Raw genomic sequence first — 247944 nt, 5'->3', positions numbered from 1 at the left:
CCTATATCTGATTTTAATTGAATTAATCATGGTGCCATTGCGCTCTTGGAATATTGGGACATTCCATTTGAGAAGACGGTTTTTACAATGGATTTATCATTTACATTTAAATTTTTTCTGTAAATAGCTTTTTCTTAATGCATAATTTTATGTAATTTTTAAGCATAATTAACAACTCTCACACTGCCATGTTTATTTAAGCTCGCTTTGTCAACTTCATTGGATTTAAAAGGCAAAAAATAAAACGGACAGCTATACATTACATGCCATACATGTATTATGTATTGTGGATTTCATTGAAAATAAGACAGGCAAGAGATCATGCTTTTTACTGTTGTCTGAGATTGCACTAGTGTTTTATAGTCTCAGAATGAGAATCCTGTCAAATTTTCACAGGCACATATTTTAATATTGCTGCAATTAATAAACCTAATATAAAGTGTAAATTAATTCCTCTTTTTGAGTTTATTTTTAATTGCCGAAATTTAGTACTTAATCATTTGTAAATGCAAGGTACTACCTGTTTCTAATACCTGTGGCAACATACTTAAACTTGTTGTAACTAATTTTAAATACTGTATTAATTCAGTGTTATTTTTTAATAAAAAAGTTGTAAAATACATCATTGTTGTGTGTGCTTTGGTAAAATCATGCAAATGTGGCAAGGTTAAACTTGAAAATATTTGTTACCAAATGTACTGTAAAACCTGTTAAAAAGCGACATGCAATTTTAGCGAATTGTGGTAAAATGACATAATGAAATGTCATTGTTGATTCCTTGTTTTTACAATACTTGTCTGTCGCGTGCCAAAACAAATGCGCAGTTATCACCGACATGAAAACAAAGAAAAACTGTCAAGTGTAATTAGGAAGCGCCCAGATTTTTATGTTCCGGATTACTGTATACTAATCCCCAAGCCTTGGCCATTTTGAAGTTATAATAGTCATTGGCAACATCTTGAATTAGCGAATCAGTTCTCGCGAAAAAGACGTGTTTTACAGTATGAACTGGTTTAATTTTGTAAAATAAATTCTCGAGTCGATGGAAATCCCAAAATTTTGTAGCAGTGAAAACCTTGCTGAGCTCCTAAAGTAACGAGACTTTTTTCACCACAAATTCCATAAAATCCAGTATTCCCTGGGTTTCAACTTTTCATTGAATAGTTATTTGACCTTTTGATTGCCAAGGCATTTACTTTATTTGTCATTTGTTTTCATACCATTTTGTCCACATAATATTGCAAATGTTGCTTCAAAATTTTGAGGTTTAGTATAGAAATATTCTGTTTGCAAAAAGTAAGAGGTCAGCTCCTGTCTACATGTGAATGCATCTTTTCTCTGACAGCTACCATAATTGACAATACAGCAGTATTGCAAGAAATGTTTCTCAAAGCAACATTTATATTGTTCAGCAAACTATCTGCTGGCTAGGTGTTAGAAACGTGCTTGCTTTGAACTTTGTTTCTAGAGATAATTTTACAAGGATTCTTCATTTGATTAGATGCATTTTGTGCGCCTCTTATTCAACCTCTTTCGTCAAAGTTCAGGCTTTTTCTTAGGTTTTGAAAAATTGCAAGTGATTTACAAATAGCTCTGAATACATTAATAAATGGTTACCAAGCGGAGGTCACAATGTCACAATTCAGTTTTAGTGACCTGAAGAGGAAAACTGAACTTAATTAATTCTTTCTGATTTGAAAGCCACTGTAAGCAAGCAACAAGAAAGACTCTAAAATTGTTGAAGCACAATCCCAAGTGAGTTGTGAGAGATGTAACACTTAAGACCATCCCATCATTTGCCCATGTATAAAAAAAAATTACTAGAGGTGTCAATCCTATATACTAACATATCACACACAAAACTGTCTACTTTGAAAGGATCTATTGTTATGAATAGTTTAGTCTAACAATGATTTAAATCAATCTGTGATTGAGTCATTTTGAAGATTAAACTGGCTGTTTAAAACATGCAACTTTTAGGTGATAAACCATCAAACCCAGTCCAACTAGCATGCTAATGGCAAAATCATATTCTACATGTACATATATTCATGACTGTATAGAAAAGAAAACTCAGACATGTATTCAGACATTGAAAAGAGCATTTTTGTGAAACACTATGGCCATGTCTTTCTTACTGTCATCTTTCTCTTTATATATAACCGGAGCCATGGTTCAACAATGGTGGTAAAAATATTTTTTTAAGATTGAGCCCCAATATTCTGTGGTTGGATTAATAGTTAAACAAGCAGCCTCTCGGCTGAGATAGCTCCGCTGTTAGCAATGCACATTTCAATTAAAGAACAGAAGAGATCATTAGAAAATGAACAATATGCATAGTATCAATGCAATGGGACTTGCTGTTTTCAACAAAAATTCAAAAATATAATTTTTCACCATAAATGATGGTTTTTAACAAGAAGAAAATATCACTTTTTACCAAAAATGACAAAAATATTCATCAAAATTAGAGAATTGAAGATATCATGAAATGAACAAATTTGAGAGTGGTCCACATGTAGTATCCATATATGTAATATCAAAGCAATTGGACTTGTCGTTTTTAACAAGAAGTCGAAAATATCACTTTTTACCAAAAATTACAAAAATATTCACCAAAATTAGAGAATTAACGATATCATTACAAAATGAACCTATCTGAGTGAGGTCCACATGTAATTCCTATATATGTAATATCAAAGCAATTGGACTTGCGGTTTTTAACAAGAAGTTGAAAATACCAAAAATGACAAAAATATTCACCAAAATTAGAAAATCAAAGAAAGCTTAGAAAGAACTCCCGTGTGCTGAGAGTATTGGAGACACATTCAAAATTAATTCAAAATTACTTGAACTTGAGATATTGATGGAAATGCAGAAAACTAATTATGCAAATAAGGTAACTAATATGAACACATTTAAGTGTAAAACTAATAAGGTCTGCACAATGTAAAAGTAACAAGATCTGCGTAATGTAATATCTATGTACCAAGTTTCATTGAAATGTGATTAGAACCAAAAAAATATTAATTATTATGCTAATTAGTGAATTAATATGAACAGATTTTAACCCAAAATTAATCAGGCTGCCTATTGTCCTAGAGCATTTATGTACCAAATTTTATCCAAATGTGATGATCAGTACTTGAGATACAAGTATTAATTAATTAATTATGTTAATTAGGTGGTTAAGAAGCATAAATATTTACCAAAAACTATTATGGTGTATAGTCCTAGATTCATTGAAATGTGGTGATGAGTACTCTTTAAAAGTGTCATTATAATCCAATGAGTAATTCTTTAGATATCAGTGCAACAGCCATGGAACAGCAAAAAATTAACTAATTATGAAATTAGGTAATTAATATGCACAATTATTTACCCCAAAATTAATCAGGTCTCTGCATAGTCCTAGAAGATCTATGTTGCAAGTCTCATTGAAATGTGATGATTAGTACTTGAGATATAAGGTGAAAAGCTGAAAATTAACTAATTATGCTAATAAGGTAATTAATATGCACAAATATTTACTTCAAAACTAATTAGGTCTCTGCACAGTCCTCAAGTAACTATGTACCAGGTTTCATTGAAATGTGATCATTATTGCTTGAAATATCAAAAGCTGAAAATTAATTAATTATGCAAATTAGATAATTAATATGTACTGAAATTACCCTAAAAACTGTCAGGTCTGTGAAGTGTCATATGTCATCTATGTACCAAGTTTTATTGAAATGTTATGATTAGTACTTGAGATATCAGTGGAAAAGCCGAAAATTGATTAATCATTATGTAAATTAGGTAATTAATATAAATCGATTTTTACCCAAAACTAATCAAATCTGCACATTAGTTCAGAGCATCCATGTGCCAAGTTTCATCAAAATCCAATGAGTAGTTCTTTAAATATAAGTGGAACAGTCATGGAACAGCTGAAAATCGGTTAATTATCATGCAAATTAGGTTATTAATATTCATGAATTTTTTCCCAAAACTAATCAAATATGCGTATTAGTTCAGAGCATCCATGTGCCAAGTTTCATCAAAATCCAATGAGTGGTTCTTCAGATATCAGTGCAACAGACATGGAACAGCTAAAAAATCAGCTAATTATTATGCAAATTAGGTAATTAATATTCATGGATTATCACCAAAACCTAATCAATTCTGCGCATTATTACAGAGCATCTATGTACCAAGTTTCATAAAAATTTGATTAGTGGTTCTTGAGATAACGGTGGAGCAAAAAAAGTGACATACATACATACAGGGTAGCTGCAAAGACTCCCTTTTGTACTTCGCACACGGGAGTCAATTAAAGATATCATCATGAAATGAACAAATCTGAGAGAGATCCACATGTAGTGCCTATATATGTAATATCAAAGCAATTGGACTTGCCGTTTTTAACAAGAAGTTGAAAATATCACTTTTTACCAAAAATGACAAAAATATTCACCAAAATTAGAGAATTGAAGATATGATCATGAAATGAACAAATCTGAGAGAGGTCTACCCAAGGTACATATTCACCAAGTATCAAAGCATTCAGGCTTGTAGTTTTCAAGAAGAAGTCGAAAAAATAAAACATTGACACGGACGACGACGGACAATCACTCATAGAAGCTCCGCTCGACAAAGTCGACAGCGGAGCTAAAAATGGATATTACATGGTATATTGCTCGCCAAGTGGGTATTACATGGGTATATCACATGGATGACGTAACTGAAACCACTGCACAACGATACTGCGCATAACAAATTGTCGTTCGCTGCACTGGTGCTGCTCTGGCCGCTGTTTTTTTCGGGGTTGCTTTCAGGGTTTTGAAGGAACTTTAGCCATCCGAAATAGACAGTGAACGTGCCAGAGTGGATATTAAGTAAGATACTCTGTTTTGATGTATAGGGTATTTTTTATATGGAGCAAAAATGTACGACAAAGCCGCCACTGAAACGTCGCAGCCGGGGTCGCTGCAGCGTGTTCTACGCTGTAAGCATTTCTACGCGTTCCACGCCGATGCTAACAGAAATCGCTCTAAACAAAGCTGTGTGGCTTGTGAATAGGTGTGTTACGTTTGTGAGAAGGTAATTTCAGTCATTTCCACGGCACTCCAACATTTTTATCTGTAGAGTGATCAAATAACTTGCGTTTGAGAATTTCTCAATTCATTTAAAAAATGTTATTCTCGATAATTTGAGTGATTCACACACTGCTGAAACACGGTTCAACTAAAAAGAGTATCCATGGTTGGAAATAAAATTTATTGAGTGTATTTCGTTGTTTTTTTCAGCAAACAATGTATGTATGTTATTGAGTAATGTGAAACTTGTTATAATAGAAAAAATAAAATATTACATACTTCAAATATAAGTGTTGCTATTTTGTGGGAGAGCGGGTGTGAGTGATGTATGATATCTGTGATTGTCATGGTGGATGTCTGTTCGATGTGATAAAATAAATAACACATGGTTATTCGGGCAATATCACGATTTGTTGTCTGCCCTCGGGCTGTTGGTCATGACCATAATATTGATGACGCCCTCGCCTTCGGCTCTGGCATCATCAATTTATGGTCATGACCATCATCCCTTGAGCAGGCAACAAAACGTGATATTACCCTCACAAGCATGTGTTATTATTTAAATATTTTCGGAAAGCTTATTGTATGAATTTTAAAGTTTTGTTAGTATTTTATTTTTATGGACACTGTAGTTTGAAATATGCACAAAAATGTGCTTTTTTTGGTCAAAAGTGATTTAAAAAAAATTAGCTTCTAAACCATGCTTCTGTTTCCTGTCAAAATTGGTTTATGGGTACATCTGTTTACTATGAAGAAAGTGCTGTCTTGAAAACTGTCTACCAGTTCTCAATTTTGTAGGGCAGCAGCTCAAATTTCACTACTTCAAGTTTATGCATAAATTAACACCCAGGCTAGTTGTCTGTAGGATTGCTGTAACACTATTCAACTAAAAACAATGCCCCGACGGCGTTTTGAAGATAAACACATTTTAAATCATTTGTGAACATTTCAAAACAAAATGTCAAAGCGTCTAGGAGCTATTTTTTTTTTAAAGTTCTGGAATGTGCACTAAAAAGAAGCTGAGATAATTGCTAATTTGCATAACAATTCTCTCAGTAAGAAGTTTGCTAATGCTCATAATTGAAATGGCTGTTACAGTTTCAAATTTAAATGTATTATCGTTTTGTAAAAAATTAAATACAGTCCATAATATGGATTGTATATGGACTCCCGATCCCATGTTTTTTTTTTTATTATTTATGTACAGCCTTGCTAAATCTTGCTAAGCATTCAAAAGAAATAATGTTTGCACCTGTTATCTATATTTTAAAATCGTTTTTTGAGTAGGTTCCACTATTCACAATTCTATAAAATTTCAACAGTCTATAGCCAAGACTTTTTGGATAATAAAAAGCAAAAAAACAAAATTTCATTCCCAAGTGCTCACGAACCAGCATCTCTACCTTAACCATACATTTGTTTGACAAGTCAAATGTCAAATTTAAAATTACTAACTTATTGGTCAAAGTAAATACATCGCTCAACACTGCACAAGTGCCTTGGGATGGAGTATGTGACCTAACTGACTCTTGTTACACAGGCCCATGCAGCTTAGTCCTTGTTTGGATGGTGTTGGGCTTGTATCAACTGTTCCTTGGATATACTACAAGTCCAATTTCAATCAAACTTTGTCTGATAAATAACCGCAATGAATGGAGCCTAAATTTTAATTAACTAAAAAAGAGGTTTAGAGGATCACATAAATTTATGTCCAAGCTCAGTCTGTAATCAGAAATTCACTTATTCAAAAAACAAGAAATCTAAAACATGAAACAACTTTATTGAAACAATATAAATTCAAAAACTTGAACTCACCAAGGCACAACAAGTTTAAATCTTAAATTACTGATATTAACATTTTAAAAATATACACTGAAACATTCAATCAAATTTAAAACTTTGTCATGAGAATGACTTTGAATTGGTAATAAGTTAATTAAAATACAGATTGAATTATTATTTTTAATTTAATCCAACACAGAAATTGAATTTATTTGATGTCGCACAACAAAGCAACACCTCTGAGACACCAATGATCAGGACTTTGTTGAGTTTTTAACCAGAGTGGTGTAATATAGGTTAAATCAGTACGTCCTGGTTTCTTATAAACTGGACATTGATAAAGACGAGGATCTTTAGGAGCAGTAGAGTTAATAGCAAACACATGTACTACTGTTAACATGGTGAATAATACTTTGGGTGTGGATTCTATCAGTTTACATCCACGCCTATCCCATGCTGCACCATCTAAGTATAAACCATAAACATATACACCCTCCTGCAAGATACAAAGTAACGACGCTATTAGCACCAGTGATTGACAACTTAAAGGCATATGCAGGCTTGATAAAATACCCTAAACAAGATAGATAATTTTACACTGTAAAAGAACCATTAACACAACCATCTAAATCATTGGACATACAAAGCATAACTAAATCATATCAGTATATATAATCACACTTCAGCAGACACAATCGATTACCACTACTGTTGCGGTAATCATAAGTGTCTACTAATGTCAAACTGGGAGGAAATATCATATTATATATTTATTGCATGTTTTTACAGTCAGAACAGATTGGACTGATGGTCTGTTGGATGTGTAACTATAACTGCCATCACACTGAATTAAAATATATCCCCATATGTGACATATACACTTAAATATTCCTATCACATGCAAATGACCTTCCTCCTACACTGTGTGGCAATTATGGTTATTTGCCAGATATTTAAAAAAAATCCAACTGAGTGACTGAATGATAATTCTGAAAAAACATACACTTGCTAAAAATGAATCATGCTTATCATATTGCATTATGATAGTCATATTAAGCGATATAGAAACCCAAAAGTCTGAATCAACATTTTGATATAGCCAAGATATGTCCAATGAAAATAAGTTTCTTAGTATTTTACGTAAAACTACTTCATATGGATTTTTGATCTGTTTTGTAGTGAGACGAGCACATTATGTGTGTGATAAGTGACACATAAAATTATATCATATTTGTTTGAGTTGAAATTGAAAACAAACAACATGAAGACAGTGACACTTGAATATATTGACAACCATGTGGAATATAACTTAGTACACTGTTTGATTTATTGTCAAATTAAGCATAACAGAGCTATACAATTGTACGAGTGCAGCATTTGGGTCTCAATGATACACAGACTTTATTATTTACTGCATATCAGCAAAACAAAATGTCATACCTGTGGTGGTGAAGAGATATCTTCTTTGTATGATCTAATAACTTCATTGTGTAATGTGACAGAATCCAATGCCCAGCCTTTGTGTGCTCTTGTCACTTCCTGACGCATGGCAGTTAGGAAACCTTTGGAGAAAACGTTGATGATGAAGAAAATTGTATATAGTTAAAGCAGTACTTTGTTTACTTGAAGATTACACCACACAATACTTTAGCAACTAATATTCATTTGTATGATGTTGAGAATAATCACCAGTGCATAAATAGGTTCAACAAGGAAGGACAAAGAAAATGGCTTTGATGACAAAATGTATTAGATGTGGTTGGTATTGTAATAGTTTGCACACAAAGGCATCTGGTACTGTCACTTGTCAAAAATATTTAAAAACAAAATATGCATACCTTGAGGATTGAAGAATCCAGTCATCCAGAAAGCATTAGGCCTTGTTTCAAATATCCAACTTGAAAACTGTGTATTACGTTCTATTAATTCTGTAAACCAGAATCCTAGAGTAGAAGACTGCCAAGATATCTTTCTCCATAACGCTGGAATTCTGGCATCATACATATTATCTAAAGCATCCCGCAGATTCTAAAAAAACAACACAAACTATTGGCAGGCTGTCTGGTTACATCACGTGATCGCAACCTGTTTATGTGACCAGACACCCCAATTCCAACTGTTGATGTAACCAGACACCCCAATGCCATCTGTTGATGTAACCAGACACCCAAATGCCACCTGTTGATGTAACCAGACAGGTGAATGCCACCTGTTTATGTAACCAGACACGTGAAAGCCACCTGTTTATGTAACCAGACATCTCAATGCCACCTGTAGATGTAACAAGCCACCTCAATGCCAATGTGAATGCCACCTGTTTATGTAACAAGACATCCCAATGCCACCTGTTGATGTAACCAGACACCCAAATGCCACATGTTAATGTAACCAGACAGGTGAATGCCACCTGTTTATGTAACCAGACACGTGAAAGCCACCTGTTTATGTAACCAGACACCCCAATGCCACCTGTTGATGTAACAAGCCACCTCAATGCCAATGTGAATGCCACCTGTTTATGTAACAAGACATCTCAATGCCACCTGTTGATGTAACCAGACATCTCAATGCCACCTGTTGATATAACCAGACATCTCAATGCCAATGTGAATGCCACCTGTTTATGTAACCAGACATCTCAATGCCACATGTTGATGTAACCAGACACCCCAATGCCACCTGTTGATGTAACCAGACAGATGAATGCCACCTGTTGATGTAACAAGCCACCTCAATGCCACCTATTAATGTAACCAGACATCTCAATGCCACCTGTTGATGTATCCAGACATCTCAATGCCACCTGTTTATGTAACCAGACACCCCAATGCCACCTGTTTATGTAACCAGACATCTCAATGCCACCTGTTGATATAACCAGACATATCAATGCCAATGTGAATGCCACCTGTTTATGTAACCAGACATCTCAATGCCACCTGTTGATATAACCAGACATCTCAATGCCAATGTGAATGCCACCTGTTTATGTAACAAGACATCCCAATGCCACCTGTTTATGTAACCAGACATCTCAATGCCACCTGTTGATATAACCAGACATCTCAATGCCAATGTGAATGCCACCTGTTTATGTAACCAGACATCTCAATGCCACATGATGATGTAACCAGACACCCCAATGCCACCTGTTGATGTAACCAGACAGATGAATGCCACCTGTTGATGTAACAAGCCACCTCAATGCCACCTATTAATGTAACCAGACAGGTGAATGCCACCTGTTTATGTAACCAGACATCTCAATGCCACCTGTTGATATAACCAGACATCTCAATGCCACCTGTTTATGTAACCAGACACCCCAATGCCACCTGTTTATGTAACCAGACATCTCAATGCCACCTGTTGATATAACCAGACATATCAATGCCAATGTGAATGCCACCTGTTTATGTAACCAGACATCTCAATGCCACCTGTTGATATAACCAGACATCTCAATGCCACCTGTTGATATAACCAGACATCTCAATGCCAATGTGAATGCCACCTGTTTATGTAACAAGACATCCCAATGCCACCTGTTTATGTAACCAGACATCTCAATGCCACCTGTTGATATAACCAGACATCTCAATGCCAATGTGAATGCCACCTGTTTATGTAACCAGACATCTCAATGCCACATGTTGATGTAACCAGACACCCCAATGCCACCTGTTGATGTAACCAGACAGATGAATGCCACCTGTTGATGTAACAAGCCACCTCAATGCCACCTATTAATCTAACAGACAGGTGAATGCCACCTGTTTATGTAACCAGACATCTCAATGCCACCTGTTGATGTAACCAGACATCTCAATGCCACCTGTTTATGTAACCAGACACCCCAATGCCACCTGTTGATGTAACCAGACATCTCAATGCCACCTATTGATGTAACCAGAGAGGTGAATGCCACCTGTTGATGTAACCAGACATCTCAATGCCACATGTTTATGTAACCAGACACCCCAATGCCACCTGTTGATGTAACAAAACACCCTAATGCCACCTGTTGATGTAACCAGACAGGTGAATGCCACCTGTTGATGTAACAAGCCACCTCAATGCCAATGTGAATGCCACCTGTTTATGTAACAAGACATTCCAATGCCACCTGTTGATGTAACCAGACAGATGAATGCCACCTGTTGATGTAACCAGACAGATGAATGCCACCTATTAATGTAACCAGACAGGTGAATGCCACCTGTTTATGTAACCAGACATCTCAATGCCACCTGTTGATGTAACCAGACATCTCAATGCCACCTGTTTATGCAACCAGACACCCCAATGCCACCTGTTGATGTAACCAGACATCTCAATGCCACCTGTTTATACAACCAGACACCCCAATGCCACCTGTTTATGTAACCATACATCTCAATGCCACCTGTTGATATAACCAGACATCTCAATGCCAATGTGAATGCCACCTGTTTATGTAACCAGACATCCCAATGCCACCTGTTTATGTAACCAGACATCTCAATGCCACCTGTTGATATAACCAGACATCTCAATGCCACCTGTTGATATAACCAGACATCTCAATGCCAATGTGAATGCCACCTGTTTATGTAACAAGACATCCCAATGCCACCTGTTTATGTAACCAAACATCTCAATGCCACCTGTTGATATAACCAGACATCTCAATGCCAATGTGAATGCCACCTGTTTATGTAACCAGACATCTCAATGCCACATGTTGATGTAACCAGACACCCCAACGCCACCTGTTTATGTAACCAGACACATGAATGCCACCTGTTGATGTAACAAGCCACCTCAATGCCACCTATTAATGTAACCAGACAGGTGAATGCCACCTGTTTATGTAACCAGACATCTCAATGCCACCTGTTGATGTAACCAGACATCTCAATGCCACCTGTTTATGTAACCAGACACCCCAATGCCACCTGTTGATGTAACCAGACATCTCAATGCCACCTGTTTATGTAACCAGACATCTCAATGCCACCTGTTGATGTAACCAGACATCTCAATGCCACCTGTTGATGTAACAAGACACCCTAATGCCACCTATTGATGTAACCAGACAGGTGAATGCCACCTGTTTATGTAACCAGACATCTCAATGCCACCTGTTGATATAACCAGACATCTCAATGCCACCTGTTGATGTAACCAGACATCTCAATGCCACCTGTTGATGTAACCAGACATTTCAATGCCAATGTGACTGCCACCTGTTGATGTAACCAGACATCTCAATGCCACCTGTTTATGTAACCAGACATCTCAATGCCACCTGTTATTGAACTTACCTCACTCATGATAATGGTTCCTTCAATTGCTAATTTCAGATCTGACAGAGTCTGCCGAACAAGTGAAATTACACGCTGCATCCGATCAAGCTCCTGGCGGAGAAAAATATTCATTGAACTCAGGGCTCCCATCTTTTGCAAACGGCCTTTTACCTAAATACAATTAAAAAGTTAAAATCAGTGTTGGAAAGTCATTTGACAGTCATTTATGAGATCAACACATCATTTGATGATGATAGTGTATTACTTGAAAAACCTGCAAAGTATGTCACTTTGTTTTGAATGTGCCAATTCGGACCATATTTTTTTTATATTGGCTTCAAATCATAATTATTTAAGAGGGTCAAATTAAAAAGGTTATGTAATACAGAAACCACAACACCAAGAAGTTTCTTACATAGACTTACCAGGATCCATAGATCCTCAGCGACTTTAAAGCCTGAAACTTAAGTTAAACCACACACACACGCATACTAAATAATGGGCTATGCATTTGATATTTAGCACATCTAATTTAGTGTGACATAACAAGTGTAGTTAAATACAGAAGCAATGCTGCTATATATATTTTGCTCAATGTAATTGTCCCAAACTAAACAAGATATCATGTAAACATACCTCATGGGGCAGATAATCTGGTGGTAGTTTAGCCAACATATCATCTGCTTGTCTGTATACAATAGTTTCCCTAGTTTCACCCCCTCCACCACCACTTTCCTTGGGTTGAATATTGACAATAGTATCCATAATCTCTTTTGCTGTATTACTTTGATAACTGTGAAGGAATTAGTAACATTAATCAAATAAAAGAGGATATGGCTTGGCATAGAAGCTGGTGGTATCATTCATATCTACAATTATATCTATCCGATACTCATTGAAGAACACACAACAGTAAGATGAATTATTATTAAGGTTTCTCGACCAGAAGTGATTTACTTTGTACATTAACGGCTGACAGAATTGACATTACCTTTGTGAAAAATCAGAATGCAAGTACCCAATGCTTGCCTATTATTGAGTAAAAAGTTATGCCTGAATGTGACTCAAGTGAGTCCAAAAGATCTACTTTGGGCCACTAGAATGAGCATAATTACAACTGAGATAAACTTATCATATCTTATGTCAGACACACAGACATGGCTCAAAATACCACAGATAGAGATGAAGATAAAGGATGAACACTTTAATTGAAGATACTTACGTAATATCAGCATTAGTGTGAAGTCCAAATACTTCAGGCGTATCAACCAAAGGCAGACATGCAATAAATTCCATATACTCCCCGACTGTTTTACACTGTGGTATTTTATAACCAGTATAGAAACAGAAACTGTCATGGAACATGTGATCACAAAACCAAACCTTTAATAGAAGAAAATACAACAATATTCAATCACATTTCGCTAAGTTATTTGACTATTTTACTATATTTTACAATATTGTAATATTGTAACATTAGAATCACATAGCTGAGTATAATCAAGCTGCAGTATCACTGGAACCATGTATATCTGTAGTGTATGTGAATTAAGTTATCACATTTAAATTTTACTGAGTTTATGACATCAAATAGAAGAGGAAATTAAAAAAAAAAACTTGTATAGACAAACCTTAGCAAAGGTATTGAGTAATCTTTTGTCATAATCATCAGTAACTCTTCCACCATATTGTACTTCACCTAGCATATAACGTACGGTATTCCAGGATACACCCTTCAAAGTTTGTGTGAAAAGATACAATATGTGACATATGAAGTACAGCTTCCAGCACTAGTCTATCTTGGTGAGATTATACAAATTGTGAAAATATGTGAAAAGAATATATCACACAAGAAAACTCCCTTTATTAAGGTAGAAGCTTACGGATAGTCATAATTTTTGACAAAATTAGTCATGAATCGCATGACAATGTTCATTAGTTTATTATGTACAATCATGAAGCTAATGTACCATGGTACAATTAAATAACATTATTTTGTGTGTTACAGTTAAGCTTTTTGAGAAATATGTCCTAATATTTCTTGAAAATTGCTGTTTTAGAACATTTCCATAGAACACGATGTTAAAAGACAAAAAGTACTCCATCATTAACAATATATGATTTTTTTCAGCCTATGTCACCATGCTAGATTTTGAGATATTGAGATAATGCATATCTCTTCCATAGGAACCTGTGGTAAAAGTGTTATAAGTGTCAAAGTGGTGACTTTCCACTAAAATACAATCATCATTTTCTCGAGGAAAAAAAAAGGCTGGTGACCCCCAACTTTTTTTAGGTCAATATCTCTGTATTGCTTTGGAGTACAGTTTATTGCAAAATGAATAAATTCTGGGTTTTTTGATTTATGAGTAGGCTTTAATGTGTCCATGTATAAGCACATGTACTACAGTCAAACCTTGATTATCCAAACACAGTGGTTTGATTTATGAGTAGGCTTTAATGTGTCCATGTATAAGCACATGTACTACAGTCAAACCTTGATTATCCAAACACAGTGGTTTGATTTATGAGTAGGCTTTAATGTGTCCATGTATAAGCACATGTACTACAGTCAAACCTTGATTATCCAAACACAGTGGTTTGATTTATGAGTAGACTTTAATGTGTCCATGTATAAGCACATGTACTACAGTCAAACCTTGATTATCCAATCACAGTGGTTTGATTTATGAGTAGACTTTAATGTGTCCATGTATAAGCACATGTACTACAGTCAAACCTTGATTATCCAAACACAGTGGTTTGATTTATGAGTAGACTTTAATGTGTCCATGTATAAGCACATGTACTACAGTCAAACCTTGATTATCCAAACACAGTGGTTTGATTTATGAGTAGACTTTAATGTGTCCATGTATAAGCACATGTACTACAGTCAAACCTTGATTATCCAAACACAGTGGTTTGATTTATGAGTAGACTTTAATGTGTCCATGTATAAGCACATGTACTACAGTCAAACCTTGATTATCCAAACACAGTGGTTTGATTTATGAATAGACTTTAATGTGTCCATGTATAAGCACATGTACTACAGTCAAACCTTGATTATCCAAACACAGTGGTTTGATTTATGAGTAGACTTTAATGTGTCCATGTATAAGCACATGTACTACAGTCAAACCTTGATTATCCAAACACAGTGGTTTGATTTATGAGTAGACTTTAATGTGTCCATGTATAAGCACATGTACTACAGTCAAACCTTGATTATCCAAACACAGTGGTTTGATTTATGAGTAGACTTTAATGTGTCCATGTATAAGCACATGTACTACAGTCAAACCTTGATTATCCAAACACAGTGGTTTGATTTATGAGTAGACTTTAATGTGTCCATGTATAAGCAGCACATGTACTACAGTCAAACCTTGATTATCCAAACACAGTGGTTTGATTTATGAGTAGACTTTAATGTGTCCATGTATAAGCACATGTACTACAGTCAAACCTTGATTATCCAAACACAGTGGTTTGATTTATGAGTAGACTTTAATGTGTCCATGTATAAGCACATGTACTACAGTCAAACCTTGATTATCCAAATACAGTGGTTTGATTTATGAGTAGACTTTAATGTGTCCATGTATAAGCACATGTACTACAGTCAAACCTTGATTATCCAAACACAGTGGTTTGATTTATGAGTAGACTTTAATGTATCCATGTATAAGCACATGTACTACAGTCAAACCTTGATTATCCAATCACAGTGGTTTGATTTATGAGTAGACTTTAATGTGTCCATGTATAAGCACATGTACTACAGTCAAACCTTGATTATCCAAACACAGTGGTTTGATTTATGAGTAGACTTTAATGTGTCCATGTATAAGCAGCACATGTACTACAGTCAAACCTTGATTATCCAAACACAGTGGTTTGATTTATGAGTAGGCTTTAATGTGTCCATGTATAAGCACATGTACTACAGTCAAACCTTGATTATCCAAACACAGTGGTTTGATTTATGAGTAGACTTTAATGTGTCCATGTATAAGCACATGTACTACAGTCAAACCTTGATTATCCAAACACAGTGGTTTGATTTATGAGTAGGCTTTAATGTGTCCATGTATAAGCACATGTACTACAGTCAAACCTTGATTATCCAAACACAGTGGTTTGATTTATGAGTAGACTTTAATGTGTCCATGTATAAGCATATGTACTACAGTCAAACCTGGATTATCCAAACACAGTGGGCGGTTACGTATTTGTTCGGTTAATTGATCGTTCGGATAAACGATCCGAACATAAAATTAACATAAAATGAAGGACAATGGATGGTACGTTCATTTCATGTTTGTACATTACACGCAAGCGACTGGGTAGCTAATTTAAATAAATCTATAGTATGCTAATTTTATTATAATGAGGCCAGCCTCGTTTTGGTCACACATCTAGACAAAAAAGATGGCGGCTTGCTATACTAAAGTCTGTAAAACATTGAAAGTTTAATGCTGGATAAAAGGACTACATTTGCTCGAAATACATGAAATTATTCAGAAACACATGATTTTAACTACAATATATCACCGGTCATTGTTGTTTTGACGTTATGTCGAAATAAAGTAAGTGAAATCAAAGATTGATCTTGTCGAATGATCTCGTATGCTAAAATAGTCTTCCCATTGCATGAATGGGAATGTATGGCTTTCACTGATAGGCTGTAAAAACAAGGTTAATCACTTTGAACCCATGTCAAACTCTGTACACGTATTCATGGGTCACCTCAGTACACATAGTGTAAATTTCAACAGCCTCGGACCTTGTTAACGTAAATGACGCATTTGTGAACCTACGAAAACAGACCATCGTTTTCCTCATAAAGTGAAACACAGTGCAATAGTAATAACAAAAGATATTTTCTGCATGATTTACAGTATTTTTTTACAAGGTTTTCACATAGTTTACGATAAAAACTGAAGCCACAAAACCCGGAAATAGTTTTAGTAACTTGTGTAAACAATTACAATAAATCATTACATGTATATTTTTTTCATATGTTTACTTGTTTTATATGTTATATTCCCTTGTTCATAATAGTGTTATTGTTAGTCAGTATCACTATATGTATAATCAGGATCACCATTCTCTGGTATTTCTTCAATATTATCAGATATCTCATATTCACACTCCTCTTCATATTCACTGTGCTCTTCAACTTCAATATCTAGAACTTCTTCATTTATTTGTTGTGTTTCATCAATAATAATATCCAACAAAGTAGACTGTGGCTCACCAGTATTGACACAATTTTGACAACTACATCCAGGTCCACATAGTATGTCTTTCTTTTTGCATTTGCATTGTTTTGTTTTGCAGCATGATTTTTCACATTTGCAGCCCTTAGTAAAGAAAGCAACCCTCTCTTGTATTTTGTTTGTATTTTCTTCACTATCCCATATTGGTTGCAGTACAGTCCCTTCAATTTTATACCCAGAATCAGTATAGGGTGGAAGAGAAATGTCCCTCTTATAACACTGTCCCCAAATATTTGATATGAAACATGTTCTCTGCCAGTGGTATTGTAAAGCTATATCATTGGGCATTAAATCATCCTCACACCTTATCCTAACATGAATTGTATTCCTTATTTTATCTAACCATTTTGTATGCAGCTCGATAATGTTTGAATATTGACTTGATAATGACTTATACAAGTCATATGGGCTGTCATATTCGGGCCTAAACTCAGAGTGGTACTTTTGGTAATATACAGTACCAATTAATCTATAAAACGATAGAAGCCCTGTTGACTGGTTATCATTGTTTGTGTGAGCGAGTGTACCTGGGGCAACTTTACCACCAGAAATAAATTCTGCAAATTGGTAAAAACATTTCAGAAAAGCTGCTTTTCCATGGCCAACAAAAAATGAAATGAAATCACAGCCAGATGTTATAAAGAGTGTTTGTAAACATTTCCCCCTAATTGTATTATCAATTTGGGCTAAATCTGGGTCATTGGACAGAGCTGTATTGAATTTATTCATATCAAAATATTTCCTGTCTCCAGCTTTTGCACTGAGTTGAATGAGAATGGATTTGCTAGTTAACTGTTCATTTATCAGTGGAAGTCCAATATGATAAACATCAGTGTCTGGTGAATATATTAAAATATTGCTCCCCTGACAAACTGATGTATGTAACCATATACGTGTATCACTTTCCTCATGATTTCCACTATATGCATTATGTTCATAAACACCCTGAGAATTAATTGCATATGCTTTCCCCTTTTTTGTCCCATGAAAACCACCAACAAGTAAAAGCTCTTTGTTTGGAGCCAAATAAGGAAATACAAGATCAGGAAATTCTTCTGATATGAGGTTTACAAGAAGGCGTTTATTTTTTCTGTTTCCAAGAAAACTCGTCCAATTCTCTTTAGGAATGGGTGTGTTCAAAGTCAACTCAGTATATGTTTTACATTCAGTTTTATTTTGATCCCTACGAGTGCGTTCAAGATCCTTCGGACTTGGCCTGTCAGAACTGAGGGCATGAGGGTCATCAAATAACAAATGCACATATTGAGTTCCTTTTTCAAAATAAAATAAAATCCACTTTTTCAAAAGAAACCAAAGATAATCTTTTATTATTTTATGGTGTGAACGCAATGGGGCTGATTGAATGAGAAACATTCCTTCAAGAATAACAGTTACAGGAAGCCAATTATGAGGCAGTGAGTCTCTTACTAAATCACAGGTTTCATATCTCTTGCAGTACACCTTTGTTGAATTAGATTTTGTACTTTGATGGTGAAGTGTTCCATCTGCTTCACAAATAGCTCTAGGGAGGGCAATAAATTGGAAGAAACTTGAAATGGCAGAACCACTTTTTATTGAATGCGACATTTGTCGTTTCAGACACTGATCCAGTAATTTTTTATCAGCTGCTGATGTTCTAACCTTTCTTCGTATAGATTTTTTTTCAGAAAAAGTTTTGAGTTTCCTCTGTCTCACAGGAGCATTAACACTTGGTATGTTCAACAACCTAGTATTGATATAATCATACAGACCCCTTTGACCAACTTGATAAAATTGCATCAAGTCTTCATGAACAGAACCAGTTGCTATAGTGTCAGTAAACAGTTTGATTAATCCCCTGTTTTCAGTTACAGGTTTAAATGCAAAACTTTCAATTATTTTAGCAAGGTAAATTTGACAGAGGCCCTCATCATTTTTCCTCACACTGTGATTCTCTTCTCTGTATTTCTCCTTAGACTTGTGACTTTTTGGTACAATTTGTTCTTGTATATTTTTAAGACTTGCAGCTTTGTGGGGTAAATATTTTGCCATATTATCCAGAAATTCTGGTGAAGGCTTGTGAACAGCTGTTTTCACATTTAGATTTATACACTGTTCATGAGCCTCATCTAAAGCCAGTTCCCTCCATGTACAGCCAGATAGACTGACAGTGAAACCTCCTGAACTAAGTTGATCTATTATACTTGATGGGGCTTTTAACATATCAAGCAAGTGCTTTGGTACAAGTCTCAGGTATGTTGGTCTATCATAAGCATGGTACAATGGAGCGAGTTGTTTGAGAGCGCCCATTCGCAGTGACCAATTTGAACTTCTAAATGCTATATACAGACACACATAGGAAAAACAATCCCTATGTACAAAGGCCGACCAGAATTTGTAAGTGTCATCTTTTTTACACCTATTTTCAGTATACTCAAAGAAGTCTTTCATTAAATCACCAAGATATTGTTTGATTTCTGCCAGGAATGTTTGGATTTGATGGAGTTCATCCTCATCACTAGTTTTCAGTTTGTTCATTTTAATTGTTTGTTCAACTACTGTTTTCAAGAGATTGTTCATTTCACTATTTTCAACAGGATTATTAGATCTAGAACTAAGAAACTCAGATATTTGATATCGGTAGAATGCTTCCCACACATTCATGAGAAATCGGTGACAAAGTTTGAATTTGTGGCACAATATAAGAGTTTGAAAAAGACCATCTGCTTTAAAAGTAGTTTTTGCGATTTCCCCAAGACCGCTATCAAGATAAATTTTAAATAATACAGGCTGAGTATTCTTTAAAATATGCCAGTCACCTGGCATGGGTATCATCCAACTGAGTTCATCTGAATATTCATATTTCAATTTGGACAAATATTCAAATGTTTTGCCATCACCTACTACAACTAAATACTGAATTCTTTTACCAATTTGAAAAATGGTATAAAATTTTTCGAGGACATGTTTCACCGATTCTAAATTGTCACATGGTTCATTTAATATACCGAGATATACAACTCTTGATTTTTCAGTTTCTTGAGTTGATGCTCTTGAGAGTTCACACTTTAAATTGGGCAACATAATTTCAGGATTTAATTTGGCTGTTGCATGTTTTTGAAAGCAGTATGTGAAGGCATCAACTTTCATGTTTTCTAGAGCCAGCAATTCAGTCGCTCTTATATCAAAGTCACTTAATGTGATGCCATGAGTATTGGAAACATGAGCTCCAGAAACAGGTAAATGGGGTAAAAAATGTTCATCAAGTGTAGCTTTTAATTTTTGTATATCCCTGGAAGTGGTCTTTTGTTTTTTGGGTTTAGAAGGACCATAAGATTCCATACTTGATGCAGCTTGGAATAACCTATCTCCAAACACCAATTTCATTTCTAAATTTAGTTTATTTGGGTCAACCAATCTTGCATTAGCAAGGTACCATGGGTACAATGGATTTGTGTCACCAACATTTGACAACTCATAGTCACTATCAAGCCATTCTTGACTGATTAACAGATTGTAATACCCATAACTGTTCCTGGTAACATGCATTGGCTCAACATTTTCATATTTTTCTCCAAAGATATTAAGCAATATTTTTTCAGGAGAAAATATTTTAACAGGCATTTTCAACAGAAATGATAAAGAGATCAATTCCATATAATCAGGTTGTGAATCAGTATGCTGAATCTTCTCACATCTATTTATTACATCAAAACATTGTGGAGTTAGAAGAAATTCCAATTCTGATTCTGACAGGCCTTCAAAAAAGTCTACCATCACTTCTTGACTGGCAGTTTCAGAGCAAATATAATGCCTTGTAGCCAATGAGATTGTATTTTCTAATTCTTTTAAAGTGAGATCAACTGGTGAACCAAAATAGTCTCTTTCACACTTCCTCAATGTGGGACAAGAAGCAACTGCTATGCACCTAAAAAGAGAACTGTCATTCGCAACCTTGATATGGCACATTTCACTATCTTTCCTAGGCCTTGTGCTACACGGAATGAATTCACCAGTTTTAAGTGTGACTGGTTTAGGCTCAACAGCTTGGTATGATGTGGCATGGATGCCCCTGTTTTTATATGTAGTAGAAACACCTGCATATGGCTGTCCAATGTCAATGTTATCCAGACTTGCAACTGCAAAACTATCTGCTGAGAAACAATTCACAAAATTTTCTGTAACATTCTTTTTAACTAATTTATTCATGTTTTCTCTAGCAGTAGACTTTGAGCAGGTTATTCCGAAAGCATTCATCATACCAAGCAATTTTGTTGACCCACTGTAAGAATCTATACTGTCTGCTAATAATGTATGAAGTGGATGCAAACACCCATTAGACATGAACAGCAAATGGCAAGCATTATAAAAAACTTGAAGCATTCGTTTGTGCTTGTTGAGAGATGTGTCCTTGTAAAACCCCAAGTACTGCTTACTCCAAGTGAATGAATTTTTAAACATTTCAGATTTTTCAGATTTGTTCTGCGTAATTACAAATAAGAAGTTCCACAATATAGGATCAATTTCCCCAACAGCATCAAAAATGTCAAATGTTGAGGAATCAAATTGTTTGTATTTTTCATCAATTTTAACAGAGAGGTCATGTAATCGGCTATTAAAATCATCGGCCACAGTCAGGTACATTGTATTGAAATCTGGGCATTGGTTCTTGGCTATATCTACTATTTGTTTTTCTAGTCTACTGCAAGTATCACTAAGTTTATCCTGGGTAGATTTTGTGGTATAATAAAACGTGTGCAACATATTTTTCAGATCGGCACCTTGCCTTAAAAGGAGTGTACCGTATTTGGGGACAATTCTACCATTTTGTTTCACTGTGGAGAATTGTATATGAAAATCAAATAATTGAGCCAACTCAAGTTTGAGAAATGTATTTGATTTACCAGTGAAATAATCAAGTGTATTCTGAATTGACATAGATGAATGTGACAATGTATCTTCGACTACCTCACAAAAATATTTCTTAGCTTCATGTAAAAGTACTGGTTCCTTTATCATGAGCTTTTCGCCAACAAACATTGCCATTTTACAGAGAGAAAAATCCAGTAACTCAGTGTCACCCTTTATCGTGGAATGACAACATTTTTGTTTTATTTCATCAAGAATTTTAGAAAGATCCTCGTCCTTAGACACATTAACTTTTTTTTTTGTCTTTTCTATAATACGGTATAGTTGTGCATAGCACCGAGAACATAAGGGACTGTTCTCAGTGAGGTCAACATTGATATATTCACCTTCACTTTCAAAGAACTGTTTTAACACTGGTAGATTAGGAGGATGTTTTATTTTTGATGTTATGCGTCGCATACATTCAGGCATGATGCATTTTAGTTGATTTCTGAAAATCCATTTTTGATAATGTTGTTCACAGAGACCAATTTTATTTGCAATTGTGGATACCAAGTGTGTGGCATGCAAATTAAAGAGTGACAAAAATTCATTCTTGTCCTCAACTTCAGTGTAGTGTGCAGTCGCAGCCTGACAAATAAAACACTGAAACAAAGATTTTTCGTTTGCAGGCAGTGGTCTGTTGTCATCACCAGATTTAAACATTCGTTCCAAATAAAGCCTACAGGAATTACAGAAACAACCATCTCTAGACAAGTGCTTAACACCTTCCAACCAATCAATGTACGCCTGTGGTTTGTTAATAAAATGATACCATCTATTTGCAGTTAAACAGTTACATTTACTACAAGGACCACATTTCTGTTTATCAGGGTGTGCAACATTTTTACCACTTTGTTTACCACCACCTAAACCACTTAAATGTACCTGAATCACACAGCCTTTCAACTTTTTTACAGGTATATTACCATAGAGTGGTTTTCCGCCAAGAGTCATTAATTTGAAATCTTTCACACCAATTTCAGTTTCTACACACTCCTTTAGTTTTACTAGATTTGGGACTGCAAATTTAACCAATTTTCCATGTATATTAACTTCCAAATTCACCAATTTGCTAGTTTGTTTCGACTTAGACACTAATTTGTTCAATCGACATGCTATATCACCTAAAACAAGATTAACCTGACTGGAGGTTTTACATTTTTTAAGAAGCAAATTTTTTTTCTTGAAGATGATCTTTAAGATAATTTTTTTTCTTTTGCTTTCCTTTGACATTTTCATGAAACTAGATATTTTCTCATTTAGATTGACAGCATGAAAATTACTCCATGGACTGAAAACAAACTTGCTATTTACAATCCTTTCTCTAATTTTTAAGAATTTTAATCTTGTCATAACCATTTTAATAAACAGCTGAATATGATTTTTCTGTGAGCAATTTACAATAGAATTTGCTGCCATTAACCTTGAGGACATGATTGTATTTATCCTCTGTACACCAACTGATGTACTGATTTTATGAGACTCTATACATCTGCAAATGGAATCAATTACATGGAGACAATGTTTTGTGGATTTAGGCATAGCCATATTATGACTAATCCTATGTCTCCACAGGACCAAGCTCCTTTCAAACATTATGACAAACCAGAAAGAATGTCCACCTGTAAAATTACTTTATTTTTGACCAAGACCAATTTATACCTCAAATAAAGAATGAGGAATAGAAAAACCAGGCAAATTCTGTCAAACAACAAAAAGACAGCCCGTATAAACACATGGGATAACCTTCAGGCTTCAAAGGAATCGTCTTGCCATTAATTTCAGTACATCTAAAAAAAGAAAGAAAAAAAAGTCAATTAATTATTAAACATGGCATTCTATTTAGACTGTCAATTTTCAGCTAGTATCCTGCATGTTTGATAAAACAAGCAGCCTATCGGCTGAGATAGCTCCGCTGTTAGCAATGCACATTTCAATTAAAGAACTGAAGACATCATTAGAAAATGAACAATATGAATAGTATCAAAGCAATCGGACTTACAGTTTTTAACAAGAAGTCGAAAATATCACTTTTTACCAAAAATTACAAAAATATTCACCAAAATAAATTAATTAGAGAATTGAAGACATCATCACAAAACGAACAAATCTAAGAGAGGTCCACATGTAGTACCTATATATGTAATATCAAAGCAATCGGACTTACAGTTTTCAACAAGAAGTCGAAAATATCACTTTTTACCAAAAATGACAAAAATATTCACCAAAATTAGAGAATTGAAGATATCATCACAAAATGAACAAATCTGAGAGAGGTCCACATGTAGTACCTATATATGTAATATCAAAGCAATCGGACTTGCGGTTTTTAACAAGAAGTCAAAAATATCACTTTTTACCAAAAATGACAAAAATATTCACCAAAATTAGAGAATTGAAGATATCATTACAAAATGAACAAATCTGAGAGAGGTCCACATGTAGTACCTATATATGTAATATCAAAGCATTTGCACTTGCGGTTTTTTACAAGAAGTCGAAAATATCAGTTTTTACCAAAAATGACAAAAATATTCACCAAAATTAGAGAATTAAAGATATCAACATGAAATGAACAAACCTAAGAGAGGTCTACCCAAGGTACATATACACCAAGTATCAAAGCATTTAGGCTTGTAGTTTTCAAGAAGAAGTCGAAAAAGTAAAACATTGACACGGACGACGGACGACGACGACGGACAATCACTCATATGATAAGCTCCGCTCGACAAAGTCGACAGCGGAGCTAAAAACAGCAATATTTACGACTCTGATCTACGTACTGGTAATGCAGTATTGAGAGCCGCCATATTGGGTCACAAGGTTATGCAGTTTCACTGAGCACATTTCACTTTGCGATTTCAACATTTAATACGGGCTGTTCCCAAATAAAATTGTAATAAAAATTACAATTATGATCTTAACTATATAAATGTTGAACGTTGGGGTTTCAAAAATCATGTTAACTCAAATGACGCATTATTTTAAAACGTCGGTTTAGTGCCGTTACGGAAACGCATTTTCATTTGTTATTCGGAATTTCACCACAAAACACCACATATTTCTATTTAGAGATGTAGTTAAAACTTGAAAGACGAACAGGATGTAAAAAATTGACAATCTTACTCACCATTCAGGAGAAATCGTGTTTTTTCTTCCCCACTGAAAACGCGCTAACCGCCATCTGAAGAAAAATGGCCGCGATCGCACTTTGAAATAAACTCCTCATTATGCATGCAAATTAGCTACCCAGCGTCATGCGTGATTACATTTAATTAATAAACGTGTATTACAATTCTACATTGTAAATGTTAATAAAAAATCGTTGTTATCAAACATTTTTGTTAATTATTACGTTAGTAAAATAAATAAATAAATAAATAAATAAATAAATAAATAAATAAATAAATAAATAAATAAATAAATAAATAAATAATGCGTGTCCACATGGAAAAGTGAGAGTCAACTTTTGTCAAGATTGTTTCAGTTTCATTCCGTGCAAAATGTTCGTAAATGTTACCCAAAGAAATGATCCAGGTGCTGTTGTTTCACTTTCTGTTGTTTTTTTGATTTTGCAAACAAAAGCATTTGTCGTAACTGCATAAGTTTCACTGCATCGATGACCTCTTGACCTTCATACCAGTCAATGAAAAGTTGCATTCCGTCGATTGCGTCAGTCACTGGAACTGCTGGTGTTGGTGCGTTGGGCGGCATATTTTCTTTTTCGCTGTTGTCACTTACAATGTCGTCTTTTTGATTTTCGGCTACAATCTTTATAATCTCGTCCTCAGTGAAAGTCTCTGACCCAATATCGTTGTCACAGTTGATTCATGCATCAAGTTCGTTCTCGACAATGACTCCTAATGCTAAATCAACACAGGCCTTGTTGATTTTAGCGGTTATCTCCTCACTTTCGTTGGTACTCACGCATTGCTCATTACCATGGTCGCCGACATGAAGTCCATTGTACCAACACCCCGCCACGGTTGATGGTTTGATCTGATTCCATGAATCGGCGATCATAAACAATGCGTTCTTAACCGTAAATGTTTTAACGATTTCTTTCAAATTCTTGTCTTCATTGTCTTCATTGATGACGGCATGTAGCATGTTTCGACGGTATCATTTTTTCATAATTGCCATGATTTCTTGATCTAGCGGTTATAGCTTTGAAGTTGTATTTGGCGGTAAAAAAGAACACTTGATGTTACCATTTGGTGATTCTAATTGGCTGCCCTTCAAACTGTGTGAACCGGCGTTGTCAACTAGCAGTAGTGCGCGCTGTGGGAGTCCCATCCTGGCTAAGTGTGATCCCACCGCCGGTACAAATTCGTTCAGAAACCATGATGAAAATAAATCATAAGTCATCCAAGCCTTATTTTGTGATTTATATTGCACTGGAAATGAATTCTTGTCAGAGTTTTTTAAAACAGCGTGGATTAGCATAACGCCTGATGCAAACAAGTGGCAATTTGTGAGTCCCGGTAGCATTGACGCATGGAAAAATTGTGACCTTTTGAACTTTGTTTGTTTTTCTTCGTGTGCTGCTAATGTTTTGTCTGGCAAAGCACGCCAAAACAAACAACTCTCATCGGCGTTGTACAATTGTTCGAGTTCATAATTTCCTTCTTGTATTATGACCTGCAGTTTCTGACGATATTCTTTGACAACACAGTAATCTACGGACATCGTTTCACCCTGGACACTAAGTTGTCTAATGCCATGCCGATCTTTGTATCGTTGCAACCACTCACTTGATACAGTGTGATCTGATGGGCGTAGCGTTGCATCTGCATGGATTCGCTTGTGCAAACTTGCAGCCTCTTCTTGTAGCATAGGACCAGAGATCGGAATTCCCTTCTCACGCTGTTATGAAAACCACAAAAACACAGCTTGATCGAGTTGTTCATCTCTTGCTAGTTTCATAGACATTCTTTTTATCGATCATTGGCCGAAACAGTTGCTCGTTCGATGTTGTATTCTTGTGCCAGTTTTGCTGATTTCGCTCCTTTATCAAGTCGTTGTAGAATCTCCTTCTTCTGCTCGATGGTTAGTGGTGTACGTTTTCTCTTCATAGATGACATGGTAAAATAGCGTAGGTATAAGCGTAGATCGTACTCGTGACAAAGTCGTTGAGTGAATGATAATATTCCAGAAAATGTTCTTGTTTTAAATCATTGTGTACGTCAATCATTTTTACCTGTGAATTATTTTATTCACGCTGAGCAAAGGAACCGACTGTGATCAAATGACTGTCCGACAGTTCTGAAAACCACAGTAAAAATACAACCTTAGTAAAACAAGTCATTGTCAATGACACGTCCCCGTTCCGTTCATATATGAGTGACATATACATTCAAAGCAGATCATGACCGAAATGCACCTGTATATGTACAACACATTGTACTAAATCTGAACAAAATCCATCCATGCATGACTGAGATCCGGGTCCGGAATTGTGAAAATATGTGATTTTGATGCATTTTCGGCCTTAAAATGGCCATCATTCAGCTATTGTTAAGCGGATCATGAAACAAATACACATATCTATTTGTGACATGATGTACCATGTGTGTGTGAAGTTTGAACTTGATCAATCCAGACATGTCTCGGATACGGATCCAGAACTGAATTCTTTAAAACAAAATGGCCGCCAGTCGGCCATTTCGAACTTGATCCGGAAAAAAAAAAAAATGACGTGCATCAAGGTCCTATTATGTTTAATGTATGTACCAAATTTGAACAAAATCCGTCCATGCATAACTGAGATCCAGGTCAGGAATGGTGAAAATGTGCGATTTCAATGCATTTTCAGCCTTAAAGCGGCCGCCATTTGGCTATCGTTAATGAGATCATGAAACAAATGCACATACATATTTGTGACATGATGTACCTTGTGTGTGTGAAGTTTGAACTCGATCAATCCAGGCATGTCTCAGATACGGATCCAGAACTGAATTCTTTAAAACAAAATGGCCGCCAGTCGGCCACTTCAAACCCGATCAAAAAAAAAAAAAAATTACGTGCATCAAGGTCCTATTATGTTTAATGTATGTACCAAATTTAAACAAAATCCGTCCATGCATAACTGAGATCCGGGTCCGGAATGGTGAAAAAATGCGATTTTGATGCATTTTCGGCCTTAAAATGGCCGCTATTCGGCTATCGTTAATCGGATCATGAAAAAAATGCATGTGCATATGTCCCATATAATGTGTGATGTATGAGTGAAGTTTGAACTTAATCGGTCCATGCATGTTCGAGATACAGGTGATCACGGACACACGGATGCACGGACGCACACAGGGCAAAACACAAGTCCCCGTTTTCGGACTACGTCCGAACGGGGACTAAAAAAGTATGAGTCCTATCAGTATTCAGTTTGGACAGGTTTACAATCTAGTTTTTTATAATAGGCATATTTTACAGCTGCATAGAGAAATAACAAATACAAAATGTATCTCAGTAAATAATAGTTACCTTCTTGGGATCAATGTCATCAAGATGGTTTTGAATAAACTGAATACTGGCTGTTAAATCAGCTTGGTTAAATTCATACGGAATATTCCAACCCAATGGACCAAACATACGTCTTTCCTAAAGAGAACACAGAAACAGTGCAAATATTAATCAAATGAAGCTTGAAAACAGCTCTGAAGATATAGAAAAGCAACATTAAAAATTAGAATTGAGAGGGCACCTAAGTCTGTATTTAACAAGCAGCCTGTCGGCTGAGATAGCTCCGCTGTTAGCATTGCACATTGCAATTAAAGAACTGAAGATATCATTAGAAAATGAACAATATGTTTAGTATCAATGCAACAGGACTTGCTGTTTTCAACAAGAACTCAAAAATATCACTTTTCACCAAAAATAATCATCAAATTAGATAATTGAATATATCACCACGAAATTAACAAATCTGAAAGAGGTCCACATGTAGTACTTATATATGTAATATAAAAGCAATCAGAGAAAATGACAAAAATAATCACCAAAATTAGAGAATTGAAGATATCATAATGAAATGAACAAATCTAAGAGAGGTCCACCCAAGTTACATATACACCAAGTATCAAAGCATTCAAGCTTGTAGTTTTCAAGAAGAAGTCGAAAAAGTAAAACATTGACACGGACGACGACAGACAATCACTCATAATGATAAGCTGCACTCGACAAAGTCGACAGCAGAGCTAAAAATAAATTGTCTTAGCATGTACAACAAGCAGCCTGACGGCTGAGATAGCTCCGCTGTTAGCAATGCACATTTCAATTAAAGAACAGAAGATATCATTAGAAAATGAACAATATGTATAGTATCAAAGCAACGGGACTTGCTGTTTTCAACAAGAATTAAAAAGTCGACAGCGGAGCTAAAAATTATACTATTCAGGTATAATGTATTTGCCCAATTAGAAGTGCATTCCCAATAACAGCACATGTAGACCAGCAGATGTATTTATTATATAGTGGATTATTACAATATTACTTATTACAGGGTTCTCTCCATTATAGAGCATTATAGAGTAGGGATATAAACAACAAAACTAAAGTATCATACGGCCAGACTTTTTTTATTCCTTGTTTCCATTTTTTTGAGGAGAGAGAAAAAAATTTTTTTCCATTAGATTTGTGTGATTCTCAAAGAATTGTAAGTGAGATCATTGATGGGAGAGAAGAAATGAAATGAAATTTTATTTCATGTATAACCTTGTTTCTGATCTGCGCGAGACTTCGGTCCTTTGATCATGATACTCCCACAAAAATGAAACTTGGATTTGTTATGCGGCGGGCATTAAAAAAATGAAGATAAATATAGCTGCAAGCAGCGATTACCGGCTTTCGATGTCATGCCTGAGTTAGCGCTGAATTGCATTTATGCAACATAGTTATGACATTACACTTCTGTAATATCTAGGGTAGTGGGGACATGTACTGTGATCTGTTTACTATATACTGTAGGCAAATTGATCACAATGTGTGTTGATCTAGTCACAGCATGGTGAACTGATTACACTATATGAATTATATGACCATATATGGTCATTGAACATGTTAGCAATTTATCTTGTTCAATGCTGTCAATATAGCATTGGTTCCATGTTTGTACTTGCAATAGTGCCTGAGATATTAGTAAAATGCACATTTAATGAGCTATATGACCATATATGGTCATTGAAAAATTTAGCCATTTTTCTTGTACAATGCCTTCAATATGGCATTATTTTCATATCTCTAACTTCATTAGTGATCGAGATATTATAGATATGCATATTTAATGAGTTCTATGACCATATATGGTCATTGAACATTTTAGCCCTTTCTTATTTCCGATGCCTTCAATATAGCATTGGTTCCATGTTTGTACTCGCAATAGTGCCTAAGATATTAGGGATATGCATATTTAATGAGTTCCATGACCATATATGGTCATTGAACATTTTAGCCCTTTCTTATTTCCGATGCCTTCAATATAGCATTGGTTCCATGTTTGTACTCGCAATAGTGCCTAAGATATTAGGGATATGCATATTTAATGAGTTCTATGACCATATATGGTCATTGAACATTTTAGCCCTTTCTTATTTCCGTTGCCTTCAATATAGCATTGGTTCCGAATTTGTACTCGCAATAGTGCCTAAGATATTAGGGATATGCATATTTAATGAGTTCTATGACCATATATGGTCATTGAACGTTTTAGCTATTTCTCTTGTCCAATGCTCCTAATATAGCATTGGTTATATATTTATACTTGCAATAGTGCCTAAGATATTAGGGATATGCATATTTAATGAGTTCTATGACCATATATGGTCATTGAACATTTTAGCCCTTTCTTATTTCCGTTGCCTTCAATATAGCATTGGTTCCGAATTTGTACTCGCAATAGTGCCTAAGATATTAGGGATATGCATATTTAATTAGTTATATGACCATATATGGTCATTGAACGTTTTAGCTATTTCTCTTGTCCAATGCTCCTAATATAGCATTGGTTATATATTTATACTTGCAATAGTGCCTAAGATATTAGGGATATGCATATTTAATGAGTTCTATGACCATATATGGTCATTGAACATATAAGCCTTTTTTTCTTGTCCAATGCCTTCAATATAGCATTGGTTCCGAATTTGTACTTGCAATAGTGCCTAAGATATTAGGGATATGCATATTTAATTAGTTATATGACCATATATGGTCATTGAACGTTTTAGCTATTTCTCTTGTCCAATGCTCCTAATATAGCATTGGTTATATATTTATACTTGCAATAGTGCCTAAGATATTAGGGATATGCATATTTAATGAGTTCCATGACCATATATGGTCATTGAACATATAAGCCTTTTTTTCTTGTCCAATGTCTTCAATATAGCATTGGTTCCGAATTTGTACTTGCAATAGTGCCTAAGATATTAGGGATATGCATATTTAATGAGTTTTATGATCATATATGGTCATTGAAGATTTTAGCTATTTCTCTTGTCCAATGTCTTCAATATAGCATTGATTCCATGTTTGTACTTGCAATAGTGTTTGAGAATTTAGAGACATGCATATTTAATGAGTTCTATGACCATATATGGTCAATGAATATTTTGGTCAATTCTCTTGTCCATTGCCTTCAATATAACGTGAGTTCCATGTTTGTACATGGAATAGTACTTGAGATATTAGAGACATGCATATTTAATGAGGTCACATGACCATATATGGTCATCTAATACGTTAGTCACATCTCTTATCCCATAGCATCAATATTGCACTGGTTGCATGTACCTATCTGTAATAGCATTTATTTAATCGTTTTCACTAAACATTGGACAATCAGATTGTGGTAAATGTTGATACATCAGAGCAAGTACCTAATAAAATTGCCACTGATTTTATCACTACTAATCAAAACATTATAACTGTAGCATAAACATTTTTGATACAATGTATACCTGTCTGAGTCCAAGGCGCCATTTTCTCTTTTATTGTTTACGCAAGACATTTCGTTTTTTAGCGTGAACAGTGTGAATTCTGACCAGCATTGCTAATTTACAATGCTCTTTGGACAATGGCTGAATATCTTTTCAAGCTACATTTTACTTATTACACGGAGGACAGAATTGTTCCCATCTATGTTAAAGAAGACGAGTTTATGTGCATGTCATATCAAAATTTTGTTGACTGTCTATGCGAACAGATTGCTTTTTTAGGGCGAATGCAGGCTATTCGTCTGCAAATCATCAAGGAAATACAAGTGAATATATATTGTTTTAATACTGGTACAAGTTGCCTTCCATTTCAGTTCGTATTGACCTATTTTTGGCGGAAAGCAAATCACACTTTTTCTATCAAAAATTTGACATGCCCCGGGCGTGATGTGACCAATGGCGTCTGCTGTAGCAAACTCAGTAAATCTATAGGAAAATTCCTGGTTTCCCCCCAAATACGATTTTATAGACTGAAAACATTGTTCACAGATTATACTGGGGACTGTATGGTGGTTGAAAAATTAGGTGCACTCCTTGCTGTTGTAATAAATGTACCAAATTAGGTTCGACAATCCTGGCGTGATGAAAACCACAATTATCCATGATTACACAATATCCCGGTGCCAAACAACGATTTCCAACAAGGTCTTCTACATTGACTGCTTCAAAAAAAAGTTCATCATTTCTATAGCATTGGAAGGTCCAACAATGATATCAGATTGTTCGACACCAAATATACTTGTAAGCAGGTTTATTGTGTAATTAATATTAGACGCAAACCGCTGTATTTCTGTCGCCGGTGTACCAATTTCTGTATGCCCGTAACGCCGGTTTCCAGTAGACTAAATACGAATGACAGACGCCTCGTCAAACCAGTGCAGCTGTTCTGGTCTAAAATCAGAAATGTTATCGATAAAATCAAGCATTCGTTGTTCGTTAATGTCAGTCGTTAACTTTGCAGCAATTACAAGGTCGTAGGAAGCAAAAAATACTAGTACTTGGTCCGGCCATCCATCGAAGGCCATAGGTCCGAGGCGTATGTTGACGTGGGCCTATGGACCACGTTTGCTAGGGGGCGTGCAGAAGTGGTCCGGCCATAGCCGGTATGGCCAGTACGGTTCCTACGGCCTTGAATTATAGGTTTTAACTTTTTCCTCGTCATGTTTAGGTGGTGAATGAGTAAACCGTGGATGAACTGGGGACATCGTGGCACACATTATCTTGGCGTAACTTTGACCGAATTTCACGCGGATAAATACTAGGCTGTCGCCGTTTATAAAATTCAATATGCTGTAAAATATTGCCAGTCAAGCATGTTCTGTTACCATATTTTCGTCCGTGCTTCCCAGCTGAAACATCACCGCTAGTAATAAGTTTAGTGTATATATTATTCACAGTACTTTTTGACACCCTAGTTTGTTGTGCAAATTGACTACACGACAGCCAATTTAAGTAAAGTTCAACAATTTTCTGTAGTACACTAAATTGTGTGTCGAATTATGAGACTGCATTTTGTCAACAAATTACATGTACTCCCGACTTTCCCGCGTTATATGCTCTGGGTGTCTGGACACACTACTGGGACACACACAAACGTAACATTTTATGTAAATGAGTTGAGTACAGACAGTTATACATTGTATGAAACATGTTTAGGCTACAGTTATGATGTTTTGATTAGTAGTGATAAAATCAGTGGCAATTTCATTAGGTACTTGCTCTGATGTATCAACATTTACCACAATCTGATTGTCCAATGTTTAGTGAAAACGATTGTAAACGCATATGCTACTAATATGTAGCAAATACAGGTGCAGCAAATACTGTGTTTGTATTTTGTAGCAAAGTTGCATTTTTTAAATAGCATAAAAGCAAACTGTTTGGACATCTATGTGATTGCCACCATTGTTTCAGTGAAATTCAAACACTGGGAAAGAAATGAATAGCATAATGAATATTTTTTATTTATTTTTTTATTTTATTAAATTGCAGCCAACAGGCAAAAACCTCAATTATAGGCCTGAGAACAATAACATAATTGCACAGACACAGGCATTTGAAATTAAAAACAAACAATTCTTAAAAAATAAAACTACATTATTTTTAAAACTATTAAAAGAACTGAAAATATCAAGAGTGCTATAAGAAGAAATGTTATTAAAAAGAGACAGTGCACAGGGAATGTATGATGATTTTAAAATATGGAAAAGCATGCATAGCCTTGTGCAACAAGGTGCAACATGTATTGGAATTTCAGATAAAATATCAGAACAGTTGCAATATGAATGTAGAGATTTGTGTAAGAAATACAAGTCAAATACAAATATTTAATCAATATTTCACTTACCTGGACAGTAGTGTGTAAAAAGGCCACTGCATATAGCATGGGTTTCCACTGAGGCTGACTATTTATGTCCAGTTGATCTTGAGTTATTCCAGCAAATGTTCTCTTCAAACCTGCTTTCACTCCTTGAGGAGGTTCATTAGTAAATTTGATAGATGTCTGAAAAAGCAGTGGAAAAACTGAAAATTAAAACATTTTGTAATCATGGATCTTTTTGACTGACAGTATGTATAAAGCTGCCGCAGACTACCCTTTACGTCGTTGAATGACACATCACATCATCGATTCTGAGCATGTTCAGTTCTATCGTGTTGTGTTGAATTGATTTGGGTGGTTGGCACAGCTGATCACAGCTGTACACATTGCATTGCACCAACTAGGGAGTGGGATTTAAAATCAGAAGGAAGATGAATATGCTACATCATACCATTGTACATGACTACTAGTCTTCAATCGTTGTGATAAGTCCTGGTAATTGTATGATAATACCACGACTGTGACAGTCATGTTGAAATTATGAAAAATTCAACCATGACACATATTCGATATGTTACAACATACCGGTACATAGCAATGGTTTATTCATTAAACACTAACAGACACAATAACACTTTCTTCCGATAAAAGATTGACATACCTGTAATAAACTAATGGGAAACTGTGGATGAGCCTCAGTTGTGATCCACACACGGAATGATTCATGGACTGGTTCATGAGTGAGCACAGTTTCCAGCAATTCATCCATGAAGTCTAAACCTAAATGACAATTCTGCAGAAGAACCCAGCCACCCTGGTAAAAAACAAAAATATTAAATTCAATAAACATAAAAAGTTTGCAAAACTTTCACAATAAATATCAGAGGTTGTTCACTATTTTTTAGAAGTAGATTTACAGCCGTCTTTAACATCAAAAGAAAATTTAGCATTGCAAATGTTCTGAAGATTACTTAGAAATTGGCAAAATGTTTAGTTTATACTTTTTTGTGTATTTATGAAAGTGTTTCTTCGTATCTTGCAATGTTTTTTGTTATCAACAGAGTACATGTACTAACATTGTTATTTTGTAAATTATAATTTGATGGGGCTATTTTTTCTAGTGTTCAGTAACATGCTCAGGAGTACACAATTTAAATTCAGTTTGAACTGGAACTTAAAGAAAATACTTACACCAGCCATTGACTGTGAAACCAGTCTTCTGGCATGGACTTCTTGTCCTTGTCCCATAGAAATGGCACGACATTCTGAAATCATTATGATAATTTACTATCAATACTCAATCATAATTTGTTTGTGAAACAAACAGAAAAACTGTAAAAAGTGAATTGGGAGTGCATTTTATGTTGTTGACTCAATTAAGACGTAGATACATTTGAATTGCTACAAAGTACATATAAAACTTTACAGAGAGCTAAGTGTTCTCCACAATCCAAAACATCTGGTAGGCAGCCTAATTAGCATAAATTTGCAAATTATTGCATATCATTTACATACAACATTCTAGCATTTATGTCATGAACTGCAATACACACTATTCTTTTTTAAATTTAATTGAAACATGTTTTGAAATACAAACAGATTGGTTAATATCAATATTTACGAAATGCAAGGTTTGAAATCGATGATTTACACGTTCTCAAAATATTCCGCGTTCATGAAATACAGTGCATTCAAGTAACGAAAAGCAAGTACAAAATATAGTTGAGTTACAATGTAGAAAATATATGAGGTGATTTGTCCACGAAGTCAAAACAGACGATTTGTCAAAATAAAACCCATAACATTTTCATTTGTGGCATCAGTACCCACCCGTGCTGACGGACGGTACGATACATTTACACATGTGCAGTTAGCTCGGGCAGCCATGTTTGTTTTTTACCTCTTTCTGAATTCAGTACACGAACACCCAGAATGCACGGTTCCCCTATGCAACTTAGATACTAATTCGTTACAGCGCCAACAGCGGTGGGTGTCCGATGGCCGCTGAATGGGGTAGATCAAAAGGTCATCAGCCTTCTCCATACTGTTTCACAATGAAATTACGGCTAGAATTTTCAATTTTGTTTGAGTTTACATGCAATCTGCTAATATATTTGTTTATCTTCTGTGCATAAATATTTTGTTCGTATTTACTTCCTTCTTTCGTGATCAGAAGACGATTCCTAAAAATACAGCTGTAGTTACGTATTGTGAGCAATAAGTGGCAACAATATCGGGCGACAATGAATTCAGGCGATACCCTGAATACACTAGATAACTGCTTTCAGATTTCCAGTGGTCATTGTTTATATCTGGACAAAGCAAAATAAAGGGTTGGGCAACTACTCTTGTTTATGATTTTTACAAATCATTTCAGCTGGATGTATGCCCACCTAAAACCCCTTGTGGAGAACACTGGTATAACTTATTAGATATACGCTTACCAACTTTTAATTTTTTTGCTAATCCTTCAATATTGTTAGTAGGATCACTACCCATAGACAGAAAACATATTAATGGAGTGCGGATGTCGCCTTCTTCCCATGTTTTCTCTAAATCTAAGATCACAGGATCTGCATACTTGGCACCCATGGAATCTGCAATGTATTTCCTGGCTTGAGGCATAGTTCTATCAGGACACCATGATCTAGCACAATAAAAACAGACCAGATGGTACAAGTCAAATAAGTAAATTTCAGAGAAAACAAGACATGCATGAATTTAAGATATATAGTTTTGTTTATAGTAATATAGCCGGAATATAACTATGTCAGAAATATGATTTTTTAACATTAAAATGATTGACATTTGTATCTGATCGTCAAACAAGTACTTGTCCATATTGAGAGATATTGCTCTGGAACAGCATTCAAAATCAACCACTTTGAATACATGTATATATATATATAACATGATGTATAACGAATATATAAAATTTGAACATAATCAGTCAAAGCATTTTAGAGACATGGCTATAGAAGCCCAATCATTGAAACAAAATGGCCGCCAGTCAGCCATTTTGAATCCAATCTGAAAAATAAATTGACGTGCATCAGGAACCCGTAATGTCTAATGTATGTACCAAGTTTTAACGAAATCCATCCATAAATGTCAGAAATGCTTGATATTTGATGATTTTTTTAGCACAAAAATGGCCACCATTTGGCATATATCTGTCTATCTATGACATGATGTATAATGAATATTTAAAATTTGAACATAATCAGTGAAAGCAAGTCAGAGATATGGCACGAGAACCACATTCATTAAAACAAAATGACCGCCAGTCGGCATTTCTAAGATACAGGTTTGGACGCATGCATGCACGCACACACACACACACACGCATGCACGGACACACGGAGGTCAAAACATAAGTCCCCGTTCGAACGCAGTCCGAAAACGGGGACTTATGTTTTGACCCCCTTGTGTCACTAAAAAGGTGACTGATTCCAATTACAATAACTAAATGTAATTTCCTGAACTATGTTGAATAGCTTACCTGACCAACAGTAATTTTCTGAATGTATCCAAGGAGCTATTATAACCATCTGGTATAATCTCTTCTTCAGGTGCATCCGTATCAAACCACACTTTCCAGGTTTTCTCATTTCGTTGAATCTTTGTGGAAATCAACAACATTAGTTTAATGAAACAAGCTCCCTGAATATATACAGCAACTCCCCCAAACCTTTTCTATGTGAAAAGTTTCAATATTTATTGACAAAAGACACACTTTAGAAGAAACCAGACATTTTTACCTGACCAAGAATATCTCCAAACTGGGGTAATTTACTAAGTTGCACAAGATTCAACCATACCATATCCATAATCCATTTACATGGTTTTGGTGGACATGCTCTAAGATCTAAGGCAGCACCACCTAGGATCCAAAACATAAATGAAGTTGTAATTATCTTTCAGTTTTGTGCATACAGCACCTCTGATTTTTACCAGACTGTTGCTTTAAAAGTGACAATCCTGTAAACATATACAGAAGGGTTATGCAATTTTGAGAGTTGTACATACTGGTACCACTCAGTGTTATGTAAAAATGTATGTATGGAAATAGACCACTCAATAATTTAATTCTATCTCAAATCACCTACTAACTCATTCAGGCGAGTGGCCATGTTTGCTCCATCATTTTCTCACCAGTAAATGTGAACTAAAAACAGCCTGCTTACTAGTAAATGTGTATTGTTTTAAAAAAAACCTGTCTGCTGAACAGTGAATGAGAACAAGGGATTCTGAAAACTGTGAGTTATTGAATAAACTTGAAGCACACAGAAGATTATGATTTTCATTTGGCTATTTTTTTAATTAAAAAATCAGAACTAACCTTTAATCAGCACTTGGAATTCTTCGTGTTTTACAAAAGAATTCTGCACATCAATCTTCAAAGTTACTAAGAGTGTGAAAAGAAACTTGTGTGTCTCGTATAAACCACGACAAGAGTATTTGAACACTTCATAAGTCAGAAAATCTATGATATTCTGCATTCTTTTGGCTGGTATTGGTGACTTTTCAGACCTGGAAAGAAATATTTATATCACTGTTCAACTTCATGGTGAGAGGACAGCATTTAAATTAATTCTTGAAAACATCTGTAGCAGCCATTCATGATTAAGATGTGCTTTATGCACACTGAACCAGTTTAGTGACTTACCTTGCCATAGAAATGTCAAAAATACCAAGGAATTGTTTGAGGGATGTCTGATACATTACATTAACCATGCTCATCTCAGTAATCAAGAAATACAATATACTTCCACGAGTCGCCACTATAGACAAAATAAATACATGAAAATAAGAACTGAATGCTTTCTTAACGATGCATGGCTACACTATACTTGATATGTGCTACAAGTTTTTTTGTTCTGTTTTTTTTAGTGTAGTTAACATGATTATCAAGAACGAAACACATAATATATATACAATAAATGTAATTTTGTGCTACCTAATAAATCCGGAAAAACAATCTCAATTTATTGCCAGGTGCATTTATTTGTCAAAGGATGCACAGTTATGTGTTTGATTGGCAACAAATACTCAAACAAGCCCTGTAGTTCACCCATGTAGTTCATATCCATGTTTATCAGCACACCAAACAGAAGAAACATAATACTAGTACATCTCTACTAAACTCCAACTATATTGTCATACTATATTGTTTAGAGTAAAGTGTTCCTGCTAATATAATCTAACCTGGTCTAAATTCTTCCCTGGCTTCATTAATTTTAATCTCGGTGTCTGCTGCTACTACTAGCTTTTCAGTTACTTCTTCAGCTGTTTCTTTGGTTGTTGCTAACACTGAGATTAGAGATACATCTTCTACTAAAGAACCCTACACATAGATCAAAGCCAATAATGTATATTATTCTATTCAACAACAGATGTGCTTACATAAATTATACTAATTCTTACTATTGAACTGTCTACAATTTATTGCCAATTTGCATTTATCAACTGAGTGTACAAATAATTGTTCAAGAATGAGACATAGTCTTCATAAACTCATATTTTGAAACTTTTGACAGCGACTGCCATCTAATGCAATTTACTAACTGTTCATGTTCATAAAATCACTATCTCTCCATGAACGCCAAGTGTTGGTGATGCACAGTATTTTTTTTATCCATGGTGATAAAGTAAATCATGACATTTTTTTTTTTTTTTCGAGGTTGTTTGTATGTTTAAAGAATTGTTCATATAAATTTCTCACACAGAATCAACTCCTTAGAATTCCCAAAACTTCCTGAAAGCCTGAGGTGCTCAGAAAATAAATTATCGAAACAAAGATACACCATTATGGCACAATTGATCAACAGTGTGTTGAATAATAAGAAGCGATACATATAGAACTCTGCAATATAATAATTACCTGAGTGCTTGTAAGTCTGTATAATAGATTATCTTCTAATTCTTGCATCTTCCTTTTATTAGCTGTCACATCCTTCATAAGTTTAACTCTTTCAGATTCAAGTTCCTATCAGTAACATTTATTTATAAATTAACAGGCAATTTATGGAATAGACTGATGTAAAAGTCAGAAAACAAAAAGATTAAATTCAATGACATGCTCTCAATCTTTTTTATATGTACAATATATGGACTATACTATAAATACAAATTTAATTTCTAAACCAGCCAACAGAATAATACTAACCTGCTTCTCAGTTTGAATTACGCGACCAAGCAATTGATCTTCCAATCCTTTCAATGTTACAGTGAAGTCAATGATGGATGTACGAGCAGAAATCTAGAGATTGTAAATTGAAAACATGTACTCAATGTACATAACTTGAGTACACACTTATTGTAGAATAACAACTTGTAATTTATTTTTGTAGAGAATGATCAGGAAAATATGAAAGTTCAGTGAATAAGTGATACCTAATACAATTTTTCTGTTTTGAATGTCACAAATTACTGAAAACAAGTCATTGTCAATGACACGTCCCCGTTCCGTTCATATTTGAGTGACATATACATTCAAAGCAGATCATGACCGAAATGCACCTGCATATGTACAACACATTGTGCTAAATCTGAACAAAATCCATCCATGCATGACTGAGATCCGGTTCTGGAATTGTGAAAATACGTGATTTTGATGCATTTTCGGCCTTAAAATGGCCATCATTTCGCTATAGTTAAGCAGATCATGAAACAAAGGCACATATCTATTTGTGACATGATGTACCATGTGTGTGTGAAGTTTGAACTTGATCAATCCAGACATGTCTTGGATACGGATCCAGAACTGAATTCTTTAACAAAATGGCCGCCAGTCGGCCATTTCAAACTTGATCCGGAAAAAAAAAGACGTGCATCAAGGTCCTATTATGTTTAATGTATGTACCAAATTTGAACAAAATCCATCCATGCATAACTGAGATACGGGTCCGGAATGGTGAAAATGTGCGATTTCAATGCATTTTCGGCCTTAAAGCGGCCTCCATTTGGCTATCGTTAATGAGATCATGAAACAAATGCACATACATATTTGTGACATGATGTACCTTGTGTGTGTGAAGTTTGAACTCGATCAATCCAAGCATGTCTCGGATACCGATCCAGAACTGAATTCTTTAAAACAAAATGGCCGCCAGTCGGCTATTTCGAACTTGATCCGGAAAAAAAAATGACGTGCATCAAGGTCCTATTATGTTTAATGTATGTACCAAATTTGAATGAAATCCATCCATGCATAACTGAGATCCGTGTCCGGAATGGTGAAAATGTGCGATTTCAATGCATTTTCGGCCTTCAAGTGGCCGCCATTTGGCTATCGTTAATGAGATCATGAAACAAATGCACATACATATTTGTGACATGATGTACCTTGTGTGTGTGAAGTTTGAACTTGATCAATCCAGACATGTCTCGGATACGGATCCAGAACTGAATTCTTTAAAACAAAATGGCCGCCAGTCGGCCATTTCGAACTTGATCCGAAAAAAAAAATGACGTGCATCAAGGTCCTATTATGTTTAATGTATGTACCAAATTTGAATGAAATCCGTCCATGCATAACTGAGATCCGGGTCCGGAATGGTGAAAATGTGTGATTTCAATGCATTTTCGACCTTAAAGCGGCCGCCATTTGGCTATCGTTAATGAGATCATGAAACAAATGCACATACATATTTGTGACATGATGTACCTTGTGTGTGTGAAGTTTGAACTCGATCAATCCAAGCATGTCTCAGATACGGATCCAGAACTGAATTCTTTAAAACAAAATGGCCGCCAGTCGGCTATTTCGAACCCGATCCAAAAAAAAAAAAGACGTGCATCAAGGTCCTATTATGTTTAATGTATGTACCAAATTTAAACAAAATCTGTCCATGCATAACTGAGATCCGGGTCCGGAATGGTGAAAATGTGCGATTTTGATGCATTTTCGGCCTTAAAATGGCCGCTATTCGGCTATCGTTAATCGGATCATGAAAAAAATGCATGTGCATATGTCCCATATAATGTGTGATGTATGAGTGAAGTTTGAACTTAATCGGTCCATGCATGTTCGAGATACAGGTGATCACGGACGCACGGACGCACACAGGGCAAACCATAAGTCCCCGTTTTCGGACTACGTCCGAACGGGGACTAATAAAATATTGGCAATATTGAAATATTGTTATATGTTTTATATGATAAAATAGTGTAGTCTTCAATGGTAGTCAATCAGAGATTGAAATGAATCCTTTGTTATCAAGGCACAAAATCTTTTGGAGGACACGGTTACAGTTACTTTGGAGAGTGCTTTAGAAACTGGCTAAATCAATTGGAGTGTGATAAACAAATCACTGAAATAATTTTAAATTAAAAACCAATTTTATTGAGGAAATTTTAATACACTATTTCAGCAAATTGAATACCAGACTTCAAGCAGTGTGTGAGTGTTGTATTGAAGTACAACCACAAACTTAAAGATTTATTATACATGTAGCAAGAAATGTAAAGTGACACACACACACACACAAGAATGTTAATATTATCCTACCTCTGGTGTGTATGTTGGATTTGGCAATTTGGTCGTCATATAAAGTTGGAATCCAGAAAGAACATCACATTCCTTGTCACCAACTTTGACCTGCATTATAAAAAATAAATGTGTCATATATCAAAAGCAAGTTCAAGATACATTGTGGTTGAAGTTGCCTGCAAATAGCCCAAAATGACCAAGCATTTTTGCAGATTCATTTGTTCGAATTTTCCACAATTACAAAACACATTATGAAGCGATTCCCATAAAACCCATGTATGATGAAGATTAAATACAATTTAACTTGTAACTGAACAGTTTTGTACATTTAGGTGCTCACCTTATATGTAGAACCAGATTTAATAAAATTCTTCTCAAGTACATTATCTAAAGCAGGATCTAATTCTTCTGCAACATCTTCTATTAATAATGGACTTCCTAATGACAAACCATCTTCCAGATGATTACGGAAATACTTATGATTCAGTGATGTTATCTATTAGTGAAAAAAGTTAAATTTATTTTATTAGTGTGTACATTTTTCGTCAGTTATATCACAGAAGAATAATAATAATACTGTAGAATACTTTATTTTTTATTTTCGCTATTTTCGCTGAAGGGATGATTCCGTGAAAATAAAATCCAGTGAATATACTTTTTTCCCTATATTTCACATTAAACTCATCAAAAATCAGTGAAAATAAATTCCAAGCAAAACGCCCAAAAAGCCTTTTCAGCGAAAATTTATTCCAGCGAAAATAAAGTATTCCACAGTAATATAAAATACTCACGTTAAAATAATACATGGAACATCTGCAAACAATTGAATTAATATGTACTCTACTTTCATTGACCCTGGTCCAAAATCTCAGAGTACACAAGTGCAACCAAACTATGTCTCATACATGCTCAAGAAACTGCATTCATAAATCTGAGTAAACCTTGATGTATCTTTAATAACAACTTGCCTTCTCTGTTAATTCAGATCTTTGTATATTACCAGGACCTGGGTTTGTTTCATTATCACCACTATAATTCCCATCAAAATGTAGCCCTGACACACCTCAACATTTTCCACTGAGATTGGTAATGGTACGACCCATCTGTCACTGATTCAGACAAGGTCATGACATCACAAAAAACCTGAGCATTACAATCTAAGCTAATTATTTATTCTGAGCATGCTCAGTTGCTCTGTAACTGCAGTAGGAAGTAGTAATTTTGGATGAAAATCTTGAAAAGGACCCACTTAGGATTTTCAGATCTGGAAAAAAAAATTATGTGCATACTCGGCAGAGACTTGTTCATCAACCTGCCAAGTTTCACTGATATCTGCTGCAGAATTTCTGAGAAAATGTTGGAAACGGAAAGCAGAAAATGGAAAATGGACATTTGACAAAACTCGTTTTATAAAGTCCTCTTTTCAGGATGCGCCTGAACGCCTAATAAACCTCATAGTACACCACCCTAAACATTAGATTACTAGTACTTCTGACAAGTGTCCCTGATTCATAGACATGCTAACTAATACACAACTTAGATTTAACATTACCTGTAGCCCATTTTTGCTTTCTTTGTTTTTGATCCATGTTTTACCCTGTCCTTGTGGGTCGATCAATAGAGGAAACCTGGTGGCTTTGGTGACAATGATACCATTTTGAACAGACAGATCATCATTTGGCAAACCTTGTAGATTCCATTCTCCAATCTAAAATCAGTTCAAAAGGAGTTAAACAGTCAAATATAAATACAGCTTGCTTGTTGGTTCAAACAATTACAAAGTTGGGAGTTGGGATGACATGTGAATTGACACACACATTCCATTTGTCTACAAGCTCCAAAAAAAACAAGTCATTGTCAATGATACGTCCCCGTTCCGTTCATATTTGAGTGACATATACATTCAAAGCAGATCATGACCGAAATGCACCTGCATATGTACAACACTTTGTGCTAAATCTGAACAAAATCCATCCATGCATGACTGAGATCCGGTTCTGGAATTGTGAAAATATGTGATTTTGATGCATTTTCGGCCTTAAAATGGCCATCATTCCGCTATTGTTAAGCAGATCATGAAACAAATGCACATATCTATTTGTGACATGATGTACCATGTGTGTGTGAAGTTTGAACTTGATCAATCCAGACATGTCTTGGATACGGATCCAGAACTGAATTCTTTAACAAAATGGCCGCCAGTCGGCCATTTCGAACTTGATCCGAAAAAAAAAAAAGACGTGCATCAAGGTCCTATTATGTTTAATGTATGTACCAAATTTGAACAAAATCCATCCATGCATAACTGAGATACGGGTCCGGAATGGTGAAAATGTGCGATTTCAATGCATTTTCGGCCTTAAAGCGGCCCCCATTTGGCTATCGTTAATGAGATCATGAAACAAATGCACATACATATTTGTGACATGATGTACCTTGTGTGTGTGAAGTTTGAACTCGATCAATCCAAGCATGTCTCAGATACGGATCCAGAACTGAATTCTTTAAAACAAAATGGCCGCCAGTCGGCCATTTCGAACCCGATCCCAAAAAAAAAAATGACGTGCATCAAGGTCCTATTATGTTTAATGTATGTACCAAATTTGAACAAAATCCGTCCATGCATAACTGAGATCCGGGTCCGGAATGGTGAAAATGTGCGATTTTGATGCATTTTCGGCCTTAAAATGGCCGCTATTCGGCTATCGTTAATGAGATCATGAAACAAATGCACATACATATTTGTGACATGATGTACCTTGTGTGTGTGAAGTTTGAACTTGATCAATCCAGACATGTCTCGGATACGGATCCAGAACTGAATTCTTTAAAACAAAATGGCCGCCAGTCGGCTATTTCGAACTTGATCCGAAAAAAAAAATGACGTGCATCAAGGTCCTATTATGTTTAATGTATGTACCAAATTTGAATGAAATCCGTCCATGCATAACTGAGATCCGGGTCCGGAATGGTGAAAATGTGCGATTTCAATGCATTTTCGGCCTTAAAGCGGCCGCCATTTGGCTATCGTTAATGAGATCATGAAACAAATGCACATACATATTTGTGACATGATGTACCTTGTGTGTGTGAAGTTTGAACTCGATCAATCCAAGCATGTCTCAGATACGGATCCAGAACTGAATTCTTTAAAACAAAATGGCCGCCAGTCGGCCATTTCGAACCCGATCCAAAAAAAAAAATGACGTACATCAAGGTCCTATTATGTTTAATGTATGTACCAAATTTGAACAAAATCCGTCCATGCATAACTGAGATCCGGGTCCGGAATGGTGAAAATGTGCGATTTTGATGCATTTTCGGCCTTAAAATGGCCGCTATTCGGCTATCGTTAATCGGATCATGAAAAAAATGCATGTGCATATGTCCCATATAATGTGTGATGTATGAGTGAAGTTTGAACTTAATCGGTCCATGCATGTTCGAGATACAGGTGATCACGGACGCACATACGCACGGACGCACTAACGGACGCACACAGGGCAAAACATAAGTCCCCGTTTTCGGACTGCGTCCGAACGGGGACTAATAAAATATTAAAAACACAGATTACAACCAAAGACCTCCACTTAATCTATCAATATAGTTTTAATGGCCCATATCTGTGACAAGATCTGGGATGTCTTGGATGTGTACAATCTGAATTCTAAATTCTTAAGTCAAATTGATCAATATTTAATCAGGTAGGTATGATAATTCTGAATAAATTAATTATTCCAGTCTCGGGGAATTTTTTGGGGCTGAAGCTACACTGTGTTAACAAGCATAATGACTCACAGTTGGTGCATCCACTAACATTGCAGTGATGTTTAAATTCTCAGTGTATGGTATGCGCCTGTTATTAAGTTCCATCTGCCAATTGTCTTGCAGTAACTGTCTGAACACTTGGTTGAATGGCCCAGAATATGATAAAAATCCAGTAGCTAATAAAACATCACCAACCAGCCTGAGAGAGGTAAAATATGAAATGTATGAGATCAGATTAAAAGTGAACAATGGGTTTCACACCACAATTAGGATAGACATCGAACCGAGAATATATGTGTAGTCCATTCTATTTTGAAAACAGCTTTTTACAAGGAATGGCATGTTTGAACTGTTTTATTTAATACCAGAATACCAGAATAACCAAGTCTTAGATTTGTGAATTTCGGCAAAAACCAGTAAGTTTTGAAATGGCAGATTGATACATTCAGAGTGAGTACTTGACTGGGTGTACATTTCAACAATGCCAATAATTGTTGAATCAGCTTCGCCTTTGAAACTTTCAAAACCAAAGACAATCAACATGTGTTACATACGATAGTCAGTTCACTGAATAAACAAAACAGTGTAATGCAACAAATTGCTTGTGATAATTATGATCAGTTTCTTGCTCTAAAAATCAAGATTTAAACAAATACAACTCTGCAATAATTTAACAATTTCACACACCTATCAATTTGTGCTTTAAATTCTTTACTCTGTTGGGTCCATCTGATCTTCTCACCACCTAAACCACTAATAAGAGCTGAGGCTGCTTCCATCTTATTTCTACAGCTTTCAGCACTGTCAAGCAGTTCCTATCAAAGAAATGTGACCTTATTATCACTGATATCAAATAAAACAAGTCATTGAAAATGACACAGTCCCCATTAAATTTTTTAAAGTTCTCTATGTGCTTGTCATATTAAAGCTGAGGGGTTGTCGCGAGCGTGTCCTTGAAACTTGAGTTCCAAGTGGCATATACAACAGATTATTTACATCAAAACACGTGTTCCGTGTAGTAGTAATATGGTCAAAAATAAAAACAGCCGTTATTCGGCCATCTTTGAACTGATTATGAAACACACTGATATGTATGATGTATGTGCCAAATACGAATGAAAAAGGTACATAAATTGTGGAAATATAGTAGTAAGGCCAAAAAGTCAGATGGCTGTCAATCAGCCATCCTTGACCAGATTTTGAAACAAATTGTCATGGATATGCATCCTAACATGTATAAAGTACATGTATGTGCCAAATTTTAATGAAAACTGACAGAGCACGTCCAAGATACCGCATAAAAAAACAAAACAAGATACCTGCCAGTCGACCATCTTTCATCCAATTGCGAAATAAATCGTCATGGACATGTATCCTAACATGTATAATCTATGTACCAAGTTTGAATGACAACTGACAAAGCATGTCCAAAGTACAACATTTTCAAAAAACGAGATGGCTGCCAGTCGGCCATTTTGAATCGAATTGCTAAACCACTGCATGTGCATATGTCCCACATAAAGTACTAGGCACATGCAAAGAATGAACGGAATCGGTCCAAGGGATTCTGAGATATGACGGACGGACGGACAGACTCAGGAACTCACGGACGGTCGGGGACATGTATCCTAACATGTATGATCTATGTACTAAATTTGAATGAAAACTGACAAAGCATGTCCAAAATACAACATTTTCAAAAAACAAGATGGCTGCCAGTCGGCCATCTTTGATCCAATTGTGAAATAAATTGTCATGGACATGTATCCTAACATGTATAATCTATGTACAAAGTTTAAATGAAAACTGACAAAGCATGTCCAAAATACAACATTTTCAAAAAACAAGATGGCTGCCAGTCGGCCATTTTGAATCGAATTGCTAAACCACTGCATGTGCATATGTCCCACATAAAGTACTAGGCACATGCAAAGAATGAACGGAATCGGTCCAAGGGATTCTGAGATATGACTCTGGACGAACGCACAGACGCACGGATGGAGACTGAATTATAAGTCCTCGTTTTCGGACTTCGTCCGAACGGGGACTAATAAGTCATAAATAAAAAATTTTACCAATTGAAATACTCTATATATGTCAGTCAAAGACAAAATCCTAGCATAAATTTTTCAAGAATTTCTTTTTATAATACCCGAACAGAAGTAACATATGACAACATTTTTGTTTACCAGATACATTGTACTAATAATAAATTCTATATGACCCTTTTGTATTGTGTGTTACATATATGTATTGTTTTAAAGAAATTAGTCAATGCAAGCCAGAGAATGGGCAACAATTTTTCAAAACTAATACAATCACACCAACATTTATAAATTCACTAGTAACTTGGTAAACAAATGTCAGAAGTATGAACATTTGAGACATGATTCTTGTCCGAAATTCAACTGTATCGATCAATAATATGAATAACTCTGATTGACTTTGTCAACAGCTGAGCTAAGCAAGCATAGAAAAATTAATTCTTAATTAGTACCTGTTTTTCTGACATTGCAGCATCAAATTTAGCCTGTACTTCATCCAGCTCTGCTTGTTTAGCATCTAGAGTTGCTTGTGCTGCACCCAATTCTGCCATAGCTATATTCAATCGCCCTTCCTGTATTGCCAAATTAGCCTATTCAAACAAAGACAATAAAAACAATAAGTAACTTTCAGTAACTTTCACAGGTCAACCTTTTCGTCAAACGCCTGTCTTTCATTTCATACAATAATAATATCTATAATACACTGTAATGAATAATGACAGTTCATCTTAAGTTGAATTAATAAAGTATAAAAAAATTATACATGCTTAATCGTATTAAAAGTACATGCAGTTCATTGGGAACATGTTCTACATCTTGATCTTCTCACATATTTCTGGGACGAAATTGTAGGGTGACTACCATACTTCCCCGAGCATAAGCACCTCCCGAGTATAGACCCAGGGTGTTGTTACCGGATGTCGACAACATCTATTAAAATATGCCTGTAAATTTGTATTTCATTGCATAAAAATCATGATTGGTATGGTAGTTTGATTCCATCTTTTTACGAGAAAACTCACATTAATTTCAGAGTGCATGGTGGGTGAACCTTTTCTATTTTGTTATTTACTCAGGATGAATCCAGATGTTGCAATACTGAAGTAATCCATATTTTTTTTGAGTAGTAGCTCCCAAACGCCAAAAAAGTAATCGTCAAGTCGTGAAACCTGGTCATTGAACATGTCCATTAAGACTATTGTGAATTGGGTGTGAACGAGCAAACTATTCTTCAATATGACTTGTTAGCAGTGAAAGGTTTAAATACTTCCTCCATCATCAGTTTACCTTTCAAAAATTGTGAATCAACAGCTTTTAGGGAAAAAATCACTTTTTTATGGTCAAAATGAGTGTTAACAGATCGCATTTTAACATCGCGGTAATTCACTTCTGCATTGCGTTGAAAAAATTACTTCCTCAATAATCGGAAAACTTTGTCTGTACACAGCATATGATTGGTTAACGAAAGACGTGACCTGTTAGGTCAAAGGAAGTTGTGTAGGTCGAATCATCAGTTTGCATACGATCGAAAACATTCCACAACGAAGATAATGTTAAGATCTTGCCTTCGACCGTTTTCTTACAGAACCTACCCATTTTTGCACAGTAAATTCAGACGGTATGTAAACGGTATTGTAATAAAATGTATGTATTTTTATGAATATGTTTGTTTTTTCATTGTAAAAAGTGTTGTGGAAATCAATAACGACTTGTTTTGCATTTTTTTCCTCAAAAAGACGTATAAATATTTCTCCGAGACTGGCGCTGTGAACGAGGTTGGGAAGATGGTTACAATTGTAAACCCACCAAAAAATTTTCTTTTCTGAGGTGGTCCTTGAGTATAAGCCAACCCCCTAATTTTCACAATTATACATGTTCAGGCCCCTGGGCTTATACTCGGGGAAGTACAGTATGGTATTACAGTGTAACTCACTGTCATTGTCACTAAATCAAATAAACCTTAGAAATAACTCCTGTGGTGCTGCGGGAATTAAAGACACAAATTACAAATAAAGAATACTGTATTCACTATATTAAGTAGTACATCTTCAAAAAAGAGAAACAGAAAGCAAAAATAACATTTATTTCATGCTAAATCATTGAAATACATGTTATTTTGACCATAGACTGACATTACAGCAAGTCTCAGAAATATTGGGGCAGCCAATTTGCAAACTCGCTAGCGAATTAGCTAACTGATTGAGTTTTGACTAAACAGTTGGCTTTCAAATCTCGATGGCACCGACTCGTGGTCGCGTCCACTCTGGGCGAGTCTATATTGCATTGGGATACATAGAATGCTTTTACGTAGCCTGGTACATGTCTGGATTCCACTGAATGATTTGCTTTGCAAAGCTGGCGTACAAGTGGTAATATCATAAATGTGATTAATCCACCGATATTTACTATATGGAGGCCATCTTGAACACTGATTGAAACTAAATAATGAGACAAGTTGAGAAAAAGTTGCCTACAAATCAGGGAGAAAATAAATTTTCCCATCCAAACGATTTGTTGGGGTAAATTAAACCAAATGCTCATAAAATTCGACTTCATTCATCGTTTTTGCGTGGACAATCCCTTGTATACGACCACCTCATTACACACAAAAAATAGAACACTTTCCCCGGCATATTTGAAAGCGAAATCGCCATCAAACTAAAATATGACTATTGTTATATAGATTCACCCAGAGTGTGCGTGACCACAGGACGGCACCAGCGAGATTCGAAAGCCAACCGTTCAGTCAAAACCAAAGCAGTTAGCTAATTCGCTAGCCAGTTTGGAAATTTGCTGCCCCAATACTTCTGAAACTTGCTATAAGCAAATGTGCTTTTACTAGAGAAAACATGTGACTGCATTTAAAAATATAACACAATCATGTTTTGTTGATGTGCTAGCAGACAATTGTCTGTGAACCAAGACCTAATTGCACTTTATAAATTTGAAAAAAGGTTAAAATGGCAGACATTTGTCAAATAAAATTATTTATTTTTGAGGAACAAATGGGAACAAAAAATATATAGAATATTTTGTTTGCATGGTATATTTCTTTGCTATAATGTTGAAGGTGCTGTAATATTCATCAGCACACCAAGTATGATTTGTGCTGGTCTTGGTTGGGAAATTAAATTGCCATTGTCACTAGCGCATTTTCAATCCTTTAAAGATTTAGTTCTGTTGAAATAAAAGGCATTTCCATCCAGATTTTAAGTGCCATTCTTTGTTAAATATAGTGTTTCTGCATGCATATTTTTTAAGGTGGTCGGCAGCTCAAACATTTTAATTCTATATTTAAACTGTTGTATAATGTCCTACAGTAATGACATACAAGATACTAACCTTTAATGGCAGTACTTCTTTATTTATACCATAAAAAAAAGACATAGCTTGTGTCCAGCTACATAAACCTGCAACATCACCACAAACTTTCTTAGCTGATGCTAGATTATAATCTTCAGCATCAAGATATGGTTGTAGCAATTCCACCATCTCTGCATTTATAGAGTCTTTTGGATATGTCATTAAATTCTGAAGAAATCCACCACCACTCATTAGCTGAAAAACAAAAAAATCAACAATTAATTGAAGACTATACATATTAACTATTTTAATCTTGTCCATAAAAAGTAAAAGTGATTTCTTCATGATTTAATTAAAGGGCTTAAACTTAGAGTGCCAGGACTTACCTTAAGTGAATCACCCCACGATGGTTTGATATGACCTGGTCTGTCTGCATCAGAAACCACAGGGCCAAGCCTTTGTTGGAACAGTAATAACACACAGTCCATAATACGCATGATTAAATGTGGTGGCTTAGCAAGTTTTCTAACAGTTGAAATGTGAGCTGGTTTGAGAGTCTGAAAATAGAGATAAAACACGCATTTAATTCAGCATTTTATGTATGTTGGAACTCATCAAGATGGGAAGATAGTAAAATCAAATACATAGTTAAACAAGCCATGCATGGCACAGTCCCTGTCAGTTATCAAATTTAAGATATACAGTTTTGTTTATAGTAATATAGCTGGAATATAACCATGTCAGGAATATGATTATGATGATTAACAATTAAATGATTGACATTTGTATCTGATCGTCAAACGAGTACTTGTCCACATTGAGAGATATTGCTCTGGAACAGCATTAATTAAAACAAAATCAGCCATTTTGAATACATGTACATATCTATAACATGATGTATAATGAATATATAAAATTTTAACATAATCAATCAAAGCATGTCTGAGATATGGCTCTAGAAGCCCATTCATTAAAACAAAATGGCCACTAGTCAGCCATTCTGAATCCGATCTAAAAAATAGGCCAGTGGCCTGTTGCTCAACGGCTATTGTACAAAAGATTAGTGCTGTATATGCCACAACTTTTCGTTTAAATTTGTACTTTTAAATGAAATATCGCCAAACAACCACACAAAGTTGTCAATGGAATAATAAACACATGTATGCCTAACACCAAAGCATTGGAAATAGTGGTTAGTTGAAATTCCATTTTTAACCCAAAATGACAAAAATACTTGCCAAAATTAGAGAATTAAAGATATGGCCATGGGATGAACAATCTAGTAGATGTCAACACAAGGTACATGCACACCAAGTATCAAAGCATTCAGGCTACTGGCTACCTATAGACCGCCACAGTAGCACAGAAGAAAATTTAGAGTTTTGGGGGGCTAATTTGCATAATTTTTCGGCAGATCGACTTCTCATGAACAAATTACCATCTACACTCATCACGGCATCCACACACCAAAAATCGAGTCAAACGGTTCGGCGGTTTTTTAGAAGAAGTTGTGCACAGACAGATAGATAGACACACGACATACGCAGGACAGAAATCCATCCCATAGGCTCAGCGGACCTATGGTCCGTTGAGCCAAAAATAAAATAACGTGCATCAGGAACCCGTAATGTCTAATGTATGTACCAAGTTTGAACAAAATCCATCCATAAATGCTTGATATTTGATGATTTTTTAGCACAAAAATGGCCTCCATTTGGCCATTTTTAATAGGACCGTCAAACCAATATATCTGTATATCTATGACATGATGTATAAAGAATATTTAAAATTTGAACATAATCAGTCACAGCAAGTCAGAGATATGGTACCAATTGGCCATTTTGTATCTTATCTGAAAATAAAATGTGCATCAAGGTCCTATAAAGTCCAATCTATATACCAAGTTTGAACAAAATCCATCTGTAAACAGCCGAGAAATGCTTGATTTTGATGATTTTTACAACAAAAATGGTCGCCATTCGGCCATCTTGAATCAGGTTGTGAAACAAATTGATGTGCATATGTATAATTCAGTGCTCGAAATTAACTTTTTTTTTTGGTAGTCCATCTGGGCTACCACTTTTTAAATCTGGTAGCCCAAGATCAATCAGTGGTAGCCCAAAATTTTTAAAGCAGTATTTATGCAAATGTCATATGTTCAGTACGTCTTTTTGACAGGTAGGTAATGTTTCATATATTTGAATGTATCGGTACTAATTTCCTATAGACAGGAGAACTAAACTGAAATAAAGAGTTCATGTTTTATAGTTTCACTGCTTTCACTTATTGTGCATTGTGAAATACTGCAAATTCCAAGTTTGAAGTTTTAATGTTACAGTATTCAATCTTATTGTCACAAAACTTAAATTGCCACAAAAAATAAATTGTCTTGATTGTAATTTTCTGAACACTTGAACTTCATTAAATTCATCATTAAAAAATATCTGTGTTTATCTTTTGTGAAGTTGTTTTTTCATTAATTACAGAAACACAATTTAATACATTTTACAGTAATGAATAGCAGCTTGGAGTGTTTCAAAACAATGGGCATGAGAATTGGGTCAACAGTAACAATAACAACAACAGAAAAAAGAAAATGAGAATGACTTAAAAATGAGTTTCATATGTGGTCAAATTGATAAAATTTATTTTCACTAATGAACGGTATATTTCATGTCATTGAGCAAGAAATACATTCTGAAACTGATGGTATTTTACGGCGATTTGTTTTCATTCATCGTTGTCGGCTGGTTGTCTGGGACCATAAGGTGTCTGGGCGACGTCCACGATCACCGTCATTGAACCACAGCGCGATTGCATGTGTCGGGTCGTAATCTCTCAAGTTTCCGCCGTGCAGTACAATACGCATTAGCTGACACAGCGTATTTGTATTCAGAGCTGCACGCCAATCGGACTTGATACGCGACGTGAGAGAGAATCCTCTCTAGCACTCGCTCGTGTGTACTGGTATCAATAATATTATTTTCACCAGCCATAAGATATTAGAATATCCTGCAGGATTATTACTAAGAATTCGCTGCCAAATGTCCAAGAACTGCAAGGTTGGATTTGCAGCAACTACTGCACTGACTGTGGTTTTGAGTCCAGTCCATTCGTTCAGAACTTCATCTGCTTCAAAATTTGTTTGTCGATTTAACAAATTATCGAAGTGGCGCAGGATGGTTGTTATTTCATCTCGACCATAATTTCGAAGTTCGTCTGGATGTTGAGGCCAGTTAGTTGGATCAAACACTGCCGCCGACGCAAGCACTGGTTCTTCAGTGAATGATAGGAACTGGGTGGTGATTTCATCTCTGCATGCATTGATTAGCGATGTTTTCTCATCCTCTGCAGTTCCATTTTCTCGCCTCGGTGGATCATGGAGTGGAGAGCCGCGAAACATGTAACGAGTGCCATCAAGTGTTTCGTCAATAAACGTGCTTTCAGAAGGGCCGGGTTCATTAATTAGCAGTTGTAAGTTGTCAAGTGTAGTTTTAAGTCCGTACACTACACTACACTTTCAATTGAAGTGTCATTTTGCTGGAATAAGAGTGACATGCGACTTAGAACACGATAAATATCAAGCTGTATATAAACAAACTTCATAAACTGCATTCGGGTGAGTTTCTCCAAAAAACCCTTGGCTTTTATTTTCGAATCATTTGTATGATCACTTCCTGGGGTTACGATATCCTCTAGGTGGGTAACAAGCGGCTTCCAGTCTCGATCGATTGCCTGCAGCGCACGCTTGTGATGGTCTACCCATCGCGTTCCAACTACATTTGTCGGTTTCAACACGGCGACCCCAGAGCATTACCGGTCTCTCTCAAAGCTGCAAGATTACGTGGCGAATTATTATAAAATTTAAAAATTTGAACTAAAAAATCTTCAATGTAGGAAAAATTACGACACTGCCTTAGAGCTGTCTTCAGACACAATTCAAGACGGTGCTGTACAGTGGACACTGACGAGGTGGGGCACATCTTGGCGAATACGTGTCATAACCCCGGATCGATTCCCCACCATGACGGCCACGCCATCGGAAGCCATAGCTACCAGTCTCTCCCGCCATTCGTTTCCTCCTAACCCCATTTCAACGCGAAAACCTGCGTCGATCGCCGTAATTGAGGCATTGCTTGCAGGCTGAGAACTTAGTGACTGGACGGCAGTCTTCTAACATACAAACGTAAATGATTTCCTCCTCCACAACAGCACGGTCTGTTGACGAATCAATCAATACTGAGTACAGTCCACTTTCATTTATGCTGTCGGCAACATGACGGCATATGGACTCGCCAATAAAACCAATAAAAGAAGCAGCCTGCTTGTCGTTTCGATAAGTGTTACCTATTTTAACACCGTTGATTTCTTGAAGCGTCAGAAGATCAGCAAAATCGGAAAACGGTTTCTCGTTTTTTGCAAGGTAATATGCGGTACGAAATATTATTTGAAGTCGTTGGTACTGCGTTTGATCCATGTTCATCACGCAACTCACAAGTGGACGAGGATTTGAGCTTTTTTCAATAACAACTTTCTGTACTGCTCTACGATGAATACTACTTGTTCATGTTTTCGCAATGATTCGATGCGAAAATTCGTACAACCGTCACTGCTTGCAAATGCCGATGTTCCATTTGTACAAATCGTACAAAACATTGATTTTTTGGCGGCATTATACTTCAGCCAGTCTCGACCAGTTTTCCAAGAACCTTGAAATTTTCGCACTCGCTCTATCCTTGCCTTTTTATTTGGTCCCTCGTCAACGCTTTTGAGTTGGTCATGCGACTGTGTGGGTGGTTGTGGTGACTGTTTCCGAAAAAAATTCAGGAGACTCATCTTGACGTCGACTGACTTGAACTGGCAAGCAACAAATTATTTTGCCGGCTAGGAAGACAACTGGCGTCAATAAATTAATTTGAAACATTTTTTGTATAATTTGTGTACAAAAATGACGCGGACAAGTCGCCAATAAAACAAAACACACTTTTACTCAAAAATAACAGAAGCAGCTAGAACCATGGGACAATTTGATTGGCTGTTTCCCCAAGTACCTGTCAATAATATTTCAACTCGAAGAGATAAATAGTATCAGCGTAGTCAGTGAATCTTAACTTGTTGCAAACTTGTCCTAGTCGCGTATGGTCGCAAACTTGTAATTTGCGTGTTAGCTTTATTGTATCACAAGTACGTCATAACAATCCCGGATGTTTGGTAGCCCAATTGGGCTACCGAATTTGAAAAGTGGTAGCCCCAAGAAAGAAACTGGTAGTCTGTGGACGCGGGGCTACCACTAATTTCGAGCCTTGATAATATCATGTATGATGTATGTGTGAAGTTTGATTGAGATTGGTCCAGGCATTTCAAAGATACAGGTCCGGACGCATGCACGGAATCCGAGCAGGGACTAACAAGTACTTGACCATATTGAGAGATATTGCGCTGGAACAGCAATATTTAAAACAAAATGGCCACCAGTCGGCCATTTTAAATACATCTGCATATCTATTACATGATGTAAAAAGCCAGACTTTTATTATCCCTTGTTTCGCAAACCCGCCGAATGAACAGAAGCCGAAAATGAAATAAAAATAACATTTTATTTCAGCGTAATTTTATTTTTTTTTCGCCCTCCTCAAAAAAATTTAATTATAAAAACTCGAGAAACAAGGAATAAAAATGGCCTAATGAATATATAAAATCTGAATATAATCAGTCAAAGCATGTCGGATATATGGCACTAAAACCACATTGATTAAAACAAAATGGCCACCATTCGTCTATTTTGAATCCGATCTGAAGAACAAAATGACGTGCATCAAGGTCCCATAATGTCCAATGTCTGTAACAAGTTTGAGCAAAATCCATCTGTAAACAGTCAAGATCCAATTCCAGAAAGCCAGAAATGCTTTATTTTAGTACAAAAATGGCCTCTATTTTGTCATCTTGAATCAGATCGTGAACACATTGATGTGCATATGTACAATATTATGAAATAATAATAATATTAATAATGCTTTTATTGAAATCATACCCTGTTTAGCATCTAGGTTTTAAAATATATTAAAGTTTTAGATAAATTCAAAATGGCAATAAGAAAAAATACAAAATGAAAGCATAATAAACAAGTAGCCTGTCGGCTGAGATAGCTCCGCTGTTACCAATGCACATTTCAATTAAAGAACAGAAGATATCATTAGAAAATAAACAATATGTAGACTTGCTGTTTTTAACAAGAATTCAAAAACATCGCTTTTCACCAAAAATGACAAAAATAACAAATCTGAAAGAGGTCCACATGTAGTACCTATATAGGTAATATAAAAGTAATCGGACTTGTGGTTTTTAACAAAAAGTCAAAAATATCACTTTTTAACAAAAATTACAAAAATATTCATCAAAATTAGAGAATTGAAGATATCATCATGAAATGAACAAATCTGAGAGAGGACCACATGTAGTACCTATATATGTAATACCAAAGCAATTGGACTTGCAGTTTTTAATAAAAAGGCGAAAATATCATTTTTTACCAAAAATGACAAAAATATTCACCAAAATTAGAGAATTAAAGATATCATCATGAATGGAACAAATCTAAAAGAGGTCTACCAAAGGTACATATACACCAAGTATCAAAGCATTCAGGCTTATAGTTTTCAAGAAAAAGTCGAAAAAGTAAAACATTGACACGAACGACAGACGATGACGGACAATCACTCATATGATAAGCTCCGCTCGACAAAGTCGACAGCGGAGCTTAAAAAAAAAAAAAGAAAAAGAAAAAGAAGAGAACAAGGACTGAGTAGATAACAAAACAGACAAGTCATTGAAAATGACACAGTCCCCGTTAAGTTCTCTTTATGCTCGTCATATTAAAGCGGAGGGGTTGTCGCGAGCGTGTCCTTGAAACTTGAGTTCCAAGTGGCGTATACAACAGATTGTTTATTTACATCAAAACACTTGTTTCGTGTCATAGTAATATAGCCAAAATAAAAACAGACGTTATTCAGCCATCTTTGATCTGATTATGAAACACACTGATATGTATGACGTATGTGCCAAATACGAATGAAAATGGTACATAAATTGTGGAAATATAAGTAGTAAGGCCAAAAAGTCAGATGGCTGTCAATCGGCCATCCTTGACCAGATTTTGAAACAAATTGTCATGGACATGCATCCTAACATGTATAAAGTACATGTATGTACCAAGTTTGAATGACAACTGACAAAGCATGTCCAAAATACAACATTTTCAAAAAACAAGATGGCTGCCAGTCGGCCATTTTGAATGGAATCGCTAAACCACTGCATGTGCATATGTCCCACATAAGGTACTAGGCACATGCAAAGAATGAACGGAATCGGTCCACAGGATTCTGAAATATGACGTTGGATAGACTGACGCACAGACAGACGCACACACGGACGGTCGGACGGACAGACTCAGGAACTCACAGACGATCGGGGACATGTATCCTAACATGTATGATCTATGTACTAAATTTGAATGAAAACTGACAAAGCATGTCCAAAATATGACATTTTCAAAAAACAAGATGGCTGCCAGTCGGCCATTTTTGATCCAATTGTGAAATAAATCATCATGGACATGTATCCTAACATGTATAATCTATGTACCAAGTTTGAATGAAAACTGGCAAAGCATGTCCAAAATACAACATTTTCAAAAAACAAGATGGCTGCCAGTCAGCCATTTTAAATCGAATCGCTAAACCACTGCATGTGCATATGTCCCACATAAAGTACTAGGCACATGCAAAGAATGAACGGAATCGGTCCAAGGGATTCTGAGATATGACTCCGGACGGACGCACGGACGCACAGACGCACGGACACACGAACGAAGACCGAATTATAAGTCCCCGTTTTCGGACTTCGTTCGAACGGGGACTAAAAAGGTATGTAATTGGTCCAGGTATGTCTAAGATATAGGTTCGAATACATGCAAACATGGACACACAGATGCACAGACGCATGCACAGATATCAATCCATAAGTCCTCGTTTTCAGACTGCGCCCAAACTGGGACTAATAAAAAATGTGACATGATTAGATAATCAAAGAAATTGTTTAAAAAAGGCAAAAAAAAAATAAGTTCAAGAAAAAAACACATGAAAACTAAATTAAAATAAAGAAGTAAAAAAAAAAAATAGTTTCTAAGATGAGAATTGCAATGAAGTTTCCCAACACACATATATACACATAACTATCAAAAATCAACAACAATGCAATTTTTGGAAGTGAATTACCACAATGTTAAAATATCATCTGCTGATTTTGCTTAAATTTTTTTTTTTTAAACTAGTGATTAGTAATTTAGAGTGTTAAATGTTTGAAAATAAGAGATGGGTATATATACCCAAGGAGGGGCTTATGACCAGAGAAGTAGAGTATGTGCCACTTATTTACAATTGTTGTGTGATAATCACACCAAACAGTCAATGGTTTACTTTGTTAAACACTTAATATTTGATTATTTCAAGGTATTATTGAAATAAAGCACAGATAAAGTGATGACCAAGAGTTTCAATCAATATCTCTCGATTGGGTGTAGTAAGGTAAGTAAAATGTTGTTTTTCAGTCATGTGGTGAGGTACCAGTACTACCACACTATTGGTAGAAAGGTGCTTTGAATAGTACACATGAAAAGACTTACTTGCAGAGCAGCTTCAGCTTCTTGCAATGCTGGCTTAGCAGCTTCTAATTTCTCCATTGCAAATGACTTATCAACATTAATATCATCAACAATAGCTTGGGCTTTATCTTTCACCACTTGCACTGCATTTTTAACTTTCTCAGCAGCTTGTGCTGATACTGTTACCTCTGCCAACACCTGAAAAAGTATTTATTATATTTTATTTTTTAACTGAAGAGCCAACAGATCCAATAAATGACACCAATGAAACAAATACAAGAACAGACACATTATGACAATATGATAAACGGGATGAATGAATGAATGAATGAATGAACAAATGAATGAATTCTAAAGGTGTTTGGATATCACAGTTCCAAAGGACATCTATGACATAAACATATCAGCAGAAATATCATTACAAAAAGCAAGCACCTTGGGAAGGAAGCAAAATTTTCTGATATTTAATCTTCAGCGTGGTTTTAAAAAATAACAGTACACTCAGCCGTCTATTAGTAGTAGTGACAGCACCAGCAGTAGCTCAAGGTATGGAAATTTATGTTTTCTACATAAAGCAGTATGTCATTGGGGCAACATTTTTGCATGATTCTAAGGTGTGACTAAACCTGACTACTGAGTATTACCATGGATCTACCAACTATTACAAATTGGTAGCATAGAAGTTAATTTTGAGACATGTACATCTGAACAGACATCACATTTGTATATTTAATTCATTCTGAATATGGTCGTAAAGTTGTATTGTTCCTTGGAATATCAAGTAATATTATTTGTAATAACACATCGTAACAGTTGCAGCCTTATCCATTGAGAATCTAGATTAAATAACAAATGGATTGAAGAATACAAAATAAAGAAGCACTATCTTTTTTTTTTTTGGCTTGGCAAAAGTGAGTATAACAGTTATAAGACAATGCAATAATATATATAATAATATATTAGGGTGTGACAAATTCAATTAACCATATAGAATATTGATGCGCTAATACAATATAGAATAGAATAGAATAGAATAGAATAATGCTTTATTACATCCTTAATGAAATCTGACATTTCAGTTTTGGTAATTGCTGTATTATAGCTTTTTAAAATAAACTAAAATTAAACTACACATACAATACAATAGTAGATTTCAAATAAACAACAACTAAATAAAAGTATAAACAGTGAAAATTACCAAGACTTGAAAATTAGCTAGTAAAAAAAACACATATTAGCTGATGACAGAATTAAAAGCAGGCTCAGTCAATATGATTGATTGAGAAAAATAAGCAACACTTGCTGCTCACACCAAAACTGAACTTGGGAAACATTTCATTGTGATTGATAAATGATCTTATAAAGAGTTATTGTTACCCCAAAAAGACAATTTTAAGTGAAATTTAAACTTGGCCGAGATTCCAGACTGGTTAATGCTATATCCAAGTTTGAAAAATATTGTAACCACAAAAATAAAGTTTTACGATGGAGTCAACAATAACAACAACGAGAACGAGCAGACATTTTCCCTTCAAAGACCTTGGTATTCATCTATGATGATACAGACAAGATAAAAATGCAACAGTTAAAATAGTCTATAAATAAAATCTACAAAGCATAGCTGATTATCACCAAGCAGTTCTGTAGATTAAGTATGTTTACAGCATCTTGGGGTGAAATCAACTCACCAAATCGCATGCAGGAAGCTTTATTTTAAGCAAAACCAAATGTGTCGCTATACATTGTAGGATTTCAAATAGTTCATCTCTTATTTGTTTTGTATAAAAAAAAAAAAAGATTATTACCTTATCAGCTTTCACAGAAGCCACAGCCAAGTCTTTTTCTTTAACAACTAGTTCCTTAGCCAATTCACTAACTGATTGAGTAGCTTCCAACAATTTATCTAATCCAGTATTCATACGTCTAGCCAACTCATTGATGTTGTCATGTTGCTGTTTATAGATCACCATATAACCATCAATGAATGACAAGTAAGACTTGGGAGTCACATGAGTTTGGCGACGATATCTACAGAAAACAAAATACATCATAGATATTATTAATAACAAATAATTGTTACCGGGGGTAATGAATTAAGAAAAATTTTATTCATGCCAAAAATAAAGTAATATGCACCAAAAGCATAGTTTGTAATTGAGAGTGAATAATCCACTGATCAGAAATTAGATGTATTAAATGACCCTTCCAAAATCAAAATATAAGGTCAGAAATAAAACAGGATTCATGCATTTTTTGTATCTAAACTGAATTTCCTATCTCCAGGCTCATGTACAGAGATATAGTAGTATGGTCAAAAGGCAAGAATGCAGGCAGTCAACCATCTTTGATTCGATTGTAAAACGAATAATCATGGACATGTATCCTATAAACATGTATAATTTGAAGAGAAAAAAAACATGTCAACAATACATTTTGGAAAGAAAACGAGATGGCTGCCAGTCGGTCATCATGGACATGTACCACACATAATGTTTGTATCAAATTTGAACCAAATCCAACAAATCAAGTCCAATAATCAGGCCAACACTCGACATGCAATTTGTTAAGTCAAAATGTCTTTTTTGGGGGAGGGTGACCCAAATAAAATTATCTGCTGGATTATTTCAGCACAGTTGTTTCAGTAATGTTTGAAACCTAGTCTTGCAACATTGTTTGTTTAAAAAGTCGAGTGGATTTTTAAATTAACTGGGTAAAAAAATGTGACCGTGAAGACTGCACTCCCATAGGAACCATTTCAGTAGAAGCGCATGGTCCCAGTAATGTGGCAAATGAGACTACGAGAGGTGTGAATCCCGGGACCAATCATTTTGATATCGTACGTCAGACTGAGTACTCTCAGGAAAAATGCTATATTTATTCAATTACCCTAGTTTAGGCGTCATTTTTTGAATATTTCAATCATTTCTGATGCCTATTAAGTTTTTAGTAGTCGCTGACGTCTATTCAAGAATATAATTGTTTATTGTGACTAGCATGAATTGGGTAACACTTCATTTCGACAATGAGCTGTTAATCACCGTAAAAAGTGTTAAATTCTTCTTAACTGCTCAGTTTATCGTTCAAAAAACGACTAATTTCTTGATTTTAAAAATTAACATGCCGTTTTCCCACCACAATCGGTAAATCTCTTCCGTATTGCATTCGTCACTGAACTGTCATTAAGATATTCAAATGAGTTATGGTAATTTGATCACGTTGGCACCATCACACATTCTGATTGGTTAATTAGCGACTTGGCCTATCAGGTCAAAGAAAGCAGTTCAGGTCAACTCCTGGGAAAACCTGATAGCTATCGTATCGCATCGAGCATTTGCATATGACCTGAAACATTCGCCTACAATGAACTAAGCTGAATTGTACTTGCATTTCATAACAATCCAATGAATTTTATGGTTTTACACACATTGAAAAAAATATAGACCACTTATATTTACTCAATAAATTGGACCACCCCAAAAATATTTATTTTTACATGGACAAATTGATTGAGTTTATACGATACCACATTTAAAAAAAAATAAGATGGATGCCAGTTGGCCATCTTTGATCAGAACAAACTGTCATAAACATGTAATCTTATATGTATGATGTATGTGCCAAATGTGAATGAAAATGGTCCATAAGCCTTGGAGATATAGTAGTGTAGTCAAAAAGCATGATGGCTGTCAGTCAGCCATCTTTGACCCGATTGTAGAACAAATTGTCATGAAGATGTAATCTAAATGTATGTACTAAATTTGAAAAAAATTACATTTTCGAAAAACAAAATGATTGCCTGTCATTAGATTGAATCAGTAAACCACTGCATATGCATATGTCCCAGATAAAGTACAAGACACATGCTAAGAATGAACAGATTTGGTGAACAGGGTTCTGAAATAGGAGTCCGCATGGACAATGACGTGCATCGAACTTTGTTCGAACAAGGACTAACAAGCAATTAAGTGGTACCTGCACAAGAACAAATATTAGTTCCTAATTAACAGTAAAACAGAGTATGGTAGTTTGGTTGAAAAAAAAAAAAAAATTGCACAAAGTAATAGGTATTGTAGTTTTACTTCAACATACCTTTGGAAATATTCAGTGCAAGTATCAGCAACACCATCATGGAAAACACCCATTGATTGTATGACTTGCTTCTTGGTTTCATCAGGACATGTGATGTGGAACTTGGACAGGAAATGGTTGGACACGGCTACTAAAGCGTCTTTTGGCCATTTACTGAACCAATCCATTGTACACCCAGAAATCAAGCCAGGAAATTTCAAAGACCGATTACGAAATTTTTCACCAACCTATAAAACAAGATTATAGATTTGTGAAAAGTATATTTTCAGAGCTGAGTCATTTTCTAAAGAAGTGTGATAATTTCCGCATCAAAGAATATTTAGCTATTCATACCAAATATATTTAAATATTGGCAATGACAATGGTTTTATACTAATAATATTCTTTCTATGCCAATAATTTAATACTGAATGTTTTGGAAATTCTAGGGAGATTTTTACCTAATACAAGAATTGCTAATACCGGTAAACTAAAATTACATGTACAAATAATTGCATTAGATTAGTAGCCATGAGTTATCAAGTTTAAGAAATAACATCTGAACTGGGTATGTCAGAGATATAGTTTGGGAACAGCATTCATTAAAACAGAATGGCCACAAGTCTGCTAATTTTAATCTGATCTGAAAAACAAAATGAAGTGCTTCAACATATGTACCAGCTTCGAACAGAATCTGTCTATACACCTAAGATGTAGTTCAGGAATAGCAAAAATGTTTTTATTTTGATCAATCGAGAAATCAGGTACAGTAGATGAAGGGTGAAGAAGATGTTTGCCTTTTATAGACAATAGAAGTGTTCAACTTACTGGTGAAAAGCAAAGTACTGTGTGCAGATTACTTGTGGCTCTGGAAATAAAGTAATCATACAAATTATCTTGAGTTGGAGGTCGCCTTGGAAATTCTTTCTTCATAACTGGTATTAATTCTTGAGTTATTTCATCCAACTCATCACGTGCAAATAAATTTGAAACCTAACAAAAAGATAACAATATAAACTTTTTTAACTGTTAATTCAGCAGATAATATTCATTTAGTACACTAATGCTAGAAACTATTTCTTAGTTTTGTTTTATAAACGAATAGTTTACAAACAATCATTCCAGTTTAAGTCAGCATTCATGTATTGATGAATCTGAAAGCAAGAAAATGAAGTCGACTGTGTATGATTGGATCTAAGCTTGTATTCCCATTGTGGTGAGAAGAAAAAGTGCAAGCAGCTATGAAAACATAACAGAATACAAGTAAGAACAGTAAATATGGCAGAAAGTGACTTCAAAATACCTGTATGCCTACTATCACATGGAGCGTGTATTCCAAGTATCTTTTGTTCATTATATTTCATTATGCTCATTCAGTTATTTTTAATATCAGTGGAAATTCCAATTGATAAACCAGTAAGTAACAATTGCAGGAAATTGTATTGTAATATGTTTAAATAAAAAAAGTTTAGACAAAATTGGTCCATGAACCTGTGAGAAAATAGCATGAACAGCAAACTGAGAGATATGGAACAAATTCCATAAGCCTAAAAGACTGACCTCTCCTGATGAGAGAACATTGTTTAGATATTCTAAGAAAGCTTCATCCTTGATTTCATTGTCAGTAAAGACAAAGGTGATTCCGTTTCCTTCAGCACCAGCCACACGATACAAAAATTTCAGGTCATCCATCAGATTACTTATATTGTATGACCTGTCAATAAAACAAAATATTATAATACTAATATGCATAGGATAAAGACAAAAAACCATTGCCAAAGGCGAGCCACAAAATTCCACAAAATTTTGGACAACCCATGACATCATTATACCAACTTCATTTTACATGTAATTCTAAGACATTGAATCAACTTTAAAGCATCAATAACCATAATAATTTTCTCATGCATTTCTTTTGAAACCCAATTTCGCAATGGGTTGCAATGTTCTTGTATTCAGTTGATTTATCACTACTGTGTGTTATTCATATTTTGGGCTCTACTGTGGTACACAATGTATTTTCCAAAGCAAGCTAAATATTAACAAGCAGTCTCTCGGCTGAGATAGCTCCGCTGTTAGAAATGCACATTTCAATTAAAGAACAGAAGATATCATTAGAAAATGAACAATATGTATAGTATCAAAGCAAATTAGAGAATTAAAGATATCATTACAAAATGAACAAATCTGAGAGAGGTCCACATGTAGTACCTATATATGTAATATCAAAGCAATTGGATTTGCGATTTTTAACAAGAAGTCGAAAATATCACTTTTTACCAAAAATGACAAAAAGAATTGAAGATATCATCATGGAACAAGCCATGCATGGCACAGTCCCCGTCAGTTATCAAATTTAAGATATATAGTTTTGTTTATAGTAATATAGCTGGAATATAACCATGTCAGGAATATGATTATGATGATTAACAATTAAATGATTGACATTTGTATCTGATCGTCAAAAAAGTACTTGTCCATATTGAGAGATATTGCTCTGGAACAGCATTCAAAATCAGCCATTTTGAATACATGTATATATATAACATGATGCAAAACGAATATATAAAATTTGAATATAATCAGTCAAAGCATTTAAGAGATATTGCTCTAGAAGCCCAATCATTAAAACGAAATGGCCGCCAGATAGCCATTTTGAATCCGATCTGAAAAATAAACGATGTGCATCAGGAACCTGTAATGTCTAACATATGTACCAAGTTTGAACGAAATCCATCCATAAATGCTTGATATTTGATGATTTTTTAGCACAAAAATGGCCACCATTTGCTCATTTTGAATAGGATCGTCAAACCAATATATCTGTCTATCTATGACATGATGTATAACGAATATTTAAAATTTGAACATAATCAGTGAAAGCAAGTCAAAGATATGGCACGAGAACCACATTCATTAAAACAAAATGGCCGCCAGTCAGCCATTTTGAATTTTATCTGAAAAACAAAATTATTTGCATCAAGGTCCCATAATGTCCAATGTATATACCAAGTTTAAACAAAATCCATCTGTAAACAGTCGAGAAATGCTTGATTTTGATGATTTTTTAGCACAAAAATGGCCGCCATTCGGCCATCTTGAATCAGATCGTAAAACAAAATGATGTGCATCAAGGTCCTATAATGTCTAATGAATATACCAAGTTTGAACAAAATCCATCTGTTAACAGCTGAGAAATGCTTGTTTTTGATGATTTTTAGCACAAAAATGGCCGCCATTCGGTCATCTTGAATCAGATCGTGAAACAAATTGACGTGCATATGTATACTATCATGTATGATGTATGTGTGAAGTTTGATTGTGATTGGTCACGGCATTTCTAAGATACAGGTCCGGACGCACGCACACACGCACGCACACACACACGGACACACAGAGGTCAAAACATAAGTCCCCGTTTTCGGACTGCGTCCGAACGGGGACTAATGAACAAACCTAAGAGTATCAAGTATCAAAGCATTTCAGGCTTGTAGTTTTCAAGAAGAAGACGAAAAAGTAAAACATTCACACAGACGGTGTCGCATACGACTTATTTACCACTTCCGTGTCACTGAGAATGTTCTAGAACCGTACTGTGTCTGGGTGGAATATTCTAGATTATTTTTAGAAACTGGTTGAATAGGTAATAGAACACTGTAGGAGGCAATAGAAGGTAATGGAACATTCTAGAAATTTGTAGTAAGTTCCAGACTCATTATGTATGCTGATGTAATGGTCTATTTATAGACAGTAGGGGTATATATAGGGGAGTTGTTCAGCACTGAGTTCAGATCGGAGATCTTGTTGAATTATATTGGAGTTTAAGTATCTAGTCATTGGAGTAGTGGAGTTTTACCGCATTATTGTACTTGATGTTTGCAGAGTATAATAATTCCAGTACCAGTTGAAACCTCATCTGTTGGCTCCGTGTTCGTATTTTATCATCGCCGCCAGGGAGTTCTTTCTGTTACTGTTGCCATTTTGGTATTTGAACCATCACACCTGTACTATACCAATTACGGCAATATTACGTTGCGTGTGACAGATGGACAATCACTCATATGATAAGCTCCGCTCGACAGCGGAGCTAACAAGCAGAGGTTGTCACTCAACATCTAAACAAACATTGAATCTATTTTGTACACAATGTATACGTCACTATGAGTCCCATTACGAATGGAACAGCTTGGACTGTATTTGTATGCAGAAAATAAAGATAAAACACAAACCTGGTAAGAGTGATTTGAAATATTTTATATCCAGCAATGAAAGAAGCTAATCTTGTTAATGACTGTTTCCCAGAACCACCAACACCAACTAACAGAGCATTACCACGAGGCGTGCGAATTATACGAGATATCTGAAATAATAGTTATAAATACATGAAATCGTGAAACGTTTCAACAATTTTCTTAGAAGCCTGACTGGGCTACTAGATTAGAAAGCTAGTACATCATAATATTGAGTAAGTCATCCATTGGGTTTATTAGTACATGAGGCCATTCAAAAAAAATACTGAACACAAATACAGCAAAGGTCGATAAGGATAGATACCGGTAATTCCTGATTCCAACAGTGGGTATTAATGCTTTCAAAATTCTGTCTGAGTGACCACAACTTAGAAATAGAATTAGGTAGAAGAACAAAGCCCAAAATAGAATTAGAAAATAGACATTGTAAAAAATGTAACACTGAAGCATTAGGAAATGAAAAACATTTCCTGATATTTTGTACTGGCTATATAGAACAAAGAAAAAAACTGTTTGATGAGTGTGCAATAAATATTTACACAATGGATGTGAATTCCATACTTAAATAGGTTATGGAAAATAATATAGCCTTAGCAAAATATTTGAAGAGCACAATTTTTAAAACCACAGAAAGTAATTAATTTATTTTTTTCTTATATTTTACTAACATTTTATTTTTATCACTTTTGTATTTTTTTTGATTTTTTTTTTTGTATTTTTTTGTATTTATGTTCCTTACCATACAAAAACCCTCTGAAGGTTTTTAGTAGTGTAATAAAGTTATTATTATTATTGATTGTTGACAAACAAACATACACACACAAAATATTTATCACGCTCAATATTATTCAGTCTCAAAATTTCAAAACTATCACTTCACTAGCAGATTCAATCATTATCAACTTGGCTCAATCACTATCAAACTCACTTAAAATACTGCTATATAATGTAAAAGCTAGCAGTCATGAAATATAAAATTAACTTGGCTCTATTAAATAACATACCTTAACAAGATGCACCATAGCATCTTTGAAAAATACTAAATCCATATGAGCACCTCTGACAGTATCATTATACATCTGCATGTATAACTGCAACTTTTCTGCTAAAAATTCATAAGATGGTATCTATACGAAGTGAAGAAAAGTGTTATTAGTGTTTAATATACAGTACTTCCTGATCATAAGATGGTATCTATACAAAGTGAAGTAAAGTGTTATTAGTGTTATACAGTACTTCCTGATCATAAGATGGTATCTATACGAAGTGAAGTAAAGTGTTATTAGTGTTATACAGTATTTCCTGATCATAAGATGGTATCTATACAAAGTGAAGTGTTATTAGTGTTATACAGTATTTCCTGATCATAAGATGGTATCTATACAAAGTGAAGTAAAGTGTTATTAGTGTTATACAGTATTTCCTGATCATAAGATGGTATCTATACAAAGTGAAGTGTTATTAGTGTTATACAGTATTTCCTGATCATAAGATGGTATCTACTAGTATACAAAGTGAAGTGTTATTAGTGTTATACAGTACTTCCTGATCATAAGATGGTATCTATACAAAGTGAAGTAAAGTGTTATTAGTGTTATACAGTACTTCCTGATCATAAGATGGTATCTATACAAAGTGAAGTAAAGTGTTATTAGTGTTATACAGTACTTCCTGATCATAAGATGGTATCTATACAAAGTGAAGTAAAGTGTTATTAGTGTTATACAGTATTTCCTGATCATAAGATGGTATCTATACAAAGTGAAGTAAAGTGTTATTAGTGTTATACAGTATTTCCTGATCATAAGATGGTATCTATACAAAGTGAAGTAAAGTGTTTTTAGTGTTATACAGTATTTCCTGATCATAAGATGGTATCTATACAAAGTGAAGTAAAGTGTTATTAGTGTTATACAGTACTTCCTGATCATAAGATGGTATCTATACAAAGTAAAGTGTTATTAGTGTTATACAGTATTTCCTGATCATAAGATGGTATCTATACAAAGTGAAGTAAAGTGTTATTAGTGTTATACAGTATTTCCTGATCATAAGATGGTATCTATACAAAGTGAAGTAAAGTGTTATTAGTGTTATACAGTATTTCCTGATCATAAGATGGTATCTATACAAAGTAAAGTGTTATTAGTGTTATACAGTATTTCCTGATCATAAGATGGTATCTATACAAAGTGAAGTGTTATTAGTGTTATACAGTATTTCCTGATCATAAGATGGTATCTATACAAAGTGAAGTAAAGTGTTATTAGTGTTTAATATACAGTACTTCCTGATCATAAGATGGTATCTATACAAAGTGAAGTAAAGTGTTATTAGTGTTATACAGTACTTCCTGATCATAAGATGGTATCTATACAAAGTGAAGTAAAGTGTTATTAGTGTTTAATATACAGTACTTCCTGATCATAAGATGGTATCTATACAAAGTGAAGTAAAGTGTTATTAGTGTTATACAGTACTTCCTGATCATAAGATGGTATCTATACAAAGTGAAGTAAAGTGTTATTAGTGTTATACAGTACTTCCCGATCATAAGACCAGGGTCCTCAACATGTAAAATCAAGGTAAGTAAGGGGTGGGCTTATACCAGGACCACCTCACACCCCAGTCACGACTTGACAGTCACATTTTTGGTATTTCAAAAGCTACCACTCAAAGAGATATTGATTACTTTGATATTGCAACATTGGGATTCATCCTGAGTAAATAACAAAATAATGTAATAATACATATATTTTTTGCCCTTTTCTTATTCAAAACAGCCACAAAATAAGCTGTATGACAACTTGACCTTTTTATTTGTTTCTTGTGTTTATATAATATATCTCATGAAATCAATAGCATAACTATTACAACCTTGCCCAATGAGAATCAAGAATAAATAACAAATACATGATTTGATGGATACAAACTAATGATGCACAAACTTTTTTTTACATGGCAAAAATGAGTATAAAAGTTCTAAAACTATGCAATATTATATCTCAAATGTTGCATGAAAAAGACAACAACAATGATGACAACAACAACCAGGATGATAGACATTTTCCCCTCATATATCTTGACCGTCATCTAAAATGATACAATGGTACAAACTAACCACTTCATAAATCTTAGGTGCTTCCAGATCAGCATCGTCTGGTTCATCACCAGTTGGTTCAGGTGGATCTCGTAAGAAATCTACAAAGTATGGTTCCACGTCTTTCACATATTTAACATAGTCTTCACCAAGCTGATCTCTGACTGTCTTTGTTATAGCATTCTCAAACCAGTCCCTATCTTCAGCATTGGTAAACCTAATCAGGAAATTAAATTAAGAAGCCAGAATGTCATAGCTGCTAGTCACCTCTCTTTTAGTACTTATATGATCAGCATTTATATGCTTTTTTTTACAAGTGCATGTTAAAGTTCTACTGCGCAAAAAAGAGGATTTTTGTGCCAGGCTTTTTGAATGATTTATGTATAAAACAGAAACAATCGGCACAAACCCAAGACCTACTTGATGTGAAGTGAATGCAGTAACCACTGAATCCAAGGAGGCTTGGTTGTTTTTGCTAGCCCCATGTACTTTTACATTTACTTGAACAGATATAGGTTAATATTTCCTAAAAAGAACAGGACTACCTTCGCCACATTCATTAGAATCAGTCCAACGTAATACATGTAAATACACTTATTACCTGTCTGCAATAACCCTGGTACATTCATTCTTCCATAGTTGGAGTTGAAGACTAGAAGTATCACACTCTTCTCCTTTTACTACAAGCATACCTTGCCAAATACGTGATAAATCTCGCAAGTTGAAGATGTAATGGAATTTAGCAGGAGTTGGTAACATTTTAATCTATTAAAATAATAGAAGAATGTTTTGTTTCGTAATAAATATGAGATCCATCATATGAACCAGCTGTATTTTGACCACATAAAACCTTGTAGGAAAAGGGTAGTTTTATATTAAAAGGAGGAGCAACCTTCCGTGTGATGACACCCAACAGATGCTGTCACTATTGAAATCAAAATGAATCAGCTGGCCATAAAAATCAAAGAAAGCTTAGAAAGAACTCCCATGTGCTGAGAGTATTGGAGACACATTAAATATAATTTGAAATTACTTAGCTGAAAACTAATTATGCAAATCAGAAAATGAACATGAACAGATTTGATTGTAAAACTAATGAGGTCTGCGCAATGTAACAAAAACTCTATGTACCAAATTTAATTGAAATGTGATTAGAACCAAAAAATTATGAATTATTATGCTAATTAGGGAAACAATATGAACAGAGTTTTACCCCAAACTAATTAGGTTTGTACATTGTCCTAGAGCATCTTTGTACTAAGTTTCATTAAAATGGAAATTAGTACTTTAGATATCAGTGTGAAAGCTTAAAATTGGTTAATTATGCAAATTGGGTAATTAATATGTACAGATTTTAACCCACAATTATCCAGGTCTGTCTATTATCCTACAGCATCCATGTATATACATTCATTGATATGTGATGATTAGTACCTGAGATATCAGTGTGAAAGTTGGAAATTGGTTAATTATGCAAATTAGGTAATTATATGTACTGATATTACCATAAAAACTATCAGGTCTGTGCAGTGTCATATGACATCTATGTACCAAGTTTCATTGAATGTGATGATTAGTACTTGAGATATCAGTGGAAAAACCGAAAATTGACAAATCATTATGCAAATTAGGTAATTAGTATCCACGGATTATTACCAAAAACTAATCAAAACCTAGGATTAGTTCAGAGCATCTATGTACCAAGTTTCATCAAAATCCAATGAGTGGTTGTTTAGATATCAGTGGAACAGTCATGGAACCACTAAAAAATAGCTAATTATCATGCAAATTAGGTAATTAATATGCACAGATTTTTACCAAAAACTAATCAAATCTGCGCATATGTTCAGAGCATCTATGTACCAAGTTTCATCAAAATCCAATGAGTGGTTCTTTAGATATCAGTGGAACAGTCATAGAACAGCTAAAAATTAGCTAATTATCATGCAAATTAGGTTATTAACGAGCATGGATTTTTACCAAAACCTAATCAAATCTGCGCATTGGCCCAGAGCATCTATGCACCAAGTTTCATCAAAAAACGATGTATGGTTCTTGAGATAGCAGTGGAACAGTCGGACACACATACACACATACACACACACACACACATACAGACACACTAACTGCAAAGACTCCCATTTTGTGCTTCGCACATGGGAGTCAAAAACAGCTTTGTAGTGGATACTTGGTTGTTACATTGTCCATGATAATGTTGAAATAATATTATTCAAAATGTAACTACCGTATAATCTCTAAGTACAGTCAATGTTACATTACCTTGGTTGCTTGCCATAAACATCTTGTTGCACCAACCAATTTATCTGTCAGTTTGACAACTTCATCAGAAAAGCGAGATGAGCAGAAGTAACCACATCCAATAATACCTATCAAATAATGTATTATTAAAGTTGTATCGTTATTGTCAGCAAAACTTGGAAATAGTTATATTTTTGGATAACCTGGGAAAAATCAATTTTAAAAGTTACCGTGTTTAAAGAGTATGTGTATCGGTAAAATAAGTGACATGACTGATAGTGGATCAGGCACACAACTTCAAAATTATTTCATAATTATTTCATAATTATTTCACACTTTTAAAATTTTGTTTTGGAGAGGGGCCAGAATTGAATGAAACAAGCCATTCAGATTGTCACAAATCACACTGAATTAATGCTTTGGACTACCAGTCAATTTAACATGTGTGTCTATTTGGCAAAATGAGAATAATGTATGACAATCCAAAATTATTGAGCATTGTCAGATTGGTTGACAGCCGACCATCTTGGATTGAATTGTAACACAAATCAACCTTTGTTGATGTGCTAGCACACAACTATCTGTCAACAAAGTTTGGACATAATTGGACTTTTAGATCTTTATAAGCCAAAATGTGCAAAAAGGAACAAAAATTGTAAATTTTTGTGAAACAAAATAGCTGACAGTTACATTGTTCTAATATGGCCATATTTTACCTGAAAATAGCCTAGAAACCTACATTTTATATGCTCTAACATTATCTCCAAGTTGGACTGGCCGATTCGGATCAAACTTAGAACAATGTCAACTGTCAGCTATTTTGTTGGTCGGTCATTTTGTATCTGAACAGAAAAAAAAAAAATCAGGGGTGTATGTACACCATCATGAATCAACCATGTACCAAATTTGGGGGAAAACCTGTCCATGAACTTCTGAGATAATGTAACAGACAGACGAACAGAACCCAATCTATAAGCCCCCCAAGTGTGTCAAATCAGGCTATAAATTATTTCTGAACTGCTTGGGCAGTGCAAGACCATCTATAAGTTTTGAAACAGCACCACAGTTTGAACACTGATGTTCTGAAAGCAACCAATTTTCACAGTGAAATGTCTTGAAAAATAAAATTCAGGATGGTAAGGTACAGTTGAAAATTACATACATACTTACCAAATATTTTGTCAATAGAAGCGTTGGATGGTAGGGTGCAGTTGAAAACACAGAATTGTCTTTTGAGTCGCTCAGGAATATCATTTCTACCTCCACCAGGATGTATCATAGCAGCCAAGAACTGTATATCTACTATATTGGTAAAATCACCAGGTTTATCAAGACTATACATACCAGCCATTTCCATCATTTGACGCACAATCTCATTAGTTACCTAGTGAAAATAACAGTAAAACATAATGCAGATAACATTAAGAGTAGAATTGTTGATGAATGGTAAGATACTTCAGATAAACCACTTAAACGATAATCATATAAGTCATGGCATGCACAGATCATGTATTCCTATGCATGTCTTACTGACAGTAAGGTTTGCCAATATCGATGATCTTTATGTAATCTCAATGAAAGATATTATTGACATATAATACACTTTTCCTTTTTGTGTAACAAGAAACATAGTAAACAAGATGTTGATTTTTTGCATTACTCTTATGATTTACAACTTGTTTACCTGGTCACCCCATTCATTAACAATTGGCATATTAACATCATCAATGAATACTGTCATCTTTCTTCCAGCTGGTGGACCATATGTACTTCCCATACGTTTATCTACATAACTTTCTATGGTGCGCTATTAGAAACAGATGATGGTATAAAATATTAAATCTACTTTCCGGGCTACCACACAATTTATACTTGTAATGACACATACATAAAGCAGTGTTTGGTTCATTAAATAAAGAAGGGCATGCAGTGACAATCATTATTATTATACAGTTATAGATTTAACTATACATTGTCTACAGGCAGTACATCATGTTTACATCAAACCATGGGAAATCAAAATAAGATTTTACATCTGGCTCCAGTGAGCAAAAAACAACATACAGCTTCAATTATTTTCAAGGAAAAAAAAATTAAATAATTATATTTGCTTTGATCACAACTGTTTACATGTGGGCACAGATAATTATTAAATGATCATATTTAATTATGTACAATGTAGTAAAAAACTTTTTTGTAACTGATGTGTGCGACATAGTCAGAACATATAAATTATACTAATATGCAATATATTCCTGACATTCACAGAATCTTACAATGTCAGATATACCTGAAACATCATTGGCACAGTAGCTGATGAGAAATTTAGACTCTTGCTGATATGTGAATCAGGATCATACTTAGCCATAAAGCCTTTTATCATAACAGTCTTAGCGGTACCTTGTTCACCAATTAATAAGACGGCCTGTAAAATTGATGAAATCAATTACCGATTATTTGGAAAAGTAAAACAATGTCCAATGACCAGGTTTCCCGATTTGACGGCCACATTTTTGGCATTTCAAAAGATACCACTCAAAGAGAAACAAATTACTTCTGTTTCTGTCAATATTGTAACATCGGGGTTATGCTCCAGTCATTGTCAACACCCACCTTTCCCACCTTGGGGTTTAGTGGGGGATTTGGAAATTATTGTTGTAAAATTTGCGAAATGCCCCACCTCCTGGGGCAAGATGGATAGGCAAATCCCCACCCAAAACAAACCCCCCACATTTCTCCCACCGATCACCACTGTCCGCCATGCTTGCTATCAGCAGAGTACTGGAGATGCTAGCGATGACGGGACACGAAACACTGCTATTACCCCACCTCCACGGGCACAGTTTGGCGGTAAACCCTGTCTAATGCCCCACATTTGTCCCGTATCGCCCGAGGTGGGAGGGGTCGGGGTTGACATTGACTGGAGCATTAATCCTGAGTAAATTACAGAATAGAAAAGATGCGAACCATGTTGCATACGTTCGCCATGCACTCTGAAATTAATACAAATTTTACCATACCAATCTAAAAATAGAGGAGAGGGCTTATACTCAGAGGAGTACAATCAGGGAAGTACGGTAATAGAATATGTCATCTTTTATCTGATCGTCAATTGAGTACTTGCTAGAGAGAGATATTGCTCTTGAACAATATTAATCAAAACCGATCCGAAAAACAAAATGACATGCATCAAGGTCCCATAATGTTCAATGTGTGTACAAAGTTTGAACAAAATCCATTTGTAAACAGCCGAGATCCAGTTCCAAATACTAGAAATGCTTGATTTCAATGATTTCATACTGCTAAATATTAGGCAGCACAACTAGCTATAGTCTCTTGACTGACCTTCTTTTGCTTTGAAATTGTGTCGATTAGAAAGTTGCTTCTGACATTGTCTACATTAGGAACTAATATACTGGAATATTCAGGAACTGAATCAGATGGGTAAATATACTCTTCTACTCTGTCAGTCCAATGTTCCCACTGACCTATTGTAGGGTAAATCATAATAAATGAGTCAATATGCGTTGATAAATACAGCATTCCGTGAGTCAAACCCTCTAGTTATGGAGGAGTCCTTCTGTTTCAGCAGAACAATGCAATGTTGTTCACATTAACAACTGTGTTTGGGTAAGTAGTCATTCATTACCTAATATAATTTCTTGAAAACATGATCAAAATGATGTTTTGGATTAGCATAAATTAGCATATTATTTGTAAGCATAGTTAAATTATGCTTTTCGTCACTTAGAGTTAGTCATATGATAAACATGAGCTAACTGATACTCATGGTGTCATAGACTGTACTGTCCACTCACATTCAGTGGATAATAATAGCCCATGGTGTCATTCATATTCATATCAACCTGCTCAAGAAACAAGTGATATCAGGTGATGATCGACCTCATAGTATTTCTACTAACCTTTGCTGTTGACAACAAATTCAAATATAGTGTGCCCACTGCCTGGATCAATTTTAGGTAAATCTAGAACACTTTCATGATTTACAATAAAATTTTCCATCTTAGCCCTGTCTTCCAGTTCTAACAGTGCACCAAGACTCCACATCAAAGCAAAGATGAACAGTTTCTCCAAATGATTGGCAGATAGTATTCCAGCTTCATCTTTGCTTGGAATCAGTCCTTGTAGCAAGTCTAAAGACTTTTGTTACAAATTGGGAAAAAATAATTAAAGCATCAATCCCTTCATTTTTTACAATTATTTTTATGATAGGCAACTATTTTTTTGCTCTCGGGTCTGTGGTAATTGCAAATGTAAACTGTACAAACTTCTCATTTGAATAACTCACTCACTCACTCACTCACTCAGGTAAGTTACCTTCTGGTGTTAAGTGTATGAAGTCCAGAATTGAGCAAGATGGTGAACATTTTTATCAGTTGTTAGCAATAAATATATGGGTAACAAAAACTAAAAAATAATACATACGTACAAGTAACATCAAACAAGCAGCCTTTCGGCTGAGATAGCTCCACTGTTAGCAATGCACATTTCAATTAAAGAACAGAAGATATCATTAGAAAATGAACAATATGCATAGTATCAATGCAATGGGACTTGCTGTTTTCAACATGAATTCAAAAATATAATTTTTAACCATAAATGATTGTGGTTTTTAACAAGAAAAAAATATCACTTTTTACCAAAAATGACAAAACAACATGACAAGTATCAAAGCATTCAGGCTTGTAGTTTTCAAGAAGAAGTCGAAAAAGTAAAACATTGACACGGACGACGCCGGACAATCACTCATATGATAAGCTCCGCTCGACAAAGTCGACAGCAGAGCTAAAAAAAAATTATGCAGTTACAAAATTTCCAATGCTTTTGATCATTTCCTCATCTCTATTTTTTAAGTAGATATATTAGTTTCTGGAATGAATTGGTGATTTTAAGCCGGGAATTATGACAAACATTCTGTTTTCCATATTGAATTATAAACAGAGGTGTCCAGCTGTTATCAAGACTTGCATGACATACAGATGTGACGTTATACATGTAGGTCCCATGCTGGTCATTTTTGTTAGCTAGCACAGAGCACAGAATAGAGTATTATAATGTTGTGCTGAGGTCTGTCTGTGTGTCTGTATGTTTGTGAGACATTACACATGTAGGTCCCATGCTGTTCATTTTTGTGACTTACTAATAAGGAATAATCAATTCAGACAATGGGTCACATATGACCAGGAGTGGCATAAAAATATAACATACAGTACACACTGGGTTTAGATTCTACTTACCTGTCTAATGTAGTTACATTCTAGAAGAGCCATTTTAGCATGTAGGTTAATACTCATAAAAGTATAGAGATCATCAAATATCTTGTTATATTGAGTTTGTAAAACATCGGCTTCTTGAGGTGGACGACTATTCAACCAGCCCTTGTGCATATGAAACGTAGTGAGGTTAACACAGAAGTGAACTACATCTTAATATACTATATCTAGAAATACTAAAAATATCAGACTCCATGTATCTTGAAGCATACAGCTGAGACAAGTAAACAATCACCTTCATTGATTCACGATTGAAATCATGTTTTCACTGGCCTGAAGACAAATTTAGTACCACAGAAGTATGTAACGTGAATCTGAGTTAGGGAGGTGAACAAAATCAAAACAGTGGTTTCCGGCAAGGTATGCAAAGAGCCCAAGAGAGCTCTGAGAAGCTTCGCCAATTTCACTTATTAGCTTTTAATGAGGACACCCAGAAAACATCATTTGTTCTGTTAGAATACAAACAGGTTAAACTATTCATTTTATTGAAAGTGTGGTTAAAAACAAAAAGAAAAGAAATTCATGGAGACAATCAAGACTTTTCAGGGATTTCCCATTTGTTTTAATGCCAGTGCCAATACCAATCCAAGACACAACTATAATTATACTCAGTTGAACTTTCGACCTAGATTTAACAGAATGCATAGTTCTGTTTTGTCGTCAAAGTACAAGTTTTTATTTAGTGCGATTTACTATGTACCATTTTCATTGGGAAATATTTATTTTATTCAAATCAATGCAAGAAGTTATAACCCAAGTCCTCCGATGTTTTACATTACCAAGGCATCATGAAAGCAAATACTTACGGCCCCTGAATTCCTGAAATCTAAACAAAGACGTTTATGGAGACAGTATTATTATTACGTGATTCAGAAAACGCTGCTGACAGGTATTTGAACTTCTGACCTACATTTTACAGAAATGTGTGGTTCCGCTCTTTCAACTAGCTGTTTTTTGTTTTATTTTATTGTCGAGCTACTTGCTAAAATTTTTATTGGGGAATATTTGTTTTTATTCAGATCATAGCAAATAATTAAAACGAAAGTGGACAGATGTTTTTTTTTTTCAACAAAAAATCTTAACATAGCAATATTATGACCCATGATGTTTTGAAATCAATGTTTTGATGAAAAAACTAACACTTTATTTATGCAACACCAAGAAATAGGCCACACTACAATGTCCTAAAACTGTACAAACATTAAGTTGTACTATTTTAACGCAAATTACATTATTTTGGAGTAAAACAATGGTTTTTCAAAGGAAAATGATGTGCCGTACAGAACTTTTCTAAATATGCATATAGCACAAAGTTCCTCAGAGCTCACTGGAGGATAAAGTAGCTCCTTGGAGCTTCAGGGATAGCAGCTTGGAAACCGCTGGTTTGATTTTGATCACCTCTCTTAACAAAATGATAACTAACAGAAAACTTATAACTGGATATTTATAATTAATATATATATTTATTATGATAATAATTCTTACCTTCAAGATTGGTCGCCAATCTAATACAGAAGCGCTCATAAAAACCATACCATTACGTGATACAGTAGCTGGAGAGGCGTTATCAATATTATGTACTTCAAAAACAATCTTGCAGTTTGGTGCCATTGGTATACGATCTCCATTAGCCAATGTCAGAGTTTTGTTATCATCAAGTACACTGTTCAGATTCTCAATCCAGATAGCATCTACTGGTCCATCAAGTACTAACCAGATATGCTCTCCTACAGACAATATACATGATAGTTATTTACATATATTAAAAGATTGACTAGATAAACTACACCCTTCATATCATATGTTAATACTGTTAAAATACTGGAGCATAACATCTGTATGTGGTGGTCTAGCTGATCTGCAAACAAATCCTGCATCACATCTTCCCAATCATGTTTCCTCACCTTAAAATAGGGTAGACCATCAGAAACTCAGGGTTGCAGAAGTGAAAACAAAAATTGAACAGGAAGAAAATAACATAAACAAATTCTGCACACCTATTTCTTAGAGAAAAACAGAGTAGGAAATAAAAAAATTACAGCAAATCATTATTCAAAAAAAAAGCACAAAACAAGCTAAAAGAAAAAAAAATATTTTGCATAGTTTTTAATGGTATGCCACACTCTAAATGGATCAGTTGATAAAACATCTATTGCAGATGCACTTCTAATAGTGCAAGTTTGGTAGCATGAACCAAATTTCCAGTTTAGAAAATGAGATATGTTAAAACATTTATATATCAAACCTTTTTTGGCCTTGAGAGTCTTTCTCCACAGAGTTGAGAAGATTCCATCAGTCCAATCATTGGTAGCAACATCTAACCTACCAAACATCTGTGGTGCAGTAATAGCTTTAGGGTTCATTCTCATCTCTCTATGAGGCTCACCACAATCCCCCATACATTTCATTAGTACCCGTATACAACAGGATTTACCAGCTCCACTTGGTCCTAAAGTCATCATACCATGGCGTACACGTTGTGTTTCAAACAACTGAAATGCACAAATTAGTTTTTTACTACTGCATTTGTTTAATAAAAAGTGAATGCACTATTTTTTATACTATTTACTTTTTGTGTTTTTGAATCACTTGATTTACAAATAAGTTGCTTTTGCAAGAAATTGTTTGAATGGTTTACGACAAGTCTCAGAAGTAATGAGGCAGTCAATTTGCAAATTTGCTAGCAAATTGGCTAACTGCTTGTGTTTTGACTAAACAGATAGTTTTTCAAATGTCACTGGCTTCGATTTGCGGTCACACTCTGGGCGATTCTATATTACAGACACAAGGTACAAGGATTTTATGTATGTAGAATATAAATAAACAATTTTACAGAGGATGGAGGGTTCAATATGGTTACACTGAAGAACAACTATATTATAACCGCTTGCTGGAATTTACATGATCAAAAGTTCTTTCGCTGAGCAAAACTGCCTCTGTTCAGCTTTATTATGACATCAGCAAGGGACAGTCATTGCACTTTCAGGAGCTAATCAGCAACATCTTCAGTTAGATAGTGATTTCAATCAAATACCCTGGGGAAAATGTTCTTCGTGTAATGAGGTGTCCATGTGCAGAAGATTATTTCACATAAAACAACAAATGCGGTTGAATTTTATTAAACATTGGTTTTATAATAATAATGTTATCCTAATGAGTCGAACATCCAATTATTGATAGGATTTGGTAATTATAAACTAATTTTATATTTTAATGTCTTGCATAACACAGAAAATTGACATTGAAATGGTGTATCCCAGACATGTGCTGGCTACATGAAATCATTTGATGTCCCCTATGCACGCTGACCAGAAACATATTATTTATTTATTTATTTTTAAGGCCAAAGTAAAATTTTTAGAGTTTATCTTATTTTATCTTAGCATCATTTGACTATTGTGCATATCATTCACAGTTGCAACCATTAGTGTATAATATGGTAAAAAATAAACATCAAAATATTCTTGTTATTCTTTGGTTATTTTTGTCTAATTCTTTTGAAAGAAAGTGCAGACTATAAACAGGACTATTTTGTGAGTTTGTTGGGAACAGAGGAAACTGGAGGTGAAAAGGTTAGATGTCATGCCTTATTTACATATGATTTGTAAGCATAGATCCTTGATACTCCTTGCATCATGGACTGTATTATTCACTCACAATCATTTCATTGATGATACCAGCATCAAATTATTCGTATCAACCAGCTCTACAAACAAGTTTAATAAAGTGATATACACAATATTGTATATTTTTTCCAATTTGAGCTGGTTTATTCACCTGTACAAGTTTAATAAAGTGATAGACACAATATTGTATATTTTTTCCAATTTGAGCTGGTTTATTCACCTGTACAAGTTTTAGATTCCAAGCAGGATGATTGACCAGCCCAGCTTCCTCAACTTGATGTGTTATAGCAGTTTGCAAATCTTCATAAGTAGCACTATCAAGCTGAATTCCAGGGAACAAATCACTAATAAGACTTAAGAATAGAGGTTCATCTTCATCCACCTTAAAATACAAGAGAGCAAGTCATCAAGTCAATGATATCGATAAAGCCCACAAGAAATAAATGAACAAAATATAAATGTATATCACATGAATGTCTGAGATATGGCCGAGAACTCTGTGCACAAAACCAAAGTTAAATGCCCCCGTTCTGGCACATTCGTGTCTAACAGGGGGTAATCACAATCATAGCACTTCAGGAAAGATAATAAATTATTTTTAAACTTTGCTGTCACTCTTTATATTCATTAAAACCCAAAATAAAGAAAGGATGAAATAACAACAGGTAAGCTTATCATGAAACACACCATGATAACCTCAGTATCAAAAGTCCTGCATTTTGACCAAATCACTAGAATAAACATATAGCATGTGAAAGGGCCAAGAACCATGTTTCTAAAGCTACAGTGCGGAGCTCATATTGTGTCTTGCATTACTTAAAATTACAGTAAACTGTTGTGAATGCAATCACATCATTTTTAGGTCATTTGGGATCAAAATTTGAAATTCATATGGAGCCTAGCAGTGACAATGACTAAAATTAAATGTGTGACATGACTCAAATAAAGTAGCAAGTTGAAAGAAATGTAGTGTTCAACATTGTCATGCAATATTTACCAACTTTGATAAATTCATATCTCTTAAGACTCTCATCACAATGGTTGATTCAGTATCTTCAGGCCTTGCACGTTTATTAGCTCCCAGTGTACGTAGCACAGATAAGATGTTTCTCAGACCAAAATCATAATGAACCTGTAAAAAACACATGCAATCTATGTTACGGATTCAATAATCTTTGGTGACCATTTGCAGCAGCATGAAACGAAAGATAATAAACATAAATACATAACACATATTGAATTGAAATATGAAACAGGTTCATATCAAATATCTCCCTTGCCGCGAATAGTGACTGACACACACCACTGATCTACTAGCTCTAAACCCATAAATGCATACCTGTTTTGTCAATTGTTCTTCACACAGTTTGTATAGAGTATAGAATTTCTGAGCTAAGAGGACATTCTCTTGAAAACCACAACTAGCTAGTTTTACTCGCATTATGATTTGTCTATCAGGAACCATCATAGAAACACTACGGAACTGAATCTTCAAGTTTTCTGGAAGTTCCTGACGACCAGCATAACCAGGATTCTAAGGATAACAAATAATGTAATATAATTTGTTATATCACAATATATAGTTGCTATATTCACATTTTTCAAAGAAAATTAACAATTTTCAACACTGTACAAACAAAGAAAAATTCATTCATATATTGAATACAAACAACAAATATTTACTAACATATTTATTTTTACATTATTACATGTAACTTTATTGTAGTAAATTTTAGATATCTAACTCGATATGTTTATTTAAACACCTTTATTACATTTTATAAACTAAAATATATATGTAATTCATTCTATAATGATGTAATAAAGAATTATCTTATCTTATCTTATCTTATTTTGATGATAGCTGAGTAAATGATCACTATTAAACCCAACAATTCTATGGCTTATGTTTTAGAACATTTTTTTGACATTTAAGCACTCCACATTCACACAAGGTTGATCTGGGTAAATATTCTAAAACTGAATTTAATTTTACTTCTTATTTACAAAAGTACCTATATTAATAACATAATTTATTCTCAGTGTTATAACTCAATTGATTAAATTCAACAAAAATCATCACAGTTTTACAAGCATTTAAAATAAATGTGAGCATGATGGAAGTCACATTGCTGAATCAGTTTCTGCATTTTCTTTTAAGTTTGACTTTGAAATTGATAGACATATTACAATTGAACACTCAATGAAGACTAACCATAGTAATAAAAAGACCAAATTCTGGATTAATATCAACAACATCACCATCTGTGAATATAAATTCTGACTTTCTTTCCTTCCTAGCAGTTAGGACAATTGCAATCTGTTGAGCAGCCACAGATAATACAGGCAGTTCAATACGGTTAAATTCATCAAAACAGCCCCAACTTCCAGACTGTGCAAGGCCTGCAAAGAAGAGTTCAAATCAATGAAAAGCACATGCATAATTAAGTTTGAATAAAGTTTCAAGAAAGACCTGAGAATTCAACATACTGTACGACAGAAGTGTATCCATTACTCTACACATTAATGGAAATTCAAATAGACCACCTTGCAATAGTAATGGCTTTTATGCCAATTGTTCATTTTCCAGGACTTTCTAGATCAATACAAACCCAGCAATTTCACTTTCATACTTACCCTTATAGATACGTCCTAGACCACGGAAATCCATCTGATCAGAACAATTGAATACAACAACATATTTGCCAAGTGCTTTACCCATGTCTTTAGTGGTCTCTGTTTTACCAGTACCTGCAGGTCCAGCTGGGGCTCCACCCATACTCATACCTAATGCCTGAGCAAGAGTGATGTAACATCTGAAAGGAATTGAGTTACGTAATAATTATGAATGAAAGACGAGACATGTAAATAAAATTTGAATTCACCCACACCAGGCACATTTTCACTATATAACTGATACTAGCATATAACTGATGTTTACAATATTTATTTCACTATATAACTGATACTAGCATATAACTGATGTTTACAATATTTATTTCACTATATAACTGATACTAGCATATAACTGATGTTTACAATATTTATTTCATTATATAACTGATACTAGCATATAACTGATGTTTACAATATTTATTTCACTATATAACTGATACTAGCATATAACTGATGTTTACAATATTTATTTCACTATATAACTGATACTAACATATAACTGATGTTTACAATATTTATTTCATTATATAACTGATACTAGCATATAACTGATGTTTACAATATTTATTTCATTATATAACTGATACTAGCATATAACTGATGTTTACAATATTTATTTCACTATATAACTGATACTAGCATATAACTGATGTTTACAATATTTATTTCATTATATAACTGATACTAGCATATAATTGATGTTTACAATATTTATTTCATTATATAACTGATACTAGCATATAACTGATGTTTACAATATTTATTTCACTATATAACTGATACTAGCATATAATTGATGTTTACAATATTTATTTCATTATATAACTGATACTAACATATAATTGATGTTTACAATATTTATTTCACTATATAACTGATACTAGCATATAACTGATGTTTACAATATTTATTTCATTATATAACTGATACTAGCATATAACTGATGTTTACAATATTTATTTCACTATATAACTGATACTAGCATATAACTGATGTTTACAATATTTATTTCACTATATAACTGATACTAGCATATAATTGATGTTTACAATATTTATTTCATTATATAACTGATACTAGCATATAACTGATGTTTACAATTTTTATTTCACTATATAACTGATACTAACATATAACTGATGTTTACAATATTTATTTCATTATATAACTGATACTAGCATATAACTGATGTTTACAATATTTATTTCATTATATAACTGATACTAGCATATAACTGATGTTTACAATATTTATTTCACTATATAACTGATACTAGCATATAATTGATGTTTACAATATTTATTTCATTATATAACTGATACTAGCATATAACTGATGTTTACAATATTTATTTCACTATATAACTGATACTAACATATAACTGATGTTTACAATATTTATTTCATTATATAACTGATACTAGCATATAACTGATGTTTACAATATTTATTTCATTATATAACTGATACTAGCATATAACTGATGTTTACAATATTTATTTCACTATATAACTGATACTAGCATATAACTGATGTTTACAATATTTATTTCATTATATAACTGATACTAGCATATAATTGATGTTTACAATATTTATTTCACTATATAACTGATACTAGCATATAACTGATGTTTACAATATTTATTTCACTATATAACTGATACTAGCATATAACTGATGTTTACAATATTTATTTCATTATATAACTGATACTAGCATATAATTGATGTTTACAATATTTATTTCACTATATAACTGATACTAGCATATAACTGATGTTTACAATATTTATTTCACTATATAACTGATACTAGCATATAATTGATGTTTACAATATTTATTTCACTATATAACTGATACTAACATATAACTGATGTTTACAATATTTATTTCATTATATAACTGATACTAGCATATAACTGATGTTTACAATATTTATTTCATTATATAACTGATACTAGCATATAACTGATGTTTACAATATTTATTTCACTATATAACTGATACTAGCATATAACTGATGTTTACAATATTTATTTCATTATATAACTGATACTAGCATATAATTGATGTTTACAATATTTATTTCATTATATAACTGATACTAGCATATAACTGATGTTTACAATATTTATTTCACTATATAACTGATACTAGCATATAATTGATGTTTACAATATTTATTTCATTATATAACTGATACTAACATATAATTGATGTTTACAATATTTATTTCACTATATAACTGATACTAGCATATAACTGATGTTTACAATATTTATTTCATTATATAACTGATACTAGCATATAACTGATGTTTACAATATTTATTTCACTATATAACTGATACTAGCATATAACTGATGTTTACAATATTTATTTCACTATATAACTGATACTAGCATATAACTGATGTTTACAATATTTATTTCACTATATAACTGATACTAGCATATAATTGATGTTTACAATATTTATTTCATTATATAACTGATACTAGCATATAACTGATGTTTACAATATTTCATTATATAACTGATACTAGCATATAACTGATGTTTACAATATTTATTTCACTATATAACTGATACTAACATATAACTGATGTTTACAATATTTATTTCACTATATAACTGATACTAGCATATAACTGATGTTTACAATATTTATTTCATTATATAACTGATACTAGCATATAACTGATGTTTACAATATTTATTTCACTATATAACTGATACTAGCATATAATTGATGTTTACAATATTTATTTCATTATATAACTGATACTAGCATATAACTGATGTTTACAATATTTATTTCATTATATAACTGATACTAGCATATAACTGATGTTTACAATATTTATTTCACTATATAACTGATACTAGCATATAACTGATGTTTACAATATTTATTTCATTATATAACTAATACTAGCATATAACTGATGTTTACAATATTTATTTCACTATATAACTGATACTAGCATATAATTGATGTTTACAATATTTATTTCATTATATAACTGATACTAACATATAATTGATGTTTACAATATTTATTTCATTATATAACTGATACTAGCATATAACTGATGTTTACAATATTTATTTCACTATATAACTGATACTAGCATATAACTGATGTTTACAATATTTATTTCACTATATAACTGATACTAGCATATAACTGATGTTTACAATATTTATTTCACTATATAACTGATACTAGCATATAATTGATGTTTACAATATTTATTTCACTATATAACTGATACTAGCATATAACTGATGTTTACAATATTTATTTCACTATATAACTGATACTAGCATATAATTGATGTTTACAATATTTATTTCATTATATAACTGATACTAGCATATAACTGATGTTTACAATATTTATTTCACTATATAACTGATACTAGCATATAATTGATGTTTAAATATTTATTTCATTATATAACTGATACTAGCATATAACTGATGTTTACAATATTTATTTCACTATATAACTGATACTAGCATATAATTGATGTTTACAATATTTATTTCATTATATAACTGATACTAGCATATAACTGATGTTTACAATATTTATTTCACTATATAACTGATACTAGCATATAATTGATGTTTACAATATTTATTTCATTATATAACTGATACTAGCATATAACTGATGTTTACAATATTTATTTCATTATATAACTGATACTAGTATATAACTGATGTTTACAATATTTATTTCATTATATAACTGATACTAGCATATAACTGATGTTTACAATATTTATTTCACTATATAACTGATACTAGCATATAACTGATGTTTACAATATTTATTTCAGCAATAAACTATTTTCAGGCTTAGTATACCAAGTTCATACATGGAGGGGGTCAGTGTCAAGTGGCATACCCAGACCAATAATGGTCTATATTGAATGCAACCATCACTAAATTGTTGATGGAAACCTTAGAAAAAATGTTACTTTTATAAGAAACTTCCTCTAAATAGCTATTTGAAAAACATGCACCAAATGTAATGTTTAGTTATTCAGTAGGGAAACTGAAACTTTACTAATTATTATGTAACTTAATTAATATGCACAGATTTGTGATACCAATGGAAAAGCTAAACTTTTGCTAATTATGCAAATTAGGTAATTAGTATGCAAGAGTTTCAACTGAAAAATAATCACGTCTGCCTATCGTCCACAGGCATCTATGATTCAAGCTCAATATATTGTCATAGACACATACACAAATACAGACAGGAGTCAATCATATTATAACCTTATGATATAATACCACATCATAAATGATATTGGGATCTTTAGAAACTAGAAATGGTATTACCTGTCTGTCAATGGTGTGATTACCAAACGATCTGTACATCCCAAGAACTCATTTTGATAAATGAAATCTACATCTGTGATAGACACAATGCAGTGATCTGTTTCCTCTCTGAAGTAGAATCTTGCTTGTTTTAGCCATTCAAAATCATTGGATGATTTGATATGCAGACGAACCTAATGACAGACATAACAAAACTAAAATCATTGCTGTATGGTGTAAAATCATTATCAATTATCATATGAACAACTGTGATATACATTGTTTTACCTGCAATAATATTCTGCATTATTCAATTCACACCAAACAATATATTTTGATTGGGGTAAAAAAAAAATAACGACAGAGCACAACTGTGAACATCACTTTCCCACAACCTTGCCAGTGTTAATCCCTTACATACTTACATAAAAAACTGACATGTTTTCGCCACAGAAGAAGGCCTCCAATATGTCTTGCTTATTTTAGAACCGAATGTGGAATATATCACTAGTATTGCAGGAGAATGTATTGGTGGGATACAACAGAATATATCACTAGTATTGCAGCAGAATGTATTGGTGGGATACAACAGAATATATCACTAGTGTTGCAGCAAAATGTATTGGTAGATACAGCAGAATATATCACTAGTGTTGCAGCAGAATGTATTGGTGGGATACAACAGAATATATCACTAGTATTGCAGCAGAATGTATTGGTGGATACAACAGAATATATCACTAGTGTTGCAGCAAAATGTATTGGTGCGATACAGCAGAATATATCACTAGTGTTGCAGCAAAATGTATTGGTGCGATACAGCAGTATATATCACTAGTATTGCAGCAGAATGTATTGGTGGATACAGCAGAATATATCACTAGTGTTGCAGCAGAATGTATTGGTGGGATACAGCAGAATATATCACTAGTGTTGCAGAAAATGTATTGGTGCAATACAGCAGAATATATCACTTGTGTTGCAGCAGAATGCATTGGTTGATAGAGAATATATCACTAGTGTTGCAGAAAATGTATTGGTGCACTACAGTAGTATATATCACTAGTGTTGCAGCAAAATGTATTGGTGCGATACAGCAGAATATATCACTAGTGTTGCAGCAAATGTATTGGTGCGATACAGCAGTATATACCACTAGCGTTGCAGCAGAGTGTATTGGTGCGATAGAGAATATATCACTAGTGTTGCAGCAAAATGTATTGGTGGGATACAGCAGTATATATCACTAGTGTTGCAGCAGAATTTATTGGTGCGATAGAGAATATATCACTAGTGTTGCAGCAAATGTATTGGTGCAATACAGCAGAATATATCACTAGTGTTGCAGCAAAATGTATTGGTGCGATACAGCAGAATATATCACTAGTGTTGCAGCAGAATGTATTGGTGCAATAGTGCAGAATGTATCACTAGTGTTGCAGCAGAATGTATTGGTGCAATACAGCAGAATATATCACTAGTGTTGCAGCAGAATGTATTGGTGCAATAGTGCAGAATATATCACTAGTGTTGCAGCAAAATGTATTGGTGGATACAGCAGAATGTATCACTAGTGTTGCAGCAAATGTATTGGTGCGATACAGCAGAATATATCACTAGTGTTGCAGCAGAGTGTATTGGTGCGATAGAGAATATATCACTAGTGTTGCAGCAAAATGTATTGGTGGGATACAGCAGTATATATCACTAGTGTTGCAGAAGAATGTATTGGTGCGATAGAGAATATATCACTAGTGTTGCAGCAAATGTATTGGTGCAATACAGCAGAATATACCACTAGTGTTGCAGCAAAATGTATTGGTGCGATACAGCAGAATATATCACTAGTGTTGCAGCAGAATGTATTGGTGCAATAGTGCAGAATATATCACTAGTGTTGCAGCAGAATGTATTGGTGTAATACAGCAGAATATATCACTTGTGTTGCAGCAAAATGTATTGGTGGGATACAGCAGTATATATCACTAGTGTTGCAGCAAATGTATTGGTGGATACAGCAGAATGTATCACTAGTGTTGCAGCAAAATGTATTGGTGGATACAGCAGAATATATCACTAGTGTTGCAGCAAAATGTATTGGTGGATACAGCAGAATGTATCACTAGTGTTGCAGCAAATGTATTGGTGCGATACAGCAGAATATATCACTAGTGTTGCAGCAAATGTATTGGTGCGATACAGCAGTATATATCACTGGTGTTGCAGCAAAATGTATTGGTGCGATACAGCAGAATATATCACTAGTGTTGCAGCAAATGTATTGGTGCGATACAGCAGTATATATCACTAGTGTTGCAGCAAATGTATTGGTGTGATACAGCAGTATATATCACTGGTGTTGCAGCAAAATGTATTGGTGCGATACAGCAGAATATATCACTAGTGTTGCAGCAAATGTATTGGTGCGATACAGCAGTATATATCACTGGTGTTGCAGCAAAATGTATTGGTGGGATACAGCAGTATATATCACTAGTGTTGCAGCAAAATGTATTGGTGCAATACAGCAGTATATATCACTGGTGTTGCAGCAAATGTATTGGTGCGATACAGCAGTATACATCACTAGTGTTGCAGCAAAATGTATTGGTGGGATACAGCAGTATATATCACTAGTGTTGCAGCAAAATGTATTGGTGCGATACAGCAGAATATATCACTAGTGTTGCAGCAAATGTATTGGTGCGATACAGCAGTATATATCACTGGTGTTGCAGCAAATGTATTGGTGCGATACAGCAGTATATACCACTAGTGCTGCAGCAGAATGTATTGGTGGATACAGTAGTATATATCACTGGTGTGGCAGCAAAATGTATTGGTGCGATAGAGAAAATATCACTAGTGTTGCAGCAAAATGTATTGGTGCGATACAGCAGAATACATCACTAGTTTTGCAGCAAAATGTATTGGTGGATACAGCAGAATATATCACTTGTGTTGCAGCAAAATGTAATGGTGCAATACAGCAGTATATATCACTAGTGTTGCAGCAAAATGTATTGGTGCGATACAGCAGAATACATCACTAGTTTTGCAGCAAAATGTATTGGTGGATACAGCAGAATATATCACTTGTGTTGCAGCAAAATGTAATGGTGCAATACAGCAGTATATATCACTAGTGTTGCAGCAAAATGTATTGGTATAATACAGCAGAAAATATATCTATATCTTGTGTTGCAGCAAAATGTATTGGTGCTATACGGCAGAATATATCACTAGTATTGCAGCAAAATGTATTTGTGGGATACAGCAGTATATATCACTAGTGTTGCAGCAAAATGTATTGGTGGATACAGCAAAATATATCACTAGTGTTGCAGCAAAATGTAATGGTGCGATAGAGAATATATCACTAGTGTTGCAGCAAAATGTAATGGTGCGATAGAGAATATATCACTAGTGTTGCAGCAAAATGTATTGGTGCGATACAGCAGAATATATCACTCGTGTTGCAGCAGAATGCATTGGTTGATACAGCAGTATATATCACTTGTATTGCAGCAAAATGTAGTGGTGCGATAGAGAATATATCACTAGTGTTGCAGCAAATTGTATTGATGGATACAGCAGAATATATCACTAGTGTTGCAGCAAAATGTATTGGTGCGATAGAGAATATATCACTAGTGTAGCAGTAAAATGTATTGGTGGGATACAGCAGAATATATCACTAGTGTTGTAGCAAAATGTAATGGTGCGATAGAGAATATATCACTAGTGTTGCAGCAAATGTATTGGTGCGATACAACAGTATATATCACTGGTTGGGTTGTTGTTAGTTGTTTGTTGTAATTACTATTGCCTGACAATTACTTACCAAATCATCAAAGATGTCCCTCTGATGTACATGTATTGTCACAAGAGTTTCATACTTAATTCGTTCAAATTTTGTCAAATCATGAGTAGTTTGCTCAATAAGTTTGTTCAACAGATCTAAGAACTTGACATTGGTGACTGGCATGATTTTCTTGTCATATCTAGCATTGCCCAAAGCTTCCTCGGCATCTCTGGTCCACAACATTTGAATACCAAGCAGACCAACCTAATATTAATAGTATAAATTGTATTTTACATGAAAACATTATTATAATCTATTTTTTAAATAACTAGACTGGTTGTTGTGTGCGTATATTTTGTTATATGTGAAAATACTTGCTTGAGTAACAAGCTAAAACAAAATATATAACAATACATGTATATCCCAACTCGAACAATGAAGTGCCACAATTTCACAACACCCTGGTACATCCCATTTTTATTTCAAGAACAACCAACTGGTCGAATGCAATCACACCCGTCAAACAAACATTTTGATCTGAAATAGAACCAGTCATTTTATTTAGCAAATTGCACATCACAATGTTTTCCCTTTTCCACAAACTGTCACAAATGGACACCCAAACCATGCATGAAAGTTAAATTATTAACCCCTCACTGAACAACTTGGGGAAGACCAAGAAATAATAATTTCTAGTTTATATGCATTTATTACTTTTTTGTCAATTACATATTTCAAGCAAACAATTTCTTGCTTTTACTCAAATGTGTAATCAATCAATGTAGTGTTTATGCAGTTCAAGAGGTCAAATCTACTAGTGATTAACTATCGATTTGGAGATTTTTAGTGTAATAAGTCATAACTGACAAGTCATTGTCAATGACACGTCCCCGTTCCGTTCATATTTGAGTGACATATACATTCAAAGCAGATCATGACCGAAATGCACCTACATATGTACAACACATTGTACTAAATCTGAACAAAATCCATCCATGCATGACTGAGATCCGGTTCCGGAATTGTGAAAATACGTGATTTTGATGCATAAGGCCATCATTCAGCTATTGTTAAGCGGACCATGAAACAAATGCACATATCTATTTGTGACATGATGTACCATGTGTGTGTGAAGTTTGAACTTGATCAATCCAGACATGTCTTGGATACGGATCCAGAACTGAATTCTTTAAAACAAAATGGCCGCCAGTCGACTATTTCAAACTTGATCCGAAAAAAAAAAATGACATGCATCAAGGTCCTATTATGTTTAATGTATGTACCAAATTTGAACGAAATCCGTCTATGCATAACTGAGATCCGGGTTCGGAATGGTGAAAATGTGCGATTTCAATGCATTTTCGGCCTTAAAGAGGCCGCCATTTGGCTATCGTTAATGAGATCATGAAACAAATGCACATACATATTTGTGACATGATGTACCTTGTGTGTGTGAAATTTGAACTTGATCAATCCAGACATGTCTTTGATACGGATCCAGAACTGAATTCTTTAAAACAAAATGGCCGCCAGTCGGCCATTTCGAACTTGATCCGAAAAAAAAATGACGTGCATCAAGGTCCTATTATGTTTAATGTATGTACCAAATTTAAACAAAATCCGTCCATGCATAACTGACATCCGGGTCCGGAATGGTGAAAATGTGTGATTTTGATGCATTTTCGGCCTTAAAATGGCCGCTATTCGGCTATCGTTAATCGGATCATGAAAAAAATGCATGGGCATATGTCCCATATAATGTGTGATGTATGAGTGAAGTTTGAGCTTAATCGGTCCATGCATAACTGAGATCCGGGTCCGGAATGGTGAAAATGTGCGATTTCAATGCATTTTCGGCCTTAAAGCGGCCACCATTTGGCTATCGTTAATGAGATCATGAAACAAATGCACATACATATTTGTGACATGATGTACCTTGTGTGTGTGAAGTTTGAACTCGATCAATCCAAGCATGTCTCAGATACGGATCCAGAACTGAATTCTTTAAAACAAAATGGCCGCCAGTCGGCCATTTCAAACCCGATCAAAAGAAAAAATGAGGTGCATCAAGGTCCTATTATGTTTAATGTATGTACCAAATTTGAACGAAATCCGTCCATGCATACCTGAGATCCGGGTCCGGAATGGTGAAAATGTGTGATTTTGATGCATTTTCGGACATAAAATGGCCGCTATTCGGCTATCGTTAATCGGATCATGAAAAAAATGCATGTGCATATGTCCCATATAATGTGTGATGTATAAGTGAAGTTTGAGCTTAATCGGTCCATGCATGTTCGAGATACAGGTAATCACGGATGCACACACGCACGGACGCACACAGGGCAAAACATAAGTCCCCGTTTTCGGACTACGTCCGAACGGGGACTAATAAGCAATACTGCTAGATGTATAGCAATGTTGTTAGCAAAACAGGTAAGTGGATGCAACATTGTTCAGTGGATTATTCTTGCAATGACATTTAACTGCAAGCATGTTCAGATACTGTCAACCATACAATTTTAATATTCAAATTCAGAAATTATTATAGTTTGAGTGCACCCATTTATAAAAAAAAACAAAAAAAACATTTGAATTTTGAAGCCAATTTTTTTTTTCAGTTTGGTTTGCAGTGGCTGTATGAGACATTTGAATTAACACATGACAACCTAACTACACACCTGTGCTGGATGATTATTTAAGAAGCTAAGTAATTCAAATGATGAGTCATTGATAGCCATTGAAGCCTGTTTTATCACACCATGCAAACTTCTCTGCTGTTCATGGAGCAATTCGCCCAGCCAGCTTTCTACATTTCCTTTGGCTTGTATTGTATTCTCAAGCTGAAAAAGACAAACAACAAAATGCTGATTACAACAAAGGCAAACTAATTAGTTTCAGATAAAATACTTTTCTTGTCAGCTCTTCTATACAAGTAGATAGACTTTTATTTTCATATTTGGTCAATTAGTGGAAAGGCGAGTGAAGGGTTTAATAATATCAATGTTTCATTAGTATTCTTAAAATCTCACCAATGCAAACATCTGTATGTTGAGATTTACTTGATGCTTAACCATGAAGTGAATTCTATTAATGCAAAAGTTCTTTGGCAATATTTCAAAACCATAATTGCCATTGTCAAGTGCAATTATGAGTGACACTTCACAGCTTTATTTTTCATTAACCAATCATAAGAAAATTTGTGCAATGATCAACTTTGTTATTCTTTACACATGAAATCAAATGTTGATAATGCGATGAAATTAAAAGATAAAAGTATACAATACCATAATAGTTTCTCCTTCTCGTGACACAACTGCTAACATCCGATCATAGTCTTTTTCATGAAACTCTACTTCATTAACATTCTCAAAAACACCAAGCAAATGTGACTGAAAAAAAGAATTAATGGAGTAATGGCATACAAATTATGTTCAGGTTATGTGAAATCCACATTTACACACACTCAGTAACAACAAGGTAAATAAGTTAATTTACCTGTATTGTATGTGAATCACTGGCTTGACCCAGAATTTCTAGCAGAGCTGGATCTGATATAAAGAAGAATCTTGGGAAGACCAGTCGTTTCTTTTCCAAGTAGCTGATAAAGAAGTAGGGTATTTTATGAAGTTATTTGACAATCAAAGCCATCATTCATGAATTATTCATTAGAAATTATTCCTTAGAATTTAGATTGAAGAGTTAAATTACAGCTGAATGTGATGGTAATGTGATTTACAAAATGCTTTGAATAGGTTAACATCAAAGTATTCATTTTATGTATTGTGTATACTTACCCTGTCAATGATTTCTGACACAATTCTAGTTGTTCCAAGAGATGCGGTAGAAGCTGCCCCATAGTTTCATCACCAACACAACAGATCACAACATTTGTTGTCTCATGAGCACGTTGCATGATTTTAACCCAGGATTTATCAATGTTGGAAAATCTTTTTGCTTCCTACAACAAGGGTTACAGTAATAAGGAATACATTACACTAGAACCACTTGCAATTAAAGTTTTTCTGAATGACATTCTCTATTTTCTGTCAATCATCTTCAACCCAACCTTAACGACTTGCACAAAATGCTACTGTACATACAGCAATGTCATGGTAAAGAAATTGTACAAAACTCTGTACAGTATGAAAAAATACATACCTTTGGCAATTGTTTAGCAATATCACCACCAACAAATACAGCTTCCAGATAAACCCATAAATTCTGAACAATCAGCCAGCTTTCAATGATGTCTGATGTGTTTGATAATTTCTGAACCCAAATTTGGATGTCTTTCTTGAATGGTGTGTTGTACCTACATGGTACCAAATACTATATGTCAACTTGTTCATCTTATTGTATGGTTTGTTCCAAAAAACTATTGGTTTAAATTTGGATTTGTCAATCAATGCTGATATGCCAAAAAGAGCGTATTTGCAAATATAATATCTATTAATATTTCTTTTTTTGTAGCTAGTATTATTCTTATACATCTACATGAGTTACAGCATTGCATGGGGTTTCTGCACCCTACCTAAATAAGAAATGCAAATTCCAAATACAGGAAAATTATGTGATACTTCTAAGATGGCAGATAAGTTTAATAACATAGTTCATAGCGAGAAACTTTTAAAACTAGCGCCGAAGGCGCATATTAGTTTTTATGTTTATATAAGAGATTGCATACTTACCTTTGGTTAATGAAATTTTAATTTCATAAACAAATGGGATAATTGCCAATTATCATATAATACTGGTTAAATAAAATCGAAATAACAGTGGATAGCTCCCGTAGGGGGCGTCCTTCCCCTGTCATCTGATTTGCATACTTCCAGATCTTTTTGACCACGATATTGATTCGTAGCTATTTATCTGGGGTGGTTTTGGGTGGGAAGGTAAGTATGCAATCTCTTATATAAACATAAAAACTAATATGCGCCTTCGGCGCTAGTTTTAAAAGTTTATTACAGAGTATTGCATACTAACCCCTTTGGTTAATGAAATTTTAATTTCATAAATTACCTGAGAATATCTCTTGGCAGATAAATACTACCCCACCTGATTATGGAATTGAAAAAATTCCATCCCCCCAACTGTATAACTCCCGCTAACTGAATAATTCTTGCAGTTGCGGAAAGTTACATGCCCTATTGTTTCGTTACAACTTGGCCTGTCACTAGGTAGCCTAACGAGTGTAGGCCCTGTGACTCGGCCGCTAGGTCTTTCAGGTAATAAGAGAGAAAAGTGTTGCTAGTTTTCCAGGACCCGGCTGCTAGCACCTGGGCTAAAGAAGCTCCGCTAGCAAATGCCAGTGTATTACCTATGCCTCTTAAGTCATGCATCTTGGCAGTGACTTTGCCTGCCTCTGTGCTCAAATACTTATCACTATAAGCGTGGTAAACTGTCTCTTTTACCCATCTCGCTAACGTGAATTTCGACGCCGCTGAGCTTTGTTTACCTTTTTGGTAACAAACGAACATCGACCTTTGACCCCTTCTGACCCCGGAAGTACGTTTCTTATAATAAGCTAGCGCACGTACCGGACAAAGAATTCTGTCTTGTTTTTCATTGGAAATATTGCTCAGTGCCGGGATAACGATCGGAGTCGCCGTCTCGTGCAGTTTCTGATTTTTTCCTCTGAATTTTACTGATGTCATTAAAATCGCTTTATCGGGATAAAACACCGTAAAATTGTCTTCAAATGACAGAGCGTGTATTTCGCTAACTCGCCTCCCTGAAGCGAGTGCTAGTAGAAAAACAGTCTTTTTCGTCCAGTCCTGTAGTGACGCCAATTCCTTCGGTTCGTATGGGAATTGTCGTAGCGCTTCAAGGACTACTGACAAGCTCCATGCAGGTGCTTTGTACCTCTCAATGGGGCCCGCCTGTGTAATAAAGCCCTTGAACAGATCGGAGATTGTCGGGTCATCCGAAATGTTTTTGTCTAGGCTTAGTTTGAGTACAGAGTTGATCGCCGATTTATAGTTTTCTACTGTCCCCGGTTTCAACTTTTTTTCGTTGATCAAATAAGAAAAAAACTCCGCTACTTGGGGCAAAGAGGGATAGAGTGGATGTATATCCCCTGCAAGACACCAATTACGAAATTTTTCCCAGTGGTATTGATACAATCCATTTGAGGAATCCCTAAGCCCGGCCGTCGTTGTTTGCGACACTTGACTTGAAAACCCTTGCGCAATTCTAAATTGCTGGATAGTTTCCACACGTGAAGTTGGTACAGCTCCGGGTTGGTTGGTGTATAACCGCCGGGTTGTGTCAACGTGATTTCTTGTGGCAGGCTTCTCGGATGGTCCGTTAGCAGAGACAGCAGTAACGGAAACCAAGTCTGAGACGGCCAGTTCGGTGCCACTAGAATCATGTGCGAGTTCTCCGATTGTTCCAGTTTTTGTAACGTTCGGTGGATCAATGGAAATGGTGGGAATGCGTAACTGAACATTCCGCCCCACTCCATCTGAAGTGCGTCCCACGTCAGTGACTGTTTGTCCGGATAACGCGTCACAAAAACGGGACGTTTTTTGTTTTCCGGTGTTGCAAACAGATCTACCTGGGGTTCCCCCCACATGTCGAACACTAGGTTTACTGCCGTCTGTGACAGCTCCCATTCTGTGTCGTCGTAGGGTTTCCCCCGGGATAGCGAGTCCGCTACACCGTTTTGGACTCCCGGTATATGTTTGCACATCAGCTCGACTTTGTTTTGTGCACACCACTTTAGCACTGCTACAGCATGGTCGTTTAACGACTGTGATTTCGTTCCCCCTTCCTTGTTGAGGTAAGCTACTACAGTCTGATTGTCGGATCTTATTAACACGGCCCGGTTTTTTACCGCTTTTTTGAAGGATTGCAGGGAGAACTGCACCGCTAGCATTTCCAGTCGGTTTATGTGAAATTTCCTTTGTTTTTCGTTCCACTGACCGTGTGCAATCCCGTCCATGCAGTGCCCTCCCCAGCCCGTCATGGATGCGTCCGTCACCAACGTTACTGTCGGTTTCGCCTTGTCCATGGGAATCCCCGCCGTGAGGTTCTTGAGGTTGCCCCACCACGGAAGTGATTCCAGAAAGGCCGGTGTGAACAGTACCGGTTTTTCGTATTTTATCCCGTCCTTTGATAGTCGCATTTTTAACTGTGCGTCTAACACTAGGCGTTGGATCGGTCTGGACTGTAGCGCCGCTCTCGGTACTAAGCCCCTCATCGAAGTTAACATCCCCACTAGCCGCATTACCTGGCGTAGTGTGGCTTGTTTTTGTTTTAGAAATGATTGTATCATTTTTTGTACATTGTCGATTCTGTGCTGGGCTGGTCGGATCATGCCTTTCTCCGCATCCAGTTCCATGCCCAGAAAGACTATTTTCTGCGTCGGTATTAATTCTGATTTTTCCATATTTATCAGAAAACCTAGCTTTAACAGTAGACTGACAGTCCGCTCGGTTGATTGACAAATCAGGTTCCGATTTTGACTTTTTATCAGCCAGTCGTCTAAGTAGGGGTTGACGTCTGCTGCGTTCTTGTGCAGTAACGCCACCACTGTGCGTAGAACTTTTGTAAACAGAAGTGGGGCTGACGTCAGGCCGAAAGGTAGGACGGTGTACTGATACGTTACACCGTTCACCACGAATCGTAACAAGCGCCTGCTTTCTGTGTGTATTGGTATGTGCAGGTAAGCGTCGGTCAAGTCGAGGGACGTCATCCAGTCCCCTTTTTGAATTGACGCTCTCACTAGTGCCGGAGTTAACATTTTGAACGTTTCTTTCTTCACAAATTTGTTCAACTCCTTTAAATCCAGCACCAGCCTGTACCCACCGTTGGATTTCTTGACGGGAAATAACCTCGAGATGAAAGAATTTTTCGGGTTTTGTACCCGCTGAATTACCTTTTTTTCGAGTAGTATTTCCACGCTTTCTTTCAGTATTGTTGACTGAGTAGAGCCCGGTTTCCCCGAAATACATGTTCTTTTTTTGCATTTCGGTTCTTTTATCAACGGTATTCGATACCCGTGTGTTATTATCGATATCACATACGGATCGTTTATAGTTTCTTTCCACCGGGGAATACATTTCTGCAGACGCAGTGCCACCGGCGTCGAGGGACTCACCAACCCTCGGTCGCTTGTGGCGGTATACATTGACATCGCCGATTTCTCCATTTCCCCCTGGAGTGAATGCGGCGTTATATCCCCGTTTAACGTCCTTCCCCCCCTTTTTTTCCAACCTGGAGGGGAGTACGGGTTTCTGTTTTTTCACCGGTCGATGCGTCATTCTCCCTAGGTCCACGCATTCGGCCGGTTGTTTGTTTATACGATCGCCCACCGACCTGAGGTGCGGCCGACCGTGTTTTTGTTGTGCACGATTGAGTTCCCGCCATCCTGGGCACTGAACAAAATCGCTTAATGCACGATGTTTTGCACGACTTGGTTCCCGCCGACCTGGGCACTGAACCGAATCGTTTAATGCAAGTGGTATATGTGTAAGGGGATCTGTGGTTTGATTTGTTTGACTTGAGTCATATTTGGCATGTTTAATCGCACCTTGTTTTGATACATTACCATATTTGCTGACGTATAGTCAGGAAGACTTTTTAGTGTTACCAGTCTGTTTCGAGAATTGTTTATTCTGTCGCTGCTGGTTTCCACTTTTTCCTTTTGCCTGATTCGGGTTTGCCTTTGCGTTTCCCTTGGGCTGACCCGTAGTAGCTTGGTTAACTGGCTTCGCCTTGGTCGCGATGCTCTGCTTGGCTTTAAAGGCGCCTTCGATCATCACACGGTTAACTTTTGCCGCTGCTTTCTCATTCAACTTAGAATTCACAGCGCTGAGTTTTCCGTCGAATAATTTGGTCCCTCTGAAATCGATCGTCGCCAATTCGTTCTTGATTTCAGCGTTGGCGGCTGTCTTTAGCATAGCGGACCAAACTGCTGCACGGCGAGAGTGTTGAATAGTCGCTCGTAACTGGAGATGACTCTGTATTATGTCAGCGTCGACGACGTTAGTCGCGACCAACAGCGGCTCTAATGTGCTAAACAGTTCATCCTTGGTGATGTTGCCTGTTTTGAATTTCGCTAACTGAATTTGTGTAGTAGTAGTGAAAAATTCTCTATGGCTTAATGCAAGAGAAGTGTCCCAAACGTTGTTTTCCAATCTACATAGCGTTGACTGGGACAGGCAATACGGGATGTAAACTTGTGGTTTGCCGAGTGGATGTTTCGTTATACTTCCTTCGGCGACCATTTCCCGGACGCATGGCTCCAGTTCTGGTGGTTGTACACCAAGAGGTCGTTCGTGCAGGCTGGCGTCGGTACCGACCGGTGTTTTCCACTCATCAGCGGGCGGTATAACTTTTTGGTAGCGTCTGCTCCAATCGTCCCGGTTAGTCCCCAAGAAGTCGTCCTTGGTGGCTGTAGCGGTTTTCTCGGTAACGTCACGATCCCATTTGCCTCCTCCGATCACGCGTTGTGTTATAGCAGCGCCCTGTGTCAGTCGGGGAGACCATGGTAGCATTGCTGAAGTTGCAAAAGTGTCCTTTTTCGGCAGTGTAGACAAACCGATCGAGAAACGTGGGGCGTCCGCCATCGGTGGAATCGGTAGAGGTAAGATTTTCTTGACCATAACCGCACCTCGCACCACTGTTGTGTAGGATTTTTTCTTTTCCGCCTGGAGAGCGCTGACACTCCATGCTTTTGGTGGTACCTCTTCGTCTACTGGGTTTTCCAAAACTTTAATTTTTCTGGTCAGTAGATCCACCTTGTTCTGTAAATGAGCTATAACACTTTGCTCATTGTCAGTCTCCTTTGGACAGTTTTGGTTGGGTTCGTCTGCCAATAGTTCGTCCTCAGCGTTGGTAGGTACCGATGAAACCGAAGACTCCTCCAAATGACGTTTTTTGGATTTCTTCTTTCCTGATTTTCCCGTTGACTTGCGTAGGCGGGAATCCCAGTTCCAAGTTTCTATCGGCCAGGCGAAGCAACACCGCAGTTGATGTGCCCATTACATTTTCTGCCACATGGAATGCAAATACGGTGATCATCGTAAGTGAGCATCGATATATGGCACTCTTCACACTTTCGTCCGAAAGTGTTTGAATCCGAAGTGCTGGGATGAACGGTGTTCAACTCTCCGGTATCCATATTTTCCGCCATCTTGAAACTGAAGGCGGGCTTTTGAGTTTCGTTACTAAAACTACAATTTTTTACTCAAGGTGACTAAGTACGAAGTTCTTGATGTCCACAAGAGCTTCCTGACACACTAATAGTTCGGTGGCTGTGTTGATGGGTGGTAACAATGTATTTCCACCGCAAAAACAATGATATTTTGGCAAGCCCAAATTTCAACCGTGAATCAATCTCGTGGTTAAAAATGGAAGTATGCAAATCAGATGACAGGGGAAGGACGCCCCCTACGGGAGCTATCCACTGTTATTTCGATTTTATTTAACCAGTATTATATGATAATTGGCAATTATCCCATTTGTTTATGAAATTAAAATTTCATTAACCAAAGGGGTTAGTATGCAATACTCTGTAATAAACTTTCAGTTATTTTTACAATCTTGCTCAGTTCCGGGCTTCACACATACAAAGAAGATGGAAATATGTATATAACAAGAATTAATAATGCATAGACCCTGTTAAGTATTAGCTGTAGTCAATGTAAATGTTCAGTACATGTAGAAATGAACGATCAATGTTTTTTTAACACTAACACAGCTTATAGATTGTGTTACTTTCAGTATAGTACCTACATGAAAACTTTGAACTGAATTAGACTATATCTTACAGAGGAAATAGCATGAAAGACAAACGCAGCCAGTCGGGTATTGTATCTCCAAAAGAAATATGGCTTGCACAGTAACGTAATATGTAAGGTCATCATACAAAGTTTGATTGAAAATGCCCTATTCAACTTTGAACTGAATCAGGTCATATTGCCTGTTCAGCTCCGCCTTGGTCGAAATTTTGAAAAAAATATAACATGCATGTGTTTGATTGAAATCGCCCTATTCACCTCCGAGAAACAATTCCGAACACGTTACAGACTGATTTTAAGATATTAAACAAAATGGCCGCCATTTCGACAAATTTGATCAAATCTCAAAACAAAATATGGTGTTGTATTATCTTGAAGAATAGTACCTATGTACAAACTTTGAACTGAATCAGGACATATCTTATGGAGGAATCAGCATGAAAACAGAAAAAAACAAAATGGCTGCCAGTCGGCCATCTTGAACTGAATCTCGAAAAAAAGTGACATGCACCTATAACCTAATATGCATGATCACCATACAAAGTTTGATTGAAATCGCCCTGAACAGTTCTGGAAATGTTTAAATATCAGAATATAGCAAATTTGAGGGACAAAATGGCTGCCAGTCAGCCATATTTAATCAAATCATAACGAAAATTGGCGTGCATATGTAGGTTATCATACATTGTCTGTATACTAAGTTTGACTTATTAGCCAGTTATCTTCACTGTTTGTAATTAATTCATTGAATAATATTCATTCAAATCTGCTTCAAAAATGCTACTTTGACCCAATACTGCCGTTGTGCATAATTTGCGATAAGCTTATAATATGATTTACATATCATGTTACCTATTACTAAGTAGAGAACTTAAGACCATTAAACTGTCTTCCATGAGAGCCACAATCTCAGCAGTCTCTGCACCTTTCAGCAGCAATTCACCACGGGTTTTGAATGATGAAAATGATAAACTGTGAGCATTCCACTCAGCAATAACTTGTGACAACTTAGCTTCAATATCTTTTTCTTTCACAGCAGAAATACATATGTCCTACAAAAAAAACAAGTATTTGTAAATCACAGCATAGACCCTTTAAGGTAGAAGTCTACTTATGGTTTCAAATACCCATGGTTGTATTTTAGTGAATAGCGACTGTTTTGGCAGTATTATAGTGCTTTTACCATAGGTTACTATGGCAGAGATATTATGCCATATCTGAAAATGTAGGCTGAAAATGTATTTTGTTTTCCTGAATTTTTAAAAAAATCTCAGTTTTAAAAAGTGTCGAAAAATGCAATTTTTATTTCACATTGCGCTCTATGGAAATGTTATAAAAATAGCTATTTTTGAAAAGTTTCTCAAAATACATCACTGTAACACACAAAAGAATGTTATTTTATGGTGCCATGGGACAATAGCTCCATGACTTTAAATAATAAACCAATGAACATTGTCATGCGATTTGTGACCAACTTTCTCAAAAATGATGAGTAGGCTTCTACTTTAACAAGCCAAAATACAACAAAGACAGACACTTTCCCATATAACTTTCCCTTCATTAAGTATGATACATGCAAGAAAAAAATGTATATGACTGAGAACAACTTAACAAGAGTTGGCAGGGCCATCTCGATGCTGGGAAAATAAGAGTTTTAAAGGTGTGTTTTGGGTTGAAATAAAAAATCAAAGAAAGCTTAGAAAGAACTCCCGTGTGCTGAGAGTATTGGAGACACATTAAAAATTAATTCAAAATTACTTGAACTTAAGATGTTGATGAAAACGCAGAAAATTAATTATGCAAATAAGGTAACGAACAGATTTAAGTGTAAACCTAATAAGGTCTGCACCAAGTTTCATTGAAATGTGATTAGAACCAAAAAAATATTAATTATTATGCTAATTAGAGAATTAATATGAACAGATTTTAATCAGAAATTAATCAGGCTGTCTATTGTCCTAGACCATTTATGTACCAAGTTTTATTCAAATGTGATCAATACTTGAGATATACAGTATTAATTAATTATGTTAATTAGGTGATTAAGAAGCATAAATATTTACCAAAAACTAATATGGTGTATAGTCCTAGGTTCATTGAAATGTGACAGGTACTCTTGAAAAGTTTCATTGAAATCCAATGAGTGGTTTTTAGACATCAGTGCAACAGCCATAGAACAGCAAAAAATTAACTAATTATGCAAATTAGGTAATTAATAAGCACAATTATTTATCCCAAAATTAATCAGGTCTCTGCGTTGTCCTAGAATATCTACGTCGCAAGTCTCATTGAAATGTGACGATTAGTACTTGAGATATCAGGTGAAAAGCTGAAAATTAACTAATTATGCTAATAAGGTGATTAATATGCACAAATATTTACCCAAAACTAATTAGGTCTCTGCACAGTCCTCAAGTAACTATGTACCAAGTTTCATTGAAACATGATCAATTTTACTCGAAATATCAAAACCTGAAAATTAATTAATTATGCAAATTAGGTAATTAATATGTACTGATATTACCCTAAAAACTATCAGGTCTGTGCAGTGTCATATGACATCTATGTACCAAGTTTTATTGAAATGTTATGATTAGTACTTGAGATATCAGTGAAAAAGCCGAAAATTTATTAATCATTATGTAAATTAGGTAATTAATAATATTAACAGATTTTTTCCCCAAACTAATCAAATCTGCGCATTAGTTCAGAGCATCCATGTGCCACGTTTCATTGAAATCCAATGAGTGGTTCTTCAAAAATCAGTGGAACAGTCAAAGAACAGCTTAAAATCAGTTAATTATCATGCAAATTAGGTAATTAATATTCATAGATTTTTACCCAAAACTAATCAAACCTGCATATTGGTTCAGAACATCCATGTGCCAAGTTTCATCAAAATCCAATGAGTGGTTCTTCAAATATCAGTGGACCAGTCATGGAACAGCTTGAAATCAGTTAATTATCATTCAAATTAGGTAATTAATATTCATAGATTTTTACCCAAAACTAATCAAATCTGCGCACTAGTTCAGAGCATCCATGTGCCAAGTTTCATCAAAATCCAATGAGTGGTTCTTCAGATATCAGTGGAACAGTCTTGGAACAGCTAAAAATCAGCTAATTATCATGCAAATTAGGTAATTAATATTCATAGATTTTTACCAAAACCTAATCAGCTCTGCGCATTATCCCAGAGCATCTATGTACCAAGTTTCACCAAAATTTGATTAATGGTTCTTGAGATAACGGTGGAACAAAAAAAGTGATATACATACATACATACATACATACATACATACAGACATACAGACAGGGTAACTGCAAAGACTCCCTTTTGTGCTTCGCACACGGGAGTCAAAAATCAAAGAAAACAGAGAACTCTAAGACAGAAAGGAAAACACGAGCGATATAGTCGAACAAGCATTACGACAATCATGTTTGTTTCACCTCAATCAATGCAGTATTACCCACGATGCACTATTCCCATAAGCGTGGGTATGTGGAAGTTCATAGCCAAGCGTACTGCGGTCAAGAACAAAGTAAGAAATTACGTGATGAGACCATCCCGATTTGCCATAGATTTCCGGGTTCGGGTGTTTCATACAAGAAGATCGATACGAACTACACCGCCGAGTGTAGTAGACATAATCCCGATGGCAATAGGAAGTTCGAAGGAAGCAAACACAGTTAATTTATAACAGACGAAGTAAATGGAAATCACTTTTCAGTCCTCGTTGAGGCACAAACGTATTTAAATGAGAGACGATGGCAACTCCACATTGTGGCAGATTAAAAGGGGAACTAAATAGAGCCTATTTTGGTGTTTGTATTTATCAAATTATGTATATTGATTATAAATTTGAAAAAAAAAATTAAAAAAAATGATTATCTTCAGAGTTATGATGACTTAAATATGAGAAACCATAAACCTGCGAAGGACTTCCGTTTGCGCCATCTTGCCATCAAAAAACGCCCTCATGAGGTATAAACGGGTAAGGTAACAAAGCATGATGACGAAATAGTATCTGATTAAATATAAGCAACTTAGGGAGCCATAGTTGGCTGGACAGGTGAATTGACTTCTAGTCTAGGTTGTTTCGACTTTTACGTTAATGTTATTTACAAGCGTATCAACATACAAACATTATGGATGTGCAATTGATCGAGACAAGCATTTTGTTTTGTTTTTTGTCTAACTGTCTAATAAATGCTGTTTCCAGTACTGTATGGCGTGCAAATTATTCAAAGTATGGATGCTGGAGTATGCATCTTGAGTTCGTAGGGTGGTGATGGAAACATTTTCGTTCATGTATTCACATGGCTGCACTGACAAATCATGGGACAAGTGTCACAGGAACACCAAGCAGATTGTTCACAGACTTCCGTGTAATTTGAAATAAAACTATCATCCGAACAAGGGGCATCGTCGACGATATACTCTCATCACTCACACTGGACTGATCTGAATCTTCACAGTATACCGTACTACCCTGATCATAAGCCTGAACACGTAAGGGAAAAGTAAGGGATGAGCTTGTACTCGAGGACCAACTCAGAAAAAATGATTTTGTTTTGGGGTTAAACACTTACCACTTAACCATCTTGCAAACAACGAAATATTATCCAAAAAAACTATTCGTTCACCACGCCGGGCTCAGGGAAATAATACTTATTTTTGAAAAAAAAATGCGTCATTGATTTAAACGACACTTACAATTTTATTACAATACGATTTACATACCATCTGAATTTACGGTGAAATAATTGGTAGGGTCTGTGAGGAAACAGTGGACGAAGGCATTTATCAATATCTTCGTTTTGGTATGTTTTCGATCGTACGCAAACTCACAACGCAAAGCAATTTTCCACCATGAGGTTTTTCAGCACGATTTGACCTGGAACAACTTCCTTTGACATAACAGGTCATGTCTTTCATTAACCAATCAAAATGATGTGTAGTAATGATGAAATTTTCCGATTATTGATGATGATTTTTTTAACGCAATCCGGAAGTGAATTACCGCAATGTTAAAATGCGATCTGTAGCACTGATTGCAACGAAAAAACGATGATTTTTTCCCTAAAAACTGGTGGCGATTCGTAATTTCCAAAATATAAACGACGGTTAATAGTAACCGTGGGTAAACTGAGTGTGGAGGAAGAATTTAAACACCTTTCTCGGTCGCCAACATGTCTCATCGTTTAAACCCTAGGCCTTTCATGGTAGTCTCAAAGTAAACCATGCCCAATAACCAGGTACACGACTTAACGATCACATTTTTGGCTTTTCGAAAGCTACTACTCAAAGAAATATGGATTACTCCAGAATTGCAACATCAGGGTACATCCTGAGTAAATGACAGAATAGAAAGAATGTGAACCACGTTGTGTACGTTCGCCATGCACTCTGAATTTAATGCGAGTTTTCTCATAAAACTAAAAGCATGAACCAAACTACCATGCCAATCACGATTATTGTGAAATGAAACACACCTTTTACACGCATATTTTAAAGAATATCGTCGACGCCCAGTAAAAACACTCTGGGCTTATAATCGTGAATGCTCTCAACTCGATAAATACCAAGTAAAAATATAGGGATGGGCTTCATACTTGGGAGGGGCTTACGATCGGGGAAGTACGGTACTTTAACGCATTTGGACTTCCACTCTCAGAATATTGTGGTTCAAACGCATAAGGCTCTAACCCAAGTTTTAAAAAGCACATTGTGCATATAAAAGTTGAGTTTATACTCGTAGTACACAATGCTTGGCAGCATGAACGGCTATGTATAATGGCGTATATGAATGCGATCAGATACTAAAACGTCATAGTTTTGAAAAGTACCCAGATGTTAAATATGCTTGTTCGTTATTTATTCCCCTCCATGAATGGCCCCCATGGTGTTTAATTGCATGCACTTCAAATGCCTATCCAAGCTACAGTTATAATTAAAACAAAATTAAACCACTGCAATATTATTTCGAATACAGTTTAGAATATACACAACTATAAATTAAGGCCGCATTTAGGTTCGCTTTAATACACACTACTACAGTTCGACTAAAGTTTACAAACACCACGGCCAGTCACGCAAAGTCCCCCAATGCACCGGGGAACACGAGACGAACAATTGTGCATACTTAGATGACGCCTCCACACTAAACGCAGCGTGAAAATGGCAATTTAAACTTTCCGGGGCAGATTTACATAATACTACAGATTGATAACATAAAATCCATCAAAAGGGAGCTGCAAGTCGTATAATGCCAAAACAGTACCATGATTTCACAACTTTCAAAATACATTCGCTTTTATCGATGTCTACTGTTCAACAGTTTAATGTCTTCCCATTCGCAAGAACACAAAGCCTAAACTATCAGAAATTCGTAACACATAATTCGAGTGATGGTATAACAAAATAACTCATCATTTGTAAATTCAATCCATCTAAAAAGTATAAAGAACATTTTTATAAACAATTTTTAATTATATAAAGAAACAAGATTTATAAACATAAATCTATTTAAATACATTCTCACTACAAATTACACAATACTTATTTTCTAACGGAGTTTCTTCACAGCACAAACTATTGGAATCATGCACACATGAGTACTTCGGTGACACATTTTATAGCTACGCCCAAAATAGTCCATCATTTATTACGTAACTGTGACCACATGACATCATTCTGTTAACATCCACACATTTTCATAAATTCTCCATGCACTTTTTGACCAATACTATACACTGCAATTTACTCCAGAAAAACAATTTTCTTGGTACATTCCTACATTCTTGCATACTAATGAGGGATTCAGACACATTCCAAGCTGAACAATTTTTTTGGACTAACAAAAATAGATGGAGTGTGCAAATTTCACCATATTAGAGTCGAATTACCTCAATATCTTCTTTATGTGCAAGCAATGGTGCCTCCATGATATCTTTCAAAGCAAATGTTTCAGAATGAATATCAAAGGTATAACCAGTTAATCCTGTTATTCTATCCCAATGTCTGTCTTTCATTGATTTATTTGCCATTGATTCTAATAAAGGACAAGTCTCATTGAAGTCATCAATCTTTTTCTTCAAATCCAAGAATGCATCCCATTCCTTCATTGCTTTAGGAAGTTTACGGCATCTAATGGAAAATAATGTTAGTTTAATCACACCAAATTACATAATGGACACATTATGGTGCACAATGACATACCCTTTTTATTGTAGGTTAAAGTCCTGGGATATGGTGATAATTCCAAATCTTGTGTGTATTCCAGTGTCAGGTGTTTTACCATAAATTGTAATTAGTGTCTTTAACACCCACATTTCATATTAACTTATTTTGTTCACATTTTCATTTACAATGCCAGACACTTATTGCATGCTTTTTGAAAACAGGTTTACACAAAATTTGTGGAACTTTAAAGCAGGAGGGTTGTCACCTGCACACACGCAGGAATCGAGTCCCAAGCGACGATAACAACACACGCCTAAAAATGCAAAGGCTCATGGGTAGACGTTTGTTTGTAAACATTGACACACTATGGCCATCTGATGCATGCACAGGTTACGACTCCCCGCTTTAAAGGGGAAATGCTAGTTGTGCGTTTTTGAAATGTGCACATATTTTAGCACATATAATAGCAATGACAACATTTTATGTCAAAATTTGTTTATGACAAGTAATTGCATTACATAATTTCAGTGAGTTATCAAGCATGTCAGAGATATGACTCCTGAACTAGGCTCATTAATACAAAATGGCCATCAGTCATTTAGTTTTAATCAGATATAAAAAAAATTACATGTGTCAATGTACAATGTACATACCAAGTTTGAACAAAATCCATCTATATATGACCAAGATCCAGTCCCAGAATGACAGAAATGCTTGACATTAATAAATTAAAGCGGCCACTGTTTGTCCATCTTGACCCAGATTATATTATTCATAGATATGCAAATATGTGATGGAGAGTTATAGCCAGAAAATAGAAAGGGCATGTCTAAAAAGTTTATCAAAATGAAAGATAGCAATCCCCAGTTTGTAACCACAGACTTACGATGTACAATCAATTTTTTGTTATTTATGATTTTCTTGTAATTAACTGGTAATTTTCAATCAAAATTGTGGAGTACCTGTCTAAAATGGAAGGTAGACAGGTGACTGGCTAAAACATGAAAGCCAGGTCTGATGTGTCACATATATATAAAGTTTGAATATAATTGGTCAAGGCATGTTAGAGTAAAGCATTTGATAAAATAAATGATCAGTTGGCCATTTTGTATCCGATCGGAAAAACACAATGAAATGCATCAAGGTTTCTATAATATCCTATGTATGTACCAAGTTTGAAATAATTAAACCACATGTGACTGGGATTTGAGTGAACTTAAATCAGAAGTGTATGAAGAACTTATAAAGTTTGAACATAGTCTGTCAGATATAGCTCAAGAACAACGTTTTAATGGGATAGGTGCTGTCAACATTTAATAAAAGTTAACTGTACTGTTTTAGGAGTGCAATTCACATTAGTAATTGTGCTGCAAATTTTAGTGCAATTCACATTAGTAATTGTGCTGCAAATTTGATATACCTTGTTCGATCAACACAGTAACGCTGATTACAACATACTTCCCACAATGAAATGAGACTGTGATGTTTAATAATTTGTGATATTTGCATATATTAAGTAGGAATAGGATATGAGATATGCACATCTAACCTTTGCATTAGTGGAACAAAGTATAGTTAGTGGAACAACATAAATTATATAGATTTTACAATATGACTTATACATGGTAAATCACTGGAACTCATGTATAAGCATCACTTACCTGTTTTGAAAGTCCAGAAGCTCGTTGTTTATCTTCTCAATATCAACCTCACTCCATAAGATATCAGAATAGCTATTGATGCCATCAATCACAGCATTGTACAAACCATAGAGTTTTTGTAACAAGTTGAGTTCTTTCTTGGTTTTACTCAGGAAAGGATAGTCTGTTTCTGATAATCCAAACAGTGTTTCACCAGCTGAGTAAGTGGAATACTTTCTCCATAGTTCATCAAAATGACTCTGTGGCATGAAAAATCACACCAATTAAAATGCAGCAATCCAGAGTTTCAAAAGTACACTGCCAACCACAGTTTCTTACATTTGTCCTCATTCCCCAGACTTGGATGACAACCTTGGATGACATTTACAATGCATGCCAATATAGTTACTAAATACAAATATTTAATAGTTAAATTTTTCAACAGTGTGGTCAAAGGATCAATATAAATAAAGATTTATTCCCTGCATTTCACCTTTCCACAGAAATTTGACATATCCCAAAATGCAGTATTAGAAGTAATTAAAAAGAGTACCTGATAGACTGAAAGCCTAACACTTGCTTCTTGAGGTGTTATGCCATCACACATAGGACCACCCTGCAAAAGTAGCAAAACAAAATTAACTTAGTGTTCACAGTTCACAGTAATAATAATAGTCTTTATTGAAGTCGTATCGTAAAAATGGACATAGATCTGAGTACAATAAAACATCGTTGTCATTCCATGTTAGAAACATTCAGAATAAAAAAAAGAGAAGATACACTAGAAAAAAATAACTAAACAAAACTAAAACAACAATCTTGCCCGAAAGTGAGTTAGAAATGCAAATTAATAAAGTAAATGTAAGGATAACTTATTTAGATATCTGTGAGGCAGCTGTTTTTTTTTTTAATTTGGTTTCTCTTAGGTTGAAACATTCATATATGTATTTTGCTAGGCATTTTAGCATGACAGTATTCTTTGTGCCTAGTATGTTGATAAAGTTTGTATCAATGTTGTCCTCAGAACACTGCCTAATTGTGTTGAGAAGGATCTGTCATTTGTATAACTGACATTTTAACAGAAAGTGCTCTTCATCTTCAATATCATTAGTATCGCGTACAGGACAGCTTCTTTCAGTAATGTTAATTTTATGGTATCTGCCCATTTCAATTTGTAAAACATGTGCGCTTAAATCTTAGTTTGGTCATTGATGATCTGTGTAGTGGGTTATTTACTGTCAGCAGATAATTTTAAAGTCCAAATTCAGGTTTTAATTTTCTATAAGTATGTAGTTCATTCCTGTGGTTAACTGCCACTATGAACACACATATATACAATCCTCATAGCCAGCTATACATATAATAGGGCCAGATTACAAAATTTGGGTGTTCCAATAATGGATTAAAAACTAATTTTGGTCTCATTTGCATAAAATAATGGGTAGATAGGGTTCCTGGAACACCAACATTATGTATATACTGTATCAAGTATTAATCATTTAAGACAAGGAAAAAATCATTTCCTATATGACATCAATTTTATTTCGTTATTCTTCTATTGTACTGGGGGTAGGAGGTTCTAAATAATATATACAATATCAATCTTACCTCTTCATATGACACTGTAAATTCATCAACACTGGTATGGAAAACCTCTACAGAATTCAACAACTCAGTTTTAAACTTAGGTTGAATTTCAAGTAATTCACTCTGTACAGTACACTAAAATAAAAATTGGGTATTGTATAAGTATTCTTCAAATACAATGTAGTAGTGAATATTATTTTCAATTATACCCGGTAGTAATTAGAATCAGACTTGACTCGAACAGAACAGAAAGAACCCAGACTGTGGCTAAAAACACAGTTCATTACTACTAGATGTGGCAGTTGACAGTTTACAATCTAACAGCAGGCAAATCAACTATTGATCATTAACCATGTTTTACACATTACAATGAAGCATGAGTATAGCTATGTATGATGCTGCAAGTCATGCTGCATGGTGATATATGACATATTTCATTGAAAGAAAGTGCCTATACTTACAGCCCTAGATGACAACTTAATAAATGAATAGCGAACAGTGTCCACTCTATCAATTTCTTCCTTGGCGACATTTACTTGAAATTTATTCAGCATAGAATAGGCTTCCTGTAAACAAATATATCAAAGCTTTGTACAACAAAACCAACATGTAATTGTTGATTTATAAAACTTGAAAGATTGGCGACAAACACTTGTGGTGGTAACTGACGTAATATGAGTTTATCACGATAATACCGCAAAGTATGCAGTCAGGCAGCATGGAATTGCATTGATTTTTATGAACACAATTGTTTTTCCTGCTTGAGTTGCAGTAATAATAATTTAATGAGAGATATAACTGCCATAAATAGCAGCAAAAAGAAGTTTTAAATGTGCAAACCAGGTGTCCATCGCACTCTATAGTACCATACTTCTGCATCCGTTGTAAGCAAGGAAAAGTGTTTGAATGTGACGACAATGATCTTAAATGTGACGTAGAAAAATTTTCTACAAAATCAAAGACAATGTAGACAAACGCGGACTATCCAACCTGTTTCTCTGAAAGTAACAAAGTTGAAACTAATCATTGTAAACTGTACAATTAATGTCATTAGGACAATCACTTTAATTGCTAGGAAACAACATTCAATTATATCACAATTACTAGAAGAACGGTCAGGAAACTCCCTTGCTTCTTTTGTTATGATGCATGTCTCAGTAAACATTTAAACAAAGGGAACAAGTCATTGAAAATTATTATTATTTATTATTTCTTTATTTCAGGTACACAGCCCATAAAGTACACACAAAACAGAAAACATACTAAAATAAGACATTTAAACATACAAAAGGCGTCTGTAATGGCGCCAAAAGATTGCTTTATAATATGAATCGCAGTTAATGCAATCGAAAATTATACTATTTTTACTTTGAAAAAGCTGCATATTAAAATTGTACAATGCTTTTCTCTGTAGAGATGAAAAATTTTAAATATTTCTATTGACACAATTAGAACTAGCACCTGAGGCACGTCTTAGTTTAACAAGCAGCCTCTCGGCTGAGATAGCTCCACTGTTAGCAATGCACATTTCAATTAAAGAACAGAAGATATTAGAAAATGAACAATATGCATAGTATCAATGCAATGGGACTTGCTGTTTTCAACAAGAGTTCAAAAATATCATTTTTCACCATAAATGATTGTGGTTTTTAACAAGAAGAAAATATCACTTTTTATTAAAAATGACAAAAATATTCACCAAAATTAGAGTATTTAAGATATCATCATGAAATGAACAAATTTTAGAGTGGTCCACATGTAGTACCTATATATGTGATATCAAAGCAATTGGACTTGCAGTTTTTAACAAGAAGTTGAAAATATCACTTTTTACCAAAAATGACAAAAATATTCACCAAAATTAGAGAATTAAAGATATCATTACAAAATGAACAAATCTGAGAGTGGTCCACATGTAGTACCTATATATGTAATATCAAAGCAATTGGACTTGTCGTTTTTAACAAGAAGTTGAAAATATCACTTTTTACCAAAAATGACAAAAATATTCACCAAAATTAGAAAATTAAAGATGTCATTACAAAATGAACAAATCTGAGAGAGGTTCACATGTAGTACCTATATATGTAATATCAAAGCAATTGGACTTGCGGTTTTTAACAAGAAGTTGAAAATATCACTTTTTACCAAAAATGACAAAAATATTCACCAAAATTAGAGAATTGAAGATATTATTACAAAACGAACAAATCTGAGGGAGGTCCACATGTAGTACCTATATATGTAATATCAAAGCAATTGGACTTGCGATTTTTAACAAGAAGTCGAAAATATCACTTTTTACCAAAAATGACAAAAATATTCACCAAAATTATATGATAGGCTCCGCTCGACAAATTCGACAGCGGAGCTAAAAAAAAACAAGATGCCTGCCAGTCGGCCATCTTTGATTCAATTGCAAAAGAAATTGTCATGGACATGTATCCTAACATGTATAATCTATGTACAAAGTTTGAATGAGAACTGACGAAAGCATGTCTAAAATACATTTTCAAAAAACAAGACGAACACGCTGACGAACATATCTCTCCCCTCTGTGTGGTTTGCGATTGCGTCTCGCTGGTATTCTTTGCAAGAAATATCATGGTAGTCTTAACGTTCCAGCATTTTTTACAATGCTTTCGTCAAAAACTCCTGTGGAATGTGCCGCGATCGCACATAGTAAAGTCAAAACAAACTTTGCGTAAGTCGTGGGCGATCCTAGTAGCCAGCCATCCCTGACCCTTTTCACGATTGGCCACGATAAAATGATAGACATCTGCGCGACTATTCATTTGCATATGAAAGTACCCAGATCTGGTAAGAAATCTTACCAGTGAATTGCAGAACAGGACAGTTGGTCGTGCCTAACAGCACTCCATACTTCCTGTCTCGACGTTTGGAATTTATTCACTCCTATTACTTTTATACACAATATTTATTAATAATAACAGATTAAGATTAGGTACGACCGACTGTTGACAGTCAAGGGGTACAAAATGCCATGGTCAATTTCGATTCACAGACAACAAATCTGTCAACAAAACAAACTATTGGTATTTTAATTTTTTCGAGAACAACTAAACCTCAAGTATCACACAACATTCACACAGAAGTCGGTGATGCTTCTCTGTCAATCTTCAATTTAGTGGACACACATGGAAAATGAACAGAGATAACAATATAATCGATGATGTTGTAGTGGTTAGACAGGCATCAAAGTGAAGTCAATGGATAATTAGCATATCTAAAAATAGAGTTTTCTAACCGTTCTTTTAGTAACCGTGATTGTGTGCCTACCTCAATAGGTCCAAGTGACATATCAATTCGAATCTCATTCTTTCTGATATCTTCTAACGCACCCATTGCATTTCTAACATCATCTAAATCTTTGATGGGCCTACTAAGTTTCTTGGATTGGTCATTAACAAACTCTGTGATCTCTGTCATTTTATCCCGATATTCTGCATTCAAACTTTTACCAAATAACAACTTCCATGCTTTAGTTTCAACTGTTAACGCACATTTTATTGGATCTGAAAATGAATATGGACAAGATATGAACAGACCCTAATGTGACAGACAAGTGTTGTAGAGCTTGAACATACTGATATATGGCCTGCCATGCTTTTCAAAAACAGGTTTATATCTTTTCTTGATTATAACTGTTGTGGGGTTTTTTTTTTTAGATACAAGGTCTATTTTTTTTAGATATGAATGTCATAAATCATGTTTAAAGGTGTTACATTATTCAGCTTTGCAAATCTAGAATTATTGTAACAGCTGTGCCTGGCACAATTTTAAGAAGCTTTGTCAAATATGGCAAAAAAAAGTTTAGTTTCAGGTAGTAAAAATACGGTAGGTCAGGTTATAGGAACCACACTTTTTTTTATCTTGGCCTTAGCAGTATAACCAAAGGGTCTATGCATATCTGTGAAGTATGTGTATGCCTATTTGTACACCCAAGACATTGGGTGGTTCTATAACTTGGCATTTCCTTGTCTTAGCACTAATGATCTGTGTTCAGTTCTTATATGATGTTAATTTCTCAGATACAAATCCATTGATTGACAATGATAGGATTTTGAGCAGTAGCAGTACTAACCAGCAAACATTTCAATAGCACCAACTCTCACAGAAGGTTTCAATTCTTCAATGTCTTGTTCTAGGTTTTGAAAACGCATAATTTCAGCTTTCCAATCTGATAGAATAGGTTCCGTTGTCAGAAAATCCTAACAAATAGACATGATGCGGAATGAATATATGTACAATATAATGGTTGGTACCACGACTTATATTAAAGATTTAAGTAACTTGTAATAGGTCTTCAATAGCATATATATAAAAATATATCCAAGTAATATATCAATGTTCTTAAAAAGACGCAAACCACGTAGGTCAGCGGTGATCACTAGCGACCAGCACTTAGAATTTTATGATAACACAAGCAACTGGACCATCATTCTATTGTTTTTGACTTCATGACTTTTTCATAAAATTATTAAACAGAAGCTATGTTGAGTCAGCGATACAAAGAATACTTATTTCTCACTAATAATGTGATTTACCAGCATTCCATTGGAAAAGAAAACAGATTAAATTCTTGTTTCCACTTTGGCCGTAACAACATAGATGATATGCTTTGAAAAAAAATGTATGCCAGGTCAGAGGTCAAAGTCACACAAAAAATGTAGTTAAATCCATACTAGTAGGATGGCAAAATGAATATTAATTATTCATGAATATTAATTAGCAACCATCACTCAAATCAGGCTGGGCAGAATCCTATAATTGCAAAACTTTTTTTTTTCTGCACACTTTTTTCTAGCAGAAAAGACAAAAAAAATCTATCCAATGATTCTAGAGTACCTTAACAGTTTGATCTCTATCTTCTTCCCATAGGAATTTATATTCATTGTATTGCTTTAGTGCTTCCCCAGCTTCTTGTCGAATGGAGTTCATAGCAGATGATAACATCATGACTAGTTTATTGATATCTTTATGGTCAGCAATACTCTTGTAGTAATTGTTCAGCTTCTGTGGTGCTATAGGTTCCAATCCATCATCTTTATATAAAAATATACATTCAAGAATAATTGCACCATCTTATAACTACTTATACCACTCTTGGTCATGTGACCTATTGTTCTGGTTGTACATTTATTCTTGTAAATCCAAACTGATACAGTTGTATTCATATGCAGAGAGTAAATTGTATTCATACATACATACATAAAACATACATCACTTGTAAACTAGCCAGTTAACTATGATAACTTCTAAACCAGACATTGCACCTTGGTTCAGTGACAAACAGTGTACATGTAGCTGTCAACAAGATCAATAATTTTATTAACACATAACCACCCCCACCCCCGAAGAGATGAAATGGGTTACAATTGAAAAACAAACAAATGCAAATTTAGTCAAAAAAAGAAACTAAAAAAATGCTAGAAAAAGTCAAATCAGACTAAGGCGCTGTTGCTGTCTATGCTTTATACATAATGAGATGAACTGTGCAAGAGGTATTGACAAGTCATTTGTATCCATTATGTATGGAAATTTATTTTGCATTGTGTCAAATTTATCATCAATTTTTTTAGCATCTGAAAACAATTTCTTTCTTTGCAACATCTATAATTGACAAGCAGATAGTTATTCCTCAGCTAGCCAACCGAAGCAGATAAAAATAAATTATGTAAAGTACTGTGGTTCAGCACGCAGCGGTTTGCTGAATCTTTCACTTTTACCATTTTCAGTGTGGTATAAGGCAATAATCACAACTAATTATTGTGTGTCTATGTTTCTAAAATCCACAGTTGTAGTCATCATCTTATGAATGCACAAGGCAGTTGCTGGCTACAGCTTTGGCATTTACAATCAAATGAATCATAAACACATTCTCTAACTTGTGTCATAAATATTGTGAAAATGAAAGAAAGAAAATATCTTACATAACCAAAAAAAATAAAAAATTAAGAATCAACAGAAACTGGAGCAGGACCAAAAACAAATATATTTTTTTTTGCTGAACTAATGAATATTTAGAGCTACCAGAATATATATTTATTCTTTATTTCAGAGAAAAGAACAAATTAGAGATAAAACCTGTAAACTATAATCAATGTTCAATGAAATAGTCATATAATTTGTTATCATATCAACTACTCTTGCAGTGTTTGTTTTCACTACTATTCAACTTACAAGAATCCTCAATTGGTATGTTATCCTTTCTAGTAGTATGCTGATCTGATAATCTGATGACTACTTCAGGATCTTTATAGCGATTCTGTCCCCATTGGGCAACACCACGATTGACTTCAACAACAAACGCTGCCGCCTTATTCAATGCTAACTGTATGTCATCAAGGCTGGGTTGCATGACCTAATTGTTTTTTTTATAAGAATATTAGTGTTAATTGGAGTACAATAAAGAAAATCAGACAGAGAACAGTTGCCAGGAACTACAGTGTGTATATGTACTATGAAATTATTATGCAGTAAAAGGCTTGAATTATTAGCATAATAATGGAAAAGCATTCTTAATTCATTCAATAGTCATTCATTTTGGGGAGATAAAAACAGAATATTTGCCAAGATAAGAGCAAGAAGTCACACACACGACACAGTGATTGGCAAATGTGCCAAAAATATATGACATCAAGTCAAGCTTTTCCCAAAAAAATATATAATAAGTTTGTAAACTTTCAAATGTAATGTGGATGACTACTATACAGAAACAACATGTTTGGAACGTAGTTCAAGTTGTGTAGTAAAATATCAATCTAATACTGTGTATTTCTGCAGACTTGAATTAACGTCAATTCAATCCCACTCCCCAGTTCAAGCAACCAGGGCCCCCAAAATTTGTCTATCATTGCCAGAGCAGTTTACTTAATATACTGATGCATATTTCAACAGTAAGTAAAAACTTACCACATTGGGAATACATAATTTTATATCAGCTTTAAAAAGTGCATTGCCCTTCACTTCTTTTCTTGGTGGAGCACTATAACCCATAGTAGTTCGTCGACTGACAGCACTGCAAATACCAAGATCAATTTATCAAATATGGGTATATTACTGTTATTGATATATTATTTCTAACCCCCAACCAGCAACATTGCCAACTAAAAAATTATTATGTCTAGATAAAACCTTGCCCATATTTACTAGAATTAGATATACACCAGTGAATGTGTGCTAACAATATAGCGATGATCGTATGCTTTGAACGTCAAATTTTTGTGGTCCAAATATAGAACAATTTATGTTGATTTATTCTATGAAAAAGGGCTGACTTTCTTTCATTTTCTAGACTTGTTCAAAAAGGTTAGTACAGGTTATTGATGTTAAAGGGAAACTAAATAGAGCCTATTTTGGTGTTTGTATTTATCAAGTTATGTATATTGATTATAAATTTGAAAAAAAAAATTAAAAAAATGATTATCTTCAGAGTTATGATGATTTAAATATGAGAAACCATAAACCTGCGAAGGACTTCCGTTTGCGCCATCTTGCCATCAAAAAACGCCCTCATGAGGTATAAACAGGTAAGGCAACAAAGCATGATGACGAAATAGTATCTGATTAAATATAAGCAACTTAGGGAGCCATAGTTGGCTGGACTGGTGAATTGACTTCTAGTCTAGGTTGTTTCGACTTTTACGTTAATGTTATTTACAAGCGTATCAACATACAAACATTATGGATGTGCGATTGATCGAAACAGGAATTTTGTTTTGTTTTTTGTCTAACTGTCTAATAAATGCTGTTTTCAGTACTGCACTGTGCGGCGTGCAAATTATTCAAAGTATAGATGCTGGAGTATGCAATCTTGAGTTCGTAGGGTGATGGTGGAAACATTTTCGTCCATGTATTTACGGGGCTGCACTGACAAATCATGGGACAAGTGTCACAGGAACACCAAGCAGATTGTTCACAGACTTCCATGTAATTTGAAATAAAACTATCATCCGAACAAGGGGCATCGTCAACGATATACTCTCATCACTCACACTGGACTGATCTGATTCTTCACAGTATATCGTACTTCCCTGATCATAAGCCCGGAGGCATGAACACGTAATTGAAAAGTAAGGGATGAGCTTGTACTCGAGGACCAACTCAGAAAAAATGATTTTGTTTTGGGGTTAAACACTGTAACCATCTTGCAAACAACGAAAAATTATCCAAAAAAGTTATTCGTTCACCACGCCGGGCTCGGGAAAATAATACTTATTTTTGAAAAAAAAATGCGTCATTGATTTCCACGACACTTACAATGAAGAAACAAACATGTTCATAAAAAACACACACATTTTATTACAATACAATTTACATACCATCTGAATTTACGGTGAAATAATGGGTAGGGTCTGTGAGGAAACGGTGGACGAAGGCATTTATCATTATCTTTGTTTTGGTATGTTTTCGATCGTACGCAAACTCTCGACGCAAAGCAATTTTCCACCATGAGGTTTTTCAGCACGATTTAACCTGGAACAACTTCCTTCAACATAACAGGTCATGTCTTTCATTAACCAATCAAAATGATGTGTCGTAATGATGAAATTTTCCGATTATTGACGATGATTTTTTAATGCAATCCGGTGAATCACCGCAATGTTAAAATGCGATCTGTAGCACTGATTGCAACGAAAAAACGATGATTTTTTCCCTAAAAACTGGCGATTCGCAATTTCCGAAATATAAATGACGGTTAATAGTAACCGTGGGTAAACTGAGTGTGGAGGAAGAATTTAGACACCTTTCTCGGTCGCCAACATGTCTCATCGTTCAAACCCTAGGCCTTTCATGATAGTCTCAAAGTAAACCATGCCCAATAACCAGGTACACAACTTAACGATCACATTTTTGGCTTTTCGAAAGCTACTACTCAAAGAAATAGGGATTACTCCAGAATTGCAACATCGGGGTTCATCCTGAGTGAATGACAGAATAGAAAGCATGCGAACCACGTTGTGTACGTTCGCCATGCACTCTGAAATTAATGCGAGTTTTCTCATAAAACTAAAAGCATGAACCAAACTACCATGCCATTCACGATTATTATGAAATGAGACACACCTTTTACACGCATATTATAATTGATAAATACCAATTAAAAATATAGGGATGGGCTTCATACTTGAGAGGGACTTACGATCGGGGAAGTACGGTACTTTAACGCAATTGGGCTTTCACTCCCAGAATACTGTGGTTCAAACGCATAAGGCTCTAACCCAAGTTTTAAAAAGCACATTGTGCATATAAAAGTTGAGTTTATACTAATAGTACACAATGCTTGGCAGCATGAACAATGTACAATGGCGTATACGAATGTGATCAGATACTAAAACGTCATAGCTTTAAAAAGTACCCGGATGTGAAATATGTTCGTTCGTTATTTATTCTCCTCCATGAATGGCCTCCATGGTGTTTAATTGCAAGCACTTCAAATGCCTATCCAAGCTACAGTTATAATTAAAACAAAATTAAACCACTGCAATATTATTTCGAATACACACAACTATAAATTAAGCCCACATTTAGGTTCGCTTTAATTGTTTCTATTGTGATATATATGTTCATCATATGTTTAGACATTTAGTTGGGAGAACACTGAATACCATTATTTTTGTAGGAATATAAATACCTGGTACAGTAAACCCTCTTTTTTATGATGTCCAGGCTTCCTTTTGAGGCCTTTAATAATGCTTCCAAATTTTTGTGATTGAAATGCATAACAAGCTCCTGACATTCTTCTTGGAGGAGCTGTTCTTCTTCAGCAGTTAAAGACATAGCAGATGCTAATTCAACATTAGAACTTGTATCATCTTCTGACTCAAGTTCTTCTGCAATATCAATTAGAAAAAACAAAATGATAAAAAATAGGTAACTCTAGTTAGTATGTAGACCAAATGACTATTATTAAAATGCGATTCACTTTTAGCAATTTTCATCAAATGTTAGCTTTCTTGATAAATGGAAAACAGTGTTCCATTCTAACTAATACAAAATCAATTACCAGTAAAACATTTTCTTCAACTTGTGTATAATACTTAACATGGCAATGCCTGCTTGAAGATTGTGATGACATATTGATGAAGTCAGCATTGGTCTAATTTTTGTATTAAAAAAAACAAAAATGACAATGCCGGTGAATTTTGAAAGTCTCTGAAATTTAATATTGAGTCAGCATTTGCAAACATCAATTTCTGAAATATCAGTCTGTTCTATGGAGTTAATATCTGTACCTTCATTGGGAATTACATCACAACTAACATCTTTGGTTTTAGAGACAGCAGTATGTTGAAGCCTGACTGACAGAAACAACTCAATTAATTCATCAACAGCTTCTTCTATCTTCTTACTCATAGCATCAAGAGTCTTAGCACAACTTTCTGTGTGTGACTGGTTTAATCACAAGTGATTGGAAGCAAGAGTCAAAAAATAACACAAGTTATATGTACATACTGCAACTATACAAGCCTTATATCTTCTTATTGCACACATTTTTGGTAGCAGTGAAGCATGCCACATACAGAGTTTAATTTGCACATACTGTTTTTAACACACAAATGACAATTAATGGCGCAATATTGAACTCATTTCAACTTGTAGTGTGAAAAACTAATTTAAGCACAATACCAGCAAATAACACATAATTATTGCTGTAAGCTATTATAATGATTTTTTCAGCTTTGTTTAGCCAAAATGACACTGCAATGTAGACTGTCAGATACGTAGAAAAAACATTATCAAATTTGACCTCACTCGACCAACCACCCACTGACCACTTCAAATGATTTCTATCAGAAATTGAGAAGAAACGAATCATGGAATGCATTTTAGGAAATGTAAATATCATAGGAGGGTAGAATATATATATTACAAAATAAAATATATATAAATATATACAAAATTTTTAAAAAATGTATATGTACTTACTTGGAATGTCTTTAACCATTCATTAATAGTCCAAGGATTATCTTCAGGTAACTCACATAACATAGTTTGACTCATTTCTTTGAGAACAGAATCAATACGAGTTTCTCGAATATCATTCACCTGTTGAAGTTAAAAATTATTTCATTAATTCTTATTTTTATTATTGTTATTGTTTAATTATTTATATTTTGCCAGACAAATATTAGTGGTGGTAATGGGAGTAGTGAATTTGACTAAAAGTATTTTACAAGCAAAGAAGTTATAGATTATCAAAACCAAGTTGTCAGTTATAACATCAGCACAAATTTGGAATATATAACCAAAGAAATACAGCTTTAGAGAGTCAATTATATCTTCTTCAACAATTTATGTTATGCAAATACGTCCGTTTATGAAATAAACAAGTCATTGAAAATGACACAGTCCTCGTTAAATTAAGTTCTCTTTGTGCTCGTCATATTGAAGTGGAGGGGTTGTCGCGAGCGTGTCCTTGAAACTTTAGTTCCAAGTGGCATATACAACAGATTGTTTATTTACATCAAAACACGTGTTCCGTGTAGTAGTAATATGGCCAAAAATGAAAACAGCCGTTATTCGACCATCTTTGATCTGATTATGAAACACACTGATATGTATGATGTATGTGCCAAATACGAATGAAAATGGTACATAAATTGTGGAAATATAGTAGTAAGGCCAAAAAGTCAGATGGCTGTCAATCAGCCATCCTTGACCAGATTTTGAAACAAATTGTCATAGACATGCATCCTAACATGTATAAAGTACATGTATGTGCCAAATTTGAATGAAAACTGACAGAGCACGTCCAAGATACCGCATAAAAAAAAAAAAAATGCCTGCCAGTCGACCATCTTTGATCCAATTGCGAAATAAATCGTCATGGACATGTATCCTAACATGTATAATCTATGTACCAAGTTTGAATGACAACTGACAAAACATGTCCAAAATACAACATTTTCAAAAAACAAGATGGCTGCCAGTCGGCCATTTTGAATTGAATTGCTAAACCACTGCATGTGCATATGTCCCACATAAAGTACTAGGCACATGCAAAGAATGAACAGAATCGGTCAAAGGGATTCTGAGATATGACTCCTGACGAACGCACGGACGGACACTGAATTATAAGTCTCCATTTTCGGACTTCGTCCGAATGGGGACTAATTATCATCAGCAGTACCTGACTGCCCAACCTTATGCTCTGTCTATCGCTTCTTTGACTTAGCCTAGTTTTGACAGTTCATTTAAGTTATGTATTTATGTTTAACACAGTTTTAAATGTGTCATCTTTTATACGTAACCTTGAGAAGCAGATTAAGCAATGTAATCTTTCCCCTCACTACCAGCTGTATAGCAACCAGCTTGTTTATTGGTATAGACAATTTCAAGCCAATGCCAAGGCAGGAAAAGATTACCGGCGCCAATGCTTGATTGTTTTTAAGCTCAACGTGTGATTATCTTAGCTAGCGTGGCTAACACCTTGACACTATATATTGCGGCATTACAGATTGAGGGTATTGGCTAGCTGGCTCGACACGCACGGCAGGCGTTGTTTCCCAACTCATTCTCTGTCTATCGCTTCTTTGACTTAGCCTAGTTCTGACAGTTCATTTAAGTTATGCAAATACGTCAATGCAGGGGTTTCCTTGCTGACAAAGCGTCTCTAATGTATTTTGATTTGGGAAACATCATTGAAACCACTTATGATGAATGACAATTTTGTTGAAGAAATTGTCCTGCCTTCACAGCACACCAAATAAATGGCCATCCTTTGTGAGTCTAGTATGCAGGACTACAACTATTTTGAAATCTGTGTGGCTTGTAGGGATTCCAACAATAGTTTGAATTGTGGTGTCTGCAAATTTTGACCGTTCTCAGTGAATACAAACTTTTCATCTCTCTCCAGGAAAATAACTTTAAAACTAGCAAGCCCAACACTAAACGCCAACGCCTGAATTACACCATGCCCTCCACCACGCTGTCAGTCACAGAGCAGAGACCAAGTACATGTACCTGCCTAATACTAACTGCCATTAAGCACAAGAGTACATGTATGCAACTAGGGATTTCTAATTGGGATTTACACCATTTCAGTCATGGTGTATTTTCCTGCTGAGTGACAGTTATACCTGGATGACCATAAAATACAGCCAACCCAAAGTGCATAATTGCACACAACGGAAAGTTGACTAAAACAAACTAAAATTATACTTACACGTTTATTAAGTAAAGACAATTCTCTCATAGCGGACTGCACATTTGCGAAGTATGAATCTAAATTTAATGAAGTCCATGACAGTAATGTTAAAGCTGGATTCAATGCTATGTCAATTCTCTTGATAAAATTAGTCATTAAAGGCATGAAGATTGGTAAGACACTGTCTCGTAATTTACTATTTTCGTCCAGAACCATCTGGAAAAAAAGAAATCATATTACCATATGAACATAATTATTACTTACATTTGCAAATCACTTTCCACCAAACCATTTACAGCTCTGAAAATCTAATCAATAATGCTGCATAATCTAACACAAGGCTGGGAGATTGAGAGTTTATAAGCTTATGTCTACGTTTTGGGAGTGCTTATATTGGAGCTTTTTGTTATGTTATTTTTTTTGGCATTTTGACACTTGTACATTTGATCACAAATATGATATTATTTTTGATAAAAAATTGTTGATCTGTAATTAGCTATGATTACACTGGAATAAACAGCACAAGTCATTTGTTAGTGTATCTTAATGATACAAACATTTCATTTCAAAAACAACTCAAAAAACTTATAGAAGATGCACTTCTAAAAGGGCAAATATGGTATTGCAATTTGTAAGGAATCTGATATCTACCCTTAATTTGTCGTAGGTACTCTTTAATATATCTTCACTAAGTTTGATTATTTTTGCTGTCTCTGGGACATCTAATCCTAATTTCATAAGGCAGTCTGTTTCTCTGATAACTTGGTATATCATTGGGTCAAAGTTGATCAATAAGTCTCCAGTTTCTGGATGACGAACTAGCAAAGGAGCCTGAAGTCCTACAATAAAAACAGCATGTAAAAACGATTCAGAAACAGACTATTAAGTTATTTGCTTAGTATTTTGGTGCTATGTTGTTTATCAACAGCTTAGCATAGCAAACAGTTGTGTATGCTGGACCTTCCCACCCTGGATAGCTTAGCATAGCAAACAGTTGTGTATGCTGGACCTTCCCATTCTGGATAGCTTAGCATAGCAAACAGTTGTGTATGCTGGACCTTCCCACCCTGGATAGCTTAGCATAGCAAACAGTTGTGTATGCTGGACCTTCCCACCCTGGATAACTTAGCATAGCAAACAGTTGTGTATGCTGGACCTTCCCACCCTGGATAGCTTAGCATAGCAAACAGTTGTGTATGCTGGACCTTCCCACCCTGGATAGCTTAGCATAGCAAACAGTTGTGTATGCTGGACCTTCCCACCCTGGATAGCTTAGCATAGCAAACAGTTGTGTATGCTGGACCTTCCCACCCTGGATAGCTTAGCATAGCAAACAGTTGTGTATGCTGGACCTTCCCACCCTGGATAGCTTAGCATAGCAAACAGTTGTGTATGCTGGACCTTCCCACCCTGGATAGCTTAGCATAGCAAACAGTTGTGTATGCTGGACCTTCCCACCCTGGATAGCTTAGCATAGCAAACAGTTGTGTATGCTGGACCTTCCCACCCTGGATAGCTTAGCATAGCAAACAGTTGTGTATGCTGGACCTTCCCACCCTGGATAGCTTAGCATAGCAAACAGTTGTGTATGCTGGACCTTCCCACCCTGGATAGCTTAGCATAGCAAACAGTTGTGTATGCTGGACCTTCCCACCCTGGATAGCTTAGCATAGCAAACAGTTGTGTATGCTGGACCTTCCCACCCTGGATAGCTTAGCATGGCAAACAGTTGTGTATGCTGGACCTTCCCACCCTGGATAGCTTAGCATAGCAAACAGTTGTGTATGCTGGACCTTCCCACCCTGGATAGCTTAGCATGGAAAACAGTTGTGTATGCTGGACCTTCCCACCCTGGATAGCTTAGCATAGCAAACAGTTGTGTATGCTGGACCTTCCCACCCTGGATAGCTTAGCAAAGCAAACAGTTGTGTATGCTGGACCTTCCCACCCTGGATAGCTTAGCATGGCAAACAGTTGTGTATGCTGGACCTTCCCACCCTGGATAGCTTAGCATGGCAAACAGTTGTGTATGCTGGACCTTCCCACCCTGGATAGCTTAGCATAGCAAACAGTTGTGTATGCTGGACCTTCCCACCCTGGATAGCTTAGCATGGAAAACAGTTGTGTATGCTGGACCTTCCCACCCTGGATAGCTTAGCATAGCAAACAGTTGTGTATGCTGGACCTTCCCGCCCTGGATAGCTTAGCATAGCAAACAGTTGTGTATGCTGGACCTTCCCACCCTGGATAGCTTAGCATAGCAAACAGTTGTGTATGCTGGACCTTCCCACCCTGGATAGCTTAGCATAGCAAACAGTTGTGTATGCTGGACCTTCCCACCCTGGATAGCTTAGCATAGCAAACAGTTGTGTATGCTGGACCTTCCCACCCTGGATAGCTTAGCATAGCAAACAGTTGTGTATGCTGGACCTTCCCACCCTGGATAGCTTAGCATAGCAAACAGTTGTGTATGCTGGACCTTCCCACCCTGGATAGCTTAGCATAGCAAACAGTTGTGTATGCTGGACCTTCCCACCCTGGATAGCTTAGCATAGCAAACAGTTGTGTATGCTGGACCTTCCCACCCTGGATAGCTTAGCATAGCAAACAGTTGTGTATGCTGGACCTTCCCACCCTGGATAACTTAGCATAGCAAACAGTTGTGTATGCTGGACCTTCCCACCCTGGATAGCTTAGCATAGCAAACAGTTGTGTATGCTGGACCTTCCCACCCTGGATAGCTTAGCATAGCAAACAGTTGTGTATGCTGGACCTTCCCACCCTGGATAGCTTAGCATAGCAAACAGTTGTGTATGCTGGACCTTCCCACCCTGGATAGCTTAGCATGGAAAACAGTTGTGTATGCTGGACCTTCCCGCCCTGGATAGCTTAGCATAGCAAACAGTTGTGTATGCTGGACCTTCCCACCCTGGATAGCTTAGCATAGCAAACAGTTGTGTATGCTGGACCTTCCCACCCTGGATAGCTTAGCATAGCAAACAGTTGTGTATGCTGGACCTTCCCACCCTGGATAGCTTAGCATAGCAAACAGTTGTGTATGCTGGACCTTCCCACCCTGGATAGCTTAGCATAGCAAACAGTTGTGTATGCTGGACCTTCCCACCCTGGATAGCTTAGCATAGCAAACAGTTGTGTATGCTGGACCTTCCCACCCTGGATAGCTTAGCATAGCAAACAGTTGTGTATGCTGGACCTTCCCACCCTGGATAGCTTAGCATAGCAAACAGTTGTGTATGCTGGACCTTCCCACCCTGGATAGCTTAGCATAGCAAACAGTTGTGTATGCTGGACCTTCCCACCCTGGATAGCTTAGCATAGCAAACAGTTGTGTATGCTGGACCTTCCCACCCTGGATAGCTTAGCATAGCAAACAGTTGTGTATGCTGGACCTTCCCACCCTGGATAGCTTAGCATGGCAAACAGTTGTGTATGCTGGACCTTCCCACCCTGGATAGCTTAGCATAGCAAACAGTTGTGTATGCTGGACCTTCCCACCCTGGATAGCTTAGCATGGAAAACAGTTGTGTATGCTGGACCTTCCCACCCTGGATAGCTTAGCATAGCAAACAGTTGTGTATGCTGGACCTTCCCACCCTGGATAGCTTAGCATAGCAAACAGTTGTGTATGCTGGACCTTCCCACCCTGGATAGCTTAGCATAGCAAACAGTTGTGTATGCTGGACCTTCCCACCCTGGATAGCTTAGCATAGCAAACAGTTGTGTATGCTGGACCTTCCCACCCTGGATAGTTTAGCATAGCAAACAGTTGTGTATGCTGGACCTTCCCACCCTGGATAGCTTAGCATAGCAAACAGTTGTGTATGCTGGACCTTCCCACCCTGGATAGCTTAGCATAGCAAACAGTTGTGTATGCTGGACCTTCCCACCCTGGATAGCTTAGCATAGCAAACAGTTGTGTATGCTGGACCTTCCCACCCTGGATAGCTTAGCATAGCAAACAGTTGTGTATGCTGGACCTTCCCACCCTGGATAGCTTAGCATGGCAAACAGTTGTGTATGCTGGACCTTCCCACCCTGGATAGCTTAGCATAGCAAACAGTTGTGTATGCTGGACCTTCCCACCCTGGATAGCTTAGCATGGAAAACAGTTGTGTATGCTGGACCTTCCCACCCTGGATAGCTTAGCATAGCAAACAGTTGTGTATGCTGGACCTTCCCACCCTGGATAGCTTAGCAAAGCAAACAGTTGTGTATGCTGGACCTTCCCACCCTGGATAGCTTAGCATGGCAAACAGTTGTGTATGCTGGACCTTCCCACCCTGGATAGCTTAGCATAGCAAACAGTTGTGTATGCTGGACCTTCCCACCCTGGATAGCTTAGCATAGCAAACAGTTGTGTATGCTGGACCTTTCCACCCTGGATAGCTTAGCATAGCAAACAGTTGTGTATGCTGGACCTTCCCACCCTGGATAGCTTAGCATAGCAAACAGTTGTGTATGCTGGACCTTCCCACCCTGGATAGCTTAGCATAGCAAACAGTTGTGTATGCTGGACCTTCCCACCCTGGATAGCTTAGCATAGCAAACAGTTGTGTATGCTGGACCTTCCCACCCTGGATAGCTTAGCATAGCAAACAGTTGTGTATGCTGGACCTTCCCACCCTGGATAGCTTAGCATAGCAAACAGTTGTGTATGCAGGACCTTCCCACCCTGGATAGCTTAGCATAGCAAACAGTTGTGAATGCTGGACCTTCCCACCCTGGATAGCTTAGCATAGCAAACAGTTGTGTATGCTGGACCTTCCCACCCTGGATAGCTTAGCATGGCAAACAATTGTGTATGCTGGACCTTCCCACCCTGGATAGCTTAGCATAGCAAACAGTTGTGTATGCTGGACCTTCCCACCCTGGATAGCTTAGCATGGAAAACAGTTGTGTATGCTGGACCTTCCCACCCTGGATAGCTTAGCATAGCAAACAGTTGTGTATGCTGGACCTTCCCGCCCTGGATAGCTTAGCATAGCAAACAGTTGTGTATGCTGGACCTTCCCACCCTGGATAGCTTAGCATAGCAAACAGTTGTGTATGCTGGACCTTCCCACCCGGGATAGATTAGCATAGCAAACAGTTGTGTATGCTGGACCTTCCCACCCTGGATAGCTTAGCATGGCAAACAGTTGTGTATGCTGGACCTTCCCACCCTGGATAGCTTAGCATAGCAAACAGTTGTGTATGCTGGACCTACCCACCCTGGATAGCTTAGCATAGCAAACAGTTGTGTATGCTGGACCTTCCCACCCTGGATAGCTTAGCATGGCAAACAGTTGTGTATGCTGGACCTTCCCACCCTGGATAGCTTAGCATAGCAAACAGTTGTGTATGCTGGACCTTCCCACCCTGGATAGCTTAGCATAGCAAACAGTTGTGTATGCTGGACCTTCCCACCCTGGATAGCTTAGCATAGCAAACAGTTGTGTATGCTGGACCTTCCCACCCTGGATAGCTTAGCATAGCAAACAGTTGTGTATGCTGGACCTTCCCACCCTGGATAGCTTAGCATAGCAAACAGTTGTGTATGCTGGACCTTCCCACCCTGGATAGCTTAGCATAGCAAACAGTTGTGTATGCTGGACCTTCCCACCCTGGATAGCTTAGCATGGCAAACAGTTGTGTATGCTGGACCTTCCCACCCTGGATAGCTTAGCATAGCAAACAGTTGTGTATGCTGGACCTTCCCACCCTGGATAGCTTAGCATAGCAAACAGTTGTGTATGCTGGACCTTCCCGCCCTGGATAGCTTAGCATAGCAAACAGTTGTGTATGCTGGACCTTCCCACCCTGGATAGCTTAGCATAGCAAACAGTTGTGTATGCTGGACCTTCCCACCCTGGATAGCTTAGCATGGCAAACAGTTGTGTATGCTGGACCTTCCCGCCCTGGATAGCTTAGCATAGCAAACAGTTGTGTATGCTGGACCTTCCCACCCTGGATAGCTTAGCATGGCAAACAGTTGTGTATGCTGGACCTTCCCACCCTGGATAGCTTAGCATGGCAAACAGTTGTGTATGCTGGACCTTCCCACCCTGGATAGCTTAGCATAGCAAACAGTTGTGTATGCTGGACCTTCCCACCCTGGATAGCTTAGCATAGCAAACAGTTGTGTATGCTGGACCTTCCCACCCTGGATAGCTTAGCATGGCAAACAGTTGTGTATGCTGGACCTTCCCACCCTGGATAACTTAGCATAGCAAACAGTTGTGTATGCTGGACCTTCCCACCCTGGATAGCTTAGCATAGCAAACAGTTGTGTATGCTGGACCTTCCCGCCCTGGATAGCTTAGCATAGCGAACAGTTGTGTATGCTGGACCTTCCCACCCTGGATAGCTTAGCATGGCAAACAGTTGTGTATGCTGGACCTTCCCACCCTGGATAGCTTAGCATAGCAAACAGTTGTGTATGCTGGACCTTCCCACCCTGGATAGCTTAGCATAGCAAACAGTTGTGTATGCTGGACCTTCCCACCCTGGATAGCTTAGCATAGCAAACAGTTGTGTATGCTGGACTTTCCCACCCTGGATAGCTTAGCATGGCAAACAGTTGTGTATGCTGGACCTTCCCACCCTGGATAACTTAGCATAGCAAACAGTTGTGTATGCTGGACCTTCCCACCCTGGATAGCTTAGCATAGCAAACAGTTGTGTATGCTGGACCTTCCCACCCTGGATAGCTTAGCATGGCAAACAGTTGTGTATGCTGGACCTTGCCACCCTGGATAGCTTAGCATAGCAAACAGTTGTGTATGCTGGACCTTCCCACCCTGGATAGCTTAGCATAGCAAACAGTTGTGTATGCTGGACCTTCCCACCCTGGATAGCTTAGCATAGCAAACAGTTGTGTATGCTGGACCTTCCCACCCTGGATAGCTTAGCATGGCAAACAGTTGTGTATGCTGGACCTTCCCACCCTGGATAGCTTAGCATAGCAAACAGTTGTGTATGCTGGACCTTCCCACCCTGGATAGCTTAGCATAGCAAACAGTTGTGTATGCTGGACCTTCCCACCCTGGATAGCTTAGCATGGCAAACAGTGGTGTATGCTGGACCTTCCCACCCTGGATAGCTTAGCATAGCAAACAGTTGTGTATGCTGGACCTTCCCACCCTGGATAACTTAGCATAGCAAACAGTTGTGTATGCTGGACCTTCCCACCCTGGATAGCTTAGCATAGCAAACAGTTGTGTATGCTGGACCATCCCACCCTGGATAGCTTAGCATGGCAAACAGTTGTGTATGCTGTACCTTCCCACCCTGGATAGCTTAGCATAGCAAACAGTTGTGTATGCTGGACCTTCCCACCCTGGATAGCTTAGCATGGAAAACAGTTGTGTATGCTGGACCTTCCCACCCTGGATAGCTTAGCATAGCAAACAGTTGTGTATGCTGGACCTTCCCACCCTGGATAGCTTAGCATAGCAAACAGTTGTGTATGCTGGACCTTCCCACCCTGGATAGCTTAGCATGGCAAACAGTTGTGTATGCTGGACCTTCCCACCCTGGATAGCTTAGCATAGCAAACAGTTGTGTATGCTGGACCTTCCCACCCTGGACAGCTTAGCATAGCAAACAGTTGTGTATGCTGGACCTTCCCACCCTGGATAGCTTAGCATGGCAAACAGTTGTGTATGCTGGACCTTCCCACCCTGGATAGCTTAGCATAGCAAACAGTTGTGTATGCTGGACCTTCCCACCCTGGATAGCTTAGCATAGCAAACAGTTGTGTATGCTGGACCTTCCCACCCTGGATAGCTTAGCATAGCAAACAGTTGTGTATGCTGGACCTTCCCACCCTGGATAGCTTAGCATAGCAAACAGTTGTGTATGCTGGACCTTCCCACCCTGGATAGCTTAGCATAGCAAACAGTTGTGTATGCTGGACCTTCCCACCCTGGATAGCTTAGCATAGCAAACAGTTGTGTATGCTGGACCTTCCCACCCTGGATAGCTTAGCATGGCAAACAGTTGTGTATGCTGGACCTTCCCACCCTGGATAGCTTAGCATAGCAAACAGTTGTGTATGCTGGACCTTCCCACCCTGGATAGCTTAGCATAGCAAACAGTTGTGTATGCTGGACCTTCCCGCCCTGGATAGGTTAGCATAGCAAACAGTTGTGTATGCTGGACCTTCCCACCCTGGATAGCTTAGCATAGCAAACAGTTGTGCATGCTGGACCTTCCCACCCTGGATAGCTTAGCATGGCAAACAGTTGTGTATGCTGGACCTTCCCGCCCTGGATAGCTTAGCATAGCAAACAGTTGTGTATGCTAGACCTTCCCACCCTGGATAGCTTAGCATGGCAAACAGTTGTGTATGCTGGACCTTCCCACCCTGGATAGCTTAGCATAGCAAACAGTTGTGTATGCTGGACCTTCCCACCCTGGATAGATTAGCATAGCAAACAGTTGTGTATGCTGGACCTTCCCACCCTGGATAGCTTAGCATAGCAAACAGTTGTGTATGCTGGACCTTCCCACCCTGGATAGCTTAGCATGGCAAACAGTTGTGTATGCTGGACCTTCCCACCCTGGATAACTTAGCATAGCAAACAGTTGTATATGCTGGACCTTCCCACCCTGGATAGCTTAGCATAGCAAACAGTTGTGTATGCTGGACCTTCCCACCCTGGATAGCTTAGCATGGCAAACAGTTGTGTATGCTGGACCTTCCCACCCTGGATAGCTTAGCATAGCAAACAGTTGTGTATGCTGGACCTTCCCACCCTGGATAGCTTAGCATAGCAAACAGTTGTGTATGCTGGACCTTCCCACCCTGGATATCTTAGCATAGCAAACAGTTGTGTATGCTGGACCTTCCCACCCTGGATAGCTTAGCATAGCAAACAGTTGTGTATGCTGGACCTTCCCACCCTGGATAGCTTAGCATAGCAAACAGTTGTGTATGCTGGACCTTCCCACCCTGGATAGCTTAGCATAGCAAACAGTTGTGTATGCTGGACCTTCCCACCCTGGATAGCTTAGCATAGCAAACAGTTGTGTATGCTGGACCTTCCCACCCTGGATAGCTTAGCATAGCAAACAGTTGTGTATGCTGGACCTTCCCACCCTGGATAGCTTAGCATAGCAAACAGTTGTGTATGCTGGACCTTCCCACCCTGGATAGCTTAGCATAGCAAACAGTTGTGTATGCTGGACCTTCCCACCCTGGATAGCTTAGCATAGCAAACAGTTGTGTATGCTGGACCTTCCCACCCTGGATAGCTTAGCATAGCAAACAGTTGTGTATGCTGGACCTTCCCACCCTGGATAGCTTAGCATAGCAAACAGTTGTGTATGCTGGACCTTCCCACCCTGGATAGCTTAGCATAGCAAACAGTTGTGTATGCTGGACCTTCCCACCCTGGATAGCTTAGCATAGCAAACAGTTGTGTATGCTGGACCTTCCCACCCTGGATAGCTTAGCATAGCAAACAGTTGTGTATGCTGGACCTTCCCACCCTGGAGAGCTTAGCATGGCAAACAGTTGTGTATGCTGGACCTTCCCACCCTGGATAGCTTAGCATAGCAAACAGTTGTGTATGCTGGACCTTCCCACCCTGGATAGCTTAGCATGGAAAACAGTTGTGTATGCTGGACCTTCCCACCCTGGATAGCTTAGCATGGCAAACAGTTGTGTATGCTGGACCTTCCCACCCTGGATAGCTTAGCATAGCAAACAGTTGTGTATGCTGGACCTTCCCACCCTGGATAGCTTAGCATAGCAAACAGTTGTGTATGCTGGACCTTCCCACCCTGGATAGCTTAGCATAGCAAACAGTTGTGTATGCTGGACTTTCCCACCCTGGATAGCTTAGCATGGCAAACAGTTGTGTATGCTGGACCTTCCCACCCTGGATAACTTAGCATAGCAAACAGTTGTGTATGCTGGACCTTCCCACCCTGGATAGCTTAGCATAGCAAACAGTTGTGTATGCTGGACCTTCCCACCCTGGATAGCTTAGCATGGCAAACAGTTGTGTATGCTGGACCTTGCCACCCTGGATAGCTTAGCATAGCAAACAGTTGTGTATGCTGGACCTTCCCACCCTGGATAGCTTAGCATAGCAAACAGTTGTGTATGCTGGACCTTCCCACCCTGGATAGCTTAGCATAGCAAACAGTTGTGTATGCTGGACCTTCCCACCCTGGATAGCTTAGCATGGCAAACAGTTGTGTATGCTGGACCTTCCCACCCTGGATAGCTTAGCATAGCAAACAGTTGTGTATGCTGGACCTTCCCACCCTGGATAGCTTAGCATAGCAAACAGTTGTGTATGCTGGACCTTCCCACCCTGGATAGCTTAGCATGGCAAACAGTTGTGTATGCTGGACCTTCCCACCCTGGATAGCTTAGCATAGCAAACAGTTGTGTATGCTGGACCTTCCCACCCTGGATAACTTAGCATAGCAAACAGTTGTGTATGCTGGACCTTCCCACCCTGGATAGCTTAGCATAGCAAACAGTTGTGTATGCTGGACCTTCCCACCCTGGATAGCTTAGCATGGCAAACAGTTGTGTATGCTGTACCTTCCCACCCTGGATAGCTTAGCATAGCAAACAGTTGTGTATGCTGGACCTTCCCACCCTGGATAGCTTAGCATGGAAAACAGTTGTGTATGCTGGACCTTCCCACCCTGGATAGCTTAGCATAGCAAACAGTTGTGTATGCTGGACCTTCCCACCCTGGATAGCTTAGCATAGCAAACAGTTGTGTATGCTGGACCTTCCCACCCTGGATAGCTTAGCATGGCAAACAGTTGTGTATGCTGGACCTTCCCACCCTGGATAGCTTAGCATAGCAAACAGTTGTGTATGCTGGACCTTCCCACCCTGGACAGCTTAGCATAGCAAACAGTTGTGTATGCTGGACCTTCCCACCCTGGATAGCTTAGCATGGCAAACAGTTGTGTATGCTGGACCTTCCCACCCTGGATAGCTTAGCATAGCAAACAGTTGTGTATGCTGGACCTTCCCACCCTGGATAACTTAGCATAGCAAACAGTTGTGTATGCTGGACCTTCCCACCCTGGATAGCTTAGCATAGCAAACAGTTGTGTATGCTGGACCTTCCCACCCTGGATAGCTTAGCATGGCAAACAGTTGTGTATGCTGTACCTTCCCACCCTGGATAGCTTAGCATAGCAAACAGTTGTGTATGCTGGACCTTCCCACCCTGGATAGCTTAGCATGGAAAACAGTTGTGTATGCTGGACCTTCCCACCCTGGATAGCTTAGCATAGCAAACAGTTGTGTATGCTGGACCTTCCCACCCTGGATAGCTTAGCATAGCAAACAGTTGTGTATGCTGGACCTTCCCACCCTGGATAGCTTAGCATGGCAAACAGTTGTGTATGCTGGACCTTCCCACCCTGGATAGCTTAGCATAGCAAACAGTTGTGTATGCTGGACCTTCCCACCCTGGACAGCTTAGCATAGCAAACAGTTGTGTATGCTGGACCTTCCCACCCTGGATAGCTTAGCATAGCAAACAGTTGTGTATGCTGGACCTTCCCACCCTGGATAGCTTAGCATAGCAAACAGTTGTGTATGCTGGACCTTCCCACCCTGGATAGCTTAGCATAGCAAACAGTTGTGTATGCTGGACCTTCCCACCCTGGATAGCTTAGCATAGCAAACAGTTGTGTATGCTGGACCTTCCCACCCTGGATAGCTTAGCATAGCAAACAGTTGTGTATGCTGGACCTTCCCACCCTGGATAGCTTAGCATAGCAAACAGTTGTGTATGCTGGACCTTCCCACCCTGGATAGCTTAGCATGGCAAACAGTTGTGTATGCTGGACCTTCCCACCCTGGATAGCTTAGCATAGCAAACAGTTGTGTATGCTGGACCTTCCCACCCTGGATAGCTTAGCATAGCAAACAGTTGTGTATGCTGGACCTTCCCGCCCTGGATAGGTTAGCATAGCAAACAGTTGTGTATGCTGGACCTTCCCACCCTGGATAGCTTAGCATAGCAAACAGTTGTGCATGCTGGACCTTCCCACCCTGGATAGCTTAGCATGGCAAACAGTTGTGTATGCTGGACCTTCCCGCCCTGGATAGCTTAGCATAGCAAACAGTTGTGTATGCTGGACCTTCCCACCCTGGATAGCTTAGCATGGCAAACAGTTGTGTATGCTGGACCTTCCCACCCTGGATAGCTTAGCATAGCAAACAGTTGTGTATGCTGGACCTTCCCACCCTGGATAGCTTAGCATAGCAAACAGTTGTGTATGCTGGACCTTCCCACCCTGGATAGCTTAGCATAGCAAACAGTTGTGTATGCTGGACCTTCCCACCCTGGATAGCTTAGCATGGCAAACAGTTGTGTATACTGGACCTTCCCACCCTGGATAGCTTAGCATAGCAAACAGTTGTGTATGCTGGACCTTTGCCACCCTGGATAGCTTAGCATGGCAAACAGTTGTGTATGCTGGACCTTCCCACCCTGGATAGCTTAGCATAGCAAACAGTTGTGTATGCTGGACCTTCCCACCCTGGATAGCTTAGCATAGCAAACAGTTGTGTATGCTGGACCTTCCCACCCTGGATAGCTTAGCATAGCAAACAGTTGTGTATGCTGGACCTTCCCACCCTGGATAGCTTAGCATAGCAAACAGTTGTGTATGCTGGACCTTCCCACCCTGGATAGCTTAGCATGGCAAACAGTTGTGTATGCTGGACCTTCCCACCCTGGATAGCTTAGCATAGCAAACAGTTGTGTATGCTGGACCTTCCCACCCTGGATAGCTTAGCATGGAAAACAGTTGTGTATGCTGGACCTTCCCACCCTGGATAGCTTAGCATAGCAAACAGTTGTGTATGCTGGACCTTCCCACCCTGGATAGCTTAGCAAAGCAAACAGTTGTGTATGCTGGACCTTCCCACCCTGGATAGCTTAGCATGGCAAACAGTTGTGTATGCTGGACCTTCCCACCCTGGATAGCTTAGCATGGCAAACAGTTGTGTATGCTGGACCTTCCCACCCTGGATAGCTTAGCATAGCAAACAGTTGTGTATGCTGGACCTTCCCACCCTGGACAGCTTAGCATAGCAAACAGTTGTGTATGCTGGACCTTCCCACCCTGGATAGCTTAGCATAGCAAACAGTTGTGTATGCTGGACCTTCCCACCCTGGATAGCTTAGCATAGCAAACAGTTGTGTATGCTGGACCTTCCCACCCTGGATAGCTTAGCATAGCAAACAGTTGTGTATGCTGGACCTTCCCACCCTGGATAGCTTAGCATAGCAAACAGTTGTGTATGCTGGACCTTCCCACCCTGGATAGCTTAGCATAGCAAACAGTTGTGTATGCTGGACCTTCCCACCCTGGATAGCTTAGCATAGCAAACAGTTGTGTATGCTGGACCTTCCCACCCTGGATAGCTTAGCATGGCAAACAGTTGTGTATGCTGGACCTTCCCACCCTGAATAGCTTAGCATAGCAAACAGTTGTGTATGCTGGACCTTCCCACCCTGGATAGCTTAGCATAGCAAACAGTTGTGTATGCTGGACCTTCCCGCCCTGGATAGGTTAGCATAGCAAACAGTTGTGTATGCTGGACCTTCCCACCCTGGATAGCTTAGCATAGCAAACAGTTGTGCATGCTGGACCTTCCCACCCTGGATAGCTTAGCATGGCAAACAGTTGTGTATGCTGGACCTTCCCGCCCTGGATAGCTTAGCATAGCAAACAGTTGTGTATGCTGGACCTTCCCACCCTGGATAGCTTAGCATGGCAAACAGTTGTGTATGCTGGACCTTCCCACCCTGGATAGCTTAGCATAGCAAACAGTTGTGTATGCTGGACCTTCCCACCCTGGATAGCTTAGCATAGCAAACAGTTGTGTATGCTGGACCTTCCCACCCTGGATAGCTTAGCATAGCAAACAGTTGTGTATGCTGGACCTTCCCACCCTGGATAGCTTAGCATGGCAAACAGTTGTGTATACTGGACCTTCCCACCCTGGATAGCTTAGCATAGCAAACAGTTGTGTATGCTGGACCTTTGCCACCCTGGATAGCTTAGCATGGCAAACAGTTGTGTATGCTGGACCTTCCCACCCTGGATAGCTTAGCATAGCAAACAGTTGTGTATGCTGGACCTTCCCACCCTGGATAGCTTAGCATAGCAAACAGTTGTGTATGCTGGACCTTCCCACCCTGGATAGCTTAGCATAGCAAACAGTTGTGTATGCTGGACCTTCCCACCCTGGATAGCTTAGCATAGCAAACAGTTGTGTATGCTGGACCTTCCCACCCTGGATAGCTTAGCATAGCAAACAGTTGTGTATGCTGGACCTTCCCACCCTGGATAGCTTAGCATAGCAAACAGTTGTGTATGCTGGACCTTCCCACCCTGGATAGCTTAGCATAGCAAACAGTTGTGTATGCTGGACCTTCCCACCCTGGATAGCTTAGCATAGCAAACAGTTGTGTATGCTGGACCTTCCCACCCTGGATAGCTTAGCATAGCAAACAGTTGTGTATGCTGGACCTTCCCACCCTGGAGAGCTTAGCATGGCAAACAGTTGTGTATGCTGGACCTTCCCACCCTGGATAGCTTAGCATAGCAAACAGTTGTGTATGCTGGACCTTCCCACCCTGGATAGCTTAGCATGGAAAACAGTTGTGTATGCTGGACCTTCCCACCCTGGATAGCTTAGCATAGCAAACAGTTGTGTATGCTGGACCTTCCCACCCTGGACAGCTTAGCATAGCAAACAGTTGTGTATGCTGGACCTTCCCACCCTGGATAGCTTAGCATGGCAAACAGTTGTGTATGCTGGACCTTCCCACCCTGGATAGCTTAGCATAGCAAACAGTTGTGTATGCTGGACCTTCCCACCCTGGATAGCTTAGCATAGCAAACAGTTGTGTATGCTGGACCTTCCCACCCTGGATAGCTTAGCATAGCAAACAGTTGTGTATGCTGGACCTTCCCACCCTGGATAGCTTAGCATAGCAAACAGTTGTGTATGCTGGACCTTCCCACCCTGGATAGCTTAGCATAGCAAACAGTTGTGTATGCTGGACCTTCCCACCCTGGATAGCTTAGCATAGCAAACAGTTGTGTATGCTGGACCTTCCTACCCTGGATAGCTTAGCATGGCAAACAGTTGTGTATGCTGGACCTTCCCACCCTGGATAGCTTAGCATAGCAAACAGTTGTGTATGCTGGACCTTCCCACCCTGGATAGCTTAGCATAGCAAACAGTTGTGTATGCTGGACCTTCCCGCCCTGGATAGCTTAGCATAGCAAACAGTTGTGTATGCTGGACCTTCCCACCCTGGATAGCTTAGCATAGCAAACAGTTGTGCATGCTGGACCTTCCCACCCTGGATAGCTTAGCATGGCAAACAGTTGTGTATGCTGGACCTTCCCGCCCTGGATAGCTTAGCATGGCAAACAGTTGTGTATGCTGGACCTTCCCACCCTGGATAGCTTAGCATGGCAAACAGTTGTGTATGCTGGACCTTCCCACCCTGGATAGCTTAGCATGGCAAACAGTTGTGTATGCTGGACCTTCCCACCCTGGATAGCTTAGCATAGCAAACAGTTGTGTATGCTGGACCTTCCCACCCTGGATAGCTTAGCATGGCAAACAGTTGTGTATGCTGGACCTTCCCACCCTGGATAGCTTAGCATGGCAAACAGTTGTGTATGCTGGACCTTCCCACCCTGGATAGCTTAGCATAGCAAACAGTTGTGTATGCTGGACCTTCCCACCCTGGATAGCTTAGCATGGCAAACAGTTGTGTATGCTGGACCTTCCCACCCTGGATAGCTTAGCATAGCAAACAGTTGTGTATGCTGGACCTTCCCACCCTGGATAGCTTAGCATAGCAAACAGTTGTGTATGCTGGACCTTCCCACCCTGGATAGCTTAGCATAGCAAACAGTTGTGTATGCTGGACCTTCCCACCCTGGATAGCTTAGCATAGCAAACAGTTGTGTATGCTGGACCTTCCCACCCTGGATAGCTTAGCATAGCAAACAGTTGTGTATGCTGGACCTTCCCACCTTGGATAGCTTAGCATAGCAAACAGTTGTGTATGCTGGACCTTCCCACCCTGGATAGCTTAGCATAGCAAACAGTTGTGTATGCTGGACCTTCCCACCCTGGATAGCTTAGCATAGCAAACAGTTGTGTATGCTGGACCTTCCCACCCTGGATAGCTTAGCATAGCAAACAGTTGTGTATGCTGGACCTTCCCACCCTGGATAGCTTAGCATAGCAAACAGTTGTGTATGCTGGACCTTCCCACCCTGGATAGCTTAGCATAGCAAACAGTTGTGTATACTGGACCTTCCCACCCTGGATAGCTTAGCATAGCAAACAGTTGTGTATGCTGGACCTTCCCACCCTGGATAGCTTAGCATAGCAAACAGTTGTGTATGCTGGACCTTCCCACCCTGGATAGCTTAGCATAGCAAACAGTTGTGTATGCTGGACCTTCCCACCCTGGATAGCTTAGCATGGCAAACAGTTGTGTATGCTGGACCTTCCCACCCTGGATAGCTTAGCATAGCAAACAGTTGTGTATGCTGGACCTTCCCACCCTGGATAGCTTAGCATGGAAAACAGTTGTGTATGCTGGACCTTCCCACCCTGGATAGCTTAGCATAGCAAACAGTTGTGTATGCTGGACCTTCCCGCCCTGGATAGCTTAGCATGGCAAACAGTTGTGTATGCTGGACCTTGCCACCCTGGATAGCTTAGCATGGAAAACAGTTGTGTATGCTGGACCTTCCCACCCTGGATAGCTTAGCATAGCAAACAGTTGTGTATGCTGGACCTTCCCACCCTGGATAGCTTAGCATAGCAAACAGTTGTGTATGCTGGACCTTCCCACCCTGGATAGCTTAGCATGGCAAACAGTTGTGTATGCTGGACCTTCCCACCCTGGATAGCTTAGCATAGCAAACAGTTGTGTATGCTGGACCTTCCCACCCTGGATAGCTTAGCATGGCAAACAGTTGTGTATGCTGGACCTTCCCACCCTGGATAGCTTAGCATAGCAAACAGTTGTGTATGCTGGACCTTCCCACCCTGGATAGCTTAGCATAGCAAACAGTTGTGTATGCTGGACCTTCCCACCCTGGATAGCTTAGCATAGCAAACAGTTGTGTATGCTGGACCTTCCCACCCTGGATAGCTTAGCATAGCAAACAGTTGTGTATGCTGGACCTTCCCACCCTGGATAGCTTAGCATAGCAAACAGTTGTGTATGCTGGACCTTCCCACCCTGGATAGCTTAGCATAGCAAACAGTTGTGTATGCTGGACCTTCCCACCCTGGATAGCTTAGCATGGCAAACAGTTGTGTATGCTGGACCTTCCCACCCTGGATAGCTTAGCATAGCAAACAGTTGTGTATGCTGGACCTTCCCACCCTGGATAGCTTAGCATAGCAAACAGTTGTGTATGCTGGACCTTCCCACCCTGGATAGCTTAGCATAGCAAACAGTTGTGTATGCTGGACCTTCCCGCCCTGGATAGGTTAGCATAGCAAACAGTTGTGTATGCTGGACCTTCCCACCCTGGATAGCTTAGCATAGCAAACAGTTGTGCATGCTGGACCTTCCCACCCTGGATAGCTTAGCATGGCAAACAGTTGTGTATGCTGGACCTTCCCGCCCTGGATAGCTCAGCATAGCAAACAGTTGTGTATGCTGGACCTTCCCACCCTGGATAGCTTAGCATGGCAAACAGTTGTGTATGCTGGACCTTCCCACCCTGGATAGCTTAGCATAGCAAACAGTTGTGTATGCTGGACCTTCCCACCCTGGATAGCTTAGCATAGCAAACAGTTGTGTATGCTGGACCTTCCCACCCTGGATAGCTTAGCATAGCAAACAGTTGTGTATGCTGGACCTTCCCACCCTGGATAGCTTAGCATAGCAAACAGTTGTGTATGCTGGACCTTCCCACCCTGGATAGCTTAGCATGGCAAACAGTTGTGTATGCTGGACCTTCCCACCCTGGATAGCTTAGCATAGCAAACAGTTGTGTATGCTGGACCTTCCCACCCTGGATAGCTTAGCATAGCAAACAGTTGTGTATGCTGGACCTTCCCACCCTGGATAGCTTAGCATAGCAAACAGTTGTGTATGCTGGACCTTCCCACCCTGGATAGCTTAGCATAGCAAACAGTTGTGTATGCTGGACCTTCCCACCCTGGATAGCTTAGCATAGCAAACAGTTGTGTATGCTGGACCTTCCCACCCTGGATAGCTTAGCATAGCAAACAGTTGTGTATGCTGGACCTTCCCACCCTGGATAGCTTAGCATAGCAAACAGTTGTGTATGCTGGACCTTCCCACCCTGGATAGCTTAGCATAGCAAACAGTTGTGTATGCTGGACCTTCCCACCCTGGATAGCTTAGCATAGCAAACAGTTGTGTATGCTGGACCTTCCCACCCTGGATAGCTTAGCATAGCAAACAGTTGTGTATGCTGGACCTTCCCACCCTGGAGAGCTTAGCATGGCAAACAGTTGTGTATGCTGGACCTTCCCACCCTGGATAGCTTAGCATAGCAAACAGTTGTGTATGCTGGACCTTCCCACCCTGGATAGCTTAGCATGGAAAACAGTTGTGTATGCTGGACCTTCCCACCCTGGATAGCTTAGCATAGCAAACAGTTGTGTATGCTGGACCTTCCCACCCTGGACAGCTTAGCATAGCAAACAGTTGTGTATGCTGGACCTTCCCACCCTGGATAGCTTAGCATGGCAAACAGTTGTGTATGCTGGACCTTCCCACCCTGGATAGCTTAGCATAGCAAACAGTTGTGTATGCTGGACCTTCCCACCCTGGATAGCTTAGCATAGCAAACAGTTGTGTATGCTGGACCTTCCCACCCTGGATAGCTTAGCATAGCAAACAGTTGTGTATGCTGGACCTTCCCACCCTGGATAGCTTAGCATAGCAAACAGTTGTGTATGCTGGACCTTCCCACCCTGGATAGCTTAGCATAGCAAACAGTTGTGTATGCTGGACCTTCCTACCCTGGATAGCTTAGCATGGCAAACAGTTGTGTATGCTGGACCTTCCCACCCTGGATAGCTTAGCATAGCAAACAGTTGTGTATGCTGGACCTTCCCACCCTGGATAGCTTAGCATAGCAAACAGTTGTGTATGCTGGACCTTCCCGCCCTGGATAGCTTAGCATAGCAAACAGTTGTGTATGCTGGACCTTCCCACCCTGGATAGCTTAGCATAGCAAACAGTTGTGCATGCTGGACCTTCCCACCCTGGATAGCTTAGCATGGCAAACAGTTGTGTATGCTGGACCTTCCCGCCCTGGATAGCTTAGCATGGCAAACAGTTGTGTATGCTGGACCTTCCCACCCTGGATAGCTTAGCATGGCAAACAGTTGTGTATGCTGGACCTTCCCACCCTGGATAGCTTAGCATGGCAAACAGTTGTGTATGCTGGACCTTCCCACCCTGGATAGCTTAGCATAGCAAACAGTTGTGTATGCTGGACCTTCCCACCCTGGATAGCTTAGCATAGCAAACAGTTGTGTATGCTGGACCTTCCCACCCTGGATAGCTTAGCATGGCAAACAGTTGTGTATGCTGGACCTTCCCACCCTGGATAACTTAGCATAGCAAACAGTTGTGTATGCTGGACCTTCCCACCCTGGATAGCTTAGCATAGCAAACAGTTGTGTATGCTGGACCTTCCCACCCTGGATAGCTTAGCATGGCAAACAGTTGTGTATGCTGGACCTTCCCACCCTGGATAGCTTAGCATAGCAAACAGTTGTGTATGCTGGACCTTCCCACCCTGGATAGCTTAGCATAGCAAACAGTTGTGTATGCTGGACCTTCCCACCCTGGATAGCTTAGCATAGCAAACAGTTGTGTATGCTGGACCTTCCCACCCTGGATAGCTTAGCATAGCAAACAGTTGTGTATGCTGGACCTTCCCACCCTGGATAGCTTAGCATAGCAAACAGTTGTGTATGCTGGACCTTCCCACCCTGGATAGCTTAGCATAGCAAACAGTTGTGTATGCTGGACCTTCCCACCCTGGATAGCTTAGCATAGCAAACAGTTGTGTATGCTGGACCTTCCCACCCTGGATAGCTTAGCATAGCAAACAGTTGTGTATGCTGGACCTTCCCACCCTGGATAGCTTAGCATAGCAAACAGTTGTGTATGCTGGACCTTCCCACCCTGGATAGCTTAGCATAGCAAACAGTTGTGTATGCTGGACCTTCCCACCCTGGATAGCTTAGCATAGCAAACAGTTGTGTATGCTGGACCTTCCCACCCTGGATAGCTTAGCATAGCAAACAGTTGTGTATGCTGGACCTTCCCACCCTGGATAGCTTAGCATAGCAAACAGTTGTGTATGCTGGACCTTCCCACCCTGGATAGCTTAGCATGGCAAACAGTTGTGTATGCTGGACCTTCCCACCCTGGATAGCTTAGCATAGCAAACAGTTGTGTATGCTGGACCTTCCCACCCTGGATAGCTTAGCATGGAAAACAGTTGTGTATGCTGGACCTTCCCACCCTGGATAGCTTAGCATAGCAAACAGTTGTGTATGCTGGACCTTCCCGCCCTGGATAGCTTAGCATAGCAAACAGTTGTGTATGCTGGACCTTCCCACCCTGGATAGCTTAGCATAGCAAACAGTTGTGTATGCTGGACCTTCCCACCCGGGATAGCTTAGCATAGCAAACAGTTGTGTATGCTGGACCTTCCCACCCTGGATAGCTTAGCATGGCAAACAGTTGTGTATGCTGGACCTTCCCACCCTGGATAGCTTAGCATAGCAAACAGTTGTGTATGCTGGACCTTCCCACCCTGGATAGCTTAGCATAGCAAACAGTTGTGTATGCTGGACCTTCCCACCCTGGATAGCTTAGCATGGCAAACAGTTGTGTATGCTGGACCTTCCCACCCTGGATAGCTTAGCATAGCAAACAGTTGTGTATGCTGGACCTTCCCACCCTGGATAGCTTAGCATAGCAAACAGTTGTGTATGCTGGACCTTCCCACCCTGGATAGCTTAGCATAGCAAACAGTTGTGTATGCTGGGCCTTCCCACCCTGGATAGCTTAGCATAGCAAACAGTTGTGTATGCTGGATCTTCCCACCCTGGATAGCTTAGCATAGCAAACAGTTGTGTATGCTGGACCTTCCCACCCTGGATAGCTTAGCATAGCAAACAGTTGTGTATGCTGGACCTTCCCACCCTGGATAGCTTAGCATGGCAAACAGTTGTGTATGCTGGACCTTCCCACCCTGGATAGCTTAGCATAGCAAACAGTTGTGTATGCTGGACCTTCCCACCCTGGATAGCTTAGCATAGCAAACAGTTGTGTATGCTGGACCTTCCCGCCCTGGATAGCTTAGCATAGCAAACAGTTGTGTATGCTGGACCTTCCCACCCTGGATAGCTTAGCATAGCAAACAGTTGTGTATGCTGGACCTTCCCACCCTGGATAGCTTAGCATGGCAAACAGTTGTGTATGCTGGACCTTCCCGCCCTGGATAGCTTAGCATAGCAAACAGTTGTGTATGCTGGACCTTCCCACCCTGGATAGCTTAGCATGGCAAACAGTTGTGTATGCTGGACCTTCCCGCCCTGGATAGCTTAGCATAGCAAACAGTTGTGTATGCTGGACCTTCCCACCCTGGATAGCTTAGCATAGCAAACAGTTGTGTATGCTGGACCTTCCCACCCGGGATAGCTTAGCATAGCAAACAGTTGTGTATGCTGGACCTTCCCACCCTGGATAGCTTAGCATGGCAAACAGTTATGTATGCTGGACCTTCCCACCCTGGATAGCTTAGCATAGCAAACAGTTGTGTATGCTGGACCTTCCCACCCTGGATAGCTTAGCATAGCAAACAGTTGTGTATGCTGGACCTTCCCACCCTGGATAGCTTAGCATGGCAAACAGTTGTGTATGCTGGACCTTCCCACCCTGGATAGCTTAGCATAGCAAACAGTTGTGTATGCTGGACCTTCCCACCCTGGATAGCTTAGCATAGCAAACAGTTGTGTATGCTGGACCTTCCCACCCTGGATAGCTTAGCATAGCAAACAGTTGTGTATGCTGGGCCTTCCCACCCTGGATAGCTTAGCATAGCAAACAGTTGTGTATGCTGGACCTTCCCACCCTGGATAGCTTAGCATAGCAAACAGTTGTGTATGCTGGACCTTCCCACCCTGGATAGCTTAGCATAGCAAACAGTTGTGTATGCTGGACCTTCCCACCCTGGATAGCTTAGCATGGCAAACAGTTGTGTATGCTGGACCTTCCCACCCTGGATAGCTTAGCATAGCAAACAGTTGTGTATGCTGGACCTTCCCTCCCTGGATAGCTTAGCATAGCAAACAGTTGTGTATGCTGAACCTTCCCGCCCTGGATAGCTTAGCATAGCAAACAGTTGTGTATGCTGGACCTTCCCACCCTGGATAGCTTAGCATAGCAAACAGTTGTGTATGCTGGACCTTCCCACCCTGGATAGCTTAGCATGGCAAACAGTTGTGTATGCTGGACCTTCCCGCCCTGGATAGCTTAGCATAGCAAACAGTTGTGTATGCTGGACCTTCCCACCCTGGATAGCTTAGCATGGCAAACAGTTGTGTATGCTGGACCTTCCCACCCTGGATAGCTTAGCATAGCAAACAGTTGTGTATGCTGGACCTTCCCACCCTGGATAGCTTAGCATAGCAAACAGTTGTGTATGCTGGGCCTTCCCACCCTGGATAGCTTAGCATAGCAAACAGTTGTGTATGCTGGACCTTCCCACCCTGGATAGCTTAGCATAGCAAACAGTTGTGTATGCTGGACCTTCCCACCCTGGATAGCTTAGCATGGCAAACAGTTGTGTATGCTGGACCTTCCCACCCTGGATAGCTTAGCATAGCAAACAGTTGTGTATGCTGGACCTTCCCACCCTGGATAGCTTAGCATAGCAAACAGTTGTGTATGCTGGACCTTCCCGCCCTGGATAGCTTAGCATAGCAAACAGTTGTGTATGCTGGACCTTCCCACCCTGGATAGCTTAGCATAGCAAACAGTTGTGTATGCTGGACCTTCCCACCCTGGATAGCTTAGCATAGCAAACAGTTGTGTATGCTGGACCTTCCCACCCTGGATAGCTTAGCATGGCAAACAGTTGTGTATGCTGGACCTTCCCACCCTGGATAACTTAGCATAGCAAACAGTTGTGTATGCTGGACCTTCCCACCCTGGATAGCTTAGCATAGCAAACAGTTGTGTATGCTGGACCTTCCCACCCTGGATAGCTTAGCATGGCAAACAGTTGTGTATGCTGGACCTTCCCACCCTGGATAGCTTAGCATAGCAAACAGTTGTGTATGCTGGACCTTCCCACCCTGGATAGCTTAGCATAGCAAACAGTTGTGTATGCTGGACCTTCCCACCCTGGATAGCTTAGCATAGCAAACAGTTGTGTATGCTGGACCTTCCCACCCTGGATAGCTTAGCATAGCAAACAGTTGTGTATGCTGGACCTTCCCACCCTGGATAGCTTAGCATAGCAAACAGTTGTGTATGCTGGACCTTCCCACCCTGGATAGCTTAGCATAGCAAACAGTTGTGTATGCTGGACCTTCCCACCCTGGATAGCTTAGCATAGCAAACAGTTGTGTATGCTGGACCTTCCCACCCTGGATAGCTTAGCATAGCAAACAGTTGTGTATGCTGGACCTTCCCACCCTGGATAGCTTAGCATAGCAAACAGTTGTGTATGCTGGACCTTCCCACCCTGGATAGCTTAGCATAGCAAACAGTTGTGTATGCTGGACCTTCCCACCCTGGATAGCTTAGCATAGCAAACAGTTGTGTATGCTGGACCTTCCCACCCTGGATAGCTTAGCATAGCAAACAGTTGTGTATGCTGGACCTTCCCACCCTGGATAGCTTAGCATAGCAAACAGTTGTGTATGCTGGACCTTCCCACCCCGGATAGCTTAGCATGGCAAACAGTTGTGTATGCTGGACCTTCCCACCCTGGATAGCTTAGCATAGCAAACAGTTGTGTATGCTGGACCTTCCCACCCTGGATAGCTTAGCATGGAAAACAGTTGTGTATGCTGGACCTTCCCACCCTGGATAGCTTAGCATAGCAAACAGTTGTGTATGCTGGACCTTCCCGCCCTGGATAGCTTAGCATAGCAAACAGTTGTGTATGCTGGACCTTCCCACCCTGGATAGCTTAGCATAGCAAACAGTTGTGTATGCTGGACCTTCCCACCCGGGATAGCTTAGCATAGCAAACAGTTGTGTATGCTGGACCTTCCCACCCTGGATAGCTTAGCATGGCAAACAGTTGTGTATGCTGGACCTTCCCACCCTGGATAGCTTAGCATAGCAAACAGTTGTGTATGCTGGACCTTCCCACCCTGGATAGCTTAGCATAGCAAACAGTTGTGTATGCTGGACCTTCCCACCCTGGATAGCTTAGCATGGCAAACAGTTGTGTATGCTGGACCTTCCCACCCTGGATAGCTTAGCATAGCAAACACTTGTGTATGCTGGACCTTCCCACCCTGGATAGCTTAGCATAGCAAACAGTTGTGTATGCTGGACCTTCCCACCCTGGATAGCTTAGCATAGCAAACAGTTGTGTATGCTGGGCCTTCCCACCCTGGATAGCTTAGCATAGCAAACAGTTGTGTATGCTGGATCTTCCCACCCTGGATAGCTTAGCATAGCAAACAGTTGTGTATGCTGGACCTTCCCACCCTGGATAGCTTAGCATAGCAAACAGTTGTGTATGCTGGACCTTCCCACCCTGGATAGCTTAGCATGGCAAACAGTTGTGTATGCTGGACCTTCCCACCCTGGATAGCTTAGCATAGCAAACAGTTGTGTATGCTGGACCTTCCCACCCTGGATAGCTTAGCATAGCAAACAGTTGTGTATGCTGGACCTTCCCGCCCTGGATAGCTTAGCATAGCAAACAGTTGTGTATGCTGGACCTTCCCACCCTGGATAGCTTAGCATAGCAAACAGTTGTGTATGCTGGACCTTCCCACCCTGGATAGCTTAGCATGGCAAACAGTTGTGTATGCTGGACCTTCCCGCCCTGGATAGCTTAGCATAGCAAACAGTTGTGTATGCTGGACCTTCCCACCCTGGATAGCTTAGCATGGCAAACAGTTGTGTATGCTGGACCTTCCCGCCCTGGATAGCTTAGCATAGCAAACAGTTGTGTATGCTGGACCTTCCCACCCTGGATAGCTTAGCATAGCAAACAGTTGTGTATGCTGGACCTTCCCACCCGGGATAGCTTAGCATAGCAAACAATTGTGTATGCTGGACCTTCCCACCCTGGATAGCTTAGCATGGCAAACAGTTGTGTATGCTGGACCTTCCCACCCTGGATAGCTTAGCATAGCAAACAGTTGTGTATGCTGGACCTTCCCACCCTGGATAGCTTAGCATAGCAAACAGTTGTGTATGCTGGACCTTCCCACCCTGGATAGCTTAGCATGGCAAACAGTTGTGTATGCTGGACCTTCCCACCCTGGATAGCTTAGCATAGCAAACAGTTGTGTATGCTGGACCTTCCCACCCTGGATAGCTTAGCATAGCAAACAGTTGTGTATGCTGGACCTTCCCACCCTGGATAGCTTAGCATAGCAAACAGTTGTGTATGCTGGGCCTTCCCACCCTGGATAGCTTAGCATAGCAAACAGTTGTGTATGCTGGACCTTCCCACCCTGGATAGCTTAGCATAGCAAACAGTTGTGTATGCTGGACCTTCCCACCCTGGATAGCTTAGCATAGCAAACAGTTGTGTATGCTGGACCTTCCCACCCTGGATAGCTTAGCATGGCAAACAGTTGTGTATGCTGGACCTTCCCACCCTGGATAGCTTAGCATAGCAAACAGTTGTGTATGCTGGACCTTCCCACCCTGGATAGCTTAGCATAGCAAACAGTTGTGTATGCTGGACCTTCCCGCCCTGGATAGCTTAGCATAGCAAACAGTTGTGTATGCTGGACCTTCCCACCCTGGATAGCTTAGCATAGCAAACAGTTGTGTATGCTGGACCTTCCCACCCTGGATAGCTTAGCATGGCAAACAGTTGTGTATGCTGGACCTTCCCGCCCTGGATAGCTTAGCATAGCAAACAGTTGTGTATGCTGGACCTTCCCACCCTGGATAGCTTAGCATGGCAAACAGTTGTGTATGCTGGACCTTCCCACCCTGGATAGCTTAGCATAGCAAACAGTTGTGTATGCTGGACCTTCCCACCCTGGATAGCTTAGCATAGCAAACAGTTGTGTATGCTGGGCCTTCCCACCCTGGATAGCTTAGCATAGCAAACAGTTGTGTATGCTGGACCTTCCCACCCTGGATAGCTTAGCATAGCAAACAGTTGTGTATGCTGGACCTTCCCACCCTGGATAGCTTAGCATAGCAAACAGTTGTGTATGCTGGACCTTCCCACCCTGGATAGCTTAGCATGGCAAACAGTTGTGTATGCTGGACCTTCCCACCCTGGATAGCTTAGCATAGCAAACAGTTGTGTATGCTGGACCTTCCCACCCTGGATAGCTTAGCATAGCAAACAGTTGTGTATGCTGGACCTTCCCGCCCTGGATAGCTTAGCATAGCAAACAGTTGTGTATGCTGGACCTTCCCACCCTGGATAGCTTAGCATAGCAAACAGTTGTGTATGCTGGACCTTCCCACCCTGGATAGCTTAGCATGGCAAACAGTTGTGTATGCTGGACCTTCCCGCCCTGGATAGCTTAGCATAGCAAACAGTTGTGTATGCTGGACCTTCCCACCCTGGATAGCTTAGCATGGCAAACAGTTGTGTATGCTGGACCTTCCCACCCTGGATAGCTTAGCATAGCAAACAGTTGTGTATGCTGGACCTTCCCACCCTGGATAGCTTAGCATAGCAAACAGTTGTGTATGCTGGACCTTCCCACCCTGGATAGCTTAGCATAGCAAACAGTTGTGTATGCTGGACCTTCCCACCCTGGATAGCTTAGCATAGCAAACAGTTGTGTATGCTGGACCTTCCCACCCTGGATAGCTTAGCATAGCAAACAGTTGTGTATGCTGGACCTTCCCGCCCTGGATAGCTTAGCATAGCAAACAGTTGTGTATGCTGGACCTTCCCACCCTGGATAGCTTAGCATGGCAAACAGTTGTGTATGCTGGACCTTGCCACCCTGGATAGCTTAGCATAGCAAACAGTTGTGTATGCTGGACCTTCCCACCCTGGATAGCTTAGCATAGCAAACAGTTGTGTATGCTGGACCTTCCCACCCTGGATAGCTTAGCATAGCAAACAGTTGTGTATGCTGGACCTTCCCACCCTGGATAGCTTAGCATAGCAAACAGTTGTGTATGCTGGACCTTCCCACCCTGGATAGCTTAGCATAGCAAACAGTTGTGTATGCTGGACCTTCCCACCCTGGATAGCTTAGCATGGCAAACAGTTGTGCATGCTGGACCTTCCCACCCTGGATAGCTTAGCATAGCAAACAGTTGTGTATGCTGGACCTTCCCACCCTGGATAGCTTAGCATGGAAAACAGTTGTGTATGCTGGACCATCCCACCCTCGATAGCTTAGCATAGCAAACAGTTGTGTATGCTGGACCTTCCCGCCCTGGATAGCTTAGCATAGCAAACAGTTGTGTATGCTGGACCTTCCCACCCTGGATAGCTTAGCATGGCAAACAGTTGTGTATGCTGGACCTTCCCGCCCTGGATAGCTTAGCATAGCAAACAGTTGTGTATGCTGGACCTTCCCACCCTGGATAGCTTAGCATGGCAAACAGTTGTGTATGCTGGACCTTCCCACCCTGGATAGCTTAGCATAGCAAACAGTTGTGTATGCTGGACCTTCCCACCCTGGATAGCTTAGCATAGCAAACAGTTGTGTATGCTGGACCTTCCCACCCTGGATAGCTTAGCATAGCAAACAGTTGTGTATGCTGGACCTTCCCACCCTGGATAGCTTAGCATGGCAAACAGTTGTGTATGCTGGACCTTCCCACCCTGGATAACTTAGCATAGCAAACAGTTGTGTATGCTGGACCTTCCCACCCTGGATAGCTTAGCATAGCAAACAGTTGTGTATGCTGGACCTTCCCACCCTGGATAGCTTAGCATGGCAAACAGTTGTGTATGCTGGACCTTCCCACCCTGGATAGCTTAGCATAGCAAACAGTTGTGTATGCTGGACCTTCCCACCCTGGATAGCTTAGCATAGCAAACAGTTGTGTATGCTGGACCTTCCCACCCTGGATAGCTTAGCATAGCAAAAAGTTGTGTATGCTGGACCTTCCCACCCTGGATAGCTTAGCATAGCAAACAGTTGTGTATGCTGGACCTTCCCACCCTGGATAGCTTAGCATAGCAAACAGTTGTGTATGCTGGACCTTCCCACCCTGGATAGCTTACTTAGCATAGCAAACAGTTGTGTATGCTGGACCTTCCCACCCTGGATAGCTTAGCATGGAAAACAGTTGTGTATGCTGGACCTTCCCACCCTGGATAGCTTAGCATAGCAAACAGTTGTGTATGCTGGACCTTCCCACCCTGGATAGCTTAGCATGGCAAACAGTTGTGTATGCTGGACCTTCCCACCCTGGATAGCTTAGCATAGCAAACAGTTGTGTATGCTGGACCTTCCCACCCTGGATAGCTTAGCATAGCAAACAGTTGTGTATGCTGGACCTTCCCACCCTGGATAGCTTAGCATGGAAAACAGTTGTGTATGCTGGACCTTCCCACCCTGGATAGCTTAGCATAGCAAACAGTTGTGTATGCTGGACCTTCCCACCCTGGATAGCTTAGCATAGCAAACAGTTGTGTATGCTGGACCTTCCCACCCTGGATATTTTAGTTGTGCTTTCTTCAAAAAAGACGTTTCAACCACAGACTGGAGTTTTTTTTCATGGTAATATTGTACATATCTTATACATACATTTGTAAACTTTATTGTATTCATTTGTAGTGGTAGAACAAATATAATTTAAAATAAAGATAATTAGTTTCCATGTTACATTTTCACTTTATGTTTGTGTATGCTTATTTTACTTACCCTGCAAAATATATAACGTTTCAACATCAACAAATATGACAAGATTACATGTTTGTTGATTGTTTTTAATGTTGATAAATTACCAACTCGACTGCGTTGAAGCCCAGGGTTCTCAACTCAGAAAATCAGGATTTTTTTAGGGATGGGTGCTTACCTAAGCACCCCCCTCGGAAATAAGTGCTAATGACAATTTTAATTCACCATGTGACAGACTGAGGAGAAAATTACGTCTTTGAAAGAAAATAAAATTACGAAATTAGTTGCGTCTTCATTAACTTTTACAATGAAGAAACAGAAAATATTTATTATGTTCCACCCGAATGTACGAGATTAAAAATATTAGAGTCTGTTGGAACACAGTCGAAGTTTCCACTGAAGAATGTGTTGGATCGTACACAAACTCTTGATGAAAGGCACTTTCCGCCATACGAATTTGCATGATTTGACCTGCAACGTACTTTGACCTAATGGGTTAAGTCTGTTATTAACCAATCCGAATGCTGTGTTGTACCAACGCAAATCTTTGAAAATTCTCGAAGACTTTCTGGTAAAGCAATGCGGAAGTGAATTATCGGTGTGGAGGTACTATCTGTTGGAATTGATTTCGGCGAATAAACAAGATGTTTTTTTTAAAAAAATGGTAACTAGCAATTTTTGAAAGATAAACTGAATTTGGCATGAAATATTTACCGCACTTTACTTTTATTGTCAGGTCATTGTGATCTACGCATTCACAACATATTCACGGCAGTCAATATCCACAATGTATCAAATAATTACCAGTATTTGTTAAGCAGAGATCAAATTACATGTACCAAGTATTAAATTAGTGGCATTTTGAAGGATGGGTGCTTCGCCGAATGTGACCCCGAATATAAAAATTGTGCAAAAGTTGGGGGTGGGCGCTTGACCGGGCATGGTCACTAACGCGGTCGAGTACAGTACACAATAGATCACACAATGTAGCTGACTGTCAGAGAGTCCCCATGTTACCCACTATACATCTACTTTGCCGAGCAAATTTAAGTGAGACCATGGTAAGCTCACAGTAAAATAAATTATTATACATCTGTCACCGTAACGCCATAAGTTACAGCATGCCCTAATTTTGCGGTATTGCACTTGATATTTTCATCCTACCATATTAGGAAATGCCAATTCCAAATATGGAAAGATTACACACGTAAGCGTCCTCTAATAATAAAAAACAAACATAAATCTATTCTAAACGTTTTAAAGAAAAGACTTAAAGAATATAATATTCCTGGTGTGCAACACCAGCTAGTTTTCAGTTGCTATCAAAAAACAGAAGTCATTCATAACTGTACAATATTTTGAGATGAGAGTGTGGGTTTAAAACTTTGTGTTAAAAAAACAATGTATCTTACACATGTTGTGAACATCACATAGGACCCACATCAAACATGACACTGCACAATGACTAAAGCACTTTAATTTAGATCAAGTTCAATATGATGTCCAGTAATTTGCCTATACTGGGATTATGAATAGTAATTACCTGCTTTGACCAGATCCACTTGTTTGATCCATGCTCTATGATACAGCATCTCAAATTGCATCAACACTGCTGCCATTTTATTATAATTGCGAATAATTCTTCTGGCATCTGGCAAACTCAACACAGACCCTTGATTCTACAGTTAAAAGTATTGAATTTATTTCACTGAGATCAACTTTGATGATTACATGTTGTCAATAAACTGATAACTTTGGATAAACTGGTTAGGAGATAGTGGTTTACAATGTATTTCATGAAATATACAAGTCAGGAAAAACTGCTAAAACTTTGCAGCAGTGAATAGTTCATTCCACAAGAAATACTGTAATTACTATCAAATAACATCAAATTTGCGAAATATTCTGGAATGAAATGGTTTACAACTAAAATAAATTTAGTGTTACAAAAGAATTCAAATAGAAAACTGTTTACAAAAAAATAACTAACCATAAGTGTTTCCATTGGTTCTTGTATTCTCCTAAACAACTGTCTAGCCCAAGATATTTTACCAGCAACAGGAGGCATATCTCTGGGCACTGGAGGGTCATCCTTATTTTTCTGATACAACTATAAAGATAAAGATGCATTTCTAAGACTCTCACCCAATTCACTTTTTAGAGGCGGCATTTTTCCACAGCTAGAGTTATGATTAAACCAGCTATAATATAGATTGAGGGTCATCATTCATTGAGTTATAACTCTACAAGTCTCGGAACACTCAATTCCTAATTTCCGAGTTACTATTTTTCGGTACCCAGATGACAGCTCATTCAACAATCTTGGTGGGGTTGAAACTTGAGCGGCGTCTGCTGTAAGCAATAGAGTTACAGTACTGTCACTGACGAAGTCTTATTTTTTATATTAATCGTTTTGCAAGAATTGGATGTCAAAATGGTTAACTGGTATTGTAATGCTCCAGGCTGTGAACGCGATTAAAAAGGAAAAAAAACAGCGAAATATTCCAAGATGAAAGACATAACTTTTTATACATTTCCATGAAATGAACTCTTCAACGCCAGTAGATTCGAATGCCTTTTCGGTAACCTGAGTGGACGCCAAATAAATATTCTCGGGTTTGTTCATGGCATTTTCCAGGTGGAAAAGGGCCAACAGAAAACCATCCTGTGCCAGTACTTTTTGAGTGAAATAACTGGAGACAGTCATCTTTCAACCACAGTTATACATATTTGAAAATTGAAGAATCCGTCAGCTTCCCGAAGTTTTCTTGCCGGTTTTCACGTTATATGATCTTCCAAGGTTATCGTCGACTCACCATGTTTTACAGTACGACGAGGTTTGTTTGACTCTTCGCGATCGTCTGGCTCCAAAGGGCGAACATTTAACTTGTTTGCCAACTCAACAAGTTCAATAAGTTTAGCTTTACAAACATTGCTGCAAGTAATACCACAATTCTGAAGGAATTTTCAGAGTTCTGGAACATTTTTGCTTTTCAAATTCATTTCCTATATAAGCATGTAATAATACAGGTCGTCAATAAAAACAACCCCACTCAGGCTCGTTATCCTTGGATCCGGGTATTTTTTTTATGCGCTCTCTAGCGGGGTTCCAAGGAAAACTAACAACTCGGAAATTAGGAATTACACTAATTCACTCCAATTTCTGGGGATTCCCTCGACCACCCACTATTTTCAAATGTATATATGATTTTTATGCATTTTTTCTTTTGGAAAATATTTTATGAAATCGCCAGTCATGTATTTGCAACTATAACCTCAATATGTGAAATCAAAAATAGGAAATGATGTTATGGAATTTGCCCGACAATATGATACACATTTTATGTGCCCGACCATTGCCTAAATACCAAACACACAGGACAAATATTTATTTAGAGTGATAGAAAATCTCTCTCCCCATTTTTTAAATCCTTTATAAGCCAGTCTTCAAAGCCTACTTTTCTGACTCATGTTAAGTGAGGTCCTAGCTCTGATACACATTAGATTCAACTTTTAACTCAACTGCATGTATTACATCAAGTTTTCATTTCCTCTTTCTTACCTTTCTGATGGTTTCCAATTCACCTCCAAAAAAATGTAATATCAATGCATACTTCTCATGGATATTTAGACTAGGAATAGCAAGTCGTTCAAATCTATAAAAAGTGATGAGACATATTTGTTTAGTAGTACAGAGTTGTACCACACCTTGCCATGTTAAATTAATGTAGGAATGCAGCACTAGATTCAATAGTTTCAATTGTGATAACTACATTCCAAGGTACAGAAATGTGCACTTAATATGTTTCGCACTAGGAAATTCAAGTGCAAAATCATATAGGCACATATAGATGTAATTCCTATTATTTTGATGCTGCTTCTATTTCAATTATTTTACATAGTGTAATATCAAAAAAACAAGTCATTGTCAATGACACGTCCCCGTTCCGTTCATATTTGAGTGACATATACATTCAAAGCAGATTATGACCGAAATGCACCTGCATATGTACAACACATTGTGCTAAATCTGAACAAAATCCATCCATGCATGACTGAGATTCGGTTCTGGAATTGTGAAAATACGTGATTTTGATGCATTTTCGGCCTTAAAATGGCCATCATTCCGCTATTGTTAAGCAGATCATGAAACAAATGCACATATCTATTTGTGACATGATGTACCATGTGTGTGTGAAGTTTGAACTTGATCAATCCAGACATGTTTTGGATACGGATCCAGAACTGAATTCTTTAACAAAATGGCCGCCAGTCGGCCATTTCGAACTTGATCCGAAAAAAAAAAAGACGTGCATCAAGGTCCTATTATGTTTAATGTATGTACCAAATTTGAACAAAATCCATCCATGCATAACTGAGATACGGGTCCGGAATGGTGAAAATGTGCGATTTCAATGCATTTTTGGCCTTAAAGCAGCCCCCATTTGGCTATCGTTAATGAGATCATGAAACAAATGCACATACGTATTTGTGACATGATGTACCTTGTGTGTGTGAAGTTTGAACTTGATCAATCCAGACATGTCTCGGATACGGATCCAGAACTGAATTCTTTAAAACAAAATGGCCGCCAGTCGGCTATTTCGAACTTGATCCGGAAAAAAAATGACGTGCATCAAGGTCCTATTATGTTTAATGTATGTGCCAAATTTGAATGAAATCCGTCCATGCATAACTGAGATCCGGGTCCGGAATAGGGAAAATGTGCGATTTCAATGCATTTTCGGCCTTAAAGCGGCCGCCATTTGGCTATCGTTAATGAGATCATGAAACAAATGCACATACATATTTGTGACATGATGTACCTTGTGTGTGTGAAGTTTGAACTCGATCAATCCAAGCATGTCTCAGATACGGATCCAGATCTGAATTCTTTAAAACAAAATGGCCGCCAGTCGGCCATTTCGAACCCGATCCAAAAAAAAAAATGACATGCATCAAGGTCCTATTATGTTTAATGTATGTACCAAATTTGAACAAAATCCGTCCATGCATAACTGAGATCCGGGTCCGGAATGGTGAAAATGTGTGATTTTGATGCATTTTCGGCCTTAAAATGGCCGCTATTCGGCTATCGTTAATCGGATCATGAAAAAAATGCATGTGCATATGTCCCATATAATGTGTGATGTATGAGTGAAGTTTGAACTTAATCGGTCCATGCATGTTCGAGATACAGGTGATCACGGACGCACGGACGCACACAGGGCAAAACATAAGTCCCCGTTTTCGGACTGCGTCCGAACGGGGACTAACAAAGCCATGCTTTTATGAGTGGGACTGCAGTAAAAACACTTCTACAACAAGTACTCTGCTAAATCAACTTTTCGAATATTGCTAGTATTAGCTGTAACTTACCGTAAAAACTCCAAAATTTCGATGGGTTTTAAATAATTTGTGTTGGAAATCTGACGTGTTTTTAGAGTCAAAATTAAGGTGCATTTTCGGGCAGTCAAATTTTCAGAGTAGAAATCAGCAAATGAAAAAAATGGGGATGATAGACAGTGTGCTTCGTTAGTTTTTAAAAAATGGAATGTCCATCAAATTGACGTAAACTTCACCATGTTTTACGGTAAAAGCAAAACAAAGTCATCAATCAGTGAGTATTATGACAAGGAAAACAAATCATCAAGACGCAGAGAAGAGGTCAGCACAAAACTAATAGGTCAAAAGACAAAGCTGTCTCGCACCACCTAGGAAAACTATTCGAAGTATAGGTACCCATTGGACAAAAGATACATGGAAGTTTAGCAAACTATCTCCCCGACCTAGTGCAATGTATTCGGTTAGGATCAAAGCTCACGTGTCACTTATTTGAAGGACCAGATTCTGCCATAAATCCACCCTTGGATTAAAAAATAAAATGGGGTTTAAAAAAATAAAATGGGACTTTTAAGGTGTATTTTGGTGTAATTTTTCAAACATTTCAATCATTCCTGACGGCTAAAATAGAGTCTAAGTTTTTCCGTTGTCATTGACGTCTATTCAAGAGTATGATTTTTATCGTGACTAGCGTGAATGGGTAAGCTTTGTTTCGACAATGAGCTGTTATCACTGTAAACAATGTTAAATTATTCTTTAAATGCTCAGTTTATTTTTTAAAAACAACTAATTTTTTGATTTAAAAAAAATCATGCCGTTTTCCCATCAAAATCCAAGCCAAAATAATCGTACTACAACATCGATCTCTTCCGCATTACGTTCAAGAACATTAACATATTTAAATAAGCTATGGTAATTTGAACACGTTGGCACCATCAAGCTTTTCGATTGGTTAATTAGCGATTTGACCTATTTGACCTAAGAGAACATGGCGGATATCCTACAGCATCAAACGTTTATACGAGACCGGAATCATTCGCTTACGATGAAACTAAGTTGACTTTTATTTGTATTTCATAACAATTCAACAAATTTATTTTGTGTACATTATTATAATCACTACTGAGTAATAATCAACAATTGTGAAACGCAGCATGACCGGATTTCGCAACCATGATCATTTGCTTCTACGTAGAAGATGTGTGTTGTGTTCGTTTTTATTTGAAACTTCGTTTAGAATATACTTTCGTTACCAATAAAATAAAAATCTGTCAGTCAATCAGAAACTTGGGGAAAGTTCCGTTTGGACGCTCACATCGATTTTTTTTCATTTGGGGGAAAACCAAAACTGGTCGCAATTTTGGAATAAGAATAAGTCGTCAATGTTCAGTGGAGTCGAAAATTTGGAGATAAATAAGATACCGAAAGCCGAAAAATAACCAGAAGGCCGAATTTTCAGAGGGGGTCGAAATTTTAGAGTTTTTACGGTAGTTTGAATGTATCTAATTTTTGTAAATTTTGAAGGGCGTTTAACAGAAATGTACATGCGCATACAAATTTATAGACATGCTTACCGCTTGAGGAGACCTAGAGCTTGGATTGAAGATGTGATTTTGTCAAAACAGTTATCCAAGAACACCTGAAGATGATACTGCAAAATGAAAACAATTATATTAAAGAACATTATCAATATACCTTTTTTGTCATGTTTGCCAATGTATAAGCATCTTTTCCAATAGGTCTTATAATAACATGGATGCATACATATATAGTTTATGCCACTACTAGCTAACTACTACCAGTGATTTGTAATTGTCTCAACCAGACACTTACAGGTTTGCTAGCCACTAATCCTATCTACTGGAGAGATTTTGTCGGGGTCTATTGGGTACCCTTGCTGAAATCAAGCCTGTCATTTCCATGCGTTGAGCAAATACGTGGAAAGATAGCCATATAAATTTTAGTGTTCTATCATCTGACATTATAGTGCCCACTTTGGATACAAATATTTCAGTTCAGAAGCTTTATTGAGTTTAATATTATCATACTTATATGGGTAAGAGCCCATGCACAGGCAAAGGCCCATCCCCCACTTTTGACACAATAAAGAAGTTGAGGTCATATCTGGGCACACGCCAAGGGGGTCTTTTTCTACATAAAAAATAACAAAAAACTATTTTCTATTCCTTGACTGTGGTTGTACTAACAGTTGACTTTCTTGCAGCATGTCGTGATGCTTATAACAATTCTTAAATATAATTATTAATTGTGTAAAACTAGGGGTGAACGCGAAATAGCTGTGACAGCAAAACAGGTATTTCGCTTTCTGCCTTCAGGGCAGCACGTTCACTGCTGATTTATTTTCCTAGAATTTTTTTTCAGAATCATAACAGTCAGCAAGTCTATATAAATATATATTAAAGCGGTAGTTCTCTTTTTGAAGTATGTCGTTGCCCTAAAAAGGGCTGGTCGTTTGGTTTGTGCTTGCTTAGAAATGATTCAAGCAAATCATATAAGGAGAACCGCGAAGCAAGTGTCACACTTGGTCAGCCGTAGCGTCATCAACAATTAAACCAATGTTGCAATCTTGTAGCAGCCCATACTGAGAGAGTGGTTGAAATCCTGTTATTTTGGCTTTATAAAATATTTGGTAGCAGATTGCGAATCCATAACTGGGGCCAGCTATTTTGCAATGTCACGTCGTAGCCTGCCAACTTTTTTACCATCTTTCATCACTGCTTTTGCATTTCTGTCATAAAAACTATTATTCTGTCGTTGGATAAAAAAAACTTCCTATTTCAAGCCCATCGCAATATCCATATAGTGAGACATTCCAGCCGCGGGGACTTGCTGAATGATAACTTTCACCGTGTTGATACAGTACAGTTCTCGCGGAAGCTTTGGCTTCACTTCAGCGTCAGCTTCGCTTCAGCATCGCATCGTTATGGCATTGTTATGGCTTCAGCATCGCTTCAATGTTGCGACATTAAAAAGTTAGGCGATTATCGCTTCGCTTCATTGTGGCCTCATTATGGCAACAATGTGGCATCAGCATCGCTTCATCAAACAAAGAAGTACTGTACTCATTTCCCCCAAACCTCTTGACCGCTTCCGCTTTTGACCGGTCAATTTCCGTTTTATTTTTGACCGTGCAAAAATTCGGACTACTAAAAATTTTCTGGTTTTCATAGATCGCGGTTACTAGTTTAGTAACCGTGCATAGATGTTGAACAACCGTCAAAAGTTCAAATACTTTTTAACTATCTATAATTATATGCACGCAATCTGACCCTTTGACCTAGATTTGGCTGGGATTGAATATTTTATTTTAGACAATATTCCGACGTGACGCACTGCTACAAAATGTATTCAACAGAAGTACAACATGGTTGTCTGGGTTTCTTTTCCTGATTGTGTTGAGTTTACGATTTGTATAATTATTGTTGTTCCCCCCCAAGCAGAAGGACCATGAAGCTAAATACAATGTAGAATTCCTACGCATGGACGTGGACTGAGTGAAAGAAAATATTTCTAAGGCTAAAATAAAAATGACCTACTATTACACCTCTTTGTGTATTTGTCAATTTTGTATATACTTGGTATGACCGTATGATCGTAAAAACCTAGAAAAATCTCGTCTTTCGTTAATAATTTCATTTGTTTGAAATGTCTACCGACCGTAATTTGTTTCTCCAAATGGTCCCGACGTCCGTCATTCAACACAATCAGCATTTATTTATCGCAATTCATGGGGATCATGTCCCGTAATTTGCGGGCTGTAAAACCAAATAATTAAACAAGTACTATTTATTGTATTTTTTCGTTTTACCTCGCGAAACTACAACAGAGCGTAGAGTTGTCGCGGTTAAATAGTCGCCTTGAAATCGATGGAACTTCAACTACTAGTATCCATTTTTCACCTTGAAATAAAAAAATCGAAGAGCATGGGGGGATATATTATTAACCAGTCTTACGAATCGCTAGCTTTATTTTATTCAAATTCATAAAATTCATGAGTTTTCGACATTTGTTGGCAACTTCCGCGCTAAAACGGTTGAAAATGTGGGTGTGGTTTTCTCGCAAAGTCCTGTTGATAATAAGGACAAATATGGTTCTGTGACCCAGGTCGTGCTCCGATCAGGTGACTCTCAGCCAATCAATGATGTTGTAACAAAACATATTTAACGCAAATTGAGGGTCGTCGTACCATCCTATCTCCATCGTCGATTCACAAAGTTTTTCTTGTGCTGTGACAGGCTTCGCAATTATTCACTGACAAACATCGGTATATTTTGACAAATGGATGGGATTTTACCTCAATTCAAAAAAAGAAAGAAAAAAAAACAGGGCTAGGATACAAATCAGTTTTGCAAGTTGGGAAATAAGGTAAACCAGACTGGGGTCGATGATTTTCAGTATCGAAGGACTTCCGTGTGAATCATGATTTTCAAATTGTTCATCGGCTGGTCACCAAATATTTACGGCCACACTAAATGGACACGTTTTTTTTCTGAAGCCCAATAAATTATTTCTGCATGTCAAGCGCTATTCGATTTTTTACAGGGCATGTGGCTCGTTTTCATTCGAAAATATGTTTGTGAGAATACTTTTAAAGTACGTATAGATCGAGCTCAGATCACTGATCGTGACTTAATTTTGAGAATTGGTTGTCAAATTTTACCAGACCGACGCCACCACAACCATCCAATCATATGTTGGAAATGTATGCACTTGTTTTGGAACTTTGTATCAAGATGACAGGCGACGACGCCGACGCACCAGGCTGCGTACGTGTGTATTGCATGTTTTAGTAGTTCGAGCATGGGGTCGGACTCGGCTAAAACTAAACGAAACACAGAAAAATACCACCGAAATGAGGAATCTGAATCTGCTCTTCTAGCAGCAAATAAAATGAGCGAAAAAAGGTAAATTTTATAACAAGAACAGTTTCACTTCGTAAACAGCAAATTGTGTTGTATCAGAACGACGATTGCATCGTGTGATTTGAATTTATCACGATTTTCCTTCTACTAGTCAATATGAAACTCGTCACCTTGCCGATTGTAATGTACCGGTACTTCGCAAAGTTTTTGGTGCCCAATACTCGCAACACTAAAATAATTAAACAAGATATCTTTTTAAAATGTCATTTTACTCTTGATCATATTATTTTATTCGCCTTGAATTTCAAATCGATTACATATCAAGCCTGGCACATATAAAGCGTGCACATGTTTTTGTCTACTGCCCTTCTGCGTGCAAATAATGAGGTCATACTCATGTCACAATAAGTTGAAGCTGATGCCATGTTGATGCCATGAGACTGTGAAGCTGAGGCCACGATGATGCCACAAAATAGCGAGGCGAACACAGCTTCAATTTTCAATGACGCGAAGCTGATGCCACAATGATGCGATGCTGAGGCGACAATGAAGCCATGCGTAGGCGACAATGATGCCACAAAAGCCAAAGCTTCCGCAAGAACTGTACTGTAAGTGTTGAGTCTGATAAGATAGCAATGTCACGATTTGAACTTTATGATGAAATACAAGCAGTGATGTCATTCTTAGAAAATCAGTAAAGCAGATGCATGAAGGTCAAAGATGATTGCCAGACTGTAAACAAAAGCGTGTGCCAACACAGCAGAGCGACCCCATTTTTCTTGTCTCTTTATTGTGATTAGGCAATGAATGAAAAGTGCCAAGCTGACAGACTGCGAAATCCATGAATTAAAAGTGGGTCGAGGGTTTTGAGTTTGACCAGGATGGCAATGAACGTATGAATAAAGATCTGTGAAGTTTTTTCAAACAGCTATGAATAAATTTGTAAATTATTATTGATCTTATATGACAGTTGCTCCGTAATTTAATGATTCTTCACTGTCGATTTTTATTATTTCTGGTTTATTTGTCACATTATAAGCAATACATTATTTTTGTTTTGCTTCTAATGTTGCATATTGTTCATTTATTTCTGTTGGATGTTTTCATTTGCCGTTCTATTCCATGCCGCAGTTCGATCTGCGTGTTGTCAATTTTCGGGTTTTTTTCGCCGGGGATATCCTGGCAAACGGCCACCCCTATTTTTTGGCAATTTTCCATGTTCAGGACCCTGGGCTCTTACCCGGATAAATATGGTAATTTAAGAATTGGCCAAATCTTAAATCTTGGTTAAGAGATTTCATTGCACACTGGCATTATTCAGAATTACCTCCAAATCAGTAGTGTGTCTCTTGAATTCTTCATAGTCATTATCAAAATCCGTCTTGCGATGGTCTAAGATATCATATGGCTTTTTCTTTACACCAGCATAGATGTGTTGAAATTTCTGGGCCATGGCATCAATACCTTCAATGCGTGACTCGGTCAATACAGAAAGTGACTCAATGGTATTCAGCATTGCTGTGATCTGAAACATCAGAAGTTTTCATTGTAAGAATGGTATGTCATCAAATGAACTTAACACAGGAAATCATTAGAGCAGTAACACTTTGAAAAAAGCAATGTTTCTCTCAGAAACCATTATATGCAAAACTATAGTACAGTTCCCAAGTCTTTCTGCTTATACAGACCACAATTCAATTCAAATTCATTGTGAATGTGGGATAATTTTGAACAAATCAAACTGTAATCGAACACAACTGCTTGAACAATATGAAAAGATAATCCCACAATGTACTAAAATTTTGAATGGCTACATAGTCATTGATTGGTCAATCGGATCTTTGTTTTTAATGTTCCATACATTTTGAAACATGGTTTTATTTAATGATGACTCCATATTACCCAGTGTACTAGACTGGGGAATCAACATTTTTTATAATTACTACACCCACCGATATACTAATAGGAGAAAATGTACAATCACAAATGGCCCATCATGCACTATGGTATTAAACTCTCAGAGACACTTCTAGTAGAGAAAAAACAGTACATGGATACATACTTTTTCCAACCTCTTACAGAAAGCATCAAACTTTCCAAAGATATACATTTCAGAGAATTCAAATGGTCGTTCCCCAGGCATGTCTTCAATTTTCTTTTTAGTCTTTTGAAAGCTTTCCTGATAATCTCTGTTTAGTCTGATACAAACTTGTAACTTCTTTATCAATGGCTGCCTTTCTTGATCCCATACACGATTCATACCATTATTTGTGATGAATGACTTGCATGCAGTTACCATTTGATTTGTGACCTGTGAATGAGAACAAGACATAAATGACATAGTTCCAGTGTTTATGCATTTGTTCTGCAAAACCATGCAAAAAATTTTTTTCCTTCAGTATCTAATCCTTCGGCCAATCCCCATAATTTCAAATGGTCATACTCTAAGCATATTTGAGCTGTAATAAATTGCACAAACGCAGTTGATTCATAAAGGGTTTCATAAGATGATTAACCTTTTCATTACCCGTTCCCTTTTCCCATCACAAATTCACAAAATAGTCCTGTTTATATACTTTCTTTCAGAAGATTGGGACAGAAAGAGCAAATATTTTTGAGTAAAAACTGAAAATTTACTCAAATTTTATCTGTTGACTATAAAATTAGGGTTCATTTCTAGAAAGACTGAAGAATATGAAAAAAAAGAGTAGACAAATTTGGGTGGGAAAGTCTGGAGTGAAAAGGTTAAGGGTAAAAATCATGCAAAAAACTCACTTCAGATACTTGGATTTGATAAAAAATTTTTTAAAGCCATTCAAACACCTTATTTTTTATAAATATGCAAAGTTTGATTGATATCTGCTGCAGAATGTATAGGAAAATTCTGTAAATATACAGACTCATACACATACAGATGAACGAAGCCCAAGTTAGTAGTTCCTTTTTCATGCTGCGCCTGTACAAAAACTAACCAAAGAAAGCTTAGAAAGAACTCCTGTGTGCTGAGAGCATTGAAGACACATTAAAAATTAATTCAAAATTACCTGTACATGAGATATTGATAGAAAAGCTGAAAACTAATTATGTACATCAGGTAACTAATATGAACAGAACAGAACAGAACAAAAACATTATGAATTATTATGCTAATTAGAGAATTAATATGAACAAATTTTAACCCAAAATTAATCAGGCCTGTCTATTGTCCTAGAGCATTTATGTATCAAATTTTATTCAAATGTGATGATCAGTAATTGAGATATCAGTGTTAATTAATTATGTTAATTAGGTGATTAATAAGCATAAATATTTACCAAAAACTAATTGGATTTCTGCATAGTTCTCTTTAAAAGTTTCATTAAAATCCAATTTGTGGTTCTTTATATATCAGTGGAACATTATGCAAATTAGGTAATTAATATCCAATTAAAACTAATTAGGTCTCTGCATAATCCTAGAAGATCTATGTAGCAAGTCTCATTGAAATATGATGATTACTACTTGATATATCAAAAGCTGAAAATTAATTAATTATGCAAATTAGATAATTAATATGTACTCATATTACCCTAAAAACTATCAGGTTTGTGCAGTGTCCTATGACATCTATGTACCAAGTGTCATTGAAATGTGATGATTACTACTTGAAATATCAAAAGCTGAAAATTAATCAATTTGGCAAATTAGCTAATTAATATATACTGATATTAGCCTAAAACTATCAGGTCTGTGCAGTGTCCTATGATGTCTATGTACCAAATTTCATTGAAATGTGATGATTACTACTTGAAATATCAGAAGCTGAAAATTAATTAATTATGCAAATTAGGTAATTAATATGTACTCATATTACCTTAAAAACTATCAGGTCTGTGCAGTGTCCTATGACATCTATGTACCAAATTTCATTGAAATGTGATGATTACTACTTGATATATCAAAAGCTGAAAATTAATTAATTATGCAAATTAGCTAATTAATATATACTGATATTACCCAAAAAACTATCAGGTCTGTGCAGTGTCCTATGACATCTATGTACCAAGTGTCATTGAAATGTGATGATTACTACTTGAAATATCAAAAGCTGAAAATTAATTAATTATGCAAATTAGGTAATTAATATGTACTCATATTACCTTAAAAACTATCAGATCTGTGCAGTGTCCTATGACATCTATGTACCAAATTTCATTGAAATGTGATGATTACTACTTAAAATATCAAAAGCTGAAAATTAATTAATTATGCAAATTAGGTAATTAATATATACTGATATTACCCAAAAAACTATCAGGTCTGTGCAGTGTGCTATGACATCTATGTACCAAATTTCATTGAAATGTGATGATTACTACTTGAAATATCAAAAGCTGAAATATAATTAATTATGCTAATTAGGTAATTAATATGTACTCGTATTACCCTAAAAACTATCAGGTCTGTGCAGTGTTCTATAACATCTATGTACCAAGTGTCATTGAAATGTGATGATTAGTACTTGAAATATCAAAAGCTGAAAATTAATTAATTATGCAAATTAGGTAATTAATATGTACTCATATTACCCTAAAAACTCTCAGGTCTGTGCAGTGTCCTATGACATCTATGTACCAAGTTTCATTGAAATGTGACAATTACTACTTGAAATATCAAAAGCTGAAAATTAATTAATTATGCTAATTAGGTAATTAATATCTACTGATATTACCCTAAAAACTTTCCGGTTTGTGCAGTGTCCTATGACATCTATGTACCAAGTTTTATTGAAATGTGATGATTAGTACTTGAGATATCAGTGGAAAAGCCGAAAATTGATTAATCATTATGCAAATTAGGTAATTAATATTGCACAGATTTTTACCCAAAACTAATCAAATCTGCGCATTAGTTTGGAGCATCTGTGTGCCAAGTTTCATCAAAATCCAATGAGTGGTTCTTTAGATATCAGTGGAATAGTCATGAAACAGCTAAAAATCAGCTAATTATCATGCAAATTAGGTAATTAATATGCATGGATTTTTACCAAAACCTAATCAAATCTGCGCATTGGCCCAGAGCATCTATGCACCAAGTTTCATCAAAAACTGATGTATGGTTCTTGAGATATCAGTGGAACAGACGGACACACATACACACACACACACACACACACATACATGTACATGTACAGACACACTAACTGCAAAGACTCCCCTTTTGTGCTTCGCACACGGGAGTCAAAAACACAAAATGTTGAAGCAGTGGTCACCGGTTTCACCGAGAGCCACGAGTAACACTCATAAATCTCCTCATTCTGGAAAGTGTTTAGCAGTGAACACTTAATGATTTGCCGTAAGCTGAAACTCAAGAATATTTATATGTTACTACAATATTTTACAAGCAAGTTTCAAGTTTGTTTGCTGAGTTTTTTGTTTAACTATCATTTTTCCACTTCTGATAAATATGCTGCTGCAATCACCATCATTCTCTTAAAGCGCGGTATATTCGACATTTGTGTTTGATTTTCCCACAATCCAATGCGCTCTTCAAATGGAAATCACAAGTATTAGGTTTGACCTGGGCGCGACTTGCACTGATTACCGCCGGTGACTCCTTCGATACCTTCCAATCACATGAAAATTACCTAATTAAAGCTTGGAAACGTGTCAGTTCGTACTCGTTGATCTGTGCAAAAGTCAAAGTCGCCATTTTTGTTCATGTGAGACCCATATATCTACCGCGCTTTAAGTATTTGATGAAATTACCTTGATAAACAAAGATGTCATCCTTTCAGAGGTGTTGTAATACCTGGAAATACTGTGAACCATACGGACAGCATTAATCAGGCTTGGTATACTGTCTTTCATGGCCACCTAAAAAAAGAAAATATTTTTTACCTGACATCTTCGAAAAGTTAAAACAATATACATGTAAGAACACAAGTTAGGTATTTGGCAATAATGTATATATTTTACAATTTTTTTTTAAAGATAATTGCAATGTAAATATGCAACATTCGGTGTATAGCTGATGTGCAGAACTTCATTTTAGTTTATCATTGTCACAATGAATTGATAAATATCAAGACTACTCACTGGATCAGCATGGTACAATGGTTCACAAAATTTCTCCAGAGTGTAGAGATATTTGACGTTGTCTCTTGCTTCATTAGCAGCATCTGTTATACGACGATCTAAATCCTTCCAGCTCTAAACAGGTTATACCAAAAAAGTACACACATGAACATCACAGTTTTATTTGTTTCAACAGTATTTCCTATGGTCATTAGCCAAATGTCTAATTTGCAATGAGAATTATGAAAAGTGAATCTAGAGTTACATAACCTAACTTTTAGAAGTGATTTAAATATTATACTTTGCTTCAACACATGCACATATAAGGTGCTTTAGGGAAGAGTAGGAAATCAAACGGGCGGTTCACCGCGGTAATCACCGCGGCTCTCCGCGGTACGCTGGGGAGAGCCGCGGACTGCTTATAATTAGGGGTCTCTACCGCAGTGGCCACCGATACCGGTTGCAACCGCGGTCGTAGGAAAGGTGTGAAATACGTACTTAACAGTTTCCTTTGTGATTCCATGAGTCTTTGTTTCAAATAGCTGTTTTTAAATCGAGCAGGTTACGAGCATCGCTGGCATGGAAATACTAAGCATATAGTAATATTATCGGCCCACGTATTTTATTAATATAAAAATCCATAAGTCCAATGCTGTATACGAATTGTTGTTGCGTGAAACAATGTTGTATTTTATGTATGTATTTATCACCAATTCCAAGAGTAAAAGTCGTAACTTTCGAAGGTACGAGTATTATGACTCGTCCATACATTTCACTTACGTTTGTTACACTTGAATAAAGTCTACCACATGAAAAGAATGTTATTTATGAAGTTCTAAATAGCCGAGCCTTCCTGATTCGAGCCTCTTGTTGATTTGACAACGGTGGGTATCATTAATGTTTATTCTTTGCCTGTATCGCATTCCAGACAAAAAGTTCAAGATCGGTAAACAAGAAATGGACGAACTAAAATGTCTCCTGTGTTTCACGTGCGACATGATTATTAAAACAGAGTTAAGCGGTCATGTACGTTCTATAAATCTAACCTTGCACACATAATCTTGTATTGACGTGTTTTTTTTTTTGTTTTTTTTGGTCAAAAACGACGTTGCCTTTCAGTTAACTCTTCGCGAGAGTTTACCGATTTTTTGAACAAATGTTAAGTAACTATATCGTTTTGCGTCAAACTGGGTGGCCCGAATTTAAATGTCAGTGCGTGAACTCATTGAGGTCATTGCCCATTGCCGCACGTAATTCAAACACGTGGTTATTACAGTTCAGTCGAAATGTACGTGAATAATGCGATCGAAGTGCGCTGCGAGTTTATTATAGAAAAATTTAACATTACGCATGATATTGTATGTTATTGTATGGTTAATATTACATATTCACTTTATTTCGAATAAAATAATTCACCGATGAGTCACAAGTATTTAAAATATTTTCTCGACTTTTCGTTAGACACCTGACTCCGGGACCTGACTATATTTTTCAATGATTTACTAGTGAATGCGCCCATGTTTATATTTGCGTAATAATTACGAATGCAACGCATTATCAAGTTGGTAATATTGAAATATTCACAGACCCAATAGCCCGGGTTAGTGTCCCAACAATAATAAAAATAACATAGTTTGTGTAATTATTATAAAAGTAATACATTGCAAAGTTGAAATATTTAGAGCCCGTCCAATACTGTAAACATATTTGCGTTATTAGAAAAGCAGCACACTAAGTAAACGATGTTGAAATATTCAAAGCCAATACAGAGTTGTATACAAGTTGTGTTATTACCGCCGGATATGATAACAAATTTACGAGATCGAAGCGCGGACCAAGAAAGAAAAGGGTTGCTAAGGTAACGCGCCAGTTCAGCGTGTGACTTGGGGGGTCAAACTTCGGTCAACACACACTTGATGTCAGCATCGCCGCGTAGCTAGTTTCGCAACGTACTTGAAGTTCAATTGTGCCCCAAAATGATGTCGACGATCACTCAATTGTCGCAACGCATGTTGTACCAAGTTCATGATACACCCGTTTCGACTTTGGCTTGCTTTTTCTTCTTAGTGCATGTTCTTGTTCACGTAAATGCGACCTCTCACCAATGTATTAAAACACTTTGAATTTATACTTATTCGTGATTATATTTGGTCTACGCGAAACATTAATCTTTCTAAACATTTTCTGAGACCATGCATGATATATATTCACAAAATAATGCGATCTTATTTTATATTATGTTGATCTCTACGTCTTTCTGGATCGTTTTGTGATTTTATTCCAAAGCTCAGGCAAATAAAATAATGTGAACTATTATAGACTAGTTTCCTAGCTTTTGGCTCAGCCAAATTGGTTTAATTTTTCATTAGAACTTTGTGATCCCTTTAAGGTAGAGATGCAGTTTATTTGGCTTGCTTTTTAATTGAGTAATTAGACAATGAAGATGGTATTATATATCCAACATGTTATATATTTTCTGAAAGCTTATTATACAAACTTTGTAAAACTTGTCTTTATTTTAAATATCCAGAATGCGTTTTTGATTTTGGGTCAAAAATATGCTTTTTTGGACAAAAGTGGTTTAAAAAAAATTAGCTTAAAAACTTCAAGTCCGTTTGTGGGTAAAATTACATCACTGGATACCTTGGTATACTACTAATTCAAATGCGTCCACTCATCTCTCTAACGGCTTTCAAAGTCGCACAGCATGACCTCAAAGTTCACTCTTTTCTATTTTTGCATAATTTATATATCCATGTTAATTGCGGACTTGTTATTTTTGTTCCACTCGCCATAATAAACTGTCCGGACGCATTTTGAAGGGGAAACACCTTGTCAATAATGTGTGAAAATTTCGAGGCAAAAGTGGTTTAAAAAAAATTAGCTTAAAAACTTCAAGTCCGTTTGTGGGTAAAATTACATCACTGGATACCTTGGTATACTACTAATTCAAATGCGTCCACTCATCTCTCTAACGGCTTTCAAAGTCGCACAGCATGACCTCAAAGTTCACTCTTTTCTATTTTTGCATAATTTATATATCCATGTTAATTGCGGACTTGTTATTTTTGTTCCACTCGCCGTAATAAACTGTCCGGACGCATTTTGAAGGGGGAACACCTTGTCAATAATGTGTGAAAATTTCGAGGCAAATGGCCAAAGCGTCTATCAGCTATTTTAATTTAAAACCCAAGAATTCACCAAAAATAGAAGACGAGAAAAAGGCTAATTTGCATATTTGCGCGTTAAACCGGGAATTACTGCTTTGTCATACTTTGTCATACTTTCTAGACTATTGAAATTGAAAGTTAACGTATAGACATAGACATTTTATGTAAAATCGTTGGACCAGAACAACTGCTCTTGAATATATAAATCAGAAACACGTCATTCATACCAGTGTTTTGGTGGGGTCGGTAAAAACACGTGTCAATGCCCAGTAAACATTTACGTCATCTCATGAATTATTAAACAGGGGGCGGTCCTAGGAAGGTGACCTTTTATCACGATCAAAACATCATGGCTTCTCTTCGATGTATTTTCAATAAAAAATCTACGAGTATTTCAGAGCCTATGGTTTACCGTGAAGAGTACAAAGTGGGATATTAAATTATTTATCCTCGATGATTTTTATGTAGTATTGAGAACCAACTCCAGGAAGCGAACGCACAATAATGAATAATCGCGTAATCCCAGAATCGAAACGCGAGGCACAGAATGTTCAGCGTTTCCAATCCCATTTTCCCCACTGCAACATATTTGCTAAAAGAAATATTTGAATTCTGTTCGTTTTTTAAGGAGGCAATTTTTTATTTTTTCCGATTTTGGTAACGCCTTATTCAGGGATTTTCTAAGACAGTCGCAGACAATCAGCGCACGGATGTACGTACAAAACATGCTTTTGAACTACCGGCGACGGTCGCCTGCAAGAAGAGAGCTCCAGCTCCAAACGTAAAAGTTTTAAAATTTCGACCAGTTTTAAATAATTAGTGTTGGAAATCTTACATGTTTTAAGAGTGCAAAATTAAGGTGCATTTTCGAGCGGTCGAATTTTTCTGAATAGAAATCAGCAAATGAAAAAAATAGGAGTGCTAAACAGTGTGTTCGTTAGTTTAAAAAAAAAATGGAATGTCCGTCAAATTGACGTAAACTTCCCCATTTTTCACGGAAAAAGCAAAGGTCGTGGCCGAGTTGCAGGCTACAAAACTCAAAAATCAAAACAAAATCATCAATCAGTAAGTATTATGACAAGGAAAACAAAACATCAGACGCGGAGAAGCGGTCAGCACGTCAAAAGAGTTGTTAATGTATCAAGTTACCTCTCTCTGTGATTTATTTTTCATTGAAATTATTTGCTTGTTTTCAATTAATTTTAATTTTTAATTTTGTCAGTTGTTTGCTTCATTGAATTAAACGGAGTTCGTCCGGTTGCAAACAAAGCTGTCTCGCACCACCTAGCAAAACTTGCGAATGATCGGAAAGTTTGTAGTAACAACAACCTTTATTGATATCGTATCCCTTCTGGGATCTAGATTAGAATACAATAAGGATATAAGGAACAATAAAATACATAAATAATAATAATAAAAAAGAAATAAATAGTAATACTGTGAAAATATTATTATATAAATATTTTTTGGTGTTATTTTGAGGCAGCTGGTAAATTGCTTTTCATGAAATTCTCTCTTTTATTGAAACAGTCGCTGTTTGTATCTCCCCGACCCAGTGCAATATATCCGGTTAGAATCAAAGCTCACGTGTCCCTTATTTTAGGGACCAGATTCTGCCGTAAATTCAGAATGGGATTTAGAAAAAAATAAAATAGGACTTTTAAGGTGTATTTTGGCGTCATTTTCGGACATTTCAATCATTCCTGATGCCTAAAACAGAGTCTAAGTTTTACCGTAGTCATTGACGCCTATTCAAGAGTATGATGTTTATTGTGACTAGCGTGAATGGGTAAGCTTTGTTTCGACCATGAGCTGTTATCACTGTAAACAATGTTAAATTATTCTTCACATGCTCAGTTTATTTTTTGTGAACAATTATTTAAAAATAAAATCTCTCAGTCAACCAGAAACTCGGATTCACGCCTTCAGGGAAAGTCACGTTTGGACGCTCACATCGATTTTGTTTTTCATTCGGCGGGCTGATGCCTTCAGTGTAGCTTTTGCCTCTTCCGACATAGAAATCATCTGAATCTTCTTTCTACCTCTCTTTCTTTTCACACCACGCATAATGTAATGATAAAAATTAGGAAAAAACGCTGAGGAAATATAATGTTTGGTTTGCTAGCGAGCGATAACTGATTTGAGAATAATTGCACATGCGCGTGAATTGAATGAACCGTACAATCTCGATTTGCATATTGTCAATCAAAGGTCCTGTTATTTGATTACTCATGCAAATTAAGTAATTGGACATAAACATTGCCACGTGAGAGTGTTTTTTATTTTTAATCAGAAAATAACCAGCAATTTTAACGGTGTTCTAATAAGAATTCATTGGTCAAATTTTCACAGACTGTTCTTTAGATAAAAATCTATATAAAAAACGAAAAAAACTATTTTTGATTGAAATTCACAAATAAACTGCATCTCTACCTTAATTTCCCAGTTCTTTGTGTTCATTAATGGTCTTGACAATAAGTGTGAATTGCTGTGCGAGCCCACCGCACATGACCGCGGTAAACCGGGGTCATGGAATCTATGCATAAATTTGCATAAAATGCGGTCGACCGGCGAGCACCCACCACCACCGCGGTAATGACCGCGGTGCACCGCCCGTTTGATTTCCTACTCTTCCCTTAAATGATGTTAAACTGGTAATGAGTCCCCTCATGCACCACCGCGTACAACATCTCATCTAACCACACCTAGTTACTGCACCATAATTATTAATTACAATCCAGAAGCATTTACACTAATATAAGACACCATTATATACCAGACAAACTGATAATTGAGACAATTAACCTAATGTTTCACTGTTTCACAAATTACATATTTGTCACTTAGGGGTGATCTCGTATTCAAACACCTGGGTCAAACCTGGGTTAACCCGGCCTGCCCTTTTCTGCCCTATTCAGACCTACTAAACCTACAATATGCAAATTAGTAGTAGGTTTGAACCTAACCTCCGAATTAACTGCCTATTAACGCCCCCACTGAAAACAAACAACAGAGAACAAAGAAGACAGACCTAGAGAAAACTAGGTTTTTCTTACAATACTGTTTCAGCCTTGCTTCAGTAGAAAAAAAAATAAGATGTCTACTTTGGAGCTCCATGTTTATACCGAGTGTTATATTTTGAAGTGTTAAGAATTACAGCAGCGATTTTTTTTCTTTGCAAGTCTTGTACCGTATTTGTCTTCAGTTAAGCGCCACCTTCAATTAGGCGCCAGTGCCACAAAAACTTTGTATTTTACACCTCAATTAAGCGCCAGACAAAGTTGAAATTTTGGCACGTAATGATCGTGAATTGGGCGCCGGCGGATCGACTACCGGTTACCGGTTCGTAGCGATGGACACGATCGCGGAAGTCCCTCGCTGTTACTGTTCGAATGGCTTTTATGTAAAAAAAATTGGTTTTGTTTCTATCAATTTTTAAGAAATCGGTCTATAATCTCTTGAAACATGTCTTTTTAGTCTACTGTAGAAAATATCAGGGTGGTTTTTAATTTCACAGTAAGTCCATAAAAACGAAATTAAAACAACGCGAAAATGTTCTGTTTCAAATGCGCTGTTGTCACAGTAAACAGTGTTAAATTATTCTTTAAATGCTCAGTTTACTTTCCAAAAATAACTAATTTCTTGATTTGATAAAAATATCATGCCGTTTTTCCCACCAAAATCAAAGCCAAAATATCGCAAACATCGGCAAATCACTTCCGCATTGCATTCATACATTATTTAAATGAGCTATGGTAATTTGATCACGTTGGCATCATCCAGCATTTTGATTGGTTAATTAACGACTTGACCTATCAGGTCAAAAAACGCGTTCCAGGTCAAGTCCTAGACAGGAAGCATGGCAGACATCGAATCGCGCCGAGCGTTTACATGCGACCAGAATCATTCGCTTACAATGAAATTAAGTTGAATTTTACTTGCATTTTATTTTTTGTACGTTATTATAACTACTACTGAGTAATAATCGTAACCGTGGAATGCAGCATGACCGGATTTTGCTACCGTGATCATTGACTACTAAGCGTTGAATTTGTGTTTGTTTTATTTTTCTGTTGATTGTACGGCAAACTGTGAATGTTTTCTAAAGAATGATATTTTTTGTATAACTTTCTAAACTGTCTGAAAACGGGTCATTTACTCAGTATTTAAAATAAAGGCTACAGTGACTAAGCGTCAGACTGTAATGTAAAATATTGTCAATAATCTATCACCAGAATGGAGCAAAAACAATGGCTTGTAACACAGTTACCGGTACTAGAACTTGAAGTGCTTGAAATAAGCGCCATTTGAAACAAAGTTGCTCAAATTTAACCACAAATAAGCGCCACCATGACATGAAAGTGTAACAAAGTGGCGCCTAATTGAAGACAAATACGGTACATGTAAATGCTAATAAAAACAAACTTGCATTTGTTTCACAAATCTATTTACATCATGTCATTTATAAGTTTGATGAAAACTATATTTATTTATTTCTGTGACATTTTGGTACAAGTCAATACAATTGTTATTGTTATTCAATTGATCAGGAATTAATTACAGAAGTGATGGTTTGTTATATTTTGTCATCGAATGTGAATCAAGTGATACCATAGACCCTCTCTATTGTGATATATATGGTAAATTAAAAAAAAACAGAACAGGGAAAAAATGCACTAGAATTTTAATGAACAGCTTTTTAAGATAAATTACTTACGTTATATATATATTTGGCATAGTCAGTAAAATATGTTTATCCATGGAACGAACTGTTACATTTTGTCCGCAACAAGTACGGTCAGTTTTGTGCCCATGTTCAGTTCATAAATTCATAGAACACATTTTTTGGTTAAGTTTGTAAAGTCTGTGAGACTGTGAGTTATCAAAATATGATGAAAGTATTAAATCGATAATGGCAACATTGTTTTCTACAAAGGCATCCGAAAACCACAGTCCCTCTATCACTGTGTCAAAACTAAAGTCGGGCTAAAGCTATGACTCCGGCGCTACGACCACCGTAACATTGTCAGCTGACGGCATTGCGGGGAATTACGGGTATTTACCGCTGCCGATATCTTACTTTTCTGTGACAAAATGGACACATTTCGAACCCCAGGTTAATTAAAAATAAACAATTATTTTAGAAAATACATCAAAGTACAGTGTCTTGAGGGACTGTGGGCAAAGTAGGCAGTGAGGTGTTGTTTTTAAACACGGCAGAAAATCATGCACTCAACCCAGCCATCTTGGTTACCTCAATCAGAATTTCTCCTTGTCACCCAGCATGCATCGATTGCGATATCGCAACATGCACTGTGTCGCCTTGGGCGACGTTTTTAGGTACAAGGCACTCTATGAATAAGGTATTTTCAGAGGTCAGGGTTCGTTTTTTTTATAAGCAGTCTCGTCTGCAGATGAATAGCCATAAATAATCAGCGCGAGTCCATTTAATTTAATTTTCTGTTTTGATACTTTGTGTCACTGGCAATTGAATAAGAAAAACTGCAAATAACCGATGTGCAGCAAATCGAAATAAATTTTCATGGCGTACGCTGCATTTGTTTTTCCGGATTTTGCGATGCCGCACTCCTGAAAAAACTGTTTGAAAATTGAACGTGCAACAGTAGTAAAGGCTTGAACACAGTAGTGTAAGTCTCAAGTGCAACTTTGTATCATTTGTCTTCTGATACTTATTAGCTGTCAGAGACACGTATCAATTGTCCAGCCCAATGAAAAGTCTGATTCACATCCTCTGCTCAATTTGCGACTCGAGCATAAAAGTTTATCAAAACAAAACAATTTATTCAGCACGCTGTTCACCGATATATGAAAGAGTATTTTTTTAAGGCAAGACACACGGGTAAAATGACTACTGTACACCAATAAATCGACACATTTTAGAGACAACTATCTAGTCTTCAAAAAGCAATGTAAACTCTGTCAATCCTAAAAATAAACAACAGCTTGAATGAGGTGTGAATGAGATCGGTTCGAAGCGCAGTTTTTATGCAAATTCGTGCGGTCGTCCTGAACCGCACTGTCTATTGTTTTAGGGTGGTTTGGGTTTTCGTAGGTTTGACCCGCATGTTTGAATATGAGATCACCCCTTAGTCTAAATTTTACATAATTACCTTTAAAGTTTTAGACTTTGCTGCATGTAATATACTGATGGCAGTTTTACACCGTTTGCCTTTGATCTGTTGCAATATTGAATTGAATTTTGCATTCAAAAATCGCCAGTGTTCAAGTTCAGCCAGTGGGCCTGTGTCATCAGCTTCTTTACGCATCTGATCACTTTCAGCCAATACCTGATAAAGACAAACATGATTCAGTATGGTCTGTTTGTAGACAAAATAAACTATTACAAGTAAATTATATGTTCATTGACAGGCAAGATTATAAAGACCTCACGATGATATACCAGTGGAACAAGTAGAGAGCACAAACAGCAGATATCATTTCACATTGAGTGTTTGTGCAAGACCAAAAACATTTTTTTAGGATGAAAATAAGTTTTACTAGCATTTCATAACTTATAACATAACTTTCATAACTAACAAACTAATATTTTGTACACTATATGTTTGTAACAAACAAGTTATTCACATGTGTTATAGCATGACTGATTTACGCTACTGTGAATGTTTGCTGCTGAACTATTATATATACAAAATCACAAACAATGCGTATAATGCAAACTCCTTGTGACACACATTTTTGAACCAATAAAAGCTTTTCATTTTCACATAAATTAGAATACTGACTGCAATGTTCTTGATATCTTGCAACCCCTTGTCATGACCATTGTATTTTGGCTGTAATGGATTGAAATAGCACAAAAGAAATATGCGCTAAAGCAATGTTTTGAAGCCAGCACTCACCAAATATGCCAGTCTTCCAAAATATCACTCAGGTTGGGGTATCAGTTAAATACAGTAATTATATGATGCACTGTACAAATCAGTGTAAATATAAAAGTTACCTGTTCAATTTGTTTACACCATGATGTAACCAGTTCTTCTACACAAGGAAGAATTTCTGCATTATTAGATGCAGTGATACAGTCCGCTACAGTTGGATAGTTTTCTAGCTTCACTTTTTCACAGTCTGGCAACTGTACAACAGCGGAAACACCTAGAATAGCGCCTAGACAAGACAGCAACAACAAAAATGTTACAAAATATCAGCATTCAAAGTTTTGCATGTGACCCGTTCTTTTTAAAGCTGTCAAACAACTTGTCAAAACATCTACATGCCAAAGTGAAAACGTTGACACAAGAAAAAAAAGTGAGCTGTAGTTTAATTATTTCTTCTAAAGCGCTGTTTTAACTACACAAGATAAACACACAATTTGTTTCAAAAACAAGGTTTGGAACCCCTGTTTTTTTATTGATAACATTTATAAAAGCATAATCTCAATATGTACAAAAACAAAACAAATTCTGTGAAACTGTATCAAACAACCTAAATCCTCACATACTTGGCTGATTACGCAGTAATCTGAGTTTAACGTAAAGGACTGGATGCACACCATCTCATCTTGCACTTCTTAATCTTAAGTCATAACCCCGGTAACACTGGGCCCCACACCTGCAGTTAATTAACTACACCCATCTGTGTTTACATGTCAGCTGACTCCTTTGTTTAATGTCTACACCTCGTTAATATTTAATCCACCTTTGCTTATATTCCTTAATGACACTTTTGTTTCATGTTTACATCATGCATGCACATTCATTCCACTTGTTTATTCCATAATCCTCATATCTTCACCCAATCATATTCGTACAGACCACTTGCATTGTAACTGCCATCGTGCATGCTGCTAGTTTTCTCATTTCGCGTTCCAACGTTCCAATACTATTTCGCATACCAGTACATCAGCTTACCAGTACATTCACTATGCCTGCAGGAAAAAATTCTACTGGCAAGCGTGGAAGGCCAGCTCGCACAAAAAAGATACCAGCACGGTTCACTCCCGAGGTAGCACCAGCTAAAAGACAACGGACCAATGCCAGCACGCAGTCATGTCCCGTCGATGTCACCACAGACAATCGGTCACCCAGTACAATGAGTACAACACATACTCCACGCACCGTCAGTATTGAAACGGCTATCGACGTAAATTTGTTGTCTCCAACTTCAGCAGTTAGTCATGCAGCTTCAGATCAACCAGCCAGTACCTGCACCAAGCCAACTACCGATAAACCAGCCAGCAACGATCCGCCAATTGCCGCTCATCCAACCGACAATGTCCAGTCAGCCACTGCTCAGTCAGCCAACAAGCCAACTACCACTCAACCAGCCAGCAACGTCTCAACAAGAATCTCAACCACTCCAACATCAAGTTCTACAGTACCAGCATCCACATACACAACAATACGGCCAGCCTTGCCACCCATTTACGCCAATGCAGACACAGCCCAACAGTCAGTTCAACGTCGCACCACCAGTCGGCAACCTCAAAGTACCGGCCACGTTCCCGCCAGCATACATGTGCATGCCTTACGTTGATCAATCAACCCTCAACGACGTTGCAGATCGTGGTAAGTTTGTCGATTTATCGTTGTTCCACCCAGACAATATTCTGCCAAATTTCATTGTGTCGCAAAACACGCAAGTCTCCATAGATCAAGACAACCCTGGCATCGCAAATTTAACTACACGCAAGTCTCCATAGATCAAGACAACCCTGGCATCGCAAATTTAACTACACAACCAAAACGCAAGGTGATCGACGATTTTGAAACTTGGGTGGATTGTTTTTCTACGTACGCTAACTATCACTCGTACTACTTCCCGGATCAGACACCGCATTTATTTAACTACTTACGATTCATGGCCAACGTGTTTTGAGTGGAATCCACGGGGAGTTAGACTACGAATGTTTTCAAAGTAACACTCATTTATTACGTCGGAGGTGCCGTAGTTGCGGGAAAACAGGTCATCTACAAAATGACTGTTTCAACAACAGATCTCGCAACAATCCATATGTTTGGACTGCCAATCATCAACAAACAATGCATTCGCCTACTGGATCACACCGCAGCGGAGGACAACACGTGGTACAACAACAACAACAACAAGTCTGCAGAGAATACAATAGAGGGCGTTGTTCCACCCCATGCCAAAATGGCCGCCTCCATAAGTGTAGCGTTTGTTTATCAACGGAGCACATCGCACTCATTCATCGGAAGCAGGATAGCCAACAAGATAACCAGCTTTTTCGTGGCTCCAGTAATGCATCAAGTCAACAACGCAACCAACAACAGATCTACACCCCGCAGCCCTTTCGCGGCAATGACAAAACATATTGACACCGTCACGACTCTGCAACCAACAACATCGCTCGACAAAAACGCATTCGCAATCGGACTGCATGATCATCCTGACAAACAATTTACCGCATCCGTTCTCTTGGACATTTCCAGAGGTGCTGACTTGGGATTCACCGGCACCTCACGCACGTGAAACAAAGAACGCCAAGTCAGCATACAGTAACCCACAAATCATCACAGAAGCCATTCTGAAGGAAATCAAAGCAGGTCACGCGGTAGGTCCGTTTATACAACCTCCATTCCCTAATTTCGTTGTTAATTCACTCGGACTAAGGCCTAAAAAGAATGGAGGCCATAGAATCATCATGGACCTATCACAACCACGGACTGACAGTGTCAATTCAAACATCTGCAAGGATGAATTTTCACTGCATTATTCAACAGTTGACGATGCCGTGGCAATGATCAACAAACTAGGTCGTGCCACACTACTAGCGAAAATTGACATTCAGCACGCGTTTCGCCTGTGTTTGGTCAGACGGGAAGATTGGCACCTATTGGGTTACAAATGGGACAACTACTATTTCTTTGACAGAGTTTTGCCATTTGGACTCCGGTCAGCGCCTTTCCTTTTTAATTGCATTGCTGAGGCCATCAACTGGATTGTGTGTAACCAGACAAATAACAATAACATTCTGCACTACTTAGATGACTACCTCATCGCAGGACCAGCTAATTCTAAGGTATGTGCAAGCAGTCTTGACACCATGCTAACAACATGTCAAGCGTTAGGGGTTCCCATTGCACAAAACAAACTGGAAGGCCCAACAACCACACTGACCTTCCTTGGCATTGAGATGGACACCGTGAACAGAGTACTGCGACTACCGCAAGACAAACTCAATGACATTACCTCATCCATTGGAAAATGGTCCACAGCAACAACTTGTACAAAACGAGAACTATTATCATTAATTGGCACCCTCAGCTTTGCATGTAAATGCATCCCAGCTGGGCGGATATTCCTACGACGAATGATCGACTTGTCAACCACCGCCTCTGCATTGCACCACCAAATTACGCTTTCAACAGCCTTTCAACTTGACCTAGAATGGTGGAAAGACTTCCTACCCACTTGGAATGGCACAGCCAGTTTTCTTGACTCAACTTGGACACCTGTGCCAGAAATGGAACTATACACTGATGCATCATCAACTATTGGATGTGGCGGGTATTTCAACGGCGAGTGGTTTTCCTTACCATGGTCGGCATTCCTGTCCAACAATGACCACCAGCATTCCATCGCATGGAAAGAACTGTTACCAATCCTCCTATTATGCTTAATTTGGGGGCACTTGTGGCACGGAAGGAGAGTGATGTTTCACTGTGACAATGAGAGTATTGTTCACACATGGCGCAAAGATTCCACACGCTGTCCCTACATCATGCAACTCATTCGTGCAATTTTTCTTACCGCTGCCTCATCAAATTTCCATGTCATGATCACCCACATACGAGGAACCGATAATAACATTGCAGATGCTCTTTCTCGCTTACAGATGAACCGATTCCACTCTCTTGCACCACATGCAACAAGCCAGCCAATCAACTCTCAGAACCACATCGACTACCTGCGTGGCCGTCACCTGCTGACCTGACTGCCCTGGAAAATAGAGCTAAGTACTATGCTTTCCATTCTCTGGCCGGCTCAACTCGCCGCACTTATACAACCGCTCAGACCAAGTACATCAACTTTTGTCATGCTTATGGCATACCCACACTGCCTGTTACGCAACAAGCAGCAACGTTATTTGTCACTTTTCTGGCATCATCAGGGCTTGCTTACAATACCATCAAATTATATCTTACGGCATGTATGGCCATGCACATTGAGGCGGGCTATGAAAATGTTGTATCCAGTTACCTTCACCGAACCCTCCAGGGGATTAAAAGACAACATGGTGGGCCAGTTCGAAAACGTTTGCCAATCTCAATGAAATTGTTACGCACACTCAAGAATACGCTTCGTGCATCTATCGTACTACAACCAGCTGATCAGTTAATGCTATGGTCAGTGTTCATCATGGCTTTTTTCGGGTTTCTGCGTGTCAGCGAATTCGCCGCTCCATCACCAAATAGCTATGACCCGTCAACAACAATGTTACATTCCGACATTAACTTAGACAATGCTCGAAACATTCTTATCATTCACATCAAGGCATCTAAGACTGACCCGTTCAGACGTGGTCAAGACATCACAATTGGCGCATCCGGTTCATCGGTATGTGCGGTGCGAGCATATCGCCGTTATAAGAACATTACTGCTCAACAACCAATGGGCCCAGTATTTCAATTTGCTGACGGATGCTACCTCACACGACAGAAGCTTACCCACATACTTCAGCAACTGCTTGCGCAATCGGGACAGTCTAACATCACACAGTACACAAGCCACAGTTTCCGAAGTGGGGCAGCCACCACGGCAGCCGCTGCAAACATACCTGACTGGCTTATTAAATGTCTTGGAAGGTGGCGCAGTGATGCCTATCAGGTGTATATACAGACACCAACAACAACACTGGAGCGAATTCCTGGACTCCTTGTGCACCAATAACATCACTCAACGTTTGCCTGAACATTTGTGACGAACTTTCATTTGATCAATCATGTGTTAAACTGTTGAACTAAAATATGTGGAACTCTCCAATCAATTTGTTGAACTCTTAAAACAATGTGAAAAACTCTTTGAGTTGTGTTGAACTTTTGCTTGTGTCACTGCAGATACGTTCAGTGTTTCCCTCTTGTAGCATTTTTAGTCATTCATTAATTTAGCCTTATCGGCAAGTTCGATTTCTTTAAGCATTGCAACTCATGCGACCATTTAAATATATTTTTGTAGATCTTAAATCAATGCAGTACGGTGTATGGATGGCTTTGCATTTTGATACTGTATAATTTCTTTTATTCCTGCCTGATTCAGTTTGTCACATATGTTGTATAAAGGTACGTTAGTACTTGACTGTATTTGTTTGACCTCGTATTTTAACTTGAGTTATGCACAACTCGCTTATCACTGTACAGGTCATGTTTGACCACGATTCCGGCTGAATTGGCTGTGCTCGAAGATACATTATGTTAATGTACCTCAGTCGCTTTATCATTACCACATGTTTTTTACTTGCAGGTACACATCCACGTTCGTTCGACGATGACTGCGATATTGCACCACTCGTAATTTGGGGGTTGTCACTGCAGCGGCCTCAGCCTTGCTTGGGTATTTTACTGCGGTGCTCTTGCCACAGTGCGAGTCTACATTGTGACTCGTACTGTGACAACAGCCCCCTCAACGCCCACTGGCAGGGTTGCTGTAGAGACCGTTCACACTCAGGTACCACGTTGTCCATGTCATGGTGCAACTCAAATCTGCGAGTTGCATCATGGGGTCGGCCGCTACGACGCCTGCACGTGAGGGCGAATACCCCCCCCCCCACTTATTTACTGGCAATATCGTGTGTTCACTGTGTGTTCATTTCCCATACCTTGTCCCTCATACAGCCCTGATGCGTTAAATCTAAGTTAAATAACTAAACTGGGTACTAAATATGACTTACCATCAAGAAACTGAATAAATCCATCAAATGATTCTATGAATGATCTTCGCATCTTCTTACCCTGTGGTGTCTCAGTCATTTCACCCCAGTTATCAATAGCATTAATAGATGGTTTGTATATCAGTGTCATGGTTTTTTTGATTGCTTCTAAGATACATGCACTACCACTAGGCAATTCTATGCAACCATAGAATATTTCCTGCAACAAAAAATCATGATGCAAATTCTTTTGAGTAAAATGAAAACTGTAATTGAGTAAAGTACTACCCATGTCATCCAGGTACCGATTATAGATTGCAGTGACATACAAATAATAACATCAAACCAATCACAAAACATATACGAGTAGACTGGGAAACCTCAAGTAATGCTCATATCATCTTTGCTGCATTGAGTTTTTACTATGATCATTCTACAGTTACAACAATCTGACAACATTTGTTTGCAGCTGTTCACTGTAAGAGACTTTGGGAAACCTGCACAGACCAAATCTTCTGTGAAGACATGTTCCTTTTTACATTTGTGTAATGATTGTTTCCATTCTTTTGAATAAATTTCACAATAGTAATCTCACTTCCATGATTTCATGAAGCCATTTAGGGTTATATACAGTTTGAAGAGTTTCTGACGAATGAAACCCTAAAGTCTGTATCTGGAAAAAAAACATGTTATTATTCACTTTGTGTTTCTTATATTTTATTTGTAAAAGTTTAGCTCATAATGGCAGGCTAAGATAGTGTCTGACCCACATGTATGTCGTGTAATTAGCAATGGGTTGCTAAATTGTTAATAAAGATTGTGTATTGTGAGATCTACATGTAACCAGTTACATTTTGTGAGATACATTTGCCTACTACATACCTCATGCAAGTTTCTCATTGTAATTGGAATGTTGATGTTAGTTCTCAAAAAGAAAATACATCTACCAGTAAGACCTTCTTCAAAACCATTGGTGATAAACACAGTTGGTATCTTTGTTCCTTTAGGAACATTCATAGCACGGCCAGAATCTGAATGAATAAAATAACACATTCAATACTTAATGGTTGATTTAAGTAATTACACTATAAATGTAATTATTATAATACTATAAAACATGTCTTTTTGGCTAGCATGTTATTTCTGTAATTTCACTAATTCAACATGTCTCTAATTTTAAAAAAAATATCTATTCTTTTATACTGCATTGATTGTAATTCGCTAAAATGGTATGTGGCTATTTTAAAGTGTTTTACAGTATGTCGCTGAGTCTCCATAAGTCACCAAGGTCAGGGAATCTGCCAGCTTACACTCGACCACCTGTCTCTCAGGATTGCCAATCATGCTAACAAGGCCAACTACATGACTAGAACCTACAGAATTGGTGCCATATTGACATACACGTCACAAGGAATCAAGCTACCACTGTGTGTACCACCACGCTGTTCGCATGAAGAGCGAAAGTCCATCATTCCCAAAAGGCTGCCTATCAATGCATCAAAGAGGGGTCTGATGATACATTCAGCTTGCACATTTTCAGTGTAGTAAGGAGTATTATATGGACCTCTACCTCAGCGTCAGAGAGTTGTTTCCATGTACCATCAGCTACATGCAGTACACATGTGCAATGTCTACCAGTGAACTGTGAGGACCGTACTAAATCCTAGGAAATAACAATCCCAGAATACTGTATGTCTCTTAGCTATAATTTTGTATCGCTACTTTTAGAGTAGGAAATGTGAATCCCAAATAATAAAGGAATAATAACAAGCAGCCTGTCGGCTGAGATAGCTCCGCTGTTAGCAATGCACATTTCAATTGAAGAACAGAAGATATCATTAGAAAATGAACAATATGTATAGTATCAAGGCAACGGTACTTGCTGTTTCACCAAAAATGACAAAAATAATCATCAAAATTAGAAAATTTAAGATATCATCACGAAATGAACAAATCTGAGAGAGATCCACATGTAGTACCTATATATGTAATATCAAAGCAATTGGACTTGCGTTTTTTTAACAAGAAGTCAAAAATATCACTTTTTACCAAAAATGACAAAAATATTCATCAAAATTAGAAAATTTAAGATATCATCATGAAATGAACAAATCTGAGAGAGATCCACATGTAGTACCTATATGTGTAATATCAAAGCAATCAGACTTGTGGTTTTTAACAAGTTGAAAACATCACTTTTTACCAAAAATGACAAAAATATTCACCAAAATTAGAGAATTGAAGATATCATCATGAAATGAACAAATCTGAGAGAAGTCCACATGTAGTACCTATATATGTAATATCAAAGCAATCGGACTTGCGGTTTTTTACAAGAAGTCGAAAATATCACTTTTTACCAAAAATGACAAAAATATTCAACAAAAATAGAGAATTTGAGATTTTGACATGAAATTAACAAATCTGAGAAAGAATCATCCAAGGTACTTGCATATCAAATTTGAAAACATTCTGACTTGTGGTTTTGAAGAAGAAGTTGAAATTGTAAAGTTGACGCCGACAATCAGTAATATGAACAGCTCCGCTGTGTCAACTTTGTCGACAGCGGAGCTAATAAAGGTCTAAGCAAGAAAGAAATTTTTTCTTTGATTGGAAGGATGAAAAAAAATAGGTGACTGTCATTATAATACCCCAAAATATTCACACATAAAGTACAGTGAGAGTATCAACAGACACATGTAGAGTATACATACCATGAGAAGGTGGGTCACATTCCTGGTAATAAAACATAAGTTTTCTTCCATCATTTTTAGCCAAAAACTGATCCATCAATTCTATTTGCTGTATGAAAAACAGAATTTCAAATTACTGCACTCAACCAACTCGCCACGTTTTGAGCTTAGTGGAGCACCAGAAAAATTACGATGTGATATTTTTAACAGCAAATTCTGAAAGATGTGGGACAAGTATTTAGCAATTTTAACAGTCATCATCAAGTCAGGTGTGTGCAGTATAAACAATGGGTTATCAATATCATTTAAAAATGATTTTAGAGATATTTTAAATTACTTTCCCCAAATCAACAAATATAATTTTAATTTATGGAAACAGAATGTCGTACTTATACAGTGAACATCAAAATCGTTTTAGGGGCACCACATAGACTAGGGCAGTGTAGTAAAATACACTGTGAAATGTATCAGCTGCAAGTGATGCAACTGTAAGTGGAGACACTTATTGTATGTTAGCTACAATTAAATGAAATCAAGGGTGATTCTTAAAACAATTAATACATAGAATTATATAAGAAAAGAAAATCATGTTATGGAAATAACTTTGTCATATGCAAAAACTCAGATATTGTATTTCTGTATCTCTGCAAGACCTCCCCCCCCCCCCCCCCACCACCACCACCACCACCACCCGCTCTCCTCTCATTGACCCAATCCATCCATAAAGCATAAATGAACAACCTGTTCTGTATCAAGTATAAATTCTTCTATAGTTGATGGCTCCATATCCACTTTAGCACCAACAATTTCAAAAATGTATTTATGTTCTTTTCCAATACGAATTCTTCGATGTTCACGAGCTTCCTTCAATCTTGCCTACAGTAAGTAGCAAACATAATAAAACAAAATGCTTATCTATCTAAAATAAGTAGAAACTACAGTGATGACCGATGACAAAAATCTCAGAAATGGAGGTTGAAATGGGAGTACCTTCCACTCAAAAGACATCAACATATAAATTTCAATATCAATCAAAACAGCTCAAAGAGTTCTTACCAGACAAGACAATTGTGTCATGGTTTATAGTTTTGTTTCAAGTTTTTTAGTCTCATAAAACAAGTTGTCTTACAAAATTATAAGTGACAATTTACGAATGGAGAACGAAAATTCAGTATAACAATTTTGTATTCATATGAAACATTAATATTTCAGCAGAAAATTCATTAACATGCAAAAATACAAAATACTTCTCATGTCTCTTCTAAGTTTCAAACAGATGGATAATTATCTCATACTTTCAATTCAACTCCACATATAAAATTCCTGGTTAGAACATTGATGTTATCCATATATTAATATAGCTATTTTACCTGTCTTTCCTTGATTGTCTCTGCCATAAGAGCACCAACAACACTTTTTCTTTGCCTACGTATTGATGGATGAATGCCAGGATGGGCACTTTTCTTCCTCTTTGAAAGATCTGCATCATGCACATCCTCTCCAGACATGATTGGATTGATTGCTCAAGCACTCAAGTCATGGAAACTACAGGATGAAAAAAAAAATATTACAGAATATTTAAACAATATTTTAACAGCACATAAAACAAAAAAGTATGCTGTAAATCAGGGAACATGTGTATTAAAATGACATTCCAATTTCTGGCCCAATTATGAAATTATATCAATGTCAACAGAATTCATAGCAATTGAAGACAGTACAGCCCCGTGCCCAAAAAAGATTACTGGTCAGTCGGACAATGTGTTTCAATGACCAAAATTGAACAAACATGTAAATTAGACGCGATCCGGTTAAAAATTATTAAAATCTACCCTTACAGAACATTAATATTGAAATTCGCTCCTAACATAACATGAACGCAAGACATAACGCTGCACTGCTACCAATACTCGAACACGACGACTGCATCGCTAGGAGAACAGAACAATCGATGTCAATTACTACACTAGCTCATAACAAACCACATCCTTGCCGGTAGGCTGGGGGACTGTGCTGCGACCGGGAAACGAAGTTTGGAAAACGCGCCCTTTTTGGGCCCCATTCACTGTAAACTTCTCGCGCGACGGCTTTTGAAGTTCGGGCATGAACGTAAACCGTACAGTCCCTGTATAACGTGCCGATTTATGTAGCCAGGTTATGCCTTAATCACAATGCCAGCACAATTTACTCTCCACATTTGGATGTTTACAAACAAAGCTGACCTTTGCAGCACATAGTCCAGCTGGGCAGCTCGAGCCGTCCGCCGACGTTTCGACGTCGAAGCAGTGGACGATGCTTGGGAGAAAATGGGGATTAATACAGTCAATCGTTATAAACATGGTTATAAATGCTATATAAAATGAATCTACCATTTAAAATTCCCAACTTACGATCTGGTTACAAAATACTATGATGATTTTCGATTGAGAAAAGCTCTACACCTACTCGAAGAAAATGTCGTCTGTCAACAGTACGCAGCGCACATCTTTGGCACTTTTTATTCTTCCGTCGAACTACTTTTTCACAATTCTCACAATGTATTCGCTTCATGTTAAGCATATTCGCTAAAAATTAATTTAAAAAAATTACATGACACCAAGTAGTCAAAAGAGGATTTGTAGAGTAGTATATTAATCACAATAAACGTACGCCGTGATACGTAACATATCACTCAGCTATAAATTTATACGCACGGTATGTCACGTGATTTAACTTTTGTCCTATCAATCGAATAACACCAGAATGTATTAAACAACAACAAAAAATATTTTATTGTCGGTGCCCGTTAATTTGTTCAACCGCGGCACCTCCATGAGACTCATGCTGCTCTTAATACCATCCGCGTAACAAATACTGAGAATGATAAATCTTCTAAGGGACTGGACAGAAATTACAGGAGGGTAGGTCGGTGTTTGGGGGGTGGGTCACTGATTTTCGTGCAAGTGTGCAGGCATAACGGAAGGGTCGCATTTGTTGTACAAAGGTAGTCGAGATTTTATGCACAGTCTGGTTGACTGTGTTGCCTCAACCTATTCTTATTACTCACTCAGCAGTTGTATTTACATTGAATGACATGTTAAAAAAGTTTTTTTGGCAACTAGCAATTTATGTACGAGCACTGCTGGATTAAAACACACAGATTTATTGTAGTGTAATATTATGATATAATATGTGTTTACAATACCAATAGCCACTGTTTGTTTACATGTATTTCAGCAGATTGTAATTAATATGCAAATACAACTTTTACACTACATTACATAATACCCTGATTATTCAAATGTGATCTTTAAAATGTATTTATCTTAAGCCATGATTATAAATAATATTTGACAGTGGTGTGGTTAGCACCTTTCTACTATATAGGTACAAACAGTTACCCATGGTGCTCCTGTCTCATTCCACTGCAATGTTTGGCTACAAGGCAGACCTTTCTTCGCCACCCACCCTTCACTTCACTTCACAATATATTTGGCTTTCTTTGTTATAAATTTGACCTTTTTGGTGTAGGTTTTATAGTATGATTGTAGAATTTTCTTCATATGGATGTATTTGCCCCAAGCTAGGGCAAACTTTTGTTGGTATGGTGGCTGTGCTGGCATGCAGCTACAAGCCTACCTATTTAAGAAGTCGTGACATATTCCCCGTTGGGATTAGGGGAAATGTTATTCATATAAAAAAAAAAAAAGTTGCGGACCAAAAGTATAGTTAGTAATTTAGAGTGAATAAATGGCTGGTCTAGTATCGAAAAAAATTAGATATATTAAATTACTCTTCCAAAATCGAAATATATGCTCAGAAATTCTACAGGATAAGCTACTCATGCATTGTTTGTATCCAAACTGAATTTCATTTGTCTGGGCTCATGTACAGAGATATAGTAATATGGTCAAAAAGAAAGATTACAGGCAGTCAACCATCTTTGATCCGATTATGAAAGTAACTAATTGTCATGGGCATGTATCATAAAATGTATAATTTGAAGAGAAAACAAAAAGTCAAAAATACATTTTGAAAAAACAAGATGACTGCCAGTTGGTCATTTTAGATTCGAACACGAAACAAATCATCAAGGACATGTATCTTAACATTAACAATGTTTGTATCAAATTCGAACAAAAAACGACAAATCCTGTCGAAAAGACCACATTTTTCAAAAAACAAGAAGGATGCCAGTCGGCCATTTTTGATCTGATTAAGGAACAAACTGATATGAATATGTATTTCTATATTTATGGTGTATATGCCAAACATGAATGAAAATGGTCTAAAAGCCTTGGTGACATAGTTGTATAGTCAAAAAGCAAGATGGCCATCAAATTTGTGTGGACATGTAATCTAAAACGTATAATGCATGTACCAAATTTTAACAAAAACAAAGCATGCATAAAATACCACATTTCAAAAATCAAAATGACTGCCAGTCGGCCATTTTTGTTCCGATCACAAATCTAATTGTCGTAGACATGTATCTTAACACGTATAATGTGTGTACCAAATTTGAACAAAAACTGACAAAGCATGCATATCATATTTTCAAAAAACAAGATGGCTACCAGTCGGCCATCTTTGATCTGATCACAAAACGAATCATTGTAGACATGTATTTTAAGGTGTATAATGTATGTACCAAATTTGAAAAAAGCATGCATAGCATGCATAAGATACTACATTTTCAAAAAAACAAAATGGCTGCCATTCAGACATATTGCATTGAATCAGTAAACCACTGCATGTGCATATGTCCCAGGTAAAGTACTGGGCACATGCAAAGAATGGACAGATTTGGTGAATAAGATTCCTTTTCTCATTCATACATATTTATACTGTGTGGTGGGCAAGTCTTCCAACAAGCTTTGGATAAAATACCCTACCCCTCCCCCCCGTACTATTTGTCCAGTCCCTAAGAGAAGACTAACTGCATTAACTGGTAAAAAGCTCATGTACCCACATCACCCCTAGCCTAGCCTAGCCTATTTCCCTTTTACCGTATTTACTCTGTTAGTATTATCAAAACAATAAATGCAATTTAGGGTTCAATTTTGCAATGTATTAAGGTAGAAACCTACTCATCATATCTGAGAAAGTTGGACATAAATCGCATGATAATGTTCATTGGTTTATTATGTGAATCATGAAGCTATTGTCCCAGGGCACCATAAACTAGCATTCAGATGGGTGTTACAGTGACGTAAGTTTTGAGAAACGTGTACTAGTATTTTTCAAAAATGGTTATTTGTAGAACAAATCGTTATTTGAAGAACGCCTATGTCACCAACCTACAATTTGAGATACGGCATATATCTATGTTAAAAGCACTATAATACATGTTCTGCCAAAATGTCCACTATCCACTAATGTACAACCATTATTTTCTCTAAAATTGCCGAGAAGTACAATATATTATAGTATTTGAATTCATGACGGAGCAGGCTTTACAGCGATGAGAGTATACCGTGTAATAAACGAAACATCTGTAATAAGTAGTTTCCTCGGGGTATTTCACTTTACAGACAAAAACAACGATCAAATATCCTGGTATTCATGAGTTGTTAAATAAAAAAGAACACAGTAGACTATGGTGTATTTTCTAGCAGCAAGATGTCGTTTAATGTTATGTTTCACGTGATTTTGTTTAGCATGTTATTATCGCATTTTTTTAAATCCTTATTCTAATTCAGCGTGTTTATTTTCTGTGCAAATGCATTTTTTAAGACTATTTTGGAGATTGTGTTGCTATTGTTCGCAATCATGTTCAGTTTTTCATAGCAAGCCTTGTACTAAGACTGAATGCATTAAATATTTTAGTTTACCTTTAAATACCCACTAATTGTCGGGGCCGAACGTTCTATGTTGCTAAGAACGAGTCTATGGAACGCCGGCGGTCGACTAGCCGTGGTTTCACGGCGTTTTGGGTCCGGGAAGGTATTTTGCTTCGTCTATCAGTAATATACATCGTCGGTATACAGTTAGGGTCCGACTGTATACCGACGATGTATATATAACTGATAGACGAAGCAAAATACCTTCCTGGGCCCAAAACGCCGCGAAACCACGGCTAGCGGTCGACGAGCTAGTGAAACAGCTGTAGTCGAGAAAACATCACAAACTAAACTACGAGACAATCTCGAACAAGCAAATTTATTTATGTTACATACGTAGAGGTAATCACTGTTCAGGAGAGTCTCCACAGTTAGCCCAAAGAACAGAGCCCGTTGTTTTCACTGGCTGTGGTCGACAGGCGATGACATAATGTAAACAAACAATATAACGTGACTCGTAGGTTAATGCTGGGTTTGTTGTTACGGATTTATTTTAAATCTGGGAAACATTGTTATAATTATATATATATAATTCTAAATATTTTAAGTATCGTATGATATTTTCAGTCATATCAAGTGCCTGATTATTCCCAACTGAACAATAATATATTAATCACCATTCACTTTTGCATTATGGGAAGCGTATGGCGTTAACAGCGAGGTAACGATACATCGAACCACTCAAATGTTATCGTTTTCAACCACACCCAAAAGACCACCTGTCACAGTGACAACGCAGTCGCATAGAGGAACTGTACCAGTTGCTGTCACAACTTCTATTGCCGTTGTTTCTTTCATCGAAATCGCCATTTGAAGGTAATATCATTATTTATCTTTCCGTTTGTCTGCAATCACGTTATATCTATTTGATTTTTTTGATTTCACTTTTGTACGTAATTTTGCGATTATTTCTTTCTTTGTCTTGATCAAACTTAAAACTTAAAAAACTTAAAAAAATATATGTTAAATTTTATTTTAAATGCGCTCAAATGGTTCAACCAACTCATCACTGTGAGGAAGTTGGAAATAAAGACCTTTAATGTCTAAAATGATGTATGGTCACGGTATTTAGGAAATACAGACCTTTAATGTCTAAAATGGTGTATGGTCACGGTATTTAGGAAATACAGACCTTTAATGTCTAAAATGATGTATGGTCACGGTATTTATTAAACAGTACATCATACTCTATAAACAATATACAAACATCTTTGAAAAACATAACCATGCATCATTCTATTTAAATCCTATATAGTGCTACTATTTTATAATGTTATATACAATGTACTTGAAGATTTAAACAAATTGTTTATAACTACAAAGTGACGATATGAAAACTTCGAATTCAATGTTTGAGAACGGTGAAATATTTTACAATGAAAACCGATCACACCAGACAAACGATTTCACAAGTTTCACAAGTAACCAACATTTCGAAAAAGTAGCTGTCGAGTTCAACTTGTTTCCCGTCACTATACAAGTGTATTGTCTTATTTTTTGACAAATAAATAGCATTATATATATAAAAAAACAAAACAAAAAAAAAACACTAGCGTTTTTATTTATTTATTTTTTCGATCTTGTTGCCGAATCACTAAAGCCACATTCATTTTCTGAGTTTGTGTTCACAGTTAGTGCAAGATCACAGGCTGTCATTATTTATTGTTATTAATTTTTATATGTATTTTCTTTTCATGAATATCTTTGTTAATGTTAGGCAAAATGGACTTACATTTAATAACTATTAAGACAATTTAGGACAAGGAATTTTTGTGAAAACTGTTTTAAGAGAAAACTGGTTATATTTGGTGAGTGGTTCAGCGAATTGACGTCGCCGTTGTACATTATATTTTGAAACAAAGAAACCGAATATGTAAATAATTGCAAACGTTGCAGCAATACAACCCTCTCTGGCAGGAAAACAGACAGAGAGTATTGACATTATCATGAGTGACGTCACACACCCAAAGAACCACACCCTTTTAGTGACTTCTTGGTAATATCTATTGGTAGAAATGTATTTTGGTTAAAGGAGTTTATAGTAATAATATAACAAAAAAATCATATTTATTTAGCAGTTTCAGTTCCACCCTGCTTACGCTCGGCTATTATCTCCCGCCAAATATGCTAATTTTAGAGTGGTCTCATATCCGCAAATAAATACCCTCGCTTGCCGTTCATAACCTTTAAATAACTTTGCTTTGGTTAAATTGGTCAAATTGAAAATGTCAGCGCAGAGTAGTGTAAAACCAGAACTTGGCGTTTATGACCAAAGGTGGTAAAATGTTTCTGGTCACATAAAACGGTGGTTTATATGCATGTTACTTTACATGTAAATTGCACTGGAGTAGTTAAGTAGGGACTATAGGGACGACCATGAGGGCGCTGTTCGTATGACGTCATCGCATCCGATTATGAACAGCGCCCTCATGGTCGTCCCTATAGTCCATACATTAGCATAAATAATGACGTCACAATGGGAATTCGTGCATAAATTAGCATAAATGAGGACCAATGCCGTAAAGGGATCATTTGAATGAGGATGACGTCACAATGGGATATTGTGAATACATTTGCATACATAAAATAGATGTGAATACGAGGTCGTGTCGAGGTCATCGTGACATTTGCATAAATTACTATCAAATTTTTTAATTATTTTTTTTTGTGAATACGAGGTCGTGTCGAGGTCATCGTGAATACATTTGCATAAATTACCATCAATTTGTTTTAATTATTTTTAATTATTTTTTTAATTGGACAGGCGTGGACGAAAGATTTTCAGAATATATCGCAGAGGGCGCTCACACATACACACACACACACACACACACACACGTTAATAAATACACGTCATTTTGAAAAATAATGGAGTTTATTGCACAAAAGAAGTAAACAAGAATGAAATATTGACATGGAGTATATATTTATGACATGGTTGAGTATTTTTTTAACGTCACAAAAAAACATACGATGTGAGTAAGGAAAATAGTTGCGTAGTGTATAAATGTTTAGCGTGATTAAATATTTCTTTGTTAACACCTCGAAAAATACGTAGATACATGTAAATGTGCGGCGTGGTTAAATTTATTTTTAATGCCACAAAAAATACGAGTACATAAACGATTCGATTAAAACACAGAAACGAGAAAAGCCAATAATAGTAAACATTGATCAATAAAAAATAATTCATTCTATATATACATATGTTGTTTATTTTTACATTTCTTACTTCCTTTCAATGAGTCAAGCAGTCTGTACACTTTTTTTTTATTCCATCACTATAATCAGAATCGCTCATCTGTCGTACAAGAAAGAGAGAGAGAGAGAGGATAATATTAAAAACCGATAGTTATATAAAGAAAGTATAAGTTATGTGTTGAAAATTTAATAGTATGAATTATCCCGTAAAACTGCGGTCATCAATCCGCTAAAATGCAAAGTATGCAAAATCGGTTGATCGACGTACAGTTTGTTTTTCAAAAAATGGCGGACTACGCTACTATGAGTTAAAATGTATAATTACCTGATCGTTTCACAGAATAACTTTTGACATACATAATCATCACACGGAATGAGTTTACGGTGTAACGTAGCGATTTTCGTTTTTCCCCCCGACGAAGAAAATATGTCCTCGCTTCTTGCCAAAGATTCAAAGGCGGTAGACCAAGTTTGACCTTCCGTGAAAAGTTCATCTCATGGACACTACGAGTCATACAGGACGTATTGGCAACACATGGCTTGAAAGTATTTGATGATTGTAGATCCACGTACGAGAAATCTTATAAATTCCATGACATGACTACCGTACGAGTCATAATAGTCTTCGTGGTAAGGGTATTTCAGACAGAAAGTGGCCCAACGCGTTCCACTCGCGAATATCAACGGTGTTTGATATAAGCGATGTGTATCATTCCGAAGCACACTTGTGAATGCCAGTCTTAACTCAATCACAAGATTAAATGTAAGGCGTGTCTAGTCCTAAGTGTTCCCAACGTGAAATAGACCTCCCACGTAGATGATAAACAACAGATGTTGGTATATTTATGTTATCTAAAACATGAACACTCACAAACAGCCTGAGGGATATCGAGTTTCAAGTTGAAAGCGTGAATTTCGACCTGCGTGTATGGGATACTGATAACATGACTCGACATTCTGTTGACCCCGGCACTATCAGTCAATTCACTGACTTAAACCACAGTCACTCTACTAGGACGGTTAGGAAGCGCCGCGTCATTCTATTGTACCCACCCTTGTCTCCATAAACATTGAAACAAGAGAGGTGTTAACGAGTTAAGAAGTCATTAGCATTAAACAGGCGACGGAAAACACGCGATAAATCATGAGACAGTGCGAGAGTTGCGTCATTTTCCCCCACAAAGCATTGCAATACATGGCACTTTGACCTTTCAACGAAGAGCAGTCTCAAATGCGGAAATGAACATGCTTTGTATATACACGTTTTTCGCGAGAAAATCTTGCTGTGTTGTATGGCATTCTGAAATTATAAATAGTTAATAGAATACTATATTAGTGAATTTCCCCCAAAAGTCGCCCCTGTCTCGACTGAATCAAAACATGTTGAACGGGATTTGTATCAGTCGTCAAATAAAGCGAATGGAGGGATATGAAAGCACGACAATCAAAAATCTCTTTTGTCCAATTACCTCCTATGAAAACTATGCAATAAAGCAACACGGCGACCACCTCCATAGACGAAAACATGCAAAACTTCGCCATAAAGTGACTCTAAAAACACACAAAAAATACGAGAATGGACAAAGGAATATTGTAAAGGTTTGCAGACATCAATATTTTTAGCGATAAAATTGTTTCTAAACTGAGTGAGGGGTTTATTTTACGGACCGAAAGACTGTTAGAGATCAAGACAAAGAGACTGTCAACAAAACACCGTTTTTCTCGAGTTTTTCTCGAGTAAAGCATCTTCAATCTGATATTAAATAATATTAACCATTCTTATCTTTTAAATGAAACAAATATTATCTCATTATCAAAATTAAAAACAATTGATGAGAAATTAAAAGAAGAGTTTACAACTGAGTGGAAAAATGAAATAAATAATGACAATAGGAAAAAATCAAATTCTAAAAATAAACTAAGAACCTACAAACTTTTTAAAACCAAAATAGAACAAGAAAACTACTTAACAATTATGAAAAACAGTGAACTTCGCAAATCCTTAACAAAATTTAGACTTGGCAACCACTGTCTGAAAATTGAAACAGGCCGGCATACAGGATTGGATTTTAAAGACAGAGTCTGCAATATGTGCGACAATGACCATGTTGAAGATGAACAACATTTTGTCACAAATTGTCCTCATTACAATGAAATAAGATCAAAACTTTACATTGTAGCTAATAAACGTATACCAAATTTTGACAAATTTAGTAATGAAAATAAATTCATATCATTACTAAGTGACGAGAAAATGTCAATTCCTTTAGCGCAATATTTAAAAAACTGTTTTAATACAAGACAGCAGCACCTACATAAACTAAGCCAGTAATACATTCCTTGTATTCAACTTATTATCTTTTTTTTTTTTTATGCCTTTTTGTTCCCTTACTCTTTATGTGGTTATTTTTCTTTTACTAATATCTGATTTGTAACCCTTTTCATCCCCTCCGGGGGATGTTGTGTGTTAATAAATAAATAAATAAATAAATAAATCAAGATTGCAAAAGAATGCTCATCTGAAAAATACAATATCACTCCTAGTCACAGTTCAGTTGAGATTGTAGTTTGATGTAAAAATAAAGCACAATTTAAAAAAGTTCACGGTCTTCTCGAGGGTCTTCTCGAGCAACATCGAACGCAATAAATAATGGTGAAAAATAGTGCATTCCAATGACAAATACGTCATAGTTTTGAGACCAGCATAGGTTCTCAGAAGCTGCTCGTTCACACCTTTAACCAATAGAGCTTCCTAACCATCCTAGTAGAGTGACTCCTAGTAGAGTGACTGTGCTTAAATTATTTTTATCAATTAGCCTTTGCTAAAATACTACCGTCATTTTCCACGTCATTAAAAAAAACATGGCCCGCAGCGGAGGGATTTGAAATAAAACACGTTCAATCTCGTAATGACGCGTTCTCCGTGTCAATGTTACGATTATACTCGAAATTGACTATTTGGGGGATAAAAACTGGGTCAACTTGATTCAGTCAACATGAATCTGACCCAGGCAGTATGATGATTCCAGTCCGTCACCAATTCACTTGTCTGAAAAGGCACACCCCAAGGGTGTATGACGCCTTGTCTCAATTCAGGCCGAATCAAAGACTGTGCACGCCGTCGATCTATATCTGTGATCGATGTAGACGAGAAACATTCCACCACTCTGATCGTTTTTATATCATCGGTAATTCAGTGTACCGCTCGAATGTAATGCATCAATCAATAGTTTAGTTTTGAAGGTTTATTTTACAATAACTGGAAAACCGACCGAAATCGCGAAATTTTAGGATTCAATCTTTACTCAGTCAAACATCAAAACTAAGTATTCAGTTCATTCTCTCTTCACTAATAAAATGGCAGTACTCAGCAAACTATCATTCATCGTTTTTTTAAACATCATTTCGAGTATCCACGATTTCGAAATACTAGAAGAGGCAAGAACGAACGTTACATTTGAATGGTCAAATGACAAGGGGCTGACCCCGCTCGAACGTGCAACAGAATGTATTAAATACATTGACCCATTTGAAAAACCTCAAAACATTGAGAGCCATAGCCGATGCTTCAAACAACGAGTTTCTCTTCAAATGGTTCAAAACCAAATTAAATGAAGCACTATGATTCGTCACAAATTACGCTGACATCCTTAGCAGCCTGGCAAAAGAAATCACTCAACTAACCACACCACCAGATTCAAATTTCCACGATCAACGACAAAAAAGAAACATTATAGGCGATCTCCTGTTCGAGGTAACGGCCTTGGCTTGGCTACAAAGAGACAATTGTAGTTACTAGCTTGAGAAATTGACCCATATTTCTAAGACAAAATTAACCAAATTTTGAAATTATACATATTTTAATACCAAACTTGTTATTTTTACCAACAAACTACTGAATCACAGTACGTATAATAACGTATACCATTGACAAATTCAGACTCCGCTTATAAATTATACTCGATTATGTCTTTACCACTAATTTAAAATAAACAGTTATATTGGAAAGAATGAGATGAAATTTTATTATTATCATTGTAGATTCAATAAGCAAACTGGAAGCGGGTCAAGAAATCGTAAATGTTTCATATTATAGAGATGGTGCGTAGTTTGTTCTTTGACGGTAAACACGTACGCATTTTCAATGGCGAACATCGACCAGTAATAATGGCATACACTTTGTATGCTAATTCATGTTTAATAAAATGCGCTAAGTTTTGATTATTCCCAAGATGTACAGAGAGCACTCGCTTATCCATTAGACAGATTCCACTATACAATTATAATATCCTGACCGCATTGTTTAAACTCTCGTAAATCGACTGTTTGACGTGACTGGGGCACCGGTGGACGAGAAATGCGTGCACATTACATTTCGTTAACACTTTCATTCATAATAGTATCACTTGCAATATGGCGTAATATCAATCGACGATCCTCAAAATACTGTATGTATGTATGCACGTTGTAGTTCGAATGATTAGATATTTCTTTTATTTTGCCATTTTTGTCGATTCTTTCATTATGAACAGTGTTGACTTGCTCTCGAAATAAATACTTTACACCGATGTTACCGTTTGTAATGTTTATAGTGTATACGTGAAAGATATTCGCCTTTGAAATAATAATTGAAGACACAACTATATAGTCTTCAAATCAGCTGGGTGTTATTATTGAAGTAACGCACGACGCGTGATATTGTTTTAATGGGGTCTGATCGCGTTTCATAACTCCTGTATTGAATAATGCCATGAATCAAATTGTCCTAACAACATGGTAAACACGGGTCAGCAATAAGTAGCTATTTTATCGGTGTGGAAAGATCTGCTTCTTGATTGCGATTATGATTATGTCTAATATAATTTATAATAATCTATTACTCTACGTACACAGCTTGAAGCGGGCTTTTCAATTCAACTCACTGCGGCCGTACACAACATGGCTAGTTCCCCCTTCGAAAGAGTGCGTGCGTGTGCTGCGTTAGCAACACTATCTGTGACCACTGAGCTTTTCAAATATTTACAAAGCACGATGTGATAACTGAGGTGGTAAACTGACCATGATGTCAATATCCAACCATCTAATTTGCACAATAATAATTAAAATTGAAACCGTATTCATGCGTGGGATCTTGGTTGGAAATACAACGAAGTAACAAAAAACCAGCAAAGTGTAACAATAATAAAATCACAAACATGTGAATGTAAAGCAAAAAAAAAAAAAAAAAAAAAAAAAAAAAATATTTGGTGGTTGGTTTAGGCATTTGGCATTTTAGGATTTTTTTTTCTCATCGTGCCCTGAATCAGATGTGGACGAATGTTCCTAGCTCAATGATTGTTTTGTCATTTTAACTTTTTTAGTATACCTGTTAGGTGTTCATCATCTGTCCTAAAGTTGATTTTATTGTATTTAATATTTTAATCATGATTTTTTTTTGTTTCTTATTGTATAGATTACAAATGAGAAGATATTGTTTTTCGTTCACTGTTTTGTCATTTTAACTTTTTTAGTATACCTGTTAGGTGTTCATCATCTGTCCTAAAGTTGATTTTATTGTATTTAATATTTTAATCATGATTTTTTTTGGTTTCTTATTGTATAGATTACAAATGAGAAGATATTGTTTTTCGTTCACAATTTTCTAGTTGTCACAAACTGAGCAAATTCAGTCTTCAGCTATAAGATTATATACAATAAAGTAACAAAAATAAGCAATGTGTAACAATAATAAAATCACAAACATTTGAATGTAAAGAAAAACAAATTATTTTGTGATTGGTTTAGACATCTGGTATTTTAGTTTTTTTTTCTTGTCGTAACCTGAAACAGATGTGGACGAATTTTCCTAGCTCAATGATTATTTTGTCATTTTAACTTCTTAGTATATCTGTTAGGTGTTCATCGTCCGTCCTAAAGTTGATTTTATTGTATTTAATATTTTAATCATGATTATTTCGTTCCTCCATGTATAGATTACAATTGAGAAGTTGTTTTTCGTTCTCAATTTTCTAGTTGTCACAAACTGGGCAAATTTAGTCTTCAGCTATAAAGTTATTATATCTACCCCTTTCCATTTTAAGGGTATGAGCCCTTATTCCAAGTTTCGCCTTAGCGCAGCACTATGTTTTAGATTTTTGATTGTGGTGATATATTTTTTTATATGCAAATTCTGTTTTAATTTTTCTGTAAGTTCGTAACTTGCTTTTATGATGTGTACTTTTATTTGCATCGTGTAATGTTTCTGTGCTATGAATTTCTAAAGGATTGTTCGAATTACCTGTCAATATTTCAATGATTTTCTTTTTTGTCATCCTGAGATTTATGTGTATTCCAAATATTATTTTTTCCATAGTCAAATTGTTTAAAATCTGATTCATGTCTTTTACAAGGATATTTTCTCAACTCTAGCAGGCTTGCCAAATTTCTTGGTTTGCTATTTACTTTGATCCATGTCTTTTACCCAGTTGTCTTTTCCCTTTTCGTCAATATGTATTCCATTCTTGTTTTACGATGAATATTCCTGATTTGTGTGTTTTTAGTATGCAGGTATATGTAGGTTTTTGTATATTCAAGTTCTCCCCCATCAGCATAAAATTTCGCTTCATAAAAATGAAATTTGTACGAGGGAGAACATCCACACACAAAATCCCGTCTTATGGCAAATCTGTCTAGACCAATGGAAAAAAAATGAAAATATATTACTGCAAATACCTTCTAAAATTAAATAGCAAAGCAAGAAATTTCGCTAGCCTGCTAGAGTTGGGAAAATATCCTCCCCCATAGCAACTAGATTGAAATATTGGATCAAAATAAATAATTCTAACCCAAACTCGCTAGTTCACGAAGCTCACAAACTTGGAATACATATTGACGAAAAGGGAAAAGACAACTGGGTAAAAGACATGAATCAAAGTAAATAGCAAACCAAGAAATTTGGCAAGCCTGCTAGAGTTGAGAAAATATCCTTGTAAAAGACATGAATCAGATTTTAGACAATTTGACTATGGAAAAAAATATTTTGGAATACACATAAATCTCAGGATGACAAAAAAGAAAATCATTGAAACATTGACAGGTAATTCGAAAAATCCTTTAGAAATTCATAGCACAGAAACATTACACGATGCAAATAAAAGTACACATCATAAAAACAAGTTACGAACTTACAGAAAAATTAAAACAGAATTTGCATATAAAAAAATATATCACCACAATCAAAAATCTAAAACATAGTGCTGCGCTAAGGCGAAACTTGGAATAAGGGCTCATACCCTTAAAATGGAAAGGGGTAGATATAATAACTTTATAGCTGAAGACTAAATTTGCCCAGTTTGTGACAACTAGAAAATTGAGAACGAAAAACAACTTCTCAATTGTAATCTATACATGGAGGAACGAAATAATCATGATTAAAATATTAAATACAATAAAATCAACTTTAGGACGGACGATGAACACCTAACAGATATACTAAGAAGTTAAAATGACAAAATAATCATTGAGCTAGGAAAATTCGTCCACATCTGTTTCAGGTTACGACAAGAAAAAAAACTAAAATACCAGATGTCTAAACCAATCACAAAATAATTTGTTTTTCTTTACATTCAAATGTTTGTGATTTTATTATTGTTACACATTGCTTATTTTTGTTACTTTATTGTATATAATCTTATAGCTGAAGACTGAATTTGCTCAGTTTGTGACAACTAGAAAATTGTGAACGAAAAACAATATCTTCTCATTTGTAATCTATACAATAAGAAACAAAAAAAAATCATGATTAAAATATTAAATACAATAAAATCAACTTTAGGACAGATGATGAACACCTAACAGGTATACTAAAAAAGTTAAAATGACAAAACAGTGAACGAAAAACAATATCTTCTCATTTGTAATCTATACAATAAGAAACAAAAAAAAATCATGATTAAAATATTAAATACAATAAAATCAACTTTAGGACAGATGATGAACACCTAACAGGTATACTAAAAAAGTTAAAATGACAAAACAATCATTGAGCTAGGAACATTCGTCCACATCTGATTCAGGGCACGATAAGAAAAAAAAATCCTAAAATGCCAAATGCCTAAACCAACCACCAAATATTTTTTTTTTTTTTTTTTTTTTTTTTGCTTTACATTCACATGTTTGTGATTTTATTATTGTTACACTTTGCTGGTTTTTTGTTACTTCGTTGTATTTCCAACCAAGATCCCACGCATGAATACGGTTTCAATTTTAATTATTATTGTGCAAATTAGATGGTTGGATATTGACATCATGGTCAGTTTACCACCTCAGTTATCACATCGTGCTTTGTAAATATTTGAAAAGCTCAGTGGTCACAGATAGTGTTGCTAACGCAGCACACGCACGCACTCTTTCGAAGGGGGAACTAGCCATGTTGTGTACGGCCGCAGTGAGTTGAATTGAAAAGCCCGCTTCAAGTTGTGTACGTAGAGTAATAGATTATTATAAATTATATTAGACATAATCATAATCGCAATCAAGAAGCAGATCTTTCCTCACCGATAAAATAGCTACTTATTGCTGACCCGTGTTTACCATGTTGTTAGGACAATTTGATTCATGGCATTATTCAATACAGGAGTTATGAAACGCGATCAGACCCCATTAAAACAATATCACGCGTCGTGCGTTACTTCAATAATAACACCCAGCTGATTTGAAGACTATATAGTTGTGTCTTCAATTATTATTTCAAAGGCGAATATCTTTCACGTATACACTATAAACATTACAAACGGTAACATCGGTGTAAAGTATTTATTTCGAGAGCAAGTCAACACTGTTCATAATGAAAAAATCGACAAAAATGGCAAAATAAAAGAAATATCTAATCATTCGAACTACAACGTGCATACATACATACAGTATTTTGAGGATCGTCGATTGATATTACGCCATATTGCAAGTGATACTATTATGAATGAAAGTGTTAACGAAATGTAATGTGCACGCATTTCTCGTCCACCGGTGCCCCAGTCACGTCAAACAGTCGATTTACGAGAGTTTAAACAATGCGGTCAGGATATTATAATTGTATAGTGGAATCTGTCTAATGGATAAGCGAGTGCTCTCTGTACATCTTGGGAATAATCAAAACTTAGCGCATTTTATTAAACATGAATTAGCATACAAAGTGTATGCCATTATTACTGGTCGATGTTCGCCATTGAAAATGCGTACGTGTTTACCGTCAAAGAACAAACTACGCACCATCTCTATAATATGAAACATTTACGATTTCTTGACCCGCTTCCAGTTTGCTTATTGAATCTACAATGATAATAATAAAATTTCATCTCATTCTTTCCAATATAACTGTTTATTTTAAATTAGTGGTAAAGACATAATCGAGTATAATTTATAAGCGGAGTCTGAATTTGTCAATGGTATACGTTATTATACGTACTGTGATTCAGTAGTTTGTTGGTAAAAATAACAAGTTTGGTATTAAAATATGTATAATTTCAAAATTTGGTTAATTTTGTCTTAGAAATATGGGTCAATTTCTCAAGCTAGTAACTACAATTGTCTCTTTGTAGCCAAGCCAAGGCCGTTACCTCGAACAGGAGATCGCCTATAATGTTTCTTTTTTGTCGTTGATCGTGGAAATTTGAATCTGGTGGTGTGGTTAGTTGAGTGATTTCTTTTGCCAGGCTGCTAAGGATGTCAGCGTAATTTGTGACGAATCATAGTGCTTCATTTAATTTGGTTTTGAACCATTTGAAGAGAAACTCGTTGTTTGAAGCATCGGCTATGGCTCTCAATGTTTTGAGGTTTTTCAAATGGGTCAATGTATTTAATACATTCTGTTGCACGTTCGAGCGGGGTCAGCCCCTTGTCATTTGACCATTCAAATGTAACGTTCGTTCTTGCCTCTTCTAGTATTTCGAAATCGTGGATACTCGAAATGATGTTTAAAAAAACGATGAATGATAGTTTGCTGAGTACTGCCATTTTATTAGTGAAGAGAGAATGAACTGAATACTTAGTTTTGATGTTTGACTGAGTAAAGATTGAATCCTAAAATTTCGCGATTTCGGTCGGTTTTCCAGTTATTGTAAAATAAACCTTCAAAACTAAACTATTGATTGATGCATTACATTCGAGCGGTACACTGAATTACCGATGATATAAAAACGATCAGAGTGGTGGAATGTTTCTCGTCTACATCGATCACAGATATAGATCGACGGCGTGCACAGTCTTTGATTCGGCCTGAATTGAGACAAGGCGTCATACACCCTTGGGGTGTGCCTTTTCAGACAAGTGAATTGGTGACGGACTGGAATCATCATACTGCCTGGGTCAGATTCATGTTGACTGAATCAAGTTGACCCAGTTTTTATCCCCCAAATAGTCAATTTCGAGTATAATCGTAACATTGACACGGAGAACGCGTCATTACGAGATTGAACGTGTTTTATTTCAAATCCCTCCGCTGCGGGCCATGTTTTTTTTAATGACGTGGAAAATGACGGTAGTATTTTAGCAAAGGCTAATTGATAAAAATAATTTAAGCACAGTCACTCTACTAGGAGTCACTCTACTAGGATGGTTAGGAAGCTCTATTGGTTAAAGGTGTGAACGAGCAGCTTCTGAGAACCTATGCTGGTCTCAAAACTATGACGTATTTGTCATTGGAATGCACTATTTTTCACCATTATTTATTGCGTTCGATGTTGCTCGAGAAGACCCTCGAGAAGACCGTGAACTTTTTTAAATTGTGCTTTATTTTTACATCAAACTACAATCTCAACTGAACTGTGACTAGGAGTGATATTGTATTTTTCAGATGAGCATTCTTTTGCAATCTTGAAGATGCTTTACTCGAGAAAAACGGTGTTTTGTTGACAGTCTCTTTGTCTTGATCTCTAACAGTCTTTCGGTCCGTAAAATAAACCCCTCACTCAGTTTAGAAACAATTTTATCGCTAAAAATATTGATGTCTGCAAACCTTTACAATATTCCTTTGTCCATTCTCGTATTTTTTGTGTGTTTTTAGAGTCACTTTATGGCGAAGTTTTGCATGTTTTCGTCTATGGAGGTGGTCGCCGTGTTGCTTTATTGCATAGTTTTCATAGGAGGTAATTGGACAAAAGAGATTTTTGATTGTCGTGCTTTCATATCCCTCCATTCGCTTTATTTGACGACTGATACAAATCCCGTTCAACATGTTTTGATTCAGTCGAGACAGGGGCGACTTTTGGGGGAAATTCACTAATATAGTATTCTATTAACTATTTATAATTTCAGAATGCCATACAACACAGCAAGATTTTCTCGCGAAAAACGTGTATATACAAAGCATGTTCATTTCCGCATTTGAGACTGCTCTTCGTTGAAAGGTCAAAGTGCCATGTATTGCAATGCTTTGTGGGGGAAAATGACGCAACTCTCGCACTGTCTCATGATTTATCGCGTGTTTTCCGTCGCCTGTTTAATGCTAATGACTTCTTAACTCGTTAACACCTCTCTTGTTTCAATGTTTATGGAGACAAGGGTGGGTACAATAGAATGACGCGGCGCTTCCTAACCGTCCTAGTAGAGTGACTGTGGTTTAAGTCAGTGAATTGACTGATAGTGCCGGGGTCAACAGAATGTCGAGTCATGTTATCAGTATCCCATACACGCAGGTCGAAATTCACGCTTTCAACTTGAAACTCGATATCCCTCAGACTGTTTGTGAGTGTTCATGTTTTAGATAACATAAATATACCAACATCTGTTGAAGTGGATGAGCGCTGCCCGTGATTCCAAATCAGGCCATCGACCTTAGTAATTAGCATATAGCGTACTGGTGACATCCGGTAAAAGTTGGTGGCCGCGTCTCGTGAACCGCAAATGATCATTTGTCGTTGGTAATCAACGTATTACCCAACATAAAATGCCGTCCTAATACTTCGACTGTTTTTGTTTTTAATTACGACGAGATAATCACACCAAAGAAATCTTTCCTGCTGAATTGCGTAAGTAAAATATGTGTTTGTGTACCATTACTGTTGTCCCTAGGCTTCGGTTATTTTTTTTTTTATTTTTTTTTTATTTTTTTTTTTTTTTTATTTTTTTTTTATTTTTTTTTTTTTTTTGGCCACACACAGTGTATTTGTGTTCTAACCCACTCCAGCACCCACAGGCAACTTTTAGACCGGAATGTACGTCCCGGGAGGCCCCGGGAGGCCGCGGGAGGCCCCGGGCTGTGTTTAGTGGGACCCCAGCGTAGTCCGCCATTTTTTGAAAAACAAACTGTACGTCGATCAACCGATTTTGCATACTTTGCATTTTAGCGGATTGATGACCGCAGTTTTACGGGATAATTCATACTATTAAATTTTCAACACATAACTTATACTTTCTTTATATAACTATCGGTTTTTAATATTATCCTCTCTCTCTCTCTTTCTTGTACGACAGATGAGCGATTCTGATTATAGTGATGGAATAAAAAAAAAAGTGTACAGACTGCTTGACTCATTGAAAGGAAGTAAGAAATGTAAAAATAAACAACATATGTATATATAGAATGAATTATTTTTTATTGATCAATGTTTACTATTATTGGCTTTTCTCGTTTCTGTGTTTTAATCGAATCGTTTATGTACTCGTATTTTTTGTGGCATTAAAAATAAATTTAACCACGCCGCACATTTACATGCATCTACGTATTTTTCGAGGTGTTAACAAAGAAATATTTAATCACGCTAAACATTTATACACTACGCAACTATTTTCCTTACTCACATCGTATGTTTTTTTGTGACGTTAAAAAAATACTCAACCATGTCATAAATATATACTCCATGTCAATATTTCATTCTTGTTTACTTCTTTTGTGCAATAAACTCCATTAGTTTTCAAAATGACGTGTATTTATTAACGTGTGTGTGTGTGTGTGTGTGTATGTGTGAGCGCCCTCTACGATATATTCTGAAAATCTTTCGTCCACGCCTGTCCAATTAAAAAAATAATAAAAATAATTAAAAAAAATTGATGGTAATTTATGCAAATGTATTCACGATGACCTCGACACGACCTCGTATTCACAAAAAAAAAATAATTAAAAAAATTGATAGTAATTTATGCAAATGTCACGATGACCTCGACACAACCTCGTATTCACATCTATTTTATGTATGCAAATGTATTCACAATATCCCATTGTGACGTCATCCTCATTCAAATGATCCCTTTACGGCATTGGTCCTCATTTATGCTAATTTATGCACGAATTCCCATTGTGACGTCATTATTTATGCTAATGTATGGACTATAGGGACGAGCATGAGGGCGCTGTTCATAATCGGATGCGATGACGTCATACGAACAGCGCCCTCATGGTCGTCCCTATAGTCCCTACTTAACTACTCACTGGGACTGTCCAAAGCTAGTCACTTCACTGTTAACATGTGACTAATGATTATTAAAATCTGATATACGTCATCGGTGTAAATATATGCAACATGTGTGTGTGTGTCATGTTTGCACTAATAACAGAGTGATTTATTGTAGACGTTAACACATTCGATCCATATAAAAAGTGAACCGTTAGAAAATATAAGGTGGTAATATGTTGTATCTGGGACAGGTTATACTGATTTTGACACTGTCCCTATCCAGAGTATCGCAAATGATAAAATGCTAGTTCCTGGTTTGACTTTACTACTGACTTGTTCAGAGCTTTGATGTTGCTTAACTGAATACGATTCGGGCAATATAATATCAAAAATTACTATTCCCATTGAAATCCAGTATTACATGCATATAATGTTGTGAGTTGAGTAAGGGGGGGGGGTCCCTTTAAAATTGTACCAACTGGTTACATTGTAGTTAATACTAACAGAAGCGAATCAGCGTCTTACCACGATAGCTGTGAATGCCGCTTACTCTCATGTACGCGAGCTTTCACGATTCACGCATCGCCTTGATTAACTGTTATTCTTTTCCCTTTCTTTTTAGATTGTGTAAGAAAATATGAACCGTACCATCTACGTTGCATTATTAGTATACATGTATTTAGGGTTACCAAACGCTGGCGCTGTTTGGATAAGAAAGCAAGGTAAAGCGGCACGTGCTCAAGAGAAATTCATGTGAATACACCTTAAGGTAGAGATGCAGTTTACCAAGATGACCTCCCTTGTCCACAAAACTATATGTTTTCGGAAAGCTTATTGTATAAATTTTAAAATTTTGTTAGTATTTTTTTGTTATGGACACTGTAGTTTGAGATATGCACAAAAATGTGCTTTTTTGGTCAAAAGTGATTTAAAAACAATTACCTCCTAAACCATGCTTCTTTTTCCTGTCAAAATTGGTTTGTGGGTACGTCTGTTTACTATGAAGAAAGTGCCGTCTTGAAAACTGTCTACCAGTTGTCAATTTTGCAGGGCAGCAGTCCAAATTTCACTACTTTAAGTTTATGCATAAATTAACACCCAGGCTACTTGCCTGCCTGTACGATTGTTGTAACACTATTCAACCAAAAACAATGCCCCGACGGCGTTTTGAAGATAAACACATTGTCAATCATTTGTGAAAATTTCAAAACAAAAGGTCAAAGCGTCTAGGAGCTATTTTTTTTTTAAGTTCTGGGATGTGCACTAAAAAGAAGCTGAGATAATTGCTAATTTGCATAACAATTCACTCAGTAAGAAGTTTGCTAATGCTCATAATTAAAATGGCTGTAACAGTTCCAAATTTAAATGTATTTTAGTTTTGTTAAAAGTTAAATATAGTGCATAATATGGAGATCCAGTCATTTCTTTTTTTCACCATGTTTCTTTTTTTATTATTTATGTACAGCCTTGCTAAATCTTGCTAAGCATTCAAAAGTGAGATTTTTTGCATCTGTTATCTATATTTTAAAATCGTTTTTTTGAATATGTTCCACTATTCACAATTCTACAAAATTTTAACAGTCTATAGCCAAGACTCTTTGGGTAATAAAAAGCAAAAAAAAAAAAAATTTACTCCCAAGTGCCCACAAACCTGCATCTCTACCTTAAGTACTGCCATCTAGCGACAAAACGTGTCTATGACATATTGAAGCTCGTTCAAATTGTCAATATCGTTTTGATCTGAGCCATCGATGAAGATTATGTTTATGAAAGATATTATTATATGACGAGCGACACCACAAACAAACCAACACGGTTTGAACGGAATTGTCTTCACCCATGCATATCCTCGGGGCGGACATCCGGGCATTTTCACCGCCTGGCAACCCTCGCGGTGAAAACAAAGGCCAAAAAACTCGCAGAAAGCGGTACTTTGGGATGGTTGTTGAGACTCCCCCGAACAGTGTAACAAAATTAACCCTACGTGTGTAACATATATAAATTTGGTTGTTCAGGATTACTTCAAAGTTGCGTTTGTGTTGTTTTCTCGAATTTTCACCGGCTCGACCAAGGGCGGCAGGCAAAAGTGTAAGATAAGCCCGGATTAATGACAATTTTTAAATGTTCACGATTTATTTGAATAATGACAATAAAATACATTTACTTTGACTAACTATGTCTAAATGTACCTTATATTTGTACACAATTCTGGCTCGCTTATATTATTTAATTCCACATTCGATATGAAACACATTGTATCCTTCGAGCCGTAAGTTATGAATTAGCTGCATAAGAAGTATTGAACAGCGCCACCACCGGCAATTTTTTCGTTTTGGCAAATATCCAAAAGGAACGATTTTGTTTCCGGCTTCACGCTCGCGTGCACATTTCTCGTTTCCTTGGTTTCGACCATAGATATTTAGTGAAACTATCGTCGGGGGCGGAGCTACGTCACAAGACGTTCTAGGTTGCTACGACGCGCACCACTGTACATGCATTTCTACATTCTCCGTCGCCGAGACTATGGGTCTTTTATCACTAAGCTAGGTAGTCGCCAGGAAACGTCCCACTAGTCGTTGTGTCGTCACCGGAAGCGCTGTCCCAGCACAGTGTAGAAGACGCCGAACTGCAGCGTCAACGCCCACTAGTCTCTGCCACAAGCTGATTTAAATATTAATGTATAAAATTTACTTTGAAATCACGCCCACTAGCATTTTATGTTTGAGAAAATTACCTAAACACTTTTTTACCTATTGATTTCGTAGTTCGCTATCTTTTCCCCAACATCGCCCAGTTGTGACGTCATACAGCAGTAGAACGAAAACTGGGCAGGCGCGAGGCGCCCGCGTCACCCCGAGGCAACGACGCGAACGCACCAACGATTTGAACCGACGATTTACATCTACGTCTCCTACCGCAGGATCTACTTTTTCATTATTTTAACATTTTGAAAAGATTTTAGCACTGAATGAAAAAATATTTGATATATTTATTTTAAATAACACACGAGAGGCCCCCCGCCTGATATAGACTATTATTATGAAAAGCGGGAGTGAAAGCGTCCTACATTCGAACGTTTTCAAAAAGCGCGCGGCCACGTCCTGTACGCGCTAGACGTACGGCAAGACGCAAAACGTCTAGCGCGAGTCAAAACATGTCACCACTGACGGTAATGCTCGTAGTACTGTTTTATCAGTTCTAGAATGTTACTAATAACTTATTTTATCCAAGAAGAAAAATATTCTTGTATTAAAAATATTCATGTATTATCTCTAGTATTGTATTAACCCAGGCGCAGGGGGGGGGGAGTTGCATGACACGATTGGTTGAAATAATCGTCTCATTTGCATAAATTATTATTCATGAGCAATGAAAAACTCGTCTTTTCAGTAAAATTGTGCCAAAATGCTTTCCGATAGCATACATGTTAGACTGATTCTATCGTTACGAGCTGAAAAAATAATCGGAAAAATGATGTAAAGGTATTTTTTGAGACACGTTTTCGATCAGACTCCAGCTAACTGTTGAAAGTAAGCACAGGTTTTCTCTTTACCATGATCATAGCAAGTTACGAAATTCATGGAGAATGCAGAGGCACGTTTAAATTTCACTCTAGTACTATTGCTCAAAATTGCTCAAAATGTTTTCGGTGACTTTTATCAGTGACAAGTTACCAAATTAGTATGCATTTCGAGAAACCACAGTGTGTGTGCATGCGCAGTTTGAAATGGAACAGTTTTGAACGCAATAAAATCACGCGTAGAACTCGGGCTCCAGCAAGAAATTGTGGCGTCAAACTGGTTGTCGGTTGAATTGTTTTGCAATAGACATAATTTTGAAGCCTGTAGTTGTCTATGAAATGTTTCTAAGTTTTGTTGAGGATTATTTTGTAAAGAAATTGCTGAAATTATTTTATCTGTTCGTAAACGGGACGTTGTTGCTTTGACGATGGGCTACGGACGACTGAAGTCGAAACGTTCCATACAGATCGGATGGCGCCGTCTCGCGCCAATCCCCCCCCCCCCCCCGGTGATGCGCGTCTTGGCAACTTGGAACGTCTTTTGGCTGGTTCCCGCCTCAAGTGTCATGGCGTACCTTGGCTCCTACCTACCATTCGCAAAGGACGCCGGGAACCAGCGAAGGAACGTCTTGTGTTCGCTGGTTCCCGGCGTCCTTTGCGAATGGCAGGTCGTGGCTTGGTACGCCATGACACTTGAGGCGGGAACCAGCCAAGTGACGTAGCTCCGCCCCCGAGGATACGTCAGTTTAATGTAATAGACGCGCATTGTCGCTAGAGGGTGCGACTTCTAAGGAATGGGTACTGGGCATCATTTCCTGTCAATATATATCACTGGAAGTTGTGCTTTTTTTTGAGATAGGCAAGTGATCGCAGTCTCATGCCAACATGATGTGTTCTCCCGAATGTGTATAAAATGTATACAAATTCAGAGAGTGTTGGATAATCTTAATTCAGTAAACAGTTTACAAATCAGTGTTTGGGAGAGTGCTATTAAAACAGGTAGATGATGTCTAAGCCTACAATTATGTAATACACACACATATTTACATGGATTTATCACACGGAACTGCCATTATACTTAGAATGTGTTGTAAAGTCTCAATAATATAGACGTTTGGTTAGCATTATTCAACTGATTTGTTCTATTTGTTCATGCATTTTTTTGAAATTTGTCCGATACAAATAGTTTCTGCATATCCATTTTCAGAATGTTGGATGAAAAAATCAGAGAGAACATTCCCGAGTGGTTGTAATATTGACAATGAACGGGATTGTGAAGCTGCAGGCTGTTGCTGGGATGATCATGAATACAATGCGTGCTTCAATTCACGCAGTGACGGAATGGGTAAATTAAACAATAAAATGATTTTATGTGGTTCCGTTGTTTTTAATCTTAGTTTACAAAATTATAACAAAACAAAACCCTTATTTACTTCAAGGCCATTCCAAATCGTCATATTATACAATATCAAAATAACTTAAGAATTGAGACTAAGCGAGTTGTGTCATTCATAATATCACGTAGTTTAAGTGAAGGAAATATAAAAAAAACTACAAGACGGAAAAAATATATTCAGCAGTGTTTTCTAGCAACATGGAATTATTATGACCATGAATATTTCGCTTCACTAGCAGAAAATGTAATAATAATCAAAATAAATAATATTTTAAAATCCCATCTGAAATGAAATGTATTAACTTCATTTCAAATAAAGTAATGAAGTGTTCACACACACTGTTAAGTTGCCAAGCGCTTTCAATGCGCATGTTGTGTGATGAGTAGCGAAAAAAATACATATTATTTGCATATAAGACGGTATTTTAACCGAATACAAGTCATTTGACCTGTAATTTGTTATTTTTTAAATGAAACTGAACTTTAACCGTCACCTGTCAATGAATGGATTTTGACTTTGTATCATATACCGGGGATTAATCTGTGGTTGTACCTCTCATGCATTATATATGTTACTAGCAATAGAAACAGCAGATTGCTATACAAAACCCAAAACACCAATTGAACAGAGACTCTGTACATACTGCAATGAAATGCATCATCTTATTAGACTGTAAATTATACACAAAATATAGAAATACAAGGAACAACGTTGTACAACAAATTAATCCAGACTTTCAAACAGAAATAAGAAGATACAGTTTAAGTACAATATTGAAACATCAAGATATTATTAGCACTTAAACACTAGTCTCCTACTGTAACAGTTAACTACGCACATTTCAACAGTGAATCAGCTATTCCATTTTTTTGCTTAATTGAATTTGCTCACTTAAAACGAAATTGTCTTTCTATTCTATTCTATTCTATTCTATTCTATTCTATTCTATTCTATTCTATTCTATTCTATTCTATTCTATTCTATTCTATTCGATTCGATTCGATTCTATTCTATTCTATTCTATTCTATTCTATTCGATTCTATTCTATTCTATTCTATTCTATTCTATTCTATTCTATTCTATTCTATTCTATTCTATTCTATTCATAAATATTTCATTGAGTTACAGTTTTTGTTAATGTGGCATTAAACAAGTTCGTACAGTCTGCATGGGGCAATGGCTGGAGTACCACCGACGGTCGTTTCCCAGACCCCAGATTTCTCCCTGAAGGTGCTGACGAAAGTAAACTGGACTTAATCAGTTGGGAAGGCCAGCCAGTTCTGCCAAAGTCTGAACTCATAAGAAGTCAAGTGAAGGTATTCTGGAACTTCGAGCAGGGTTCCGATTGCAATGCCTACGCAAGCGACCAGTATGATCCGACACGTGATATCGGGTTATATAATTTAGTTGTAGATTTGCACAAAACATACAACATCTATCTAGTGCGAATCTGCGTACACACCGATGACTGTAAGTCGTGTTCAAATTTGTTTACAAAGACATTGAATTCATGCAATAATTATACATTACTATAATTAGTCTTAAAATCTATTAAATGTGACTAGGAAGTAAAGGAGTGAGACGTAACTATGGTACACACATTTAGTGCAAACAACTGTATGTTAGCTGACTTGCAAATTGTTTATAGCGAAAGGGTCGTCACCTGCACACGCGTAATAATTGCGTCTTACAGCAATTCTAGGCACTGATTTGACGCTGAAGTAGAGTTAGATGTTGATAACTTACTGCAATAGGTTACACATTTTGTTTTCACATTTACAAGTTGTTACAAATAATGCAGACAGCATTTGTAGACACACAATCAACACGATGACTGACCAAAAGTGACTAAAAGACAGACGCGCATCAAAGTCTAGGTGTACCTGACTTTGTAGCAAAAATAGAAAACATTGTGGGCAATATTTGTCAATCATTTCTCTGATTTACAGTCGATATTTATATTTCTAGTTACAACTTCTGTAAACGTAAAAACAAAGTGTGTAACCTATTGTAGAATGTTATCTATATCTAGCACTACTTCAGCGTCAAATAAGTGCCTGGAATTGCTGTAAGTATAGGTTATAAAATGACACGCCCTTTATACATGGTTTGAAGCCATGAGCGCCGAGTGACCTCAAAACCATGTATAAAGGGCGTGTCATTTTATAACCGGCTTCTAACATGGCTATGCGCCCTCCAATAATAAAATGTTGTATAGATTAATCATAAACCAGGGGTCTATGGATTAACCAATCATGTGTGTTCTTTTGACGTTCTCTTGTCAACCAAGATCAGCTGACAAAGCCATGCTCTAAACATGACTTCTCTCAATTTACAGAGAATATAAATCGTGAATCTGACGATCTGATTAGTAGAGGGCGAATGGTCAAGTTAGAAGCAACGATAACAACACACTAAAATACAAGGGCTCATATTCGTAATCGACACGCTGTGGCCTCCACTTTAAAACTTACCTTTACTTGCACACCAATTAAAGCGCGGTGGTCGTCGAATATCATGTAAATAAACAATGTATTTTACAAGCGTTGTATACGTCGCTATGAGTCCTATATCGAACAGGACGCAGCACGACGACTACCGCCCTTTAAAGAAATCGTTGTAACATTAAACGCTCATGACTCGTCGTTCATTGTCTTATATTTACAAACACTTTAAATTGAATTAATACGACTGATTTTGATTTCAGTGGAAATTTTACAAGGCAACCTCATAGATCTTGGAGAGTTTGATATCAATACTTACTGGTCCCGTATTCGATGCGGTCCCCAGTTAAGCATTGAAGTACTTGATCGACAGTTAAGTTATGACGATGTGATTGTCAGAAACGACGTTCGGTTCACGTGGATTTACGTGTTTTGTGACTCGTTACCAGGCCGATATATATTTTTCCTGAGAACAGTTACATACCCTTTGCAGCTTCGCATTCTGGAATTTGAAGTCTTCACCGAATCAACAAGTAAGTATTAAGTCATATACAACATAAATAAATAAATAAATAAATAAATAAATAAATAAATAAATAAATAAATAAATAAATAAATAAATAAATAAATAAATAAATAAATAAATAAATAAATAAATAAATAAATAAATAAATAAATACAAACCAACAAACTAACTATTCGACTAACTATTCGACTAACTGTTCAACTAAATATTCTCGTCGTCCATGTCAATACACCTACTGCTCACGCATCGACGCAGACCACTCGTATTCTGACTACCCACTTTATTATTAATTTCAGATCGCGCCGAGGACCACTGTAGGAACACTCCATGTGAAAATGGAGGAACGTGTGTGGACCTTTTTGAAACTTATTCGTGTATTTGTTTGTGGAGCTTCACCGGAATTCACTGTGAATTGTGTAGGTTATATTTATAGTACTATCAGGGGGGAATTCTTCTCACTGGGGTTCTCCACACGTGTCAGGGGGAATCTCGTCTCGTCTCTATATCTCGTCCCCTTGAGGTACGGGATCGGGAAAGTCACTTAAGCTTTACAGTCAAATAAGACACACACAACGAAATACGTTTCAACTCTCGTCTTAGTCGGACAGTCGAATACTCTATAAGACACAGCGCCCTGGGGAAAAGTCCCCAAGACTATCGCAAGGCTGAACCAAGACTCTGTCCCAAGACTCTCCAGGACTGGACTGCGTCTGTCGTGCTGTACTCGCCAAGACCAACTATTCATTTTCAAAACTCTAACCAATTACAAATTTAAAGCAGAAAAAAAACTCTAGGGCGTAACCTACAATCATACAGCCAATCACACTAAGTACTGAATACGTCATATCTTTTGATTAATCGTTCACTACATTAATAACTACGAATACCAACTGTCAGAAATAGTAGTCCGAATAGCGACGGTTATCTCGTAATTAGTTCCAAATCACTAAGTCGAGTTCCGTCCAGGACCTCGCCTGCCTAAACGATGACAGACATAACACAGCAATTCGCTCGTAATCAGCTAATTAAGTCGATCAACAGATACGCAAAAACAAATTCATCATAGTACTCACTATAGTATGTATAGCTGTAGAGAGAAACAAAGATAGCAACAGATATGAAAAATAATTATGGCTAGAACAAAAAAACGGAAAGGCTGCCAAGTAAAGCAAAGAGAATATCAAACAAAAGCACACATAAAAATAGTCCTAATTATTTTATTAGATCAAAAGATGTTTTTTTTGAAGAATAAAGACTCTTAAGTTTAAAAAAATATAGTTTTCATTAGTGACGGCATCGTTCCTCATCTGCTTTCAGCTCAAGCATACGTCGTTCTCGGGCCGGCTATTTACGATTTGGTACAAGAGACATGCGAAAACTTGGGCGCAGAAATAGCCGCGTTCTCAGAAATGCGTACAGCCTGGCGATTTGGATTAGAGACTTGTGACTATCTGTGGACCGAAGGTCATATTAGATGGTTTATGCGAACAGAGAAAGGTCCCAACTGCCCCCACGTCAACGCATACTTGATTGCAGACGCCACGGAAGAATCGGTTCGTTTCAGTCACGTTCTTTGTGTATCGAAAGACAAAAAAGGTATGGCAGTTTTGTGATATGAATTAGTATTAACAGTGTAGATTGCTATATTTAAGCACGGTTACTAGTATCTGACACACATGCTATATCGGACACACATGCTATATCTGACACACATGCTATATCTGACACACATGCTATATCGGACACACATGCTATATCGGACACACATGCTATATCAGACACACATGCTATATCGGACACACATGCTATATCTGACACACATGCTATGTCTGACACACATGCTATATCTGACACACATGCTATATCGGACACACATGCTATATCGGACACACATGCTATATCTGACACACATGCTATGTCTGGCACACATGCTATATCGAACACACATGCTATATCGGACACACATGCTATATCGGACACACATGCTATATCTGACACACATGCTATATCTGACACACATGCTGTCGCATACGACTTATTTACCACTTCCGTGTCACTGAGAATGTTCTATAACCGTACTGTGTCCGGGTGGAATATTGTAGATTTTTTTTAGAAACTGGTTGAATAGGTAATAGAACACTGTAGGAGGCAATAGAAGGTAATGGAACATTCTAGAAATTTGTAGTAAGTTCCAGACTCATTATGTATGCTGATGTAATGGTCTATTTATAGACAGTGTGGGTATATATAGGGGAGTTGTTCAGCACTGAGTTCAGATCGGAGATCTCGTTGAATTGTATTGGAGTTTAAGTATCTAGTCATTGGAGTAGTGGAGTTTTACCGCGTTATTGTACTTGATGTTTGCAGAGTATAATAATACCACTACCAGTTGAAACCTAATCTGTTGGCTCCGTGTTCGTATTTTATCATCGCCGCCAGGGAAGTCTTTCTGTTACTGTTGACATTTTGGTATTTGAACCATCACACCGGTACTATACCAATTACGGTAATATTACGTTGCGTGTGACACATGCAATGTCTGACACACATGTTATATATGACACATATTCTATATTGGACACACATGCTTATCGGACACACATGCTATATCGGTCACACATGCTATATCGGACACACATGCTATATCTAACACACATGCTATATAGGACACACATGTTGTATTTGACACACATGCTATACCGGACACACATGCTATATCTGAAATACATGCTATATCTGACAAACATGCTATATCTGCTGACACACATGCTATGTCTGACACACATGCTATATCAGACACACATGCTATATCTGACACACATGCTATATCTGACAAACATGCTATATCTGCTGACACACATGCTATGTCTGACACACATGCTATATCGGACACACATGCTATATCTGACACACATGCTATATCAGACACACATGCTATATCGGACACACATGCTATAACGGACACACATGCTATATCAGACACACATGCTATATCTGACACACATGCTATATCGGACACACATGCTATATCTGACACACGTGTTATATCGCACACACATGCTATATCGGACACACATGCTATATCAGACACACATGCTATATCTGACACACATGTTATATCGCACACACATGCTATGTGGGACACATATGCTATATCGGACACATGCTATATCTGACACACATGCTATATCGGACACACATGCTATATCTGACACAATGCTATATCTGACACACATGCTATATCTGACACACATGCTATGTCTGACACACATGCTATGTCTGACGCACATGCTATATCCCACGCACATGATAAATCTGCCACACATGCTATGTCTGACACACATGCTATATCTGACACACATGCTATGTCTGACACACATGCTATATCGGACACACTTGCTATATCTGACACACATACTATATCTGATACACATGCCATATCTGATACACATGCTATACAGGACACACATGCTATGTCAGACACACATGCTATGTCAGACACACATGCTATATCGGACACACATGCTATATCTGACACATGCTATGTCAGACACACATGCTATGTCGGACACTCATGCTATATCGTACACACATACTATATCGGACACACATGCTATATCTGACACACATTCTATATCTGACACACATGCTATATCTGACACACATGCTTTTTCAGACACACATGATATATCTGACACACATGCTATATCTGACACACATGCTATGTGGGACACACATGATATATCTGACACACATGCTATATCTGACACACATGCTATACCGGACACACATTCTATATTTGGCACACATGCTATATCTGACACACATGCTATGTCTGACACACATGCTATATCGGACACACATGCTATATCTGACACACATGCTATATCGGACACACATGCTATATCGGACACACATGCTATAACGGACACACATGCTATATCTGACACACATGCTGTCGCATACGACTTATTTACCACTTCCTTGTCACTGAGAATGTTCTATAACCGTACTGTGTCCGGGTGGAATATTGTAGATTTTTTTTAGAAACTGGTTGAATAGGTAATAGAACACTGTAGGAGGCAATAGAAGGTAATGGAACATTCTAGAAATTTGTAGTAAGTTCCAGACTCATTATGTATGCTGATGTAATGGTCTATTTATAGACAGTGGGGGTATATATAGGGGAGTTGTTCAGCACTGAGTTCAGATCGGAGATCTCGTTGAATTGTATTGGAGTTTAAGTATCTAGTCATTGGAGTAGTGGAGTTTTACCGCGTTATTGTACTTGATGTTTGCAGAGTATAATAATACCACTACCAGTTGAAACCTAATCTGTTGGCTCCGTGTTCGTATTTTATCATCGCCGCCAGGGAAGTCTTTCTGTTACTGTTGACATTCTGGTATTTGAACCATCACACCGGTACTATACCAATTACGGTAATATTACGTTGCGTGTGACACATGCTATGTCTGACACACATGTTATATATGACACATATTCTATATCGGACACACATGCTTATCGGACACACATGCTATATCGGTCACACATGCTATATCGGACACACATGCTATATCTAACACACATGCTATATAGGACACACATGTTGTATTTGACACACATGCTATACCGGACACACATGCTATATCTGAAATACATGCTATATCTGACAAACATGCTATATCTGCTGACACACATGCTATGTCTGACACACATGCTATATCAGACACACATGCTATATCTGACACACATGCTATATCTGACAAACATGCTATATCTGCTGACACACATGCTATGTCTGACACACATGCTATATCGGACACACATGCTATATCTGACACACATGCTATATCAGACACACATGCTATATCGGACACACATGCTATAACGGACACACATGCTATATCAGACACACATGCTATATCTGACACACATGCTATATCGGACACACATGCTATATCTGACACACGTGTTATATCGCACACACATGCTATATCGGACACACATGCTATATCAGACACACATGCTATATCTGACACACATGTTATATCGCACACACATGCTATGTGGGACACATATGCTATATCGGACACATGCTATATCTGACACACATGCTATATCGGACACACATGCTATATCTGACACAATGCTATATCTGACACACATGCTATATCTGACACACATGCTATGTCTGACACACATGCTATGTCTGACGCACATGCTATATCCCACGCACATGATAAATCTGCCACACATGCTATGTCTGACACACATGCTATATCTGACACACATGCTATGTCTGACACACATGCTATATCGGACACACTTGCTATATCTGACACACATACTATATCTGATACACATGCCATATCTGATACACATGCTATACAGGACACACATGCTATGTCAGACACACATGCTATGTCAGACACACATGCTATATCGGACACACATGCTATATCTGACACATGCTATGTCAGACACACATGCTATGTCGGACACTCATGCTATATCGTACACACATACTATATCGGACACACATGCTATATCTGACACACATTCTATATCTGACACACATGCTATATCTGACACACATGCTTTTTCAGACACACATGATATATCTGACACACATGCTATATCTGACACACATGCTATGTGGGACACACATGATATATCTGACACACATGCTATATCTGACACACATGCTATACCGGACACACATTCTATATTTGGCACACATGCTATATCTGACACACATGCTATGTCTGACACACATGCTATATCGGACACACATGCTATAACGGACACACATGCTATATCTGACACACATGCTATATCTGACACACATGCTATAACTGACACACATGCTATATCTGACACACATGCTATATCTGACACACATGCTATATCGAACACACAAGCTATATCTAACACACATACTATATCAGACACACATACTATATCTGACACACATGCTATATCGGACACACATGCTATGTCAGACAGACATGCTATGTCAGACACAGATGCTATGTCAGACACACATGCTATGTCAGACACACATGCTATATCGGACACACATGCTATATCTGGCACATGCTATGTCAGACACACATGCTATATTTGGCACACATTCTATATCTGACACACATGCTAAGTCTGACATACATGCTATATCTGACACACATGCTATATCTGACACACATGCGATATCGAACACTCATGCTATATCAGACACACATGCTATGTCTGACACACATGCTATATCGGACACACATGCTCTATCAGACACACATGCTATGTGAGACACACAAGATATATCTGACACACATGTTATATCTGACACACATGCTATATCTGACACACATGCTATGTCTGACACACATGCTATATCTGACACACATGCTATATCTGACACACATGCTATGTCTGACATACATGCTATATCTGACACACATGCTATGTCTGACACACATGCTATATCTGACACACATGCTATACCGTACACACATGCTATATTTGGCACACATGCTATATCTGACACACATGCTAAGTCTGACATACATGCTATATCTGACACACATGCTATATCTGACACACATGCTATGTCTGACATACATGCTATATCTGACACACATGCTATGTCTGACACACATGCTATATCTGACACACATGCTATACCGTACACACATGCTATATTTGGCCCACATGCTATATCTGACACACATGCTAAGTCTGACATACATGCTATATCTGACACACATGCTATATCTGACACACATGCGATATCGAACACTCATGCTATATCAGACACACATGCTATATCTGACACACATGCTATATCGGACACACATGCTATGTCAGACACACATGCTATATTCGACACAAATGCTACATCGGACACACATGGTATATCGTGCACACATGCTATATCTGACACACATGCTATATCTGAAACACATGCTATATCGGACACACATGGTATATCGTGCACACATGCTATATCTGACATACATGCTATATCTGACATACATGCTATATTTGGCACACATACTATATTTGGCACACATGCTATATCTGACACACATGCTATATCTGACACACGTTATATCGGACGCACATGCTATATCGGACACACATGCTATATCGAACACACATGCTATATCTGACACGCATGCTATATCAGACACACATGCTATATAGGACACACGTGCTATATCGGACACACATGCTATGTCAGACACACATGCTATATCGGACACACATGCTATATCGGACACACATGCTATATCTGACACACATGCTATGTCAGACACACATGCTATATTCGACACACATGCTATATCTGACACACATGCTTTTTCGGACACACATGCTATATCTGACACACATGCTATATCTGACACACATGCTATGTCTGACGCACATGCTATATCTGACATACATGCGATATCGAACACTCATGCTATATCAGACACACATGCTATATCTGACACACATGCTATATCTGAAACACATGGTATATCTGACACACATGCTATGTCTGACATACATGCTATATCTGACCCACATGCTATGTCTGACACACACGCTATATCTGACACACATGCTATACCGGACATACATGCTATATTTGGCACACATGCTATATCTGACACACATGCTATATCTGACACACATGCTATATCTGACACACATGCTATGTCTGACATACATGCTATATCTGACACACATGCTATGTCTGACACACATGCTATATCTGACACACATGCTATACCGGACACTCATGCTATATTTGGCACACATGCTATATCTGACACACATGCTATGCCTGACATACATGCTATATCTGACACACATGCTATATCGGACACACATGCTATAACGGACACACATGCTATATCTGACACAAATGCTATATCTGACACGCATGCTATAACGGACACACATGCTATATCTGACACACATGCTATACCGCACACACATGCTATATCTGACACACATGCTATATCTGACACACATGCTATGTCTGACACACATGCTATATCGGACACACATGCTATATCTGACACACATGCTATATCTGACACACATGCTATATCGGACACACATGCTATAACGGACACACATGCTATATCTGACACACATGCTATATCTGACACACATGCTATAACGGACACACATGCTATTTCTGACACACATGCTACATCTGACACACATGCTATATCGAACACACAAGCTATATCTAATACACATACTATATCAGACACACATACTATATCTGACACACATGCTATATCGGACACACATGCTATGTCAGACAGACATTCTATATCTGACACACATGCTATATCTGAAACACATGCTATATCTGACACACATGCTATGTCTGACATACATGCTATATCTGACCCACATGCTATGTCTGACACACACGCTATATCTGACACACATGCTATACCGGACACACATGCTATATTTGGCACACATGCTATATCTGACACACATGCTATGTCTGACACACATGCTATATCGGACACACATGCGCTATCTGACACACATGCTATATCAGACACACATGCTATGTGAGACACACATGATATATCTGACACACATGCTATATCTGACACACATGCTATGTCTGACACATGCTATATCTGACACACATGCTATATCTGACACACATGCTATGTCTGACATACATGCTATATCTGACACACATGCTATGTCTGACACACATGCTATATCTGACACACATGCTATACCGGACACTCATGCTATATTTGGCACACATGCTATATGTGACACACATGCTAAGTCTGACATACATGCTATATCTGACACACATGCTATATCGGACACACATGCTATAACGAACACACATGCTATATCTGACACACATGCTATATCTGACACGCATGCTATATCTGACACACATGCTATATCTGACACGCATGCAATAACGGACACACATGCTATATCTGACACACATGCTATACCGGACACACATGCTATATTTGGCACACATGCTATATCTGACACACATGCTATGTCTGACACACATGCTATATCGGACACACATGCTATATCTGACACACATGCTATATCTGACACACATGCTATATCGGACACACATGCTATAACGGACACACATGCTATATCTGACACACATGCTATATCTGACACACATGCTATAACGGACACACATGCTATTTCTGACACACATGCTACATCTGACACACATGCTATATCGAACACACAAGCTATATCTAATACACATACTATATCTGACACACATGCTGTATCGGACACACATGCTATGTCAGACAGACATGCTATATCTGACACACATGCTATATCTGAAACACATGCTATATCTGACACACATGCTATGTCAGACACACATGCTATATCGGACACACATGCTATATCGGACACACATGCTATATCTGACACACATGCTATGTCAGACACACATGCTATATTTGACACACATGCTATATCGGACACACATGCTATGTCAGACACACATGCTATATTCGACACACATGCTCTATCTGACACACATGCTATATCAGACACACATGCTATATCAGACACACATGCTATATCGGACACACATGCTGTATCAGACACACGCTATATCTGACACACATGCTATATCGAACACACAAGCTATATCTAACACACATACTATATCAGACACACATACTATATCTGACACGCATGCTATATCGGACGCACATGCTATGTCAGACACACATGCTCTGTCAGACACACATGCTATATCGGACACTCATGCTATATCGGACACACATACTATATCGGACACACATGCTATATCTGACACACATGCTATATCTGACACACATGCGATATCGAACACTCATGCTATATCAGACACACATGCTATATCTGACACACATGCTATATTTGGCACACATGCTATATCTGACACACATGCAATGTCTGACACACATGCTATATCGGACACACATGCGCTATCTGACACACATGCTATATCAGACACACATGCTATGTGAGACACACATGATATATCTGACACACATGCTATATCTGACATACATGCTATATCTGACACACATGCTATATCTGACACACATGCTATATCTGACACACATGCTATGTCAGACGCACATGCTATATTCGACACAAATGCTATATCGGACACACATGGTATATCGTGCACACATGCTATATCTGACACACATGATATATCTGACACACATGCGATATCGAACACTTATGCTATATCAGACACACATGCTATATTCGACACACATGCTATATCGGACACACATGCTATGTCAGACACACATGCTATATTCGACACACATGCTCTATCTGACACACATGCTATATCAGACACACATGCTATGTCAGACACACATGCTATATCGGACACACATGCTATATCGGACACACATGCTATATCTGACACACATGCTATGTCTGACATACATGCTATATCTGACACACATGCTATGTCTGACACACATGCTATATCTGACACACATGCTATATCTGACACACATGCTATGTCTGACATACATGCTATATCTGACACACATGCTATGTCTGACACACATGCTATATCTGACACACATGCTATACCGGACACACATGCTATATTTGGCACACATGCTATATCTGACACACATGCTAAGTCTGACATACATGCTATATCTGACACACATGCTATATCTGACACACATGCGATATCGAACACTCATGCTATATCAGACACACATGCTATATCTGACACACATGCTATATCGGACACACATGCTATGTGAGACACACATGATATATCTGACACACATGCTATACCTGACACACATGCTATATCTGTCACACATGCTATGTCTGACATACATGCTATATCTGACCCACATGCTATGTCTGACACACATGCTATATCTGACACACATGCTATACCGGACACACATGCTATATTTGGCACACATGCTATATCTGACACACATGCTATGTCTGACACACATGCTATATCGGACACACATACTATATCTGACACACATGCTATATCTGACACACATGCTATATCGGACACACATGCTATAACGGACACACATTCTATATCTGACACACATGCTATATCTGACACACATGCTATAACGGACACACATGCTATACCTGACACACATGCTATATCCGACACACATGCTATATCGAACACACAAGCTATATCTAACACACATGCTATGTCAGACAGACATGCTATGTCAGACACACATGCTATGTCAGACACACATGCTATGTCGGACACACGTGCTATATCGGACACACATGCTATATCTGACACATGCTATGTCAGACACACATGCTATGTCGGACACTCATGCTATATCGGACACACATACTATATCGGACACACATGCTATATCTGACAAACATGCTATGTCAGACACACATGCTATATCGGACACACATGCTATATCGGACACACATTCTATGTCAGACAAACATGCTATGTCGGACACACATGCTATATCGGACACACATGCTATATCTGAAACACATGGTATATCTGACATACATGCTATATCTGACATACATGCTATATTTGGCACACATGCTATATTTGGCACACATGCTATATCTGACACACATGCTATATCTGACACACGTTATATCGGATGCACATGCTATATCGGACACACATGCTATATCGAACACACATGCTATATCTGACACGCATGCTATATCAGACACACATGCTATATAGGACACACGTGCTATATCGGACACACATGCTATGTCAGACACACATGCTATATCGGACACACATGCTATATCGGACACACATGCTATATCTGACACACATGCTATGTCAGACACACATGCTATATTCGACACACATGCTATATCTGACACACATGCTTTTTCGGACACACATGCTATATCTGACACACATGCTATATCTGACACACATGCTATATCTGACACACATGCGATATCGAACACTCATGCTATATCAGACACACATGCTATATCTGACACACATGCTATGTCTGACATACATGCTATATCTGACCCACATGCTATGTCTGACACACACGCTATATCTGACACACATGCTATACCGGACACACATGTTATATTTGGCACACATGCTATATCTGACACACTTGCTATGTCTGACACACATGCTATATCGGACACACATGCGCTATCTGACACACATGCTATATCAGACACACATGCTATGTGAGACACACATGATATATCTGACACACATGCTATATCTGACACACATGCTATGTCTGACACACATGCTATATCTGACACACATGCTATATCTGACACACATGCTATGTCTGACATACATGCTATATATGACACACATGCTATGTCTGACACACATGCTATATCTGACACACATGCTATACGGGACACTCATGCTATATTTGGCACACATGCTATATCTGACACACATGCTAAGTCTGACATACATGCTATATCTGACACACATGCTATATTGGACACACATGCTATAACGGACACACATGCTATATCTGACACACATGCTATATCTGACACGCATGCTATAACGGACACACATGCTATATCTGACACACATGCTATACCGGACACACATGCTATATTTGGCACACATGCTATATCTGACACACATGCAATGTCTGACACACATGCTATATCGGACACACATGCGCTATCTGACACACATGCTATATCAGACACACATGCTATGTGAGACACACATGATATATCTGACACACATGCTATATCTGACACACATGCTATATCTGACACACATGCTATATCTGACACACATGCTATATCTGACACACATGCTATGTCAGACGCACATGCTATATTCGACACAAATGCTATATCGGACACACATGGTATATCGTGCACACATGCTATATCTGACACACATGATATATCTGACACACATGCGATATCGAACACTTATGCTATATCAGACACACATGCTATATTCGACCCACATGCTATATCGGACACACATGCTATGTCAGACACACATGCTATATTCGACACACATGCTCTATCTGACACACATGCTATATCAGACACACATGCTATGTCAGACACACATGCTATATCGGACACACATGCTATATCGGACACACATGCTATATCTGACACACATGCTATGTCTGACATACATGCTATATCTGACACACATGCTATGTCTGACACACATGCTATATCTGACACACATGCTATATCTGACACACATGCTATGTCTGACATACATGCTATATCTGACACACATGCTATGTCTGACACACATGCTATATCTGACACACATGCTATACCGGACACACATGCTATATTTGGCACACATGCTATATCTGACACACATGCTAAGTCTGACATACATGCTATATCTGACACACATGCTATATCTGACACACATGCGATATCGAACACTCATGCTATATCAGACACACATGCTATATCTGACACACATGCTATATCGGACACACATGCTATGTGAGACACACATGATATATCTGACACACATGCTATACCTGACACACATGCTATATCTGTCACACATGCTATGTCTGACATACATGCTATATCTGACCCACATGCTATGTCTGACACACATGCTATATCTGACACACATGCTATACCGGACACACATGCTATATTTGGCACACATGCTATATCTGACACACATGCTATGTCTGACACACATGCTATATCGGACACACATACTATATCTGACACACATGCTATATCTGACACACATGCTATATCGGACACACATGCTATAACGGACACACATTCTATATCTGACACACATGCTATATCTGACACACATGCTATAACGGACACACATGCTATACCTGACACACATGCTATATCTGACACACATGCTATATCGAACACACAAGCTATATCTAACACACATGCTATGTCAGACAGACATGCTATGTCAGACACACATGCTATGTCAGACACACATGCTATGTCGGACACACGTGCTATATCGGACACACATGCTATATCTGACACATGCTATGTCAGACACACATGCTATGTCGGACACTCATGCTATATCGGACACACATACTATATCGGACACACATGCTATATCTGACAAACATGCTATGTCAGACACACATGCTATATCGGACACACATGCTATATCGGACACACATTCTATGTCAGACAAACATGCTATGTCGGACACACATGCTATATCGGACACACATGCTATATCTGAAACACATGGTATATCTGACATACATGCTATATCTGACATACATGCTATATTTGGCACACATGCTATATTTGGCACACATGCTATATCTGACACACATGCTATATCTGACACACGTTATATCGGATGCACATGCTATATCGGACACACATGCTATATCGAACACACATGCTATATCTGACACGCATGCTATATCAGACACACATGCTATATAGGACACACGTGCTATATCGGACACACATGCTATGTCAGACACACATGCTATATCGGACACACATGCTATATCGGACACACATGCTATATCTGACACACATGCTATGTCAGACACACATGCTATATTCGACACACATGCTATATCTGACACACATGCTTTTTCGGACACACATGCTATATCTGACACACATGCTATATCTGACACACATGCTATATCTGACACACATGCGATATCGAACACTCATGCTATATCAGACACACATGCTATATCTGACACACATGCTATGTCTGACATACATGCTATATCTGACCCACATGCTATGTCTGACACACACGCTATATCTGACACACATGCTATACCGGACACACATGTTATATTTGGCACACATGCTATATCTGACACACTTGCTATGTCTGACACACATGCTATATCGGACACACGTGCGCTATCTGACACACATGCTATATCAGACACACATGCTATGTGAGACACACATGATATATCTGACACACATGCTATATCTGACACACATGCTATGTCTGACACACATGCTATATCTGACACACATGCTATATCTGACACACATGCTATGTCTGACATACATGCTATATATGACACACATGCTATGTCTGACACACATGCTATATCTGACACACATGCTATATCTGACACACATGCTATATCGGACACACATGCTATGTCAGACAGACATGCTATATTGGACACACATGCGATAACGGACACACATGCTATATCTGACACACATGCTATATCTGACACGCATGCTATAACGGACACACATGCTATATCTGACACACATGCTATACCGGACACACATGCTATATTTGGCACACATGCTATATCTGACACACATGCTATGTCTGACACACATGCTATATCTGACACACATGCTATATCGGACACACATGCTATGTCAGACAGACATGCTATATCTGACACACATGCGATATCGAACACTCATGCTATATCAGACACACATGCTATATCTGACACACATGCTATATCTGACACACATGGTATATCTGACACACATGCTACGTCTGACATACATGCTATATCTGACCCACATTCTATGTCTGACACACATGCTATATCTGACACACATGCTATACCGGACACACATGCTATATTTGACACACATGCTATATCTGACACACATGCTATGTATGACACACATGCTATATCGGACACACATGCTCTATCTGACACACATGCTATATCAGACACACATGCTATGTGAGACACACATGATATATCTGACACACATGCTATATCTGACACACATGCTATATCTGTCACACATGCTATACCGGACACACATGCTATATCTGACACACATGCTATATCTGACACACATGCTAAGTCTGACATACATGCTATATCTGACACACATGCTATATCTGACACACATGCGATATCGAACACTCATGCTATATCAGACACACATGCTATGTCTGACACACATGCTATATCGGACACACATGCTCTATCTGACACACATGCTATATCAGACACACATGCTATGTGAGACACACATGATATATCTGACACACATGCTATATCTGACACACATGCTATATCTGACACACATGCTATGTCTGACACACATGCTATATCTGACACACATGCTATATCTGACACACATGCTATGTCTGACATACATGCTATATCTGACACACATGCTATGTCTGACACACATGCTATATCTGACACACATGCTATACCGGACACACATGCTATATTTGGCACACATGCTATATCTGACACACATGCTAAGTCTGACATACATGCTATATCTGACACTCATGCTATATCAGACACACATGCTATATCTGACACACATGCTATATTGGACACACATGCTATGTGAGACACACATGATATATCTGACACACATGCTATATCTGACACACATGCTATATCTGACACACATGCTATGTTAGACGCACATGCTATATTCGACACAAATGCTATATCGGACACACATGGTATATCGTGCACACATGCTATATCTGACACACATGCTATATCTGAAACACATGCTATATCGGACACACATGGTATATCGTGCACACATGCTATATCTGACATACATGCTATATCTGACATACATGCTATATTTGGCACACATGCTATATTTGGCACACATGCTATATCTGACACACATGCTATATCTGACACACGTTATATCGGACGCACATGCTATATCGGACACACATGCTATATCGAACACACATGCTATATCTGACACGCATGCTATATCAGACACACATGCTATATAGGACACACGTGCTATATCGGACACACATGCTATGTCAGACACACATGCTATATCGGACACACATGCTATATCGGACACACATGCTATATCTGACACACATGCTATGTCAGACACACATGCTATATTCGACACACATGCTATATCTGACACACATGCTTTTTCGGACACACATGCTATATCTGACACACATGCTATATCTGACACACATGCTATATCTGACACACATGCGATATCGAACACTCATGCTGTATCAGACACACATGCTATATCTGACACACATGCTATATCTGAAACACATGGTATATCTGACACACATGCTATGTCTGACATACATGCTATATCTGACCCACATGCTATGTCTGACACACACGCTATATCTGACACACATGCTATACCGGACACACATGCTATATTTGGCACACATGCTATATCTGACACACATGCAATGTCTGACACACATGCTATATCGGACACACATGCGCTATCTGACACACATGCTACATTCAGACACACATGCTATGTGAGACACACATGATATATCTGACACACATGCTATATCTGACACTCATGCTATATCAGACACACATGCTATATCTGACACACATGCTATATTGGACACACATGCTATGTGAGACACACATGATATATCTGACACACATGCTATATCTGACACACATGCTATATCTGACACACATGCTATGTTAGACGCACATGCTATATTCGACACAAATGCTATATCGGACACACATGGTATATCGTGCACACATGCTATATCTGACACACATGCTATATCTGAAACACATGCTATATCGGACACACATGGTATATCGTGCACACATGCTATATCTGACATACATGCTATATCTGACATACATGCTATATTTGGCACACATGCTATATTTGGCACACATGCTATATCTGACACACATGCTATATCTGACACACGTTATATCGGACGCACATGCTATATCGGACACACATGCTATATCGAACACACATGCTATATCTGACACGCATGCTATATCAGACACACATGCTATATAGGACACACGTGCTATATCGGACACACATGCTATGTCAGACACACATGCTATATCGGACACACATGCTATATCGGACACACATGCTATATCTGACACACATGCTATGTCAGACACACATGCTATATTCGACACACATGCTATATCTGACACACATGCTTTTTCGGACACACATGGTATATCTGACACACATGCTATATCTGACACACATGCTATATCTGACACACATGCGATATCGAACACTCATGCTATATCAGACACACATGCTATATCTGACACACATGCTATATCTGAAACACATGGTATATCTGACACACATGCTATGTCTGACATACATGCTATATCTGACCCTCATGCTATGTCTGACACACACGCTATATCTGACACACATGCTATACCGGACACACATGCTATATTTGGCACACATGCTATATCTGACACACATGCAATGTCTGACACACATGCTATATCGGACACACATGCGCTATCTGACACACATGCTACATTCAGACACACATGCTATGTGAGACACACATGATATATCTGACACACATGCTATATCTGACACACATGCTATATCTGACACACATGCTATATCTGACACACATGCTATGTCAGACGCACATGCTATATTCGACACAAATGCTATATCGGACACACATGGTATATCGTGCACACATGCTATATCTGACACACATGATATATCTGACACACATGGTATATCTGACACACATGCTATATCTGACACACATGCTATGTCTGACACACATGCTATGTCTGACACACATGCTATATCTGACACACACGCTATACCGGACACTCATGCTATATTTGGCACACATGCTATATCGGACACACATGCTATGTCAGACACACATGCTATATCGGACACACATGCTATATCGGACACACATGCTATATCTGACACACATGCTATGTCAGACACACATGCTATATTCGACACACATGCTATATCGGACACACATGCTATGTCAGACACACATGCTATATTCGACACACATGCTCTATCTGACACACATGCTATATCAGACACACATGCTATATCAGACACACATGCTATATCATACACACATGCTGTATCAGACACACGCTATATCTGACACACATGCTATATCGAACACACAAGCTATATCTAACACACATACTATATCAGACACACATACTATATCTGACACGCATGCTATATCGGACGCACATGCTATGTCAGACACACATGCTATGTCAGACACACATGCTATATCGGACACTCATGCTATATCGGACACACATACTATATCGGACACACATGCTATATCTGACACACATGCTATATCTGACACACATGCTTTTTCGGACACACATGCTATATCTGACACACATGCTATATCTGACACACATACTATGTCTGACACACATGCTATATCGGACACACATGCGCTATCTGACACACATGCTATATCAGACACACATGCTATGTGAGACACACGTGATATATCTGACACACATGCTATATCTGACACACATGCTATATCTGACACACATGCTATATCTGACACACATGCTATATCTGACACACATGCTATGTCAGACGCACATGCTATATTCGACACAAATGCTATATGGGACACACATGGAATATCGTGCACACATGCTATATCTGACACACATGATATATCTGACACACATGCTATATCTGACACACATGCTATATCTGACACACATGCTATGTCTGACACACATGCTATGTCTGACACACATGCTATGTCTGACACACATGCTATATCTGACACACACGCTATACCGGACACTCATGCTATATTTGGCACACATGCTATATCGGACACACATGCTATGTCAGACACACATACTATATCGGACACACATGCTATGTCTGACACACATGCTATATCTGACACACATGCTATATCTGACACACATGCTATGTCTGACATACATGCTATATCTGACACACATGCTATGTCTGACACACATGCTATATCTGACACACATGCTATACCGGACACACATGCTATATTTGGCACACATGCTATATCTGACACACATGCTAAGTCTGACATACATGCTATATCTGACACACATGCTATATCTGACACACATGCGATATCGAACACTCATGCTATATCAGACACACATGCTATATCTGACACACATGCTATATCGGACACACATGCTATGTGAGACACACATGATATATCTGACACACATGCTATACCTGACACAAATGCTATATCTGTCACACATGCTATGTCTGACATACATGCTATATCTGACCCACATGCTATATCTGACACACATGCTATATCTGACACACGTTATATCGGACGCACATGCTATATCGGACACACATGCTATATCGAACACACATGCTATATCTGACACGCATGCTATATCAGACACACATGCTATATAGGACACACGTGCTATATCGGACACACATGCTATGTCAGACACACATGCTATATCTGACACACACGCTATACCGGACACTCATGCTATATTTGGCACACATGCTATATCGGACACACATGCTATGTCAGACACACATGCTATATCGGACACACATGCTATATCGGACACACATGCTATATCTGACACACATGCTATGTCAGACACACATGCTATATTCGACACACATGCTATATCGGACACACATGCTATGTCAGACACACATGCTATATTCGACACACATGCTCTATCTGACACACATGCTATATCAGACACACATGCTATATCAGACACACATGCTATATCGGACACACATGCTGTATCAGACACACGCTATATCTGACACACATGCTATATCGAACACACAAGCTATATCTAACACACATACTATATCAGACACACATACTATATCTGACACGCATGCTATATCGGACGCACATGCTATGTCAGACACACATGCTATGTCAGACACACATGCTATATCGGACACTCATGCTATATCGGACACACATACTATATCGGACACACATGCTATATCTGACACACATGCTATATCTGACACACATGCTTTTTCGGACACACATGCTATATCTGACACACATGCTATATCGGACACACATGCGCTATCTGACACACATGCTATATCAGACACACATGCTATGTGAGACACACGTGATATATCTGACACACATGCTATATCTGACACACATGCTATATCTGACACACATGCTATATCTGACACACATGCTATATCTGACACACATGCTATGTCAGACGCACATGCTATATTCGACACAAATGCTATATCGGACACACATGGAATATCGTGCACACATGCTATATCTGACACACATGATATATCTGACACACATGCTATATCTGACACACATGCTATATCTGACACACATGCTATGTCTGACACACATGCTATGTCTGACACACATGCTATGTCTGACACACATGCTATATCTGACACACACGCTATACCGGACACTCATGCTATATTTGGCACACATGCTATATCGGACACACATGCTATGTCAGACACACATACTATATCGGACACACATGCTATGTCTGACATACATGCTATATCTGACACACATGCTATGTCTGACACACATGCTATATCTGACACACATGCTATATCTGACACACATGCTATGTCTGACATACATGCTATATCTGACACACATGCTATGTCTGACACACATGCTATATCTGACACACATGCTATACCGGACACACATGCTATATTTGGCACACATGCTATATCTGACACACATGCTAAGTCTGACATACATGCTATATCTGACACACATGCTATATCTGACACACATGCGATATCGAACACTCATGCTATATCAGACACACATGCTATATCTGACACACATGCTATATCGGACACACATGCTATGTGAGACACACATGATATATCTGACACACATGCTATACCTGACACAAATGCTATATCTGTCACACATGCTATGTCTGACATACATGCTATATCTGACCCACATGCTATATCTGACACACATGCTATATCTGACACACGTTATATCGGACGCACATGCTATATCGGACACACATGCTATATCGAACACACATGCTATATCTGACACGCATGCTATATCAGACACACATGCTATATAGGACACACGTGCTATATCGGACACACATGCTATGTCAGACACACATGCTATATCGGACACACATGCTATATCGGACACACATGCTATATCTGACACACATGCTATGTCAGACACACATGCTATATCTGACACACATGCTATGTTAGACGCACATGCTATATTCGACACAAATGCTATATCGGACACACATGGTATATCGTGCACACATGCTATATCTGACACACATGCTATATCTGAAACACATGCTATATCGGACACACATGGTATATCGTGCACACATGCTATATCTGACATACATGCTATATCTGACATACATGCTATATTTGGCACACATGCTATATTTGGCACACATGCTATATCTGACACACATGCTATATCTGACACACGTTATATCGGACGCACATGCTATATCGGACACACATGCTATATCGAACACACATGCTATATCTGACACGCATGCTATATCAGACACACATGCTATATAGGACACACGTGCTATATCGGACACACATGCTATGTCAGACACACATGCTATATCGGACACACATGCTATATCGGACACACATGCTATATCTGACACACATGCTATGTCAGACACACATGCTATATTCGACACACATGCTATATCTGACACACATGCTTTTTCGGACACACATGCTATATCTGACACACATGCGATATCGAACACTCATGCTATATCAGACACACATGCTATATCTGACACACATGGTATATCTGACACACATGGTATATCTGACACACATGCTACGTCTGACATACATGCTATATCTGACCCACATTCTATGTCTGACACACATGCTATATCTGACACACATGCTATACCGGACACACATGCTATATTTGACACACATGCTATATCTGACACACATGCTATGTATGACACACATGCTATATCGGACACACATGCTCTATCTGACACACATGCTATATCAGACACACATGCTATGTGAGACACACATGATATATCTGACACACATGCTATATCTGACACACATGCTATATCTGTCACACATGCTATACCGGACACACATGCTATATCTGACACACATGCTATATCTGACACACATGCTAAGTCTGACATACATGCTATATCTGACACACATGCTATATCTGACACACATGCGATATCGAACACTCATGCTATATCAGACACACATGCTATGTCTGACACACATGCTATATCGGACACACATGCTCTATCTGACACACATGCTATATCAGACACACATGCTATGTGAGACACACATGATATATCTGACACACATGCTATATCTGACACACATGCTATATCTGACACACATGCTATGTCTGACACACATGCTATATCTGACACACATGCTATATCTGACACACATGCTATGTCTGACATACATGCTATATCTGACACACATGCTATGTCTGACACACATGCTATATCTGACACACATGCTATGTGAGACACACATGATATATCTGACACACATGCTATATCTGACACACATGCTATATCTGACACACATGCTATGTTAGACGCACATGCTATATTCGACACAAATGCTATATCGGACACACATGGTATATCGTGCACACATGCTATATCTGACACACATGCTATATCTGAAACACATGCTATATCGGACACACATGGTATATCGTGCACACATGCTATATCTGACATACATGCTATATCTGACATACATGCTATATTTGGCACACATGCTATATTTGGCACACATGCTATATCTGACACACATGCTATATCTGACACACGTTATATCGGACGCACATGCTATATCGGACACACATGCTATATCGAACACACATGCTATATCTGACACGCATGCTATATCAGACACACATGCTATATAGGACACACGTGCTATATCGGACACACATGCTATGTCAGACACACATGCTATATCGGACACACATGCTATATCGGACACACATGCTATATCTGACACACATGCTATGTCAGACACACATGCTATATTCGACACACATGCTATATCTGACACACATGCTTTTTCGGACACACATGCTATATCTGACACACATGCTATATCTGACACACATGCTATATCTGACACACATGCGATATCGAACACTCATGCTATATCAGACACACATGCTATATCTGACACACATGCTATATCTGAAACACATGGTATATCTGACACACATGCTATGTCTGACATACATGCTATATCTGACCCACATGCTATGTCTGACACACACACTATATCTGACACACATGCTATACCGGACACACATGCTATATTTGGCACACATGCTATATCTGACACACATGCAATGTCTGACACACATGCTATATCGGACACACATGCGCTATCTGACACACATGCTACATTCAGACACACATGCTATGTGAGACACACATGATATATCTGACACACATGCTATATCTGACACTCATGCTATATCAGACACACATGCTATATCTGACACACATGCTATATTGGACACACATGCTATGTGAGACACACATGATATGTGAGACACACATGATATATCTGACACACATGCTATATCTGACACACATGCTATATCTGACACACATGCTATGTTAGACGCACATGCTATATTCGACACAAATGCTATATCGGACACACATGGTATATCGTGCACACATGCTATATCTGACACACATGCTATATCTGAAACACATGCTATATCGGACACACATGGTATATCGTGCACACATGCTATATCTGACATACATGCTATATCTGACATACATGCTATATTTGGCACACATGCTATATTTGGCACACATGCTATATCTGACACACATGCTATATCTGACACACGTTATATCGGACGCACATGCTATATCGGACACACATGCTATATCGAACACACATGCTATATCTGACACGCATGCTATATCAGACACACATGCTATATAGGACACACGTGCTATATCGGACACACATGC

The 247944-nt window shown here is 37.5% G+C and overlaps 1 protein-coding gene, 2 long non-coding RNA genes and 1 pseudogene across 3 annotated transcripts; all 4 read right to left on the bottom strand.

The window, feature by feature from the left end:
* Positions 1-6833: 6833 nt before the first annotated feature.
* Positions 6834-194184, bottom strand: LOC100378746 (dynein axonemal heavy chain 8-like). Its single transcript, XM_085499020.1, has 89 exons — positions 194134-194184; positions 193505-193639; positions 192785-192872; positions 190953-191101; positions 190666-190743; positions 190092-190290; positions 184185-184348; positions 183334-183510; positions 174054-174167; positions 173724-173831; positions 170039-170287; positions 169304-169501; positions 164668-164744; positions 161313-161406; positions 159719-159860; positions 159294-159422; positions 129310-129497; positions 128677-128874; positions 126438-126557; positions 125744-125900; positions 125230-125341; positions 122421-122481; positions 121689-121869; positions 120354-120550; positions 119590-119716; positions 118785-119020; positions 115946-116050; positions 115506-115619; positions 114451-114513; positions 113919-114157; positions 111981-112221; positions 105924-106123; positions 98485-98638; positions 98121-98284; positions 97822-97924; positions 97611-97715; positions 97005-97166; positions 94363-94587; positions 90540-90712; positions 86142-86320; positions 85720-85907; positions 84844-85038; positions 84502-84636; positions 83725-83886; positions 82124-82370; positions 81364-81605; positions 79843-79983; positions 78508-78745; positions 77930-78072; positions 76875-77009; positions 76269-76391; positions 75755-75968; positions 74606-74712; positions 72927-73090; positions 72347-72542; positions 70230-70352; positions 69205-69335; positions 66536-66689; positions 65804-65968; positions 64997-65223; positions 62713-62935; positions 60929-61105; positions 52635-52805; positions 52288-52503; positions 49398-49535; positions 47588-47715; positions 46931-47099; positions 44685-44840; positions 43473-43628; positions 43151-43240; positions 40808-40900; positions 40523-40627; positions 39847-39985; positions 39308-39422; positions 38981-39171; positions 38400-38521; positions 38141-38259; positions 37083-37285; positions 35830-35903; positions 35300-35452; positions 34666-34821; positions 28810-28926; positions 13783-13884; positions 13374-13534; positions 12788-12944; positions 12170-12322; positions 8702-8891; positions 8304-8425; positions 6834-7359 (listed from the first exon to the last, which is right to left on the bottom strand). Exons 1-89 carry the CDS (start codon positions 194158-194160, stop codon positions 7072-7074), a joined length of 13746 nt encoding a protein of 4581 aa, XP_085355146.1. The 5' UTR covers positions 194161-194184; the 3' UTR covers positions 6834-7071.
* On the bottom strand, positions 23947-25554 carry LOC146746157 (uncharacterized). The gene is made up of 2 exons (XR_014929595.1): positions 25460-25554; positions 23947-24119 (listed from the first exon to the last, which is right to left on the bottom strand). It is a non-coding gene; the product is annotated as an uncharacterized LOC146746157 (long non-coding RNA).
* LOC144358502 (zinc finger protein 862-like) lies at positions 54983-57084 on the bottom strand (annotated as a pseudogene).
* Positions 194185-201441: 7257 nt separating the features above from the next.
* LOC146746156 (uncharacterized) lies at positions 201442-202952 on the bottom strand. Its single transcript, XR_014929594.1, has 2 exons — positions 202112-202952; positions 201442-201886 (listed from the first exon to the last, which is right to left on the bottom strand). It is a non-coding gene; the product is annotated as an uncharacterized LOC146746156 (long non-coding RNA).
* Positions 202953-247944: the final 44992 nt, after the last annotated feature.

The sequence above is a fragment of the Saccoglossus kowalevskii genome, chromosome 5, assembly GCF_978046115.1.
Source record: "Saccoglossus kowalevskii chromosome 5, keSacKowa6.1, whole genome shotgun sequence".
NCBI classification, from domain to species: domain Eukaryota; kingdom Metazoa; phylum Hemichordata; class Enteropneusta; family Harrimaniidae; genus Saccoglossus; species Saccoglossus kowalevskii.
Note: the sequence above shows the minus strand (reverse complement) of the source record. Positions and strands in the feature narration are given on the sequence as shown.

Excerpts from the sequence above, each read along its gene's own strand:
- LOC100378746 (XM_085499020.1), bottom strand. The coding sequence starts at position 194,160 with ATGGCAGAGACAATCAAGGAAAGACAG. Across the intron at positions 90,713-94,362 it reads GGGACATCTTTGATGATTTG|GTTCGTCTGCATATCAAATC; the intron begins GTAAGTAATTGT and ends GTCTGTCATTAG. Across the intron at positions 66,690-69,204 it reads TTTCAAATCACTCTTACCAG|GTCATACAATATAAGTAATC; the intron begins GTTTGTGTTTTA and ends TTTTATTGACAG.